Below are 225111 nucleotides of genomic sequence, written 5' to 3'. Positions count from 1 at the left end.
CAATAGCATGTAATATTATGTCTGTGTCGTGTATGAAATGTAATTCAATGCAACATTTTGTTCCATATCCCATGCAGATATTCCCTGTTATCTCCACAGAATCATCCGTGATGTTCTCTGTCAATAAGTTCAGTGTCTCTGATCCTCTCGGTCTTCGTGAATGTTGAATCTCTCTAGTCCGCTCATTCACATCATTGGCGATTGTTCCTTGATGTAACTTGTAAACAATGACGGAAATAAAGCAAAGCAGCAGGAAAGTAGTTCCCATCACATAGAAGCTTGTCTTGAGCTTGGGAAAATGTTTTTTTTCCAGAAGGCTTGATGTCATCTTTCCTTCAAAGTCTTTCGGTTCCTTATTCCAGTTCGTATAGGAATCCATTTCTTCCTGGAAAGAAATGCAGTATCATTATTTTGTCACAAATATTTTGCACTGGTCAACGTGAACCCACACTTTTTGTGTTTTCCGGGTCTTTTTTACCACATTTGACACTCGTTGCACAAGAATCATGACTTGTCCCATAGTCTCAAGGACTTCAAAAGGACCTTCCCAATTACACTCCCATGGACCACTCTTGCGAAAGGTTTTGATCATCACTAGAGCACCTTTCTTGAATTTGGACTCATAGGGTGGCTCCATTTTCTGCATTCTCGATGCCGCATATGGCAGAATCGCTTTCAGGTTCTCCTGCAGCGATCTCAACCATTGGGACCTTGAGATAGCATCTTTTTGTGGAGTGGATAAAAATGGCTCATGTGGAAACCACAATGGCATTTTTCTTCCCGTCATCAACTCAAACGGAGTGAATTGAGTTGTAAAAGAGATTGAACCTCTTATACTCATCAGTATGAAAGGTACTTTATCAACCCAAGTGTTACCTTTGTCCAAAAGCATCTTTGCAATTCTAGATTTGATTGTTCTATTCATTCTTTCCACAATTCCCGCAGATTGTGGATGATAGGGGACATGAAATTGCTGTCGTGCCCCTAGAATAGCACAAGCAGTTTGCATGATTTTACCTGTGAAATGGCTTCCTCGATCGGAGGTAATCATCCTTGGGATCCCCCAAGTACAAAAGACATGTTGTACCAATTCCCTTGCTGTGGACAAAGCATCATCTTTCCTAACAGGTAATATTTCTACCCATTTTGAGAACACATCTACCACAATCAATGCATACCTGAGACCATGTTTACCTGAGGGTAAAGGACCAATATAGTCTATCTGCAGTGTAGACCATGGACCATCTGCAGGTGCGATTCCTAGAAGTGGTGGCTTCTGTCCTTTAGGTCTTGGATTTATTTGGGCACAAATGAGACATGATAGTACAACACTTTGAACTGTTTCGTCCATTTTTTCCCAATAAAATTTCTCCTTGAGAATGACTAACAATTTCTGTTGTCCCAAGTGACCTAAACTCTCATGGTTGTATCGAGTGAATTCTACCTGTAGATGTTTTGGTACAACAGGATGCAATTCTCCATTTGAATTGTGACACAAAACCCCATTTTCACAGATAAAAGGAGGCTTTGGATCATCCTGAGAAGTAACAAAAGAAGGATCTTTTCTCTGTTCTTCTGCAAATGAAGGTATATACGTGTCTGCTCTTTGAACCGCTGAAATCTCAGAAGGTTCAGAGTCAAACACTTCCTCTCCTGTCAGGGCAGCTTCTTTGGCTAGAGCATCTGCGGTTGCATTTCCTACAGATAACTCATCATCAGATCTTTGATGTGCAGCGACTTTCACTATAGCAAATCTATTTGGGGCCCTAGATGCCATCTCAAAAATTGATTCTAGCGTATCGCGATGCACCAAGGCTTTGTTGGATGAATCCACGTAGCCTCTCCTTTCCCAAACAGGCAGGTAATCGGTTAGGGATCTGACAACATAGGAGCTATCACTGTAGATTACCATTGGAGTTTGATCATCAGCTTCATTCAGCTGTAGGACCATTCTTACCGCTTCTATCTCTGCCCTTTGAGCTGAGAAATGACTCGGTAACTTGTGTTTTACCACTTGTCCTCGCTTGGAATAGAAAATTCCATATCCTGTGTGATAGTGTCCTTCCAGAAAAAATCTAGAACCGTCTACAAACACAGGTTCATCTGTGTCTTCCGACTGTCGTCTGAAGAGAGATGGACTTGGTTCATGGAACGTTTGTATGCAATCATGGGTTTGTCCTTCATACTGCATCAATTGAGGAAGAACATATTTGGCCTTATAATCTACCTCAATTTGATTTGGAGACAATGAGAGCAACCAATGGGCAAATCTCTGATTTGACACACCTGGGTATTTTTCTCAAAGAGAAGTTTCAGTGTGGAATGTGGCGTTTGGAGAATAACGTTTTGGAACCCGATGATGTGTTGAGTGATTTTTATCGCAAAATACACTCCCACCAGGTGTCTTGCGCACACCTCAAACCCCCTCTCAACTGGTGAGAGAAGCTTAAAGAAATAACCCAAGATTCTCCATTCCCCCCCCTTGCAGCTGCAGCAAAACCACAGAGATACTTGTCTCTGAAGTGTGTGCTTGAAGCGCAAAAGGTGCGTTCTTTTCCACCATACTTAACGCAGGTGCGTGTTGTAGATCATGTTTCAATTGTGTGAAGGCTTTTTCCTGTTCGACACTCCAGAGACCAAAATAATCATCATTATCACCTTTTAAAAGATCATACAAAGGTCTGGCTTTGTCAGCAAAATTTTCAATGAAATCCCTTGAGTAATTTACAAGTCCTAAAAAATGTCTTAGTGCCTTGTGTGATGTTGGAATTGGAAGAGATGCAATTGCCTCTATTCTGTCCTGTAGGGGTCGCCGTGTACCTGGACTTAGCAGAACTCCTAAAAACCTGACCTCAGTCTGCATCAGCTTGACCTTTTTGGTATTCAGTTTTAAACCTGCATCATGCAGCAGCTCAAACAATTCTGCAAGTAACGTCACGTGCAACTCCTCATTCTCTGTACTCAACAAGATATCGTCCACATATTGCAATAAACATTCCGGACGAGAAAATTTCGACAAAACGTTCGCTAGCGCCTGATGAAAAATGCTTGGCGACATACTTGCGCCCTGAGGAAGCCGACAGCATACGTATTGTTGATCCAGGTGGTTGAATGCAAATCTCTATTGACAACTTTTCTCAATCGGTATACTGAAAAAACCATTACTGATATCCAATACTGAGAAATACTTTGCCTTAGCATCCAATCTCGACATCATGTCATGTGTATCAGCTACAATCGGTGCAACATTGGGAGTAAACTTATTGAACATCCTCAAGTCCAACAACATCCGATAGCTACCATCGCTTTTCAGAACACACCACAATGGATTGTTACAAACAGAATTTGCCTTCCGTATGACACCTTGAGCCAACAATTCCTGAATAATCTTAGACATCGGAGCAACTGACTCCGGAGGCAACTTATACTGACGCTGTGGAGGCGGGTCTCGGCCTTCAATTTTAACAATCACGTCCTTCATAGTTCCAACCTTATTCCTGTACTGAGCCCATAAAGAAGGAAACCGCTGTACTAACTCAGTCAATACTTCATCACCACCAGTTTCAGGCCACAAATGATCTGCTGACACTACATCGGTCAAACAAATGGTCCCAACATGACTATATTCATTTGGATCAATAACTACCGCCTTACAACCGTTAGAGTCTTTCCAAAAAGTTTTGTTACCCAAATCAATAATCCAGCCATGCTTTTCCATAAAATCAGTGCCAATTATATTCTCAGTATCCTGACAACACCAAATATCCATTTTCGTTTTCAAAAAACCAGGTATTTCCAAAGAGACATCCTGCGCTAAAGTCACCTTTGTTCCATTTTTACCACTGAAACCAACAATTGTACATACAGGGGAATCTGGCTTTAAATGTAAATCAACATTTGTGACACTCAATTGCGCACCTGTATCAAGGAGAAATGTTACTTCCTGACCTTCAAGATTTACCTTTAAAAATGGTCGACCACAGCTATCCATTGAAACTCGAGTGACAAATTCCAGTGGATGCAGCCTGGGGACCGGCTTTGCTAGTCAGGAGGATGGAGAAGGGAGAAGAGCAGCAGGTGTCTTGCTCCTTCCATCCAATCCCTGTATGGTCATTTCCCTTATTTGTCTGGTAAGAGGTGCATATGGTGATTGGTTATTTCTGTTGTCAGTATGAGTGGGTGCATATGAAGGTGGAGGTGCTGAAGATGGGGGAGGTGCACTGGATGTGTTTGGCATCAGTCCATTTTCTTTACCCAGCCTTTCCTCAGCTCCCGCCCTCAGGAATTTCTTGCATTCCCACTTCAGATGTCCGGGTTGGCCGCAGTAGTAGCAATGTATATTGCTCTTACTGTTACCCCCCCCTGAATTCTTGTTTTTAGAATTGAACACCGGTTTTTTGTTTTTGGTCTGTTTTTCCTGGGATACTAATGTGTCAGTGTTCCCCTCTATCATGGCTATTTTTGACTTTACCTGATTTTGCTTCATTCGTCTACGTATTCTATCAATAAATGACGTGGCCTCTTGTAGACTTTCCATCCTAGAAGCTATTTCGAATGAAGCAGGGTCCAAATATTTAAACTTTTCAACAAAGGCCTTGACCATGGAAGTCGGTTCTTTATCAGATCCGATTTCCAGTACCATTCTATAAGCCTGTTCAAATTTCACTAAAAAGACAAATGGATCCTCCTGTATGTGTGTTTTAAGGTTTTCTAACAATTCGACTGTTGGGGTAGACTCTCCTGTGGTAAAAAGAATTAACTGTCTCAGCCTATCTTCCTTTGTGTCATGGATCAGGTCATCGTGTTCGTTTGGCCTAGGTGTTGCTTGTAACCTTTTTGCCATGTGGGAGGGAAGCCATACCTTAAATATCTTGTTTCTCTGTTCATTCGTTAGATTATATTTATCTGAATGTGACTCAAAAATGTCCGCATTATGGAAGGCGTCCATTTTATCATCATATTTGGGTATGTCTTTAATGATTTTCATTAATTGGTCATGGATTTTAATGTTAAGACGGGCGGCCTTATCATGTAACTTCTTTTTCCGAAGTTCCTCCTCATTCAGACTCTCGTCCTCGGCTGTATTCAGCCTGTCCGGTATGTCTGAACCTGAGGCAGGTGACGCGGAAGCATCTGTCTTGTTCTGTCTCGTATTAACAGATACATATTTAATATCTTTCCGTAATTTTGATATTAAATCTGCTCTTGTTTCCAACTGATCCTCCAGATGTTCGATATGTTCTGCTAATATCGAACAATTTGGACAATCTGTTGTTTCTGCATCTGTGATGTGTGTATCTGTTGTATTGGGTGTATCTGTTGTATTGGGTGTATCTGTCACTATGCAGATGGTGTGTGCATATGGCTGTGCCCCACCCACCATGGAGTTCTAAGTGTATACCATACCCAATACATTCTGTATCTTTTTCTGTAACCGTTTCACAGTAAAAAACTTCTTATCTAACTTAGTATTCTCAAGTTCACATTGCCGGTACAAATTTGACCATAACTGTGCGTCAGTATGTGTATGGTGAAATGAATACACTACATTACTGTTACTAGAATAATGATGAATGAAATCCATATCTCACCAATATGTGATGCGTTGTCCTGGAATGGCTCCAATCGTCTATGGATCGATGGTCCTGGAATGGCTCCAATCGTCTATGGATCGATCGTCCCGGAATTGGAAGTCCTCAGATGTCCGTCAAGGCTTTGACACATACGACCTCCGTGCAGCTTGTCACATTAAACCTCTGTAAGGTTCCGTGATGTGGACACAGTGTATCGTTTTTGCCTGCAGCTTGGACAGAGATTTTTACTGCACTGACCCCCCTTCTCGGACAAAGGGCAGGGAATGACGTGAGAAAAAAGTCTTCCAGCAAAAGGCAGCGTGAAAGAAAAAAAAAAATCACCACGCACAGAAAACAGCTGTGCCTCTCAATCATTCAGGCTGATGCTCGCCAAATATGTTAAAAATATGGTTTGACGTGACATATGCTAAGCCAGTATATTAATGATTGGAGCAAAATAGGTGCAAAAACATATATATGGATTTATTCAGATAAAAGTTGTAGTTACAGTCATTACAGAAAAGTTACTGTCTTGGCTTGAGTTAATAGATGGATAGACAGATAAGTAGAGAAAAAAACAGAGTGTTTATCTTACATCGCTGTGATGTTGTAATAAGCCGTCTCTCTGTCGATCGTCTGGTCGAGTCTGGTGAGTCCGTCCTTCTCCTTCCTATCTTCTCCTCATCTTCTTCTGACCCTTTGGAGTGTGGTCCTCTTTTATAATTCAAACCCCACCTCCTGATTCTACTTATCTCTTTACATGGTATTACAAGAAGTAACTATCCATATTAGTTCTAGCTTATGTCATGGCACGTATTCTTATTTTTCTGCTAAATAAGTGTCTTGCGCAGTGGAGACTTGTAAAACTAAACCACTTCGACATATATATAACTCTTTTGAAGCTCGCTGAACTTTGACCCTAGTGTAACAGAAAGAAGATTCTCAAAGCTAATTTCAGTTCTTAGCACAAATTCCAAACAGAATATAGCAGTATGCTGAAAGCTTTGACGAACAATAGCAGATGGCTTTGGTTCTACCATGTCAGACCCTTGGTTAGCATTTCCAACTCACAAAGTCACTCTTAAAGGGGATGGGGCAAAATATATACATTTTATGAACGAGCGAGGTGCTGAATTCAAGTGAAGTGCTGAATTTAAGATAAGTGCATAGTTTCAACACAATTACATAGTGGTGATAACTGTAATTGTTGAATTTCATTAGGGAATTGTGTGTCTGTTTGTGATTCTGTGAAAAGGGAAAAAAAAAAAAAAAAAAAAAGGTTAGTCTTGTGATTTAATTAGTAGGATTAGTCACACCTGTTTCTAGAAGCTTCCAGCAGCTTCTGATACTCATTGTACATCTATATAAACCAGCCAGTACTAGCGAGGGGGCTGAGCGAGCGAGGTGCTGAATTCAAGTGAACTGCTGAATTTAAGATAAGTGCATAGTTTCAACACAATTACATAGTGGTGATAACTGTAATTGTTGAATTTCATTAGGGAATTGTGTGTCTGTTTGTGATTCTGTGAAAAGGGAAAAAAAAAAAAAAAAAAAAGGTTAGTCTTGTGATTTAATTAGTAGGATTAGTCACACCTGTTTCTAGAAGCTTCCAGCAGCTTCTGATACTCATTGTACATCTATATAAACCAGCCAGTACTAGCGAGGGGGCTGAGCGAGCGAGGTGCTGAATTCAAGTGAAGTGCTGAATTTAAGATAAGTGCATAGTTTCAACACAATTACATAGTGGTGATAACTGTAATTGTTGAATTTCATTAGGGAATTGTGTGTCTGTTTGTGATTCTGTGAAAAGGGAAAAAAAAAAAAAAAAAAAAAGGTTAGTCTTGTGATTTAATTAGTAGGATTAGTCACACCTGTTTCTAGAAGCTTCCAGCAGCTTCTGATACTCATTGTACATCTATATAAACCAGCCAGTACTAGCGAGGGGGCTGAGCGAGCGAGGTGCTGAATTCAAGTGAAGTGCTGAATTTAAGATAAGTGCATAGTTTCAACACAATTACATAGTGGTGATAACTGTAATTGTTGAATTTCATTAGGGAATTGTGTGTCTCTTTGTGATTCTGTGAAAAGGGAAAAAAAAAAAAAAAAAAAAAAAAAAAAGGTTAGTCTTGTGATTTAATTAGTAGGATTAGTCACACCTGTTTCTAGAAGCTTCCAGCAGCTTCTGATACTCATTGTACATCTATATAAACCAGCCAGTACTAGCGAGGGGGCTGAGCGAGCGAGGTGCTGAATTCAAGTGAAGTGCTGAATTTAAGATAAGTGCATAGTTTCAACACAATTACATAGTGGTGATAACTGTAATTGTTGAATTTCATTAGGGAATTGTGTGTCTGTTTGTGATTCTGTGAAAAGGGAAAAAAAAAAAAAAAAAAAAAAAAAAAAAAAGGTTAGTCTTGTGATTTAATTAGTAGGATTAGTCACACCTGTTTCTAGAAGCTTCCAGCAGCTTCTGATACTCATTGTACATCTATATAAACCAGCCAGTACTAGCGAGGGGGCTGAGCGAGCGAGGTGCTGAATTCAAGTGAAGTGCTGAATTTAAGATAAGTGCATAGTTTCAACACAATTACATAGTTTGACACAAGAACATAGTTTGAATTTATCCTTATACGTTTCCCATTGGGTTTCTTTCGTTTTTTTCTCTTTGTTTTTCTACTTTACTGTTGATCCCCATTTGATAGGTGCTCCATGGACAATGCTACCAGGTGTGTATCTTGTCAGATGTATGCATGCCTTGAGCAGCCGTTCGAGGGTGAATATATCTGCACTCGATGCAAGCATGTTGCGTATTTGGAAGCCAAGGTAACTGATCTAAATAAGCAGCTTGCAACACTAAGGGGCATTGCAAACCTGGAGAGGAGTTTAGAGCTCACTGAGCTTTCTCTGGCTGGGGCCAGTGATATGGAGGAGGGTGGAAGTGGGGAAGATCAGGACCCAGAGGTAGGTAGCTGGGTAACAGTTAGAAGAAGAGGTAGGGGGAAAAGTGTCAGGGAGCCTAGTCCTGACCTGGCACAACCTAGTAAATATGCCTGTTTGGCTGATATTAGGAATGAAGGGCCTGGACTAGGGTCACTACAGCAGGACGTTGCTCCTAGCAACCAGGAAAACAACTGCTGTAGGAAGGAGGGAAATAGGAGTGCAGCAAAGCCCAGACAGATGTTGGTGGTAGGGGACTCTATAATTAGGCGGACAGACAGGGTCATCTGTCGCCGAGACCGTGAATGCCGAACAGTGTTTTGTCTGCCGGGTGCTCGGGTTCGGCATATTGTGGATCGGATAGACAGATTGCTGGGTGGGGCTGGGGAAAACCCAGCGGTCATGGTGCACATTGGTACTAATGACAAAGTTAGAGGCAGGTGGAAGGTCCTTAAAAATGATTACAGGGAACTAGGAGAGAAGCTGAAGTCCAGGACCTCCAAGGTGGTGTTTTCAGAAATACTACCGGTGCCACGAGCGTCACTAGAAAGACAGCGGGAGCTTAGGGAGATAAATATGTGGCTTAGAAATTGGTGCAGGAAGGAAGGGTTCGGGTTCATGGAGAACTGGGCCGACTTCTCAGTCGGCTACAGGCTCTACGGTAGGGACGGGCTGCACCTCAATGGGGAAGGTGCAGCTGTGCTGGGGGAGAAAATGGTCAGACGGATGGAGGAGCTTTTAAACTAGGATCGGGGGGGAGGGAGGGTAGTGGAGCAAATAAGGGGATAGATAGAGCAGATAGAGACAGGGAGACGGTAGGGGTCAATGACGGATTAGGGGGGGATGGGACATACAAGGAACGTAGGGAGGCTAGGAGTAATAAAGGTGTTAATAGGATTAAATGTCTACTGGCAAATGCAAGAAGTCTTGCAAACAAAATGAATGAATTGGAGACTCTTATGTCAACCATGGATTATGATGTGGTGGGCATTACGGAAACCTGGCTGGATGAAAGCCATGACTGGGTGACAAACATAAAGGGTTATAGTACATTTAGGAAGGACAGGAAAGGCCAAAAAGGTGGTGGGGTGTGTATATTTATCAAATCTAACCTAAAACCTGTGTTGTATGATGACATTGAGGGGAACAGCAACAATGTAGAGTCAGTATGGGTAAATGTACATGGGGAGGGGAATAATGGAAAAATGCTAATTGGAGTTTGCTATAAGCCTCCTAACATACCTGAACAAATAGAGGGTGAAATGCTGGAACAAATTGAAAAGGCAGCTAATAATAATAATCGGGTTCTTATTATGGGGGATTTCAACTATCCAGACATACAGTGGGACATAGAATCTTCTGGTTCTGCTAAAAGCTGTAAGTTCTTATCTACCATTCAGGACCATTTCCTCTCTCAGATGGTAGATGAACCGACCAGGGGAGATAATTTGCTAGATCTGGTCCTGTCAAATAGACCGGATACAATTTCAAATCTACAGGTCCGGGAGCACTTGGGCACCAGCGATCATAATATGGTAAGCTTCGACATAATATTCAATAGAACATTTCAAAGGGGGAATGCTAAAACCTGGAATTTTAGGAAAGCTGATTTCAACAAATTAAGGGAAGAGCTTAAATGTGTAGATTGGGACAGAGTCATGGTAACTGGGGATACCGAACATAAATGGGGTAAGTTTAAGGATATACTGCTAGAGTCCTGTAAAAAACTTATACCCTCTGGTAATAAAATGTCCAGGAATAAAAAGAAACCACTATGGATAAATAAGACTGTACAAAGTATAATAAAACAAAAACAAAGGGCGTTTAACATCTTAAAGGCTGAGAATACAGAAATAGCATTGCAGGAGTATAAAGATATCAATAGGCAATGCAAAAAAGAAATCAAACAAGCAAAACTAGCTACTGAAACAAAAATCGCCAATGACATTAAAATAAATCCCAAAATCTTTTATAAATACATTAATGCCAAAAGGAAAACAAAGGATAGTATCGGACCCTTAAAATATAATAACAAGTTAGTTATAGAGGACAAACAAAAAACTGAGATATTAAATAGGCATTTCTCATCTGTATTCACCAAGGAACTGACTGTACCAGGGATCATTCAACAAGTGAAAAATCAAAGTCCACCACCCGATATAATTAATTTAACACAAGATGAAGTACGCCTACGTCTGAGTAAAATAAACATTGACAAATCCCCAGGGCCAGATGGCATTCATCCACGAATATTGAGGGAATTGAGCTCCGTAATCGACAGACCGCTGTATCTCATCTTTTTAGACTCACTTGTAACAGGGTTGGTGCCTCAGGATTGGAGGATTGCTGATGTGGTACCGATATTTAAGAAAGGTAAGAGGGTAGATCCAGGCAACTACCGTCCAGTAAGCCTGACATCAGTAGTATGCAAAGTTTTTGAGGGCATTTTAAGGGATGACATGCAAAAATATATTGCAGAAAATAATATGATAACTGACAAACAGCATGGATTCATGAAAGATAAGTCGTGTCTAACCAACCTGTTGGGGTTCTATGAGGGGGTAAGTGCAAACCTGGATATTGGTAATGCAGCTGATGTGATTTATTTGGACTTTGCAAAGGCATTTGATACTGTACCACATAATAGCCTTATACTAAAGCTCCAGAAGCAAGGACTAGGGGACACAATATGCAACTGGGTAAGGAATTGGCTAAAAGATAGGAAACAAAGAGTAGTCATAAATGCTACATTCTCTAAATGGGCTATAGTCAGCAGTGGGGTGCCGCAGGGATCTGTGCTAGGACCAATTCTTTTTACTCTCTATATTAATGACCTTGTGTCAGTCTTTGCCGATGACACCAAACTATGTAGAATATTAAAAACTGACCTGGATAGTACAATATTACAAAAAGATCTGGATAAGATGTCAGAATGGGCAGATACTTGGCAAATGAGATTTAATGTTGATAAATGTAAAGTAATGCACCTAGGACGGAGTAATCCTATAGCTGCGTATACATTAAATGGAAGTAAACTCGGGACTACAGAACAGGAGAATGACTTGGGTATTCTCATTACAAATAAGCTGAGCAGCAGCACTCAATGTCAGGCAGCAGCTGCTAAAGCAAACAAGATTCTAGGGTGTATAAAAAGAGAGATTAGATCCCGTGATCCCAACGTATTGTTACCCATCTATAAATCACTTGTAAGGCCACATCTGGAATACGGGATCCAGTTTTGGGCTCCACATTTTAAAAAGGACATTCAGAAGTTAGAGTCAGTTCAAAGGCGGGCAACTAGACTATTACAAGGAATGGAAGGCCTCCCATATGATGGCAGATTGAAAAAGTTAGATATGTTTAGCTTAGAAAAAAGACGTCTCAGAGGAGATCTCATTTATATGTATAAATACATGTGTGGTCAATATAAAGGACTGGCACATAACTTATTTCTTCCGAAAACAATACTAAGGACCAGGGGGCACTCACTGCGAGTGGAAGAAAAGCGATTCCGACACCTAAATAGGAAAGGGTTCTTTACAGTTAGAGCGGTCAGACTGTGGAATGCCCTACCACAAGAGGTAGTAATGGCAGATACTATAACAGCTTTTAAAAAAGGGCTGGATGATTTCCTCAGTACACAAAACATTGTTGGTTATAAATGACTTAGTGACTAAATGTACAACTGGTGGAGGAAGGTTGAACTAGATGGACCTAGGTCTTTTTTCAACCTAAGTAACTATGTAACTATGTAACTATGTAACTATATATTCAAGTTTATGAATCAAATCTCCATAAACTCACTATTTTACAGTATCTAGTTTAGGGAATGAATCAGTCTTCAATCAAGATTACAGAAGATAAAAAGACTTTTAGTAATTTTTTAAAGTCAATAGGGATTCCACAAAAGGTTTAAAAGGCTGAAACTCAACGGTCCAAAAGGTAACGTCTCAAATAAGACTGTGTTACATACAATACACTTACCACTGCGGGACCTCAGAAACACAGTGATCTTATGGTGCCAGGTTGGACAACTCTGACACATGATCTGTGCTTAAGACCTCACTACAGTTACTAAGGAGAGCAATAACGTGTTAAAGTTAACCCCTGTCGTGCTGACCAAGAACGTCTTAACATCTGTTCCAGGATTTGACAACAGGCAGCGCGGAGGATAAAGGTGACTAATGTAAATTACACTGCACAGACATCAAAGACTTATTCTATTATTCTACACTCATGAACTGTGGTTTATCAACATTGGCTATGTACTTTGCAATAAAGAATAAAGTTTATGGACTTGATCTAACGATGATAAACGCAATATGAGACTGTATTAAATTGGTAACCATTCATCTTTTATCAAAGGATTTATTTCTAAGAGACTGTGTTTATGCCAGATTACATCGGAGATAAGAAGACATCAACCCAGAGGACATCATATGGTGACCGGATTTGTTTTGCATCTTTTTAGGTTTAGGAAAGTATACTGATATATTTTATATGATTATCAGTCACGGCCTACCATAACATGAATCCACATTATTATATTATTGAACATACAACATGAATAATGCAGATTGATTATTATTCATCATTATTATTGATATTAATCCATTATCGCCAAATAAGGAAAGAAGGTCTGTTATTTTAATGATGAATTAATTCATTTTCGGGGTTTCATTAATAATAATAATAATAATAATAATAATAATTCACCCGCTTCAAGGGGGAATTGTAAAAAACATTAAAATTAATACATCTAGTTATCAAACATTTTATAGTAGGACATATTATATGTTTTCACAGTTTTGTCTATATTGGAAGGGCATAGCTTATTGATAAAGTTTTTATAAGGAATAAATAATAAGGTATCTGTATTAAGTATGGATAGATGCTGACATAACATGGTACATATATATATATATATATATATATATATATATCTCCTTCCATCTGGAAGCTTCTAGTGATTATGTCATGTGTAACTGTGTTCAGCTGAAATACTCTATATGGATTGGACAGTTGTCATATAACACGGTGGGAGGGGGTGGCTGCTCACTCCTGCTCCGAGAGTCAATCCACACATGTCGAAGCTGATCCATCCCATCCATCCAGCCTCTAAGAAGCATGTCTGTCTGTTCCTTTGATCCTGCATTCACCCAAGACGAAGCAAGATATGGTTGTTCTCTCAGGAACTCAAGAAAGACTAATTGAACTCTTTTACGTAAGCTAATGAAGTATATTTTTTTTCCTTTTCTGTAACTGAACTGCAACTTTATAATTTAGCAATCATTTTTATCAGATATAAACTACATTTATTTTTTATACATTTTGTAGTCCATTTTTCATGCGTCTTATCGCGTATTTGAAGAAAAATATATTTAAGAGTATATTTTTAACAGTGCACGGCCCGCAGCAATAACTGACCTGCGGTGCGGCTTTCCGAGGCCGCAGTATGTCAGTTATTTGCTGTGGAGTCGCATAGGGAGAACACAAGCAGGAGACTGCAGCGCACCGAACCCTGATCGTGGGCACGGGCAGCTGTGTTCTCCTGCGGAGGAGACTTGTGGCCCTAGAGGTCACGATGCCCATCCGTTACAGATTGGAAGATAAATAGAAATCTGTTAGCGGATCTGTCCTCCATAGACTCCCATGTTAAAGAAAACTGATCCTGCAGAAATCATTTTTCCCAACGGATGATTACAGGAAGTGTGGACTCAGCCTAATTCTGCCTTATGTGGCATGTCTTGTTCACAACCCTCCTCCGCTCTCATAAAGAACAACCATCAGTATAAATCTCAGCTTAAAACGCCATGCATGGCCTGGCCCTGATCTCCTGACCTGCATCCCCATATATGCTCTGAGACTGCTGAGGTCAGGTCAGGAGACCCATGGCCAGGCCATGCACTGCGGCCCAAGTGCAGACTGGTTTTCACTGACTGCTGAATGAGCCTTAAAGTGAATCTGTCAGCAGGTTTTTTCTTCCCCATCTGAGAGCAGCATAATGTAGAGACACATACCTTGATTCCAGTGATGTGTCACTTACTGGGCTGTTTGCTGTCATTGTGATAAAATCCATGTTTTCTCTGCTGCAGATCTAGCAGTTATACAGAGCTCATGAATATGCTGGACTACTTGCAGCATGCCAAGTAGTCCTGTAATGATAATCTCCTGCTGATTAACCAGTGATGTTATCAAAACTACACTAAGCAGCCCAATAAGTGACAATCGCTGGAATCAGGATCTATTCCCCTATGTTATGCTGTGCTCAGATTAGGTGTTAAAAACCTGATGACAGATTCCATTTGAAGGGCTTGTCAGGTCTAAATCCACAAGTCTGCATTATCAGAATTTGGTTTCAATTAGTTTAAAAACTGTATGTGACACATTCCCTTAAAGAAAAAAAAAATAGATAAACCAAAAATAAATATATAACAAAAAAGTTAGATATAAAAAAAAAGTTAGAGCAGAGTAGGGCCCTGCCAAAAGAGTCCACCTTGTCGTGGAGGCAGGCTTACAAAAATCTGATGGCCAAAACAAAATCTGATCGCTGCGTGTGTGACACGGTGTTCAGTGTGATGGGTTAATGTGTGATTGGTGAGGCTGTAGTGCAGAAGTGAAGTTTTCCAAGGGTGGCGGTGGGACTGTGGAAGATTCATGGGGTGGAGGCGGAGCTGGGGTGGAGGCAGAGCTGGGGTGGAGGCGGAGCTAGGGTGGAGCCTCAAGGGGCCCCGAAATTTTGCCAGTATGGGGCCCCGAAATTCCTAGTGGCAGCCCTGCTTGCATGGGTGTTTTGAGGATTAATAAAGTGGTATAAGAGGGTATACATACACGTTGTGCACACACAACACCGCTACATACATGTCATGCACACATGGCTCTGTTACATACACAGCTCCATTCCGTAGATATCGTACACACATGGCACAGTTCTGTACACATCGTACACATGCGGCTCTGCTCCATATACGTCAGACACACATTTTCAGCGAATTGTGATCAAGACCGATCAGATACAAACGTTTTTCTTCTAAAGTCGCTCAATAAATCTTCTCCTCACCTGAACTTATCAATAAAGAATTAAATTTAGCAAAGACTGAAATGAGTGTGAAGGGGTCACATACATATGCAACAGGGGTCACATACATACGCAACAGGGGTTTACTATAACCATTCACTGACACCGCGCCTTATCCAGTGTGTGCACGCCAATATAGGACTACACTGAGGAGCTGATCATGTGACCCCTGACTCCTCCCCTCCATGTGACATCATCACAGGTCCTGTAAGCACAGAGCAGCCATATATCTAGTGTGCGGCTCTGCAGGTGGAGGTAGGTGCAGGATATTATATATCTAGTGTGCGGCTCTGCAGGTGGAGGTGTGTGGAGATTCCCCATTACTGGGGCAGGCGGCATTAACCCCTTCAGCTCTGAGACTTTCTTGGTGTTTTTCTATCGCTGATTTCTATGAATCGTGAGGTTTTTTTCCTTTTCCTCTGATAGATACAAACGCCCCAACTATGAGAGGCCGGAAATGAGGAAACCCGTCTGCCCTCGGTCCCTTTCTTCCCTCGGTCCTCGGCCCCTTTCTGCTCTCGGTCCTCGGCCCCTTTCTGCCCTCACACAGTATAATGTTCCCCCAGAATGTTCTCATTATATGTTTCCCCTTATTATCTCCAGTAATTGTATTATTACAGCGGATTCTTTATGATGTTACATCGTCATCTTCTCCCCATTCAGGTCCCTACAATATCGGATCCTCTCAGTGGAGATCTTCTATAGAAGAGAATTCTCCTGATTGCCCCGTGAAGGATGGATATGGACAGGGACAAGATGGCGGAGAGGATATTACACCTCACCCTAGAGATCCTCTTCCGGCTTACTGGAGAGGTGAGAGATTCTGATGACGTCACATTACATCATTCTTATCTATGGGAATAACAGATGGACAGAACTGGAGAGGTGAGGACTCTGGAAATGTCTGGAGTGAGATTTCTTACTGTGTCTCTCCATAACCAGGATTACACAGTAGTGAAGAAGACCTCTAGTGAGCGCTGTCAGGCCCCTGTGTCTGAGGGATGGAGAAGACCCCTGAGCCCAATCACGGGGCCTCCACCTCACCCCCCGATACATGAGGACATCAATGACCAGAAGATCCTAGAACTCACCTACAAGATGATTGAGCTGCTGACTGGAGAGGTGACACTGCTGGGAATGCTGGGACATTATACAGTAATGCTATGAAGGGATCGGGGGTGACGGTATCATTGTATGTGTCAGGTTCCTATAAGGTGTCAGGACGTCACCGTCTATTTCTCCATGGAGGAGTGGGAGTATTTAGGAGGACACAAAGATCTGTACAAGGACGTCATGATGGAGGATCCCCAGCCCCTCACAGCACCAGGTAATAGACAGGACTAAATACACACGGCCTATAATTATCTGTATGTAAGGAATGAATTCAGTCCCTGTATGTGTCTCCTCCAGGTCTATCCAGTAAGAGGACAACACCAGAGAGATGTCCCCGTCCTCTTCTCCCACAGGACTGTAAAGAAGAAGATCCCGATGTTCCTCAGGATCATCAGGTAGATGGAGAGAAGGTGCCATGAAATCTCCCTATGATGTGTAGACGGCTGTGAAGGTCTTGTGCTCAGTCTTGTTTTATCCTCCAGTATTATATGTGTTATACTTGTGTAATGAGAGCGGTGGAGATGGCAGGATTAGGAGAGATAAGAGCTTTGATGATTCCTTTTAGTCCTCGTTCACACTACTGTACTTTCAGTGCTGTCCATAAAATAACACAACGTCTCGTCCTCAGACCATTGTTATTGGATGTGGCAGTGCAGATGGGGGATTTTCTTTCTCACTGACATAATCTGCGTGTGAGAATAATCCCAGTATCCTCTAGTGCCTTCCGTGAATCGGAGGAGACTCGTCCATTCAGGTCTGTGTCTGCACAAACTATCAGATTCCCACCAGCTCCGCCATACAGCAGACATTGTGTTACGGGTACATTGCAGTTCTGTAATGGAGGAAGCTGTAAATGGTCTTGTAAATTATTAATAGCGGCTGTAAATACCGGATTGCATATGGATGACAAATAAGAAAAGACTTGTCCTAGTTTTCTGGATGAAGCTGTGATGATTCTTTATCCGGCCGTATGATCCCGGCATTAGAGGCCGTTACATCCCGGGAAGAGAGGATTTATCTAGAAAGTATAAAATCTTTCCCTTCTGTAAATATTTCTGCCTCCGGTCACATCCCGTCTGCCGGTATAACGGGCTCCGCACCACAAATCTTACATCCAACTCATCAATTCTGTTGGGTTTTTCTAAGTCACTTTTTTTATCTTCTCGTATTAATTAATGTTTTTGTTCCAGATTCTTCATATTGGTCCAAGTGGATTATGAATTTTGTGCACAATAGAAACGCTTTGTATTTTTCCCTTTGACGTGTGTTTTTGACTTTTTAGTGCAAAAAGTCTCATGTTTTCCTAAATTTTTACAAATTTGCACCAAAATATTTGGGCTACATAAAATATCTCGGGTGTGGACTTGAGAACATTTCTGACAAAATTTCCTAGTTTTTAGGTTGAAGGTAGACATACCGTTACTTGAAAAACTATTCACACCCGATGAACTTTTCCACATTTTTTCAGATTACAGCCACAAACAAATAGATTTTATTGGGGTTTTATGTGATACCAACACAAAGTAGCAAACATTTGTAAATATTTTAAGAAATATAACTCTGAAAATTGTGATATGCATTAGTATTCAGCCCCTGAGTGAATACTTTGCAGGAGCTCCTTTCACTACAATTACTGCTGCCAATCTCTTGGGGGATGTGTCTACCAGCTTTGCACATATAGAGGTGACATTTTTGCCCTTTCTACTCTATAAAACCGCTCTATCTCAGGTAAATTGGATGAAGACGTCTGTGAAGCAATTTTCAATTCTTATGTTTTGCTTTTAAAATTGTCCACTCTTCCATAAAGGACAAATTTGTGCAGTTTATGACTTATAGTTGTCCTGTGGACAGATTCTCCCCTGAGCTCTGGATCTCTCCTGCTTTTCCACTGACCACAGGCCTCTTGGCTGCTTCTCTATAATTAGTGCTCTCCTTGCTTGGGATGTTGGTTTAAGTGGACGGCCATGTTTTTGTCGTTTTGCAGTTGTGCTATACGTGACAACTCAGCATCTGGAGATTTGTGTGAGGGGTGAACTGTTCTTAATTAGGCCAGACATATTGTGCTTTTGATTGGCAAAGTAAGAGAAGTTAGCCATTGTTTCATGTCAGACTGACCGGAGCCCTATTGCCTGTTAAATATGGATTGCCTCAGTCTCTTTGACTACGTCAATTAGAGGAATATTATGCAGTCAGATTGAACTGAACCAAAGAACAGCCATCTCCCACCAATCCTGTAAGACACAATAACCTGAAATGAAAACTGAGGGTATAAAAAGAGCTTTGCTCCTGTCACCACATTCATTCTGCAGGACATCAGCCTAGGATCCACATTTTCAGCTGGAGGATCACAGATCTGCTTCACTGCTCATTGGTGAGCCCACAAATTTGCTTGGAAAACCCAGGTTTGGATCATTCAGTTGCCTGGCTACATACAGTTAGGTCCAGAAATATTTGGACAGTGACACAATTTTCGCGAGTTGGGCTCTGCATGCCACCACATTGGATTTGAAATGAAACCTCTACAACAGAATTCAAGTGCAGATTGTAACGTTTAATTTGAAGGTTTGAACAAAAATATCTGATAGAAATTGTAGGAATTGTACACATTTCTTTACAAACACTCCACATTTTAGGAGGTCAAAAGTAATTGGACAAATAAACGAAACCCAAAAAAAAAATTTTTATTTTCAATATTTTGTTGCGAATCCTTTGGAGGCAATCACTGCCTTAAGTCTGGAACCCATGGACATCACCAAACGCTGGGTTTCCTCCTTCTTAATGCTTTGCCAGGCCTTTACAGCCGCAGCCTTCAGGTCTTGCTTGTTTGTGGGTCTTTCCGTCTTAAGTCTGGATTTGAGCAAGTGAAATGCATGCTCAATTGGGTTAAGATCTGGTGATTGACTTGGCCATTGCAGAATGTTCCACTTTTTTGCACTCATGAACTCCTGGGTAGCTTTGGCTGTATGCTTGGGGTCATTGTCCATCTGTACTATGAAGCGCCGTCCGATCAACTCTGCGGCATTTGGCTGAATCTGGGCTGAAAGTATATCCCGGTACACTTCAGAATTCATCCGGCTACTCTTGTCTGCTGTTATGTCATCAATAAACACAAGTGACCCAGTGCCATTGAAAGACATGCATGCCCATGCCATCACGTTGCCTCCACCATGTTTTACAGAGGATGTGGTGTGCCTTGGATCATGTTCCATTCCCTTTCTTCTCCAAACTTTTTTCTTCCCATCATTCTGGTACAGGTTGATCTTTGTCTCATCTGTCCATAGAATACTTTTCCAGAACTGAGCTGGCTTCATGAGGTGTTTTTCAGCAAACTTAACTCTGGCCTGTCTATTTTTGGAATTGATGAATGGTTTGCATCTAGATGTGAACCCTTTGTATTTACTTTCATGGAGTCTTCTCTTTACTGTTGACTTAGAGACAGATACACCTACTTCAGTGAGAGTGTTCTGGACTTCAGTTGATGTTGTGAACGGGTTCTTCTTCACCAAAGAAAGTATGCGGCGATCATCCACCACTGTTGTCATCCGTGGACGCCCAGGCCTTTTTGAGTTCCCAAGCTCACCAGTCAATTCCTTTTTTCTCAGAATGTACCCGACTGTTGATTTTGCTACTCCAAGCATGTCTGCTATCTCTCTGATGGATTTTTTCTTTTTTTTCAGCCTCAGGATGTTCTGCTTCACCTCAATTGAGAGTTCCTTAGACCGCATGTTGTCTGGTCACAGCAACAGCTTCCAAATGCAAAACCACACACCTGTAATCAACCCCAGACCTTTTAACTACTTCATTGATTACAGGTTAACGAGGGAGACGCCTTCAGAGTTAATTGCAGCCCTTAGAGTCCCTTGTCCAATTACTTTTGGTCCCTTGAAAAAGAGGAGGCTATGCATTACAGAGCTATGATTCCTAAACCCTTTCTCCGATTTGGATGTGAAAACTCTCATATTGCAGCTGGGAGTGTGCACTTTCAGCCCATATTATATATATAATTGTATTTCTGAACATGTTTTTGTAAACAGCTAAAATAACAAAACTTGTGTCACTGTCCAAATATTTCTGGACCTAACTGTATCTTGCTGTGCTTGTTCAGCTTTCTAAGCTTGCCACTATCTCCTCTTAGTGGGTGCTTGTTAAAACCAGGGTGCTGCTGGCTGGGATAGTTGGCGCAGGAAGGCCCGAAGTCGCAAAGATTCTAATCCCTTGCGAGCCAACGGATGGGAGAGACTCTGTCGCTTGTACCATCTTGTGATCTTGCTGGAAATGTACAATACGTGTTTGCCTGTTGGTGAACCAGTAACATCTTACCAAGGTGTGGTTCCCTCATTCTGTGTTGTTAAAGAAGTGTTCTGCCCACAAGGAAGGAGTGCGGGCGTTCAGTGGGATAAGCCCTGGTCCGAGCAGTCTTTCTGAAGACAGCCAGGCCAGCGGACGACTCTACCCACTGACCCTCATGTCTCCACATTATACTCCTGCCATTTTTGGATGATTGATTGAAAAGTGCTTAGTGAGATGTTCAGAGCTTTTGCTATTTTTTTTTTTTATAACCAAACCCTGCTTTACTCTTCTCTACAACTTTATACCTGACCTGTCTGGTGGGTTCCTTGGTATTCAAGATGCTGTTTGATCCCTAATGTTCTAAAACAAAACTTGTGAAACCTTCACAAAACAGCTGTAGTTATACTGACAATAAATGATACAGATGACTCAATTTACTAATTATGTGACTTCTGCAGACAATTGGTCACTCAGGGGCATCATACTACAAGGGACTGAATACAAATACACGTCACAATATTCAGATTTATATTTTTAAATATTTAGAAAACCATCTATCATTTCCTTTACACTTCACAAATACTTGTTACTTAATACTGGTATATCACATAAAATCCTAATAAAATACATTTACATTTGTGGGTGTAATGTAAAAATAAGTGCAACGTTCCGGGGGTGTGAATACCTTTTCAAGGGGCAAAATTCCTCCATGACTCTAAATATATCAGACTAGTTCCCTGGATCAATGTCCCATCACAAAATCTACTACTGACAACCTGCAATAATATACTTTTTACAGAAGGCATCCAAGCCCACCTTGAATTTTTGTAGTCTATCAACAATTATTTCATCATATGTCAGAGAGTTCCATATTCTCACTGCTCTTACAGTAAAGAATCCCCATCTGTGATTATGATTGAACCTCCTTGTCATTATTGCAGGCCTCAGTTGTAAAAAGCTCATCACAAATATCTCAATAATGCCCCTGATAAACTTGTACATTGTAATAAAATCGCCCCGTAGCCTTTGTGTTTCCAAAATGAATAACCCCAGGCTTGCTAATCTGTCCTCCTATTGCAGACCTTCCATTCCTTTAATGGTCGCTCTTCTCTGCACCCGCTCTAGTTCAGTTATGTCTTCCTCATTCACTGGAGCCCGAAATTGTGCAGAATATTGTAAGTGTGGCCGCACTAGTGACTTGTATAGAGGCAAAACTGTTCTTGTCCGGAGCATCTGTGCCTCGTTCACTGCATTTTATTATATTATCTGCCTTGGCAGCAGCTTCCTGGCACTGGTTGGTTTTCCCGTCCACCCACACAGCCACATCTTTTTCAGTGTCATTATTATGGAGTAATTTTGCAAATATTTAAAAAACAATTGCAGTTTAAAAATCAGCCCAAAAAATCTGTAAAACTAAAAACCTGCAAACAATGGCAAACATACAAAAAGCACCCAAAAACAAGCAAACAGATGAATATTATAAAATAGTCACGTGCCATACATATCAAGTAAAAGCCGCTTCTTAATATTATTGGATCAAGAATCTTCATTTCGGTTCCTGCAGCCCAAAACCATGAATTGTCTTCTCCTTCATGCCATACATGTTAGTGTTATTTCTGCAGCCAGTGATCGGATATAAAGTCTCCAGTAATTATATTACTATACAGGATTCTTTATGATGTTACATCGTCATCTTCTCCCCATTCAGGTCCCTACAATATCGGATCCTCTCAGTGGAGATCTTCTATATAAGAGAATTCTCCTAATTGCCCCATCAAGGATGGATATGGACAGGGACAAGATGGCGGAGAGGATATTACACCTCACCCTAGAGATCCTCTTCCGGCTTACTGGAGAGGTGAGAGATTCTGATGACGTCACATTACATCATTCTTATCTATGGGGATAACAGATGGACAGAACTGGAGAGGTGAGGACTCTGGAAATGTCTGGAGTGAGATTTATTACTGTGTCTCTCCATAACCAGGATTACACAGTAGTGAAGAAGACCTCTAGTGAGCGCTGTCAGGCCCCTGTGTCTGAGGGATGGGGAAGACCCCTGAGCCCAATCACAGGGCCTCCACCTCACCCCCCGATACATGAGGACATCAATGACCAGAAGATCCTAGAACTCACCTACAAGATGATTGAGCTGCTGACTGGAGAGGTGACACTGCTGGGAATGCTGGGACATTATACAGTAACGCTATGAAGGGATCGGGGGTGACGGTATCATTGTATGTGTCAGGTTCCTATAAGGTGTCAGGACGTCACCGTCTATTTCTCCATGGAGGAGTGGGAGTATTTAGAAGGACACAAAGATCTGTACAAGGACGTCATGATGGAGGATTCCCAGCCCCTCACATCACCAGGTAATAGAAAGGACTAAATACACACGGCCTATAATTATCTGTATGTAAGGAATGAATTCAGTCCCTGTATGTGTCTCCTCCAGTTCTATCCAGTAAGAGGACAACACCAGAGAGATGTCCCTGTCCTCTTCTCCCACAGGACTGTAAACAAGAAGATCCCGATGTTCCTCAGGATGTGTTTCCTCCAGCTCTATCCAGTAAGAGATATCTACTCATGTACTTTCTGCACTAATTTTGTGTTTACATTTTAGGTTTTCTGCTCTGGGTTTTTCAGCTGTATTTTCTTTGCTTCTGCTTCTTCTGCTGTTTGTTTCTAGTCCCTTCTCTATGTTGTTATGAAGGCAACTCAAAGAAATGCAGAGGGTTCATGAATACCCTGTTTCCCTGAAAATAAGCCAGAGCATGTGTGGCGCCCCTGACCTGGTCAGGCACCACAGAGTATTGCACCCATGCGGGAGCAATGCTTCCAGGTAATCTCCAAAGGCCAGGATGAGGCGCACACACAAACATATAGTGATCAGGCCTCCCACATCACCAGAGGGGACCCTTGGGTAGCCAGAAGGGGTTAACTTTCAATTCCCAGCTAGGGGTGTGTTCAGGGGCTAGTTGCTAGGAAGCAGGGCAGAGAGAGAGAAAAGGAGGGGAGTGGAGAGGAAGAAGTTGAAGTGTGTGGAAGGGAGCAGAGGAGCTCTCGTGTCAGACAGGTCCTGAGGAGTGCAGTAGCTGAAAGCGGGGGAGAAAGGAGTACCGTGGGTCGGCCTGAAAACCATCCAGAGAGAAGGGTGGCTGAGTACGGAGATCCCGGTATCCGAGCACACAAGGGGAACTAGATCCCCAGTACAGGCAGCAGATCATCCAGAGCTGCTTAACCTACAGGTGGAGGGGGGTACTTCATGCCCTCACCACGACTACACAGAGCTTGAGCCAAGCAGCAATCACCAGGCCCATAAGGGGACAGGGCCAGACGCCATCCCACCAAGGCCACGCTGCCGGCAGACGAGCCAGAGAGAGAGGGGAGCAGGGTGGTAACAGCTTCCCTGGAGGGGTCCTACCACGCTTCAAGCAAAGGATCCTCCTAAAACAGAAAGAGTGCAAGGAAGGCGAGTGGACAGCTACCCTCAGAACGGCCTCCTGGAATTCCTGGTTCAACCTGGTTATCACAGTGTCGCCCGGGCATCTCACCGTGACCTCCAAACAGTGAGTAAACACGTTGAAAGACTTCTTGGACTGTGTTTGAGTCATTCTGCGACCTGTGGTCCCACACACATACACCGGGGCCTGGGGCTTGCCTCACTCTCAGGGGGCTAATATACTGACTGCACCCACCATCAGCCCCAGGCATCCCTTAATCTGCAGTGGCGGTCCCCGCTGACCGCAATACTGAGAGTGGCGTCACGACAAATAGAAGATTTCCTACCGGTGACAGGATCCAGCTGCGTGGAGTCCCTGAAGGTAATGCACCGACACAGCGTTTGCGGGGCTTCACATCTGGCGTCACGAACAGGATAAGGACTAGACCTGTTCAGACAGGTGACCGTGTGCCTCAGAGGTCCGACCGCAAAAATTGAACCGCCGCCATATTGCCATCTTCAAAAGCGCGCGCTGCAGCCCGCGCGAGGGAGAAGAGCACCGCCCACGAAGAGGTGTGGCCGCCCCAGAATCCCCACAATTCAGAGAGCGTTCTGACCCAGGAAGTGGAAAGGGGGCGCGCAGATTTTTGAAGAAAAATGGACGCTGCAGGAGGTAATGCCCCTGGTCAGGGCGACGCAGCCCAAGCGATGCCAGCCCCCGTCGCGCTGGACGCAGCAGCGCCTGGTGCCGGTGCCGCGGTCGCAGCCGCGCCGGCTGAAATCTCCCCCATAATGCCAGTTTCCTTGCTGTATGTCCCAGGAGCGCAATGGCTGCCCCAATACGCCGGTAAAATAGACACGCTGACCGGGTTTAAGAAGAAGATCAACACCCTGCTAGACATGCACGCGATGACTGGTAAGCAGAGGGCCGCTGTGGTGCTGGGACAATTGACTGAAGCAGCAGAATTGGAAGCTGAGTCCTGGACCAATGATGACCGGAGCTCTGTTGAGACCATCTTTGCCAAACTAGCAGCTGCTTTTGAACACCGCACCGAGGGAGAGCTGAGGACGGACTTCTATAACTGCCGGCAGAAGCCCCAAGATAGCATAAGAGCCTATGCCCTCAGGCTGCAGGCTGCACTACGGGCTCTCAAGCTGGTGGACCCTGTCAGTGATCAGGAAGGAAACCGGATGATGAAGGAACAATTCTTGCGGGGCCTGCGCTCTCCTGAGGATGGGAAGCAGATGAAGCTGTGGTCCCTGGAACACCCTGACGTGGACTTTGCCATTCTGAAAGACAGGGCAGTGAAAGCACTCCAACCTCCTGTGGACACAGACCCCGTCGCACCAGCATGGCCTGCCAGTTCCACGGCTGCAGGAGCGGAATCCTCCTCGCAGACCCTAATAACTGCAAAAGGACTCAACGCGCCAGCAGAGACCATAAGTACGCTATCCTCCCAGGTGCAACAGCTCACTAAGGACGTCGCACAAATCCTGAAAGCAATGCAGTTGCCCTCAGAGACCAAAGTCCCTCATCGGATCCTGCTAGCTGACAACCCAGAGGACGTCCCTTGGATGCGGAGGAGAAGAGGTCCCCCAACCCGAGGCAGGAGCAGTGATCGCTATGACTCATCTGGACAACCCATCTGTCGTCGTTGCCAGGAGGCGGGACACTATGCAAGGGCCTGTCCTTTAAACGAGCCAAACCTGGGGCCGGGGGCCAGTCCTCAGGATTAAGAAGATCAGGCCCAGGTCGCTGCTGTGATCAGTACGTGGGTGGACGTCCTGTCCTGTCCATCGTCCTGGACGGGATCCCTACCCCGGCATTATTGGACACCGGCTCTCAGGTCACCACGATCCCGTATGTCCTTTATCGGAGGTTTTGGTCGGACGACGATCTCCGACCACCGGACCCCTCCCTCACCATCTATGCTGCCAACGGACAGCCTATAGACCAGATCGGGGTCAAAGAGGTAACCATAAAGGTGGGAAGGCAGGAAATGAAGGGACAAGGACTGATTGTTGTGGACACTGATATTAGAGAAAGGAACCCGCAAATGATTTTAGGCACTAATGTCATAGAAAATTGCTTAGGGGAAGTGTTGTTGTTGCTTCACCAGATTGTTGAGGGTGCTGAGGGCAGGTCGCAAAGAGCCTTGCAAAAGGAGATCCGAATCATTCTGAGGAAGCAACAGGTAAAACAGACTGGCGGTGAGATTGGTAGTGTACGGGTGATGGATGCTAACCCCATTGTGATACCCCCACGGAGTGAAATGATGATGTGGTGTAGAGCAGCGGTAGGTCTCAGAGGACAGGATTACCAGGCTGTACTAGAGCCCACTCATTCAGACCACTGGCCCACGATTCTAACAGCCAGGGGGGTAGTTGATGTACACAAGGGACGAGTGCCTGTACGAGTGTTGAACTGTGGGGAGGAGGAAGCCAGACTACCAAGGTACGCTACCATAGCCAAACTGTTTACATGCTCAGATGACGCCATAACACCTGTAGGTCCCCTGACACAAGCTGACTCAAAAGAGGGTGAGACCTCCCAAAAGCAGTTAGAGGATTGGTGCCAGAAACTACACGTGGGGACTGACTCTACACCCGACTACCAGAAACATGGGGTTTACAGGGTCGTGCAGGAATACGAACAGGTCTTTAGTAAGAACCCACTAGACTTTGGTAGGATCAAAGGGGTGCAACATCACATACCCACAGGCAGTCATCCTCCCATTAAGGAAAGACATAGGCCTATTCCACCAGCCCATTACCAGCGCACAAAGGACATGCTGAAGGACATGAAGGAGGCAGGCGTCATAAGGGACAGTTGTAGCCCCTGGGCGGCTCCCCTGGTCCTGGTAAGAAAGAAGGATGGCACGATGAGGATGTGTGTGGATTACAGACGGATAAATCAGATAACACACAAGGATGCCTACCCTTTGCCAAGGATAGAGGAATCCCTCGCTGCCTTGAAAGCCTCTAACTACTTTTCTACCCTAGATCTTACTAGTGGCTACTGGCAAGTATCTGTAGCAGAAGAAGATCGGGAGAAGACGGCCTTCACCACCCCAATGGGCCTCTGTGAGTTCAACAGCATGCCATTTGGACTCTGCAATGCCCCCGGGACCTTCCAGAGGCTTATGGAATGCTGCCTAGGGCACCTCAACTTTGAAACCGTCCTGCTCTACCTGGATGATGTCATCGTGTACTCCAAGACCTACGAAGACCACCTGAAACACCTGGCTGAAGTCTTTGAAGCACTATCCCGATATGGAATGAAGCTGAAACCATCCAAGTGCCATCTACTGAAGCCAAAGGTCCAGTACCTAGGTCACGTGGTCAGTGCAGAAGGAGTAGCACCGGACCCAGAGAAGGTCACAGTCATCCAGGAATGGCCCACACCTACTACCGTCCGGGAGGTATGTCAGTTCCTTGGCTTGGTAGGCTACTACAGAAGGTTCATCAAGGGCTACACGAAAATGGCAGCGCCTTTGCAAGAGCTCCTGGTAGGCCACCCAAAGAAGAAAGGAAAGATCTCCGGCCCGCCATTTCACTGGGGAGAAGCAGAAGAACACTCCTTCAGACAAATGAAAGGGGCCTTGACGGGTGAAGAGATCCTAGCCTACCCTGACTACGGTCTGCCATTCGTACTGTACACCGATGCCAGTAATGTGGGACTGGGAGCAGTACTTTCACAGGTGCAGGGAGGCAAAGAGCGTGTGATTGCTTACGCCAGCAGGAAGCTCAGGCCTACTGAAAGAAACCCAGAGAATTATAGCTCATTCAAGCTAGAGTTCCTGGCCATGGTATGGGCTATCACAGAGCGGTTCAAGCACTACCTGGCAGCCACCAAATTCACTGTCTTCACGTACAACAACCCCCTGACCCACTTGGATACTGCTAAATTGGGTGCCATGGAGCAGCGTTGGGTAGCCCGACTGGCGAATTATGACTTTACTGTCAAGTATCGAGCTGGCCGCAAGAACGGCAACGCAGATGCTCTGTCCAGGATGCCTCACCTAGCAGACGAGGGTGAAGATGAAGATGATCTGGAAGAGATTGAGCTGCCAGCGTTCCATCGCCATGGAGCAAAACAGTGTCGGCAGTCGCGTGCCAACCGCCAAGAGGTGACCCTGAACCCACTACCTCATTACAACTGGAAGGAGACCCAGGAAAATGATCCAGCGGTAGGCTTGGTAAAGAAACTGATCAGCCAGCCTGGCGCCAGCCTTGACAAAGGAGCCCCACCTGAGGCACAGTACCTATGGAAGGAGAGGGGTCGATTATTCATCTATCAAGACAAACTTTACAGGAGCATCATTGACCCGAGGACGCATGAGAAGGTGTGGCAAGTGATTGTACCACAGAAGGATACGAGGATGGTGCTAGAAGCCTATCACAATGGTGCAGGCCACTTTGGTTGGAAGAAACTGGAGGCCCTACTTAAAGTAAGATTCTACTGGGTGGGTATGAGATCCGCCCTAGAGAAGTGGTGTCGAAACTGCGGGCCCTGCAATCTTAGAAGAAAAGACCAGCACAGCCAGAGAGCACCACTCCAGCCAATCCAAACTAAACGGCCTCTGGAGATCGTGGCCCTGGACCATGTAAAGTTGGCACCCAGCAGACAAGGCTACAACTACGCTCTCACTATGGTTGACCACTACTCCAGATTCCTGGTGGTAGTACCAGTCATGGACTTGACAGGTCAAACTGCAGCCAAAGCTTTCCAAACACACTTCTGTCGACCACATGGCTATCCAGATCAAGTGCTCACTGACCAAGGACCAGCCTTTGAAGCTGAAGTGTTTAAGGAGTTTTGTAACCTATACGGCTGCCAGAAGATCCGTACTACGCCTTACCATCCCCAGACCAATGGCATGTGTGAGAAGATGAACCACATCATTCTCGACCTTCTGAAGACGCTCCCACTAGAAGAACAAAGTCAGTGGCCGGAAAAGCTGCCCGATCTAGTGGACATGTATAACAACATCCCTGTGAGTTCCACGAACTGCACACCGGCATACCTGATGAGGGCCAGACCAGGGAGATTGCCAGTAGATCTGGAAATGGGAGTTGAGACCCCTGAAGACCATCTACAAGGTGCTGATTGGGATTCCAACCGCCAAGCCCAATACAAGAAAGTACAAGAGTGTGTGGAGCGAAGCCTGACTCAGCAGCGTGAGAAACAAGAAAAGGCCTACAATCGAAAAGCACCTGCTGTTCCTTTGATGCCAGGAGATATAGTTCTCAAGAGAAAGAGAAGACATCATAAACTTGACAATCACTGGGAAGAAGAACCCTATACTGTGTTACCATCGACGCTTAGCAATGAAAAGACATGCCGTATCAGCAAGGATGGAGGAAAAACAACAGCTGTCGTTTCTAGAGATCGCCTAAAGAAATGTCCTGAACAACTAAGAATCCCTGAAGAAAGTCCCAACCCTTTGCCAGTTCAAGAACCAAAAGAAAAAATGATCCATACTGTACTTGGAGATTTTCCAGCAAGTTGGCCTCAATACAATGGAGCAGTAGTTATTCCGGTTATTACATTCCCTCAATCGGGAGAAGTAAGAGACCCAGAAGAACCTGTTCAGAACCTGGAAGAGCCAAATGTAGCTGAAGCAGAAGACCATGCACTGGCATCAATACCTAGCACACCAATTATTCACATTGAGACACATACATCGGGTGGGAGGACACAACCTCAGACAGATGACAGTATGGTACTGCGTAGATCAACCCGCAGCAACTTTGGTCAGCTCCCATTACGCTATAGAGAAAGTACAGTTTAGTTCAAAGTAACGGTATGAAATGTAATGTTTAACCTGTTATAGTTAAGTAACGTTTAAGCGAAATGTGCCCACAAGGACTATTGTGAGACCTCCTTAAAATGTTAGACCACTGGTTATGAACTGGCTTTAACCACAAGCTTTGCATTGTAAAAAGTTGCCTCCTTGGTATCAACCACAGAGTCTGCCTGTTGAGGGGCATGGCTCTGCACCAACAAGGGGGCACGCCTGTTTATGGGGCCTGCCCCCCAACACTCGGAAGCGGGTACGCCTGTTTATGGGGCCTACCTTACACCACTCTCCTCAGGAGAGGAAGATTGGAGGAAAGGTCTGGGGAATGTGATGGCCCAGCCCTGGTCACCAAAAGGACCGGCGACCTACCTCCTGGAGGTTTTTGGGTGGGGTTCGGACATGTGGGTGGTTGGTGGTGGAATGGTACCTGGCATGTTTAAATGTAAATAATTGCCCCTGTGTGGGAAAAGTTTGTATTTACCTTTTCTTTTCTCTTGTCTTTGCAGCCCGAGGACGTGCTGATGATAACTAAGGGGGAATGTGGCGCCCCTGACCTGGTCAGGCACCACAGAGTATTGCACCCATGCGGGAGCAATGCTTCCAGGTAATCTCCAAAGGCCAGGATGAGGCGCACACACAAACATATAGTGATCAGGCCTCCCACATCACCAGAGGGGACCCTTGGGTAGCCAGAAGGGGTTAACTTTCAATTCCCAGCTAGGGGTGTGTTCAGGGGCTAGTTGCTAGGAAGCAGGGCAGAGAGAGAGAAAAGGAGGGGAGTGGAGAGGAAGAAGTTGAAGTGTGTGGAAGGGAGCAGAGGAGCTCTCGTGTCAGACAGGTCCTGAGGAGTGCAGTAGCTGAAAGCGGGGGAGAAAGGAGTACCGTGGGTCGGCCTGAAAACCATCCAGAGAGAAGGGTGGCTGAGTACGGAGATCCCGGTATCCGAGCACACAAGGGGAACTAGATCCCCAGTACAGGCAGCAGATCATCCAGAGCTGCTTAACCTACAGGTGGAGGGGGGTACTTCATGCCCTCACCACGACTACACAGAGCTTGAGCCAAGCAGCAATCACCAGGCCCATAAGGGGACAGGGCCAGACGCCATCCCACCAAGGCCACGCTGCCGGCAGACGAGCCAGAGAGAGAGGGGAGCAGGGTGGTAACAGCTTCCCTGGAGGGGTCCTACCACGCTTCAAGCAAAGGATCCTCCTAAAACAGAAAGAGTGCAAGGAAGGCGAGTGGACAGCTACCCTCAGAACGGCCTCCTGGAATTCCTGGTTCAACCTGGTTATCACAGTGTCGCCCGGGCATCTCACCGTGACCTCCAAACAGTGAGTAAACACGTTGAAAGACTTCTTGGACTGTGTTTGAGTCATTCTGCGACCTGTGGTCCCACACACATACACCGGGGCCTGGGGCTTGCCTCACTCTCAGGGGGCTAATATACTGACTGCACCCACCATCAGCCCCAGGCATCCCTTAATCTGCAGTGGCGGTCCCCGCTGACCGCAATACTGAGAGTGGCGTCACGACAATAAAAGAAGAAGGTTCCCTACCTGTGACCAGATCCAGCTGCGTGGAGTCCCTGAAGGTAATGCACCGACACAGCGTTTGCGGGGCTCCACACATGATTTTATGGGATTAAAAATAAGCCTTAGTTACAGTCAGGGCCATCATTGGGAGGTGTCAAACTGCACAATTTATCAAGAACCCCAGTCTCTTAGGGTCCCCGTTAGTTGTATTCTGAGGTTGATTGTTTAAGGACCTTTGATGACTTCAAAGTCATGTGACATGATGTAACCAAAGGTCTCTTATTTGGAGGAGTCTAAACTGAACAGGACACAGGCTGGCATGAAGGACTGGCATCAGGGGAACGGGAGAGCAAACTAGGCAGTTTCATAGGGCCCCCATTCTTTTAGGGGCCTCAGTGTTTATATGCCGATTATAGGACTGCTTAAGGACCTTTTTGACATCATGGCATGTGACCAAAGGTCTCTTGTTTGCAGGAGTCTAAAGCTGAAAAGAAGACGGGTTGGTGTGTGTGTGTGTGTGTGTGTGTGTGTTAACCAGCTTTGACAAAATAGGCAGAGCTTGGCCAGAACAAGGGGATGATGCCACCGCGTCTTTACATCTTAATACACTGCGGTGTTCCCTATGCCAGAAATCTCACTACAGTCCCTGACGTCATTTTTCAGTGTACAGTAACAATCTTGATGAATTGGGGCCCTAATGTTTATCTTCATAGACCGCAAGACCCTGCTACAGTTATAAAGCCTAAGGATAGGTCATCAATGTTACACACCTGGACAACCCATTTAAATATCCAGCATCGGTCTCTAACAGAGGCGGCTCTTAGCCCTTTAAACTTGCATGTCCATTTTTGACAGCATCGTCAAAATGGAACTCACACATACCAACTCCTGTCTGCGCCCTGTGATGCGATTGCGGGACGCTGAAGAGTTACTAAGTTCCCCATCACTGCTGTATTGTTACTCTTCTCAAGCTGAAAATAGAAAATTAATTACAACTAGAGATAAGCGAGTACTGTAATATTCGTAATCGCTATAATCGTAACGAGTACTTTGTAATATTTGTGTATTCGTTCTGAATAGGGAGTACAGTGCAAGTCAATGGGAAATGCGAATAATTTTCTGCTGGGCCTGAGGCCTGCGACACACATCCGTGCCGCCGGCACGTGTTTGTCATTTTTTACACGTACCGGCGGCACGGAGACACGTACACCAATGCTACCCTATTGTAGCAGGCACACACACATAAAACCACACGGAACGTGTGTCCGTGTGCGTTTGTACGTGTGTGCGTTTTTCAAAGCGCTGACATGTCAGTGTTTTCTCCCACAGCACGGGTGTCACACGGCCCGCATCCGTACCACACGGGTGTAGTGTGGATGCGGTCCCGTGTGACACGCGCCGGAGAAAACACACGTGTCAGTGAAAAAAAATAAACATTTACTCACCTTCTCCAGCCCTCCTGTCTCTGCTGCTGCTGCCTCTTGCTGCTGACCACCGCTCATTAATCTCATAGAATATTCACTTCACTGCCTGGCAGCAGCAGCAGCGGGGAGACGGCAGGGCTGGAGACCGAGGATCAGCACCACGGACAGCAGCGCGGACTGCAGGAAGAACCAGGTGAGTATGTTAATTACCGGTTCTACGTGTGCTATCGCGGATAGCACACGTAGAACACACGTGTCCCGCACGTACCAGAGACACGTACTTACTTGCACGCAACACGCAGGGGAAATACGTGTCTCTCGGCACATGCGTGATTTTCACGTGAATGTGGCAGAGGCCTAACAGAGAGGTCTGGGGGCCTGAGGAAAAGTATGAAATGGTGGGAAAGTGATGTAACTGAATGGGGAGAGCCTGGAGGATATGCCTGAATGCATTTCTGACTCACATATGGTTTCTGGGAACAAGGATGTCACATTATTACGCCACTTTTACAGATGCACAAGAACACTTACCACACCTAACCTAAATTGCCTTTTACAGGCCAGAAAGGTTGATAAACAGTTTTACCTGCATAATCAATTGTATATAAGGCTAAATAAACCAGAGAAAACAAAAGTCCCCTTTAACTTTTGTTCACATGTAGTGTTTTTGACTTTTTTTTCTTTTATAATTGGGAGGGGCCTGACTTATGCATTTTGTAGGTCCCTGTGCCATACATAATTTCTAGTTCGCTATTCCCCAGTACTTTACAAGGCCACCTAGAACGCGTTTATTGGTATCTTGATCATTCACTTGAGAGGTCTCAAGTGGTCCTGTAACATACAGTGCAGACCAAAAGTTTGGACACACCTTCTCATTCAAAGAGTTTTCTTTATTTCATGACTGAAAATTGTAGATTCACATTGAAGGCATCAAAACTATGAATTAACACATGTGGAATGAAATACTTAATAAAAAAACTGTGAAACAACTGAAAATATGTCTTATATTCTAGGTTCTTCAAAGTAGCCACCTTTTGCTTTGATTACTGCTTTGCACACTCTTGGCATTCTCTTGATGAGCTTCAAGAGGTAGTCACCGGAAATGGTTTTCCAACAGTCTTGAAGGAGTTCCCAGAGATGCTTAGCACTTGTTGGCCCTTTTGCCTTCATCTCGATTGGGTTCAGGTCTGGTGACTGTGGAGGCCAGGTCATCTGGTGTAGCACCCCATCACTCTCCTTCTTAGTCAAATAGCCTTTAAGCAGCCTGGAGGTGTGTTTGGGGTCATTGTCCTATCCAATCTACAATTTTCAGAGTCATGAAAATAAAGAAAACTCTTTGAATGAGAAAGTGTGTCCGAACTTTTGGTCTGTACTGTACGTCTTGGAGGGACTCCTGTACATTTGGGCGGTCCCTCCCTCATTGAGACTCAGATGATGGAATACATATTCCATAGCAGTTTACAATGTGCCCATTGTAGCGTTGGACTTCATTTCATTCTGCGGCCCTCAATTCAAGTTTTCAGAGGGCCTGCAAGTGTCAGGAAAGCTGAGTTTGGTGAGGGCCCTGAGGTGGCCCAGTAACATACGTTTGGGAGGGACTGTGCTCACTTATACATTTAGGCAGTCCCTCCCCCATTGAGACTCATATGATGGAATACATATTCCATAGAAGTTTACAATGTGCCTATTGTGGCACTGGGCTTTACCATCCTCCTCAAATTTACCGGTCTGGAATGTGAACGTGTGTAAGCCAGAATAGCGAGAGCAGATATTGTCTTGGATGGCAGACAACAAGGTTTCTTTGCATTTTTCAAGCAGCAACAAATCTTCCATGACCACACAGTCTACTGTGGATACACAGAAGGGTGGCCCATCCAATCTTCAACCTGGTTCTCCTTCCTCCCCCCATCATCAGTCACATGAGACATATTACCCCTAGCTTGGCCACTCTGAGGATCTGTTTTGTACATATCCTTTGGTTGGCTCTGGCTTCTCACTGTGCAGCATTGAAGAGTGACGGGAGAAGGTGGCGTGCGTTGATGCGCAAGTATTTGAGGACCTACAGCCAGAAGAAAGCCACTTTGAGGAACTTGATTTACTGTCTCCAGAGGTGGAGGCTGCTGATGATGAGACACAGTTTCCATCAGGTCCGCCTACAATCTCAACTGTGAAGGAAAATGAGATGGAAGATGAGGTGGTCGATGATGAGTCCACTGATCCAACCAGGACCGTTGACATGCATAGCCAGCACAGCAACACAAAGAAAGATGGATATGTCCACCAACACAGGCACCAAGCGGTAGTGGTTTGCCCAGAGTGAGAACTTGGTCAACTGTTCCGAACTGCACCCCCACTGTGGACCAAGTCAGGGCAAGGAGGCCTTCAGCCGCTGTCTGTTAGTTTTTTTTCTGAAAGTCCTTCAGAGAAAAACATTGTAATCTGTAGCATCTGCCATCCAAGTTGAGCAGAGGCCAGGGCAAAGGCAACCTGAGCACAACCAGTGTACAGACCCACATGGCAGCCAAGCACCCCAGTAATAATAATAATAATATTTTTTCTATAGCGCCAACATATTCTGCAGCGCAATTCAGAGGCACATATCTAAGCAGGTAACAGTTATGAAAAATACAATAATTATAGCAAAAAAAACAAAAAAAGACAACCCTGCTGATGAGAGCTTACATCTACAATGAAGTGGTGGAAGAGACAAGGTACAGGTGCTCATTTCCAATGACAAGCCAGCCATCTCAAAGAAATGGATGATAGATAAAGGTTGCCTGAACCAGTCAGCCAATCTTTGAGATACTTTTGGGTGGAGTTTGATAGAGAGTTATGTTGTGAGAAGTCGTGGATGGACTATTAGGAGTGTGATAGGCCACCCTAAAAAAATGTGTTTTTAGAAAACGTCTGAAGCTGAGTAAGTTGTGGTTCGTCCTGGTTTCTTGGGTCGGAGCATTCCAGAGGATTAGTGCAATTCGGGAGAAGTCTTGGATCTGGGAGTGTGAGGTTTGGATTAGTGTGGATGTTAGTCAAAAATTGTTTGCGGAGCATAGAGAACGGGTAGGGTGATAGACAGAGATGAGAGTGGAGATGTAGGGGGGGTGCCGCACTGTGGAGAGCTTTATGGGTGAGAACAAGCAGTTTGAATTGGATCCTGTGATATATGGACAGCCAGTGCAATGACTGGCACAGAACAGAAGCATCTGAGTAACGGTTAGCCAGGTAGGTGACCCTGGCTGCGGCATGAAGGATGGACTGTAGAGGAGAGAGTCTAGTTGGGGGAAGACCGATTAATAGAGAATTGCAGTAGTCAAGGCAGGAGTGGATCAGGGCCACAGTATGGGTTTTTGTAGTTTCCATGGTAAGAAAGGAGCGGATTTTAGAGATGTTCTTGAGTTGCAAGCGACAGGAGCGGCCAAGAGATTGTCTGTAGGAGGTGAAGGAGAGATCGGTGTTGAGCATAAACCCCCAGACAGTGAGTCTGCTGCCTAGGAGTTATCATGGTACCACACACAGAGAGGGGAGGTTAGAAGATGGAGGGAATAGAAGTAGTTCAGTTTTGGAAAGTGAAGTTTCAAATAATAAGCAGAAATGACATTGGAAACTGCAGACAGACAGTAGGTGGGCAGAACACCAGGGTACTAAATTTGTGTTTGCGGGTCAAACCACTGCCATGTCACCTGTGCTACGTCCTTCACAATCTGCTGTCCAGGAAGCAGGCACTCATACATCCTGTCCACAATCTGTGATTGCACAGACACAGTAAACATTAACCACATCCACTTCCTTGTCCCAGCAAAGTGTCCAGTTGTCCGTGCCTGAGAGCTTTGAAAAGAAGCGTAAATACCCAGCCACGCACCCACAGGTACAAAACCTAAACTCACACATTGCCAAATATCTAGCCATGGAGTTGTTGCCTTTTAGGTTTGTGGGAACGCAGTGTTTCCATGATCTCTAGACTGTGGCTGCCCCAAGATACAGTGTTCCCAGCCCCCACTATTTTGCCCGGTGTGCCGTCTTTTCGTTACACAAGTACGTGTTTTAAATAATCTCAACCGTGCTCTGACCAACGCCGTAACCGGGAAGGTCCACCTAACAACAAACACGTAGACAAGTTGTTCTGGACACGGATGATAAATATCTGTCATGGCACACTGAGTGAACCTGGTGGAGGCTGGGATAGAGTCACAAACTGTAACATCACACATTCTACACATGCCAAGAATAGCGAGCCCAACTTCTACCAGTGTTTCCGCCTCATCATATGCCACTTCCTATCTCCCCTCCTCCTGCTCCTCATGTACTGTACTATTCTGCGAATAGTAACGAATACACTCGCTCATCACTAATTACAACAATCAGTAAACGCTGTAAAGAGAAAAATTGATGAAAATGCCAGATGTGCTTTTTATGCGCACTACTCCTCCCTGATCAGTCGCGCAGCAGCAGGAACTGGGGAATGGATCGGATACAGGTGAATTGTCACATAGGAACTAATAATTATTTATTACATGTGGCTTTAACTATTTTATTTTTGTCTTTGAAAAAACAACCTCTTTGAAATTGTCTATGTTGTGGATCAATGTAACAAGGAGATTTTGCAGGTTTGGCGAACTGTTATGGCGGCGTCAGGATCTGTTGAAACTACACTTTGCCTGCTAACTTCTCTGATGTCTGTGTTGCAGCGCAGGGAGACTCAGGCGTCTAACTACAGCCTTAAGTAGGCTAGCAAGAGTTATTCTCTGCTGGGCTGCTTGTTAATGTCTTTGATCACATGCTGTAGAGGAGAAAGTATCATTCACTCCCCTCCTGTATATGCTGGCTGGACTATTTCATTAATGCCATTTATAGTTTACCTATACTGGTCTGGTGAGGTGTTGTGATCCAGACTTACGAATAGTTGTTGTGCATTATTACTATGAGCTGTTGTGTTGTTAACCCTTGTTGTCTTTTTGTTGTTGCCTTCTTGCTCCTGCTTTTCTCCTTAGTCTCTCACTGTTTTTTTCTGTGAGTTTGCAGTGTGTCTGAATTTTGTTTTTTCCATCTGTCTTAATCTGTTTCCATTATACTCCTGCCCCTTCCTTCACTAGGGAATAACAGATTAGATCTGGTCAGGAGAATAATAAGGCACAAGACTAGAGTTGAGCGTGGTTCGTGGTTCTCCAGTTCGCGGTTCGAATGATTTTGGGGGGTGTTCTAGATCGAACTAGAACTCGAGCTTTTTGCTAAAAGCTCGATAGCTCGAGTTTCGTTCGAGAAAGGTTCTAGCAGCAAAAAGCCAAGCTAATTCCTAGCTGGCTTTTCGCTGTAATAGTGTAAGTCACTCTGTGACTCACACTATTATGAAATTTCAGCGTATAGAGTGCGGGGACAGCGCGTTCAGATCACTGCTGCTGGGATAATGGCAATCGCCATTTTTTTTTCTTTTTTTTCTGTTCTTCCTTCCCTAAGCGCGCGTGTAGAGGGGTGGGCCAGCATGTCAGCCAATCCCAGACACACACACAGCTAAGTGGACTTTTTGCCAGAGAAGCAACGGCATGTGTCATAGGATGTCCATGTCACATGTCCTTGCATTATAAATACGGGCATCTGCCCGTCAGGACGCCGTTATCTGCCTTCTGCTTCTGGGTGACAGTCACCGCAGACGCATCGCCTGTCGCCGATCCTGCTGTGTACGCTCTACACACAGCGCTATACAGAATAGGGATAGAAGTTTCCTTCAGCCCTTTTAAGGGCTAATTACAGCTGGCTCAGAGCCATAGGTTACATATTTACATAGTTACATAGTTACTAAGGTTGAAAAAAGACCTAGGTCCATCTAGTTCAACCTTCCTCCACCAGTTCTACATTTGGTCACTAAGTCATTTATAACCAACAATGTTGTGTGTACTGAGGAAATCATCCAGCCCTTTTTTGAAAGCTGTTATAGTATCTGCCATTACTACCTCTTGTGGTAGGGCATTCCACAGTCTGACTGCTCTAACTGTAAAGAACCCTTTCCTATTTAGCTGTCGGAATCGCTTTTCTTCCACTCGCAGTGAGTGCCCCCTGGTCCTTAGTATTGTCTTCGGAAGAAATAAGTCATGTGCCAGTCCTTTATATTGACCACACATATATTTATACATATAAATGAGATCTCCTCTGAGACGTCTTTTTTCTAAGCTAAACATATCTAACGTTTTCAACCTGTCATCATATGGGAGGCCTTCCATTCCTTGTAGTAGTCTAGTTGCCTGCCTTTGAACTGACTCTAACTTCTGAATGTCCTTTTTAAAATATGGAGTCCAGAACTGGATCCCATATTCCAGATGTGGCCTTACAAGTGATTTATAGAGGGGTAATAATACGTTGGGATCGCGGGATCTAATCTCTCTTTTTATACACCCTAGAATCTTGTTTGCTTTTGCAGCTGCTGCTTGACATTGAGTGCTGCTGCTCAGCTTATTTGTAATGAGAATACCCAAGTCCTTCTCCTGTTTTGTAGTCCCGAGTTTACTTCCATTTTATGTATATGCAGTTATAGGATTACTCCGTCCTAGGTGCATTACTTTACATTTATCAACATTAAATCTCATTTGCCAAGTATCTGCCCATTCTGACATCTTATTCAGATCTTTTTGTAATATTGTACTATCAAGGTCAGTTTTTAATATCCTACATAGTTTGGTGTCATCAGCAAAGACTGATACTTTACTATCAGTCCCATCCACAAGGTCATTAATAAAGAGATTAAAAAGAATTGGTCCTAGCACAGATCCCTGCGGCACCCCACTGCTGACTATGGCCCATTTAGAGAATGTTCCATTTATGGCTACTCTTTGTTTCCTATCTTTTAGCCAATTCCTTACCCAGTTGCATATAGTTTTCCCCAGTCCTTGCTTCTGGAGCTTTAGTATAAGCCTATTATGTGGTACAGTATCAAATGCCTTTGCAGTGACAGTCAGGTCCGTGGAATCAGTTTTTAACAGCTACAGATAAGAGCGTCTGTGTAGCTAAGCTCATAGACTTCCTTGCTGCATTGCATTTCACCATTAGGAGGGATAGAAAGTGAGGCTTCCTTTCCTCTACACTGACCCACAACCCGGCCACTGTACCCTCCTGCCCTTTTTAGCAAAGCCATTTTAATTGCAGAGTGCTGCCAGTTAGTGCCATCCAAAGAGTGGCTGCTGTCCTCCAATATTGTGGCACCTGTGCCACGCTAGTCCCAGCATCTCTGCTTTCTTCCCTCCTGCACATTTTTGCAAAGCCATTTTAATTGAAAAGAGTGCTGCCAGTTAGTGGCATCCAAAAAGTTGGTGTTGGACTTCATTAGTGTCCCACTGGTGCCAAGCTATTTCCATCACTTCTGCATTGCACCCTCAAACTCATTGTTACTAAGCCATTATAATAGCAAACACTGAGGAAACTTAGTGGCATCCTAAAAGTGGCTGTTGGACTTCATTAGTGTCCCACTGGTGCCAAGCAATTTCCAGCACCTCTGCATTGCACCCTCAAACTCATTTTTACTAAGCTATTAGAATAGCAAACTGTGCTGCCAGTTTAAGGGCCATAGTTGCATTGTCGGGGATAGTTATTGTTGTTTATTCTGCTGTCAATAAAGGTAGACCACCGCTGCAATCTACACCACCTCTCAATTTTTACTACCACATTTTCAGTGCACAATCTTGTCTCAATCAAAATGAGTGGCAAAATGACAGATGCTGGTGGAAAGGTGAACAGGCGTGTTGGAAAAGGAAAAAATGTTTGTGTCCGTGGGGAAGGTGGCAAAGCTCCATTAACATCTGCTGAATATAGGCCATCTACCAGCAAAAGTAAGATGTCTACTACTTTCCGTGGACAATCCGATGTGCTCCCTTTTTTACGGACACGAAGAACTGGAACAAAGGTAGATGTTGCCCAAAAAAAGAAAATGCTTGAATGGATCTCAAGTGGTCCAACAAGTGCCCTCTCCTCCACCTCAACTACCGCATCCAAAAATCACCAGTCCTCTGAGTTGTCATCCCAATCACACTTGCTTTCTCCCAGCTCTCAAGTCTCCATCCGCCCTGCACAGTATTGTGGAACAGAGATGGCTGAGTCTGCAGAGCTGTTCAGTCACACTATAGCCTGGGAATCAGAGGTCTGCTCCCAAGCTACAGTGAGTACAGACCAGGAAATGGTCTGCAGTGATGCCCAGAACCTTTGTGACTCATATTCAGGCCTTGAGGAACAACTTTCTGAGCATAATGTTGATCCTTATTCACAAACTGTAACACCTGTTGTTATAGACAATGAGGAACATACTGATGACGATGAGACGCAGATACCAGATTGGGATGACAACTTAAATATTCGGTCAGGGCAGGAAGAGGCTCGTTCTGAGGGTGAGGGGAGTGCAGACACAACAATTGATTAGGAAGTTCTAGATCCCACCTACTGTCAACCCACAGTCAGGCACTCGAGGAGGTCAACAGAGGCGGTGGAGGAGGATGCAACTGACGACGAAGTTACCTTGCGCCTTCCTGAACAGAGGAGGAGTACTGGTAGCACGTCTACAACTGCATCCTCAGCCACCACTCTGCCTCTGAGCACTAGTCGGGGGGGCTCAGCAGGTCACATGCCCTCTAAGCCTTGCCTAGCCTGGTCCTTTGATGACCTTGCAAAGGATCGCCCAAATCATGTGATCTGTAAAATTTGTCGGGAATCTGTTAGTAGAGGCCAAAACATCAGCAGTTTGACAACTTCTTCCATGAATCGTCACATGAATAAATATCATATGTCCCAGTGGGAAGCTCACTGTGCTGCAATGCGGCCTAGCGGAGCGGCCCATCCACCGCCTGCCCCTTCCAGTGCATCCGGGCGCTCTTCATCTTCTAGGACTGTGGGGACAGCTGTCACACCTGGTTTTCCACGCACAACTTCCACCACTGTAACCGCAACAGGTAGTTTGCTTGGTAGGTTGTCAGTTGGTTTGGAAGGGGAAACAAGTGCGTGTGTACAGCTCTCTCAGACATCGATAGCACCAACGTTGGATGAAGGCAACATCATGTCTACGCCTGCACTTTCCTCACAAACCTGCATTTTTCCAGGGACACCCTACTCAACACCGTCTACACACAGCAGCCAGATCTCTGTCCCTCAGATGTGGACAAATAAAAGGCCATTTCCTCCGACCCATGACAAAGCTAAAAGGTTGACTTTATCCCTCTGTAAGCTCTTGGCTACCGAAATGCTGCCTTTCCGCCTGGTGGACACACAGGATTTTAGAGACCTTATGTCTGTCGCTGTGCTCCAGTACCAGATACCCAGTCGCCACTACTTCTCTAAGAAAGGTGTGCCTGCGCTACACCAGCATATCGCATACAACATCACCGCTTCCTTGAGAAACTGTGTGTGTGAACGGGTGCATTTCACCACCAATACTTGGACCAGTAAGCATGGACAGGGACGTTACATGTCGCTGACTGGGCACTGGGTAACTATGGTGATAGATGGTGAAGGGTCTGCTGCACAAGTCTTGCCGTCCCCACGACTTGTGTGTCAATCCTCTGTCTGTCCAAGTTCCTCCACTGCTTCTGCCTCCTCAACCTTGTCTGGGTCCTCCACCTCCGCCCCAAACCTGCCTGGTCAGGCCACCAGCGTTGTAACTGCGCAGAAGGAATCACGCACCCCTCATTACTATGCTGGCAGCAGAGCGTAACGGCATCAGGCGGTCTTTATCTTGAAATGTCTTGGAAATAAGAGTCACACAGCGGCTGAGTTGTGGGCAGCTCTGGAGACTGAGTTTGGTAAATGGTTGTCTCCACTCAACCTGTAGCCTGGTAAGGCCTTGTGCGACAATGCTGCAAACCTGGGTGCGGCCCTTCGCCTGGGCAAGGTGACACACGTGCCTTGTATGGCTCACGTGTTGAACCTTGTTGTCCAGCAATTTTTAACACACTATCTCGGCCTAGATGGCCTTCTGAACAGGGCACGAAAACTGTCTACTCACTTCCGCCATTCAACCGCCGCAGCTGAGCAACTTGCATCGCTCCAGAAGTCTTTTGGCTTGCCGGTTCATCGCCTGAAATGCGATGTGCCGATACACTGGAATTCGACTCTCCACATGTTACAGCGACTGTGGCAGCACTGCCGAGCCCTGGTGCAATACGTTATGACGTATAGCCTGGGCCAACGAGATGCAGAGGTGGGGCAGATCACCCTGATGGAGTGGTCTCAGATCTAGGACCTATGCACCCTTCTGCACAGTTTTGACATGGCGACGAATATGTTTAGCGCTGACAATGCCATTATCAGCATGACAATTCCAGTCATTTACATGCTGGAGCACACGCTAAACACTATTCGGACTCAGGGGGTGGGACAACAGGAAGGGGAGGAATTACAGGAGGATTCATATGCGCAAGAGACAACAACATCACCAAGGCCCAGATGTTCATCATCACCAAGGCGGCAGGCATGGGACCATGGGGGACAGGGATCAACAAGGGCGCATGGTAGCAGGCGAAATGTTGAGGAAGGTGCAGGAGAACATGAAGAAATGGAGGACGAACTGTCCATGGACATGGAAGACTCAGCGGATGAGGGAGACCTTGGTCAAATTTCAGTTGAAAGAGGTTGGGGGGAGATGTCAGAGGAAAAAAGAATGGTTAGCACCTCTATGCCACAAACACAGCGTGGACTTCGTCCGCATGGCTGCGCCAGACATATGAGCGCCTTCTTGCTGCACTACCTCCAACGTGACCCTCGTATTGTCAAAATTAGAAGTGATGATGACTACTGGCTTGCCACACTATTAGATCCCCGGTACAAGTCCAAATTTTGTGACATTCCAGCCATAGAAAGGGACGCACGTATGCAGGAGTATCAGCAAAAGCTGTTACTCGATCTTAACTTGGCTTTTCCACCAAACACCCGTGGTGCACGGAGTGAATCTCCCAGTTGTAACTCGACAAACATGGGACAGTCTCGTCATCTTCAACAGTCTACCCGTACCAGCAGCACCGTATCTGGTGCTAGTAACAGTAATTTTATTGAATCTTTTCATAATTTTTTTAGACCATCCTTTGCAAGGCCACCAGAGACAACAAGTCTGACACATAGTCAACAGCTGGAGAGGATGATACAGGAGTATCACTAAATGAACATCGATGCCATGACTTTGCATTGAAGCCTTGCTCATTTAGGGCTTCAAATCTTGAAAAATGGCCAGAGCTCTCCATTTACGCCTTGGAGATCTTGTCATGTCCAGCTGCCAGCGTTGTCTCTGAACGTGTCTTCAGTGCTGCTGGGTGTGTGCTGACAGATAAGCGCACGCATCTGTCCAGTTACAATGTGGACAGACTAACGTTCATCAAAATGAACAAGTCATGGATCCACAAGGAATTTACTACCCCTGTGTCATCCTGGGGAGAGTAAATGCTTGTGTATTTTGAATGTGCTTGATGCAAATGTACCTGTGAAGTGTACAACTGGGGCACAAGTACTGCCACTGAAGGGGTGTCTGTGTGGCCCAATTTTTGGAAAAAAGGGAGACTCCGCTTGGAGTAACCCTTGCTTGCTGTGTTTCTAAAAATGATCCAAGATGAACAGATCTGGGATCAGTAAAGACTTTGCTACCTATTCCGGTATCATCCTGGGGACAGTTAAGGATGGCGTATTTTTTAATGTGCTTGATGCAAATCTACCTGTGAAGTGTACAACTGGGGCACAAGTACTGCCACTGAAGGGGTGGGTGCCTGTGTGGCCCAATTTTTGGAAAAAATGGAAACTCCGCTTGGATTAACCCTTGCTTGCTGTGTTTTTAAAAAGGAGCCAAGATGAACAAGTCATGGTTCAGCAAAGACTTTGCTACTTAGCCCGGTGTTATCCTGGGGACGGTTAAGGATGGCGTATTTTTGAATGTGCTTGATGCAAATCTACCTGTGAAGTGTACAACAGGGGCACAAGTGCTGCCACTGAAGGGGTGGGTGTCTGTGTGGCCCAATTTTTGGAAAAAAGGGAGACTCCGCTTGGAGTAACCCTTGCTGTGTTTTTAAAAAGGAGCCAAGATGAACAAGTCATGGTTCAGCAAAGACTTTGCTACTTAGCCCGGTGTTATCCTGGGGACGGTTAAGGATGGCGTATTTTTGAATGTGCTTGATGCAAATCTACCTGTGAAGTGTACAACAGGGGCACAAGTGCTGCCACTGAAGGGGTGGATGTCTGTGTGGCCCAATTTTTGGAAAAAAGGGAGACTCCACTTGGAGTAACCCTTGCTTGCTGTGTTTTTAAAAAGGAGCCAAGATGAACAAGTCATGGTTCAGCAAAGACTTTGCTACCTACCCCGGTGTCATCCAGGGGAGAGTAAATGCTTGTGTATTTTTGAATGTGCTTGATGCAAATCTACCTGTGAAGTGTACATCTGGGGCACAAGTGCTGCCACTGAAGGGGTGGGTGTCTGTGTGGCCCAAGTTTTGGAAAAAAGGGAGACTCCGCTTGGAGTCCCCTTGCGGTCGGTGTTTTGCATGATTTTAGAAGGGCATGCCATGCCTATATCTGTGTCTCGTCCTCCTTTTCCTCGTCAAGCTGTTTTGTTTTCGCATGAGAATTTGTTCTTGTCACTTTCCAATGTGTTTGTGTTGTGTTGTGAGTTGTTTGTCACCTTTTGGACACCTTTGAGGGTGTTTTCTAGGTGTTTTTATGTGTTTGTGATTACCTCCCATTGTTTCCTATGGAGTTCGAGTGGTTCGCCGAACCGAACGGGAACCAGACCTCGGTTCGGCGAACCGAACTTGAGCAGAACCACGACCGGTTCGCTCATCTCTACACAAGACTCTGGCATCTCCACTTTCAGGGGTAATTCAGAGGTTAGAGATAGCCTAAGGTCTCCTAGCATGAGCGACAGTATAGGAGCCCCCTGTCTCTTGTTATCCCGCAGTAACATTGTGATAGTCACTCAGATTATTTACTGTTTGACATTTAAGAGAACTGTTGCTACTGGAGGGATATCTTGGAGACAGGAATGGGAGGTCCGAATTAACGAAGATGTAACTCTTAGATCTCGAAATTGGAAAACAGATTCAGAATACATTTATTTCTAATTTAATTTCTGATGTTATGGCTTAAAAAAATTTCAAAATAATATTAAATAATAATAACATTGTGTTTATTTTTAGCAGATGACTGTATCGGGAGTTCAGATGGACCTGTAATATCTTCAGAAGTTAAAACAGATGATCAAAGTATCACACATGCTACATATGAAGAGCATGCTGTTGTGCCAGATATACCTTCAGTCCTTCCTAGGAAAGATCTATCACCTGTTCTTTTCAAACAAATCCAAAATTCCAATCATCAAAAAATTCACACTGGGGGGAAGCCATTTTCATGTTCAGAATGTGGGAAATGTTTTATTCAGAAATCAGATCTTGTTGAGCATCAGAAAAAACACACAGGGGAGAAGCCATTTTCATGTTCAGTGTGTGGGAAATGTTTTAGTCAGAAATTAGTCCTTGTTAGACATCAGAAAATTCACACAGGGGAGAAGCCATTTTCATGTTCAGTATGTGGGAAATGTTTTATTCAGAAATCAGAACTTGTTTGGCATCAAAGATCTCACACAGGGGAGAAGCCATTTTCATGTTCAGAGTGTGGGAAATGTTTTATTCAGAAATCAGTCCTTGTTAAACATCAGAAAATTCACACAGGTGAGAAGCCATTTTCATGTTCAGTATGTGGGAAATGTTTTATTCAGAAATCAGAACTTGTTTGGCATCAAAGATCTCACACAGGGGAGAAGCCATTTTCATGTTCAGAGTGTGGGAAATGTTTTATTCAGAAATCAGTCCTTGTTAAACATCAGAAAATTCACACAGGTGAGAAGCCATTTTCATGTTCAGAATGTGGGAAATGTTTTATTCAGAAATCACATCTTGCTATACATCAGAAATATCACACAGGGGAGAAGCCATTTTCGTGTTCAGTGTGTGGGAAATGTTTTATTCGGAAATCAGAACTTGTTTGGCATCAAAGATCTCACACAGGGGAGAAGCCATTTTTATGTTCAGTGTGTGGGAAATGTTTTATTCGGAAATCAGAACTTGTTTGGCATCAAAGATCTCACACAGGGGAGAAGCTATTTTCATGTTCAGAGTGTGGGAAGTGTTATATTCAGAGATCACATCTTGTTTCGCATCAGAAAAATCACACAGGGGAGAAGCAGTTTTCATGTTCAGTGTGTGGGAAATGTTTTATTCAGAAATCAGTCCTTGTTAGACATCAGAAAATTCACACTGGGGAGAAGCCATTTTCATGTTCAGAATGTGGGAAATGTTTTATTCAGAAATCAAGTTTTGTTGAGCATCAAAGAATTCACACAGGGGAGAAGCCATTTTCATGTTCAGAGTGTGGGAAATGTTTTATTCGGAAATCAGATCTTGTTGTGCATCAGAAAAATCACACAGGGGAGAAGCAGTTTTCATGTTCAGTGTGTGGGAAATGTTTTATTCAGAAATCAGTCCTTGTTAGACATCAGAAAATTCACACCGGGGAGAAGCCATTTTCATGTTCAGAGTGTGGGAAATGTTTTATTCGGAAATCAGATCTTGTTGAGCATCAAAGAATTCACACAGGGGAATAGCCATTTTCATGTTCAGAATGTGGGAAATGTTTTATTCGGAAATCAGATCTTGTTGTGCATCAGAAAAATCACACAGGGGAGAAGCAGTTTTCATGTTCAGTGTGTGGGAAATGTTTTATTCAGAAATCAGTCCTTGTTAGACATCAGAAAATTCACACCGGGGAGAAGCCATTTTCATGTTCAGAGTGTGGGAAATGTTTTATTCGGAAATCAGATCTTGTTGAGCATCAAAGAATTCACACAGGGGAATAGCCATTTTCATGTTCAGAATGTGGGAAATGTTTTATTCAGAAATCACATCTTGTTACACATCAGAAAAATCACACAGGGGAGAAGCTATTTTCGTGTTCTTAATGTCAGAAGTGTTTTATTCGGAAATTAGAACTTGTTGTGCATCAAAGATCTCACACAGGGGTATAATATATACAGCAGATAATCAAGGGGTCCTCAAAAAAAAAAACACTAAGACAAAATACTCCATAAAATATATTTATTGCAAAAATTAGCAATCCCACAAACAGGAAGAAATCAAAAAACAATAGTACACAAGTGTGTCCCAAAGGGAATAAAGGGAAAGGCACAAAGGTAAACGCCCTAAACAGATTGTTCCATAACATAACCCCTAGGGAGGATTCTCAGATAAACATTATTATTTCCCGACTATATCCCTGTTAAAAATAGGATTGACGTGAATAATCAGCCCAGTGCTTAAAGATTATTCAGAGAAGAAAAATGAGGTAAAATACATGGGTTTATTTAAAATTCAAAAATCATTAAAAATGATACAGTAAAATAATGCCTTGTTAGTGAAAGATTGAGTATTTAAAAAGAGTCCATTGTATCTTACATATAGCTGTGATGTCACGGCAGTGATGCTTCTTAGCAGCCTTCCATCAGCTTCCTTGTGAGAATGGTAGAGCCTTCTATCTCCCATGAGCCGTGGCCAGCTTATATACGGTTTTGCCTTGGCTATCACTCACCTACTCGTGACTAAACATGGTTCTACAGTGAGCTTCAGAACCCAATATACAACTCATTTCCAATCTTGGTTTTGCATGATGCAATTATCAATAGTTGAATATGAGCTTTAAGTTGTAATGGATATTTGCACATAGCTTGAAACACTCTCATGGCTTTACTATGGATATTTTAGTTCACCATATGTCCTGGCAGCCTGTAATGTATATGTCTCCTTGTCAAGGTTGCAACTAATTACAGTTCTAGCTAGGAGAAAACAGCCTTGAACTGTCATACTGAATAATTACCAACAGGTGGTCGGCCAGCTTTTTCAAAATCAATTCGTACTCTAAAATTTAACCCTGTACATTCAAACCATAATGGCTTAAATGTAAGATTCATTACAAATATTCATGAATCTTTATTATTTTACAATCCCCCCTGAAATGAATTTTTGAGGAATCCCTGGAAATCATAATTAATTTTCTCACCATTCGTATCACATTCATTCTTTTGAAGATCCTGGGCCAACACCTTGATTGGCAACCAACCAACATGAAGCTTTTTGTCAAAGAGTCGTGTTTGCATCTTAGCATTTCTCTTAGGATATAATCTTCTTTCTTCATCTCTATTTTCATATTCTTATATATCTTTTGCACATTGCAATAACTTGACAGATAATGCAAACCAAAACTAATAAAAATATGATTATAATAGGAATAAATAAAATATTCCCTACTGCTGTCTTCACAGAAGGCTGTGACCAAGTTTGTACTGATTTTCAAAAACGTTTCCACCAAGTTTTACCTGACATTGCATTCCATTCGTGTTCAATATCATCCAGTTTACCTTGTCCACGCCGGAATATAATTTCTGCTTCCTTTAATTGTTTTGTTAATGAATCTAGCAATCCTTTATCCTTCTTTATTTCACTTGTCCACATATCCCAAGGGAAATCTTTAACCTGTGATAAATTGAATTGTACTGGGGATACCGTTAAGTTTCTCTTTCCTATAGAAGTGATATTGAAATTTCCTTCCTTCTTTGAAATAGATCTCACATTTCATTCTATACAATACAATCCCATAGGTAAATTTGACTTATGTACACAAGTAGGATAGAAAGCAGAAACAGCTTCTGTCTCAGACATGTTATCACAAATCTTATTTGGGCTTACTGGGGTCACCAGATCACGTAGTGTCTGTACAGTCTCTATTCTGGCATGACAAGAGGAATGATTATGGAAACATGAATGATAGATCACCTTATCCTGTCCAGGTAAACACATCGCCTTAGAAGCAAAATGTAAACATGAAGAGATGTCTAATTGTTCAGTGTTCACTCCATCAAATGCAAAATCTGTGTACTGCAATTGATAAAACACTAATTGTGTATTACTGACAAGAACCCCCAAAACTGTTGCAGGAACAATCGTTCCTTCCCTTCCGATCACTGGGATTAGTGATGTTCCTACACAAATGTTTTGTTCACATCCTAACCACTTATTTACACACAAATATGTGTGATTTAATGCATAATTATACTCTGCAGGTAAATTCCTCAGTATTTTGTAGGATTGTCCAGCAAACAGGTCCAAAATTTAAAAGTAAAAAATCTTTTCTTTATTTCATTGTAGTTAAAATTCCATTATGTCAAGTACACAAAGCTTAGAGCAGGAGGACGCGTTTCGGATATCACATCCTTATTCTGTCTCTATACAGAACATAATGAAACAAGCCTTTTAACCTCATAATGATGGCCATACGACTTAAAGCGGCGGAAAAACAGGGTGCTTATTCTATTCCGACGCTTTAAGATGTCAGGCCGAAAAAAGCCTGTAGCACCCCCCAGCGACCAAAAATGTTGGGAATTTCAGCTACTGGGGGTAGCTGAGACCCACCCAGATTATGAGTCGGGGTGGTTTTTTTTGGACCCCGATAATGTGATCGCCGGTATACACCGTATACTGACGATCACGTAAAAAAAAAAGAAATGGCTGGTAAAACTGATTTCTTTTTCATCTGACGTGATCAAACATGCCAGATGAGAAAGAAATTTAAACTCCTAGTGCCCCCAATACCCCAGTACTGGAGAATACCACCACCCACACCACCCCCTCCGGAACATTCAAAATGGCACCGAAGCGCACCGAAAACTGCCGCCGGCTCTGCATTAATTTCCTTCCGATCTAAAGTGATCAAAGATTTCAGGTCAGAGGGAAATGTCCTCCCCCTGAACCCTCCTCCGGTACACCGGAGCCCTCTGGTCCGCCGGACCCCTCCGGTTTTCCAGAGATTTTCCCCCATCCGGAGCATGCAAGATGGCGACGCGCACAGCAGCACGCCGGCCGCTCTGCTCCTCTCATTTCTGTCGCATGTGACACGTCACATGCGACCGAAAAGTCGTCCCCAGGTCCTGCCAGGTCATACCCAATCACCCCCCCGTCACCCCCCTTCCCCCTGTCTTCCCCGGTACCTGGATGTTGCTCCGGTCCCCGTGATGATCCCTCCTCCTCTTTCTGGAAAGCTGGTGGCGCATGTGCAGACAGCGGCTGTCAGCTGGCTCCTTGCAATCAGGGACGCTGACTTCACTGCTGCTCATGCTGCTGTACTGTGGACCGGGGGAGCATGAGTGCAGTAATCTGCAGCCACACTCCTCACATGGAGGGCCTGCTGTTCTAGAAAATGGGGGGCATGTTCTCTGAGCGTGCCTCTCATATTCTGGTATGAGGTTACTGCAGGTCACTCTGCCCTAGGTTGGACCGGGGCAGTGTGAGTGCTGTATTCTCAGATTACTGCACCTACACTGCTCACATGAAGAGCTTGCTCTTCCAAAAAATGGGAGATACGTTCCCTGAGCGTGCCCCCCCCATATTCTAGAAGGTCCAGAGTCGTCGTGGGACCTCCAAAATGGATTACAGTGGGACAGAATTTTTTATTTTCAATAAATTGGTGAGAGAGGGAATGTCTTGGGGAGCATTTTTTCAAATAACATTTTTTTGTTGTCTTTATTTTTTTCTATTACTGACTGGGTTCGTGATGTCGGGTATCTGTTTAGATGCCATGACACCACAATCCTCAGGGCTTGATGCCAGGTGACATTACAGCTGGTATCAACCCTGTATATTACCCCGTTTGCCACCACTCCAGGGCATCTAATGGATGCGCCACTTCTGGGGCAGCTGCAGCCTGCAATTTTTAGGCTGGGAAAGGCCAAATAACCATGGCCCTTCCTACCCTGATAATACCAGACCACAGCTGTCTGCTTTACCTTGACTGGTTATCCAATTTGAGGGGGGCCCCAGATATATTTTTTTTAATTATTTCAAAATAATTATAAAAAACAGCCTGGGGTGACCTCCAAATTGGATCACCAGCCAAGGTGAAGCTGCCAGCTGTGGTTTACATGCTGCAACCGTCTGCTTTACCCTAGCTGGCTATCAAAAATGACCCCACGTCATTTTCTTTAATTATTTATTTATATTTGAGCTAAATACAAGGCACAACACAATGAAAGTCACTAATGGGCACCATCTTAGAATATGCAGGGGGTAGGACATTATATATGTGTTAGACATCTATCCATCCATCCATCCTAGCTCTTTAGGCTGTGCACCCACAATCAAGATTTGCAGCGTTTTGGATGCCGAGTGTTGTCACTGCGTCCATAACGCTACGTTGTGCAGTACAAGCACTGCGTCCTAGACACAGTGTCGCTGGATTGTGGGCAAGTAGCCTAAAAGTGAGAAATTTGGCGCTACAGCAACATTTTTGTGAAGTACCTGTAGATTCAAAATTCTCACTGTACCCCTGAATAGAGTGCTTGAAGGGTCTAGTTTCCAAAATGGTGTCACTTGTGGGTGTTTCTGCTGTATAGGTGCCCTAGGGGCTCTGCAAATGCGACATGTTGCCTACAATTTATTTCAACTTTTACAAAATTCAAATCATGCTCCTTTTGTTCCGAGCCCTACTTTTTGTCCAAACAAAGGTTTTTTAGCCACATGTGGGGGTATCAGTGCGATAATAACAAATTGGATAAACTGTGTGGTCCATTTTTTGGTCTTTCCTCTTGAAAAAAGGAGGAATTTGGTGCTAAAGCAACATTTTTCTGAAAAAAATTTAATTTTCAATATGACTACCTAAAGTTATCAAATTCTATGAAGTACCTGTGGTTTCAAAATGCACACTATACCCCTAGATAAAATCCTTGAGGGGTCTAGTTTCCAGAATGGGGTTACTTGTGGGGGAGCTCCACTGTTTAGGCACCTCAGGGGTCTCCAAACGCAACAGAGCGTTCGCTAATGATTCCTGCCAATTTTGTAGTCAAATGGCGCTCCTTTCCTTCCAAGCCCTGCCATGCACCCAAACAGTTGATTTCCATTACATATGAGCAGGGCCGGACTGGGACTGAAATTCAGCCCTGGAACTCAAACCAAAGCAGCCCACATGCAAAAATCGGGCCGCTCACCGGACCCCGCCGCTATAGTGGCGGCCGGCGGGTGGCGGCAGCCACAAAATAATTTTAAACAGCAGGCAGTGCGGGCAGGGCCGGCTCCAGGTTTTTGTGGGCCCCGGGAGGAAGAGTCCCAGTGGGCCCCATCCACATGCAGACACACACATACGTACACATACATATACATATTTAAAGACAAACTCACAAAAATACATATAGAACTGACACATCTATTCAGTCATATACACTGACATACATAGATACACATCATACATGCATACAGACACACACAGCTCTGCTGCATACATACACACATAGCTCTGCTACATACATACACACATAGCTCTGCTACATACATACACACATAGCTCTGCTACATACATACACACATAGCTCTGCTCCATACATACACACATAGCTCTGCTACATACATACACACATAGCTCTGCTGCATACATACACACATAGCTCTGCTACATACATACACACATAGCTCTGCTGCATACATACACACATAGCTATGCTACATACATACACACATAGCTATGCTACATACACACATAGCTCTGCTACATACATAGCTCTGCTACATACATAGCTCTGCTACATACATACACACATAGCTCTGCTACATACATAAATCTGCTACATACATACACATAGCTCTGCTACATACATACACACATAGCTCTGCTACATACATGCATAGCTCTGCTACATACATACACACATAGCTCTGCTATATACATAGCTCTGCTACATACATACATAAATCTGCTACATACATACACATAGCTCTGCTACATACATACACACATAGCTCTGCTACATACACGCATAGCTCTGTAGATACATGCACACATAGCTCTGTTACATACATAGCTCTGCTAAATACATGCACACATAGCTCTGTTACATACATAGCTCTGCTACATACATAGCTCTGCTACATACATGCACACATAGCTCTGCTACATAAACGCATAGCTCTGCTACATACATGCACACATAGCTCTGTTACATACATAGCGCTGCTACATACATGCACACATAGCTCTGTTAATACATAGCTCTGCTACATACATACACACATAGCTCTGCTACATACACGCATAGCTCTGCTACATACATGCACACATAGCTCTGTTACATACATAGCTCTGCTACATACATACACACATAGCTCTGCTGCATACATACACACATAGCTCTGCTACATACATACACACATAGCTCTGCTGCATACATACACACATAGCTCTGCTGCATACATACACACATAGCTCTGCTACATACATACACACATAGCTCTGCTGCATACATACACACATAGCTCTGCTACATACATACACACATAGCTCTGCTACACACATAGCTCTGCTACATACATACACACATAGCTCTGCTACATACATACACACATAGCTCTGCTACATACATACACACATAGCTCTGCTGAATACATACACACATAGCTCTGCTACATACATAGCTCTGCTACATACATACACACATAGCTCTGCTACATAAATCTGCTACATACATACACATAGCTCTGCTACATACATACACACATAGCTCTGCTACATACATAGCTCTGCTACATACATACATAAATCTGCTACATACATACACATAGCTCTGCTACATACATACACACATAGCTCTGCTACATACACGCATAGCTCTGCTACATACATGCACACACAGCTCTGTTACATACATAGCTCTGCTACATACATGCACACATAGCTCTGATACATACATAGCTCTGCTACATACATGCACACATAGCTCTGTTACATACATAGCTCTGCTACATACATACACACATAACTCTGCTACATACACGCTTAGCTCTGCTACATACATGCACACATAGCTCTGTTACATACATAGCTCTGCTACATACATGCACACATAGCTCTGTTACATACATAGCTCTGCTACATACATACACATAGCTCTGCTGCATACATACACACATAGCTCTGCTACATACATACACACATAGCTCTGCTGCATACATACACACATAGCTCTGCTGCATACATACACACATAGCTCTGCTACATACATACACACATAGCTCTGCTACATACATAGCTCTGCTACATACATACACACATAGCTCTGCTACATACATAAATCTGCTACATACATACACATAGCTCTGCTACATACATACACACATAGCTCTGCTACATACATGCATAGCTCTGCTACATACATACACACATAGCTCTGCTACATACATAGCTCTGCTACATACATACATAAATCTGCTACATACACACATAGCTCTGCTACATACATACACACATAGCTCTGCTACATACACGCATAGCTCTGCTACATACATGCACACATAGCTCTGTTACATACATAGCTCTGCTACATACATGCACACATAGCTCTGTTACATACAGAGCTCTGCTACATACATGCACACATAGCTCTGTTACATACATAGCTCTGCTACATACACACATAGCTCTGCTACATACACGCATAGCTCTGCTACATACATACACACATAGCTCTGCTACATACATACATGAATCTGCTACATACATACACATAGCTCTGCTACATACATACGCACACGTGGCTCTGAGGGGCCCACACACGCGGCTCTGGGGGGCCCACACACACGGAACGGGGAACATGGAGGGCACATACCGCTCAGGTCACGGTGGAGAGGGGGCCCACACAGCGCCGGAGAGAAGAGCTGTGCTGGGGGTCGCTGGCTGGCACTGCAACTCCTTCATCTGTGGGACTGAGCAGACCGGTCGGTAGCTCCGCCCACAGATGAAGTTCAAACGAGGAAGTCTGCGCGCCTTAAAGGGACGGCGCTGCAGATTCCTGGCAAGGACTGCGGACCCCCGGAACTCGGCCCGGGGGCAGCAGAACTAAGGCGAGGGGGCCCCGGCCAAGGGGCACCAGAACTGACGAGGCCGAGTGGGCCCCCCGGCTCTCCAGGGCCCCGGCATTTGCCCAGGTATGCCGCGTGCACTGCTGACGCCGGCCCTGAGTGCGGGAGAGGCGGAGGGCGGCCCCCCCACCCCTCCACCGGCCAGCCCACCGGGAGAAGTCCCACCCCTCCCGCCTGTCAGTCCGGGCCTGCATATGAGATATCGGTGTACTCAGGAGAAATTGCACAATAAATTTTATGGTGCATTTTTTTCCTGTTACCTTTGTGAAAAAAATCTACTTGGTTGAAGTAACAATTTTGTGGCAAAATTTTTTTTTTATTATTTTCATGGCTCAATGTTATAAAATTCTGTGAAGCACCTGGGGGTTCAGGGTACTCACCAAACATCTAGATAAATTCCTTGAGGGGGTCTATTTTCCAAAATGTGGCCACATGTTGGGGAGCTTCACTGTATAGGCACCTCAGGGGCTCTCCGAACGCAACATGGCGTTCGCTATTGATTCCAGCCAATTTTGCAGTCAAATGGCACTCTTTTCCTTCCGAGCCCTGCCGTGTGACCAAATAGTTGATTTCCACCACATATAAGGTATCACCAAACTCAAGAGAAATTGCACAATACATTTTATGGTGATTTTTTTTCATTTACCCTTGTGAGAAAAAAAAGCTACCTGGTTGAAGTAACAATTTTGTGTTAAAATTTTATTTTTTTATTTTCATGGCTCAACGTTATAAAATTCTGTGAAGCACCTGGGGGTTCAGGGTACTCACCAAACATCTAGATAAATTCCTTGAGGGGCCTAGTTTCCAAAATGGGGTAACTTATGGGGGATTTCTGCTATTTACGTACCTTAGGGGCCCTACAAATGCGACATGGTGCCCGTAATCTTTTTCAGCCAAACTTCATTTCCAAAATTCAAATATTGCTCCTTACGTTCCAAGCCCTCCCAATTGTCCAAACAAAGGTTTCTTACCACATGTGAGGTATCACCACGCTTATAAGAAAATGGGTAACAAACGTTGGGGTCCAATTTTTTTATTACCTCTTGAAAAAGAGAAAATTGATGCTAAAACAACATTTTTGAGAAAAAAAATGAAAATTTTCAATATGACAACATAATGTTATCAAAATCTGTGAAGTACCTGTGGGTCCAAAATGCTCACTATACCCCTAGCGAGAAGCCTTGAGAGGTCTAGTTTCCAAAATGGCATCACTTGTGAGGGGTTTCTGCTGTTTAGGTACCTTAGCGGACCTGTAAATGCAACATGGTGCCCACAATCTATTTCAGCCAAATTTGCTTTCCAAAATTCAAATATTGCTCCTTCTGTTCTGGGTCCACCCATTTGTCCAAACGGAAGTTTCTTACCACATGTGGGGTATCGGCGCGCTCATAAGAAAGTGGGTAACAAGTTTTGGGGTCCATTTTGTTCTGTTCTTTCTTCTAAAAGTGAATTAATTTGGGGTAGAGCAACATTTTTAGGTAAAATTCTTTGTTTTGCTTTTTTTTATTCCACATTGCTTTAGTTCCTGTGAAGCACCTGAAGGGTTAATAAACTTCTCGGATGTGGTTTTGATTACTTTGGGGGGTGCAGTTTTTAGAATGGTGTCACTTTTGGGTATTTTCTGTCACCTAGGCCTCTCAAAGTGACTTCAAATGTGATGTGGCCCCTAAATAAATTGTAAATTTTGATGTAAAAATGATAAATTGCTAATAAACTTTGAACTCTACTAACTTCCTAACAAAAAATTGTTTACAAAATTGCGCTGATGTAAAGTAGACGTGTGGGAAATGTTATTTATTAACTATTTTGTGTCACAGAACTCTCTGGTTTAACGCTATAAAAATTCAAAAGTTGAAAATTGCTAATTTTTCAAACTTTTTGCCAAAATTCAATTTTTTTTTATTGTCCAAAATTTGGTACTAACATGAAGTCCAATATGTGACGAAAAAAACATTCTCAGAATCACCGGGATCCGTTGAAGCGTTCCAGAGTTATAATCTCATGAAGTAACACTGTTCAGAATTGCAAAATTTGGTCTGGTCATTAAGGTGAAAATTAGCTCCGTCACTAAGGGGTTAAAAGCACAAGTAAACAGGACATGAGGTCACAATAGCAGTGGCAAATTGAATTAATTAATCAAACATCATGTATGTGCAAAGGGGAACAGGAAAAAAGAGAAAAAAAAAAGGAAAAACAAATCAATAAAGAAGCATTAAATCAATTTTAAGCTTGAGACCTGCAGGTGATCTCGTTTTTATGTCCAAAATCCAATGTGCTTCTTTACGTAGTAAAATGTTTTTTTATAATACCCCCTCTACGTGGTAACAGAATTTTTTCCAAAGCATTCCCCTGTAAACCATCAAGGTTACCACCATGAACACTCAAAAAATGTTGTGAAGCTACCGATAGATTTCTGGTAGCCGCATTAGAAATCTCATAAACATGTTCTGAGATGCGTTTTCTGAGTGTTCTGGTGGTATACCCTATATACTGCATACGGCAAATAGTACAGGAAATCATATAAACTAAGTTGGATGTCCCACAATTAATAAATGTTTTTATATCAAATTTGCGACCATTTGAGTAAGATTCAAAAGAGGTGATATTTGGCATGAATCTACACAAACCACATGCCTTTTTCCCACATTTAAACAAACCCCTAATGGGAAGCCAGTTTTTCTCATCAGACCCGTTTTTATTGAACCTCTTCAAATGGTCGCTTGGTGATAAAATTGCCCTTAGCGTAATGTTCCTTTTTGGTACGAATTTTATGCCATTACACAGTATTTTTGTTAATGTCTCATCTGTATTTAGAACTGGAAGAAATTTTTTTTATATAATGAATGATTTCAAAATAATTTTTACTATATTTTGTGGAAAAAATAGTTGAGAAGAACTCACTTGAGTGTTTTTAGGTTGACTTTTATTTTTCAAATAAAGGTCTCTATCTTTAAGTTGTGTTTTTATTTTAGCTTTTTCTAAATTATTTTTTGAATACCCCCTAGCTATAAATCTACCATTGATTTTATATATTTTTTTCCCTCTCACCTTATAACTCCCCTGCTACATGTTTACCAAAAACGCACAAGGTAAAATTATCCCCCAGTTTTCGTCCAATTGTATCGGGAATAGGTTCTATTACTGAGTACTTCTCTACTTGGCTTGATTACCATCTGCAGTCCTTGGCTAGGGCATCCTCAGGTTTTGTGCAAAACAGCAAACATGTATTAAATCTACTCAAAAATAATAAATGGGATTCTGATAATTGCTGGATCACAGTGGACGTTTGCATACTGTACACATCCATTCCTCACTACCTAGCCCTGTTGTCGTTAAAAATGCACCTGTCAAAATATTCAAATTATTCTTTGGATTTACAGCAGTACATTCTTGATGTTACCTCTTTTCTTTTAAAAAACAATTATTTTTTGTATATGGGAGATTTTTTTTTTATAAATTATAATTTTTATTGATTTTAAAAAGCAAACAAATCTTATTATTAAATCAATTATTTTTCCATCAATCTTGCCATATAAGGGCTTGTTTTTTGCAGGACGAGTTGTACTTTTAAATGAAACCATAAGTTTTACCATATAGTGTACTGGAAAATGGCAAAAAAATTCCAAGTGCGGAAAAATTGCAAAAAAGTGTGATCGTACAATAGATTTTGGGATATTTTATTCACTGTGTTCACTATATGGTAAAACTGATGTATCCATGGGATGCCTGAGGTCGGTGCGAGTTTGTAGACACCACGTGTATAGGTTTACTTGTATCTAAGGAGTTAAAAAAATTCACAAGCTTGTCCAAAAAAAGTGGCGCACGTTTTGCACCATATTCCAAAACCCATAGCCTTCTCATTTTTCGAAATCTGAGACTCAGTGATGGCTTATTTTTTGCGTCTCGACCTGACGTTTTTAACGGTACAATTTTGATCACATGCTATTGCATTTTGCGCAAAATTTGTGGCGACCAAAAAAAACGTAATTTTGGCGTTTGGAATTTTTTTGCCGCTACGCCATTTACTGATCAGATTAATTGATTTTATATTTTGATAGATCGGGCATTTCTGAACGTGGCGATACCAAATGTGTATATTTTTTATTTTTTTAACCCTTTAATTTTCAATGGGGTGAAAGGGGGGTGATTTGAACTTTTAGTTTTTTGGGTTTTTTTTAAAAAACTTTTTTTTTTACTTTTTTTTTTTTTTAATTTTACTAGTCTCCCTAGGGGGCTATAGTGATCAGCAATCCGATCACTCTTATCTATTTGCTGATCACAGCTATACAGCTGTAAACAGCAGATACAGTCACTTCCTGTTTCACCCTGCTCCGAGCCAGGTGAAAACGAAAGTGAAACTTCGTAGCTGCAGGCGTCATCACAAGACCCTGTGCTACAATGGCAACCACAGAAAGTCACGTGATCATGTCACATGACTTCCGGTGGGGGCGGGGTAACTGTCATGGCGGCGCCCATATACATATCGCTGCCAGATTTTGGCAAAGAAATGTAAGGGGTTAATGGCCGCGGGTGGAAGCGATTCCACCCGCGGCTAGCAGGCACACATGTCAGCTGTTGAAAACAGCTATGTGTGCGGATCGCCGCCGCCTGCCCACGGCAGGGGGCGGGGATTAACAGCACATGATCCATGACGTACCCAGTACGTCATGGGTTGTTAAGGGGTTAATACCTCACGGAAACCCTTATAACTAACTATATGAATGAATTTGCAACCATCCTGTTAAACTCTCCTTATCCCCCCCCCTCTGAACCCTCCTCTACTCAAACCCACTCCTATCCAGTCACCTTCAACCCCCACCTCCAATCCTCCAAGTGTACCTCCTAATTTCTCAGAGTGATACCACGCCGACTCCTTAAATGGTGACATTAAGCATTCTATTTCCTCCGAATTGAAGTAGGTTATAATAAACTCCCTCCACTTTTTGAAGTGCCTGCCCAATCGTCCCGACTTCCTTCTAGCATCAAGGCTTTCTAACTCCATCAGCCGCTTTATGTGGATTATTACTTCTTCGAACGAGGGTACTTTTGACTCCAACCAATATTTCAGTATCATCCTCTTTGTTGCAAGTATGATTATATGTATAAGTAAAGGGGGATGTCTTCTCCTCCTGCCCTCAACGCTCACCCCTTCCCACGCATGGAACAGAACCAGAGTAGAGAAAGAGTTTGATGTCCCAGAGTTTAGCAACACACTTTGATACTTGGGCCCACAGTGGCTCAAGGTGGGGACACAGCCACAATCCATGGTAGAGATCCGTTGCTTCTAAATTACATTTCGGACAATGAGTAATCCTCTCAGGATTCTCAAGCTTTCTGGGCAAATTGAATGCATTGATCGCCCGATGCATCACTTTAAACTGAGTCTCCCACCACTGTTCACTCAGTATTGCCTTTCGTAGGGCCCTCCCTGATCTTTGTTCCAATGTCTGGGTCCCCTAGTTGCTTTTCCCATGGCTTAAAGAAACTCTCTGGCTGATAGCCAGTCAACTCGTCTCGCATTGCCCCATATAGAGATGAAATTGACGAGGACGTTTGTGCCAACTTGACCAGGCCATTAAATGTATTAAGTGACACCTCCGACGATATGTCTTGCAATTGAGCCATAAACTTATGCTTCACCTGATCATACTGGATTATTTGGTTAGGATTCAACCCATAATTGCCTACCAATTCTTCACTCCCCAACCATCTTGGCTCAGAAGGATGAAAAAGATGGGAGACACTCTGTATACCTTTCGGCCTTCATTCTTCAAATAGTTTATTGCTAATTCCCTGGCTGAACTCTGGATTATCCCATAGGGGTAGATATTTAGAAATTTTATATGCAAACTTGTAATGCTTCCTCACTGCCCTCCAGGCTGCTATCGTATCCTTAAACAGAGAAGACTGCTTAATTTTTTGGGGTAGATTAGCTTGACTGGTGTGATGAAGGGCCTTTAAATCCCATTGAAACGCATAATCTCTCTCAACTCAAAGGGACACGTGTTTCTGTGAGCCATGAATCCAATCTATCCAATACCTGGACAAACAGGCCAGATTCTAACCCCTAACATTTGGTAGGTTTAATCCCCCATTATCCTTTGATGCAGTCAGCTTCCTTATACCAATGCAAGCTCATTTCCCCCTCCACACAAACCTCAGGAAACTTCTATTAAGAAGTTCAACATCCTTATGTCTCAAGAGCAAAGGTAGAGTTTGGATATGATACATCAACTTAGACATGGACATCATCTTAATTAATTGTGCTCTGCCCATGATGTTCATTGGGAGGTCCTGCTATCTCTGGAGGTCCTGAACTATTTGATTTATAAGAGGCGGGAAGTTTAGGTTATATAAAGAAGTCTGCCCCTTACCAATTCTAATGCCCAGATATGTAATGTATGATCTTGCTATAGAAATATGCTCACACTGGCCACCCTCCTGCAAATGAGCCTTCCCATTGCTAAGGTACAGCAATTCACATATAGTTGGGTTAATTTTAAAGCCTGAGTAGCTTCCGTATTCTCGCAATATTTCCAATATAAGTGGTACCTGGGTTTTAGGATCAGAGAGAAACAACAGTACGTCGTCGGCAAAGAGTGACGCCTGTATTCGCATCTTATTTATGAGGATCCCTTGAAAAGTGCGATGGTCAGTTAACAGCCTTGCCAGGAGCCCCAAAGCCAGGTTGAAGAGAAGTGGTGAAAGGGGACAGCCCTGCCTATTCCCCCTATGCAAATGAAAGGGAATCGAGAGGAAACCTGGAATATAAACCTGTGCTCTAGGATTTGTATAAATCTCACGTACCACATTGTAGAAAGACACCGAGAATAGCATTGTGTCTGAAACTCTATAGAGCCAAGGCCACTCCACATTATCGAAGGCCTTCTCGGCATCTATTGTTAATAATGCTGGAGTCTCATTGACCAGATCCTTAGAGCTCACCCTATCAAGGCCCAATAAAACTTTACGAATATTTTGCATCGCTGATCTATTTTTAATGAAACCTGCTTGAGCTGGGTATATTAAATGTGGCAGGATTATGGCTAAGCGGTTAGCCATTATTTTTGAGAGTAACTTTATGTCCAAATTAATGAGTGAAATTGGCCGGTAAGAGCCTGGGGATAGCGGATCCTTACCCTGTTTCAGAATTAATTTTATATAGGCTAGGTTGCGAAAAGACGCTTCACCCTCCAGGACATTGTTGTATATTTCTAACAAGATAGGAGAGGTCTCATCTACCATCGTCTTGTAGAATTCAGCCGTGAACTTGTCTGGCCCTGGCGCTTTGTTGTTCTGCATACTTTAGAGAGTGCCAACTACCTCTTCCCCTGAAATTCTAGTGTTCAAAAAAGTACGTTGTTCCTCTGTGATCCTAGGAAGGGTCATATTAGTCAAAATATTGTTATCTCGAATTGTGACTTATATGTCCCCCGTATATAGTTCCTTGAAATATGCCCCCACTATTTCGATTATCTTCCCAGAATCATTGTGTACCTCACCCGCACGATCCCTCATTTGCATAGGTTCTTGCAGTGTCCCTCTAATTTTTACCAGGTTGGCCATCAGTTTACCCGCCTTATTCCCAAATCGATGAAGGGTCGCCTCCTGGGCTGTTTTTATTATTTGTTCCCTCCTTACTGCCCACCTGTTAAAAGCCCCCTGCTCCAGCAACCAAACATCCCTATGGGCTTTGTCTGGGTTTTCCTGAAAGGACGTATAAGCCTGCCTCAACTTTAAGGAAGTTTCAATAAATTTGGTCTGAATTTTCTTCCTCATTGGGGAAACATAACCTATTATTTTGCCCCTTAGGGCCGCTTTTGCCGTGTCCCACAATAGCATCGGAGTATCTCGATGCTGTCTATTGTGATCCACAAACTCGGACCACCACTCTTTCAGTCTCAGTGAGAACTCCTCGTTTTCATAAAGGAAGGTTGGATATCTCCAAAGATAGTCTGAGTCTCTGGGGAAAGCATCTGTCAAATCAATCACCACCGGTGCATGGTCCGATATTACTAAGTCTCCCACCTCCACTACCTCCAGATTGCTCAACAGCCCTCCAGAGATGAGAAAGTAGTCAATGCGGGACCATGTATTGTTTGCGTGCGAGTAATAAGTATACTCTCTATCCTGGGGATGCAAGCATCTCCAGGCGTCTTTTAGAGCTGTAGACATCAACAGAGGGCCCATGACCCTATCTTGACTACGATGATATTTAGGATTTCCACCCGGGAATTTTCTATCCTCCTGTACAGAGGCCACTGAATTAAAATCTCCTCCTACTAGTGGGTGTTCCAGAATTTTAATTTCAAGGTGGTGAAAAAAGGGTTTGTTATTATCATTCGGAGCGTAAACATTAAAGATGTTATACAACTTCCCTCCCGCTTCCAGAGCCAGAAATAAAACCCTGCCCTCCTTATCCATATATTGATCAGTAACCTGGTGTTGTAGTTTTTTATTTATTAGTGTTATCACCCCCGCTTTCTTTTTTACTGAAGGGACCCCGTAAGCTTTCCCTACCCATAACTTGCACATTCTCTGTATATCCTTTCCCTTCGAAATGTGTTTCTTCCAAGAGTGCTATGTCAGGTTTGAAGTGACTGAGATGTCGCAATATTTTAAGCCTATTTTGTTTGGAACGTAGCCCCTTAACATTCCAAGTAATTATCCGCATATTTGCCCCGATGACAAAGAGTATTACTGCTGTAGCCTTTCATTTTGCCAATATCGCCTACCAATGAACCAATACTAAACCTAATCTTAACAGAACAGTCTAAACCACTGTTTATAACCAACATAATTTCCCCACAGCCTCCAATACACTTCACTTTTTTCCAACCATGACCCTGAGATCAGTCAAACCTCCAAACTTTTCCATGTAACAACCTTCGTAAGAGGATATTCACACCACCGTGGCGGAGAGGGAGAGAGGAAGAGAGAGAGGGAGAGAGCGAAAAAGAGAGGTAGAGAAAATAAAAATATAATAGGGAGAAAGCAAAAGAACGAGAGGTAAGATGGGAAGAGAGGGAGAGGTAGAAAAAGAGAAATAGGGGAAGGAAGAGAGAAAGGGAGTAAAAGAAAGGGAGAAAGAAGTAGAGGTCTAGCGAGATAGGGAGAGAAAAATAAAAGAGAAAGAGGGAGAGAGAAATAAAAGAGAAAGAGGAAGGGACAAAGAGAGGGAGGGAGGGTGGGAGAGAAAAATGGGGAGCGAGAGAAGGGGGGAGAGTAAGAGAGGAAGAGGGGGAGAAAGAGAAGGAGAAAAAGGGAGAGAGAGGGAGATAGAGAGGGAGATGGTGAGAAAAGCAAAAAAAAAAAAAAAAAAAAGAGATCACTCCCTTCCTGCCCCGCGTTACCACCTCAATGTACAAAGACTTTCATAACCTCCCCATAACCAATGGACAGTGTTCCTGTACAATTGTCCACACATATAAAGGAGTACTCCTACCCCCAAATTCAATCGAAAACTCTGCTGGGTCAGAGTCTCTCTCAGCTGGTTTTGTGCTGCCTACCGGGATGATTCTTCCCCTTCGATGCTGCCGGCGTAGACCTCTCCGAAGCTCCTCCCGCCGAACCCTTCTCAGATGAATTGTTATGGCCAGACCCTGGGGATTTTCTGGAACCAGGTGGACTGATCATATTCCCCACATAGGTTTCCGCCTCTTTCAGGCTCGTGAAAGAGTGGGAGGAACCATCTTGATGCCGTATAACCAAAGTAGCCGGGTACCTCAGCTGAAAACGGACCTTTTTCTTGAATAGAGACAAGCAGATGGAAGAAAAAGCTCTCCTTTGCCTTGTCACTCCTGCTGAGAACTCTTCAAATATCAAGATACGTGATCCCTGCACCTCCAAAGGCTGTTGTCTTCTCTTGTATGCCTGGAGTATGTCTTGTTTGTCCGAGTAATCCAAGTATTTTGTAATTACTTGTTTTGGACGTTTGGCTTTGTCTTCTTCCGAATTATTCCTAGGCGGCCCAATGCAATGCACTCTCTCTATTCTTCTGCCCACTGCAATGCCCAAGGTCTTGGGTATGATTGATTTGCAAAGAGTGCGCAGTTCTCCGTAGGGGTAGGCCTCAGGGAGACCCACTATACGCAGATTACTGCGCCTAGAGCGGTTTTCCAGATCGTCAATCTGGTCTCGCAATATTAGATTCTCCCTTGACAAGCGCATCACTGTAGTGTGATCCGAACCCAGGTCATCTTCTAAGGTTGATAGTCTGTTCTCAATAGCCGTGACTTGCTCTGCTGTCTCATCCAGCTGATTTTGCAAAGCCGTGAGTGCAGCCCTTACTGAATCTTTAACTGTGACAGAAATATCAGGTAATATACTATTTGCCACCTCATTCGCCAGTCGTTTATAATCAATACATTATATTTGTCTGAAGATTTCCGGAGTGCCCGGTGTCACATTAGACGCTACCACCTCCTCATCTTCTGGGGCCAGAGTGGAAGGTGCAGACCCATGTGTAGACGCCATGCTATCCCCCTGAGTGATGAGCTGTATATTATTCTCTATGGCTTTTGTACCACTTCTCAGCAGATATCTTTCCATTAAAATGGGGGATTAGCTTTATTTGATAGAAAGGAACCAAAGCACACTCAGAGTTTCACCCAGCAGGGCATCCCCTTATCTCTGCAGCCAGAAATGCTTTATGACAAGACCTTCCATTTACAGGCTCACTGATTACAAATAGCACAGCCGGTCTCCTGCAAGTAGAGCCTTAAGGTCATGTCACACACAACGACAGCGACGACGACATCGCTGCCAAGTCACCATTTTCTCTGACGTAGCAGCGACGTCCCGTTGCTGTCACTGTGTGCAGAGCCGGCGTCAACACCCGGCATACCCGGGCAAATGCCGGGGCCCTGGAGAGTCGGGGAGCCCACTCGGCCTCATCAGTTCTGCTGCCCCCGGGCCGGGCCCACTCGCCTTCAGTTCTGCTGCCCCCGGGCCGAGTTCCGGGGACCGCAGTTCTCGTCAGGAAACTGTGGCTGTCGTCCCTTTAAGGCGCGCAGACCACAGCGTTCGCTGCGTCCTCCTGGTTGAACTTCATCTCTGGGCGGAGCTACCGCCCGGCGTCCTGCTCAGTCCCACAGATGAAGGAGGTGCAGTGCCATCCAGCGACCCCCAGCACAGTGCTTCTCTCCGTCGCTGTGTGGGCCCCATCTACATGACCGAGCAGTATGTGCTACACCCCTCCCCCCCGAGATGTATGCCCTGACACCCCCCCAGAACTGTGTGTGTCTGTATGCATGCAGCAGAGCTGTGTGTGTCTGTATGCATGCATGCAGCAGACCTGTGTGTCTGTATGCATGCATGCAGCAGAGCTGTGTGTCTGTATGCATGCAGCAGAGCTGTGTGTCTGTCTGTATGCATGCAGCAGAGCAGTGTGTGTATGTATGCAGCAGAGCTGTGTGTCTGTATGCATGCATGCATGCAGCAGAGCTGTTTGTGTCTGTCGATAGGTATCCAGCAGAGCTGTGTGTGTCTGTATGCAGCAGAGCAGTGTGTGTCTGTATGTATGCAGCAGAGCTGTGTGTCTGTCTTTATGCATGTATGATGTGTATCTATTTATGTCAGTGTATATGACTGTATAGATTTGTCTGTTTATATGAATTTTTGTGAGTTTGTCTTTAAATATGTATATGTATGTGTATGTCTATGTGTGGATGGGGCCCACTGGGACTCTTCCGCCCGGGGCCTACAAAAACCTGGAGTTGGCCTTGGCTGTGTGTGACATCCAGCAACGAGCTGGCCCCTGCTGTGAGGTCGCCGCTCGTTGCTGAATGTCCTGGTTCATTTTTTGCTTGTTGCTCTCCCGCTGTGAAGCACACATCGCTGTGTGTGACAGTGAGAGAGTGACGAACTAAACGTGCAGGGAGCAGGGAGCCAGCTTCTGGCAGCCTGTGGTAAGCTGTAACCAAGGTAAATATCGGGTAACCAAGGGAAGCCTTTTCCTTGGTTACTCGATATTTACCTTAGTTACTAGCGTCCGCCGCTCTCACGCTGCCAGTGCCGGCTCCCTGCTCCCTGCACACGCAACCGGAGTACACATCGGGTAAATAAGCAAAGGTTTGCTTATTAACCCGATGTGTACTCTGGCTAGGAGTGCAGGGAGCCAGCGCTAAGTGGTGTGCCCTGGTAACCAAGGTAAATATCGGGTAACCAGCGAAACATTTTGCTTGGTTACCCGATATTTACCTTAGTTACCAAGCGCAGCATCGCTTCCATGCGTCGCTGCTGGCTGGGGGTTGGTCACTGGTCGCTGGTGAGATCTGCCTGTTTGACAGCTCACCAGTGACCATGTAATGACGCAGCAGCGATCCTGATAAGGTCAGGTGGTCTGTCTTGATCGCTGCTGCTACGTGTGACCCTAGCTTTAAGAGTTAATAGGCTGAGCCTGTTATCACTCCAGGAGATCATTCACTCTCCAGTCACTGTTTTTGTTTAGTTTTGTTTGTTTGTTTACTTATTTGTCTTTCCAAGACTGTCACACTGCAGACGCTGCAGAGTTCTGAAGCAGGGGGGGCGGGGCGCAGATCCACACTCACGGCTCTATGCTGTCTCGTGGCCGGAGAGCAAACTCATAGGGTATGTGTGCACTAGGAGTTTTTTTCACGCTGCGTTTTTATGTGCGTTTTTGTCTTAAAAAACGCACCCGCGGCAAAGAAAACGCATCCGTTTTTACCGCGTTTTGGTGCGTTTTTTGCTGCGTTTTTACTCACTGTGTTTTTAATCAGTGAACAAATGCCATTAAAGATTGTTGATGAAAAAAAAACAAAAAACATTTCCTTCTTCAATATGTTCTTCATTGTATGCAGGAGAGCAGACAGCTGCAGAACTAGTGTATGCAGGAGAGCAGACAGCAGCTGCAGAACTACAAGGCTCAGCATCCTCCATCCAGGACTGTATGCAGGAGTTTTTTGCCAAAAAAAAAAAAAAATTACATGGGCTTAGCTATATTTTTGTATGCTAGCCAGGTACAGCAGGCAGGTACGGGCTGACCCCAACCCCAAGGTGCCTATTTGTACCCGGCTGGAAACCAAAAATATAGGGAAGCCCTTTTTTTTTTTTTAATTTCATGAATTTCATAAAATAATTAAAAAAAAAAATGACGTGGGCTTCGCCCAATTTTTGAGTCCAGCCAGGTACAACTAGGCAGCTGGGGATTGGAATCCACAGTGCAGGGTGCCCATGCTTTCTGGGCACCCCCGCTGCGAATTGAAGTCCGCAGCCGCCCCAGAAAATGGCGCTTTCATAGAAGCGCCATCTTCTGGCGCTGTATCCAAGTCTTCCAGCTGCCCTGATGCCTGGGTGGCTCGCTGGGTAATAATGGGGTTAGGGCTAGCTGTATATTGTCAGCTGGCCCTAAGCCCGAAATTCATGGTGTCACGCCAATATTAGACATGGCCACCATGAATTTCTAGTAAAGATAAAAAAAACACACAACACACAGAAAAATATTTTTATTAGAAATAAAACACAGCACAATTAGTGACTCCATCTTTATTGAAATAAAGAACCCCCCTCCGCAGTAATCCTGGGTCAAGGGTCCCGCGCCGTCCAATCCGGATCCAATATCATCTGATCGGTTTGCTGGAAGGCAAAGCGATCAGATGATGTGTCAACATCAAGGACGTGAATCACATCACACAGCAGCTGATTGTATAGACGGCTTTTATACAATCAGCTGATGCATCAGTAGAAAAAAAAAATAAAATACTGAGTCACGTCCGTGCTGATTACCGGCAGCTCCTGGAGCGATCGGATGAAAGTCTGATCCTGCCCATCACTGCAGGAGCTGCCGGTAATCAGCTGATGAAGTCTCCTGACGGCAGGATCAGCTGATAAGTTAAGCCGGCCGGGTGCTAAAAAGCCGGCGACACCGCGAGAATTACGATCAGCTGATGCGTCAGGTGACTGCATCAGGTGATCCATGGCCAGGTCCTGCAGGCTTCGTACGTGCCTGAGAGCACACAGCTGGAGCGGCGGTACCGGGAGAGGAGCTGGTAGCGGACATGGCACCGGGACCCTGCAGACAGGTGAGTATGACATTTTTTTTTCGCCGCTGCCTCCACCTCCCGCCCAGACATGGCGCCGCACGGGAGCTGACATGCACAGGACTGGAGGTGGAAGCGGCGGTGACGGTACCGGAGGATTCACGCTTCTGTGTTTACCAACAGAAGGAATCCTCTTCCTGTACACGTCACTTTAGTACCCACCCCTTGCGTTTATAGCTGCATTTTTAGTCATAGAAACGCAGCTATATGCGTTTCTCATTGTGTTTTTGAACATCTCATTGAACTCAATGGGTGAAAAACGCAGTGAAAAACGCAGAAATAATTGACATGCTGCACCACAAAAACGCAGCTACAAAAAAACGCTGTGTGAGGACAGCAAAAATGAAAACTCATAGACATTGCTGGGGAAGCAATGTCACTGTGTTTTCAGCGCAAAAACGCGATAAAAAACACCGCTAAAGACGCAGCAAAAACGCCTAGTGCGCACAAGGCCCGGCCCCTAGATGTACTCGGATCCTTTTTAGTATGCAATTTATGTAGCATCAATTTCTGCAGGAACAGGTTGAGGTCCTTAAAGGGGTTATCCGGCTTATTTTGCTTTTTTTATTATTTACACTATTGGGCTACATTGGGGCAGGTAAGTAGATAGTGACCACTTACCTTTCCTGCTGTCAGCCCCTCTCCCCCGGCTCAGAGTGGTCATGTGACTGCTCCTGCTGTGATTTTGCTACTTCCGGTCATTTCATGTCAACATGGGCAGGGCCATGTTGACATGCAAATCTGCCACTGCATGTTGCCGCCCTGCTGGGCTGTACAGTGTGAGGAGTCCCGCCCCCTCCCGTGCGCTGCTATCTGTGCCCTGTATGTGCTGGATAAACACAGGGTTGCCCTCTCTGTCTAGGACACTGTGAGTGGTGTTTTCCCAACAGTGTCCTCAGCTCATTATGTTGTATGGTGCTTGGGCAACTGTGACCCCCCTCCCCCGTGCGCTGTCTCTGTGATGAATGCAGCCTCCCGTGCTCCTCGCTTCTGAATACAGTCAGAAGCAGGGATGTCACTTGACACCAGCGAACAACAGCACTGAGCTCTGTATAGCTCAGCTGTAAGGACACTGCAATCATCACAGCACGGAGAAGAGACAGCATGCTGCACGAGTGAGAAGGCAGAGCGAGCAGAGGGGGAGGGGGCAGAGAAGAGTGCACTGCTGACAGAGTGGGGGGCTAGAGAAGAGATCATGGGTTACACAGCAGGGGGGCAGTGACGAGACTTCATGGGGGTGAGAGACAGGGGAGTGCTGGGGGCAGAGGAGACAGTGCAGTGGGAGAGAGTGCATGAGGTGGGATAATGTATATTATATAACTCTGTGTGTGTGTGTGTGTGTGTGTGTGTGTGTGTGTGTGTGTGTGTGTGTGTGCGTGTGTGTGTGTGTGTGTGTGTGTATCCTATAGACTCACGTTAGGGGCTATATATAATGTTCATTACATAGTATTAATTTATCTACAGGTGCTGGGACAGTATACTGACAGGAGGGAATGTGTGTGTGCAGAGGGTGTGGCTGGACACTGAGGCCGGGGGCGGTGCCAGCTGTGACTGTGGGTTTGGCAGTCAAACATGTCATGTTAGGTTGTGCTGAATGTAAACAAGGAGCTGCAGAGAATAAAGTGAAAAATCAAGAGAAACAAAAGTTAGAAAACAAAAAAATAATGTAGGGGGTGTTTTATATGACAAGACAGCACAGATTAACTTAATTTTTTTTTTGGAGTTTATGTCGGACAACTCCTTTAATTATTGAAAATAAATCAAAATTAGATTGGGGAACAAAAGTCAAACCCAGTTGAAGAACTTCAATCTGGGAGCTGGTTAATTGATGTTTAGATAAATTAATTACCTTACGACCTGAGTTCCCATCTTTTTTACTAGATGGAGGAGGAGCACCACGGACACCACCAGGGGTTTTAAATCTATTTTTTGCATGGGCAGCTCTCGTGTTAGGTCATAGAGATCCAATATTGTCTGCTACACCCTCCTCATCCAATGAGGAAGCAGATGATGCAGATATTGACATTGATGATGCATGATGTTTCTTTTTATTACTGAGTGAAGCACCTCGCCACCAGTATACTTGACCTTGTTTGTAATCCGACACATCGCGTTGATACTTTCTGGTCTTAGTACTCAGAATTTCTTTTTCCCACTTCGTAAATTCATTCTCCAATTATTGATTAAATTTAGTTAACTCATCAGGTGACAATTCTAAAGATAACTGTGTTTGGGTCTCAGTAATGTTGCTCTCCACCTCCTTAATTGAGGTCTCGTTGATTTCAATAAGGAGCTGCATAAATGTTTTTGAGCAAGTTGATGCTGCCTCTTCCCATCGTTTTTTGAAAGAATCATCGGAGACTGTAACGGAGGGAAAAACCCTCACACGTAGTCCCCTTGTAATCAAGCTACGCTCCAAGTACCTCCTCATAAATGCCACATTCCACCAGAGGCGGTTTTTTTAATTTAATAATGACTTCATGCTATTCATATGGTCCAGAGCGGATCTGGAACCCAAAACATGTACATCACCCCCCTCTGTTTCAAGTACCCGATCCAATTGTGTGGCCCACGTTTTTTCACGGGCCTTATGATCCATAGGACCCTGTGAAGAGGCTGTGAAAAAACACAGTAATAAATTATAGAGAACAAGAAAACAGGGACCTGACATGAATCTCATATCACGTGTCAAGCAACAACTTCAAGGAACATCAGAACACAGAACAAAAGAGAGACGTCTTTAAATTTGCTAGCTAGTGAAAAACCTTCTCATGAAGCCAAAATTCATGCAATATAAATATTTATTATAACAATGCTTCAAGATAATATAAATCAGACAAACAAACAAAGATCAACGGGTATACAAAGTGCAGAGGGGAAATAGAAAAGACCCCACGTGCCCCTGGATAGATGTTTTAATAATAGGATGGGTAAGTCATGCTGTATACAAGGCAGAGTAAAAAGGCAGGTGCAGAAAATTGCCCTAGTTAAATAGCCATGTCAAAACAGTCAAATTACAATGTAAAAACTCACCCATATTTAGTAATTATAGGACCAGGGGTGCACGTGGGGACCAGCGTCCCGACACGTGTTTCACGTCTCAACGCTTCTTCGGGGGACAGATAAAAAAGTGTGGAGATGTGCAGCCTTATAAGCCTCCCGTGTAAGCCCCATCACACCACATCACGCCCAGCTGTTACTGCGCACGGCCGGTGTTCTGAGTGCAGAGGCATTCAGCCACCCGGCGTCCGCAGTGGAGATAGGAGGGAAGAAAACTTCCTGTGACGTCAGAGAGTAAGTCCAGGTCTCCGCTGCTAAGGATGCTGTTGTAACCATGCTTGCAAACAGACACACACGGCCGCGCGTCAGGAACGGATGGCTCCCCTATCCTGGATAAACAAGGTATTAACCCTTTACTGCATACATCAAAAAAGGCAGGCTAATAACGTCCAAATCAGTACTATAGATGCAAATACTAGCGATCAGGAAAAACAAATTCATCATCTCAAAAATATGTCAGTATGCATAATATGTCAGTTTCTCTGAGAATGTGAGCAAGAGCAGGACATTGCAAGATAAGAAAGGTTTAGTTGGAGGACGTCCAGCGTCTGCTTGCACAGAGATGAGACAGTGTCTTGCTGTAAAAGTCAGCAGCGTTCAGGGCTTTCAAAGTCACAAATTTGGCCACTGTCAGACATGAGGCTGGGACAGTCAGTGTCAGTAGCCAGGATGTGAGAGCGTTCTTTACAAAGTCACACAACATGCCGGTGTTCACACCAAACCGACAGTGCTCATCACAAATGGCAGGTCATCCACATACACACATACAAGAAATCACAACCTGTCAGCAAAACTGCCAGTCAGTCAAAAAGTCAGTTACAGACATTGCAATCAGTCTTCAAGTACACTTGCTGCAATGTTTTTACAATCACACAAAGGTTACCAAACACACAGAAACCACAAAGTCCCTGGCTTGTTCCCAGCACCTACGTCCCTTCTGAACGGAAGCCTCAAATGGTGTACGACCGTTCCCTGCCTATAGTGATGCGTATCTAGATCTTATACTCACCTCAGTCTCCTCTGAGTAAAGGCTACTTTACACACTGCGATATCGGTCTCGATATCGCTAGTGTGGGTACCCGCCCCCATCTGTTGCGCGACACGGGCAGATCGCTGCCCGTGCCGCACAACATCGCCCAGAGCCGTCACACATAATTACCTGTCCGGCGATGTCGCTGTGACCGGCGAACCGCCTCCTTTCTAAGGGGGCGGTCCGTGCAGCGTCACAGCGACGTCACTGAAGCGTCACTGAACCGCCGCCCAATAGCAGCGGAGGGGCGGAGATGAGCGGGACATAACATCCCGCCCACCTCCTTCCTTCTGCATAGCAGCCGGGAGGCAGGTAAGGGGAGCTTCCTCGTTCCTGCGGCGTCACACGCAGCGATGTGTGCTGCCGCAGGAACGAGGAACAAGTTCGTTACTGCTGCAGTAACGATTTTTAAGAATGGACCCCCATGTCGCCGATTAGCGATTTTGCACGTTTTTGCAACGATGCAAAATCGCTTATCGGTGTCACACACAACAGCATCGCTAATGCGGCCGGATGTGCGTCACGAATTCCGTGACCCCAACGACTCCGCATTAGCGATGTCGCAGTGTGTAAAGCCCCCTTTAGTCTATCAAGCTCAAAGAGCGACAGACCTGGTCTATCAAATCCTTAAAACACGTGCCAGGGTCTGGGTAGGTCTTTACACATGAATGTTAGAGTTTCAGACCCTCAGTTTCAACTGCTATACACATCAATCTCAGCAGATGTCCCTAGATATAGACAAAACAAACAGGTCCCTGGCCGGAGGCGCCTCACATGGGTCAGCTCGTGGAATCGCAGGGGACCTAAGTTTCTCACGGTTAGACCACTGTATACAGGGCCCCTTCTCCTTTTTCACGGTTGGACCCCTGTATACAGGGCCCCTTCTCTCAGCCTCCCCCGTAAGAGGCTTATACACATACTCAGACTCATACGCCTACAGACAATAGCACATATAAAGCAACACTCATTGGGGACTAGGCAGCAGGATGCCTGCACGACACACCCCAAACCACAAGGACAGCACAGGAGGCAGTCAGTAACACAAGGGGTTACTTACCGCCTTTTGTCCTGCATCCAGTCCTGTTCCTGTGGGGGGAGATGTTGTGAGGCTGCAATTTTGCACCAAAAACTGTTATGGCAATCAGCAAAGCCACGAGCCACGTGCCCAATGAATGCTTCGCTGGCTGGAGGAAGTCAGCAATGACAGATGACAGTCGTGTGGTTCCCCATCTGAGCAAGTGCCCAGGAGGTCATTTATTCCAAAGCTCTAACATGTAAGTCAATGTACCCCAACATTCATTGGTCAATCCCAACACTATTACATAATGATTGGTTACACCCTTGTTTATCATTTATACTGATTGGTTCAGGTGAAATCTAATATATAAAGCTGAGTGTATGTGTGTACAGTGCTGGCCAAAAGTATTGGCACCCCTGTAATTCTGTCAGATAATACTCAGTTTCTCCTTGAAAATGATTGCAATCACAAATTCTTTGGTATTATTATCTTCATTTAATTTGTCTTCAATGAAAAAAAAAATTGTCAAAAAGCCAAATTGGATATAATTCCACACCAAACATAAAAAGGGGTGGACAAAAGTATTGGCACTGTTTGAAAAATCATGTGATGCTTCTCTAATTTGTGTAATTAACAGCACCTGTAACTTACCTGTGGCACCTAACAGGTGTTGGCAATAACTAAATCACACTTGCAGCCAGTTGACATGGATTAAAGTTGACTCAACCTCTGTCCTGTGTCCTTGTGTGTACCACATTGAGCATGGAGAAAAGAAAGAAGACCAAAGAACTGTCTGAGGAGAATCCAAATTGTGAGGAAGCATGAGCAATCTCAAGGCTACAAGTCCATCTCCAAAGACCTGAAAGTTCCTATGTCTACGGTGCGCAGTGTCATCAAGAAGTTTAAAGCCCATGGCACTGTGGCTAACCTCCCTAGATGTGGAAGGAAAAGAAAAATTGACGAGAGATTTCAACGCAAGATTATGCGGATGGTGGATAAAGAACCTCGACTAACATCCAAACAAGTTCAAGCTGCCCTACAGTCCAAGGGTACAACTGTGTCAACCCGTACTATCCGTTGGCGTCTGAATGAAAAGGGACTGTATGGTAGGATACCCAAGAAGACCCCACTTCTTACCCCGAGACATAAAAAAAGCCAGGCTGGAGTTTGCCAAAACTTACCTGAGAAAGCCTAAAACGTTTTGGAAGAATGTTCTCTGGTCAGATGAGACAAAAGTAGAGCTTTTTGGGAAAAGCCATCAACATGGGGGTTACAGAAAAAAAAAAGAGGCATTCAAAGAAAAGAACACGGTCCCTACAGTAAAACATGGCGGAGGTTCCCTGATGTTTTGGGGTTGCTTTGCTGCCTCTGGCACTGGACTGCTTGACTGTGTGCATGGCATTATGAAGTCTGAAGACTACCCACAAATTTTTCAGCATAATGTAGGGCCCAGTGTGAGAAAGCTGGGTTTCCCTCAGAGGTCATGGGTCTTCCAGCAGGACAATGACCCAAAACACACTTCAAAAAGCACTAGAAAATGGTTTGATAGAAAGCACTGGAGACTACTAAAGTGGCCAGCAATGAGTCCAGACCTGAATCCCATAGAACACCTGTGGATAGATCTCAAAATGGCAGTTTGGAGAAGGCCCCTTCACATCTCAGGGACCTGGAGCAGTTTGCCAAAGAAGAATGGTCTAAAATTCCTGCAGAGCATTTTAAGAAACTCATTGATGGTTACCGGAAGCGGTTGTTCACAGTTATTTTGGCTAAAGGTTGTGCAACCAAGTATTAGGCTAAGGGTGCCAATACTTTTGTCTGGCCCATTTTTGGAGTTTTGTGTGAAATGATCAATGATTTGATTTTTGTTTCATGCTCTTTTGTGTTTTTTCATTGCAAAATAAATGATAATACTACCAAAGAATTTGTGATTGCAATTATTTTCAAAAAGAAACTGAGTATTATCTGACAGAATTGCAGGGGTGCCAATACTTTTGGCCAGCACTGTATGTATGTCCGCTAAAGGAATCCGCACCGTCGCATTTACAATCACGAAATTTTGCACAGTCACTCCATGTGACTCAGGGAACGTCATAGACTATGTTTGGGCGGGAAAATTTAACTCCGCGCTTTACAGTTACTCTTCAAAAATCCTACCTCCATTAAACTGAATAGTGGTTGCTATAGGAACAAAATAAACTGTTAGTATAAGAAGCTTATGTGTGAAGTAAAAAGATGTCGGTGGGAAGACGGATAGAGAGAGACAGAAAGAGAGAGAGAGAAAGACAGACAGAAGTGGAAAGAGACAGACAGAGACAGACGGGGAAAGAGACAGAGAGCTAGAGACAGACAGAGACAGCCCTGGAAAGAGACAGCCCGGGAAAGAGACAGACCGGGAAAGAGACAGACCGGGAAAGAGACAGACCGGGAAAGAGACAGACCGGGAAAGAGACAGACCGGGAAAGAGACAGAATGAGAAAGAGACAGAATGAGAAAGAGACAGAAGGACAAAGAGACAGACGGGCAAAGAGACAGACGGGCAACGAGACAGATGAGCAAAGCGACAGATGAGCAAAGCGACAGATCGGGAAAGAGACAGATGGGAAAGAGACAGCTGGGCAAAGAGACAGCCGGGCAAAGAGACAGCCGGGCAAAGAGACAGCCGGGCAAAGAGACAGCCGGGCAAAGAGACAGCCGGGCAAAGAGACAGCCGGGCAAAGAGACAACTGGGCAAAGAGACAACCGGGCAAAGAGACAGACGGGCAAAGAGACAGCCGGGCAAAGAGACAGCCGGGCAAAGAGACAACTGGGCAAAGAGACAACCGGGCAAAGAGACAGCCGGGGAAAAAGAGAGACAGAAAGACAGACACAGAGATGGAGACAGATAGATTGATACAAATACAGACAGATAGAAACAGACAGACAGAGACATACACACAAATAGACAAGGAAAGAGACAGAGAGACAGACAAACAGCGACAAACAGACAGAGACTGGGAGAGAGACAGAGAGACAGTTACTATCCCGGGCAATGCCCGGGTACTACAGCTAGTATTACATAAATCAGAGACCACCTGATTCAAATGGATGGCAATATGATATTCTTGGCATGCTGCATGCTCCAAGATGGTCTTTATCTTGTTCTTACATAATCTAGGGACCTTTTTAATATCAATTTATGTAATGTTGAACATGCAGAGCCATGTGCATCAGGGGACTCTCTTAGAGATTGTTCTTACAGTTTTTGACCAAAGTTCTGCAACAAAAAGGCTGCAGTTTGAACTGCATAGTGCGGACAAGAAACCCAAATTCCCATAGACTTTGCTTGAAAAGCAGAACACAACCATTTTGGCATTAAACACTGCAGTTGAAAAAGCAGCAAAAAAGCAGGTAAAAAGCAGGTAAAAAGCAACGTGCGGACATAGCCTAAGAGTCTCCAATTCATTCATTTTGTTTGAAAGACTTCTTGCATTTGCCAGTAGACATTTTATACTATTAACGCATTCTTTACTCCTTGCCTCCCTACTTTCCTTGTATGTCCCAGCCCCCCTAATCCTTCATTGACCCCTACAGTCTCACTATCTTTTTCTGCTCTATTTATCCCCTTATTTGCTCCACTACCCTCCCTCCCCCCAGATCCTAGTTTAAAAGCTCCTCCATCCATCTGACCATTTTCTCCCCCAGCACAGCTGCACCCTCCCCACTGAGGTGCAGCTCATCCCTACCTTAGAGCCTGTAGCCGACTGAGAAGTTGGCCCAGTTCTCTATGAACCTGAACTCTTCCTTCCTGCACCAATTTGTAAGCTACATATTTATCTCCCTAAGCTCCCGTTGTCTTTGTAGTGACGCTCGTGGCACCGATAGTATTTCTGAAAACAGCACCTTGGAGGTCCTGGACTTCAGCTTCTCTCCTAGTTTCCTGTAATCATCCACCTGCCTCTAATCTTGTCATTAGTACCAATGTGCACCATGACCGCTGGGTTTTCCCCAGCCCCACCCAGCAAACTGTCTATCCGACCCGCAATATGCCGAACTCGAGCACTCGGCAGACAACACACTGTTCAGCATTCACAGTCTCGGCGACAGATGACCCTGTCTGTCCGCCTAATTATAGAGTCCTCTACCACCAACATCTGTCTGGGCTTTGCTGCACTCCTATTTCCCTCCTTCCTACAGCAGCCATTTTCCTGGTTGCTAGGAGTAACGTCCTGCTGTAGAGATCCTAGTCCTGGCCCTTCATTCCTAATATCCGCCACACAGGCATATTTACTAGGCTGTGCCAGATCAGGACTAGGCTCCCTGACATTTCTCCCCCCTACCTCTTCGTCTGTTACCCAGCTACCTACCTCTGGGTCCTGACCTTCCCCTCCTCCACCCTCCTCCATAGCACTGGCCCCAGCCAGAGCCGCTCAGTGAGCTCTAAACTCCTCTCTAGGTTTGCAATGCCCCTGAGTGTTGTGAGCTGCATATTTAGATCAGTTACCTGGGCTTCCAAATATGTAACACGCTGGCATTGAGAGCAGACATATTCACCCTCCAATGGCTGCTCAAGGCAGGCATACATCTGACAAGACATACACCTGGTAGCATTGTCCATGGAGCCGCTATTAATGGGGATGAACAGTACAGATAAAAGCAAAAAACAATGGGAAACTTGTAAGGAAAACTCCAAACTATGATATTGTTTTTAAACTATGCACTTCCCGGCCCCCTCAGACTTTACTGCCCCTCACAAGCTCAGTGACCCTCGCTTACTGTGGCCGGGGTAAATAGTTCTGGAACAATCTAGAAACAGCTGTGGCTACTGCCCCCTCAGACTTCACTGCTCATCCCTGGATTTCCAGGATATCTGCTCCATGTCCGTCCACGGCTTCCAGGATGTGTCCTGTCTACATACAGCCTCCATTACCTCACTGTGACCCCCTGACATAACCTCCCCTCATCCAGCACCATGACACCCAGCACAGCAGAGCCCTGCATACACTGAGGAGCTGACCATGTGACCCCTGACTCCTCCCCTCCATGTGACATCATCACAGGTCCTGTAAGCACAGAGCAGCCATATATCCGGTGCGTGGTTCTACAGGTGGAGGTAGGTGCAGGGTATTATATATCTAGTGTGCGGCTCTGCAGGTGGAGGTAGGTGCAGGGTATTATATATCTAGTGTGCGGCTCTGCAGGTGGAGGTAGGTGCAGGGTATTATATATCTAGTGTGCGGCTCTGCAGGTGGAGGTAGGTGCAGGGTATTATATATCTAGTGTGCGGCTCTGCAGGTGGAGGTAGGTGCAGGGTATTATATATCCGGTGCGCGGCTCTGCAGGAGGAGGTAGGTGCAGGGTCTCTGTTATTTTCTCTCCTTTTTTCATGTTTCTGTCGTCTTTTCTTTGTTGCTATGACGACGCTGAAGTCGGTTTCTTATTCAGGAATTATGTTTTCTGTTTTTTTCCTCTTTTTACAGGTTTTTATCTACAAAAATAAAAACAATATAATATACTGCAGTGCGGAGCCCGGATGTGAATACAACAACAAAAATGATGAAACCGGCAGAAAAAACGGCATCAAAGTAGCACCGAAGGGAGTTATGGAAAGGGTTAAAGGACTCCGCACTGCATTGCACTTTATTGTTATATTTTTGTGTTTGCTGTTTAACCCCTTAACGACTGCCGATACGCCTTTTAACGGCGGTAATTAAGGGTACTTCTTCCAATCCGCCGCTTTTTAATGGCGGTCGGAAAAAAGGGTATAGCACCCCCCAGAGTCAGAAAATCTCCGGGATTTCAGCTACCGGGGGTAGCTGAGACCCTGGAGATCACGATCAGGGTCGGTTTTTCCGGTCCCCATTCACATGATCGCCATTACAAACCGTGTAACAGCGATGACGTGAAAGTTAATGTTGCGCCGGTAAAAAAATGATTCTTCTCCCATCTGGCATGATCAAACATGTCAGATGGGAGATGAAAGTCCTCCCCCGGTCGCCGGTGTGGCAAAAATCTCCTCACCCCTCCAGTCCCCGTCCCCCGTCGCTGAAAGTGTCTGGCAAGTGTGCAAACCCCTCTCATGTCAGGGCTCACCCACTTGTGAGCATGATTCCCACAAACCAAAAACACTCTCTCTGGGAAAATGCAAAAGTGAGTTTGACTTTGTACACAATAAAGCAGATTCAGAAGCCCCTTCATGACTTTATGAGCACACCACGTATTGTTCATTTGTTTTCCGGTCATACCAGAGATACATTTACCCCACTCCCCCCTCAATGTCCTTCTAGTAAATGTTCATGTACAGCCCTCAATACCCTTCTCATATACTGTCTCATTGTCCTTGGTTAAGTCATGTGTATGTATATAGAAACAGTTATTGTCTTTTCCACAATTTCCAACACCATTGTATTGAAGACTGAACCATAATCCATCATAGGGAATGGGGCCTGAATGAGGAATCTTAGTCTTTATTTTGGCAATTATGCCCTTGTCTGAATCGTATTCCATCCACCACGAGTATCCATCAGGCCGTGTGATATTTAGCTGGAACCAGGGTTTAGTGACCCATCCAACTATAGTCAATGTAGCAGATACATCGCGAGGTACATCTTCTCCCAAAAATCTAGATTGAGTCCAGGTTTCATTGTGTATACAGTCTGGTATCAATACCTCCTGTGGTTCCAGAGGTAAGGCTTAATATGGCATAGTCTTTGAAGAAATAGGACTGTGTGTGCAGATCCAACAGTCCTTTGGATTTTCTCCTTCCATGTCCTTAGTAAGAGAAATATGGTGGCGAATAAGTTTATTGTCCCAGTCCATATTTAAAAGGATGTTCAGTGTCTTTGTTGGGTGCAGCAATCCTGGTACTCCCATCAGGATAATTAGCAAAACTGTCATTCTGCCGGTGGAGTGACCTTTTAACAGTGACTGGCGTGGATCCAGGTGGGCTTTCCCTCAAGTTTCACTGAGGTGGATGTGGTCAGTTGGACTTGGAATGGGCCATCAAAGCGTGGATCTAGGCTCCTTCTCACGTGTCTGCGCACGACCACCCAATCACCTGGATTCAGCTTATGCACATCTGCACTTGCATTGGGATCTGGAATGGATGAAAAGACATATTTATGCACCACATTAAAGGGAAAGTGTCAGCAGAAATTTGGGGCATACTGGGCATGCGCGGGGACCGCTGGAGCACTGGGCGGCATCATCAGGTATGGAAAGGAGCGATGGGGGACGGCATAAAGGACCAGGAGGGAGAATAACGGACGCAAGAAAGCCCGCCCCCGTGACTATAAAAAAGATTGCCATACAAAAAGGTAAGACTTTATAAAGTCTTTATTTTGGTCTCACATGGGGCACAATAACAACAGGAACCTTTCCAGAATGCAGCACAGGAGCTGCAGAGGAGGAATCTTTTAGGTTTTGGGCGAAATTTCTGCTGACACGTTCCCTTTAAGTCTTTCCTGTAAGGCCTGAACATAGGCTGTCATAGTGCCATGTTGCATCTGCACTTGCATTGGGATCTGGAATGGATGAAAAGACATGTTTATGCACCACATTAAGTCTTTCGTGTAAGGCCTGGACGTAGGCTGTCATAGTGCCGTGTTGCATCTGTAACACTTGTGGAAAGTACAGACCTGTTTTTGGGGCACTACCAAAAAGGACTTCAAAAGGAGACAAGCCTGTCTTTCTATTTGGAGTGTGTCTGACTGAAAAGAGTGCCATGGATAAGCACTCTACCCAATTGTTTCCTGTCTCTGTCATGGCCTTTTGAATTTTTAGTTTAAGTGTCCCATTTAATCTCTCTACTTTTCCACTGCTCTGTGGATGATAAGGGGTATGGACGCCTGCTCTATTCCCAGGGCCTGCATAATTTCCCTCATTATTTCTCCAGTGAAGTGTGTACCCCTGTCACTTTCTATGGTTTTTGGGATGCATACCTACAGACTAGTTCCTTCATTAGTTTATCTGCAGTTGTTTTAGCATTTGCACATTTTACTGGATAGGCCTCAACCCATCCTGAGAAGAGATCTACACATACCAGGACGTATTCATACACTCCTACCTTGAGTAGTTGTATGTAGTCTATCTGCCATCTCGGGTAGAGCGGTCTGGGTGTTGCTTTCTTAGGGACTTTTACTGTTTTACCTGGGTTGTGTTGTGTGCAGATAATGCAGGATTGTAAGTGTTTGGAGGCTATGTAACAGAAGCCAGGAGAGATCCGGAAGGTATTCACCTGGTTACACATGTGACTTTTTGAGGCGTGAGTGGGGCCATGTGTTGCTTGTGCCATCATAGGGAGCAGGGACCTTGGTAAACACAACTTATCCCTACTTTCCCATACTCCATTCGAGTTCAGCCCAGCTCCCATTTTCTCCCAGTGTTCCTTCTCTGTTTGGGCAGCCTGATGCTGGAGGGATTTCAGGACATCCAGACTCACTGTGGCTGGAACTTGCTGGCTCCCTGCCACTATCCTCTGATCCCTAGGCCTCTTTGCCGCTGCTTTCGCAGCCATATCCGCCCTTCTATTGCCCGGTACCTCCAGTGAGTCACCTTTTGTGTGTGCTTTCACCTTAATGATGCCAACCTGGACTGGTAACATTAGTGCCTCCATTAACCATTTTACCAATTCTGCATTTTTAATAGGCTTACCAGCTGACGTAAGAAAAGCTCTACTTCTCCAAATAGGGCCAAAATCATAACAGATCCCAAATCCATAATTTGAGTCTGAATAAACATTAATTTTCCTACCTGATCCCGCTCTACACGCCTCAATGAGCGCTGTTAGCTCCGCCTCCTGCGCAGACATGTGCGGCGGGAGTGGTTCAGCTCGGATTACCTCATGTGAGGATCCTACTGCATATCCAGTGTAGAATCTCCCATTCAGGTGGTATCTGGAGCCATCTGCAAAAAACTCAAAATCTGCATTAGGAATAGGTGTATCGTAGACATGTGAAAAACCTGCTGTCTCCTGACTCATCAGCTCTATGCAGTTATGTTCGTGCGTCATGTCAAAGTATTCATCCTCGCTTGCTACCATTGTCACCAATTCCCCCTGTTCTGAATCTACTGGCAAAAGGGTGGCCGGATTCAGAACATTACACCTCTTGAGGGTGACATACTCTGGAATCAGAAGGGCACATTCAAGTCTGAGCTGTCTGGCCATAGACAGGTGTTTCAGTTGGACTTGCACAAGTATAGCATGGATGTCATGCGGGGAGTAAATTGTTAAGGGAAATGTCAATGTGATCTCACAAGCGTTCCCTAGCAGTACTGCAGCAGCCGCTACAGCACGGACACACGTGGGAGACCCTCTGACAACTGGGTCCAATCGCGCTGAGTAGTAAGCTATTGGTCTTTGTGTGTCACCATGTTGCTGTGTGAGGATGGCTGTCGCAAGCCCTCACTGTTCTGTGCAAAACAAGAAAAATGGTTGATCGTAATTTGGAATACCCAGGGCCGGGGCAGATACAATGAGTAGTTTAAGGGAATGAAAGGAATCAATAGCTTCCTGAGTGAGGTCAAAGGGGTCAGATGACAGACAATCATAGAGGGGTTGCATCATTTGCGAGGCAGACCTTATCCAAGGCCTGCAGTATGACACTAAGCCCAAAAAGGTGCGCAGTTGCCGGTGGGACCTGAGTAAGGGGAGATTTTGGACTGCTTGTTTTCTCTCCTCAGTCAGGTGTCTTGTACCTTCAGAGATACAGTGACCCAAAAATGTCACCTTTTGCTTACAGTACTGTAATTTTTCACGTGAAACTTTGCAACCATTCTCTGCCAGAAAACACAGCAAAGAAATTGTGGCTTCCTTGCAGGACGTCTGGTCTGGACAGCAGAGCAAAAGGTCATCCACGTACTGCAATAGCGTAACCTGTGGATGAGGCGGTTGCCAGTGCTCCAGAATTCCTGCCATAGCTGTGGAATAAATGGTAGGTGAATTCATTCCTCCTTGCGGGAGGACTGTCCACATGTACTGTTTCCCCTCATGTGTGAAGGCAAAAAGATACTGACAGTCAGGGTGTAGAGGCACAAAGAAAAATGCATTTGCCACATCAATTACTGTAAAACATTTGGAGGTCCCTGGGATTTGTGACAGTAAGGTATGTGGGTTTGGAACAATAGATGTTACACTCTCAGTGACAGCATTGACAGCTCTCAAATCATGCACCATTCAGTATGTATCAGGGGAACCTTTGGGCCCTGTGCGCACTTACCGGATTTTGCCGCGGATTTTCTGCAGATTTGCTGCATGTTTCGCTGCAGAAAATGTTCATAACATCTCTGCAGTGAATCACCAGCAAAACCTATGGGAAAAAAAAATCCTGTGCGCACTAGGCGGATTTTGACAGCTGCATGTTTTGCTGCGGGATTCCCGCCGCAAAAACAATTGCATGTCAATTCTATTCCGCACGTCGCTGTGGGATTTCACTCCATTGACTGCCATGTAATCGTCAAATCCCGCAGGGAATAATGCAGGCAGCAAATTCTGTGCAGTTCACTGCGTTTTCCTGCGTTATTCCCTGCGGTATTTTACGGTTTACCTGCAGTAATGTACATCGCTTGCCTGCGGTTTTGCAGGGAAGTGATGTCATTATGACAGGAAGAGGAAGCGGAGCAGAGAGTAAACACACACAGATGACAGACACACACAGACATCACAGACATAGAACACAGACACAGACACATAGAACACACATAGAAATCAAACGGAAATATAGAAAACAAAGCACGTGGGCTCCGCTGTATATTTACCGTCCAGCCGAGGTAAGCACACAGCGGCGGCCCGGTATTCTCAGGCTGGGGAGGGAGAGGGGCAGGGTTAATGTCCCCCGCCTCCCTCCCACCGCCCGCAGTCGAGAATATCAGCCGCAGCTGCCCCGGGACTGTCGCATCGATTATGCGGCAGTGTCGCGGGCGGAGCAGGGGACGCTGCGCTCTCCCACTGCTCGGGTCCGGCTGCCGCTGCTGCTGCGACCGCTGCTGCTCGGTGGTGGCTCGAGCGGTAGGCCGGATCCCGGGGACTCGAGCGGCGCTCCTCGCCCGTGAGTGAAAAGGGGGATTGATTGGTTCTGGGGGTTTGGATTATGGATATTGTCCGTGACGCCACCCACGGTTGTGGTGATTTTGGTGACACCACCGCTGCTCTGAACGGGGATCCCGGGAGCGGTGACAGGGAGCAGCTGAGTTGTTATTTCTCCCCTCCGTGGGTAGGGGGTTGGTTGTCCCGGGGCCCGGTGATGGGGTAGGTAGGGATGATGGCAGGTGGGTTGCGGGGCCTAGTGAGGTGCAGGGTCGCAGGGGCAGCGCTGTGCCGTACAGCACGGGGGTACTCACTCAGCCTGAGACGATGACACAGTTCTCGGTAAAACACACAGCTGGATGGACGGGTCCCCCAGACGGCTGCGGTTGTTTCTTCCCCGTAGGTTAGTGATGACTGTCTCTCCCTGCACCTATGTTCTATGTTGATTCCGATGGGTTCCCACCGGTAACCCGCTCCCCGACTTGGATGTAGGCCGGAGGAGCCCCTTTTGCCCGCAGGCGCTGGCCCTGGGAAACGGTTGCCCTTGGCGGTGGCGGTGTCTCCCCTTCACGGTTGGACGGTTGCCTTCTGTCGGGACTTGACTGTTTGGAAACCCAGGAGGTCCCCTTCACTAACGGATTCGGCAAATTCACGGCGACTCCTAGCCTTGCCGGGGTCCGAAAAGCCCCTGCCAATGGTGCTGGCTTCTCCTTGTGTACCGGTCCGGTACCGCCGGGCCACCGCCCATCCACGGTCCTTACGGCAAACTCCGATAGGCCACTCCTGCAGACGGTCACCACTGTCTGCCAACCTTGCTGCTCCGTCCGGGCCACACACCCAGACTCACTTCAGTCTGCTCTCTTGCCCCTTCACTACTGCTCACTTTTCCTCCTTCCACTTTCACTGTCCAAGCTAATCTGCTCCTTTTCCCTCCTCCAGGACTGTGAACTCCTTGGTGGGTGGAGACCAACCACCTGGCTCCACCCCCTGGTGTGGACATCAGCCCCTGGGGAAGGCAACAAGGGTTTTGTGTCTGGCTTAGATGTGCCTAACCGGGGTGTAGGGTGTGGTGGTGTAGTTACCTGTGGCCCCTGGCTTGTCCAGGGCGCCACATTCCCCCTTAGCAAAATGCAGACCGTTCGTGGGCTGCCCGTCCATCACCGGTTTTATTTTCACCAACTGAAAAAGACATAAATAACGGTAACAGACATACAATTAAAATAACATATTCCCACATCGGGAGGTACTCTTACTTAAACGTTGCAACGGTAAACGGTTACGGCTTCCGCTCTCTCCCACCCAAGCAACCTGGCCCTGATGCTGCCCCTAAGCAAACAGGCAGCACCCCTTGACCCCCAGTCCTGCACAAGTTGCCCGAGCGGGTTCTGTCCTTTTCAGGGGACCCACGTCCATGGGGAGCCCCTGAAACCCCCAGAGGATTGCCACCGGTTCCGGTGGTGGCTGGGCCCCAGCCTACTCCACTGCGGGCCCTTCCTCCAATCTGCCTCTCCGGAGGCGGTAACGGTGGAAGCCACAACAACCATTTTTATTTACATGCCACTAAGTTTGTGGTTGCCCTGCAAGTTCTCGGGCCTGTTCATAAGTAGTTTCTTATGTAAAACTTTTCAAACGGTCCCCACGGGGACAACAGTGCTTCGTAGCCAACGGGCTACCACAAACAAAACTGTAGGGTCCCAACGGAGACTTGCCGTAGGGTCCCGACGGGGACTGTCAGCTGGGTCCCAGGGGCCATCCAAAACGCTTGGCTCCGGTACAGCTTCCTCCTGCAGCTTTCCCACAGTCCACCATCAAACAGCACGAGCCCCCAACGCCACCCACACACAGGGGTGACATTGTCCCACAGAACTCCATTTTCAGCTGCCGATGATGCGGGTACGACTGCTCCTCCAACCGGACTCCTTAGCCTTGAGGGCCGTCTGGAATGTCAGCAGAGTCCCAATGGGGACCGACAGCAAGGTAACCAGGAACTGCAACCATGCTCTAACTTTTCTTCCTTAATCAGAAATCCCGCGGCGCAGCTACCTTTGCTGCCGCTCCCGGTGCAGAGCACTTTCTGCTTGTTCCGGTTCAGGCGGTGTGGGGGATGGGCCTAGCCAGAGTCCCTCCATGCCGGCTACGACCGGTACCTTTGGTAATGAGGGACCCCGCTGTGACATGGCCTGCTCTGCCTCCTGGCAGCTGCATCCCCGCTGTGCCTCCGGTGCATCTTTGCTGACGGGCTCAGCCCTCGGCTTCTTCCATGGAAGCGGTTCAGGGTGGTCACGGGCTTCTGCTGCAGGTCGGTCCGCCGAGGCGGATTGGCAGGGTACCGCTACCGGTGGTGGTGGTAGCGGGCCTAGTGTCGGGGCAGCAGCAGCCAACACGGGTAGCGGGGGAGGTAGCAGGGCGAGCGGGTATGGACCGGGTCCCTCGGCCGCGATGACCGACCCACTAGGGGTACAGGGGCGTGGGTCACTTACCCTCCCTTCCAAGACTCCCTCCACCTCACGTCTCCGTATGGCCGCCACCACTTCCGCCATGTCGGCCTCCCACTCCTCCAGGAGGAGCTGCATGCGGACCTGCAGATGGCTGCTTAGCTGGACGGTCCGGACTTCCACCCACGCTGCGGGGCCAGGCGTGGGGACCACGGTGTTGTCGGTCGGACTCAGCATCTTTAGCAGCGGCCTCTTCCAGGAACCAGTCAATGGCCGCAGGGTCCTGGCGTCCCTGCTTCTATAGCCGCGCTCACATGCAACCAGCCGCCATTTCGTCCCCCTTAGCCTCTTTCCGGCTCCTCCTCTACAGGGGCGGGGTTTTGGCCTTCGCGCCTCCACTACTCGAGGAGACGCTCGAGCGGGAACTTTTCGCGCCAAAGATGGCGGCTTCTGAAATTTTTCGGCCGAACACCTCCGGCGGTAACAAGGCGCACCTCTACCAGACGGCAGAGCAGTAAGATCCTGTTCGTGACGCCAAGTTGTCGCGGGCGGAGGAGGGGACGCTGCGCTCTCCCACTGCTCGGGTCCGGTTGCCACTGCTGCTGCGGCCGCTGCTGCTGCTCGGTGGTGGCTCGAGCGGTGGGCCGGATCCCGGGGACTCGAGCGGCGCTCCTCGCCTGTGAGTGAAAAGGGGATTGATTGGTTGTGGGGGTTTTGATTATGGATATTGTCCGTGACGCCACCCACAGTTGTGGTGATTTTGGTGACACCACCGCTGCTCTGAACGGGGATCCCGGGAGCGGTGACAGGGAGCAGCTGAGTTGTTATTTCTCCCCTCCGTGGGTAGGGGGTTGGTTGTCCCGGGGCCCGGTGATGGGGTAGGTAGGGATGATGGCAGGTGGGTTGCGGGGCCTGGTGAGGTGCAGGGTCGCAGGGGCAGCGCTGTGCCGTACGGCACGGGGGTACTCACTCAGCCTGAGACGATGACACAGTTCTCGGTAAAACACACGGCTGGATGGACGGGTCCCCCAGACGGCTCCGGTTGTTTCTTTCCCGTAGGTTAGTGATGACTGTCTCTCCCTGCACCTATGTTCTATGTTGATTCCGATGGGTTCCCACCGGTAACCCGCTCCCCGACTTGGATGTAGGCCGGAGGAGCCCCTTTTGCCCGCAGGCGCTGGCCCTGGGAAACGGTTGCCCTTGGCGGTGGCGGTGTCTCCCCTTCACGGTTGGACGGTTGCCTTCTGTCGGGACTTGACTGTTTGGAAACCCAGGAGGTCCCCTTCACTAACGGATTCGGCAAATTCACGGCGACTCCTAGCCTTGCCGGGGTCCGAAAAGCCCCTGCCAATGGTGCTGGCTTCTCCTTGTGTACCGGTCCGATACCGCCGGGCCACCGCCCATCCACGGTCCTTACGGCAAACTCCGATAGGCCACTCCTGCAGACAGTCACCACCGTCTGCCAACCTTGCTGCTCCGTCCGTGCCACACACCCGGACTCACTTCAGTCTGCTCTCTTGCCCCTTCACTACTGCTCACTTTTCCTCCTTCCACTTTCACTGTCCAAGCTAATCTGCTCCTTTTCCCTCCTCCAGGACTGTGAACTCCTTGGTGGGTGGAGACCAACCACCTGGCTCAACCCCCTGGTGTGGACATCAGCCCCTGGGGAAGGCAACAAGGGTTTTGTGTCTGGCTTAGATGTGCCTAACCGGGGTGTAGGGTGTGGTGGTGTAGTTACCTGTGGCCCCTGGCTTGTCCAGGGCGCCACATTCCCCCTTAGCAAAATGCAGACCGTTCGTGGGCTGCCCGTCCATCACCGGTTTTATTTTCACCAACTGAAAAAGACATAAATAACGGTAACAGACATACAATTAAAATAACATATTCCCACATCGGGAGGTACTCTTACTTAAACATTGCAACGGTAAACGGTTACGGCTTCCGCTCTCTCCCACCCAAGCAACCTGGCCCTGATGCTGCCCCTAAGCAAACAGGCAGCACCCCTTGACCCCCAGTCCTGCACAAGTTGCCCGAGCGGGTTCTGTCCTTTTCAGGGGACCCACGTCCATGGGGAGCCCCTGAAACCCCCAGAGGATTGCCACCGGTTCCGGTGGTGGCTGGGCCCCAGCCTACTCCACTGCGGGCCCTTCCTCCAATCTGCCTCTCCGGAGGCGGTAACGGTGGAAGCCACAACAACCATTTTTATTTACATGCCACTAAGTTTGTGGTTGCCCTGCAAGTTCTCGGGCCTGTTCATAAGTAGTTTCTTATGTAAAACTTTTCAAACGGTCCCCACGGGGACAACAGTGCTTCGTAGCCAACGGGCTACCACAAACAAAACTGTAGGGTCCCAAGGGAGACTTGCCGTAGGGTCCCGACGGGGACTGTCAGCTGGGTCCCAGGGGCCATCCAAAACGCTTGGCTCCGGTACAGCTTCCTCCTGCAGCTTTCCCACAGTCCACCATCAAACAGCACGAGCCCCCAACGCCACCCACACACAGGGGTGACATTGTCCCACAGAACTCCATTTTCAGCTGCCGATGATGCGGGTACGACTGCTCCTCCAACCGGACTCCTTAGCCTTGAGGGCCGTCTGGAATGTCAGCAGAGTCCCAATAGGGACCGACAGCAAGGTAACCAGGAACTGCTACCATGCTCTAACTTTTCTTCCTTAATCAGAAATCCCGCGGCGCAGCTACCTTTGCTGCCGCTCCCGGTGCAGAGCACTTTCTGCTTGCTCCGGTTCAGGCAGTGTGGGGGATGGGCCTAGCCAGAGTCCCTCCATGCCGGCTATGACCGGTACCTTTGGTAATGAGGGACCCCGCTGTGACATGGCCTTCTCTGCCTCCTGGCAGCTGCATCCCCGCCGTGCCTCCGGTGCATCTTTGCTGACGGGCTCAGTCCTTGGCTTCTTCCATGGAAGCGGTTCAGGGCGGTCACGGGCTTCTGCTGCAGGTCGGTCCGCCGAGGCAGATTGGCAGGGTACCGCTACCGGCGGTGGTGGTAGCGGGCCTAGTGGCCTGGCAGCAGCAGCCAACACGGGTAGCGGGGGAGGTAGCAGGACGAGCGGGTATGGACCGGGTCCCTCGGCCGCGATGACCGACCCACTAGGGGTACAGGGGCGTGGGTCACTTACCCTCCCTTCCAAGACTCCCTCCACCTCACGTCTCCGTATGGCCGCCACCACTTCCGCCATGTCGGCCTCCCACTCCTCCAGGAGGAGCTGCATGCGGACCTGCAGATGGCTGCTTAGCTGGACGGTCCGGACTTCCACCCACGCTGCGGGGCCAGGCGCGGGGACCACGGTGTTGTCGATCGGACTCAGCATCTTTAGCAGCGGCCTCTTCCAGGAACCAGTCAATGGCCGCAGGGTCCTGGCGTCTCTGCTTCTATAGCCGCGCTCACATGCAACCAGCCGCCATTTCGTCCCCCTTAGCCTCTTTCCGGCTCCTCCTCTACAGGGGCGGGGTTTTGGCCTTCGCGCCTCCACTACTCGAGGAGACGCTCGAGCGGGAACTTTTCGCGCCAAAGATGGCGGCTTCTGAAATTTTTCGGCCGGACACCTCCGGCGGTAACAAGGCGCACCTCTACCAGACGGCAGAGCGGTAAGATCCTGTTCGTGACGCCAAGTTGTCGCGGGCGGAGGAGGGGACGCTGCGCTCTCCCACTGCTCGGGTCCGGCTGCCACTGCTGCTGCGGCCGCTGCTGCTGCTCGGTGGTGGCTCGAGCGGTGGGCCGGATCCCGGGGACTCGAGCGGCGCTCCTCGCCTGTGAGTGAAAAGGGGATTGATTGGTTGTGGGGGTTTTGATTATGGATAATGTCCGTGACGCCACCCACGGTTGTGGTGATTTTGGTGACACCACCGCTGCTCTGAACTGGGATCCCGGGAGCGGTGACAGGGAGCAGCTTTGTTGTTATTTCTCCCCTCCGTGGGTAGGGGGTTGGTTGTCCCGGGGCCCGGTGATGGGGTAGGTAGGGATGATGGCAGGCGGGTTGCGGGGCCTGGTGAGGTGCAGGGTCGCAGGGGCAGCGCTGTGCCGTATGGCACGGGGGTACTCACTCAGCCTGAGACGATGACACAGTTCTCAGTAAAACACACGGCTGGATGGACGGGTCCCCCAGACGGCTGCGGTTGTTTCTTCCCCGTAGGTTAGTGATGACTGTCTCTCCCTGCACCTATGTTCTATGTTGATTCCGATGGGTTCCCACCGGTAACCCGCTCCCCGACTTGGATGTAGGCCGGAGGAGCCCCTTTTGCCCGCAGGCGCTGGCCCTGGGAAACGGTTGCCTTTGGCGGTGGCGGTGTCTCTCCTTCACGGTTGGACGGTTGCCTTCTGTCGGGACTTGACTGTTTGGAAACCCAGGAGGTCCCCTTCACTAACGGATTCGGCAAATTCACGGCGACTCCTAGCCTTGCCGGGGTCCGAAAAGCCCCTGCCAATGGTGCTGGCTTCTCCTTGTGTACCGGTCCGGTACCGCCGGGCCACCGCCCGTCCACGGTCCTTATGGCAAACTCCGATAGGCCACTCCTGCAGACGGTCACCACCGTCTGCCAACCTTGCTGCTCCGTCCGGGCCACACACCCGGACTCACTTCAGTCTGCTCTTTTGCCACTTCACTACTGCTCACTTTTCCTCCTTCCACTTTCACTGTCCAAGCTAATCTGCTCCTTTTCCATCCTCCAGGACTGTGAACTCCTTGGTGGGTGGAGACCAACCGCCTGGCTCCACCCCCTGGTGTGGACATCAGCCCCTTGGGAAGGCAACAAGGGTTTTGTGTCTGGCTTAGATGTGCCTAACCGGGGTGTAGGGTGTGGTGGTGTAGTTACCTGTGGCCCCTGGCTTGTCCAGGGCGCCACAGCAGTACCGGAGTGTCCCCAGCTCTTCCTGCTGCCATGATGCTGTGGCAGTCAGGGTAATACAAGGAGTTAATGGCGGCGGATCGCCGCCACTAAGTCCAGGCTTAATCATGGCAGCGTCTATGTGACAGCTGACATGATCAACCCGTAAGTAAAGTGAAAAAACACACTCACCGAAAAATCCTTTATTTTAAATAAAACGCAAATAAGCCTCGTTCACCCTTTTATTAACCCCTCCCGAAACAAAGCTCCGACGTAATCTACACAGCTCCGGCGTAATACACAGGTCCTGCGCTGCTTACATCCAGCCGCGACGGACACACAGCGCTGAATGCAGCCTCGCAGCGAGACAGCAGAGGTAATTACCGGTCATTTCCCACGGCCGGCAATTTGAACTCACTACCGACCGTGAAAAATGCAGCGATCTGTCCTCTAACTATCTATCCCTCTATCTATCTATCTATCTATCTATCTATCTATCCCTCTATCTATTCTTCTATCTGTCTATTTATCTATCTATCTATTATCTATCTCAGAAGGAAATGATTTTTTTTTTTTCAATGTGCTTTATTGCATTGAATGCAATAAAGCACATGTACCAACCCGCACGCGGCAAAACCGCGGCAATACCGCAGTAAAGCCGCAGCAAACTGCATGCGGTTTGCCACGGTTTTTTACCGCGGGTGCGGTAATCTTTCAGTGCCTGTGGAATTTTCTTGAGAAAATTCCATTTTCCAGTGCGCACAGGGCCTTGGGCCCTTTTTTCTTGATTGGATACAAGAGAGTGTTACAGGGGAGGACCTTTGTACTAGAGCCCCTGCCTGCACATATTCTCATATTTCTGGTCATGGCCATTGATTTGGCTGGGCTTAAGGGATACTGTTTTAAACAAGGAGGAGTGGAGCCTTCTTTTAATTTTATCATGACTGGGGGAATAGGAAGCCGACCAACATCAGTTTTTCCCTTTGCCCATACGATGTCTGGAACTTGTTGCATTGCTATGTCTTCACTAGTTCTGGTATCGGACACTCTCGCAGATTTGGACATGTACACCATTGCTACAATCTTGCACAAGTGTTTGTCAGAGAGGGGACTTGTGACTGTAATACCTTCTGGGGTGTATTGTATGGTAGCCTGGATAGAAGTTAACACATCAGCCCCCAGCAAATTCATAGGAGTGTTTTCACTAACAATAAGGTTTGTGAGAATTTCCTGGCTATTTTGTAATTTCAGCTTCATCTGTTTTGTCAAGGGAGTTTCAGACACCAATCCCTCCACCCCGACACACTCTACAGTCTCGTCAGTAATCATGTCTGGCTTTATCAGGTCCTTATGTACCACAGTTCCGGCTGCCCCAGTGTCAATTAAAAATTCTGCCTCTTTGCCCCCCTGGCATTGTTATGGTCGTAATTAAGGTGGGACTAGGTCCTGAGGGAACAAAAACAGGGTACACGTTTGTCACTGGGTTGCCAGTTTCCTAGGCCAGAGGCAAAGGAGGATGGAAGGAAGGAGGAAAGTCAGTCTGCTCCCTCTCCTTTTTGAGGTTTTTGTACTGTCTGGCGTAATGTCCATTCTGTCCACAATTCCAGCACTGTACGGTCACTAGGTCACCTGGTGCTCCCCTTCTCTGCTTCCACTGTTTTCCTTGTGCTCTAGCATACATAACTGGTCGCTTGCATTTTGTCAGTTCAACCCACTTAGCAGGTCTGTTGGGTCCATCTTTCTCCACTCAGGTCTGGCTGTCTGTACTGCTTCTCGTAAAAACGTATTCATACCGTCAATGAATGCATTCAACAATATTTTGATATCAAGGTCGTTTCTTGCACTGTACTCCACGTTTGTCCACTTCAGCTGTAACCTCCGAAAGTACGTCTCTATGCTCTCACCTTTTTGCTGTGTCACGTCAGTCATCAGTACAGACTGCTCTGATTGTTTCTTTGTAGCCCATCCTTTCAATGCCTCACAGTACGTCATTCCAGACTTCTCAGACTGAACATCCATGATCCATGATTGCTCCTTTATCATATCAGTATGTGATTTAATTATGTGTCCCAGCACGTCACCTGCCTTTGCAGTCACCAAACTCTCGAGGTCTGCCCAAGTGCATTTATAAGTCACCTGTATTGTCTGTATTTGCCTGTAAAATGGGAAAGGTTGGTTTTCAGGGTCAGGTAACTGTTTCAACATAGCTAGCTGGTCAGAGGGGCTCCAGGGGTAATATTCCTGTGTCTGTCTGATTCTTGTGACCTTCCTTGGTCGGGATGTATTTGATTTTTTGGTACTGGTCCCAGGGCGTTCTTTTCTTTCCTCATCGTCAGAGTAACGTCCAGCTTCCTCCCCAAAACTCAATTCCTTCACTACCTCTGTCTCAGAGTCAGCGTCCTCTGTCATCACGTGTGATCTGGTTCGAACAGGATTTAGTGCAATCTGCTTAGGGCGAGTAACATTACACGTAGCACAAGTACCTCTCCAGTCTGGGTTTTTCTGACTACAATGTTTACAAGTCCATTCATCTGGTCTGGGTTTCTGATTATATGAAGGTGGGACGGTAGCAGTCACAATTTCTGCTTTTGGTGCATTAAAATATTCATAATACACCTTATCTCCCGCTGTGGTCTCTTTATATCCACAATGCTGCACTTCTTCAGCCACACGACACTATTTATTTACTTGTTGCTCTACTCTCTTGTCTTTTATCCAACCTCTCTTTTCTTCCCTGAATCTGTGCCATTTCTCAACAACCAAACATCCGTACTCTGGCATGTCTGCCTTTTTGAGTATTGGTCTGACATTTTTCACTGCTTCCTTGCCTTCCCTTTCTTGCACTGTTTGGCTGTTTTGGATCCCGCTGGAGCCCCACACTGCACACTGAACAAGTTGCCCATGGCTTCAACCTATTCCCACACAGCCCACCTCTCTGCAACTGCCTTCTTAGTGTCCTTGGACCTTTTCAACAGTACACACTCCTCCGGCAAGTCAGAATGGGCTCTCAAGGTGTAGCTAGAAGGCTAGTCAGCACTCTCACTGGCTACCCTTGCAGCGTGTATTGCGAAGGCTTTAAAACAGCTCTCTCACCCAATAGACCAGATGACTAAAGCAGGAAGGACCAGGTGTGATAGTCCTCTCACCTACTAGACCACCTCCATGTAAGTGGGAAGGCCACACTGCTCTCTCACCCATGTTTTGCACGTACTGGAGACACGGAGACACGTTGACAAATGTTACCCTATGGGAGAAGGCACACAGACGTAAAATCACACGGAACGTGTGTGCGTTTTCCCACACGGCCGACATGTCCGTTTTTGGCGGTCAGCACACAGGCACGGACCCGCTGCAGTCAATGGGTCCGTGCCTGCATGGACGGCACACATAGCATGTCCGTGTGCAGCACATTTCGTCCGTGTGCGTTTTTAAACGAGCGATGTCGCTTTTTTTTTCTTTTTTTTTAAAGTCAGTATACTTACCTTTTTTTATGATGTTCTCAGTCATTCTCACTTTGGCGCTTGGTCTGTTTCTTCCCCCGGCTCATACTTACCAATCCCTGATCATCAGTGAGGCGAGGAACAGCTGTGCCAAAAATACGCGGCTTCAATTAATTTGAAAATGCCGGCCGCTCATTAATCAATCTCGTATTCCCTGCTTACCCCACCCACAGGCGCCTATGATTGGTTGCAGTTACACACGCCCCCATGTTGAGTGACAGCTGTCTCACTGCAACCAATCACAGCTGCCGGTGGGCGGGTCTATACTGTGCAGTAAAATAAATAATTAAATAATTAAAAAATAAGGCGTGCGGTCCCCCCAATTTTGATACCAGCCAAGATAAAGCCATACGGCTGAAGGCTGGCAATCGAGGTAATAAGGAGTTAATGGCAGCAGCCCATAGCTGCCAATAAGTCCTAGATTAATCATTGCAGGCGTCTATGAGACACCCCAAATGATTAACCTGTAAGTTAAAGTTAATAAACATACACAGTGAAAAATCCTTTATTTGAAATAATAAACAATAACAAATACCCTCGTTCACCACTTTAATAAGCCTCCAAAAACCCATCCATGTCCGACGTAATCCAAGGAGGTCCAGCGTCGCTTCCAGCTCTGCTACATGAAGGTGAAAGGAGCTGCAGAAGAGCACCGCCGCTCCTGACAGCTCCACGCAGCAACTGAGGTGAGTCGCGCGATCAGCTGAGCTGTTACTGAGGTTAATCGCGGCCACCGCTGAATCCTCCAACTGTGACAGCAAGTCACCCGAGTGACAGCGATGAAGTCACAGGTGAGTTGCGGTCTCGGGGGGAGGACTCCAGCTAGCCGCGGATAACCTGAGTGACGGCAGCGCTAATCGCACTGCTTACTTCAGTCACTCAGGGGATTAGTGGTCACCGGTGAGTCCTTCACGGGTGACCGCTAATCAGTACACGACACAGACAGAGCCGCGGTATGACATTGAAGTCGGGTGAAGTTCACCCGAGTTCATTCTCATCTCGCAACTCTGTCTGCTGTCAGCCGACATGTATCAATGACATTGTGCATCACACACACGGAACATTTCACACGGACATTACACATACTCATACACAGCCATTCCACACGCACACACGGCTAGCATACGCCATCACACGGATGTCATACGTACCGGAGAAACACCCATAAAAAACTGAACACGGACCCGAAAAACGGAACGTGTGACACGTACGTTTTTTATGCGGAAGTGTGTTTTAGGCCTTAGACCTGATGTGCAGTTGGGTACCCCATGCCGGTCCTTTACAAAGTATTCCAGCCACGTAAACTAGAGTTAAACCAAAACAATCCTCAGAGCTGACTTCTTACACAGGGCAGAAGACAGAAAATCGCGCAGCGCCTTACTTGCCCCCTCCCAACAAAATAGCAGCACACAGTTTGTTTAGCAAGAGTCTTATCTCAAAAGAATTCTTCGTCCAGACTTAGCTTTCCAAAACATCCAACTTTCCTAATACCCACTGGTATACACAATCCTAGCAGAAAATTGAGACTACTTACATACCTTCACAGCACTAATATTCTACTGAAAGGAAAAATAATTACTTTGCTATAAAACCTTCGTCTCCATTTTGAGGGGAAGAAACATACGATATCTCACTATAAGGACAGATCCCAGGACCACTTGTCCACTCATTCATTGATTCCAGAAACTTATGTAACAATACACCTTCCAAGGATCAGTTAACTTCACATGTAAATAAAATTATCTAAACCGCTCTTGACACTGATGGGAAAAAATATATATGTCAGGTATCCACTCAAATACTCTATATGGCTATGCCCTGTGACATTTCACAACCAGAACATCTTTTCACAGTCCACAGTATGGCCTATAACCATTAATTTATACATACATATTATTACACCAAGTCCCTTATCTCAATTACTCGTCACTTTAATGTTATTCAGAGGCTTCTCATCAATATACAACTTACTGCCTGCCTACTTTATCTAGGCATTAGTATGAAACTACTTATGAACACATATCCCTAGTCCAGTGTATTGCACATCAAAGATGCAAAGATGGCCAAAGCAAAACACAAAACACAGCACATGTAATTATACAGAGACTGTCCCAATTCCGTACTATGCAATCTATGCAATCAGTTAATGGACGGACAACAGATTATCTTATTACTCTATTTTTCAACTCTCATTCAGACATGCATGAAAAAAACAATACTCACTGGTGATGCCAGAGTTCTTGAATAGTGTTGAGCGGACCCGGATCGGCAAAATCTGGATCCGCACGGTTTGAGCGGCAGATCCGAGTCCAACCCGAACGCGGGATTCCGGGTGCACGATCCGGATCCGTTTTTTTTTTTTTTCTCCTCTCCTCTCCTTTCCTCTCCTCTTCTCTCCTTTCCTCTCTCTCCGGATCGGATCCAGACTTCTTTGTAAACCCGCCGCGGATCCACCGGACCCCGATTATTTGCAATCCTCTCAACTCTATTCTTGAACCGTGTGTACAGCCTTACCCAGAAAATTCGGGAAATCAGACAGAGTGAAATAAAGTGTAAGAATTGCATGGCAGGTCAGTGAAGCTGCACTGATTGCACCCTGACTGCTGAGCCCTGTATGTAAGGGGTTAAAATCTCACTCCCATGCCCGAACCCTGCCCCCATTATGGTGTCCAATCCTATTTTCCTCACTCCACTATCCACTATCCAGACACTGTTAGCTAATTTACAGGCGGGTGGGGTTAACTAGTTAACCCTTCTGTAGCTGGTCCACCTCCTTCACAGTCTGACCCCCCGCCTCGTGCTGACATTCATAGAGACGCTTTCTTTTGTGGCATTGCCCCTTTGGGATCCCATTTGGATGCGGAGACTGTCCGAAAAATATGGGCGAATAACTATGTTGATATATGGTCTTTGGTTACGACCGATCAACATACAATTGACAAGGAACGAAGCTCATCTGATCGTCCTTTCGAGAGGAGGCCAAAAGTGGCTAAGTCCATTAACAACTGGCTTCAGGCATTTTTTGTTATGGGATGTGTCATGGGACAGAAGCACCCTGAGCGCTGTTCTGAGATGTTTATATATCTCAACACCATTTATAATTCCTACAAGTCACATGGGGGATCAGCTTGATGGCGTTATGACGAGGATTTTCGGCGTCGTTTGGCCCTTCAACCCCAGTTGAGTTGGGGTGTGAAAGCCACGGACACTTGGCTGCGTTTAATGCTGGCTCAGAAGACTTATGACCCCCTTTACCCTGGCACCTCCGGCTCAGTGGCCGTTCGTAGACCCGGCGCGTGTTGGTTATTTAATGAAGGCCACTGCCGCTTCTTTGGCCTATGTAAATTTAGGCATGAGTGCTCCGCTTGTGGCGGAGCACATGCAGCAACTCAGTGTCTTAGTTCGTCCGCAAAATTGCCAGCGACACCATCAAATACGCTGGATAAGGATGCCAGTGGGCATTCTCGCGATGGGACTGTGGCTCGACTGGTACCCTAATAAAGAGGCTGTTGCTCAGCTGTGCATTGGCTTTATTTTGGTTACCCTTCTTAGGGATTGCAATTGATTCCAAAGCTATGTTTTTTTCGCCTCCCACCTGACAAAGCTTGCTTTTATTTCCCATGAAGTTTTTTTGGATCTGTCCATAGCACATGGTGGCAATTGCTTGTGCGTGTAATTTTGTTTGTCCATTCTCAATCGGTTCTTTCTTTTTTTTTTTTTTTTTTGCGTTTTACTTTGGCTAGGTCTTTTTTGGCGCTTGTCAAATCGGCGAGCAGTTGTTTTGCAAAGCACATTTCTGGTGTTTTTTTGGGCGGTTTACGTGTTTGGGTTTGTAAGTCCAGGAACGGATCCATCCAGTAGGTATTCTTTGGTTAACAACTACATGCGCTGCTCAGCTACGGTGTTTCCTCCTACCTCTAGAGGATAGGATAGTCCCTAGCTGTCAAAAGTTCCAGTTCTTGTTCTTTTTACGTCAGTGTGTTTGGTTTACTCGGCCTAATCCCTTCGGTTTTGGTACGCATTCTTTTAGGATGTATGCTGCTGCCGAGGCTGCACAGGCTGGTTTTCCAACCCTGATTTTCAACACGTCGGTAGTGGTGTTCCTCTTGTTTTGTGCATTATGGTAGCCTTCATTTATTGCTTAACTAATGGACGGTGCGGTATCGCCCGAGCTTTTCGTATTCGGTGATGAGCTCTGTTCCTGTCCCAAGAGGTCCGTCGTGGTAAAAACTCCATCAGAGACAGGCAGCTATTTTATTGGCTTTCAAGATGGCATTCAGCAGGCCCTCTTTTTTATGGGTGCGGGTCGGAGCGCAGTCTATCGAATTTTGCTCCTCCGTGGCGGTCAATGGTTGAAAATGGTGGATGTTAAGCGAAGGCTGATTGCGCCGGGAGTCCGGCCTGGCATTACGCCTCGTTTGAAATGGTATATCCGGTTGGATAATTATAACGGTTAATTTTAAGCTCTGACTGACCCCAACCCAACAAAAGATGAGAGTTCGTATAAATATTTCATTATCTCTCCAATAAAGTTGATTTGGTTTACTACAATTGTGTGTTTTGTTCGGGCATGAGAGATTGGTTCAGTGGTGGGCTCTCAGCAGTCAAAGCTTCTCACCTTGCTGCAGCTGAAATTTCACTGTCTCAAGAGTAGAGTTGAGCGATGTTCGAGGTTCGCCAATTTCATGTTCGAGTGATTTTGGGGGTGCTCGAGATCGAACGCGAGCTTTATGCTTAAAGCTCGATAGCTCGAGTTACGTTCGAGAACGGTTCAATCAGCAAAAAGCCTAGCTATTTACTAGCTGGCTTTTCGCTGTAATAGTATGAGTCACTCTGTGATTCACACTATTATCTAATTTCAGCGTATAGTGTGCGGGGGCGGCACGTTTAGATCAGTGCTGCTGGGATAATGGCGATCGCCTTTTTTTTTTTTTTTCCTAAGCACGCGTGCATTGGAGCAGGCCAGCATGTCAGCCAATCCCAGACACACACACAGCTAAGTGGTCTTTTTTGCCAGACAAGCAAGGGCATGTGTCATAGGCTGTCCATGTCACATGTTCTTGCATTATAAATACGGCCATTTTCCCTCACGGCGCCATTATCTGCTTTCTGTGTGTAGGTGACAGTCACCGCTCACGCAGCTCCTGGCGCCACTCCGGCTGTGTATGCTACACACACAGCGCTCTACAGATTAGGGACAGAAGTTTATTTCAGTCCTTTTCAGAGCTCATTTTCTCGGGCTCAGAGCCATAGGTGACAGTCAGGTCCGTGGAAACACTGTATACAGCTTCAGATAACAGCGTCTGTGTACCTAAGCTCAGGGAATTCCTTGCTGCATTTCACCATTAGGAGGGATAGAAAGTGAGGCTTCCTTTCCTGTCCACTGACCCAGAGAACCCGGCCACTGTACCCACCTGCCCACTTTTGCCACGCTATTTTTATAGCAAACAGTGTTGGACATAAGTGGCATCCAAAAAGATGGCTGCTCTACTAATTTTGTGTCCCACTGGTGCCAAGCATTTTCCAGCACCTCTGCATTAAACCCTCATGCACATTTTGCTACGCTATTTTTTTAGCAAACAGTGCTGAACATAAGTGGCATCCAAAAAGTGTTTGCTATACTAATTTTGTATCCTACTTGTGCCAAGCAAGTCCCACCACCTCTGCTTTCTACCATCATGCACATTTTGCTACGCTATTTTTATAGCAAACAGTGTTGAATATAAGTGGCATCCAAACAGTGGCTGCTATAGTAATTTTGTGTCCCACTGGTGCCAAGCATTTTCCAGCACCTCTGCATTAAACCCTCATGCACATTTTCCTACGCTATTTTTATAGCAAACAGTGCTGAATATAAGTGGCATCCAAACAGTGGCTGCTATACAAATTTTGTGTCCCACCGGTGCCTAGCATTTTCCAGCACCTCTGCATTAAACCCTGATGCACATTTTGCTACACTATTTTTTATAGCAAACAGTGCTTAATATAAGTGGCATCCAAACACTGGCTGCTATACTAATTTTGTGTCCCACTTGTGCCAAGCAAGTCTCACCACCTCTGCTTTCTACCCTCATGCACATTTTGCTACGCTATTTTTATAGCAAACAGTGCTGCCAGTTTTAGGGCTGCATTGTCAGGGATAGTCAGTGTTGGTTCTTCAGCTGTCAATAAAGTTACACCACCTCTGAAAGCTACACCACCTCTCAGTTTTTGCTACCACATTGTAAATGACTAATCTTGTCGCTAACAAAATGAGTGGCAAAAGGACAGATGCTGTTGGAAAGGGGAACAGGCGTGTTTAAAAAGGAAATAAAGTTTGTGTCCGTGGGGAAGGTGGCAAAGCTACATTAACATCTGCTGAAGATAAGCCATCTTCCAGCAAAAGTAAGATGTCTACTACTTTCCGTGGACAATCCGATGTGCTCCCTTTTTTATCGACCCAAACAACTGTAAGAAAGGTAGATGATGCACAAAAAAAGAACTTGCTTGAATGGAGCTCAAGTGCTCCAACAAGTGCCCTCTCCTCCACCTCAACTACCACATAAAAAAAAACCAGTCCTCTGAGTTGTCATCCTAATCACAATTGCTTTCTCCCAGCTATCAAGTCTCCACCCGCCCTGCACAGTATGGTGTACCAGAGATGGCTGAGTCTGCAGAGCTGTTCAGTCACACTATAGCCTGGGAATCAGAGGTCTGCTCCCAAGCTACAGTGAGTACAGACCAGGAAATGGTCTGCAGTGATGCCCAGAACCTTTGTGACTCAGATTCAGGCCCTGATGACCAACTTTCTGAGCATAATGTAGCCCTCATTCCCAAACTGTAACACCTGTTGGTGGAGACAATGAGGAACATACTGATGACGATGAGACGCAGATACCAGATTGGGATGACAACTTAAATGTTCGGGCAGGGCAGGAAAAGGTTAGGTCTGAGGGCGAGGGGAGTGCAAACACAACGCTTGATGGTGAAGTTCTAGATCCCACTTACTGTCAACCCACAGTCAGGCACTTGAGGAGGTCAACAGAGGCGGTGGAGGAGGATGCAACTGACGACGAAGTTACCTTGCGCCTTCCTGGACAGAGTCGGAGTACTGGTAGCATGTCTACAACTGCATCCTCAGCCACCACTCTGCCTCTGAGCACAAGTCGGGGTGGTTCTGCAGGTCGCATGTCCTCTAAGCCTTGCCTAGCCTGGTCCTTTTTTGACCTTGCAAAGGATCTCCCAAATCATGTGATCTGTAAAATTTGTCGTGAATCTATAAGTAGAGGCAAAAAGCTCACCAGTTTGACAACTTCTTCCATGAATCGTCACATGAATACCAAGCATAATTCCCAGTGGGAAGCTCACTGTGCTGCAATGCTGCCTAGCGTAGCAGGCCAACCACCGCCTGCCCCTTCCAGTATATCCGCGCGCTCTTCATCTTCTATTACTGGGGGGGCAGCTGTCACACCTGGTTTTCCACGCACACCTTCCACTACTGTAACCACAACAGGCAGTTTGCTTGGTAGGTCGTCAGTTGGTTTGGAAGGGGAAACAAGTGCGTGTGTACAGCACTCTCAGACATCGATAGCACCAATGTTGGATGAAGGGAACATCATGTCTACGCCTGCACTTTCCTTACAAACCTGCATTTTTCCAGGGACACCCTACTCACCACCGTCTACACACAGCAGCCAGATCTCTGTCCCTCAGATGTGGACAAATAAAAGGCCATTTCCTCCGACCCATGACAAAGCTAAGAGGTTGACTTTATCCCTCTCTAAGATCTTGGCTACGGAAATGCTGCCTTTCCGCCTGGTGGTCACAGAGGATTTTCGAGACTTTATGTCCATCGCAGTGCCCCAGTACCAGATGCCCAGTCGCCACTACTTCTCCAAGAAAGGTGAGCCTGCGCTACACCAGCATGTCGCACACAACATCACCACTTCCTTGAGAAACTCTGTGTGTGAACGGGTGCATTTCACCACCGATACTTGGACCAGTGAGTATGGACAGGGGCGTTACATGTCGCTGACTGGACACTGGGTAACTATGGTGATAGATGGAGAAGGGTCTGCTGAACAAGTCTTGCCGTCCCCATGACTTGTGCGTCTATGCTCTGTATGTAGAAGTTCCTTCAACTCTTCTGCCTCCTCAACCACCTCTGGGTCCTCCAGCTCCGCCCCAAGCCTGCCTGGTCAGGCCACCAGCGTTGTAACTGCGCACAAGGAATCACACACACCTACTTACATAGTTACTTAGGTTGAAAAAAGACCTAGGTCCATCTAGTTCAACCTTCCTCCACCAGTTCTACATTTAGTCACTAAGTCATTTATAACCAACAATGTTTTGTGTACTGAGGAAATCATCCAGCCCTTTTTTAAAAGCTGTTATCGTATCTGCCATTACAACCTCTTGTGGTAGTGTATTCCACAGTCTGACCACTCTAACTGTAAAGAACCCTTTCCTATTTAGGTGTCGGAATCGCTTTTCTTCCACTCGCAGTGAGTGCCCCCTGGTCCTTAGTATTGTTTTTGGAAGAAATAAGTCATGTGCCAGTCCTTTATATTGACCACACATGTATTTATACATATAAATGAGATCTCCTCTGAGACGTCTTTTTTCTAAGCTAAACATATCTAACTTTTTCAACCTGCCATCATATGGGAGGCCTTCCATTTCTTGTAATAGTCTAGTTGCCCGCCTTTGAACTGACTCTAACTTCTGAATGTCCTTTTTAAAATGTGGAGCCCAAAACTGGATCCCGTATTCCAGATGTGGCCTTACAAGTGATTTATAGAGGGGTAACAATACGTTGGGATCACGGGATCTAATCTCTCTTTTTATACACCCTAAAATCTTGTTTGCTTTAGCAGCTGCTGCTTGACATTGAGTGCTGCTGCTCAACTTATTTGTAATTACTATGCTGGCAGCAGAGCGCAACGGCATCAGGCGGTCTTTAGCTTGAAATGTCTTGGAAATAAGAGTCACACAGCGGCTGAGTTGTGGGCAGCTCTGCTGTCCGAGTTTCATAAATGGTTGTCTCCACTCAACCTGCAGCAAGGTAAGGCCGTGTGCGACAATGCTGCAAACCTGGGTGCGGCCCTTTGCCTGGGCAAGGTGACACACGTGCCTTGTATGGCTCATGTGTTGAACCTTGTTGTCCAGCAATTTTTAACACACTATCCCGGCCTAGATGGCCATCTGAACAGGGCAAGAAAACTGTCTGCTCACTTCCGCCGTTCAACCGCCGCAGCTGAGCAACTTGCTTCGCTCCAGAAGTCTTTCGGACTGCCGGTTCATCGCCTGAAATGTGATGTGCCGACACGCTGGAATTCAACTCTCCACATGTTACAGCGACTGTGGCAGCACCGCCGAGCACTGGTGCAATACGTCATGAGGTATAGCCTGGGCCAACGAGATGCAGAGGTGGGGCAGATCACCCTGATGGAGTGGTCTCAGATCAAGGACCTATGCACCCTCCTGCACAGTTTCGACATGGCGACGAATATGTTTAGCGCTGACAATGCCATTATCAGCAGGACAATTCCAGTCATTTTCATGCTGGAGCACACGGTAAACACTATTCGGAGTCAGGGGTGGTTCAACAGGAAGGGGAGGAAGTACATGAGGATTTATATGCGCAAGGGATAACAACATCACCAAGGTCCAGGCGTTCATCATCACCAAGCCGGCAGGCATGAGATGGTGGGGGAGAGGTATTAACAAGGGCGCATGGTAGCAGGCAAAATGTTGAGGAAGGTGCAGAAGAACATGAAGAAAAGGAGGACGAACTGTCCATGGACATGGAAGAATCAGCAGATGAGGGAGACCTTGGTCACATTTCAGTTGAAAGAGGTTGGGGGGAGATGTCAGAGGAAGAAAGAACGGTTAGCAGTGCACCTCTATGCCACAAACACAGCAAGGACTTGGTCCGCATGGATGCGCAAGACACATGAGCGCCTTCTTGCTGCACTACCTAGAACATGACCCTCGGATTGTCAAAATTAGAAGTGATGATGATTATTGGGTTGCCACACTATTAGATCCCCGCTACAAGTCTAAATTTTGTGAAATAATTCCAGCCATAGAAAGGGACGCACGTATGCAGGAGTATCAGCAGAAGCTGTTACTCAATCTTAGCTCGGCTTTTCCACCAAACCCCAGTGGTGCACGGAGTGAATCTCCCAGTTGTAACTTGACAAACATGGGACGGTCTCGTCATCAACAGTCTATCCGTACCAGCAGCACCATATCTGGTGCTGGTGACAGCAATTTTATTGAATCTTTTCATAGACCATCCTTTGCAAGGCCAACAGAGACAAGAAGTCTGACACATAGTCAACTGCTGCAGAGGATGATGCAGGAGTATCTCCAAATGAACATCGATGCCATGACTTTGCAACTGGAGCCTTGCTCATTTTGGGCATTAAATCTTGAAAAATGGACTGAGCTCGCCACTTACGCGTTGGAGATCTTGTTGTGTCTAGCTGCCAGCGTTGTCTCTGAACGTGTCTTCAGTGCTGCTGGGTGTGTGCTAACAGATAAGTGCACGCGTCTGTCCAGTGACAATGTGGACAGACTAACGTTCATCAAAATGAACAAGTCATGGATCCGCAAGGACTTTACTACCCCTGTATCCTCCTGGGGAGAGTAAATGCTTGTGTATTTCGAATGTGCTTGATGCAAATGTACCTGTCAAGTTTACAACTGGGGCACAAGTGCTGCCACTGAAGGGGTGTCTGTGGGGCCCAATTTTTGGAAAAAAGGGAGACTCCGCTTGGAGTAACCCTTGCTTGCAGTGTTTCTAAAAATGATCCAAGATGAACAGATCTGGGATCAGCAAAGAGTTTGCTACCTACCCCGGTGCCATCCTGGGGACAGTTAAGGCTTGTGTATTTTTGAATATGTTTGATGCAAATCAAGCTGTCTAGTTTGCAACTGGGGCACAATTGCTGCCACTGAAGTGGTGTCTGTGGGGCCCAAGTTTTGGAAAAAAGGGACAGTCTGCTTGGAGTCCCCTTGCTGTGTTTTACATGATTTTAGAAGGGCATGCCATGCCTATATCTGTGTCTCCTCCTCTTTTTCCTCGTCCAGCTGTTTAGTTTTCGCATGAGTATTTGTCCTTGTCACTTTCCCATATGTTTGTGTTGTCTGGGGAGTTGTTTGGCACCTTTTGGACAACTTTGAGGATGTTTTCCAGGTGTATTTATGTGTTTGTGATTGCCTCCCATTGTTTCCTATGGGGTTCGAGAGTTCGACGAACGGTTCGACGAACGGCTCGTCGAACGGGGCACCGTTCGACGAACCGAACTCGAACTCTAGGGGGGTGGCTCATCTCTACTCAAGAGTCCCCAAAACTTCTTCCGAATAGGCTGGTTGGCCACGGCTCCATGTTGGGCACCAGAAACTGTTATAGCTGTTCTGTTTTGTTTCAAAAGTCAGCTTATGGGATCACCAGTGAGGTCTTCTGAATTAGGCCTCTCCAGGCCTAATCAATATCCAGCGCTCGGAGAAAAGACCTGCATTAATGTGAGCATGATCAGTTTTCTGTTTATTCAGCCAATGCACAGATAATTTATACCATTTACAGATCAATGTGATATTGCAAAAAAGGCTTCGAGTGGAAATTTACAAGTTGATCATATGACCTTTGACAATGACAAAAATGTAGTCATGCATATGAGATAGGAAGAACATTTAGCAGACAATAATAATCCTTGAGCTTGTTTCTTGTCTTGAAGGCTGAAAAATGGCGATGAACTTACACCAGATGTACTAATGGAATAATAAAGTATTTCAAATCAAGAAATATAACTATTAACCCTTCTACAGTTAGGTCCAGAAATATTTGGACAGTGACACAATTTTCGCGAGTTGGGCTCTGCATGCCACCACATTGGATTTGAAATGAAACCTCTACAACAGAATTCAAGTGCAGATTGTAACGTTTAATTTGAAGGTTTGAACAAAAATATCTGATAGAAATTGTAGGAATTGTACACATTTCTTTACAAACACTCCACATTTTAGGAGGTCAAAAGTAATTGGACAAATAAACCAAACCCAAACAAAATATTTTTATTTTCAATATTTTGTTGCGAATCCTTTGGAGGCAATCACTGCCTTAAGTCTGGAACCCATGGACATCACCAAACGCTGGGTTTCCTCCTTCTTAATGCTTTGCCAGGCCTTTACAGCCGCAGCCTTCAGGTCTTGCTTGTTTGTGGGTCTTTCCGTCTTAAGTCTGGATTTGAGCTAGTGAAATGCATGCTCAATTGGGTTAAGATCTGGTGATTGACTTGGCCATTGCAGAATGTTCCACTTTTTTGCACTCATGAACTCCTGGGTAGCTTTGGCTGTGTGCTTGGGGTCATTGTCCATCTGTACTATGAAGCGCCGTCCGATCAACTTTGCGGCATTTGGCTGAATCTGGGCTGAAAGTATATCCCGGTACACTTCAGAATTCATCCGGCTACTCTTGTCTGCTGTTATGTCATCAATAAACACAAGTGACCCAGTGCCATTGAAAGCCATGCATGCCCATGCCATCACGTTGCCTCCACCATGTTTTACAGAGGATGTGGTGTGCCTTGGATCATGTGCCGTTCCCTTTCTTCTCCAAACTTTTTTCTTCCCATCATTCTGGTACAGGTTGATCTTTGTCTCATCTGTCCATAGAATACTTTTCCAGAACTGAGCTGGCTTCATGAGGTGTTTTTCAGCAAATTTAACTCTGGCCTGTCTATTTTTGGAATTGATGAATGGTTTGCATCTAGATGTGAACCCTTTGTATTTACTTTCATGGAGTCTTCTCTTTACTGTTGACTTAGAGACAGATACACCTACTTCACTGAGAGTGTTCTGGACTTCAGTTGATGTTGTGAACGGGTTCTTCTTCACCAAAGAAAGTATGCGGCGATCATCCACCACTGTTGTCATCCGTGGACGCCCAGGCCTTTTTGAGTTCCCAAGCTCACCAGTCAATTCCTTTTTTCTCAGAATGTACCCGACTGTTGATTTTGCTACTTCAAGCATGTCTGCTATCTCTCTGATGGATTTTTTCTTTTTTTTAAGCCTCAGGATGTTCTGCTTCATCTCAATTGAGAGTTCCTTAGACCGCATGTTGTCTGGTCACAGCAACAGCTTCCAAATGCAAAACCACACACCTGTAATCAACCCCAGACCTTTTAACTACTTCATTGATTACAGGTTAACGAGGGAGACGCCTTCAGAGTTAATTGCAACCCGTAGAGTCCCTTGTCCAATTACTTTTGATCCCTTTAAAAAGAGGAGGCTATGCATTACAGAGCTATGATTCCTAAACCCTTTCTCCGATTTGGATGTGTAAACTCTCATATTGCAGCTGTAGTGCACATTGTAGCTGGAGTGTGCACTTTCAGCCCATATTATATATATAATTGTATTTCTGAACATGTTTTTGTAAACAGCTAAAATAACAAAACTTGTGTCACTGTCCAAATATTTCTGGACCTAACTGTATATCAGGGTGGACCCCATGTTTTTTTTTCTTATTTATTTATAAATAATTATAAAAAAAAGAGCTTGGGCACTCTCCAAATTGCATCAGCAACCAAAGTGAAGCTGCCAGCTGTGGTTTGCAGGCTGCAGCCATCTGCTTTACCCGAGCTGGCTATCAAAAATGAGGGGACCTCACGTATTTATTTTTTTTTTAATTATTTATTTTTTGGCTAAATACAAGTCGTCACCCTTTAGTGCCACATGAAAGTCACTAAAGGGTGCCAGCTTAGAATATGTAGGGGGTTGGGACATTATATATGTGTTTGATATCTGTCTGTCCATCCATCCATCCTAGCTTTTTAGGCTGCGTGCCCGCAATTAGGGTTTCAATCGTTTTGGACGCTGTGTTTTCACTACGTCCATAATGCTACGTTGTACAGTAGAAGTGCAGTGGGAGGAGTTTTAGAAATCTCCTACCCACGGTGCTTATTTTCTCCACAGCATAAACTGACATTTGGTACTCCAACATGTCAATTTATGCTGCGGAGATGAGAGTTCTCTGCGAAGAGAATAGAGCTAAAGTCAGCAGCAGCCTGAGCCTGGACCGTGGTCATGGACATCACTCACATCTCCACAGACTCAGTATCGCCGGATCGTGGGCACATAGCCAAAAAGTGAGAAATTTGCTGCTAGAGCAACATATGTGTTCCCCATGGGGGTTCAAAATGCTCACTATATCCCTGAGTAAAACCCTTGAGGGGTCTAGTTTCCAAATTGGGGTCACTTGTGGAGGGTTTCTGCTGTATAGGTACCCTAGGGGCCCTGAAAATGCAACATGGTGTCCGCAATCTATTTCAGCTTTACCAAAATTTAAATGGTGCTCCGTCCATTCCAAGCTCTCCTGTTTGTCCAAACAGAGTTTTTTTTTCCAGATTTGTGGGGTATCCCTGCACTCATAAGAAATTGGATAACTGTGGGGTCCACTTGAAAAAGTGATACATTTGATGCTAAAGCAAGATTTTTGTGAAAAAAATGAAAATTTTCGATATGACAACCTAAAGTTATCAAAATCTGTGAAGTACCTGTGGGTTTAAAATGATCACTATACCACTGGATAAAATCCTTGAGGGGTCTAGTTTCCAGAATGGGGTCACTTGCGGGGGAGCTCCACTGTTTCAGGCCCTCAGGAGCTCTCCAAACGCGACATGGCGCCCACTAATGATTCCAGCCAATTTTGCAGTCTAATGGCTCTCCTTCCCATCCGAGCCCTGCCGTGCACCCAAACATTTGATTTCCAGCACATATGAGGTACTAGCATACTCAGGAGAAATTGCACAATACATTTTTGCTGCATTTTTCCTGATAACCTTGCAAAAAAAAAAGCTACTTGGTTGAAGTAACAATTTTGTGGTAAAAATGTGTTTTATTTATTTTCACAGCTCAACGTTATAAAATTCTGTGAAGCCCCTGGGGATTCAAAGTTCTCACCAAATATCTAAATTCCTTGATGGGTCTAGTTTCCAAAATGGGTTCACTTGTGGGAGGTTTTTACTGTTTAGGTATCTCAGGGGCCCTACAAATTCAACATGGTGCCCACAATCTTTTTCAGCCAAATTTGCTTTTCAAAATTCAAATATTGCTCCTTCTATTTTGAGCCCTCCCATTTGTCCAATCAGAGGTTTCTGACCACATGTGGGGTATCAGCGCGCTCACAAGAAATTGGGTAACAAATTTTGAGTTCCATTTTGTTGTGTTACGTCTGCAAAAAGTGTATAAATTGGCGCAAGAGCAACATTTTTAGGTAAAATATATACCGTATTTTTCGGACCATAAGACGCACTTTTTCCCCCTAAATGTTGGGGGAAAGTGGGGAGTGCATCTTATGGTCTGAATGTGGCTGCGGGGAATGTGTGTGCTGCGGTGGAGCGGGTCATCGGGGGCACGAGCAGGCTGTAGCAGCCTGCCGTGACCACGTGAACCCGCTCATTTAATATGCACGCCCATTCCCCGCCCATCATCCCTCAGCGCTGAAGCAGGCACTGACAGGTGGGCTGGATAATGGGCGGGGGTTTAACAGCCGGCCCGCATGATCACTCCTGGCAACTACGACCTGGAGTGATCATGTGCGGCTGTATTCACTGCTCCCCGCGCATCATCATCAGCGCGGGGAGCAGTGAATCAGTGTACAGTACTCACCGTTCCCCTGCAGCATCGCTTGTCCTCCCGTCTGTGTCAGCGGCAGCGCCGCTGAGTGGAGCCGTCCCTGTTACCCTGCTGCATTGCGATCATCTCCTGTGTCTGTGCCGGCGGCTGGGTGGAGACTAGCGGGGCGCACAGCGATGACGTCATCGCTGTGCGCACGTGTCCACACGCAGCCGCCAGCACAGACACAGGAGATGATTGCGATGCAGCAGGGTAATGGGGATGGCTCCACTCAGCGGCGTTGCCGCTGACACAGACTGGAGGACGAGCGATGCTGCAGGGAGCGAGGTAAGGTGAGGTGAGTATGAACGTTTATTTTTTTTATGTGCCACAGGATGCAGCCATACACCAGGATGATGGGAGTATATTATGAGCAGGATGGGGTCATATGAGCAGGATGGGGTCATATGAGCAGGATGGGGTCATATGAGCAGGATGAGGTCATATGAGCAGGATGGGGTCATATGAGCAGGATGGGGTCATATGAGCAGGATGGGGGGCATATCAGCAGGATGGGGTCATATGAGCAGGATGGGGTCATATGAGCAGGATGGGGGTATATTATGAGCAGGATGGGGGTATATTATGAGCAGGATGGGGGTATATTATGAGCAGGATGGGGTCATATGAGCAGGATGGGGGTATATTATGAGCAGGATGGGGGTATATTATGAGCAGGATGGGGGTACATGAGCAGGATGGGGTCATACGAGCAGGATGGGGTCATATGAGCAGGATGGGGGTATATTATAAGCAGGATGGGGGTATATGAGCAGGATGGGGGTATATTATGAGCAGGATGGGGCCATATGCCATGATGGGTTATATAGCAGGATGCAGCCATATGCCAGTATATAGCAGGATGCGGCCATATGGCAGGATGACGGTATATAGCAGGATGAGGGACATATACTGTATATACAAGGCAGGAGGATCATTACCAGGATGCGGCACCTTAGTAGAGAATTTGGGGACATTACCCCCATAACAGTGTCAGCAGCATATGCTCGCCCCATAACAGTGTGTCATGACTACATTTTTTGCTTAAAATTTTATTTTCCTATTTTCCTCCTCTAAAACCAGGGTGCGTCTTATAGTCCGGTGCGTCTTATAGTCCGAAAAATACGGTATATATATTTTTTTTTCATTCCACATTGCTTTTGTTCTGGTGAGGCAAATGAAGCGTTAATACACTTCATGAATGTGGTTTTGAGTTCTTTGAGGGATGCAGTTTTTAGAATGGTGGCACTTTTGGGTATTTTCTGTCACTTCGGCCTCGCAAAGTCATTTCAAATGTGATGTGGTCCCTAAAAAAATGGTTTTGTGAATTTTGTTGAAAAAATAGGAAATTGCTGATGAACTTTGAACCCTTCTAACTTCCTAACTTCCAAAAATTTTGTTTCAGAAATTGCGCTAATGTAAAGTAGACATGTGGGAAATGTTATTTATTAACTATTTTGTGTGACATAACTCTCTGGTTTAAGGGCATAAAAATTAAAAGTTTGAAAACTGCAAAATGTTCATCAAATTTCTGATTTTTGCACAATTAAAAGCAAAAAATATCGTTCTAAATTTATAACTATCGTGAAGTACAATATGTCACGAAAAAACAATTTCAGACTCACTGGGATCCGTTGAAGCGTTCCAGAGTTATAACCTCATAAAGGGACACTGGTCAGAATTGCAAAAAATAGCCTGGGCATTAAGTACAAAACTGGCTTCGTCCTTAAGGGGTTAACATGTAAAAAAAACAGAAAAAAAAATCCAAATAAAAAACCAACTTCAACATCGAGTTTATATTGATGATGTCGAGCGATACTGTGTGTATATAGCACACCGTGCTATATACAGGCTGTATACTACATGAAGGTGCTTAATGCTATCTGGGTCTGTACTGTGCTATATGGGGCTGTATACTACATGAAGTTGCCTAATGCTATCTGGGTCTGTACTGCGCTATATGGGGCTGTATGTTACATGAAAGTGCCTAATGCTATATGGCTCTACACTGTGCTATATACGGGCTGTATACTACATGAGGGTGCCTAATGCTATCTGGGTCTGTACTGTGCTATATGGGGCTGTATACTACATGAGGATGCCTAATGCTATCTGGGTCTGCATTGTGCTATACACAGGCTGTATACTACATAGGATGCCTAATGCTATCTGGCTCTGCACTGTGCTATAAGAGGCTGTATACTACATGAAGGTGCCTAATGCTATCTGGCTCTGCACTGTGCTATATTGGGCTGTATACTACATGAAGGTGCCTAATGCTATCTGGCTCTGCACTGTGCTATATAGGGGCTGTATACTACATGAGGGTGCCTAATGCTATATGGTTCTGCATTGTGCTATATGGGCACTGCTTAATGTGATATGGGGGTTGCATAGTGCCATATGGGGGCTGCATAATACCATATGGGGGCTGCATAATGCCATATGGGGGCTGCATAGTGCAATATGGGGGCTGCATAATGCTACATGGGTCTACATAATACTATATTGAGGACTATGGGGGCTTCATAACACTATATGGAGGAGTATGGGGGCTGCATACTACTATAACCCAGGAGTTGTATGTCCCCTCCACCCCAGCGCTGTATACCCCCCAGAGCGGTATGTAACCCCCACCTCATAGCTGTTTTTCCCCCCACCCCAGAGCCACTGCCCCCTCTAGAGCTGTGTGCCACCCATTGCTTTATACCTCTTTCCTCAGTAATATGTATGCCCCCCAGTAATGTGTATGTCCCCAGCCTCTCTTGTGATATATATGCAGCAGTGTTAGTGTGCTCTATGTACGACCATGTCTGTTAGTGACGGCCACCAATCAGCGTGGCACAGACACATGCCCAGAAGGAGCTGGATGGAGACCTGCGGGGAGGTGAATGAGTCAGTTGCCGGCTTCCCAATATTAGAAATATCTCTAATGTGTCTGTGTGTGCATGTATGATGTGTATCTATGTATGTTAGTGTATATGACTGTGTCTAGATTTATGTCTGTTTATGTGTTTTTGTGAATTTCTCTTTAAATATATATGTGTACGTATGTCTCTATGTGTATGTATCTGAGCATGTCTACGTGTGGATGGGGCCCACTGAGACTCTCTCACCCAGGGCCCACAAAAACCTGGAGCCGGCTCTGCTAGCAGGCCTGTGATGCCCCAGGTATGTGTACCGCCCCCGTGCCAGCGGCCGAGCCGCTCAGATCCGGAGCCGGGATGGCTCGATGGGTCTTCGGACCCAAGGGTTTGCATGGACACTCGAATTAAAGAAGAGAGGGGGAGATATGTACAGGGAGGATGTGTACGTTCGTGACGCCACCCACGGTGCGTGTTACTGGGGGAGACCACCGCTGCTGTTGGGGAGCCCGGTGGCGATGGTGGAGCAGCAGGATGTTTAACCCCTCCATGGTTAGGGGGTTTGTGCCCCTGAGCCTGCTGGATTGTTGGTGATTGGGGTCCGTTGGGTAGAGGAAAAGGGGCTTTCAGTGTACTCACTCAATCCAGGAATAATAACACCGACAGCTTGTAAACCAGAATTCTGAGCACCACTGCAGGTTGGAGGGACCACGCTTGGGTCCGTGCCCTTGGTGTTGCTGTTAGCCAGTGGCCCTTTCCTTGGCACCTGTTTTCCTCTAGTTGGACCCTTAAGCATAAAACGTTTCGGGTCCCGCTCACCCGTGTGGCTAACAGAGTGAGCTTGCTCTCAGGGTTCACGCGTAGGATTTCTTTGGACTGTATTGGGAAAGTCCTATTCCATCAGTGCGCTAGTACCCCAATTTTAGAGCGGGTTGTAAATGAATCTTTAAGTCTTCACCCCCGTCGGGTAAATTACTGGGAAGCGTGAAGCTACTTCCCGGCCTAGGGTCCACGTACCCCGTCGTGTCCTGGCCCCTGCGCGGTGATGGCTCAAGGCTGCCGGCTGCCCCCTTGACACGATCCCCTGCGACCGGGGTTCCAGCTCCTACCAGACCAACGTCTGCCACTTAATAACTACAGGAGCCCTGCTCCAGGCCGGTGACCTCTCTCTCTCTCAGAGAGTCATCTCCACCTCCTTCTCCTTCCACTCCCGTTTCACACTTTCTTCCAAGTGCCACTTTCTCACTTTCCCCTCACCAACACCCCATCTGGGCGGCCCTATTCCCTTCAGGCCCCCAATGGTGTGTCTGGTGGTTACGGTGTAAAGTGTTTCTAGGATTTTGATTGGCTAAGCTGTTAGCAACACGAAAGGACAAGAATCCGTAACCAAGGAGGAGTGGATACTGTACAGAAGGGAAGATTGTACAATACCCTGTGACGACCTGATATGCCAGGGCGTCACATTCCTCCTTGGTTAAACGTAGCTCGGCCCCGAGCTACAGGACACCAGAGGTTTATTTTTGTTGTTAAACTGCATAAGGGGAAAAAGAACATTTTAAACAACACACTTTTATTAACGGGTTCCATCCCACATAGGGGAGGCACTTTACTTAAACGTTACTAAAAATTGTTAAGAGTTCGTCGCCCAACGGTGGGACGCTACCGGTTTCTATGGTAACGGAGGCTCAACCTACTCCATTGCAGCCCCTTCCTGCGACATTCCAGTCCCAATGTCCCGGATCACAATAACCCTCCTATGGTGGGTCCATGACCAGGTTAAGGTCCCGGGTGTTGTCTTTCAGATAACTCTGGTTGGCACAGGAGGTGCAACTATTATACAAGACACAAGTTTGTGTTGGTTACGCCAGTCCTGTGACCATGGTACATTTTTACCTATATAAAACTTTTAACGAAGTCCATGTACCGGTTGTACACTTTTTCAACAATTTTTCTTGCAAATCAGGTAACTTTCACTCTTTTCATTAAAACTGGTTGATTAGGCACTCATTTACTAACATTTTCTATATGGAAAATAACAAACTATGGAAAATAACAAACGAAAGCACCGATAAATAACAATTCTATGGCATCGTAACTATTGGTACTGTAACATTTTTTTTAACACTCTTCTCTGTACCTCCGTGGAGGTTGCCCAAAGTTTGCACAGGTTGACCTCCTTAACTCTGGGCTCTCGCTCCTCTCTAATGAAGTTTCCACACCCTCTACACGTCCCTCTCCCTCCATGCTAGGTGTAACTGGCAGGATCCTACGTGTACGTGTCAAGGGGACTGGTGATACTCTAGATGCTGGAGTGGATGCAGTGTCAGTAAGCCTTTCCTGCTCTGGTTCTTCCACAGGTTGTGGGAATGTTAACACAGGGACTATTACTGCTCCATTCTGCATCGGCCAATTTTCTGGAAAATCACCTAGGATCGTGTGGATTACCTTCTTCCTTCTTTCCACCACTGGAGACTGGGACTGAGGCTCTTCTGCTCTTTTCAAAGGTTCTGGGCACTTTTTCAGGTGGTCTCTGGACACCGTAGCTGTAGTTCATCCATCGTCTTTGCTAATCAAACAAGTCTTCTGATTATCGAAATTGGACGGCTGTATCACATACGGCTCTTTCTCCCACTGGTCTTCCAACTTGTGTTGTTTCCTCTTTATTTTTAATACAATTTCACCAGGGGCGAAGGGGGCTGCCTTAGCTTGCTTATTAAAATTCCTCTCTTGCCGCTCCCAGGTCTGATCCAAACTTTCTTCAACGTACATCTGGATCTGTTTGTACAGAGCTTGGCGACGTGAGTCCCAATCTTCTCCGGATGCGTAAGTTTCAGGCAACTCTACCTCCATCTCTAGATCTACCGGGAGTCTTCCAGGCGGGCTCTCATCAGGTAGGCTGGGGTACACTTGGTCAATCCTACTGGAATGTTATTATAAATGTCAACCAAATCTGGCAGCTTTTCGGGCCACCGATTCCGTTCTTCAAGAGGGAGGGTTTTCAGCAAATTAATTACCAGATGATTCATCTTCTCGCACATCCCATTTGTCTGTGCGTGGTAAGGTGTGGTGCGGATCTTCTTGCACCCATATAGGCTGCAGAACTCTTGAAAAATCTCGGCTTCAAACGCAGGACCCTGGTCCGTCAAAACTCGGTCGGGATACCCATGCGGCCTACAGAAATGGGCCTGGAACACCTTTGCTGCTGTGTTGGCAGTCAAATCCTTCACGGGCACCACCACCAGGAAGCAGGAGTAGTGATCAACTATCGTGAGCGCATACGTGTACACACATCTGCTGGAGGTCAATTTAACATGGTCCAGAGCCACAATCTCTAGAGGTTGTTTAGTGTCAATCGGTTGGAGGGGTGCACACTAGCTAGTGTCATCTCGTCTTCTCAAGGCGCAGGGACTGCAATTTCTACACCAGGCTTCTATGGAGTCTCTCATTCCTATCCAGTAGAAACGGCTTCTCAGCAACATCTCCAGCTTCTTCCACCCGAAGTGCCCGGCTCCGTCATGATATGCCTCCAGCACCACTGGGACATTTGACTTAAGCCTGCTTTACATGGGACAACTGATCGTGCAATTTCACGATCGATCGTACCCGCCCCCGTCATTTGTGTGTCACGGGCAAATCGCTGCCCGTGTCACACAAAGTTGTGAGACCCGCGTCACACGTACTTACCTGCTGAGCGACCTCACTGTGGGCGGCGAACGTCCACTTCCTGAATGGGGAGGGACATTCGGCGTCACAGCGACGTCACACAGCCACCGGCCAATAGAAGCGGAGGGGCAGAGATGAGCGGGATGTAAACATCCCGCCCACCTCCTTCCTTCCACATAGCCGGCGGGAGCCGCGGGAAGCAGGTAAGCGATGCACGGAGCAACGTGTGATACCACGGAAACGATGAACAACCGGCGCCATGTTTCATAAACGATTTTATGAAACCTAGTGACGAGTACACGACTCACGATTTTTGAGCGATACTGCGTCGCTAGGAGGTGTCACACAGGCCGACGTCGCAAGCGACACCGGATGTGCGTCACAAAACTGTGACCCCGACGATCTATCGCACGATAGATCGTCTCGTGTAAAGCAGCCTTTAGGGACCATGATCTGGCAGATTCTCTCATGAGTCTTGGGGTTGGTCCGACTTCTGCACAATTTACCTTGATGCAGGTAAAGCCGACTCCGATCTTGCCACAACTTCTTGGCATCTTCTGGAGCGACTGGTCCAAGACGGGCATCAGGTCTGGTCAGCAGTACTTTGACTAACTTAATCGCTGGGTCTCGATCCTGAGCCTCCAGCCAGCCATTGTGGGACAACGGATTACAGGTCATCTCTTGTTGTCGGGCACTGGATCTGGATTGTTCCTCCCATGGAGGCGGGTGGAATGCAGGTAGCTCGACCTCTTCCAGGTCCTCTTCATTTCCACCATCATTGGACAAGTGAGGCATCCGGGATAGGGCGTCTGCATTAGTGTTCTTATGGCTAGTTCTGTACTTAATAACGAAATCGTAGTTGGCCAGTCGTGCGACCCATCGTTGCTCCAAAGCCCCCAACTTTGCTGTATCCAAATGAGTCAATGGATTATCAGTGTACAACGTGAACTTAGCAGCAGCAAGGTAATGTTTGGACTGTACAGTTACCGCCAAGACTAGTGCCAGAAATTCCAATTAGAAGCAGCTATAATTCTTTGGATTTCTTTCCGTAGGTCTTAGCTTCCGGCTGGCATAAGCAATCACCTTTTCTTTGCCCTTCTGTACTTGGGACAAAACGGCTCCCAGCCCTACATTGCTGGCATCAGTGTACAACACGAAGGGGAGGCCATAATCGGGATGAGCCAAGATTTCTTCCCCGGTAAGGGCGGACTTCATCCTCTTGAAAGAATCTTCTTGTTCCGCGCCCATTTGAACGGAGGCCCCAAGGATTTACCGTGTGCAGCCTGGCCCACCAGGAGATTCTGCAAGGGGGCCGCCATTTGGGTATACCCCTTCACGAACCTCCGGTAGTACACCATCAGGCAGGTAACTGTTGCACTTCTCTGACTGTAGTGGGCCGTGGCCAATTCTGGATGGCTGTGATCTTTTCGGGGTCCGGGGCCACACCTTCAGCACTCACCACATGCCCCAAGTACTGCACCTTCGGTTTCAACAAGTGACACTTGGACGGCTTGAGCTTCATTCCGTACAAGGAACAGAGCCTCAAACACCTCGGCCAGATGCTCCAAGTGTGCTTCGTAGGTCTTGGAGTAAACAATAACGTCGTCCAGATACAGCAAGACGGTTTCAAAGTTACAATGGCCCAAACAGCACTCCATTAACCTCTGGAATGTCCCGGATGTATTGCACAGCTCGAATGGCATACTATTAAACTCACATAGATCCATCGGGGTAGCAAAGACGATCTTCTCCCGGTCTTCCTCAGCAACTGCAACCTGCCAGTATCCGCTGGTAAGGTCAAGGGTGGAAAAGTACGTTGGGACTTTAGAGCGGCTAATGACTCCTCAATGCGGGGCAGAGGGTAGGCATCTTTATGGGTAATCTTGTTAATCTGGTGGTAATCTACGCACATCCTCATGGTCCCATCCTTCTTCTTTACCAGCACCAGTGGGGCGGCCCACGGACTGAAGCTATCACGGATCACTCCTGCTTCTTTCATACTTCTGAGCATGTCCTTGGCACATTGATAATGGGCAGGTGGTATAGGCCTGTACCTTTCTTTGATAGGTGGGTGCGTGCCAGTGGGTATGTGGTGTTGTACCCCCTTAATTCACCCAAAATCCAATGGGTGCTTGCTAAAGACCTGCTCATATTCCTTGACCACCCTGTAGACCCCTTGTTTGTGATGTGCGGGTGTAGAGTCGGTGCCCACATGTAGCTCCTGACACCCCTTCTCTACTGGACCCTGGGGATCAGCGCCAGGATGTTGACTTTGCTCGCCTGAAGACCCTGTTGCAGGAATGTCATCTGCATTTACTGTAAACAGCTTGGCTGTGATGGCATAGAGGGGCAATGTGGCCTCCTCTTCCCCATAGTTTAGCACGCTCACGGGCACCCTCCCCTTCTGGACATCCACTACCCATCTGGCCGTGAACACAGTGGGCCAATGTTCTGAGTGTAGGGGTTCTACCACTGCTTGGTAACCCTGTCCCCGGGAGTCTATAGCTGCTCTGCACCATATCAACATTTCACTTTGTGGGGGCACTACTAGGGGGGTTGCATCCATTACCCGTACACCACCTATCTCACCTCCAGAGAGATTTACCTGTTGTCGCTGCAGGAGAGCTCGGATCTCACGTTGCAGGACCCTCTGTTGCCCTGCTCCTTCAGTCTCAGACAGCTGTTGAAGCAAAAACAACACTTCACCCATGCAATTCTCAATGACATTTGTTCCTAAAATGATCTTCGGGTTCTGATCACTAGGGTCATTTTGTAATACTATCAGGCCTTGTCTGACTAATTCTACTCGGCCCACTTTTACAGTCACCTCCTTGAACCCAATTTGAGTCACAGGTAACCCGTTGACAGCATAGATGGTCAAACCGTCGTCTGGGGGCATCAAGTCATCATCAAGTCAGAACTTCTTATAGAGTACATAAGGGATAGTTGTTACCTGTGAGCCGGTGTCAAGAAGTGCAGAGGTAGGGATCCCATCCAATGTAATAGAGACGATGGGCCGTCCCCTGACATACCGCTCTCTCCAGTCTGCTGGGCCTTGGCAATTTATTCCTGGGGATTGGCCCTTGGCCCCAGGGGCTGCCCGTTTAAAGGACAGCTTCGTGCGTAGTGGCCGGTCTTGTTACATTTATAACAAACAGGTGGATCATACCGGTCACTGCCTCGTTCTCTGTACGCTGAGGTCCGCTTTCTCATCGAGGGGACGTCCTCTGGGCAATCCGCCAGTTGGATCTCTCTCGACGGGATGGTCTTTGACTTCAGTTGCATGGCTTCCAGAATCCAGGCGACGTCCTTAGTTGTTGCACTTGGGTAGATAAATCGGGTACTACTCTCCCAGTTGCTGTTAAGGGAGTCGTTGCAGGCAGGGCCAGGGCAGAGGGCTTTACTTGTGCTGGGGAGGCATCGGCCTGCCAAGCCAGGAGTGGGGAGTCAGGAGCCTCTGGGGGCTGTAGGGCCTGGATTGCCCGTTCTTTCAGGATAGCAAAGTGCAAAGCAGGGTGCTCCAAAGCCCATAGCTGGAGCTGCTTGCGGTCCTCCACCGACCCGAGGCCTTTTAGGAACTGCTCCACTAGCATCTTGTTCCCTTCCGGCTCTCCGATATCGTTGGTCAGTCTCAGGGTCCGCAGCGCTGCTTGCAATCTCAAGGCGTAATCTCGGATGTTATTGTACTGCCCCGCGCTCGGCTGCAGCCGAGCCGCTCGGATCCGGACTCGTTTGTCGGTGGCTCGAGCGCCTCCGGACCGGGAGTTACTTCGCTCTGAAAGGGGCTGGCGCTTTGAAGGGGGTTTAGGGTTAAGGCTGGGGCCATGGTGTTTGTTGTTAGAGTTCGTGACGCCACCGACGGGTTGTGCTGAATGTGGACACCACCGCTGCTGTTCACTAGGACCCCGGGGGAGATGTTGTGCAGCTTTGGTGTTAACCCCTCCGTGGGCAGGGGAGATGGCCCCTGGACCCGTTTGGTGTGAGTTATCGGTGCTTGGCGGTGCAGGGCGATGCGTGGCCTGAGGGCACAGTTGTACTCACTATTACAGATGCACAAGAGTCTCTGGTAAACCAAAAAGATGGTGGTCGGTGCCCGCAGCCGGCTGCGTCTGGTCCCCTAGGAGGGTTGGTGGTCTCCGCCTTTCTCCTGCACCTTCTGTGTAGCTATGGACAACCCGTGCTTCAGCAACGGGAGCCCGCTCCCCGGGATTATGTGTCGGGAGAGCCCGTTTGCCCGCAGACGCTGGCCCTTTGGATCTCTTAGCCTGAGCGGTGGCTTTTTATCCCTTTTCGGTGGGCTGTTGTCTTCAGTGGGGACTTGGGTGGGAAAGGACCTAAAGTCCAGACCTCAATCAGTTAATTAACGGGATCCGGTAGTTTCGGGACCGCGTTTCAGGGTCTGAGTACCCCGCTTTGTGCTCCAGTTTCCAGTCGGTTTCCCGGTTCGGTACCGGCAGGCCACTACCCTGTCCCGGTCCCTTATAGTTCCACCGAGCCATCTTCCCGACTCCTGCAGGCTGAGGCCACCATCTGCCTCCTAGCCAGAGGTGACTGGGCTCCGACCCAGAGACCCGGAGTTAGGCGGGCTTTGCACGTTGCGACATCGCAAGCCGATGCTGCGATGTCGCACGCGATAGTCCCCGCCCCCGTCGCAGGTACGATATCTTGTGATAGCTGGCGTAGCGAAAATTATCGCTATGCCAGCTTCACATGCACTCACCTGCCCTGCAACCGTCGCTCTGGCCGGCGACCCACCTCCTTCCCAAGGGGGCGGGTCGTGCGGCGTCATAGCGACGTCACACGGCAGGCGGCCAATAGCGGCGGAGGGACGGAGATGAGCAGGATTTAAACATCCCGCCCACCTCCTTCCTTCCGCATAGCCGGCGGCGGCAGGTAAGGTGATGTTCTTCGCTCCTGCGGCGTAACACACAGCGATGTGTGCTGCCGCAGGAACGACGAACAACATCGTACCTGTCGCGGCAGCGTAATTATAGAAAAGTCGGAGCCTGCACCGATGATACGATAACGACACCTTTGAGCTCGTTAATCGTATCATCTAGAATTTACACACAACGATGTCGAAAGTGACGCCGGATGTGCGTCACTTTCAATTTGACCCCACCGACATCGCACGCGCGATGTTGCAACGTGCAAAGCCGCCCTTAGACTGGGGCAAACTTGGGCACAGGTCTGCCTCTGCACTTGTACTTCACTCCTCCACTCCTCAAACTAATCTAACTGTTTTTCCTGCCTCAGGAGCTGTGAACTCCTCGGTGGGTGTGGCCAACCGCCTGGCTCCACCCCCCTGGTGTGAACATCAAATCCTGAGGGAGGTGATTAGGGTTTTAAGAGTGGCTGATGACACCTTTTTAGGGCACGGGTGTTTGTGCAAGGGCTTACCTGTGACTATCTGGCTAGTCCAGGGCGTCACATTCCCCCTTGGTTTAATACAGACCGTCCGCGGGCTGTCCGACCACCACCGGTTTATTTTTGTTGTAACTGCAAAAGATAAACGGGAAAAACAGATACAAGTATAATAACATTATTTACATTATAAGCAAGTGTGGAAATCATCCCTTACGGGGGGCATGTTACTTTAACGTTGCAAACATAAAACATTTTTATTAAATGGGAACGGGTCCTTTCATTTGCCCACCCAAGCAAACCTACCCCTTGATGCTGCCTCTAAGAACAGGTCAGCACCCCTCTTCCCCAGTCCAGGAATCGGGTCCGGGTATTGCCCACAACGGGCCGGGTACAAAGTTCCATACCCGGCAGTCTCTCAGAGGTCCCACGTCCAGGGGACCCCTGGACCCGGAGGGTTGTCACCGGTTGCCATGGTGACGGGACCTCGGCCGACTCTACAGCAGGCCCTTCGTCCAACCAGCCTCTCCGGAAACCGTAGACATGAAAGGTGTTCCAGGGGCTTTTTACAAAGCCCAAAAGTTATTGGGTGGTCTGCAAGTTCTCGGCCTTGTCTATGTTTAAAACGGGACCGCGTTTCAGGGTCTGAGTACCCCCTTTGTGCTCCAGTTTCCAGACGGTTCCCCGGTTCGGTACCGGCGAGCCACTATCCTGTCCCCGGTCCCTTACGGTTCCACCGAGCTGTCTTCCCGGCTCCTGCAGGCTGAGGCCACCGTCTGCCTCCTAGCCAGAGGTTAAGGAATAACGTTTGGAACTCCATTCTATGTCTGAACTGGGTGCAAAAAACCTAAAAAACATCACTATGGGGAGATAAGGTATGCACACCAGTGACTATGGAAGGGGAATACATGGAATAGCAGAAACTGCTGTGTGAATACTGACATGAAAAATTCAATAGCTATTTGTAAGAATGAAATGTGAAAAATGGAACCTGCATTACTGCCATGAATATATGAATAAAGAGAAATTTAGCTACTGAATTGATCAATGCAGAAGAGCCCCAACACTACGCCAAAGTATTTCTCTACGTTGGGGTCCCTAGCTTGTGTGTGTCCTCTCATGCAGTTAAAAAACTTACCGTGTATGGGACGCTGAGACCCAGGCTATATATGCGTATAATGTGGATTGGCAATAGGTGTGTATGGGGAGGGTTCACAAACGAAAAAACTACTAACATTAAGGAATAACGTTTGGAACTCCATTCTATGTCTGAACTGGGTGCAAAAAACCTAAAAAACATCACTATGGGGAGATAAGGTATGCACACCAGTGACTATGGAAGGGGAATACATGGAATAGCAGAAACTGCTGTGTGAATACTGACATGAAAAATTCAATAGCTATTTGTAAGAATGAAATGTGAAAAATGGAACCTGCATTACTGCCATGAATATATGAATAAAGAGAAATTTAGCTACTGAATTGATCAATGCAGAAGAGCCCCAACACTACGCCAAAGTATTTCTCTACGTTGGGGTCCCTAGCTTGTGTGTGTCCTCTCATGCAGTTAAAAAACTTACCGTGTATGGGACGCTGAGACCCAGGCTATATATGCGTATAATGTGGATTGGCAATAGGTGTGTATGGGGAGGGTTCACAAACGAAAAAACTACTAACATTAAGGAATAACGTTTGGAACTCCATTCTATGTCTGAACTGGGTGCAAAAAACCTAAAAAACATCACTATGGGGAGATAAGGTATGCACACCAGTGACTATGGAAGGGGAATACATGGAATAGCAGAAACTGCTGTGTGAATACTGACATGAAAAATTCAATAGCTATTTGTAAGAATGAAATGTGAAAAATGGAACCTGCATTACTGCCATGAATATATGAATAAAGAGAAATTTAGCTACTGAATTGATCAATGCAGAAGAGCCCCAACACTACGCCAAAGTATTTCTCTACGTTGGGGTCCCTAGCTTGTGTGTGTCCTCTCATGCAGTTAAAAAACTTATTCATATATTCTCTTTATTCTCATATATACTCTTTATTCATATATTCATGGCAGTAATGCAGGTTCCATTTTTCACATTTCATTCTTACAAATAGCTATTGAATTTTTCATGTCAGTATTCACACAGCAGTTTCTGCTATTCCATGTATTCCCCTTCCATAGTCACTGGTGTGCATACCTTATCTCCCCATAGTGATGTTTTTTAGGTTTTTTGCACCCAGTTCAGACATAGAATGGAGTTCCAAACGTTATTCCTTAATGTTAGTAGTTTTTTCGTTTGTGAACCCTCCCCATACACACCTATTGCCAATCCACATTATACGCATATATAGCCTGGGTCTCAGCGTCCCATACACGGTAAGTTTTTTAACTGCATGAGAGGACACACACAAGCTAGGGACCCCAACGTAGAGAAATACTTTGGCGTAGTGTTGGGGCTCTTCTGCATTGATCAATTCAGTAGCTAAATTTCTCTTTATTCATATATTCATGGCAGTAATGCAGGTTCCATTTTTCACATTTCATTCTTACAAATAGCTATTGAATTTTTCATGTCAGTATTCACACAGCAGTTTCTGCTATTCCATGTATTCCCCTTCCATAGTCACTGGTGTGCATACCTTATCTCCCCATAGTGATGTTTTTTAGGTTTTTTGCACCCAGTTCAGACATAGAATGGAGTTCCAAACGTTATTCCTTAATGTTAGTAGTTTTTTCGTTTGTGAACCCTCCCCATACACACCTATTGCCAATCCACATTATACGCATATATAGCCTGGGTCTCAGCGTCCCATACACGGTAAGTTTTTTAACTGCATGAGAGGACACACACAAGCTAGGGACCCCAACGTAGAGAAATACTTTGGCGTAGTGTTGGGGCTCTTCTGCATTGATCAATTCAGTAGCTAAATTTCTCTTTATTCATATATTCATGGCAGTAATGCAGGTTCCATTTTTCACATTTCATTCTTACAAATAGCTATTGAATTTTTCATGTCAGTATTCACACAGCAGTTTCTGCTATTCCATGTATTCCCCTTCCATAGTCACTGGTGTGCATACCTTATCTCCCCATAGTGATGTTTTTTAGGTTTTTTGCACCCAGTTCAGACATAGAATGGAGTTCCAAACGTTATTCCTTAATGTTAGTAGTTTTTTCGTTTGTGAACCCTCCCCATACACACCTATTGCCAATCCACATTATACGCATATATAGCCTGGGTCTCAGCGTCCCATACACGGTAAGTTTTTTAACTGCATGAGAGGACACACACAAGCTAGGGACCCCAACGTAGAGAAATACTTTGGCGTAGTGTTGGGGCTCTTCTGCATTGATCAATTCAGTAGCTAAATTTCTCTTTATTCATATATTCATGGCAGTAATGCAGGTTCCATTTTTCACATTTCATTCTTACAAATAGCTATTGAATTTTTCATGTCAGTATTCACACAGCAGTTTCTGCTATTCCATGTATTCCCCTTCCATAGTCACTGGTGTGCATACCTTATCTCCTCCTAGCCAGAGGTGACTGGGCTCCGAGCCAGACACCCGGAGTTAGACTGGGGCAGACTTGGGCACAGTCTGCCTCTGCACTTGTACTTCACTCCTCCACTCCTCAAACTAATCTGTTTTTCCTGCCTCAGGAGCTGTGAACTCCTCAGTGTTCATGGCCAACCACCTGGCTCTGCCCCCCTGGTGTGAACATCAAATCCTGAGGGAGGTGACTAGGGTTTTAAGGGTGGCTGATGACACCTTTTTAGGGCACGGGTGTTTGTGCAAGGGCCTACCTGTGACTACCTGGCTAGTCCAGGGCGTCACACTATCCTGGGGCCGTTGCTTGCAGCTGTAGAACCTCATTCTCAGCTCCGCTTCTGTGCGGGTTTCAAATGCAGCTCCCAGTCTCCTGAAAATGGTGGTCACTGATGTCCGGTCTGCTTCAGTCCACATCTCCACTTCTAGCTCGGCAGCATCGGTCAGCTGTCCCAGTACCACCGAGGCCCGCTGCCGCCCGTTTAAGGCATACATATCCAGAACGTTACAGATTTTCCTCTTAAATCCTTGCAGCGCATCTGATCGGCCGTCATACTGTGGGAGCCAGGCATACATACGGCAATGTTATCGGCATTATGGGGACAACTGCTTCAGGTCCCGGTGCCGCTGCCTCTTGCGACTGGAGCGGCGTACGATGCGCCATCATTACCCTGGTCGGGCGGAGGCAGCACCGCCACACTCCAATCGTCTGGAACCGACATCTCCGCGCGCCACCTTGGTCTTTTCGCAGCACTCCCTTGCTGACCGTGGCCCTCTGGGAACTTCCGGTTACGGCCTCACTGGGAAGACGAAGGGCGGGGCTTAGGCTTTGCATGCTTTCTTGGGGAAGATGGCGTTTTGGCGCGAAAAAATGCCAGAAAATGGCAGAATTGGCGGGAAACAGAATCTTGACTCGCAGTTTTCGGCTTTTAAGGCGCACGTCACCCAGGTAAGTGGGTCCTGCTCGTATCCTGTTCGTGACGCCAGGTTTTTCGAAAGTGTACCGCCCCCATTCCAGCGGCCGAGCCGCTCGGATCCAGAGCCGCGGTGGCTCAAGGGGTCTCCGGACCCAGGGGTTCGCGCGGACACTTGAATTAAAGAAGAGAGGGGGAGATATGTACAGGGGAGATGTGTAAGCTCGTGATGCCACCCACGGTGCGTGGTAATGGGGGAGACCACTGCTACTGTTGGGGAGCCCGGTGGCGATGGTGGAGCAGCAGGATGTTTAACCCCTCCGTGGGTAGGGGGTTTGTGCCCCGGGGCCCGTTGGATTGTTGGTGATTGGGGTGCCATTGAGTAGAGGAAAAGGGGGCTTTCAGTGTACTCACTCAGTCCAGGAATAATAACACAGACAGCTTGTAAACCAGAATTCTGAGCACCACTGCAGCTTGGAGGGAGCACGCTTGGGTCCGTGCCCTTGGTGTTGCTGTAATCCTGTGGCCTTTCCTTGGCACTTGATTTCCTCTAGTTGGACAGTTAAGCCTGCTTTACATGTTACGATTTCGCATACGATATCGTATGCGATCTTAACCGCCCCCATCGTATGTGCGGTACATTCAATTTGTTGAATGTGCCGCACAAACGATTAACCCCCATCACACTTCGAACGTCCACTTCCTGGAGTGGGAGGGACGTTCGGCGTCACATCGACGTCACGTGGCATCCGGCCAATAGAAGCGGAGGGGCTGAGATGAATGGTACGTAAATATCCCGCCCACCTCCTTCCTTCCGCATTGCTGGCCGGGAGCAGCTGGACGCAGGTAAGATCTGTTCATCATTCATCGTGTGCTACCCCGGGTACGATGAACAATCTGACGTTCAATTTTTAGGAATTGAACGACATGCATGTGATGAACGTTTTAAGGTTCAATCGCAATCGCACGTACCTGTCACACACTACAATGTACCTTACGATGCCGGATGTGCGTCACTTACGACGTGACCCCGCCGACACATCATAAGATATATTGTAGCGTGTAAAGCGGGCTTAAAGCATAAAACTTTTCGGATCCCGCTCACCCGTATGGCTAACGGAGTGAGCTTGCTCTCAGGGTTCACGCGTAGGATTTCTTTGGACTGTATTGGGAAAGTCCTATCCCATCGATGTGCTAGTACCCCGGTTTTGGAGTGGGTTGGGGATGAATCTTGAAGTCTTCACCACTGTCTGGCAAATTACCTGAACGCGTGAAGCTACTTCCCGGCCTAGGGTCCACATACCTCGTCATGCCCTGGCCCCTGCCCAGTGATGGCTCAAGGCTGCCGGCTGCCCTCCTCGGCAGTCCGTGCCCCTTGACATGTTCCCCTGCGACCTGGGTTCCAGCTCCTACCAGGCCCAGACCAACGTCTGCCACCTAGTAACTTCAGGAGCCCTGCTCCAGGCCGGTGACCTCTCCCTCTCAGAGAGTCACCTCCACCTCCTTCTCCTTCCACTTCCGTTTGACACTTTCTTCTAAGTGTCACTTTCTCACTTTCTCCTCACCAACACCCTATCTGGGCAGCCCTATTCCCTTCAGGCCCCCCAATGGTGTGTCTGGTGGGTACGGTATAAAGTGTTTCTAGGATTTTGATTGGCTAAGCTGTTAGCAACTCCAAAGGACCAGGATCCATAACGAAGGAGGTGTGGATACTGTAGAGAGGGGCAGATTGCACAACACCCTGTGACGACCTGATAGATCAGAGCCTCACATATGCTTTTTAGGGTTAATTGGGCAGTTCACGTCTCCACCCACATGCAGCCATAAACAGATCACTTCTGGGGGAGGGTGGGTTTTTTCCATTTTTTTTTTTGCTTGTGCACACTACATCCGATCATTCTGTTGTTACCCCCAGTGCAAGCCGATCAAACCCTGCAGGTGACTCACACTGGGTTGAGCACCGAGCGTACCCGAGTACCGCGATACTCCGAGAGTGGTTTACATTCATAAAGCCCCCGAACTCTGAACTCGAACTTAGTGTTCTTGGAAAAGTCGGAGTTTGTACTGATAGCCAAAATTCAGTTTCACTCATCTCTAGTGGTATTTTTGCATCAATGGAGTTGAGTGAGGAATTGTTTTTTTCTTGATGAGCCAACATTTTCATTGATCCCATTCTAGGTACAATATGAATAATTGATCACTTTTCATTGTATTTATATGGCTATAAAATGATATCTCACCTCCCGTATCTGAATTAATTTTCCATATCATCTGCTCATCTCCTTCCCATTCAGGTCCTTATAATATCAAATCCTCTCAGTGGAGATCTTCTATATAACAGAATTCTCCTGATTGCCCCGTGAAGGATGGATATGGACAGGGACAAGATGGCGGAGAGGATATTACACCTCACCCTAGAGATCCTCTTCCGGCTTACTGGAGAGGTGAGAGATTCTGATGACGTCACATTACATCAATTTCACAGAACCCCCATTCTACTAGGTCCCCCAGTGTTTATATACCGATTATAGGACTGCTTAAGGACCTTTTTAACATCACATCATGTGATATAAGGTCTCTTAATTACAGAAGTCTAAAAATAAAGAGGCGATAGGCTGGTGTGTGTGTGTGTGTGTGTGTGTGTGTGTGTGTGTGTGTGTGTTCATGCAAATTTTAACTAGCTTTGCCAAAATAGGCAGAGTTACAGCCGCACACTGAAATGCAAAGGTTTACAACTACCAAAAAAGATGTAATTAAATTATTGCTTTAGAGAGTGTGAATTACTGGCAAACTACCCTGGAAGGAATGGAGACACCTACAGAAGGAGATTTTACACCCTGATTCATCAAAGCAATTATGGCATAAACCACTTTGAAATTTCTCAAAAAAATGTGTGCAGCACAGAGTTTTAAAAAAAATTGTGCAACTTTTGGAGGTTTCACGCCAATTTTAACCAGCTTTGTCAAAATGGGCAGAGCTTGGCCAGAAGAAGGGTGTGATGCCACCGCTTCTCTAATTCATAACAAAATGCAGTGTTCCCTATGCCAGAAATCTCACTCCAATCCATGATGTAATTTTTCAGTGTCCATTGCCAGTCTTGATGAGTTGGAGCTCTAATGTTTATCTGCATAGACCGCAAGAACCTGCTACCGGATTGGTTACAAAGCCTAAGGATGGGCCATCAACGTTACAGTCCCGGAAAACCCCATTATACAGTGTGTCCACCCATATCCTGTCCACCGCCATTAACTTGAGAACGGCGGCAGCTTTAGGCATAAAAGTGTTTTCTGGGTATAGTAAACTAGCCATGCACTACGCAATGAAACCACCTATAGCGCCACCTGGTTGAAAACAACGGAGTTAGCATTTTTATTATGAAATTGGAACGAGATAGAGAAAAAACGTGAATTACAAAGTTGTAGGGCATACCTAGACACCACTTCTATGCCTATAGCTGCCGCCGTTCTCAAGTTAATTGCGGTGAGCAGGATATGGGTGGACACACTGTATATCTGGCATCTGTAACTATTTTATTTTCGTCTTCGAAAAAACCCTCTTTGAAATTGTCTATGTTGTGGATCAATGTAACAAGGAGATGTTTGCAGGGTATGACAACTGTCATGGCGGCATCAGGATCTGTGGAAACTACACTCTGCCTGCTAACTTCTCTGATGTCTGTGAGCAGTGCAGGGAGATGCAGGTGTCAAACCACAGGCTTGGGCAGGCTAGTAAGAGTTATTCTCTGCTGAGCTGCTTGTTAATGTCTTTGATCACATGCTGTAAAGGGGAAAGTATCATTCGCTTCCCTTCTGTATATGCTGGCTGGACTATCTCATTAATGCCAACTATAGGTTACCTATACTTGTCTGGTGAGGTGTTGTGATCGAGATGTACGGGTTATTGTTGTGTACTATTGCTGTAAGCTGTTGTGGTGTTAAGCCTTGTTGTCTTTTTGTTGCTGCCTTCCAGCTCTTGCTTTTCTCCTTAGTCTCTCACTGTTTATTTCTGTGACTTTGCAATGTGTCCTGTCTGTCTTAATCTGTGTTTCCCGTCTTTCTTAATCTGTGTTTCCATCATACTCCTGCCCATTCCTTTCCCGGGGGGATAACAGATTAGATCTCTTCAGGAGACTAGTAAGGCACGGGACTCTGGCATCTCCATCTTCAGGGGTAATTCAGTGGTTAGGAATAGGTTAGTGTCCCCTAGCATGAGGGACAGTATAGGAGCCCCCTTTCCCTCATTATCCTGCAGTCACATTGTGACAATCAATCAGATTATTTACTATAGCACATTCCAGAGAACTGGTGCTAGAAATGGAAGATCCGCATTAACGAAGATGTAACTCTTAAGGCCGCTTTACACACAACGATATCGCTAGCGATCTCGTTAGCGATGTGACACGCCCAGATCATTGCTACGATTTGCCGATATCGCTCATAGGTCGATTTTTAGCAGTCACACGTACCCATCTCACAAACGACGCTACATCGTTCAGCGATATATTGTTTGACTATTGCGGTCGTGTGGACACCGTCACACAGCAATCCTCCCAACAATTTCGGCAATGACAGAGGCGTTTAATTGTGTCCGCCTTATCAACCATGCCTGCCAAATCAGAACGCAGTTGGTACCACCAATCAGAGCGGAGGAGGCATGGAGCATTGCTCGTAACGACACGCCCGCGTCGCTGATGACGGACACACTAACGATGTTGTTTGAAATGACGAACAATAGTTTAAAACTGAACGACGCGTCAACGATCAACTATTTTTGCTATTTTTAAGATCGTTCGGAGTCGCTCATAGGTGTCACACACCAACGACATCGCTAACGACGACGGAAGTACGTCACGAAAACCGTGACCCTGACGACATATCGTCAGATAAATCGTAGCGCGTAACGGGACCTGAAGATGTCAAAATTGGACAACAGATTCAGAATACATTTTTTCCTCATTTAATTTCTGATGTTATGGTTTAAAAAAATAAATTTGCTTTCAAGATATTAAAAACTAATAACATTGTATTTATTTTTAGGAGATTACTGTATTTTGAGTTCGTATGGAAATCTATTATCTTCAGAATTTGAAACAGACAATCAAAGTGTCACACATGATACATATGAAGAGCATGCTGTTGTCCCAGATATACCTCCAGTCCTTCCTCGGAAAGCTCTATCATCTAATCTTTTCAAACAAGTCCAAAATTCTGATTCATTACAGAATTGTCAGCAAAATAAAAGTTACAGTAGGGATGTGGAATATGAAACTGCTCCTACAAGGGAGAAACCATTTTCATGTCCAGAGTGTGGGAAATGTTTTATTCAGAAATCACAACTTGTTCAGCACCAAAGATCTCACACAGGGGAGAAGCCATTTTCATGTTCAGAATGTGGGAAAAGTTTTATTCGGAAATCAGCTCTGGTTAGACATCAAAGATCTCACACAGGGGAGAAGCCATTTTCATGTTCAGAGTGTGGGAAATGTTTTATTTGGAATTCAGAACTTGTTGACCATCAAAGATATCACACAGGGGAGAAGCCATTTTCATGTTCAGAGTGTGGGAAATGTTTTAGTCAGAAATCACACCGTTTTCAGCATCAAAGATCTCACACAGGGAAGAAGCCATTTTCATGTTCAGAATGTGGGAAATGGTTTAGTCAGAAAGCACAACTTTTTCAGCATCAAAGATCTCACACAGGGGAGAAGCCATTTTCATGTTCAGAATGTGGGAAATGTTTTATTCGGAAATCAGCTCTGGTTAGACATCAAAGATGTCACACAGGGGATAAGCCATTTTCATGTTCAGAGTGTGGGAAATGTTTTATTTGGAATTCAGAACTTGTTGCCCATCAAAGATCTCACACAGGGGAGAAGTCATTTTCATGTTCAGAGTGTGGGAAATGTTTTATTCAGAAATCATACCTTGTTAGACATCAGAAAAATCACACAGAGATTAAGCCGTTTTCATGTTCAGAATGTGGGAAATGTTTTATTCAGAAATCAGACCTTGTTAGACATCAGAACAATCACACAGGGGTGAAGCCATTTTCATGTTCAAAGTGTGGGAAATGTTTTAACTGGAAATCAGAACTTGTTGTACATCAAAGATGTCACACAGGGGAGAAGCCATTTTCATGTTCAGAATGTGGGAAATGTTTTATTCAGAAATCATACCTTGTTAGACATCAGAAAAATCACACAGAGATTAAGCCGTTTTCATGTTCAGAATGTGGGAAATGTTTTATTCAGAAATCAGATCTTGTTAGACATCAGAACAATCACACAGGGGTGAAGCCATTTTCATGTTCAAAGTGTGGGAAATGTTTTAACTGGAAATCAGAACTTGTTGTACATCAAAGATCTCATACAGGGGAGAAGCCATTTTCATGCCTGGAATGTGGTAAATGTTTTACTAGGAAATCAACTCTTATTGACCATGGAAAACTTCACACGGGATAAACCATTTTTATGTTCTGAATGTGGAAAATGTTATTCTCAGAAATCAGATCTCGTTAAACATCTGAAGAGGCAACACAGAGAAGGAACCTTTTTCATGTTGTGAATATTTGAAATGTTTAATTGGTAAATCAATTCTTGTCGACCATGAGAAAACCCACACAGTAGAGGAGCCATTCTTGCATTTGGAATTTGGCAAATGTTTTTATCATTACTCAGGTCCTGTTGTCAGATGAGTCACATGGGAGAAGGCATCATGATGTACTGTGAGTAAAAGGGTTTTATTGAAAACTCAATTGCTCAAGTAAGACTTCGTCAGGGAATGCACCATTTTCTTTCTTTTCAAACTTACTGTATTATTATGATTATAAGATGCACTTAGGTTTTAGAGGAGGAAAATAGGAAAAAAATTGTAGCAAAAAACGTAGTCATGATGCACTGTTATGGGGGGTGGGGAATCTGCTGCTGACACTGTTATGGGGGTAATATCTCCCAATTCTGTACTATTATCCCCCATCCCGAGGCCCTTCCAGTTATGTGTCTCTGATTTTGGTGCATATTTCGTTCTTCCTGGTATATATGTTCCTCATCTTTCTCCCATCCTGGTATATATGGCCTTCATCCTGGGCTCATCATGGTATATATGATCCCCATGCTGGTATATAAGGCCCTCACCCTGGTATACATGATCCTCATCCTGGTTTGTATACCTCTCATCTTGGTATATATTGCAATCATCCTAATATATATGATCCCCATCCTAAGCCCATTTCAGAATATATGTCCCTTATCCTGGTATATATGATCCCAATCTTAGTATTTACAAGTGAAAATGGGCCCCCTTACCTCTTGGGCTGCAGGTTGCACCTGCCCCTGGCGTCATCCTGGTATAAATATCCCTCATCACACTACAGAAATAAAAAAAAATGCTTATACTCACCATCCCTCTGCTCCCCCAGTGTGTGGTGTTGTCTTTGATGTTGGCAAGTGAATTCAGTGTATAAGCGGCGCATCGCATGACATCACTGCCATGCACCTGCAGTTACACGTAGATATCAGCTGCCGGAATATTCACTGCTCCCCACACCTGGGATTATTGGCTTGGGGACAAGTGAATTATTAAAAAGAAGTAAGGCTATGTGCGCACGTTGCGTAAAAACATGCAGTTACGCTGCGCTTTGTAGCGCAGCGTAACTGCATGCGTCCTGCGTCCCCTGCACAGTCTATGGAGATTGTGCAGGGGCCGTGCGCACGTGGCGTCTAAGAGCGCAGCGCTTCGGCTACTGCCGAAGCGCTGCGCAAAAAGAAGTGACATGTCACTTCTTTCCTGCGCTTTGCCGGCAGCTCCTGCTCTGTCTATGGCAGGAGCTGCAGGCAGAGCGCATGGAATCGGCGCTCACTACGGACATTTCTGCAGCGATCTAAAGCGCACATGTGCTCTTCAGATCGCTGCAGAAATATCTGCAGGGCTAGTACGCAACGTGCGCACATAGCCTAATAGTCACTGCTCCCCACGCCCATAATGCCACACACCCCTCGATTTTCGCTTCAGTGTCTAGAGGTAGACGGGATTATGGGAGTGAGGAGCAGTGAATATTCACTTTTGTTATTAGCAGGCACACTGTTAGCCCCAGCGCTGGTTCCTGCCTCCTGTGATTCACTCCTGCACTACCACTCCTCCAGCCACAGCCAGGATCATTCGGACTATGAGACAACCCCCCTTCCTACACATTTTTTTGGGGGGGAGGGGCGATGTGTCTTAAAGTACAAAAATTACAGGAATTGGTTAACAATTAGTAAAAGTAAAAAAAAGTACAATAGGCAAAATCACATATTCTAAAAGGGCAACAATTATTGTGAATCTGTCTGACCGCTTCCGGCACCACCGTCTTTCACTAAACTTCTCTTACATTTCAGAATAAAAAATGTCAAAAGTCACAAAATGTTTGAACAACTAAGGTGTGTGTTGCACAAAATGAGTGACTTTTACACAATAGTTTGTAGCACAATGTGTTTGATGACTTTCCCTTTAAATAGTGCTTATCATCACAAAATATATATCATGGGATCCTTTATCAAGAATGCCTCAAAAAAACAAACCACAGAACTACCGCTCAGAGAGAGCTGGAAATTACCTTGTTAGAGTTAGAGGCAGCAAAGCAATCATATCCCACTATCCATCTTACCAAACGTATAACAGATATTACATTTCAACTACAAACTTTGTTGACAACAAAAACGGAGAGAGCACTAAGATGGACGCAAGCGACATACTACAAACTTTCCAATAAAATAGATAAACTATTAGCAAGAAAACTTTGTGATTAGGAAAGGATTAACTCAGTATACAAATTAAACAACAATCAGGGAGGCCAAACCTCCAAACCTGATAGAGTATACCAGTTATTTAATAACTTTTATCAATCTTTATATACCCAGCCAGCACCTGCTACCCCGAATGCGATAGATAGTGTCGCGGGCGGAGGGGCGCGCTCGGGTCCGGGGCTTCTGCTGCTGCTGCTCGGTAGCTCGAGCGGTGGGCCGGACCCGGGGACTCGAGCAGCGCTCCTCACCCGTGAGTGAAAAGGGATGGTTTGTTTGGGGAGATAGTTCGTGACGCAACCCACGGGATGTGGTGATGATGGCTCCACCGCTGCTGGTGACGGGGATCCCGGGAGCGATGGTAGGGAGCAGCTAGGGTGTTGTCCCCTCCGTGGGTAGGGGTTGGTGTTCCCGGGGCCCGGGTGATGATACGGGACGGCTGGATAGCTGGGATGCAGGGTTGCAGAGGCAGCGCGGCGCGGTGCCGGATGGCACTGTTGTACTCACTCAGACAGAAAGTCACAAAGTCTCTGGTAAACCAAACGGCCGGATGGACGGGTCCCGCAGCCGGCTGCAGTGTCTTTGCTCTCCCCGGACAGGTGATGGTGGCTGTCTTTCCCTGCACCTGTGTAGAATGTGTTGACTCTTATGGTTTCCCAATGGTAGTCCTCTCCCCGGCGTATTGGTACCGTAAGAGCCCTTTTGCCCGCAGGCTCTGGCCCTTGGATCTCTAGCCTGTGGCGGTGGCTGTATATCCTCACGGTGTGGACTATTGCCTTCTAGCGGGACTTGGGTGTTAGGAAACCCCTGGGGTTCCGGTCACTTTCGGATAAACTTTGCAAGCCTAGTCGGGGTCCGATGGCCCTGCCTGTGTGCTTAACTTCACTCCGCTCCCCGGTTCGGTACCGGTGGGCCACCGCCCAACCCCGGTCCTACGGTTCCGCAGAGATCCGCCAACTCCTGCAGACGGCCACCACCATCTGCCGACCTTGCTGTCAGTGCCTGGGCTGCTACCCAGGCACACGCAGACGTTTTACTCCTCTCACTTTCACCTCCAAAACGAATTTGACTCCTTTTCCCGCCTCCAGGCCTGTGAACTCCTTGGTGGGTGGGGCCAACCGCCTGGCTCCACCCCACCTGGTGTGGACATCAGCCCCTGGAGGGAGGCAACAAGGTGACTGGTGTAACTGTCTAGGGAAGGTGGTGTGTGTGGTGTTATGTCTGTGACTACCTGGCTAGTCCAGGGCGTCACAATAGCTTTTTAAACTCCATAAATTTTCCTACCCTTACCTCGAATTTCTCAGCAACACTTTAAGCTAGAGTCACTAATGAAGAGTTCGAGGAAATGGTTAAAAAGTTAAAACTTCACAAAGCCCCCGGCCCGGATGGACTCTCAGCAGTTTATTATAAGAAATTCATTCACATTTTGAAACCCCATATTATAAACATATGTAATTACATGCTTGAAGGTAAAGCGATGCCCCTGGAATTTCTCTTAGCACATATAACTGTTTTACCAAATCCCAAAAAAAAGACCCCCTGCAAGTGAAAAACTACAGGCTTATATCACTTTTGAATGTTGACCTGAAGCTCTTTACCTCTCTTTTGGCTAGTAGAATTAATCGAGGACTACAAGCACTTATACCTCCAGACCAAGTCGGACTCATCCCGTTTTGCCAGGCACCAGACAACATCCGTAAGAATCTCAATATAATTCAACATGCCAGTAAGTCCAAATCGTCAATACTCCTTCTCGCCGTAGATATAGAAAAAACCTTTACCTCGGTAATGTGGCCTTACCTATATAGGGTGTTGGCTAGATTAGAGTTCACTGAGAACTTCATCCGAACTATACATTTTCTCTATAACAACCCCGCGGCGTACCTAAAACGTCCCACCACTAGCCCACAACCAATACGCATTGGACGGGGTACCAGACAGGGGTGTCCATTATCACCGGCCCTGTTTGCAATAGCGATGGGTGACTCAATAACTTGAAAACTATAGTAGCATACATTTTTTTTTACAAGAAATAGTTGATACCTGATTTTCTGATCCCATTTGGGGAAGATATTTTGAAAATAGCATAATGTCATTGCATCAAGAAATGTAACCATATAATGCTTTGATTTATTTGTCAGTGATTTGAATGACTCAATAAAAATCTGTTGAAACAAAAATAAATATTTACATTAAAAATTTGCAATAAGAAATTGATTTTGTAAGTCTTATTTTCATTTATTTTGAGGTATTGCCTTATTTAACATAGTTACCTAAATGGTCATAAAAAGTGATGTCAAACCGAAAGTTATTTTCGGATTCAGTGCACCCAAAAACATAAGGATTACGTGGAAAAAACAAAACATCTCTTGAAAAAACATTTTTTGCAGACCTGTGTTATAGATCCTTTTTCTACATTTAAAACAAAATATGCTCTCCTCATAATAAAAGCTTTTGAGAAAGGAATCTTAGGGGTACTTTGCACACTACGACATCGCAGGTGCGATGTCGGTGGGGTCAAATCAAAAGTGACGCACATCCGGCGTCACTGGCGATGTCGTAGTGTGTAAAACCTTTTTGATTTGATTAACGAGCGCAAAAGCGTCGTTATCATATCATCGGTGTATGGTCCGACATTTCCATAAATGCCGGTGCAGCGACGGTACGATGTTGTTCCTCGTTCCTGCGGCAGCACACATCGCTGTGTGCGAAGCCACAGGAGCGAGGAACATCTCCTACCTGCGTCCCGGCTGCAATGAGAGGAAGGAGGTGGGTGGGATGTTTACATCCTGCTCATCTCCGCCCCTCCGCTGCTATTGGCCGCCTGCCGTGTGATGTCGCTATGACGCCGTACGACCCGCCCCCTTAGTAAGGAGGCGGGTAGCCGGCCAGAGCGACGTCGCACGGCAGGTGAGTGCATGTGAAGCTGGCATAGCGATAACATTCGCTACGCCAGCAATCACAAGAGATCGCCGCTGCGACGGGGGCGGGGACTATCGCGCTCGGCATCGCAAGCATCGGCTTGCAATGTCGCAGCATGCAAAGTAGCCCTTAAAGAGAAGCAACCATCATCCAACATATTGTATAACGATTTAGAGCAGACATCAGCTGGATGGATTGCAATCTACAGTAAGTAATATTATTTTCCAAAATGTCATATTCTCATTTTTTATGTAAAGAGGCCTCCAATAGCCCTATACATCCCGCCTTCTCTGACTTACGTATAACCAAATAGTTGTTATTTTCTTGTTCATTTTCAGCATTAAATTGATTTTTTGTTAAATTATATACTTTATTTTTATTGGAGGAGACATAACGGTGCAGAACCAACTGATCCTTTTCTATCATATTCTAGAACATGTGTAATGATGGTACGCGAGATGTTACTGGATAATAATGAGGGTTTGAGGCCTTTGGTTTTACATCATGATCCCCCAACAATTCTTCCTAATTACGATCCTCCTCCATGTAGTTTAGCATTACAATGGCCTTCTGTTCAGAGAAGGAGAATCCTTCAAATACATTAAAGGTTGTAAATTTATTACTAGAGTAATTCTGACCTGAAAGATTTCTATCCTCAGCAAAAAAAAAATGCCACTGACAAAATTTAAGCCCCTGTCCAGGACTTCAATCTGCTCAACCGATAAGACTGTGGGTGTCAAAACCAAAACACTATGTCACACCAGAGCGTACAGACACTAACACGAGGGTAACAACGGGAATGGTAAAAAAAGAAGGCCCTGATGATGGTGAGAGGGGACACCTCCTGCAACTCACCTGAGTCTATACCCTATGCTCCCTAACGTCTCTATACGGGTGCTTCCCCCCGTTATCATCATGTGCCTAGGCCTTTGCTAAGCCTGGCTAGTGAGAAGGTCGGCGAGAGCAGTAGTCTCACCATTGCAATACTACAACACATAGGTAAATAAGACAGAGGGAAAATAGACACAAAAAGGAAAAAGACTTCAAACTCTTCCAATGCAGCTAAACACCACAGCTGCAATAGTCACAACTCCTCAGCTTCTTCCAGAGACAGACTCCTTTCAAAGACGTCAGCATGGAATGAGAATCTATAACTGGCATCAGATGGTAAAATAAATTACTTTTTATATTGAAGGGGAGTGGTCACAAAAGAGATGCACCTGAGTTTAACCCTACAAAGCATAGCCAGATTGGAAAGAGTTCTTAACCCCTACAGCATTAAAAGAAAGTAGATTGACTCAAATAATGTTGTAGACCTATGAACAATAAGGCGCTATGACCTTCTGATCCCAGACTCACCAGAGGTCTCCCTAGAGCAGGACACACTCATGACACATTATCCATAAATTCATTCATAGTCAAGTTCATTTTTTCTTGTTCCATATTGGAGATCTTTTCATATCCTTCTTATTGGTTCTCCTTTTTCTCTTTCTTTTTCTGAATCCTGAAATTCTCTGAATGACGTATTAAAATGAACATTTTCTCTTTAAATTATCAGGATTACAGTCTGAAGATTCCAGATCTGTAGATTTTTGCAGCGTCCGTGCAATAGTTATTGTGTGAAGTTTTCTTTAAGATTTAGGCTATGTGCGCACGTTGCGTTTTTTCTTGCATTTCCGCAGCATTTTGAGCTGCAGCGTTTTAATGCAAAAATGCAGGCGTTTTGATTTCCAAGCAAAGTCTATGGGAAATAGGCATATTCTGTGCGCACTACACATCCAAAAACGCAGCATTTTTTGCGACAAACATTTGTCAAAATCTCTGCATTTGAAGAAGCAACATGTCAATTGTTTTGTGCGATTTGGCAGCGTTTTGGTAACATTGAAGTCAATGAGAGTTGTGAAAACGCATCCAAAATCAAAAGTCAAGCGTTTTACAAGCATTTTTGATGCAGAATGCATGCTTTTTTGTCAAAATGTAAGCATGCGTTTTTAGCATTATAGTGAGGTCAAGAGGTTTCCTTTTGCCCTCACATGCAGCTCGACTTTAAAAAATGAGTCAAACAATAAGATAAATTTATTTTTAACATAAATATTGAATCTCAAGCTTTTTATGAAAATTATCATTATAGTGTATGATTTAAAGCATGATTTTTTTTTCATTTTTTTCCAAGTGTTTGAATGTTCAAACTTTATTTAGTAGTGTCTTTGTCTTGAAAACGCACCCCATTTTAAGCACTGAAAAAGCATGTAAAACGCAGTCAATACGCAACAAAAACGCAAGAAAAACACATGAATTTTTCATGCGTTTATGTGGTCAGAAAGAAATTTGACATTGACAAATTCTGCCAGAGGATGCGTTTTTTACTGCAAGGTACAGGACTCAATATGCGCACATGGCCTTACATTTGTGAAAGAAGGTGTTTGCCCGACATTGCGCTATGAGCCAAATATCTATCATGGTGCAGTGAAAGGTGTCAATCGATCTCCCCCTAGAAGTGGGACTCCTGGGACAAACCGGGGACAAATTTGGAGTGGGAAAATGTGTGATCAGAGTTGGACAGAAATAAACTCCATTTTAGTATAGGTTATTACTTACCGTATTTTTCGCTTTATAAGACGCACTTTTCCTACCCAAATTTTGGGAGGAAAATGGAGGGGTGCGTCTTATAAAGCAGTACCGGGGGGGGGTCCTGTCTGAGGCAATCGGGCGGCCGGGTGCCTGTGGCTGCATGCAAGCGGCCGGGTACCTGTACTTGCGTGCAGCGGCAGCCGGGTACCCGTGGCTGTGTGGGGTCGGCAGCCGGGTGCTGTGTGCGAGCGGCAGTCGGGTGCCCGTGTGGGCGGCAGCCGGCTGCCGCCCTCACACAGGTACCCGGCTGCCGCCCTCACACAGTCACCAAGCTGCCGCCCGCACACAGCCATGGGTACCCGGCTGCCACCGCACGCAAGCATAGGTACCCGGCGGCTTGTACGCAGGGTGGGCGGGCAGCCTGCTGGCTGCCACTCTGTGCATGCGGGGCGGGCGGCTGTGCAGCTTACCAGTTGTCCGCGGTCCCACTTTCAAATGATGGCGCCGGTGGAGCTCTTGGATGAGAGCTCCATCTGCGCACGCGCTGCTCCGGGAGTCAGCGCGTGCGCAGATGGAGCCCTTGGATGAGAGCTCCATCTGCGCATGCGTCGCTCCGGGCGCCATTACTTGAATGGGGACCGCGGACACACTCCACCACTGAGCCGTCGCCGCCGCTCCCACCACTGAGCCGTCGCCGCCGCTCCCACCACTGAGCCGTCGCCGCCGCTCCCACCACTGAGCCGTAGCCGCCGCTGCCACCACTGAACCAGGACCGCGGACACACTCCACCACTGAGCAGTCCCTGCCGCTGCCACCACTGAGCAGTTGCCGCCACTCCCACCACTGAGCCGTCGCCGCCACTTCCACCACTGAGCCGTCGCCGCCGCTACCACCACTGAACCGGGACCGCGGACACACTCCACCACTGAGCAGTCCCTGCCACCATTGAGCAGTCGCCGCCGCCGTCGCCGCTGCCACCACTGAACCGGGACCGCGGACACTCACTGCACCGGCCTGCTGCACGGCTCACCCGCCACGGCTGCTGCCGCCACCACGGACCCCACGAATCCTGCCACCGCGCCTGCAACCACGGACGCCATGGCACCTGCAACCACGGACCCCGCTGCCACTGACCTGCTGCGCCTGCCAGCACAACCTGTGCCTCCTGTGACCCTGCTTCACCACCACTGCTGCCCCCCTCCGGTAAGAGAACACCGGAGTATAAGACGGACCCCATTTTTCTTTTTTTTACCTTTTTTTATGTCTAAGTTTGGGGTGCGTCTTATATTCCGGTGCGTCTTATAAAGCAAAAATACGGCATATTGTGCTCTGATCTGGAAGAACAGGAATTGTGAGCACTTTGGGAATGTCACAGAATGGATTGATAAAGGTGTAACTAGATTGTCCCCATTATTAGAGGAATGTGATATGTACATTGTGTAATGTTCAGCAGAGATTTGGGTAACAGAAGAATGACTTTCACTATCTGCAATTATTATTTTACTTGATAAAGGATAAAAATAAATGGTAATCACTGATAAAGGGGAGAATAGATCAATAGAAAACTAATCAATAGATGTAAGGGGAAGAAAAATTCAGAGTTGTCATAATTTTATGGCTCATTGTTGGAGATTTGGCTGACAATATACATTTGTTACACGCCTGTCCCGTGTCTGGGATCTGCGCCCTTCCCCCGCTCTCATAAACTTTCCCGTGCTCCACGTTGGGCTTTGTAAGTAGCCGGACACGCTCCATGTGTTGAGCTTAGGCTAGATTCACATCAGCGTTTTTCTGCCGGTCGGCAGAAAAACGCAAACTGCATGTTGCCGGATCCGTTGTCTGCTCAATGCAATGTCAATGGACTAGCGGTAACATGCGTTTGCATCCGTTTGCATGCGGCAGTGCCTGGATCCGGTGAGTTGCAGTTTTTTACCATGTTTCAAAAATGCAACATGTAGCGTTTTTTGCCTCCGACCAAAAACTGCATCTCACCGAATCCTGTACATTGTAGCAGTAGCTGCAATGTATTTCATTGGGCCCGGATTCTGGTTTCACACTTTCGGTTATATGCGGCAGGAATGATCCTTTTTCCTGTGGAAAAAATGGTCTGAAGCACATAGTTATCTTTTAAATTCTTCAAATTCTTTATTTAAACAAAAAATCTATAATATACCGTATTTTTCGCTTTATAAGACGCACCCCCAAATTTGGTGAAGGAAAAGAGAATTTATTTTTTAAAATTTGTCAATTTTATTTTTTTGACAATTTTTTTTATTTTTTGTCACATTTGTTAAATGGGGTCCGTCTTATAATGCCAGTGTCCATCTAACAAATCATATAGGGTATATGTCTATTATAGCCCCCCATCCTATAATTAGCCCCCTTAATCTGGATATGGCCCCCTTATATTGAATATAGCCCCCTTGTGCTGGCACACGGCCCCCCTGTGGCTGACACACACGGCCCCCCCTGTGGCTGCTACACACGGCCCCCCCTGTGGCTGCCACACACGACCCCCCCTGTGGCTGCCACACACGGCCCCAACTGTGGCTGCCACAAACGCCCCCCTTTGGCTGCCACACACGGCCCCCCCTGTAGCTGACACACACGGCCCCCCCTGTGGCTGCCACACACAGCCCCCCCTGTGGCTGACACACACGCCCCCCCTGTGGCTGACACACACGGCCCCCCCTGTGGCTGCCACACACAGCCCCCCCTGTGGCTGACACACACGCCCCCCCCCTGTGGCTGACACACACGCCCCCCCCTGTGGCTGACACACACGGGCCCCCTGTGGCTGCCACGCACAGCCCCCCCTGTGGCTGACATGCACGGGCCCCCTGTGGCTGACACACACGGGCGCCCTGTGGCTGACACACACGGGCCCCCTGTGTTAGATATCGCCCCTAGGCTGCTGCTTTTAGTAAAATAAACTCTTTCCTGACCTTCTCCAGCACTGTGCTGCCTCGTGTTCCCCTCCTCAGGGTTGAGCTCTGGCCTCCTGCCTGCATTTCCTGGTTCACGGTCAGGTCATGTGATGGCACAGCAGACTGAAATCTCTGCGTGCCTGATCACAGCACCAGGAGGGAGACACGCTGGAGGGGGTAAGTAAAGAGTTTTTTATTTTACTATGGGCAGCAGCATGGGGGCCATATCTACCACAGGGGGGATCATGTGCGATCAAAGGAGGGCGCAGGCAGATATAATATGCCCCGTTACCTCAGCCCCTCAGCGTGATGCAGTTTCAGCATCACACTGCTGGACTGCGGCTGTGCATATTATATGAGCGGGAGCAGGAGATCAAACGCTGCCGCTCGCAGCTGTCACCTGCCCCCAGCACCGCTCAAGAACGGACACTGCAGTATATATATATAGTATCATAGTATCATAGTTTTAAGGTTGAAGGGAGACTCTAAGTCCATCTAGTTCAACCCGTAGCCTAACATGTTAATCCAGAGGAAGGCAAAAAAAACCCCAATGTGGCAAACAAGTTCCAATGGGGAAAAAATTTCCTTCCTTCGTCCACATCCGGCAATCAGACTAGTTCCCTGGATCAATACCCTGTCATAAAATCTAATATACATAACTGGTAATATTACATTTTTCAAGAAAGGCGTCCAGGCTCTGCTTATATATATATATATACACACACATACCCCCGTATACGCGGCTCCGCTCCGTACGCCTCGTACACACGCGGCTCTGCTCCATACGCATCGTGCACACGCGGCTCCGCTCCGTACGCCTCGTACACACGCGGCTCCGCTCCGTACGCCTCGTACACACGCGCCCCCGCTCCGTACGCCTCGTACACACGCGCCCCCGCTCCGTACGTCTCGTACACACACGGCTCCGCTCTGTACGCCTCGTACACACGCGCCCCCGCTCCGTACGCCTCGTACACACGCGCCCCCGCTCCGTACGCCTCGTACACACGCGCCCCGCTCCGTACGCCTCGTACACACACGACTCCGCTCCGTACACCTCGTACACACACGGCTCTGCTCCGTACACCTCGTACACACGTCTCTGCTCCGTACACCTCGTACACACACGGCTCCGCTCCGTACACCTCGTACACACACGGCTCCGCTCCGTACACCTCGTACACACACGGCTCCGCTCCGTACACCTCGTACACACACGACTCCGCTCCGTACACCTCCTACACACACGCCTCCGCTCCGTACACCTCGTACACACACGGCTCTGCTACATCCACACTGTAAACCCCTCCTGACCCCACACAAACTTCCCCTCATCCAGCACCATGACAACCAGCACAGCAGAGCCCTGCATACACTGAGGAGCTGATCATGTGACCCCTGACTCCTCCCCTCCATGTGACATCATCACAGGTCCTGTAAGCACAGAGCAGCCATATATCCGGTGCGCGGCTCTGCAGGTGGAGGTAGGTGCAGGGTATTATATATCTAGTGTGCGGCTCTGCAGGTGGAGGTAGGTGCAGGGTATTATATATCTAGTGTGCGGCTCTGCAGGTGGAGGTAGGTGCAGGGTATTATATATCTAGTGTGCGGCTCTGCAGGAGGAGGTAGGTGCAGGGTATTATATATCTAGTGTGCGGCTCTGCAGGTGGAGGTAGGTGCAGGGTATTATATATCTCGTGTGCGGCTCTGCAGGTGGAGGTAGGTGCAGGGTATTATATATCTAGTGTGCGGCTCTGCAGGTGGAGGTAGGTGCAGGGTATTATATATCTCGTGTGCGGCTCTGCAGGTGGAGGTAGGTGCAGGCTATTATATATCTAGTGTGCGGCTCTGCAGGTGGAGGTAGGTGCAGGGTATTATATATCTAGTGTGCGGCTCTGCAGGTGGAGGTAGGTGCAGGGTATTATATATCTAGTGTGCGGCTCTGCAGGAGGAGGTAGGTGCAGGGTATTATATATCTAGTGTGCGGCTCTGCAGGTGGAGGTAGGTGCAGGTTATTATATATCTAGTGTGCGGCTCTGCAGGTGGAGGTAGGTGCAGGTTATTATATATCTAGTGTGCGGCTCTGCAGGAGGAGGTAGGTGCAGGTTATTATATATCTAGTGTGCGGCTCTGCAGGTGGAGGTAGGTGCAGGGTATTATATATCTAGTGTGCGGCTCTGCAGGTGGAGGTAGGTGCAGGGTATTATATATCTAGTGTGCGGCTCTGCAGGTGGAGGTAGGTGCAGGGTATTATATATCTAGTGTGCGGCTCTGCAGGTGGAGGTAGGTGCAGGGTATTATATATCTAGTGTGCGGCTCTGCAGGTGGAGGTAGGTGCAGGGTATTATATATCTAGTGTGCGGCTCTGCAGGTGGAGGTAGGTGCAGGGTATTATATATCTAGTGTGCGGCTCTGCAGGTGGAGGTAGGTGCAGGTTATTATATATCTAGTGTGCGGCTCTGCAGGAGGAGGTAGGTGCAGGGTATTATATATCTAGTGTGCGGCTCTGCAGGTGGAGGTAGGTGCAGGGTATTATATATCTAGTGTGCGGCTCTGCAGGTGGAGGTAGGTGCAGGGTATTATATATCTAGTGTGCGGCTCTGCAGGTGGAGGTAGGTGCAGGGTATTATATATCTAGTGTGCGGCTCTGCAGGTGGAGGTAGGTGCAGGTTATTATATATCTAGTGTGCGGCTCTGCAGGAGGAGGTAGGTGCAGGGTATTATATATCTAGTGTGCGGCTCTGCAGGTGGAGGTAGGTGCAGGGTATTATATATCTAGTGTGCGGCTCTGCAGGAGGAGGTAGGTGCAGGGTATTATATATCTAGTGTGCGGCTCTGCAGGTGGAGGTAGGTGCAGGGTATTATATATCTAGTGTGCGGCTCTGCAGGTGGAGGTAGGTGCAGGGTATTATATATCTAGTGTGCGGCTCTGCAGGTGGAGGTAGGTGCAGGGTATTATATATCTAGTGTGCGGCTCTGCAGGTGGAGGTAGGTGCAGGGTATTATATATCTAGTGTGCGGCTCTGCAGGTGGAGGTAGGTGCAGGGTATTATATATCTAGTGTGCGGCTCTGCAGGTGGAGGTAGGTGCAGGGTATTATATATCTAGTGTGCGGCTCTGCAGGTGGAGGTAGGTGCAGGGTATTATATATCTAGTGTGCGGCTCTGCAGGTGGAGGTAGGTGCAGGGTATTATATATCTAGTGTGCGGCTCTGCAGGTGGAGGTAGGTGCAGGGTATTATATATCTAGTGTGCGGCTCTGCAGGTGGAGGTAGGTGCAGGGTATTATATATCTAGTGTGCGGCTCTGCAGGTGGAGGTAGGTGCAGGGTATTATATATCTAGTGTGCGGCTCTGCAGGTGGAGGTAGGTGCAGGGTATTATATATCTAGTGTGCGGCTCTGCAGGTGGAGGTAGGTGCAGGGTATTATATATCTAGTGTGCGGCTCTGCAGGTGGAGGTAGGTGCAGGGTATTATATATCTAGTGTGCGGCTCTGCAGGTGGAGGTAGGTGCAGGGTATTATATATCTAGTGTGCGGCTCTGCAGGAGGAGGTAGGTGCAGGGTATTATATATCTAGTGTGCGGCTCTGCAGGTGGAGGTAGGTGCAGGGTATTATATATCTAGTGTGAGGCTCTGCAGGTGGAGGTAGGTGCAGGGTATTATATATCTAGTGTGCGGCTCTGCAGGAGGAGGTAGGTGCAGGGTCTCTATTATTTTGGGGTCATCATCATTATCATTAACCCCTTCATGTCCAGTTCCAGAGCAGTTTACTCCGGTTCTTGATCAGGCACATTTTCATATTAGAAAGGGGAGGAGCCAGCACTGCTTGATCAGACATGTCAGATGGGCCCCTCCCCTGGTCCCCCGTGTGGCCAAAGTGCCCCCCATTCCCCCTCCTCATACTGATCATCTAAGATGGTGGCCGAACGCTGCATTCATCCTCCTCCTTTTCTGATTTCTGTCACATGTGACATGTCAGATGTGACAGAAAAGTCCTCCCCAGGTCCAGCTAAGTCACCCTCTGTCACTCCCCGGTCCTCCCCCGGTCTCCTGATACCAGCTGCTGCTCCGTCCTCGTGATCCCTGCTCATCCTCTGAAAAATATCGGCCTCATGCGCAGAGCGATTCTAACCCCAGGGCTTGATGCCAGGTGACATTACATAGCTGGTATCAACCCCATTTATTACCCCATTTGCCACCGCACCAGAGCAATGGGATGAGCCAGAGTGAAGTGCCAGGATTGGTACATCTAATGGATACGCCACTGCTGGGACGACTGCAGCCTGCTATTTTTAGGCTGGGAAGGGCCAAATAACCATGGCCCTTCACACCCTGAGAATATTAGACACTAACTGTCAGCTTCACTTTGGCTGGTGATCCAATTTGGGGGGGGGAACCCATGTTTTGTTTTTTTTAATTATTTATCAATAATTTAAAAAAAAAAACAGTGTGGGGTGTCCTGTGTTTTGGATTACCAGCCAAGGTGAAGCTGCCAACTGTTATCTGCAGGCTTCAGCCATCTGCTTTACCCTAGCTGCCTATCAAAAATGGGGGGAACCCACATAGGTTTTTTTTAATTATTTATTTTTTGGCTAAATATAAGGCCCGTTTCACACGTCAGTGAAAAACACTGACGTTTTTCACTGGCGTGTAAAACACGCACATGTCCCTCCGTGTGCCGTGAATCACGGCACACGTGGGTTGTCTAAGTGCAATCCGGGCTCCGTTCTCCCTGGCCCGTGATTGCACTTAGAGATTAACTCACCTGCGCCCGCTCCCGCTGTCCATGGTGCTGATCGCTCCCGCGGTGCAGCATCCGGCCGGCGCTGACCCCCGCAGCAGCTGCTTCCGGGTCGGCTGTGTCGTGCATCATGAATATGCGCGACAGTAATGAGCCGGCTCAGAAGCAGCAGGGAGGACGGGCTGCAGAGAGTGCCGCTGAAGCCGGGTGAGTAAAAATGATTTTTATTTTAAAAGCACGTTTTTTTCTGGCACGTGTCTCACGGATCACACCACTGCGTGGTCCGTGGAACATCAGTGATGCCAGAAAAAAATGGACATGTCTCCGTGCGGCAATCACGGACACGAGTGAACGCTGCACGGAGACATGGTCAGTGAAACATCACTGACGTGTGACCAGACCCATTCATTATAATGGGTCTGCGTATGTCAGTGATTCTGGTACGTTTAAAAAAAAGCACAAACATCCCAGAATCACTGACGTGTGAAACAGGCCTAAGGCCCCTTTCACACGTCAGTGATTCTGGTACGTCTGGTACGTTTGTACGCCTACCAGTGCTGCACCGCGGGAGCGATCAGCACCAAGGACAGCGGGAGCGGGCACAAGTGAGTTGATTTCTAAATGCAATCACGGGCCACGGAGAACGGAGCCCGGATTGCACTTAGACAACTCACGTGTGTCGTGAATCACGGCACACGGAGGGACATGGGCATGTTTTACACGTCAGTGAAGAACGTCAGTGGTTTTCACTGACGTGTAAAACGGGCCTAAGGTAAACACCCTTCGCTGCCACATGAAAGTCACTAAAGGGTGCCAGCTTAGATTATGCTGGGGGCTGGGACATTAGATATGTGTTTGTCCATCCATCCTAGCTTTTTAGGCTGTGTCCACGATCAGTGTTTGCAGCGTTTTGGACACAGAGTCTTTTCGCTGCGTCCAAAATGCTACGCTGTGCAGTACTAGCGCAATGGAAGGATTTTTAGAAATCTCCTGCCCACTGGCTTGTTTTTTTTCCTTAGCATACACTGACCTGCAGCGCGGCTTCCTGAGCCTCAGGATGTCAATTTATGCTGTGGAGACGAGAGTTTCGTCCAAAGAGAAAATAGAGCTAAAGTCCTCATCAGCCTGAACCTGGATCGAGGGCCCGGGCAGCTGCGTTCTCCAGTGGACAATACTCACATCTCTGCACGAAATCTGACATTGCGTCCCAGATACAGTGTCGCTGGGTCATGGGCACATACCTAAAAGTGAGAAATTTGTCACTACAGCAACATTTTTGTGAAGTACCTGTGGTTTCAAAATGCTCACTGTACCCCCGAATGAAATCCTTGAGGGTCTAGTTTTCAAAATGGGGTCACTTGTGGGGGTTTCTGCTGTATAGGTACCTTAGGGGTCCTGAAAATATGACATGGTGCCCGCAATTTTTTTCAATTTTTACAAAATTCACATGGTGCTCCTTCTGTTATGAGCCCTCTGGTTTGTCCAAACAGAGGTTATTAACCACATGTGGGGTATCACTAAGCTCATAAGAAATTGGATAACAAACTGTGGCGTCCACTCTTTGATGTTGCTTCTTGAAAAAGTGAGAAATTTGGTGCTAAAGCAACATTTTTTTGAAAAAAAAAATGAACATTTTCAATATGATAACCTTAAGTTAATCAAATTCTCTGAATTACCTGAGGATTCAAAATGCTCACTATACCCCTGGATAAAATCCTTGAGGGGTCTAGTTTCCAAAATGGGGTCACTTGTGATGGAGCTCCAGTGTTTAGGCATCTGAGGGGATCCAAACGTGACATGGAGTTCGCTAATGATTCCAGCCAATTTTGCAGTCAAATGGCGCTCCTTCCCTTCCGAGCCCTGCCGTGCGCGCAAACAGTTGATTTCCACCGCATATGAGGTATCTGCATATTCAGGAGACATTGCACAAGAAATTGTATGGTGCATTTTTTTTCCTGTTACCCTTGTGAAAAAAAGCTTTGATGTCACTTTGCGACTTTGATGCCCATTTTGTGGCAGTTTTATACTTTTTTTTTTTTTTTTTTGCTGCTTTTAAGTGTATTCACGTCAGGGCTCCGCACTGTATTGTATTTTATTATTGTGATTTTTTTTTTATATTTGTTGTTAAACCTGTAAAAAAAAAACCCAACAAACAAAAAACAGAAAAAAATCCAAAAATAAATCAACTTCGGCATTGAATAAAAAACTTGATGAATAAGAAACCAACTTCAGCATTGTGTCTGATGTCGAGCGATACCGGTTCGAAAATAAAGGACATGTCTGTTTTTACCACATATATACCCGCTCAGCATTGGAACCTGCTGTCAGTCAGCGCTGAGAGTGCGGTATACTGAGCAGTGACTAAAACCGCATCGGTGCCACCCCTATGACTGAAAGCTGGACGCCGTCTCAATATATGTCTAGGATCACATTTACATATTTCATAGCTATTTAGTAACACTTCTTATTTTGTATATATCGCTGTTTTTTACCTGGTCGGGGCTAATAACAGAGATTTGCATTGACAGTGGCATTTTCCTATATGTCACACATTTGGAAGGGGCGGGGGGTCAGTTCAGTTTATTTTTATTTTCATCTTCCTTCCCTTGTGACTGGGGCTGATATAATAACTCAGCGGTGACCATATCCTCTGTATATGGGGGAGAAGCACCATCAGCTCTTTCTACCCTGTTTCCTCGAAAATAAGACGTACCCTGAAAATAAGCCCTAGTAGGATTTTTGAGGGCTTTTTTTGAGTATACTTAACCCCTTAACGACCCATGACGTACTAGATACGTCATGGATCGTGTTCCGGTAAGCCCCGCCCCCTGCCGCCGGCGGGCGGCGGCGATCGGCGCACATATCAGCTGTTATCAACAGCTGATATGTGTGCCTGCTAGCCGCGGGTGGAATCGCTTCCACCCGCGGCCATTAACCCCTTACATTTCGCTGCCAAAGTCTTGGCAGCGAAATGTATATGGGCGCCGCCATGACAGTGACTTACCCCGCCCCCGCCGGAAGTCACGTGACATGATCACGTGACTTTCGGCGGTTGCCATGGTAGCACAGGGTCATGTGATGACGCCTGTGGCTAACATGAGTCACTTCCTCTCAATGCCGGAATACAGCCGGCATTGAAAGTGAAGCAGCAAATCTGCAGTTCTCAGCTCTGTAGCTGAGATCTGCAGATTGTGCAAAGCGATCGGATTGCTGATCGCAATAGCCCCCTAGGGGGACTAGTAAAATAAAAAAAAAAAGTTTTAAAAAATTAAAAAAAAATAAAAAAACCTAAAAGTTCAAATCACCCCCCTTTCACCCCATTGAAAATTAAAGGGTTAAAAAAATAAAAAATACACACATATTTGGTATCGCCGCGTTCAGAAATGCCCGATCTATCAAAATATAAAATCAATGAATCTGATCAGTAAACGGCGTAGCGGCAAAAAAATTCCAAACGCCAAAATTACGTTTTTTGGTCGCCGCAAATTTTGCGCAAAATGCAATAACAGGCGATCAAAACGTAGCATCTGCGCAAAAATGGTACCGTTAAGAACGTCAGGTCAAGACGCAAAAAATAAGCCATCACTGAGCCTCAGATCCTAAAAAATGAGAACGCTACGGGTTTTGGAAAATGGCGTTTTTCGGACAAGCTTGTGAATTTTTTTTAACCCCTTAGATACAAGTAAACCTATACATGTTTGGTGTCTATAAACTCGCACCGACCTGAGGCATCATACCCAGACATCAGTTTTACCATATAGTGAACACGGTGAATAAAATATCCCAAAAACTATTGTACAATCCCACTTTTTTTGCAATTTTTCCGCACTTGGAATTTTTTTGCCGTTTTCCAGTACACTATATGGTAAAACTTATGGTTTCATTTAAAAGTACAACTCGTCCCGCAAAAAACAAGCCCTCATATGGCAAGATTGATGGAAAAATAAAAAAGTTACGCCTCTCGGAAGAAGGGGAGCAAAAAACAAAAACGCAAAAACGGAAAGTGCCCGGGGGCTGAAGGGGTTAAAATATAAGCCGTACTCCAAAAATACACCTTGGTTGTGGTTCCATAATGAATTGTCCAAACATCTAAAAAAGTTAAAGAATACAGCAGAAGTTTTATCAAAGAAAGCAGACACCCACAAAAGAAAGCAAATATCCCCCCCAAAAAAATAATTGCACTCACCAGACCCCAAACAATTACAGTTGGCAAGTACCGATGGTGGATGGGCTCTCACACAGAGATCTGTGTCACTGTCAGGTCCCTCACCATTCATTACACCAATGTATACAGTGACAGAGAAGGTAGAGGCAGTAATAAACCGTCTGTGCCTTATGTAGAGATGGATGGATTTCATCTCCGTTGATACATGATTGTGTGTAGCTGTGCGGCTCTTTTATTTTTCCACCCACATTACGGTATAAAGGATAGTTGTTTTTTTTAAATGACTCATAGGTTTTAATTTTACCATTAAAATCTACTGGAAATTAAGTAAAAATTCCAAGTGCGGTGAAATGGTGAAAAAAAGGAAATTCCATCATTGTTTTTACTCCGTTCATGATGTGCTGGCAGTGAGCGGTCAGCGTGATTCTCCAGGTCAGTGTGATTACGGCAATATCAGACATTTATTATCTCAGTGGTGACTAGAGATGAGCGGACCCGTGGACGTTCGGCTTCTGCTGGTCCAGCTGAACATTTGTAAAGATCGGTTCTGAACTTAGAGTTGACCTGGACTTTATTTGAAGTCACTGATTGGCAGTTCGGGTCTCCGCCCACATGCAGCCATAAACCGATCACTAACGGGTCTTTTCAGTTTTATTTCTTGGTGCACAATACATCTGATAACATGAGAGTGGTTTCCATACGTGAATCTCTTGAACCCAAACCTGAACTTTGCTATCTTGGAGAAGTCTGAGTTTGTACCGAAAGAAAACCGAACTCCAGGTTCACTCATCTCTAGTAGTAAATAAAAATCAGAGTTTTCTAAAAAAAAAAAAAAAAAAAAAAAAAAATTGGCTTGTGTCTCCATTTTCCGACATCGGAGTTGAGTGACGACTTGTTTTTTGCTTGATGAGCCGACGTTTTCATTGATACCATTTTAGGTGCAACTTCATTTCATGTTGAAATTTTTTCTACTGCCCAAATGATGATGATAATAATAATAATAATAATAATAATAATTGTATTCATTTATATAGCGCTATTAAGCGCTTTACATACATTGGAAATAATATCGTCCCTTCATTATTATCTTGATTAATGTTACATATCGGCTCATCTCCTTCCCATTCAGGTCCTTATAATATCAGATCCTCTCAGTGGTTTTATTCTATAGAAGAGAATTCTCCTGATTGCCCCGTGAAGGATGGATATGGACAGGGACAAGATGGCGGAGAGGATATTACACCTCACCCTAGAGATCCTCTTCCGGCTTACTGGAGAGGTGAGAGATTCTGATGACGTCACATTACATCATTCTTATCTATGGGAATAACAGATGGACAGAACTGGAGAGGTGAGGACTCTGGAAATGTCTGGAGTGAGATTTATTACTGTGTCTCTCCATAACCAGGATTACACAGTAGTGAAGAAGACCTCTAGTGAGCGCTGTCAGGCCCCTGTGTCTGAGGGATGGGGAAGACCCCTGAGCCCAATCACGGGGCCTCCACCTCACCCCCCGATACATGAGGACATCAATGACCAGAAGATCCTAGAACTCACCTACAAGATGATTGAGCTGCTGACTGGAGAGGTGACACTGCTGGGAATGCTGGGACATTATACAGTAACGGTATGAAGGGATCGGGGGTGACGGTATCATTGTATGTGTCAGGTTCCTATAAGGTGTCAGGACGTCACCGTCTATTTCTCCATGGAGGAGTGGGAGTATTTAGAAGGACACAAAGATCTGTACAAGGACGTCATGATGGAGGATCCCCAGCCCCTCACATCACCAGGTAAAAGACAGGACTAAATACACACGGCTTATAATTATCTGTATGTAAGGAATGAATTCAGTCCCTGTATGTGTCTCCTCCAGTTCTATCCAGTAAGAGGACAACACCAGAGAGATGTCCCCGTCCTCTTCTCCCACAGGACTGTAAACAAGAAGATCCCGATGTTCCTCAGGATCATCAGGTAGATGGAGAGAAGGAGCCATGAAATCTCCCTATGATGTGTAGACGGCTGTGAAGGTCTTGTGCTCAGTCTTGTTTTATCCTCCAGTATTATATGTGTTATGCTTGTGTAATGAGAGCGGTGGAGATGGCAGGATTAGGAGATATAAGAGCTTTGATTCCTTTTAGTTCTCGTTCAGTTTAAGGGGTACTTCTCACATAGCGAGATCGCTGCTGAGTCACGTTTTTTGTGACGCACCAGTGACCCCATTAGCGATCTCGCTGTGTGTGACACTGAGCAGCGATCTGGCCCCTGCTGTGAGATCGCTGCTCGTTACACACAGTGCTGGTTCATTTTTTAGACGTTGCTCTCCCGCTGTGAAGCACACATCGCTGTGCGCAAGAGAGCAACGATCTGAATGTGTAGGGAGCAGGGAGCCGGCGTCTGGCAGCCTGCGGTAAGCTGTAACCAAGGTAAATATCGGGTAACCAAGGGAAGCCCTTTCTTGGTTACCTGATATTTACCTTCGTTACTAGCGTCCGCCGCTCTCAGGCTGCCAGTGCCGGCTCCCTGCTCTCTGCACACGTAGCTGGAGTACAGATCGGGTAAATAAGCACAGCGGTTTGCTTATTAACCCGATGTGTACTCTGGCTAGGAATGCAGGGAGCCAGCGCTAAGCAGTGTGCGCTGGTAACAGAGGTAAATATCGGGTAATCAAGCGCTTGGTTACCCGATATTTACCTTAGTTACCAAGCGCAGCATCGCTTCCACGCGTCGCTGCTGGCTGGGGGCTGGTCACTGGTCGCTGGTGAGATCTGCCTGATTGACAGCTCACCAGCGACCATGTAGCGACGCACCAGCGATCCTGACCAGGTCATATCGCTGGTTGGATCGCTGGAGCGTCACTAAAGTGTGACAGTACCCTAAAACAAAACACTAGCGCTCACGGAAAAAGATGAAAGGGGGCTGTATCAACTCTATCAACTCTGAAACAAATGAGGTTTATTGAGAAGATAGCTAGTCTCACAATTTTGAAAGCTGCAAGCAGTGGACAGGGTCCGTGTGAACCTGTCAGGGTAAAAATACAAAACGGGATTATGTATATGACTGCTGCGCTAATAAAGAAAACACAGTGAGAAGGGAATTGGATAAAATATGTATAAATATATCAATACTAAAAATATTTTGGATACCTGCAGTTTTGGAGGTTAATTGAGTGATCTTTAAGGAGGTAATGTAGAGCCAAAGTAGTATGCAGAGTTTCACTAGTATGGCAAAAACAAAAAGGTTTAAAATGAGTATGAAACAAAAAAGTGGGGGGGGGAAGAGGGGGAGGGGGTAAGGGATTACAGTGGGGTCATAGATATAAACTTGGCTTTTTGGGTTCCCAGATGGAGATAGGGTTTGTAGTTCCCTAGATAGTGGACTCTGAAAGGGCAACAAGGGTGTATGGCTGAATCTTGCCTAAAGGTACCATCACACATAACGAGATCGCTAGCGAGATCGCAGCTGAGTCACGGTTTCTGTGACGCATCCCGTTAGCGATCTCGTTATGTGTGACATCTACCAGCGATCAGGCCCCTGCTGTGAGATCTCTAGTCGTTGCAGAATGGTCCAGGCCATTTTCTTCAAAGGCGATATCCTGCTGGGCAGCACACATCGCTGTGTTTTACACTGTGTGACAGGGTCACAGTGACTGCTGAGATCGTTATACAGGTCACTACTGCGACCTGTATTGTTCCTGCATCGCTGGTAAGGTCTGACTGTGTGACATCTCACCAGCAACCTCCCAGCGACTTACCAGCGATCCCTATCAGGTCGCATCGTTTTCGGGATCGCTGGTAAGTCGTTGTGTGTGACTGGGCCTTAAGGGAATAAAATCAGTGAATGGGGGAGGTTAAGATTAGGTAATACTGTTACAAGATAGGATAGTACAGTGATCCTAATGCCTGGCATATAGGGGCTGTCTGATTTCGGTGTCCAAATATGTAATGCCCAGATTGGATTAGATGTGGTGTCCAAAGGAGGATTAACAGGCTGTAAATATACAAATATACAAAGGTAGTCTGGCTAGTTCCAGATTTAACAAAATGACTAAAGATCTGCCTGGTGCAGGAGAAGCCGGTATAGTCACTTGCCTTGCAGTGGTGGTCAGCGGTGTAAGCGCTGGATACACAGGAACAGATTTTCCTTAGAAGTGTGCTTAGAGACACCGTGGATCTGATGGGAGCAGTGGGCGCTCTAATATGGGTGGTGAAACACGGTACACGCGGAGGAGAGTTCCGGACGGAAAACTACTTCCTCCAGTGACCGCGTACAAGGGAGAGCTGGGTGACGTCACTCGCTGAGGGCTACAGAAGCCAGTAAGGGGCAAAACAGGAGCACTTTTTTGTTTCTTACTCATTTTAAATCTTTTTGTTTTTGCCATACTAGTGAAACTCTGCATACTACTTTGGATCTACATTACCTCCTTAAAGTTCTCGTTCACACTAATGTACTTTCAGTGGATGTGGCGGTGCAGATGGGGATTTTTCTTTCTCAATGACTGAATCTGCGTGTGAGAATAATCCCAGCATCCTCTAGTGCCTTCTGTAAATCGGAGGAGACTCGTCCATTCAGGTCTGTGTCTGCACAAACCATCAGATTCCCACCAGCTCCACCATACAGCAGACATTGTGTTACGGATACATTGCAGTTCTGTAATGTAGGAAGCTGTAAATGGTCTTGTAAATTGTTTTTTTTAAATTAAATGGTTTTATTAAAGTTTTACAAGTTACAACCAAATAAACATTGGAGGCTACCCAGCCGCTACCCCCCTCCCAACCCTCCCCTCCCCAACAAACATTAAACAGTCTTGTAGAAAGGAGAGATAATGTTAAATCTGCAGCTCCACACATTCCTAGACAAAAGTTCTTAAGTACCATTATTACATTTATCAATTAATCCAATTAGACTTTTGTTTTTCTTTGAGTTTTTGCTTTGTTTGGCATTGTACACATTTGAATGTCATTTTTGATGAAGAATCTAACCTGTTCCCATGCTATCTCTTCTCCCCAAACCTCCGTCATCATTATAGATAAGTTCTGCAGAAATTTCTCGACCTTTGCCCCTTGTTATCAATTTAGAGTAAGCCCAATCTAAACCTAATCAGTTCCCTCGAAGCCAACCCTGACCCGTCTATCCATCGTGCCCATATTTTTTCAAATTTGATGACGCCATTTCTTTTCCGGTATATACTTTTCTCCACATTTATCACCCAATTAACTTTTTTGACATATTCAGATATTGTAGGACTGTGGTCCGAGATCCAGTGTTGAGCGATTAGTTTCCTGGCAATATATAATAGTCTAGATACGGCCACTTTGCCCTCCTCCTTCAAAGGTAAATCCTCCACGTATCCCAGAGTACATACAAAGGGAGTTGAGCTCGTCTCTATCGTATATACTCTATCGATTATCTCTGTCACCTCTCTCCAGTAATGTTCAATATCAGGACACGACCACATCATATGTAATAGATCTCCGGAACATATTTTGCATCGCGGGCAGAAGGGGTCAGTTCTGACTCCGATATCAAACAGGAATCTAGGAGTGCGATATACTTGGTGAATAACGTACAGGTGTGACAGTCTGTATGCCTCCCCCAATGATAGACTAGGAATTCTTTCTAAAATTTCTACCCATTGGTTGTCCTGAATAGGTCCTATAGCTCGTTCCCATTTTTCTTTTGCGTTTACTGGAAAGTTCCGGTGGACCAAATATAATAGCTCCCAATATAAACGAGAGATCACTGCCGCTGAGCCTCTAGAGGTTGCTATGCGTTGCATGACTTTGTTCTGCTCCAATGCTCTACCCGTAATAGAGATTTCTGCCTGATAGGCATGTCTCAGTTGCAAGTACTTATAAAACTCCTAATTCTGGATCCCAAACTCCGCTTGCAACTGAGGGAAGCCTCTGAGTTGCCCCCCCCTCCACAATATGGGTGAATCTATTTATCCCTCTCAAAGCCCAGCTCCCAAACCCCTCTAAATGATGCAAGTTAGGTAACCATGGAGTTTTCCATATAGAGGTGTATTGTGAAATTCCCTGAATGTCTTGTAGTTTTTTAGTTTTATCCCAAAGTTTTTGGATTAGTAGTAGGGTTGGGCAACTATTAGCAGCAGCTCCGAAGCCTCCTGCCTCAAGAACCTCGTATAGACTAGTGGAGTGAAAATATTTTTGTAGAATCATATACTGTGCCCCCCCCCCCACCTCCAGGGTCCTCCCATCCCCTAATGTGCTGAAGCTGAGCCGCCAAATAGTAAACCCATGGATTGGGTACCGCCAGACCTCCACTACTTTTATCCCTCTGCAGGGTCTCGAGCCTAATGCGCGGCATCTTTCCGCTCCAGATCAATTCCCGGAATAATGCATTTACCTTATGGAAAAATCTTTGTGGGATCCATTGTGGAGAGTTGTGTAGCTTGTATAATAGTTGGGGCATCCAGATCATTTTGATCAAGTTAGTGCGGCCAACTGCTGAGAAGGGCAGGCAAGACCAGACTTCCTTCTCATCCTTAAATTTCGACAGAATAGGGGTTAGGTTGAGATTCTCATAATCCTCAACACGAGTGGTGACTATTATCCCCAAATATTTAAACTGGGCAACAACCTGGCGGCCCGAGTGTACGTAGTTAAGTGAGTTTGTGGTTCCATCCACCGGAAGTAATACAGACTTTTCCCAGTTCATTGATAGACCTGAGTACTTCCCAAATTCTTGTATAACCCCCATTGCTCTTGGCAGTGATGATGTTGCATTGGCCAGAAAAAGGAGTGTATCATCTGCGTACAACGCTATTTTTTTCCTCCTGACCACCCTTCCTGAACCCTGTTATGTCTGGATTGGATCTAACCATTGCCGCCATAGGCTCAACGGCCAGAGCAAATAGTAAGGGCGATAGCGGGCATCCCTGGCGGGTGCCGCTACCTAGGTGGAAAGGAGAAGTAAGGCATCCATTAACTTTGATCCTAGCAGTAGGGTTATTATATAGAAGTCTTACCCAGAAAATAAAGTCCCTCCCCAGTCCAAATCTGTCAAGTACTGCCCAGAGAAGCTCCCACTCAATAGAGTCGAAAGCCTTAGTGGCGTCTAGGGAGCAAATTACTCTATCCCCTGAGTTATCAACTGGCAATTGTAAGTTGAGGTGTAACCGTCGTATATTCACTGCCATTGATCTGGAAAGCATGAACCCCCGACTGGTCCGAATGGATTAGTTAAAGTATAACCTTATTAAGTCTGGAAGCTAGTACTTTAGCTATTATTTTGATATCTGTAGTTAACAGAGAGATACCGTGTTTCCCCGAAAGTAAGACAATGTCTTACATTCTTTTTACCCCCAAAAGTCCCACTATGTCTTACTTTCGTGGTATGTCTTATATTGGAAAAAAAATCCCACAGCAATCGCAGCAAGTCTCCATGCAATGTACCGTATGGGGACTTGCTGCGATTGCTGCACATGAGGGCACTGAGGCTGCGTGTTTTTGTATGTTGTCCGTGGTCCTGATGGACCACGGACAACATTACTGCAACATATCTCGGTGGCCGAGCGTTCGGCTGAGCGCCCGACCGCCGGCATGTGATAGCTCTCAGCTGAGCGCTCGGCCGCCGGCATGTCAGGGCGCTCGGCTGAGCGCTCGGCCGCCGGCATGTCAGGGCGCTCGGCTGGGTGCCCGACCGCCGGCATGTGACGGCTCTCAGCTGGGCGCTCGGCCGCCGGCATGTCAGGGCGCTCAGCTAAGCGCTCGGCCGCCGGCATGTCAGGGCGCTCAGCTGAGCGCTCGGCCGCCGGCATGTCAGGGCGCTCAGCTGAGCGCTCGGCCGCCGACATGTCAGGGCGCTCAGCTGGGCGCCCGACCGCCGGCATGTGACAGCTCTCAGCTGAGCCCTCGGCCGCCGGCATGTCAGGGCGCTCGGCTGAGCGCTCGGCCGCCAGCATGTCAGGGCGCTCAGCTGGGCGCTCGGCCGCCGGCATGTCAGAGCGCTCGGCTGGGTGCCCGACCACCGGCATGTGACGGCTCTCAGCTGGGCGCTCGGCCGCCGGCATGTCAGGGCGCTCGGCTGAGCGCTTGGCCGCCGGCATGTCAGGGCGCTCGGCTGAGCGCTCGGCCGCCGGCATGTCAGGGCGCTCGGCCGCCGGCATGTCAGGGCGCTCGGCTGAGCGCTCGGCCGCTGGCATGTCAGGGCGCTCGGCTGAGCGCTCGGCCGCTGGCATGTCAGGGCGCTCGGCTGAGCGCTCGGCCGCCGGCATGTCAGGGCGCTCGGCTGAGCGCTCGGCCGCCGGCATGTCAGGGCGCTCGGCTGAGCGCTCGGCCGCCGGCATGTCAGGGCGCTCGGCTGAGCGCCCGGCCGCCGGCATGTCAGGGCGCTCGGCTGGGCGCCCGACCCCCGGCATGTCAGGGCGCTCGGCTGCCGGCATGTCAGGGCGCTCAGCTGAGCGCTCGGCCGCCGGCATGTCAGGGCGCTCAGCTGAGCGCTCGGCCGCCGGCATGTCAGGGCGCTCGGCTGGGCGCTCGGCCGCCGGCATGTCAGGGCGCTCGGCTGGGCGCCCGACCGCCGGCATGTGACGGCTCTCAGCTGGGTGCTTGGCCGCCGGCATGTCAGGGCACTCGGCTGAGCGCTCGGCCGCCGTGCATGTCAGGGCGCTCAGCTGGGCGCTCGGCCGCCGGCATGTGAGAGCGCTCGGCCGCCGGCTATTGGGAGCGATCAGCCTGTAAAGGAGAAAAAAAAAAAAAAAAAAAATAACGCTTTTCGTTTACTATGTCTTACTTTCGGGGGAACGTCTTACATTAGCCGACCCCCCCCCCCCCAAAACCCCCACGACGTCTTACTATCGGGGGTGTCTTACTATCGGGGAAACACGGTAGGTCTATAAGAGTCAGGGATGAGGGGATCCTTGCCAGGTTTAGGTATGACAACTATCACTGCTTCTCGCATCGACTGGGGCAAGGAGCCATTTTTGGCTGCTTGCTGGAAGGTCGACAGCAGCTGGGGGAGCAGGATGTCTCCAAACTTTTTGTAAATCTCTGTGGGGATCCCATCTGAACCCGGTGACTTATTATTGGGCATGGAGGATACTGATAAATGCAACTCTTCCAGTGTGAGTGGACTGTTTAGGTATACCCTGTCCTCATCTGAAAGTGAGGGCAAGGGGATGTCTTTCAGGTAAGAAGCTATCTGTTCCCTATTTTGAGCTATAGCTGCAAGCACGTCTTTCAGAGTGGGCTCAGCACCCTGCAAAGTTGTGTCAGGCTCATGTGGACATTTATTATGCATGGATGCAGGGAGCTCCAGCTTGTCCTGCAAGCCTTGCTGTAATAATGAGTCTGCACTATTTCCTCCTTCCTCCTCCACTGCATTGTGAGGGCTGTGCTGCCTGGAGCTCCCCAGTTTAACTCTTTCATCCCTGTGTACCGTGGGAGCCCTGCATTCTGTGCCCCTGGCATACTCAGTTTTTCAGCTGCATGAGTTGCTGCAGCTCTAGCTGCTTTGGAGGCTGGTGTCTGTGTCCCACTACCATTTTGTGCAGTACCTTCCATTCCTGTTGCCGCCTCCTTCTGCCTCCTGCTCGTCCCCCCAGCCATGTAACCTCCGTCCAAGCTGTGCAGTAAGTTCAGGGTGGTCTCTGGTTGCTGCACGGATGATTTTTGTCCTCGCCACGGCCCAGTGGAAGTCAGGATAATCGGCAGTTCCAGGAGCTCTCTTCTTAGCTGCTTTTCACATCTCTGGCCAGGCCTCACCCCCTTGCATCCCCCCTTTTTACCACTTGTTATTTGGGAATGTAGTTTCTTTTTCCTTTGTCTGTTGTTTTCCTTTTGTGTCATTATCATAAAGGAGGACTAGTGTTCCTCCTGCCCTGCTCACTAGACACGGTTGTTGGTTAGGTAAGACACGTGATTGTTGCACGACGTGAAAGAACCTGTCTTGGGACATCGGGGAGCTCAGGGTTGCTCAGAGTAAGTGACAGGGTTTATCCTTCCTGTTCTTCTCTAGAGGCAGTGGTTCCCACCCCATCTTTCTCATGATACACAGCCTGTTGGTGGAACACATTGGTAACTGGTGCCTACTGTCAGCAAAGTCCAATTACAGAGGCTCTGGTGATGACTGAGTAGGCACTTAATCATGCCCCTCCGGGTAAGCCTGGTTCAGGGCGCAGTGAGGCTACGTCCCTTCTCCTCAACCTATTAGCATGACAGGTCTACATGTAATTTTTCAAATGACATGATTCAGAAGAAACCCTCAAAGGCTCCATTCACTGTAATGAGTCAGCAGAGTTAGTCTAGACTCCTCATGGCAGTGCGTCAATCATCCCTATCTAGTGAATGGTTATCTCCAGGAATTGTATTATTACAGCGGATTCTTTATGATGTTACATCGTCATCTTCTCCCCATTCAGGTCCCTACAATATTGGATCCTCTCAGTGGAGATCTTATATATAAGAGAATTCTCCTGATTGACCCATCAAGGATGGATATGGACAGGGACAAGATGGCGGAGAGGATATTACACCTCACCCTAGAGATCCTCTTCCGGCTTACTGGAGAGGTGAGAGATTCTGATGACGTCACATTACACCATTCTTCTCTATGGGAATAACAGATGGACAGAACTGGAGAGGTGAGGACTCTGGAAATGTCTGGAGTGAGATTTATTACTGTGTCTCTCCATAACCAGGATTACACAGTAGTGAAGAAGACCTCTAGTGAGCGCTGTCAGGCCCCTGTGTCTGGGCTCAGGGGTCTTCTCCATCCCTCAATCACGGGGCCTCCACCTCACCCCCCGATACGTGAGGACATCAATGACCAGAAGATCCTAGAACTCACCTACAAGATGATTGAGCTGCTGACTGGAGAGGTGACACTGCTGGGAATGCTGGGACATTATACAGTAACGCTATGAAGGGATCGGGGGTGACGGTATCATTGTATGTGTCAGGTTCCTATAAGGTGTCAGGACGTCACCGTCTATTTCTCCATGGAGGAGTGGGAGTATTTAGAAGGACACAAAGATCTGTACAAGGATGTCATGATGGAGGATCCCCAGCCCCTCACATCACCAGGTAATAGACAGGACTAAATACACACGGCCTATAATTATCTGTATGTAAGGAATAAATTCAGTCCCTGTATGTGTCTCCTCCAGTTCTATCCAGAAAGAGGACAACACCAGAGAGATGTCCCCGTCCTCTTCTCCCACAGGACTGTAAACAAGAAGATCCCGATGTTCCTCAGGATGTATTTCCTCCAGCTCTATCCAGTAAGAGATAACTACTCATGCACTTTCTGCACTAATTTTGTGTTTACATTTTTAGACTTTCTGCTGTTTTTTCAGCTGTATTTTCTTTGCTTCTGCTTCTTCTGCTCTTTGTTTCTAGTCCCTTCTCTATGTTGTTATGAGGGCAACTCAAAGACCTGCAGAGGGTTCATGAATACCCTGTTTCCCCGAAAATACGACCTGCACCGAAAATAAGACCTAGCATGATTTTATGGGATTTTAAGAGAATACTTGAAATATAAGCCCTACTCCAAAAAATAAGACCTAGTTACAGTCAGGGCCAGCGTTGGGAGAGTCAAGCTGTGCAATTTCTTAGGAAATCCACTCTCTTAGGCTATGTGCGCATGTTGCGTACAGTCACTGCAGAAATTTCTGCAGCGATCTGAACAGCACACGTGCGCTTTAAATCGCTGCAGAAATGTCCGTAGTGAAAAAAAAGCCGATTCCATGCGCTCTGCCTGCAGCTCCTGCCATAGACAGAGCAGGAGCTGCCGGCAAAGCGCACGGAAGAAGTGACATGTCACTTCTTAGAACGCAGCGCTTCGGCAGCAGCCGAAGCGCTGCGCTCTAAAACGCCACGTGCGCACGGCCCCTGCACAATCTCCATGGACTGTGCAGGGGACGCAGGACGCATGCAGTTACGCTGCGCTACAAAGTGCAGCGTAACTGCATGTATTTACGCAACGTGCGCACATAGCCTTAGGGTCCCCATCAGTTGTGATCTGAGGTTTATTGTTTAAGGACCTTTGTTGGCTTCAAAGTCATGTGACATGATGTAACCAAAGGTATCTTAATTGCAGGAGTCTAAATGAACTGACCAGAAGACAGGCTGGCATGCAGGACTGGCATTAGGGGAAAGGGAGAGCAAACTGGACAATTTCACAGAACCCCCATTCTCCTAGCGGCCCCAGTGTTTATATGCCAATTATAGGACTGCTTAAGGACCTTTTTGACATAACGTCATGTGACCAAAGGCTGGTGGGTGGGTAGGTGGGTCGGTGTGTGTGTGTGTGCGTGTGTGTGTGTGTGTGTGTGTGTGCGCGCGTCCGCGTGTTCACGCCAATTTTAACCAGCTTTGCCAAAATGGGCAGAGCTTGGCCAGAAGAAGGGTGTGATGCCACCGCTTCTCTAATTCATAACAAACTGCAGCGTTCCCTATGCCAGAAATCTCACTCCAGTCCCTGGTGTCATTTGTCAGTGTCCATTGCCGGTATTGATGAATTGGAGTACTAATGTTTATCTGCAAGACCCTGCTACTTGCTTTGGTTACAAAGCCTAAGGTTAGGCCATCAACGTTATAGTCTCGGACAATCCCGTTAAATATCCGGTATTTGTCTCTAACTATTTTATGTTAGTCTTTTGAAAAAGAATTTCTTTGAAATTGTCTATGTTGTGGATCAATGTTACAAGGAGATTTTTGCAGGTTTTGCCAACTGTCATGGCGGCGTCAGGATCTGTGGAAATGATAGATTCTGGTACTCTGCATGTTAACTGCTGTGATGTCTGTGAGTAGCGCAGGGAGACGCAGTCTTTAAACTACAGGCTTGGGCAGGCTAGCAAGAGTTATTCTCTGCTGGGCTGCTTGTTAATGTCTTTGATCACATGCTGTAGAGGAGAAAGTATCTATCACTCCCTTTCTGTATATGCTGGCTGGACTATTTCATTAATGCCAGCTATTGGTTACCTATACTGGTCTGGTGAGGTGTTGAGATCCAGACTTATGGGTGGTTGTTTTGTATTATTGCTGTGAGCTGTTGTGGTTTTAACCCTTGTAGTGTTTTTGTTGCTGCCTTTCTGCTCTTGCTTTTCTCCTTAGTCTCTCACTGTTTATTTCTGTGAGTTTGCAATGTGTCCTGTCTGTCTGTGTTAATATTTGTTTTCATTCTATTCCTGCCCCTTCCTTCCCTGGGGGATAACAGATTAGATCTAGTCAGAAGAATAGTAAGGCATGGGACTCAGGCATCTCCATATTCAGGGGTAATCAAGAGGTTAGAAACAGTTTAGGGTCCCCTAGCGTGAGGGACAGTATAGTAGCCCCCTGTCCCTCATTATCCTGCAGTCACATTGTGACAATCAATCAGATTATTTACTGTAGCACATTCCAGAGAACTGGTGCTAGTAATGGGAGATTCAAATTAACGAAGATGTCACTCTTAGATAGGGATGGGAGATCCCGATTTGTAAAGATCGGAGATCGTACTGATCACATAGTGATCGTGTGCACGATCCCAATCACGAACTTTCCTGGAAAGCTTGTGTTACAGATCGGTCCAGATCGGGTCCAGGGGCTGTAAAAAGAAAGCACATTATTAAAATAAAAAACTTTATGATCATACTTACTGGTCACATGACTATGACGTTTTCAAAGGTCCTCTTAACTTCCGAGGGTATTCACTGCACTGCTCGTCACTTGGCTGTTTTCGGCCGTGTTCGCGGTGATGTCAGGGTTCACCCGAGTCCATGGCTCATAGACTCGATTGAACTTTGACTGTGACTGTGTGAGTGTCGCATCGCATCACGGCGCTCAATCTCAAGACAGCAGCGGGTCTGCTGCTTGTGTTTCCATGCAGCTGAAGCGCTCCTGTCGTGAGATCAGTCCGTGCGGGGTTATGCCCATGCGAGACGCAAGTGCAATCTTCCCTTCACTGTCAGCCTGCTTCTTGCTCTCTACAGAGCGATTTAGCAGAGCTGGCAATGCTCTCTGCTTCTCACTGTGTATAGACTGTGTCTGTAAAGAGTGATGAAGCTGACAATGCTCTACCTGTGGATTACGTCGGACTAAGGATTTTTTTATTATAAAGATGGAGTCTCTAAATTTTTTTTTTTTTTTATATTTCTAATAAAAAAAAATTTCTGTTGTATTTTTTTTCTGTTTATTAGAAATTCATGGTGGCCATGTCTAATTTGGCGTGAAACCATGAATTTCGGACTTAGTACCATCTGAGAATACAAAGCTGGTATTAACCCCTTTATTACCCAGCGTGCCACCACCACTAGGGCCACTGGATGATCCGGGTAAAGCGCCTGGAAAAGGCGCTAAGGAACAATGAGCCATTTCCAGGGGCGGGTGCGGACTGCCGAGAATCCCAGCCCCCAGCTGACTGGCTGTACTTGACTGGCGATCAAAATACAGCGGGAGCCCACGCATTTTTTTTTATTATTATTATTTTTTTAAATAATTAAAAAAATAATAATAATGGGCTTCCCTGTATTTTGATTGCCAGTCAGGCAAAGCCAGGCAGATGGGGTGAAGGTGGCAGCCCGTAGCTGTCCGCTTTCATCTGCGCCGAGTATCAAAAATATAGTTGAGCGCTACATCATTTTTTAAAATCATTTATTTTCATAAAATTATATATTGTGCTCACTTTTTTGTTTTTATGTATTTTTTTTGTATTCAGTACAAACAGGGAGTGGCCCCTTTCTCAGTGAGCTGGGCATTTCATTCTGTGCATCCCCTGACTGTGTGACCTGTTGGGACCCGGTCACTCTCAACCCTTAAGACCATGTCACACTAAGCAACATCGCTAGCAACATCGCTGGTAAGGAACAACTTTTGTGACGTTGCTAGCGATGTTGCTTAGTGTGACATCCAGCAACAACCTGGGCCCTGCTGTGAGGTCGTTGGTTGTTGCTGAATGTCCTGGGCCATTTTTTAGTTGTTGCTCTCCTGCTGTGAAGCGCACATCGCTGTGTGTGACAGCGACAGAGCAACAACTAAATGTGCAGGAGCAGGAGCCGGCTTCTGCGGATGCTGGTAACCACAGTAAACATCGGGTAACCAAGAAGCCCTTTCCTTGGTTACCCGATATTTACCTTCGTTACCAGCCTCCGCCGCTCTCAGCTGTCAGTGCCGGCTCCTGCTCTCTGCACATGTGGCTGCAGTACACATCGGGTAATTAACCCCATGTCTACTGTAGCTAGGAGAGCAGGGAGCCAGCGCTAAGCAGTGTGCGCGGCTCCCTGCTTTGTGCACATGTAGCTGCAGTACACACCGGTAATTAACCCGATGTGTACTGTAACTAGGAGTGAAGGGAGCCTCCACCAAGCGGTGTGCGCTGGTAACCAAGGTAAATATCGGGTTGGTTACCCCATATTTACCTTAGTTACCAAGTGCAGCATGCTTCCACGACGCTCCAGCGATCCCTGCCAGGTCAGGTTGCGGGTGGGATCGCTGGAGCGTCGCTTAGTGTGACATCTCACCAGCGACCTCCTAGCAACTTACCAGCGATCCCTATCAGGTTGTATCGTTGTTGAGATCGCTGGTAAGTTGTTTAGTGTGACTGGGCCTTTAGCCACATTGAGGCCTATTTTAGACCTATGGTAAGGTTTTAATATTAGAGAGTGTAGGTACTATCCCAACTGGGTACACCTTGACGTTTGGTGGGATAGCTTTATGCTTTTTTTGACCAAAAACAGTGTTTACTAAGTACCCTATGTTTATATGCACTATGCTTTTATTTAGTTACAGCAGGGTATGTTTTCACAATTTTTTCCTTGGTGTCTCTTTATTAGAAATAAATACACAGACACACTTAGGGAGTCCATCTTTATTACTCCCTCTCACCCCTCCACGATCCTGGTCTTCTGTCACTCATCTAGCTCTGCTATATCAGAATGCACGAGGGGGAGGAAGAGCGCTGCTGCTCCCGCACTGTCTAATCACTCAATGAGTGATCAGAGGCTTTGGGTTGGTAAGCGGGGATTTCACTGCTGCCACCGTTGCCTTAGTAGCCTAACGAACGGGTTACTATACTATAGTAACGGTGATCTCCGATCACCTGATTCTGGCGACGCTATTCATCACCGGCTGTGGCAGCCAATCCCTGCATGTTGGCTGATTGTGTAAAGAGCGCCAACATGCAGGGAGGGGGAGCCGAGCATGTGCCTGAGCATCTCGCTGGTACACAGCAGTCGCTGAGTTTACAGAGTACTGAGCTGCTTGGGAAAGCACCGTGTACCGGCGAGCATGCTGACACTACAGTACCTTTGCACGATGTCATAATCATGTGACCCAGTCTGTAGCCAATGGGATAATACAACATTCCCATGTGACTGATCATATGGCTATGACGTCACGGAAGGTCCTTTGGTTACCGGGAGGACACCGCGATGATCGTACTCGGAAGCAGAAGCAGCGGGAGACAGAGTGCAGGATACGTCGCGGGATCTGTAAGTATAATGACAATGTTTATTATTAACTGTATTCTTTATTTTACAGCCCCCCGCCCCATCCCATAACTGTAAAGTCCAAGATCGGTGATTGGATGCACGATCATGTTATCTCGATCCCGATCTCGAACTTCACAAAATGATTCAATGAGTCTCCCCGATCCCGACCATCGGGGGGGATCACTCATCACTACTCTTAAGCCTGCTTTACATGTATCAATTTCTCGTGCGATCGCATTTGCGATCGCACCCGCCCCCTTCGTTTGTGCGATATGGGCAATTTGTTGCCCGTGTCACACAAAGTCGTAAACCTCCGTCACACGTACTTACCTTCCAAACGACCTCGCTGTGTGTGGCAAACATCCTCTTCCTGAAGGGGGAGGGACGTTCGACGTCACACAGCGGCCGGCCAATAGCAGCGGAGGGGCGGAGATGAGCGGGAAGTAAACATCCTGCCCACCTCCTTCCTTGCGCATTGGCGGCGGGACGCAGGTAAGCTGCAGCTCAGCGTTCCCGGGGTGTCACACGGAGCAATGTGTGCTGCCCCGAGAACGATGAACAACCGGCACGCAGTAGAACGTGCAATTTTTTTTTTTTTTTTTTTTAGAAAATGAGCGACGTGTCAACGAGCAACGATAAAGTGAGTAATTTTGCTCGTTAACAGACGCTCGTAGCTGTCACACGCTACGATATGTCAAACGGCGCCGGATGTGCGTCACTTACGACGTGACCCTGAAGATATATCGTTTGATATATCGTAGCGTGTAAAGCCCGCTTTAGATCGAAATTGGACAATAGATTCAGGATACATTTATTTCTAATTTAATTTCTGATGTTATGGTTTAAAAAAAATGTACTTTCAAGATAATATTATAAAAAATAATAACATTGTGTTTATTTTTAGCAGATGACTGTATTGGGAGTTCAGATGGAAATCTATCATCTTCAGAATTTAAAACAGAAGATCAAAGTATCACACATGATACATATGAAGAGCATGCTGTTGCCCCAAATATACCTCCAGTCCTTCCTCGGAAAGCTTCATCATCAGATCTTTTCAAGCAAGTCCAAAATTCCGATTTATCACAGAATTGTAAGCAAAATAAAAGTTACAGAAGGGATGTGGAACATGAAACTGCTCCTACAAGGGTGAAACCATTTTCATGTTCAAAATGTGGGAAATGTTTTACCAGGAAATCACATCTTAATATCCATCAAAAAACTCACACAGGGAAGAAGCCATTTTCATGCTCAGAATGTGGAAAATGTTTTACTCAGAAATCAAATCTTGTTATGCATAAGAAAAATCACACAGGGGCGAAGATATTTTTATGCTTGGAATGTGGTAAATGTTTTACTAGTAAATCAAGTCTTGTTGACCATGGAAAACTTCACACAGGGGAGAAGCCATTTTCATGTTTAGAATGTGGGAAATGTTTTATTCAAAAATCAAAACTTGTTCAGCATCAAAGATCTCACACCGTGGAGAAGCCATTTTCATGTTCAGAATGTGGGAAATGTTTTATTCAAAAATCAGATCTTGTTAGGCATCAAAGATGTCACACCAGGGAGAAGCCATTTTCATGTTTAGAATGTGAGAAATGTTTTAATTGGAAATCAAAACTTGTTCAGCATCAAAGATCTCACACCGGGGAGAAGCCATTTTCATGTTCAGAATGTGGGAAATGTTTTATTCAAAAATCAGATCTTGTTAGGCATCAAAGATGTCACACCAGGGAGAAGCCATTTTTCATGTTTAGAATGTGAGAAATGTTTTAGCCGGAAATCAAAACTTGTTCAGCATCAAAGATCTCACACCGGGGAGAAGCCATTTTCATGTTCAGAATGTGGGAAATGTTTTAATTGGAAATCAGAACTTGTTGTGCATCAAAGAATTCACACAGGGGAGAAGCCATTTTCATGTTCAGAATGTGGGAAATGTTTTAATTGGAAATCAGAACTTGTTGTGCATCAAAGAATTCACACCGGGGAGAAGCCATTTTCATGTTCAGAATGTGGGAAATGTTTTATTCAAAAATCAGATCTTGTTGTACATCAAAGATGTCACAGTGGGGAGAAGCCATTTTCATGTTCAGAGTGTGAGAAATGTTTTATTCGGAAATCAGATCTTGTTAGGCATCAAACATGTCACACTGGGGAGAAGCCATTTTCATGTTTAGAATGTGGGAAATGTTTTACTAGGAAATCAGGTCTTGTTTACCATAAAAAAAATCACACAAAATAAATAATTTTTATGTTCTGAATGTGGGAAATGTAATTTTCATAAATCACATCTTGTTAAACATGTGAAGAAGCCACACAGGGAAGGAACCTCTTTCATGTTGTGAATAATTGAAATGTATAACTGGTAAATCAAGTCTTGCCCACATCAGAAAACCAACAGAGCGGAGCAGCCATTATTGGTTTCAGAATTTGCCAAATGTTTTCATCATTAATCAGGTCCTGTTGTCAGATGAGTCACACGGGAGAAGCCATCATGATGTATCATAATTCAAAGGGTTTTATCCTAAAATCGGCTGCAATTCCTTAAGTAAGAATTTGTGAGGAAAAGAACCATTTTCTTTCTTTTTAGAAATTATTGTATTTTTCCTTTCGTCACGACAGCACCCACGAGAGAGGGATCCGCCCCCTTCAGGACAGGAAACCTACAGATAAAAAAGGGGCGGTCCCCCTCCCTCATCAGTTGGTTTCCTGTCCTGCATGGAGAGGAACCTACAGTACCTGGGTCCGGTTGAGTCCGTGCGGTCTCCGAGGGAACGGCGGAGCTCAGGGTCCAGAAGCACGGTCGGTGGAGCTCCCCTCGTGGACTCCGTCCTCCGGTGCACCTCGTCCTCATTCCTTTGGTCCGGCTTTGCCTCCAGGGAAATGACGCCTGCACATGCGCGTGCCTACTTCTTCCGGGTTGCTCTGCTCGTGCGCGGCAGGGGGGGCCCTGCCGCGTCAGCGCGCGCTCTCTGCTGCCGTGTCCCGGAAGTGCACAGGAGCGCTTCCGGGGGAGTGGACCGGGAAGGTTCCTGGTGAAGCCCGTGGACCCCTCCTTCCTGAGCCGGACGCGGCATGGTCGGTAAGTTGCTGTCTGTCGCCGGCAGTGCACGGAGGCCGGCGCCTCTCCCTGTGTCGCGGGCTGCGCCTTCCGGCTGCAAGGCGCGTGCGATGTGTCCGGGGCCGCGTCCGCGCTCTGTCTCCTCGGCGGTGGCCCGGCAGTGCACGGAGGATCATCAGAGAGTCTCTGCCTGCCCTTCCCCCTGCCGCCCGTCCGGGGTCGGTGCGTTGCTTAAGGCCCGGTGAGCGGGCCTTTGGAGCTGGATTCTGCCGCATGGACGGCGGCTGGGCCTCCTGGCCCCTGTGGCCCCTGTGGTCTCCTAGCCTCGGTGGCCTCGGGGCCTTTCTGGCCTCTGTGGCCCGGCCTCTATGGCCCGGCCTCTGTGGCCTCCGGGTCTCTGTGGCCTCCAGGCCCCTGTGGCCTCTGTGGACTCCGGGCCCCTGTGGCCTCTGTGGACTCCAGGCCCCTGTGACCTCTGTGGACTCCTGGCCTCTGTGGACTCCTGGCCCCTGTGGCCTCTGTGGACTCCTGGCCCCTGTGGCCCTTGTGGACTCCTGGCCCCTGTGGCCTTTGTGTACTCCTGGCCCCTGTGGCCTTTGTGGACTCCTGGCCCCTGTGGCCTCTGTGGTCTCCTGGCCCCTGTGGCCTCTGTGGCCTCCAGGCCCCTGTGGCCTCTGTGGCCTCCGGGCCCCTGTGGCCTCTGTGGCCTCCGGGCCCCTGTGGCCTCTGTGGCCTCCGGGCCCCTGTGGCCTCTGGGCCCCTGTGGCCTCTGGGCCCCTGTGGCCTCTGTGTATCCTGGCCCATGTGGCCTGTGTGTCCTCCTGGCCTCTGTGGCCGGTGTGTGTCCTTCTGGCCTCTGTGTCCTCTGGGCCTCTTGGCTTCTGCGTCCTCTGGGCCTCTTGGCTTCTGTGGACTCTGGGCCTCTTGGCTTCTGTGGCCTCTGGACCTCCTGGCCTCTGTAGCCTCTGGGCCTCTGTGGCCTCGGGGCCTCCTGGCCTCTGTGACCTCTGGCCCTCCTGGCCTCTGGCCCTCCTGGCCTCTGGGCTTCCTGGCCTTTGCGCCTCCTGGTTTTGGGTCTCTGGGCCTCCTGACCTCCTGATCCCTGTGCCTCCTGGCCCCCGGGCCTCCTGGCCTCGGGCCTCTGTGTCTCTTAGCCTCGTGCTTCCTCGCCTTGTGCTTCCGGGCCTCGTGCTCCTGGCCTTTGTCCTCTGTGCCTCCTGGCCTTGGTCCTCTGTGCCTCCTGGCCAAGAAGCCCTGTCCTTGCTTACCCGATATTTACCTTTGTTACCAGCCTCCACCGCTCTCACTGTCAGTGCCGGCTCCTGCTCTGTGCACATGTAGCTGCAGGACACATCGGGTTAATTAACCCGATGTGTCCTGCAGCTAGGAGAGCAGAGAGCCAGCGCTAAGCATTGTGCGCTGCTCCCTGCTCTGTGCACATTTAGCTGCAGCACACATCGGGTAATTAACCCGATGTGTGCTGTAACTAGGAGAGCAGGGAGCCAGCGCTAAGCGGTGTGCGCTGCTCCCTGCTCTCTGCATGTGTAGCTGCGTGCACTGGTAACCAAGGTAAATATCGGGTTGGTTACCCGATATTTACCTTAGTTACCAAGCGCAGCATCTTCCACGCGGCGCTGGGGGCTGGTCACTGGTTGCTGGTGAGCTCACCAGCAACTCGTGTAGCCACGCTCCAGCGATCCCTGCCAGGTCAGGTTGCTGGTGGGATCGCTGGAGCGTCGCAGTGTGACATCTCACCAGCAACCTCCTAGCAACTTACCAGCGATCCCTATCGTTGTTGGGATCGCTGGTAAGTTGCTTAGTGTGACTGGACCTTTAGAATGGTGTTCCAAACGTTATTCCTTATTTGTATTCCAATACTGACATATCTTGTACCGGTGGCTTCAGAACAGTGTTGCTTTTCAGTCATGGTTAAATTATCCATTTGACTTGCTCCCGCAACTTCAGAACGTGGAAGTGGTCTCTTCCTTCTGCGACCCCTTTTATATTTTCAAATTTCCATTTATTACACATTCTCCGTCTGGTACGCAATTAAATATTGATGGTGTTGCGTTTGGTCGCAATATTCTTCGTCCTACATTCTGAATATAGCAATCAGAAGCAAAGTGGCAAGAACATAAACGATAGTTTTTGTTTTTACCCGCATCAATACTAATTTTCTGAACTAATTCTTCAATATTGGAATATTCTTGAGCCATTGCCGGAAGCCAATCCTTAATTCTGTTGACATCTTTGGGAAAGGGGTGGAATATGACATCAGAGCTATGACCCAATTGGCCACTGCTGCTCAAGCAGTCCTTTACTAAGCAGGTTGGCATAATATTTGAAAACTGTTTCCTGAATTTTTTTTGGAAAGAAAGAAAAAATAGGTTTCTATATAATTATTTCTTTAGCACTGACTAATTTTCTTTAAAGGAAATCTTGTAGCAAATTGGTCAACTATAAACTGTGCTCGATATATACAGCATTTTATAATAATGTATATAAGATCCCATGACAATCTGATTGAAATAACAAAAAAGATTGAGTATAGTCAGTCGATGTGTCAGCCCGGTAGGCTGTGCATCACTAATGCCGTGTCGTAGAACTACACTGTACAGCATTTTTCATCAGCCTTTTCAGCCACGTATGGATGAAGCGACCTACGTAATCCACCCAGGCAGACATTATGGTCCTGCGGAGGTGCACGCTGGAGTGCCCTTCTGATGGCAGATCACATTACTGCAGTGCGCATGTGTTTAAAAATAGGATAAACAGCGCCATCGCAAAGTGAAAGCCTGTGTGGATGATGTAGGATTCGTCATCCGCAGTGTCCTTTGCAGAAGGACGCCAAATGCAGCACTGAGTAGGCGTTGGACTGAGAGCAGAGTACAAGAAAACTTTTGTTTTGATGTGACGATTTTTTGGGGCTATTATATACAGTATTCAAGGATGCCATAAATAAGGTTTCAATGATGATGGTGGCGGTAGCGCCGTCCCCCATGATCACCGCACACACCGACACTACTGGGCCCCATCACCACACAAACACACACACTGAGTGACTTCAGCGCTGATAGCGCAACTCACTTCAGTTGTTGCGTGAAGATGACAATCACCGGTCATGGTCTGTTAACGCTCTCTGTCAGCTGCATGTAGCAGAGCTGGATGCGTTGTGGGACGTAATGTGTATTATGCCATAACTGGTCTGGTGTTTGTGTAGTAATACATTTATTTAAATAGGGGTTTTTTTGTTTTTTATTTCAAATAAAGGATTTTTCCGGGTGTATGTGTTAATTTACTTTCACTTACAGGTTAATCATTGGTGGTGTCTCATAGGCACCTGCCATGATTAATCTATATACCATGATTAATCTATATAGATACAAGGGAAGATGGAGCATTACAATGATGGCAGACTACAAGAAGATACCAGGGAAGATGGAGCATTACAATGACGGCAAACTACAAGAAGATACCAGGGAAGATGGAGCATTACAGTGATGGACTACAAGAAGATACCAGGGAAGATGGAGCATTACAATGATGGACTACAAGAAGATACCAGGGAAGATGGAGCATTACAATGACGGCAGATGGATAGACGATACCAGGGAAGATGGAACATTACAATGATGGCAGACTACAAGAAGATACCAGGGAAGATGGAGCATTACAATGATGGCAGACTACAAGAAGATACCAGGGAAGATGAAGCATTACAATGATGGCAGACTACAAGAAGATACCAGGGAAGATGGAGCATTACAATGATGGACTACAAGAAGATACCAGGGAAGATGGAACATTACAATGATGGACTACAAGAAGATACCAGGGAAGATGGAGCATTACAATGACGGCAGACTACAAGAAGATACCAGAGAAGATGGAACATTACAATGATGGCAGACTACAGGAAGATACCAGGGAAGATGGAACATTACAATGATGGCAGACTACAAGAAGATACCAGAGAAGATGGAACATTACAATGATGGCAGACTACAAGAAGATACCAGGGAAGATGGAGCATTACAATGACGGCAGACTACAAGAAGATACCAGGGAAGATGGAGCATTACTACAAGAAGATACCAGAGAAGGTGGAACATTACAATGATGGCAGACTACAAGAAGATACCAGGGAAGATGGAACATTACAATGATGGAAGACTACAAGAAGATACCAGAGAAGATGGAACATTACAATGATGGCAGACTACAAGAAGATACCAGGGAAGATGGAGCATTATAATGATGGCAGACTACAAGAAGATACCAGGGAAGATGGAGCATTACAATGATGGCAGACTACAAGAAGATACCAGGGAAGATGGAACATTACAATGATGGCAGACTACAAGAAGATACCAGGGAAGATGGAGCATTATAATGATGGCAGACTACAAGAAGATACCGGGGAAGATGGAGCATTACAATGATGGCAGACTACAAGAAGATACCAGGGAAGATGGAGCATTATAATGATGGAAGACTACAAGAAGATACCAGGGAAGATGGAGCATTACAATGATGGCAGATGGAAAGAAGATACCAGGGAAAATGGAGCATTACAATGACGGCAGATGGAAAGAAGATACCAGGGAAGATGGAGCATTACAATGATGGCAGACTACAAGAAGATACCAGGGAAGATGGAGCATTACAATGATGGCAGACTACAAGACGATACCAGGGAAGATGGAGCATTACAATGATGGCAGACTACAAGAAGATACCAGGGAAGATGGAACATTACAATGATGGCAGACTACAAGAAGATACCAGGGAAGATAGAGCATTACAATGATGGCAGACTACAAGAAGATACCAGGGAAGATGGAGCATTACAATGACGGCAGACAACAAGAAGATACCAGGGAAGATGGAGCATTACAATGATGGCAGACTACAAGAAGATACCGGGGAAGATGGAGCATTACAATGATGGCAGACTACAAGAAGATACCAGGGAAGATGGAGCATTACAATGATGGCAGACTACAAGAAGATACCAGGGAAGATGGAGCATTACAATGATGGCAGACTACAAGAAGATACCAGAGAAGATGGAGCATTACAATGATGGCAGACTACAAGAAGATACCAGGGAAGATGGAACATTACAATGATGGCAGACTACAAGAAGATACCAGGGAAGATGGAGCATTACGAGGATGGCAGATTACAAGAAGATACCAGGGAAGATGGAACGTTACAATGACAGCAGACTACAAGAAGATACCAGGGAAGATGGAGCATTACAATGACGGCAGACTACAAGAAGATACCAGGGAAGATGGAACATTACAATGATGGAAGACTACAAGAAGATACCAGGGAAGATGGAGCATTACAATGATGGACTACAAGAAGATACCAGGGAAGATGGAGCATTACAATGATGGCAGACTACAAGAAGATACCAGGGAAGATGGAGCATTACAATGACGGCAGACTACAAGAAGATACCAGGGAAGATGGAGCATTACAATGATGGCAGACTACAAGAAGATACCAGAGAAGATGGAGCATTACAATGATGGCAGACTACAAGAAGATACCAGGGAAGATGGAACATTACAATGATGGCAGACTACAAGAAGATACCAGGGAAGATGGAGCATTACGAGGATGGCAGATTACAAGAAGATACCAGGGAAGATGGAACATTACAATGACAGCAGACTACAAGAAGATACCAGGGAAGATGGAGCATTACAATGACGGCAGACTACAAGAAGATACCAGGGAAGATGGAGCATTACAATGATGGCAGACTACAAGAAGATACCAGGGAAGATGGAGCATTACAATGATGGACTACAAGAAGATACCAGGGAAGATGGAGCATTACAATGATGGCAGACTACAAGAAGATACCAGGGAAGATGGAGCATTACAATGACGGCAGACTACAAGAAGATACCAGGGAAGATGGAGCATTACAATGATGGCAGACTACAAGAAGATACCAGAGAAGATGAAGCATTACAATGATGGCAGACTACAAGAAGATACCAGGGAAGATGGAGCATTACAATGACGGCAGACTACAAGAAGATACCAGGGAAGATGGAACATTACAATGATGGCAGACTACAAGAAGATACCAGGGAAGATGGAACATTACAATGACGGCAGACTACAAGAAGATACCGGGGAAGATGGACCATTACAATGATGGCAGACTACAAGAAGATACCAGGGAAGATGGAACATTACAATGATGGCAGACTACAAGAAGATACCAGGGAAGATGGAGCATTACAATGATAGACTACAAGAAGATACCAGGGAAGATGGAGCATTACAATGACGGCAGACTACAAGAAGATACCAGGGAAGATGGAACATTACAATGACGGCAGACTACAAGAAGATACCAGGGAAGATGGAGCATTACAATGACGGCAGACTACAAGAAGATACCAGGGAAGATGGAGCATTACAATGACGGCAGACTACAAGAAGATACCAGGGAAGATGGAGCATTACAATGACGGCAGACTACAAGAAGATACCAGGGAAGATGGAGCATTACAATGACGGCAGACTACAAGAAGATACCAGGGAAGATGGAGCATTACAATGACGGCAGACTACAAGAAGATACCAGGGAAGATGGAGCATTACAATGACGGCAGACTACAAGAAGATACCAGGGAAGATGGAGCATTACAATGACGGCAGACTACAAGAAGATAGCAGGGAAGATGGAGCATTACAATGACGGCAGACTACTGTTGGACACTTCAGAGAGACATTCCAGATGCTCCTCACAAGCGTAAATGTACCAAGTGGAGCCTCGCAGGGAAGAAGAATCGATTTTACTGTGTGTTAGTGGCTCATTCCAATTAAAAATAAAATTATTTTCATAAAAAATTAGTAATAATAAATTAATTTTATGAGTCTATTTTCATTTATTTTGAGGTATTGCCTTATTTAACATAATTACCTAAATTGTCAGAAAATGTCATTTTTGGATTCAGTGCACCCAAAACATAAGGATTACGTAGAATAAACAAAACAGCTCATGAAAAAATTTTTTTTTACAGACCTGTGTTATGAATCCTTTTTCAACATTTAAAACAAAATATGATCTCCTCATAATAAAAGCATTTGAGGAAGGAATCTTAAAGAGAAGCAACCACCATCCATCATATTGTATAAAGATTTAGCACAGACATCAGCTGGATTGATTGCAATCTACGGTAAGTAGTAGTATTTTTTTCCAAAATGTCATATTCTCATTTTTTATATAAAGAGGCACCAATAGCACTATACATCCCGCCTTGTCTGACTTACGTATAACCAAATAGTTATTTTTTTTGTTCACAATCAGCATTAAATTGATTTTTTATTGTTAAATTATATACTTTTTTATTTTTATTGGAGGAGAAATAACGGTGCAGAGCCAACTGGTCCCTTTCTATCATATTCTGGAATCACATATAGACAGAAAGAATCATAGATAGATAGAATCATAGATAGATAGATAGATGGAATCATAGAATCATAGATAGATAGATAGATGGAATCATAGATAGATAGATGGAATCATAGATAGATAGAGGGATAGAATGAAAGATAGATAGATAGAATCATAGATAGATAGAATCATAGATAGATAGATAGATGGAATCATAGATAGATAGATGGAATCATAGATAGCTAGATAGATAGAATGAAAGATAGATAGAATCATAGATAGATAGAATCATAGATAGATAGAGGGATAGACAGACAGATAGTTAGAGTGATAGATATAGATAAATACTGCATCTCAATGTAGGTGAAGGAGTCAGATTAATTTGTTCCCATAAAACTACTATAAAGAAATGAGGAAAAAAATACAAATACATTTTTATTTTTTTTCATCTTCACCACCTTGGATTCAAATCAGCAACGTTCAAAACTTGTGTCCAGCAGCCTCCTCCCCTGGTTTTCCTACCTGACCTAAGCTGTTGAGCCACTAGGATTGATGATGTCAGAGGGAGGATTTTACATGACATCATTTTACATTTTACATAAATGAACCTACAATGCAGCCTCTTACACAGCAGATTACACAGGACACAGCTCCATTGTACACAGCAGCATCTCTATCTCCTGGATTCTAGAGGGAGAGGAAAAGAGGATTTTTTTTTTCTTCTAATAAAATTACTAAAAATAATAAAAAAAATAGAATAATGTAATTTTATTACATTTTTTTTTATAAAATAATAAACATCACAAATCAGCAAATAACATGGACATATTTGGTGTCCCTGTAATCGTAATGACCCGAACAATACAGTGATCAGGTTATTTATGGGGATCGGTAAATGGTGGGAAAAAAATGTCGCAATTTATTATTTTTCTTTATTAAAACCCATAAAAAATGTAATAAAAATATATCACTGAGGCCGTGTTCACACATAGCGTAAATGCTGCGTTTTTTCTGCAGGTGTCCGCGCCACGAGTGCAATAACAATCTCCTCTGATTATTGCGTGTCTGCGGTATTTTTTATGCATTGTCGCCTTATTTGATACATGTTTGTTGCTGATGTGAATCCTGAAGATTATAAAGAAAGAAACACCAAATCCGCACCGTTCAGCGGCGTCTTTAGAGGCACCAAGGGTGGAGATTTCAGGACGTCTGATCCACTTTGCTTGGACATTTAGTCCGTGGTCACATGTAGTGTTAATGCTGCATTTATTTCTGCTGTTTTTTTGCACATTTATTCTGCTGTGTTTAATTGTCCAAGTAAAGTGGATGTGATTCCAGGAGAAGACGCCGCTGAACTCTGCGGTTTTCAGGGTTTTTTTCTCTGGAGGTTTCTATGTGGAGCTTAAAAAAATGCAGGAAAAAGCTTCTCAGTACAATAAAAACACTTAAAAACGCAGATTCACATCTGAACCAAAAACGCATTAAATAATGGAGAAAAGGCAGAAAAAATGCAGCAAAAATGGAAAAAACAGAGAAGATTGTTATTGTGTAGTTTGGTGCAGACAGAAACAAAAAGCAACAGAATTTATGCAGCGTGTGAACATGGCTTTATAGGCACAAATATGCAACATGTCATATAGTGATGCATAGAAATATAAAAACAATTCTGACTGCTATGAATATGAATGAACAGTCCGGGACATCGGCTGAATGACCCTTACTGCCAAATGGTTGTGCCTAGGGGCGTGGCCAAAATTTGCCGCGCCGCATACTTTGTCCCTCTTTCCTCTCTTGAAAAGTTGGGAGGTATGCCTCTGCTACTCGTCCCAGGTTTTCCACGATATCTGCTACATGTCCGTCCACGGCTTTCAGTCTCCTGTCTGCCTACAGCCTCCATTACCTCACTTTGTGAGCCCCTGACAGAATCCAAGACCATGGCTCCCAATGGCGCAGGTACAAACTCTTTTGGGAGAGTCCCTTTGGGCGGTCCTGTCACACCCTTGTCCTGGGTCTGGGCTCTTCTCCCTACACCCCGGGCTGCTAAACTTTCTTGTGCTCCACATTGGGCTTTGCCAGTATCCAGCGTGCTCCATGTGTGGAGCTTCCTAGGCCTATATAAAGCCTAATAGCGCTATTAATTCCATAGCGCTTTACATACATTGGCAACACTGTCCCCATTGGGGCTCACAATCTAAATTCCCTATCAGTACATTTTTGGAGTGTGGGAGGAAACCCACGCAAACACGGGGACAACATACAAACTCCTTGCAGATGTTGTCCCTAGTGGGCCACTGACCACTGAGCCACCGTGCCGCCCAACATTAGCAGAGGTCTTGGAAGATCAGGGACGAGTAGCAGAAGTTCAGAAGCCGCAGCAGGAGACGTCCTGGAGACCACAGACAGTCGCTGTGCACATACAATCTAAAATTTTTACTACCAAGGCACATGTTTATGTATTATGTATGTTTATTTATTTATATAAATGAATAAATATTAATTATTATTATTATTATGTCTGATTGTGGCTTCCAGTGCCGCACTTTATGAGTGTGACGCCCTGGACTAGCCAGGGGTCACAGATAGGCTGAGTCACCCCTATCTGTCCCAGATGTCCACACCCGGGGGCGGGGTCAGGCAGTTGGCCACGCCCACCGAAGAGGATTGATTGGCAGGGGCGGGGAAAAACAGACGGAGATTGTGTTAGGGAGAAGAAAGGAGAGGAGGTAGCTGTGAGAGCTGTGGAGTAAATCTGTCAGGGCCTAGGTGGGAGCCTAGGAACCCTGTGGCCAGGAGACAGACGGTGGTGGCTATCCGCAGGAGGCCGGGAGTAGAACCGGCGGAACCGTCAAGGTACCGGGACAGGGTAGTGGCCCACCGGTACCGAATCGGCGAGTCAAACCGAAACCTGAGCACCAAAGGGTACTCAGACCCCGTACGAGGCCCAGAAGCAACTGGACCGAGTCAAATCAACTGATTGCGTCTTGGTCTTGAGGTCCACTCCCACCCAAAGTCCCGATAGACGGCAACAGCCCACCGAGGGGGATAGGAAGCCACCGCCCAGACACCGCAATCCCACGAGCCAGCGCCTGCGGGCAAGAGGGGTCCTCCGGCACCTACAAGTCGGGGAGTGGACTACCGTTGTTGAGACATAGGCAGTCATACAGTAAAGGTCTGTGTACTTCTACAAGTGCTTCATAAGTGCTCAGAAATATACCAGAAAGCAGAGATGTAATTCTGTGGAGTGACTTCTCCATGGTCATCATTCATCTATGATATTGACAATCCATCTGTCTCATTCACAGGTATGAACACTGTTCATTTGAATTGACCCTCTGAATTTCCTGCACAGATCCTAATCTATTCTCATGCTCTGTCTTCACACTTAAAGCTGTTTCTGATATTGGTATGAACACTGTTCATTTGAATTGACCCTCTGAATTTCCTGCACAGATCCTAATCTATTCTCATGCTCTGTCTTCACACTTAAAGCTGTTTCTGATATTGGTATGAACACTGTTCATTTGAATTGACCCTCTGAATTTCCTGCACAGATCCTAATCTATTCTCATGCTCTGTCTTCACACTTAAAGCTGTTTCTGATATTGGTATGAACACTGTTCATTTGAATTGACCCTCTGAATTTCCTGCACAGATCCTAATCTATTCTCATGCTCTGTCTTCACACTTAAAGCTGTTTCTGATATTCGTATGAACACTGTTCATTTGAATTGACCCTCTGAATTTCCTGCACAGATCCTAATCTATTCTCATGCTCTGTCTTCACACTTAAAGCTGTTTCTGATATTGGTATGTTAAACTGACCTATCTCTGCTGTGTAATTAGTTATGTGTTGTCTTCTCTCCTGTGAGTTGTTTCCATACATGGTGTAACTCTTTGATCTGCTTCCTTCTCTCTTGCTCACTTGCTGTTCATCTTGTGTAATGAGACTGGTATAAATTTAGGGCATTAGGTCTGTGTACCTTGGTCTGTGTACTTCTACAAGTGCTTCATAAGTGCTCAGAAATATACCAGAAAGGTCCCAGAAGTGACCAGAAGGTGAACTCTACTTCTTTAACTGTGTCTTTCACTTGCATTTTGCTCCTTCCCCCTTATTCCCACTTGAAAACCCAATTCACACCATGTTCACTTACGCCCTCACAGTCTTTGCTCCACTCCTCCTCACTCTCCTTCGCTATCCCCAAACCCCAGCACTCTCCAAACAAATATTCATCTCCCCTTCCCTCTTACCTCCCCACCTGTCCTCATCTGCTGACCTGCTCCTAAACCGCAGATCGCTTCTAGTATCGCGCAGACCAGGCCGTCCACTCTCCTTCTCCCACCTGCTCTCCCTTTCTCTACTTCTCCTCACTGCTGGTGACATATCTCCCAATCCTGGACCCCCACAGATGGGACACTCCTCTTTATCACCCCCCTACCGCTCCCCATCTAGTAGTAACTACCGCAACCTCTCCAACATAAAATCCATTCCCCTCTCTGCCACTCCGCAGCCCCCTCTCTCTGGAGCGCTCTGGAATGCCCGTTCCATCTGTAATAAACTGCACTTCATTCACGACCTCTTTATCTCTAGCAATCTATCCTTTCTGGCCCTCACCGAAACATGGCTGACACCATCCAACACTGCCTCCCCTGCTGCGCTGTGCTACGGCGGCCTCCACTTCACCCACACCCCTCGCCCTGGCAATAGACAGGGTGGAGGAGTGGGCCTCCTCCTTTCTAACAACTGCAGCTTCACCCCAATGCCACCTCTACCCTCCCTTGTCCTGCCTTCCTTTGAAGTGCACTCTGTCCGCATCTACTCTCCCTCCAACCTCCAAGTGGCCGTCATATACAGACCCCCGGGCCCAACCACTGCCTTTATCGACCAGTTCTCCGCCTGGCTTCTACACTTTCTCTCTGCTGACATCCCCACTATCATCATGGGTGACTTCAACATCCCCACTGACACCCGCCAGTCAGCGGCCTCCAAACTCCTCTCCCTCGCCTCATCTTTTGGTCTAACTCAGTTGTCCGCCTCTGCCACCCACAAAGATGGCCACACACTAGACCTTATCTTCACCCGTCTCTGCTCTCTATCTAACCTCACTACCTCCCCTCTCCCCTTATCTGACCACCATCTGCTGACCTTTTCAGCCCTGTCCTCCTCACCTGCCCCCCCTGTCCAGCACATATCACACCCCCGCAGAAACCTTGCACACATCAACATACACACCCTTTCTGACTCTATCCTACCGCTGTCCTCCATATCTTCACTCCACGACACAAACAGTGCCACCATTTTCTACAACGCCACTCTCACATCAGCTATTGATTCAGTCGCTCCTCTTGTGAACGGCAGAGCAAGACGAATCAATAGACAACCCTGGCACAACAGCCTCACTAAAAAACTACGGCAAGTGTCTAGAGCCGCAGAGCGGCGCTGGAAGAAAACGCACTCCCAGGAAGACTTCACCACATTCAAAAATGCAATTCACACATTTCGCTTGGCCCTTACCTCGGCTAAACAGAATTACTTCAAAAACCTCATATCCTCTTTAACACACAACCCCAAACAGCTATTTAACACTTTTACCTCCCTCCTTCGCCCACCGCTGCCCCCTCCAACCTCCCTCATCTCCGCAGAAGAATTTGCCACATATTTCAAAGAAAAGATCGACCAAACCAGACAAGTCTTTTCTGCTGAACCACCACAACCCCTTTATATAACAGACCACTGCCCCTCCCCCATAAACTTCCTCCCCACTATCACCGAAGGAGAGCTTGCACATCTTCTCTCAAAAGCGCACCTCACTACATGCGCACTTGACCCCATCCCATCCCACCTCCTCCCCAACCTCACCACTATCCTTATTCCCGCCTTATCCCATCTCTTCAACCTATCTCTAACAACTGGTACCTTCCCTTCTGCCTTTAAGCATGCAACAGTCACACCTATCCTAAAGAAACCTTCCCTCGACCCAACCTCTACTACCAGCTATCGACCCATATCGCTACTCCCACTTGCCTCAAAACTCCTGGAACAGCATGTCCATGCTGAACTTTCCTCCCACCTCTCCTCTAACTCTCTCTTTGACAACCTACAGTCCGGCTTCCGTCCACATCATTCCACTGAAACTGCCCTGACTAAAATCACAAATGACTTACTTACCGCCAAAGCTAACAACCACTTCTCTGTACTCCTACTTCTAGACCTATCCTCAGCCTTTGACACTGTTGACCACTCCCTGCTACTACAGATCCTCTCTTCCCTTGGTGTCAGAGACCTCGCTCTCTCTTGGATCTCTTCATACCTCTCCAACCGCACTTTTAGTGTCTCCCATTCCCACACAACCTCTTCATCCCGTTCTCTCTCTGTTGGTGTCCCTCAAGGCTCTGTCCTGGGACCCTTACTTTTTTCTATCTATACATTTGGCCTGGGACAACTCATAAAGTCCCATGGCTTCCAGTACCACCTATATGCTGATGACACTCAGATCTACCTCTCTGGTCCAGATGTCACATCTCTGCTGTCCAGAATCCCAGAGTGCCTATCTGCTATATCTTCCTTCTTTTCCTCTCGCTTCCTAAAGCTCAATATGGCCAAAACTGAACTGATCATCTTTCCTCCATCTCCCCTGCACTCTCCACCTGATCTATCCATTACAATTAATAACATCACGCTCTCCCCAGCACCCAAAGTTCGGTGCCTCGGAGTGACCTTTGACTCTGCCCTGTCCTTCATACCGCACATCCAATCCCTCACCACCTCCTGCCGTTTTCAACTCAAAAATATCTCCAGAATCCGCCCTTTTCTCAATCCCCAATCTACAAAAATTCTAGTGCACGCCCTCATAATCTCCCGCATCGACTACTGCAACATCCTCCTCTGTGGTCTCCCTGCTAACACACTCGCCCCTCTCCAGTCCATCCTTAACTCTGCTGCCCGACTGATCCACCTCTCTCCTCAATACCACCCCGCTTCTCCTCTCTGCAAGTCCCTCCACTGGCTCCCAATCTTCCACCGTATCCAATTCAAATTACTAACACTGACCTACAAAGCTATCCATAATCTGTCTCCTCCATATATCTCTGAACTAATCTCTCGCTACACTCCAAAACGTAACCTCCGGTCCTCCCAAGATCTCCTTCTATCCTCCTCTCTCATTCGCTCCTCATGCAACCGACTCCAAGACTTCTCCCGAGCATCCCCAGTCTCCTGGAACTCACTGCCTCAACACGTCAGACTATCTACTACACTCGCAAGCTTCAAACGGAACCTAAAGACTCATCTGTTCAGAAATGCCTATAACCTTCAATGACCTCACTGCTTCACCCCCGTGCGGAGCTGCCGCCCCACCCCCGTGCGGAGCTGCCGCCCCACCCCCGTGCGGAGCTGCCGCCCCACCACCGTGCGGAGCTGCCGCCCCACCACCGTGCGGAGCTGCCGCCCCACCACCGTGCGGAGCTGCCGCCCCACCACCGTGCGGAGCTGCCGCCCCACCACCGTGCGGAGCTGCCGCCCCACCTACACCCCACCTACTGTCTCCTCCCCAAAATCCTTTAGGATGTAAGCCCGCAAGGGCAGGGCCCTCTTCCCCCTGTGCTAGTCTGTCTATTGTAACGTGTACATGTATTCTGTATGTAACCCCCTCATGTACAGCACCATGGAATCAATGGTGCTCTATAAATAAACAATAATAAATAAATAAATAAATAAATAAATAAAGAGGGTGCAGGGAAAGACGACACCACCAACCCGAGTAGGGGGAATCACGCAGCCGGCTGCGGGCACCAACCACAATCCCGTTTTTGGTTTACCAGTGACTCCGGTGTGTTTCTTCTGAGTGAGTACACCAGTGGCCTCAGGCACAGTGCCGCGCTACGCCGCCCTGCCCTGCACCCCTCCGGCAGCTCCATCATCACCCCAGCGGGCCCCGGGACTCACACCCCCTACCCACGGAGGGGTCAACACCTAGCTGCGCCACAACACCGCACCCGAGAGCCCCCACCATTACCAGCAGTGGTAGTGCCTTCAATCACCACGACCCGTGGGTGGCGTCACGAACAACCTCCATAGCGGCCCCGGCCGCGCACCCACCCGATCACCAAAACAAACCCCCCTTTTCAGAGTGACGTGACCCCCGGGTCCGGGGACGCTCGAGACACCGACACACACCCGAGCCCGGACCCGAGCGGCTCGGCGGCAGCAGCCGAGCCCCAGGGCGGTACATGAGCCCCTGACAACACTTAGAAATGCAATTAAAACTGGGAACACATCAGACATCATATACACAGATCCGCTCCGTACACCTCGTACACACACGGCTCCGCTCCGTACACCACGTACACACACGGCTCCGCTCCGTACACCTCGTACACACACGGCTCCTCTCCGTACACCTCGTACACACACGGCTCCGCTCCGTACACCTCGTACACACACGGCTCTGCTCCGTACACCTCGTACACACACGGCTCCGCTCCGTACACCTCGTACACACACGGCTCTGCTCCGTACACCTCGTACACACACGGCTCCTCTCCGTACACCTTGTACACACACGGCTCCGCTCCGTACACCTTGTACACACACGGCTCCGCTCCGTACACCTTGTACACACACGGCTCCGCTCCGTACACCTCGTACACACACGGCTCCGCTCCGTACACCTCGTACACACACGGCTCCGCTCCGTACACCTCGTACACACACGGCTGCGCTCCGTACACCTCGTACACACACGGCTCTGCTCCGTACACCTCGTACACACACGGCTCCACACCGTACACCTCGTACACACACGGCTCCGCACGCCTCGTACACACACGGCTCCGCTCCGTACACCTCGTACACACACGGCTGCGCTCAGTACACCTCGTACACACACGGCTGCGCTCAGTACACCTCGTACACACACGGCTGCGCTCAGTACACCTCGTACACACACGGCTGCGCTCAGTACACCTCGTACACACACGGCTGCGCTCAGTACACCTCGTACACACACGGCTGCGCTCAGTACACCTCGTACACACACGGCTGCGCTCAGTACACCTCGTACACACACGGCTGCGCTCAGTACACCTCGTACACACACGGCTGCGCTCAGTACACCTCGTACACACACGGCTGCGCTCAGTACACCTCGTACACACACGGCTGCGCTCCGTACACCTCGTACACACACGGCTCTGCTCCGTACACCTCGTACACACACGGCTCCGCACCGTACACCTCGTACACACACGGCTCCGCACGCCTCGTACACACACGGCTCCGCTCCGTACGCCTCGTACACGCACGGCTCCGCTCCGTACGCCTCGTACACGCACGGCTCCTCTCCGAACGCCTCGTACACGCACGGCTCCGCTCCGTACGCCTCGTACACGCACGGATCCGCTCCGTACACCACGTACACGCACGGATCCGCTCCGTACACCTCGTACACACACGGCTCCGCTCCGTACACCTCGTACACACACGGCTCCGCTCCGTACACCTCGTACACACACGGCTCCGCTTCGTACACCTCGTACACACACGGCTCCGCTCCGTACACCTCGTACACACACGGCTGCGCTCAGTACACCTCGTACACACACGGCTGCGCTCCGTACACCTCGTACACACACGGCTCCGCTCCGTACACCTCGTACACACACGGCTCCGCTCCGTACACCTCGTACACACACGGCTCCGCTCCGTACACCTCGTACACGCGGCTCCGCTCCGTACACCTCGTACACACACGGCTCCTCTCCGTACACCTCGTACACACACGGCTCCGCTCCGTACACCTCGTACACACACGGCTCCGCTCCGTACACCTCGTACACACACGGCTCTGCTCCGTACACCTCGTACACACACGGCTCTGCTCCGTACACCTCGTACACACACGGCTCCGCTCCGTACGCCTCGTACACACACGGCTCCGCTCCGTACGCCTCGTACACACACGGCTCCGCTCCGTACACCTCGTACACACACGGCTCCGCTCCGTACACCTCGTACACACACGGCTCCGCTCCGTACACCTCGTACACACGGCTCTGCTACATCCACACTGTAAACCCCTCCTGACCCCACACATAAACTTCCCCTCATCCAGCACCATGACACCCAGCACAGCAGAGTCCTGCATACACTGAGGAGCTGACCATGTGACCCTGACTCCTCCCCTCCATGTGACATCATCACAGGCCCTGTAAGCACAGAGCAGCCATATATCTAGTGTGCGGCTCTGCAGGTGGAGGTAGGTGCAGGGTCTCTATTATTTTGGGGTCATCATCATTATCATTAACCCCTTCATGTACAGTTCCAGACCAGTTTATTCCGGTTCTTCACCAGGCACATTTTCATATTAGAAAGGGGAGGAGCCAGCACTGCTTGATCAGACATGTCAGATGGGAGGTAAATACCCCTCCCCCGGTCCCCCGTGTGGCCAAAGTGCCCCCCATTCCCCTCCCCATACTGATCATCTAAGATGGTGGCCGCACGCTGCATTCATCCTCCTCCTCTGATTTCTGTCACATGTGACATGTCAGATGTGACAGAAAAGTCCTCCCCAGGTCCAGCTAAGTCACCCCCTGTCACTCCCCGGTCTCCTGATACCAGCTGCTGCTCCGTCCTCACGATCCCTATTCCTCCTCTGAAAACTATCGGCCACATGCGCAGAGCGATTCTAACCCCACGGCTTGATGCCAGGTGACATTACACAGCTGGTATCAACCCCATTTATTACCCTGTTTGCCACCGCACCAGGGCAAGGGGATGGGCCAGAGTGAAGTGCCAGGATTGGTACATCTAATGAATGCGCCACTGCTGGGTGGGCTGCAGCCTGCTATTTTTAGGCTGGGAAGGGCCAGATAACCATGGCCCTTCCCACCCTGAGAATACCAGATGCCAGCTGTCAGCTTCACCTTGGCTGGTGATCCAATTTGGGGGGAACCCATTTTTTTTTTAATTATTTATCAATAATTAAAAAAAAACAAAACAGCGTGGGGTGCCCTCTGTTTTGGATCACCAGCCAAGGTGATCTGCAGGCTTCAGCCATCTGCTTTACCCTAGCTGGCTATCAAAAATGGGGGGAACCACATAGGTTTTTTTTAATTATTTATTTTTTGGCTAAATATAAGGTAAACACCCTTCACTGCCACATGAAAGTCACTAAAGGGTGCCAGGTTAGATTATGCTGAGGGGTGGGACATTATATATGGGTTTGTCTATCCATCCATCCTAGCTTTTTAGGCTATGTGTCCACGATCAGTGTTTGCAGCGTTTTGGACACAGAGTCTTTTCGCTGAGTCCAAAATGCTGCGCTGTGCAGTACAAGCGCAATGGAAGGATTTTTGGAAATCTCCTGCCCACTGTGCTTGTTTTTTTCCTTCGCATAAACTGACCTGCAGCGCGGCTTCCTGAGCCTCAGCATGTCAATTTATGCTGTGGAGACGAGAGTTTCGTCCAAAGGGAAAATAGAGCTAAAGCCCTCAGCAGCCAGAACCTGGATCGTGGGCCCGGGCAGCTGTGTTCTCCAGTGGACAATACTCGCATCTCTGCACGAAAGCTGACATTGCGTCCTAGACACAGTGTCGCCGGGTCGTGGGCACATAGCCTAAAAGTGAGACATTTGGCATTACAGCAACATTTTTGTGAAGTACCTGTGGTTTCAAAATGCTCACTATACCCCCAAATGAAATCCTTGAGGGTCTAATTTTCAAAATTGGGTCACTTGTGGGGGTTTCTGCTGTATAGGCACCTTAGGAGTCCTGAAAATGCATGGTTCCTGTAATTTTTTTCAATTTTTCCAAAATTCACATGGTGCTCCTTCTGTTATGAGCCCTCCCGTTTGTCCTAACAGGTTTTTAGCCACATGTGGGGTATCCCTGCGCTCCTAAGAAATTGGATAACAAACTGTGGGTCCATATTTTGGTGTTGCCGCTTGAAAAAGTGAGAAATTTGGTGCTAAAGCAACATTTTTGTGGGAAAAAAAAAAGAAACTTTTCAATATGATGACCTAAGTTTATTAAATTCTATAAAGTATCTGTGGGTTCAAAATGCTCACTATACCCCTGGAGAAAATCCTTGAGGGGTCTAGTTTCCAAAATGTGATCACTTTTGATGGAGCTCCACTGTTTAGGCACCTCAGGAGCTCCAAACGCAACATGGCATTCGCTAATGAATCCAGCCAATTTTACAGTCAAATGGCGCTCCTTCCCTTCCAAGCCCTGCCGTGCGCCCAAACATTTGATTTCCAGCACATATGAGGTATCTGTGTACTCAGGAAAAACTGCACAATAAATTGTATGGTGCATTTTTTCCGGTTACCCTTGTGAATAAAGAGCTCTGATGTCACTTTGATGCCCATTTTGTGCCAGTTTTATACTTTTTTTTTATTTTGCTGCTTTTAAGTGTATTCACATCATGGCTCCGCACTGTATTGTATTTTATTAGGATTTTTTTATGTTTGTTGTTAAACCTGTAAAAAAAAAAAGACAAAAAAATAAAAACTGAAAAAAAAAGATAAACCAACTTCAGCCTCGAATAAGAAACTGGATGAATAAGAAACCAACTTCAGCATTGTGTCTGATGTCGAGTGATTCCAGTTTGAATATAAGGGAAATGCCTGTTATTACCACATATATACCCTGCCCCCCACACTGACTGACAGCAGCTGAGCATTGGAACCTGCTGTCAGTCAGTGTCGAGAGCGCGGTATACTGAGCAGTGACTAAAACCGCATCGGTGCCACCCCCATGACTGAAAGCTGGACGCCGTCTCAATATATGTCTATGATCACATTTACATATTTCATAGCTATTTAGTAACACTTCTTATTTTGTATATATGGCTGTTTTTTACCTGGTCGGGGCTAATAACAGAGATATGGATTGACAGTGGTATTTTCCTATATGTCACACATTTGGAACAGGCGGGGGGGTCAGTTCAGAATGTATTTTCATATTACTTACCTTGTAATTGGGGCTGATATAACATCTCAGCGGTGACCATATCCTCTGTATATGGGGGAGGAGGCACCATCAGCTCTTTCTACCGTTTCCTCGAAAATAAGATGTACCCGGAAAATAAGCCCTAGTAGGATTTTTGGGAGTTTTTTTGAGTATACTTAAAATATAAGCCGTACTCCAAAAATACACCTTGGTTGTGGTTCCATAATGAATTGTCCAGACATCTAAAAAGGTAAAGAATACAGCAGGACTTTTATCAAAGAAAGCAGACCCCACCAAAAGAAAGCAAATATCCCCACCCAAAAAATAATTGCACTCACTAGGCCCTAAACAATTACAGATGGCAAGTACCGATGGTGGATGGGCTCTCACGCAGAGATCTGTGTCACTGTCGGGTCCCTCACCGTTCCCGCTGCATTGCACCGCAGAGCTGTGTATACAGTGACAGAGAAGACAGAGGCAGTAATAAACCGTCTGTGCCTTATCTAGAGATGGACGGATTTCCTCTCCGTTGATACATGATTGTGTGTAGCTGCGCGGCTCTTTTATTTTTCCACCCACATTGCCGTATAAAGGATAGTTGTTTTTTTTTTTTTTTTTTAAATGACTCATGGGTTTTAATTTTACCATAAAACTTACTGGAAATTAAGTAAAAATTCCAAGTGCGGTGAAATGTTGAGGAAAAAAGTAATTCCATCATTGTTTTTACTCCGTTCACGATGTGCTGAAAGTGAGCGGTCAGCGTGATTCTCCAGGTCAGTGTGATTACGGCAATATCAGACATGTATTATCTAAGTGGTGACTAGAGATGAGCGGACTTGTGGACGTTCGGCTTCTGCTGGTCCAGCTGAACATTTGTAAAGATCGGTTCTGGACTTGGACTTGACCTGAACTTTATTTGAAGTCACTGATTGGCAGTTCGGGTCTCCGCCCACATGCAGCCATAAACAGATCACTTCCAGGGGAGGGCGGGTTTTTTCAGTTTTATTTCTTGGTGCACAATACATCTGATCACACGAGAGCGGTTTCCATACGTAAAGCTCCCGAACCCAAAACTGAACTTTGCTATCTTGCAAAAGTCTGAGTTTGTACCGAAAACCGAACTCCAGGTTCACTCATCTCTAGTAGTGAATAAAAATCAGACTTTTGTAAAAAAATAAAAAACATTAAAAAATTGGCTTGTGTCTCCATTTTCCGACATCGGAGTTGAGTCACGACTTGTTTTTTGCTTCATAAACTCACGTTTTCATTGATACCATTTTAGGTGCAACTTCATTTCATGTTGAAATTTTTTTTTACTGCCCAAATGATATCTTCCCTTCATTATTATCTCGATTAATGTTACATATCGGCTCATCTCCTTCCCATTCAGGTCCTTTACAATATCGGATCCTCTCAGTGGTTTTATTCTATATAAGAGAATTCTCCTGATTGCCCCGTGAAGGATGGATATGGACAGGGACAAGATGGCGGAGAGGATATTACACCTCACCCTAGAGATCCTCTTCCGGCTTACTGGAGAGGTGAGAGATTCTGATGACGTCACATTACATCATTCTTATCTATGGGAATAACAGATGGACAGAACTGGAGAGGTGAGGACTCTGGAAATGTCTGGAGTGAGATTTATTACTGTGTCTCTCCATAACCAGGATTACACAGTAGTGAAGAAGACCTCTAGTGAGCGCTGTCAGGCCCCTGTGTCTGAGGGATGGGGAAGACCCCTGAGCCCAATCACGGGGCCTCCACCACACCCCCCGATATATGAGGACATCAATGACCAGAAGATCCTAGAACTCACCTACAAGATGATTGAGCTGCTGACTGGAGAGGTGACACTGCTGGGAATGCTGGGACATTATACAGTAACGCTATGAAGGGATCGGGGGTGACGGTATCATTGTATGTGTCAGGTTCCTATAAGGTGTCAGGAGGTCACCGTCTATTTCTCCATGGAGGAGTGGGAGTATTTAGAAGGACACAAAGATCTGTACAAGGACGTCATGATGGAGGTTCCCCAGCCCCTCACATCACCAGGTAATAGACAGGACTAAATACACACGGCCTATAATTATCTGTATGTAAGGAATGAATTCAGTCCCTGTATGTGTCTCCTCCAGGTCTATCCAGTAAGAGGACAACACCAGAGAGATGTCCCCGTCCTCTTCTCCCACAGGACTGTAAACAAGAAGATCCCGATGTTCCTCAGGATCATCAGGTAGATGGAGAGAAGGGGCCATGAAATCCCCCTATGATGTGTAGATGGCTGTGAAGGTCTTGTGCTCAGTCTTGTTTTATCCTCCAGTATTATATGTTTTATACTTGTGTAATGAGAGCGGTGGAGATGACAGGATTAGAGCTGATCATAGATGGGACTTCTCCATCTGTCTGTGACTTTTACAATATTTGTTTCAGGGGGAAGATCTGCCCCATATTAATACTACAGAGACATATGTGAGGGGTGATGAGTGGAGTAAAGAGGAGATTCCTACAGATAACCGCCCAGGTGAGTAGTGACCACTAAATGCAGAGAAGTCACAGATTCTTCTCAGTCATCGGCTGCTATGATGTGGAACTAAAAAGAATTGAAAATAACTAATCCTAAAAATAAGGTGTAAGAGGTTCCCGTACATCCTAGACACGGAGAATGTGCAGTTTATAGTGGAATGTTCACATGTTCCATATTATTTATACTGGTGAATCGTTGATTTCTTGTATATTAGTGGATTACAGCACTTATGTGCAGGTATATTCTAAAATAATATATAAGCAGGAGAACGAGAGTCAGAAGGTGCCAAAAAGTAAATATAATTTTATTGTTACAATCATAAATGTGCAACCAGCAAAAAAGGAGATAAAAGCACAGAGGGGTGTGAAAAAACTTAAGCAGGACCGCCAAAATGAATGGTATTAAGGGATGACCAGTTACATGAATAGAACATGCAGGGGAAATATCAGAGCGAATAATGAAGGGACAATACATATAAAGTGCATGTGCATAAATACATATGAATAGCCCGCTCAGACACCCCCAATGCATAAATAGTCTGGTCCAATCATTTAAATGAGGCAGCATATACAAAGTAAAGTGGCCAGTGCATCTTAAAGTGGCCAGTGCATGATCCTGAATATGCAAGAAAGAGGCTCCCCCATACCCACCAACGTACGTTTCTTCTATTTGAGCCCCGTGCTCAAGTTCGGCTTCCTCAGGGAGGGAGAAGGCGGCGCTGCCTTCTCCCTCCCTGAGGAAGCCGAACTTGAGCACAGGGCTCAAATAGGCGAAACGTACGTTGGTGGGGTATGGGGGAGCCTCTTTTTGCATATTCAGGATCATACACTGGCCACTTTAATTTGGATATGCTGCCTCATTTAAATGATTGGACCAGACTCTATGCATTGGGGGTGTCTGAGCGGGCTATTCATATGTATTTATGCACATGCACTTTATATGTATTGTCCCTTCATTATTCGCTCTGATATTTCCCCTGTATGTTCTATTCATGTAACTGGTCATCCCTTAATACCATTCATTTTGGCGGTCCTGCTTATGTTTTTTCACACCCCTCTGTGCTTTTATCTCCTTTTTTGCTGGTTGCACAGTTATGATTGTAACAATAAAATTATATTCACTTTTTGGCACCTTCTGACTCTCGTTATCCGGCTTATATATATGTCAGTTTGAGTCTGTGCAATGGTCTTATTGACCAACCTGGGCTAGATTTTGCCCAGTATGATTTTTCATACTGCTGTATTGGGGTCCCTATATTTAATATATTCTAAAATAAGAGACATGTACAAAACCTCTAGAAGCAGAGTGGTGCCGGACACCCCCTTTAAATAAGGGTTTATTAGAATCGGTGTGGAAAAATGTTGCTGTATACAGGCCAGATACAGAGGTGGCTATCCACACCCCCCCCGCGACAGTTTTCCTGCACGTGTTTTACTATTTGGTTACTTAAAATGGTTGCCTAGATCTCTTGTACGGAGTATAACAGCATTTTTCTGCACCTGATTGTCAGGCCAAGATCGAAGAAGAGCACTAGAGTAGTTGCCCTGAAATGGCAATGGATTTAACAGGAGAGTAATGCTTATATTATAATAATAATCTTTATTTCTATAACGCTAACATATTCATATTTACAATTCAAAGGTTCATGTACAAACAATCATAAGTAGTTAAGCCCCTCCCTCTAAAGGGTAAGCCCAGGTCCCCCTGTGATCCCGTGTGTTCACTACTCCCATTTGCTGCCTCTATATTGGCCACAAGCGTTACAGCAATGACTGGCACAGAGCAAAAGAGTCTGAGCAGTGATTAGCTAGTAGTAACGATTACCCTGGCTGCAGCATTAAGGATTCATTGGAGAAGGGAAAGTCTAGTGAGGGGGGAGGCCAATTAATAGAGAATTACAGTAATCAAGGCGGGAGTGGGTCAGGGCCACAGTGAGGGTTTTTTAGTTGTTTCTATAGTGAGAAAGCGGGGATCCTAGAGATGTTTTTCAGATGCAAGTTGTCACGGGTTGATAGGGGAACACAGGGAAGCCTATACTGGCCCTAGGGTGAGCGTAGGGGCTCAGCCTTAACATCTGGAGGTACCCTTGTTGGTAGGGAGGTCCAGGCCTCTAACCTAGGTCATATCTCCTGTCCTTGTCCCTGATGTTAAGACCCCCTCCACAATCCATCACCCGGGGGAAGGGACAAGAACCAAAATAAACACCCCACTAACAAATATGATAAACAGGGGTAACAACTACTCGTTCACATGGGAACCACACACAAAGGAGCCACTAACAGTGCATGAGGGGAAATAAACAGAAAAGGGGGGGAAGGAAACACACTACTGGGGAACATCCATAGCATTTAACCAGCACACCTAGAACTGCTGCAGCAAGCACCAATGCTGCAGCCCACAACACAAGTCTCAGAGAGAGGAAAATAACAGCTCCTTCCACCTCCTGGCCAAGCTTCCAAATGATGAAAATAACCTGCACCCTCTGGTGGAAGTTGAGGGTATTTATAGGGCCTGGGCTTGGTCCCAACTGGAAACACCTGGCCAGGAGTCAGGAGCTGACATTAACCCTTTCCTCCCCAAAGGAAAGGGAGTCCATTTAATAAACTGAGTCCCACAAGAAAAAGTGAGACTCGGACTCAGAACTTGTCACCAAAATCTGCAACAGTGGAAAGTTCATGACACAAGCGACAAGACTGACCGAGAGATTGTGTATAGGAGGTGAAGGGAACATCGGTGTCAAACATAACACACAGATAGCGAACCTGCTGCCTAGGCGTTATCATGGTGCTGCACACAGAGAGGGAGATGTCAGGATTAGGGAGGTTAGTAGACAAAGGGAGTAGAAGAAGTTCAGTTTTGGAGAGGTTAAGTTTCAGAAAGAGAGCAGATATGATGTTGGAGACTAGAGACAGACAGTAACTGGTGTTCTGTAGTACAGCAGGGGTGAGATAAGGGAATGAGTTGTATAGCTGTGTATATTCATTTATCACATTCTTCCACATTTTTAACCACATGATAAAACCACTTTACAAATTTACTTTCCAGTTTTACACTTTCTTCAAAGTCAGAGCTTCTTCGTACATAATTGCAGTGCTCCTCCATTCTTCAGTAAAATGCATGTGGCTGTCAGGGATTGTGTCGGACAGACCCCTCTAATAGGACTGACTGACAGGCTCATTTACGATTCTCCACTAAGAATCTTACTACAAAATAGTTGTGACCGACGCTCTGAGACATGAACCTAGGGAGATGCTGAATTCAACACTGAATTGGGAAACTGCTAGAGCCGATCCTGGTGGCCTGATATCATTCTCTGGTGGTCCTTGCTCCGTAGTCTTCAGTTAGAATGTGAACTGTTTTGTCACCATTACCTTAGTGAATAATGAAATTTTGCAGCATGACTTGCAATTTTAATGGACTTTGGATATAGTTAAAAAATAAACTATACATTATTGAAAAGGTATTAACAGTGTTATTCTTGACAGGTGACTGTATTAGGAGATCAGAGGGGCTTCTGACTTCTTCAGACATTCTATCATATCATCTTGGTGTGGCACAAGACACATATGAAGAACATTGCGTTATTCCAGCTGTATCCTCAACGCTTCAGAGCAAAGATCTACCATCTGATCCTATTAAACAGGTCCTATCTTCTGATTCATCACAGGCTATTAAGGAAAATAAAAGTCACAGAAGAGGAACGAAGACATATTCATGTTCAGAGTGTGGGAAGTGTTTTAATTGTCAATCAAACCTTGTTGTACAGAAGAGAACTCACACAGGGGAGAAGCCATATCCATGTCCAGAATGTGGGAAATGTTTTGGAAAAAAATCAAATCTTGTTACACATCAGTTAACTCACATAGGACATAAGCAATGTTCATGTCCGGAATGTGGGAAATGTTTTACAACTAAATCAAATCTTGTTACACATCAGAGAACTCACACAGGGGAAAAGCCATATCCATGTTCAGAATGTGGGAAATGTTTTGGAGAAAAATCATATCTTATTACACATCAGAGAACTCACACAGGAGATAAGCCATTTTCATGTCCAGAATGTGGGAAATGTTTTACAACTAAATCACATCTTGTAAGACATCAGAGAACTCACACAGGGGAGAAGCCATTTTTATGTTTAAAATGTGGGAAATGTTTTACACATAAATTAACTTTTGTTACACATCAGAGAACTCACACAGGGGAAAAGCCATATTCATGTTCAGAGTGTGGGAAAGATTTTACTCGGAAATCAGGTCTTCGTTTCCACCAGAGAATTCACACAGATGTGAAGCCATATTCATGTTCACAATGTGGGAAATGTTTTACACATAGATCAAATCTTATTACACATCAGAGAATTCACACAGGGGAGAAGCCTTTTTCATGTCCAGAATGTTGGAAATGTTTTAGAATTAAATCACATCTTGATACACATCAGAGAATTCACACAGGGGAAAAGCAATTTTCATGTTTAGAATGTGGGAAATGTTTTGGAAATAAATCAACTCTTGTTACACATCAGATAACTCACACAGGACATAAGCTATTTTCATGTCCAGAATGTGGGAAATGTTTTGCAACTAAATCACATCTTATTACACATCAGATAACTCACACAGGACATAAGCCATTTTCATGTCCAGAATGTGGGAAATGTTTTACAACTAAATCACATCTTGTTACACATCAGAGAACTCACACAGGGGAGAAGCCATTTTCATGTTTAAAATGTGGGAAATGTTTTACACGTAAAGTAACTCTTGTTACACATCAGAGAAATCACACAGGGGAAAAGCCATATTCATGTTCAGAATGTGGGAAAGATTTTACTCGGAAATCAGGTCTTCGTTTCCACCAGAGAATGCACACAGATGTGAAGCCATATTCATGTTCACAATGTGGGAAATGTTTTACAGATAGATCAAATCTTATTACACATCAGAGAATTCACACAGGGGAGAAGCCTTTTTCATGTCCAGAATGTGGGAAATGTTTTAGAATTAAATCAAATCTTGATACACATCAGAGAATTCACACAGGGGAAAAGCCATTTTCATGTTTAGAATGTGGGAAATGTTTTGGAAATAAATCAACTCTTGTTACACATCAGAGAACTCACACAGGAGATAAGCCATTTTCATGTCCAGAATGTGGGAAATGTTTTACAACTAAATCACATCTTATTACACATCAGAGAACTCACACATGAGATAAGCCAATTTCATGTTCAGAGTGTGGGAAAGATTTTAATGTAATATCAAATTTGGTTGAACATCAGAGAATTCACACAAAGGAGAAGCCATGTTCATGTTCAAAATACGGTAAAAGTTTTGTGTGTACATCACATTTGATTAAACATCAAAAAATCACACAGGGAAGAAGCCATATATTTGTGGAGAATGTGAGAAATTATTTTCTTTCAAAACATCTCATGTTAAATATTAAAGCGCTCACATAGGTGAGAAGTCATTTTCATACCCAGAAAGTGTGAAATGTTTTATTTATTAAATGTTTATTCTTTTTATCAAAAATTAAGAATTTAAGTAACTTTTTTGTTTCCCCCACAAAAATATGTAAGAACCAAAAAACTTACAAAATAGCAATTTTTTGTGTTGTACAGTAATTTTTATTACAATTTTCAAAAGTTTAACAGGGAAGAATAAAGTAAAAATCAAAACAATAGATTACATAGCTTGGGGGAGGTAGGGAGTAGAGATGAGCCACCCCCCTAGAGTTCGCGTTTGGTTCGTCGAACGGTGCCCCGTTCAACGAGCCGTTCGACGAACCTCTCGAACCCCATTGAAAGCAATGGGAGGCAATCATAAACACCTAAATACACCTTGAAAACACCCTCAAAGTTGGCCAAAAGGTGACAAACCACTCCCAAGACAACACAAACACATGGGAAAGTGACAAGGACAAATACCCATGCGAAAACTAAACAGCTGGATGAAGAAAAAGAGGAGGAGACACAGATATGAGTATATGCAAGGGAACATCGATGCCATTACTGTGCAACTTGAGCCTTGCTCATTTTAGGCTTCCAATCTGGATAAATTGCCTGAGCTCGCCACGTACGCCTTGGGGATCATGTCGTGTCCCGCAGCCAGCGTTCTCTCACAACGTGTCTTCAGTGCTGCTGGGGGTGTGCTAACAGATAAGCACACGCGTCTGTCCACTGACAATGTGGACATACTAACATTCACCAAGATGAACAAGTCATGGCTCACAGAGGACTTTTCTTCCCCTGGGTCATCCAGGGGAGGCGAAAGGCACGTGTATTTTTGAGAGTGCTTCATGCAAAGCATCTTTTTCATCTTGAAAATGGAGGGCAACTGATGCCAGTCAAGGGGGGTGAGTGTGGACCAATTTTTGGAAACAAGGGAGACTGTGGTTGGAGTCCCCTTGCTGTGTTTTACATGCTTTTAGAAGGGCATGACATGGCTTAGAGGTTGACTTTCAGCATCTGCAAACTGTTGGCTACCGAAATGCTGCCTTTCCAACCTTTTTAACTGAGGATTTTCGAGACCTTACGCCCATCGCAGTGCCCCAAGAGCCGATGCCCAGGCGCCACTCCTTCTCCAACAAAGGCGTGCCCGCACTACACCAGCATGTCGCACAAAACATCACTGCTTCTTTGAGAAACTGTGTGTGACAGGGTGCATTTCACCACAGATACTTGGCCCAGTAAGCATGGACAGGGGCGTTACATGTCGCTGACTGGGCAATGGGTTACTATGGGGTGAGATGGAGAAGGGTCTGCTGTACAAGTCTTGCCGTCCCCACGAGTTATGTGTCAATCCTTCCTCTGTATGTAGAAGTTAATACACTGCTTCTGCCTCCTCAACCTCATCTGTATCCTCCACCTCGGCCCAAACCCTGTGTGGTCAGGCCACCCGCATTGTAACTGCGCACAAGGAATCCCACACACCTCCTTACTATGCTGGCAGCAGAGCTCAACATCATGAGGCGGTCGACTCTTTTCTTTGAAATGTCTGTGAATTGTGAGTCGCACCGCTAAAGAGTTGTGGACGGTAAACTCTGGAGAGTGAGACCGAGTTTCATCAATGGTTGTCTCCACTCAACCAGCAGCCAGGGAAGGCCGGGTGCGACAATGATGCAAACCTGGGTGCGGCCCTTCGCTGTGACAATGTGACACACGTGCCTTGTGTGGCTCACGTGTTGAACCTGGTTGTCCAGCAATTTTTAAAGCATTATCCTGGCCTACATAGCCTTCTGCAGAGAGCACGGTGTAATGCCTTCCTTGATCCACACACTCAGACGGGCTGTAAAGGATAGGCTAGAGGGAAGCCACTCACCAAGCAGGACACCCGAACCCTGAAACCCTTTAACCCCTATACAGGGATTTGGAATTACACAGGGCCCAAGGTGATCAATACCTGTGGAAGGCTGCAGTTCCAGAGAATAGTAGTCAGGCAGGGTCAAAACATTAATTGAGGAAGAGGAACAGAATGGGACGGCCAGGACTTAATCAGAAAACAAGCAGAGGTGAAATGCGGATTGGCCAACGAGGTACATAAACAGCAGGCAGGAAAAGTCAGGAAACAAGCACACAAAATCACAAAACAGAACTGGGGGTAACAGTAACCAGAGGTTCAGAGCTATGTCTGGCAGTGGTCAGCAGACAGGATGGGCCTAAAAAAGGGTGTGGTGTCTTCCCATTGGTTGTAGCTGAATGATGGTACTTCATCTGTGAGACACCCACCACCTACTTTCAGCCAGTGGTTCTGCATCTGTCAAGGTAATGCAGCCCAGTGGGTGAGCATAACCTGCGTCCACCTGCGCCGCTGGCATCGACTCCTCTCCCATCATCAGCACTATGCCCCAAAGGAACACGTTGTCACCTGGCGACCGGAGTACAAATTGATGTAGCGGACTCCGGTGGTGACTTTACAGCCGTGTGCGTCAATGATGCAAACCTGGCTGCGGGCCTTCGTCAGGGCAACGTGACACACGTGCCTTGTATGGCTCACGTGTTGAATCTGATTCTACAGCAATTTTTAAAACACCATCCCAGCCTACATGGCCTTGTGCAGCGGGCATGATCGCTATGTGCTCACTTCCATCGTTCGCACCCAGCAGCTCAACAACTTTCATCGCTCCAGAAGTCTTTAGGTCTGGTGGTTAAACGCCTGAAATGCGATGTGCTGACACACAGGAATTTTAATCTGCACATGTTGCAGCGTCTGTGGCAGCACCGCCGAACCCTGCTGAAATACGTTATGACGTATACCCTGGGCTAACTTGATCCAGAGGTGGTGCAGATCACGCTGCTGGAGTGGTGTCAGATCATGGACCTATGCACCCTTCTACACAGTTTACAAATGTCAACGAAGATGTTTAGCACTGGCGATGCCATTCTCAGCGTGACAATTCTGGTCATCTACATGATGGAGCACACTGTAAGCATTATTCGGAGTCAGGTGTTGGGACAAGAGGAAGGGGAGGACGTACAGGAGGAGTCATATGCGGAAGGGATAACAAGATCTCCAATCGAGGGCGCATAGTATCAGCAAAACTGTTGAGGAAGGTGCAGGAGCCCAGGAAGAAATGGAGGACGAACTGGCGATGGGCATGGAAGACTCAGCAGATGAGGGAGAGCTAGCTCACATTTCGGTTGTGCGAGGTTGGGGGGAGAGGGCAGAGGAAGGAGGCATGATTCTCACCTCTCCGCCACCAACACACCAAGGACTTGGTCCTCCTGGATGCACAAGACACATGAGTGCCTTCTTGCTCCACTACCTACAACATGACCCTCGTATTGTACGAATTCGAAGTAATGCTGACTACTGGGTTGCCACACTGTTAGATCCCTGGTACAAGACAAAATTTGGCGAAATAATTCCTGCCATAGAAAGGGACGCACATATGCAGGAGTATCAGCAGAAGGTGGTACGCAATCTTAGATCTGCTTTTCCACTAAACACCTGTGCTGCACAGAGTGAATCTCAACGCTTTGTCATGGATAGGAGGAAATGGTCGTTTACTTGTCCACATCTGAGGGACCGAGGGCTGGCTGCTGTGCTGAGACGGCGTTGAGAACGGTGTCCCTGCAGAGTTGCACTTTTGGTCATATACAAAATGAGTTGAAAAAGGACAGATGCTGGTGGAAAGGGGAACAGGTGTGTTGGAAAGGGGAAAAAAGTTTGTGTCCGTGGGTTTGGTGATTAAGCAACAGTAACATTTGCTGAAGAAACAACATCTGTTATGGTGGGACTGGCAGATTTGGGTAAGGTGGTATATACTATGTTACCACTATATAAAAAAAATAAGAAGAAAAGAAAGAGAAAGGTATATATCCCCATCGCCAGTCGGTGTCCACCGTGCTCCCAAATGGAAAAGGAGAGGTTTACAACTGAAGGTTAGGTGGAGGATACAGATACTGGGTGACTCTGAAACTCATAGCAGCCTGAACCGAGTTACACGACACTCGGATCTGGAGACTGGGAGCCCTGTTAGCGTCACAGGGTCCACACGCCCACCCAGCCCAGGAACTCCCTGTTAACAACACAGGGGCCATTGGGTACGCTGTCCGTGTGCGTAGGGGCTACACCTGTGGACAGCAGGCGCATCAGCAGCATTAGGCCTGTTAATGCCACTGGGCTGCACTAGCAGGACTGGTAGGACAGGAGCTGGTCTTAACCGTTCTGTGTTACCAACTGTGGTAGCGGCCTGCATCAACGCCCTATCCATGCCTACCTCTGGCTTAAAGCCGCAATGGGTTCAACACATGGAGGTGTGCTCTTTCGGAGCATAATAGAAGACTGCGCACCTCCTTGTTGGCTCCAGCCCCTTTTATAACCTGGGTCCCCCCCAAACCAGGGTGGACCACAATGCACCTCCTGGAGACAAAAGCAGAGTGGCACGTCATGAGTGGCATAACTAGCGTCCTATTCGGAACCGCCACTTCAATGATGACTTCATGGCAGCCACGACCCAAACACCTCTCCAGTTATCGTCTGACCAACAATAATGAGGTGACAAGTCATAGGGGCGGGCCTCTGCAAGCCAGTTGGGAGTTGCCTGGCCACATCATCAGGACACCTGATGCCCTGTGGTCTATATGGGCCCCCCACATCAGAGGCAGAGCCAAAGAGTTCATTGCCGGACCTAGCCTCTGATGCAGTAAGTGCCTGAGCATGCTCAGTAGCATGAAATACAGTCTCCGAAAAAAGACTATCAGCTTCAGCATGCTGTCTAGGCACAACACAGGACTTAGACCCGGCCAGAAGTCCAAGTACCTGTGCAAAGAGGCTTTTCGCACTAAGTGTGGGAGCATGCGCTGTAGCCCGAAATGAATACTAAGCATCAGGAATGGCACAGTCAGGCTGAGCATACTCACTAGGCGAAACACTGGAGTTAGGCTGCGGCTGGGGTAAATCGGCACACGCATGCACACTAGCCGCCTCTCCACACTTAGACGTGGAGGAGAAAGCAGCCAGCTGGACAACCCGAGGCACAGCCCTAAATGGCAGCTGACGCCTGGGCGCAACTGGAACCGCAGCAGGTTGCTTGCGTTTACGGCGGCACCAATTCATAACAACAAATAACAGCCAAAATAACAGGTGTACTTCTTCCCGTGGATAATCTGATATGATCCTTTTTTCAGGAACACGACCATCGCTAACAAATGTAGATGAGGCACCAAAACAGCAGCTGCTTCAATGGATCTCAAGTGCGCCATAAAGTGGCCTTTCCTCCACCTCAAGTTCAATAGCACAAATACTCCATTCCACTGTGGTGTCAACCCAATCTCACTTGCTTCATAACAGCTCTCAAGTTTCCACCAGCCTTGCTGAGTATGGGGTAACAGAGATGGTTGAGTCTGCAGAGCTGTTCAGTCACACTATAGCCTGGGAATCAGAGGTCTGCTCCAAAGCTGCAGTGAGTACAGACAAAGAAATTATTATTATTATTATTTATTTATAGAGCACCATTGATTCCATGGTGCTGTACATGAGAAGGGGGTTACATACACAATAGATATGCAAGTAACAATAGACAGACTGGTACAGAGGGAAGAGGGCCCATTGTTATGATCCGGAACCATGGAAGACCACCACAAATCATTGGCAAAAGGTGACTGTAACGCCTGGTCCCACCAGACCCCGGGGGGGAGCTCTCCCTCACATCTGCCCAGTCCCAGCATGGCTCCCACATGCACTCCTGCCCCCACTCCCAGGCAGAGAAGGCCTTCCACTTACCGGCCCCAGGGCTCTGCAGACGTTGCTCCCACTCCAAGGCCTGCTGCAGTTTCCTCCTCACACAGAATTGCTGTAGGTGATTCTAGGCTGCGTGCGAGGCCACGCCCCCTTTCTTAAAGTGGTATGCCCCAAATCCTGGAAGTGATCTCAGAGGTCACCTGCTGCCTAATAGGTATTTAAGTTCACTTCCCCCGGCAGCAGGCGCCCGAGCAACGCCTCTATTAGTGCATTGCCAGTGTCCTAATCTGTCTATGCTTTTGTTTATGATCCGTACTTTTGTTACCTGATTCTAATCCTGTGTCTCACCGTAGTGCCATCTATACCATACCGGCTGTGGACGTCACCACCTATTCCTACCGTGGACGTCACCGTGCCATACCTGCCGTGGACACTATCTGTACCGTACCGGCTGTGGACGTCACCACCCATTCGTACCGTGGACGTCACCGTGCCATACCTGCCGTGGACACTACCTGTACCGTACCGGCTGTGGACGTCACCTGCTGTGAAACATCTCCGGTGCCACTTCCGTGTTCCGCCTGCCGCGGACATCGTACCCGAGCCACGCCTGGCCGTACAGAGACTCCTACCTCCGGTCCCTGGCTGCCGTGCATTTAGGCCTTCTGGGGAGGCGCCGCACAGTCCCTGTATAGGGGTTCGCTGCTGGCCGTCTTCTCAGGGGAGTCCGGTGCACGGTCCAGTGGGTCCACCTCCGGACGTTCGCCGCTCCTCGGTGAGCGTAACAGTGACAAGAGCATTGGCAACTAATCTGGCCGCCATCCCCTTACTAACCATCACAACTAGAAGTAGCCGAGGGGTGAACTAACATCCTGTGCACCGCGAACCCAGCCGGAGAACTAACTATCCTAAAGGTAGGAAAGATGAATAACTCTCTGCCTCAGAAAATAGACAAGAATAGCAAGCCCCCCACATTAAAAGACTGCGGTGATATAGGAAAAACACAATACACAGATAGATGACAGGATTAGCAAAAGGTGAGGCCCCCGCTGACTAAAATAGGAAAGTCAGGAAAGGGACTGATGGTGGCCAGAGAAAAACCCTGCAAAATACCAACTTCCTGATAGTACAAAAAGGCCCTCAGATCGCACAATCTGAACTCCGCCCTATACCAGGTGCCCTTGTCATACCAATGAACAGAAAACAAGAATCATAACAAATTCAACAAGCCACAAACACATGGACTCAAAGGAGCTATACTCCACACAGAACTGCAGGGAGTTCCCCAACAAACCACTGAGAGGGAAAATCCCTGCATTCAAATAAACTGAAAACAACCACAGCAAATGACAAACCCAGATAAGCAAAAGAACCAGACAATAAATAAAGAGCAAGCACTTATCTGGGATAGATGTGGTGTAGAGCAGGATGAAGCAGGCTGGAGATACAAAGAACAACTGACATCCGGCAACAGCCTGCAATCAGACCAGGATTTAAATAAGCAGAGAGTTAGCAAAGGAAACACCCATTGCACAACACACCTGGTCCAAGTCCAAACCATTCCTGGCCACCAGAGGGAGCCTCCCAGCAGCCACAACATAACTAACATTCCCAACAGCCCAGCCCTTGTGGGATTACATTCTAAAGTATTTTAGGGAGGAGACAGTACGTGTGGTGTAGGTTTGGCGGAAGCTACGCACGGTGGTGGTGTCATTGAAGGTTATAGTCATTTCTGAACAGATGATTTTTCCGGTTCCGTTTGAAGCTTGCGGGTGTAGCAGATAATCGGATGTGTTGAGGCAGCGAGTTCCAGGAGACAGGGGAAATGATCTGCACAGATGGCCAGAAGCTTTGTGAGTCGGATCCAGGCCCCGATGAAGAAGGTGCTGAGCATAATGTACACCCTCACTTCCAAAACGTACATCATCCTGGTGGAGATAATGGGGAACATGACGAGGAGACTCAGATACCTGATTGTAATTACAACTTTGCTATTCGGTCAGGGCAGGAAGAGGTTGTCACGGAGGACTCAGGACGAGGGGAATGAAAAACACAGGGTGATGATGAGGTTGGAGACCCCACTTACTGTCAAACCAAAGTCAGCCAGTCGATGACGTCAGCAGAGAAGGTGGAGGAGGATGCTACTGACGACGAGTTTACGTTGTGTCTTCCTGGACAGAGACAAAGTACTGGAAGCACGTCAACAACAGAATCCTCGGCCACAACTCTGCCTCTGAGCATAAGTCATGTTGGCTATGCAGGTCGCATGGGCTGTAAGCCTTGCCTAGCCTGGGACTTTTTGGACATCGCAAAGGATCACCCAAGTCATGTAATCTGTAAGATTTGTCAACAATCTCTAAGTAGAAGGCAAAAACTCACAATTTTGAGTACTTCCTCCATGAAGTGTCACATGGATATGAATTGATAGCATGAGGGTGTATTGCTCAGCTTTAGCCACTGTCAATGCAACATGCTTATTTGCCGTTCATTGCATGCATTGTTGCAGACTACACACAAGGGGCTGCTGTTTTTTGGATCTGCCTTTGTCTGTTTGGTTACTATAGCAATAGCAAATTGGTCTTCGGGTGTGGACTTGGAGATGATGTCTATGAACAGAAGGAAAAGCTAAAGGTGTGTGTTACAGCAAGGAGCCACCGCGGAAACATTTCGTTCAATTGTGAGGGGAGTCATGTTGGAGTTTGGTGAGGAGCACCGTAACACCAGTGAGCAGCATCCTGTGCCACAGACCAACATTCTTCCGATGCTGTCTATACTGTTTACCGTGAGAGGAGCGTAAAGTCTGCATTTCTGGCAACTGGACATCACAGTACCCGGGTACGGTACACTGTGACCAGACAGTAATGCGTGCACGCAACACTTTGTTTTATTAGCAAAACACATATCTGTTCTGGGTAGGCCGACCATATAGACAATAAGACTTGCTGCCTCTGCACTGTCAAATTGTCACTTACAGTTTAAATCATAGAGGGACAGCGATACATATTTGCATTGACTGTTGCTTTTCAAAATTTCCATGACTGTGTTGCAGAGCTGTGTGGTTTGCATTCACACTGTTATCATCTGCCTTATCTGTGAGGTTTCAGCTAACAAGGGGGGGGGGGGGGTAATGTGTTTTGTCTATGTTTAGGTAGATAACTTTGAAGCTTTTGTGATGCGCCACTGGTAAGTTGTGTTCGCACACACACACACACGCACAAACACACAATTACTGCTGCTAAGCAGAGGGATTAGCAGGTAGTAGGCAGCTGAATAGGTTGTTCTATTATTTAAATTTTATGCATGGTTCTTATTGTTTGTTTTGGGAAAGTTATTTATATAGCTACTGGTACTGTACCACACTGATAAATTAGACAAAAGCAGCAAGGACGGGGTACAAAGTATTAAAATTTAACCTTTAATAAGTCCTATTAAAATGGAAGCAGGTAAAGCCTTAAGGCCCCGTCACACTAAGCAACATCGCTAGCAACATCGCTGGTAACGAACAACTTTTGTGACGTTGCTAGCGATGTTGCTGTGTGTGACATCCAGCAACAACCTGGCCCCTGCTGTGAGGTCGTTGGTTGTTGCTGAATGTCCTGGGCCATTTTTTAGTTGTTGCTGTCCTGCTGTGAAGCACAGATCGCTGTGTGTGACAGCGAGACAGCAACAACTAATGTGCAGTGAGCAGGGAGCCAGCTTCTGCTGAGGCTGGTATCCAATGTAAACATCGGGTAACCAAGAAGCCCTGTCCTTGGTTACCCGATATTTACCTTTGATACCAGCCTCCGCCGCTCTCACTGTCAGTGCGCGGCTCCCTGCTCTGTGCACATGTAGCTGCAGCACACATCAGGTAATTAACCCGATGTGTGCTGTAACTAGGAGAGCAAGGAGCCAGCACTAAGCAGTGTGCGCTGCTCCCTGCTCTGTGCACATTTAGCTGCAGCACACATCAGGTAATTAACCCGATGTGTGCTGTAACTAGGAGAGCAAGGAGCCAGCGCTAAGCATTGTGCGCTGCTCCCTGCTCTGTGCACATTTAGCTGCAGCACACATCGGGTTAATTAACCTGATGTGTGCTGTAACTAGGAGACTGGGGGCTGGTCACTGGTTGCTGGTGAGCTCACCAGCAACTTGTGTAGCCACGCTCCAGCGATCCCTGCCAGGTCAGGTTGCTGGTGGGATCGCTGGAGCGTGGCAGTGTGACAGCTCACCAGCAACCTCCTAGCAACTTACCAGCGATCCCTATCGTTGTTGGGATCGCTGGTAAGTTGCTTAGTGTGACTGGACCTTTACTCCACAGTAGTTATCTTAAAACCAACACAATACAATCCCCCCTAGCATGTATAGGGGTACCATCAAGGCCAGGGCAATGCCTGTACAGATAACAGAAACAGGTAAGCTGACCCGTGCTAGGTATATACCAGGACAGCTCACCGGTAGGCCTTGGACCACCACAGTATCAAAATACGATCCAAGAACCCTGTCTTAATAGATAGAGGAGGATGGAACGATCTCACCACTGCGCTCTAGCGGGGCTGTGCAACCACCCTCTTCCTCATCAAGTGCATCTGCGTGCTCTTCATCCTCTGTAACTGTGGGGACAGCAGTCACACATGCTTTTTCACGATGAACTGCCACCCCCTTTACCCATAAGCGGGAGTGTGATTGTCAGGTCGTCACATATTTTGGAAGTGGAAACAGATGGTATTGTTGACCTGTCAGACATCGAGAGAACCACCATTGGATGAAGGCAACATTATATCCACGCCTGCACCTTTGTCACAGATTGGCTGGACTACCTGCAGTTAATAATTGCGTTCCAGAAACGGAAAGGAGTGTAGAATGCACAGGTGTTGTACCTTGCTTGGCAGCAAAGGAACACTAACTTAGTATTCCAGACAATTTTAGGATGGCAGAAAAAGAGTCAGCTCTTTTGGCAAATAAAATAGCATGGCAAAAGTGGGCAGGTGGGTACAGTGGCCGTGTTCTGTGGGTACCAGGACAGTAAAGGAAGCCTCACTTTCTATCCCTCCTAATGATGAAATGCAGCAAGGAATTCCCAGAGTTTGCTATAAAAATAGCGTAGCAAAATGTGAATGAGGGTTGAATGCAGAGGTGCTGGAAAATGCTTGGCACCAGTGGGACAGCAATGGAGTATAGCAGCCACTTTTTGGATGCCACTTATGTTCAGCACTGTTTGCTATAAAAATAGCGTAGCAAAATGTGCATGAGGGTTTAATGCAGAGGTGCTGGAAAATGCTTGGCACCAGTGGGACAGCAATGGAGTATAGCAGCCACTTTTTGGATGCCACTTATGTTCAACACTGTTTGCTATAAAAATAGCGTAGCAAAAGTGGGCAGGTGGGTACAGTGGCGGGGTTCTCTGGGTCAGTGGACAGGAAAGGAAGCCTCACTTTCTATCCCTCCTAATGGTGAAATGCACCAAGGAATTCCCTGAGCTTAGGTACACAGACGCTGTTATCTGAAGCTGTATACAGCGTTTCCACGGACCTGAGTGTCACCTATGGCTCTGAGCCCGAAGAAATGAGCCCTGAAAAGGGCTGAAATAAACTTCTGTCCCTAATCTGTAGAGCACTGTGTGTATAGCGTACACAGCCGGAGCAGCGCCAGGAGCTGCGTGAGCGGTGACTGTCACCTCCACGCAGAAAGCAGATAATGGCGCCGTGAGAGAAAATGCCCGTATTTATAATGCAAGGACATGTGACATGGACAGCCTATGACACATGCCCTTGCTTGTCTGGCAAAAAAGACCACTTAGCTGTGTGTGTGTCTGGGATTGGCTGACATGCTGGCCCGCCCCACTGCACGCGCGCTTAGGGAAAAAAAAAAAAAAAGGCGATCGCCATTATCCCAGCAGCACTGATCTAAACGCGCCGCCCCCACACACTTTACGCTGAAATTAGATAATAGTGTGAATCACAGAGTGACTCACACTATTACAGTGAAAAGCCAGCTAGTAACTAGCTACTCTTTTTGCTGATCGAACCGTTCTCGAACGCAACTCGAGCTATCAAGCTTTTAGCATAAAGCTTGCGTTCGAGTTCGATCTCAAGCACCCCCAAAATCACTCGAACATGAACTTGGCGAACCTCGAACATCGCTCAACTCTAGTAGGGAGTGAAAGAGGGATGCTAAAAAGTAATAGCAAGTTTTAATAGAAATAGAAAAGAGGGAGGGAAGGGAAGGTTCAGGAAAAATTAACCCTTCAAACCCTTCACCCCAGGCGATTTTCCGTTTTTCATTTTTGTTTTTTCCTCCCCTTCTTCCGAGAGCCTTAACTTTATTTTTACAGCAATTTTGCCATTTGAGGGCTTATTTTTTTGTGGGACGAGTTGTGTATTTGAATGAAGTCATTAGTTTTACCATATAGTGTACTGGAAAACAGGAAAAAAAATCCAAGTGAGTTGAAATTGCAAAAACAGTGCAATTGCACAATGTTTTGGGGAAATTTTATTCAGTGTTCATTTTATGGTAAATCTGATACCTCATGTCGTTACGAGTTCGTGGATACTAAACATGTATATGTTTTATTTTTGTCTAAGGAGTTAACAAAAATTCTGAAGTTTGTCCTAATAAAAAAATTTCGCTTTTGGCAACATTTTCTGAGGCCCATAGCGTTCTCATTTTTCGGGATCTGGGGCTCAGTGATGGGTTATTTTTTGCATCTTGAGCTGACGTTTTTAATTTTACTATTTTTCTGCAGTTGCTAAGTTATGATCGCCTGTTATTACATTTTTAAACAATATTGCAGTTTCTGAAGGCGGCAATACCAAATGTGTATTTTTTTTATTGTTTTTAACAGTTTTATTTTCAATGTGGCTAATGGGAGATAATTTGAACTTTTTAGATTTTTTTTATTTTTTGTTTCATATTTTTCAAATTTTTTTTTTCCTTTTAATAGTTTTCCTAAGGGACTTATCTGCACTCTGCGAGCACTTGTTCATTTCTGCTGATCAGAGCAACATCGCTGTGATCGGCAGAAATGTAGCGTTCCTGTGAGTGCTGCTACTCTCTGGGCTCTCACAGGATAGGAGTTAAGGTAGCGTCAGGGGTTATCAGCTGACCATGCACTACCATGTCAATACCAAGGCACCTTGTGATCACGTCACGAGGCGCCGATGGCAGCGGGGAACAGCACGATCCCCATCGTGGCCATTTAAATTGTTCTGTCATCGCAATCTAAAGGGTTAACAGGTGCGGGTGGATCAGATCAGTTGAGATGTGTGAGGATTACCACGGGCTTGACGCCGGAGCCTGCGGTAACCAGGGGGAGGCGACCAAGGGCGTACCAGTCCGTCCTTGGTCGTAAAGGGGTTAAGAAAAAAGGGAGGATATGACAAGCGCTACATATACTTGTATTGTCGCTTATTTATTTTTTAGTCCTCGATAAATCCAATGCTTAGTCCAAGGTTAATGTTGTTTTTAATCTATATGCTCCTAAATGAAAATAAAATTCCTTACAATGTTGCTTAGTCCTTAAAAACCTTCTGGATTTTTCTTCTTTCATCTTTTAAGGCAGGCACAAGAGGCATCTTTGTGAGTCGGGTGCCGCGCTCCTGCTTCAATGCTATGACATCATCTTGTCTCTGTCAAAGGGGGTGTTTGTTATTGGATAGGGCTTCCCCTGATGGTTCTTGGAATTATCTTTTCTTTCATGGTACAGGTGCATCTCAATAATTATTTCAGCAATTCTATACAAAAAGGTAAATGCATATATTATAGAGTCATTACACACAGAGGGATCTATTTCAAGTGTTTATTTCTGTTAATGTTGATGATTATGGCTTACAGCCAATGAAAACCCAACAATGATCTCAGAAAATTAGAATAATTGCCACAAAATACATTCAAATGCTTCCACACACAGATATATCCAGGACATGGGCTACTACTGTCGCATTCCTTGTGTCAAGCCACTCATGACCAATCGACAATGCCAGAAGCGTCTTACCTGGGCCAAGGAGAAAAGAACTGGACTTTTGCTCAGTGGTCCAAGGTGTTGTTTGTAGATGACAGTAAATTTTGCATTTTATTGGGCAATCAAGGTGCCAGAGTCTGGAGGAAGAGTGGAAGTGTGAAGTTTCAACAATCAGTGATGGTTTGGGGAGCCATGTCATCTGCTGGTGTAGGTCCACTGTGTTTTTTCAAGACCAAAGTCAGTGCAGCCGTCTGCCAGGAAATTTTAGAGCACTTCATGCTTCCCTCTGCCGACAAGCTTTTTGGAGATGGAAATTTCATTTTCCATCAAGAAAATGACACCTGTCCACACTGCCAAAAGTACCAATTCCTGCTTTAAAGAGGTAGTTCGCCTATTTTTTAATGTTTCACTATCAATTTAAATCCCTATAACAACTCTCTTTAATGGGGGAGGGGAGAATGAGCAGAGCACAGTGTCTGTGTGTAAGAGCAGAGAGCAGTGTGGGTGAGAAGAGAGCGCAGTGTGTGTATGAGCACAGCGCAGTGTGTGAGAGCAGAGAGCAGTGTGTGTGAGAGCAGAGCACTGTATGTGAGAGCAAAGTGCAGTGTGTGTTAGAGCCCAGTGTGTGTGTATGTGTGAAAGCAGAGCGCAGTGTGTGTGAGAGCAGAGCACTGTATGTGAGAGCAAAGTGCAGTGTGTGTGAGAGCAGAGCCCAGTGTGTGTGTGCGAGCAGAGCGCAGTGTGTGTATGTGTAAGAGCAGATCGCAGTGTGTGTAAGAGCAGAGCACTGTATGTGTGTTTGAGGCCTCTGCCACACTTCCGCAAAAAACACATACGTGTCTCACGTTCCATTTTTCGGGTCCATGTTCTGTTTTTTATGGGCGTTTCTCCGGTACGTGTGACATCCGTGTGATGGCGTATGCTCGCCGTGTGTGCGTGTGGAATGTCTGTGTATGCGTGAGATACGTACGTGTAATGTCCGTGTGGTGTCCGTTTGAAATGATCCGTTTGTGTGGCAAAATGTCGTTGCTACATACCCACTGACAGCAGACACAGACAGAGACGCGCGATGAGAATGAACTCTGATGAACGTCACCCGACTTCATTGTCATAACACGGCTCTGTCTGTGTGTGGCGTCCTGATTAGCGGTTTCCCGTGAAGGACTCACCAGTGACCGATAATCCCCTGAGTGGCTGAAGTTAGCGGCGTGATTATCGCTGCCGTCACTCAGGCTACCCGCAGCTAGCTGGAGTCCTCCATCTGAGACCGCAACTCACCTGTGACTTTTTTGCAGATCGCTCAGCTCACTTCAGTCACTTGGGCGACTTGCTGTCACGGAGGATCCAGCGGTGGCCGCGAGTAACATGAGTGACGTCATCGCTGATCGCGCGGCTCACCTCAGTTGCTGCGTGGAGCTGACAGAGAGCGGTTATGGTATGTGGCCGCTCCTGTCACCTTCATGTAGCAGAGCTGAGAGCGTCGTGGGATCTCTGTGGATTACGCCGGACCTGGATGGGTATTTGTGGTTTAATAAAGTGGTGAAAGAGGGTGTTTGTTTTTGTGTATTATTCCAAATAAAGGATTATTTGGATGTGTGTGTTTATTTTCTTTAACTTACAGGTTAATCATGTAAGGTATCTCGGGGAGACGCCTGTCATTATTAACCCCTTATTACCTCGATTGCCACCGCACCAGGGCAATTCGGGATGAACTGGGTAGAGTCCCGGAAATGTGGCATCTAATGGATCCAGCAATTCTGGGCGGCTGCTGGCTGATATTGTTAGGCTGGGTGGCTCCCCATAACAAGGAGCCCCCATCCTGAGAATACCAGCCTTTAGCCGTGTGGCTTTACCCTGGCTGGTATCAAATTTGGGGGGGACCGCATGTCATTTTTGCTTATTTATTTATTTTACTGCATGATATAGACCCGCCAGCCGGCGGCTGTGATTGGTTGCAGTGAGACAGCTGTCACTCAGCGTGGGGGCGTGTCTGACTACAACTAATCATAGGCGCCGGTGGGCGGAGGAAGCTGTGAATACGAGATTGAATAATGAGCGGCCCGGCATTTTCAAAAAAGTAAAAGCCGCCGGAGGTTTTTGACAGCCGTGCAGCGCCGCGACAGTGATCGGGGATCGGTGAGTATGCGAGAGGGGGAGAGACCGACCGATGGACAGAGAGAGGGACAGACAGGGAGAGAGACAGACAGACAGAGTGACCATCTGACAGCAAAAGATACCGACCGACTGACAGAGGGAGATTGACAGACATCGCATCCAGAATTCACCCAAAAAAATGCACACGGATGGTACAGGTAGAACACGGACATGCTACGTGTCACATACGTGCAGGCACGGACCCATTGACTTTAGTGGGTCCGTGCCTGCGTGATGCCGGAGAAAAACGGACATGTTGAGCATGTGGAAAAACGCACAGACGTACAAACGATATGGACACACATTCCATGTAGTTTTACGTGTGTGTGCCTGTTACTGTACCGCCCCGCTCTCAGCAGCCGAGCTGCTCGGATCCGGTCCTTCTGTGGGTGGCTCGAGGATCTCCGGACCCGGGGGTCTCGCAATCACTTCAACCAAAAAGGGGTTTGATGGGATGGTGGATGTAGGACGTATATGTACGGGTTGAGCTGTACGGAGTTCGTGATGCCACCCACGGGATGTGATGATATTGGACACCACCGCTGCTGTTACGGGGCACCCGGGGGAGATGTTGCGCAGCAAGTTGTTAACCCCTCCATGGGCAGGGATGGTGGCCCCGGGATCCGTTGGGGATGTGGTGGTGCAGGGAGATGAGCGACTGCAGGATGCTGGTGTACTCACTATGGAAGAAACACATGAGTCTCTGGTAAACCAAGATGATGGTGGTCGGTGCCCGCAGCCGGCTGCGTTCGGGTTCCCCCACCCGGCTGGTGGCCTCTGTCTTTCTCCTGCACCTGCTGTTTAAGATGGTGGACTGCCTGTGCTTGCAACTTCAGGAGTCCGCTCCCAGCTTGTGGTTGCCTAAGGAGCCCTTTGCCAGCAGACGCTGGCCCGTGGGATCCCTGAGCCGTGGCGGTGGCCTATTATCCCCCTCGATGGGCTGTTGCCTTCAGTCGGGACTTTGGGTGGGACAGGACCTCTAGTCCTGGCCGCAATCAGTTAATTAGCTAGCCCCCAGTCGCTTCTGGACCTAGCTTCAGGGTCTGAGTACCCCCCTTTGTGCTCCGGTTTCCGAGTCGGTTCCCTGGGTCGGTACCAGCGGGCCACTACCCTGTCCCAGTCCACCTCGGTTCCACCGAGCCGTCTTCCCGGCTCCTGTAGACGGAGACCACCATCTGCCTCCTATCCAAAGGCACCAGGGCTCCTACCCTGGTACCTCACAGTTTTCCTCAGGCCCAGACACAGGCCTGACCTCCACTATCCTTGAACTCTAGAACTGCACTGTCTGAACTTGACTGTCTGTGTACTTTCTCGCCCCTGGGCTGTCTGAACTTCTAGGTGGGCGTCTTCCAACCGCCTTGTTCTGCCCCCTGGTGTGTCCATCAAGCCCTGAGGGGGTGACTAGGGTTTAAATGGTTGATTGTGTGTTACCTGTGAGGGAAAGGTGTAATGCGGGGCCCTATCCGTGACTACCTGGCCCGGCCAGGGCATCACATTACCATAGGGTACGTGTCTCTGTGCCGCCAGTACGTGCAAAAACGTACCAAACATGTGTCGCGGGCGGTGGGGCGCGCTCGCCACACTCGGGTCCGGGGCTGCTACTGCTGCTGCTCGGTGGCTCGAGCGGTGGGCCGGACCCGGGGACTCGAGCAGCACTCCTCGCCCGTGATTGAAAGGGGGTGATTGGTTTGGGGAGATTGTCCGTGACGCCACCCACGGGTCGTGGTGATGATGGCACCACCGCTGCTGGTAACGGGGATCCCGGGAGAGATGGTAGGTTGCAGCTGGGATGTTATCCCCTCCGTGGGTAGGGGGTTTGGTGTTCCCGGGGCCCGGTGGTGTGACGGCGAGGCTGGATGGCTGGGGTGCAGGGACTGCGCGGCGCGGTGCTGGACGGCACTGGTGTACTCACTCAGACAATCACTGACAAAGTCTCTGGTAAACCAAAACGGCCGGATGAACGGGTCCCGCAGCCGGCTGCAGTGTTGATGTTGTGTTCTCCCCGGACGGCTGATGGTGGCGGTCTTTTCCTGCACCTTTTAGAATGTTCTGACACGTAGCCACAGTACACATTGGGTGTACTGTGGCTAGGAGTGCAGGGAACAGGGAGCCGGCACTGGCAGTGTGAGAGCGGTGGACGCTGGTAACGAAGGTAAATATCGGGTAACCAAGGTAAGGGCTTCTTGGTTACCCGAAGTTTACCGTGGTTACCAGCGTCCGCAGAAGCCGGCTCCTGCTGCCTGCACACGTAGCAGAGTACACATCGGGTAATTAACCCGATGTGTACTGTGGCTAGGTGTGCAGGGAGCCAGCACTAAGCGGTGTGCGCTGGTAACCAAGGTAAATATCGGGTTGGTTACCCGATATTTACCTTAGTTACCAAGCGCAGCATCGCTTCCACACGGCGCTGCTGGCTGGGGGCTGGTCACTGGGTGCTGGTGAGAGCTGCCTGTGTGTCAGCTCACCAGCAACCCGTGTAGCGACACTCCAGCGATCCCTGCCAGGTCAGGTTGCTGGTGGGATCGCTGGAGCGTCGCTTAGTGTGACATCTCACCAGCGACCTCCTAGCAACTTACCAGCGATCCCTATAAGGTTGTATCATTGTTGGGATCGCTGGTAAGTTGTTTAGTGTGACTGGGCCTTAAGGAACCACCTTTTGCATGTCTTCTACAGCATCAAGAGTAAAATCCAGGGGGAATTTGAAACACAAAGGAAGACACTTCCAGAAAGCACAGAGCAAAAAGTACAACAATACTACTACAGACTACGAACCCTTTTGATTCACAACAAGGAAAAGAAGCTACACAGACTGCGCCTCAATTCAAGACTTAATACAAACAGGTTGAAAACAAAGCCAAAACCTAACAACTTGGACAACCACTCCATTCAAAGCAAGAAGGTCTGCGGAGACACCATCACATGTTTCTCAACGCTGGCAGGAAACTAGCCAGGTCTTTCACCGGGAAGGAACAACCAAGGGAAGGGCAGTCTCCAGTCAAGGAGACCACCTATGCCAAACATGGTATCCATCCACAGACAGCCGTTTCGGGGTATTTGCCCCTCATCAGTGTGGAGTAGGAATCTGGCTAGTGGGACATTGCCTAGTAAAAGACTATGTGAGCAAGGATGGTTGACCTTAGGGAGATCAACATCCACCACTGCGGAGACACCATCACGTGTTTCTCAACGCAGTGATTCTAGAGCAATGCCCCCTGGGAAATATTCAAAGCAAGAAGGCCTGCGGAGACACCATCACATGTTTCTCAACGCTGGCAGGAAACTAGCCAGGTCTTTCACCGGGAAGGAACAACCACGGGAAGGGCAGTCTCCAGTCAAGGAGACCACCTATGCCAAACATGGTATCCATCCACAGACAGCCGTTTCGGGGTATTTGCCCCTCATCAGTGTGGAGTAGGAATCTGGCTATGTCTGTCTGTGGATGGATGTTGATGGATGTGGATGTTGATCTCCCTAAGGTCAACCATCCTTGCTCACATAGTCTTTTACTAGGCAATGTCCCACTAGCCAGATTCCTACTCCACACTGATGAGGGGCAAATACCCCGAAACGGCTGTCTGTGGATGGATACCATGTTTGGCATAGGTGGTCTCCTTGACTGGAGACTGCCCTTCCTGTGGTTGTTCCTTCCCGGTGAAAGACCTGGCTAGTTTCCTGCCAGCGTTGAGAAACATGTGATGGTGTCTCCGCAGGCCTTCTTGCTTTGAATATTTCCCAGGGGGCATTGCTCTAGAATCACTGCGTTGAGAAACACGTGATGATGTCTCCGCAGTGGTGGATGTTGATCTCCCTAAGGTCAACCATCCTTGCTCACATAGTCTTTTACTAGGCAATGTCCCACTAGCCAGATTCCTACTCCACACTGATGAGGGGCAAATACCCCGAAACGGCTGTCTGTGGATGGATACCATGTTTGGCATAGGTGGTCTCCTTGACTGGAGACTGCCCTTCCCGTGGTTGTTCCTTCCCGGTGAAAGACCTGGCTAGTTTCCTGCCAGCGTTGAGAAACATGTGATGGTGTCTCCGCAGGCCTTCTTGCTTTGAATATTTCCCAGGGGGCATTGCTCTAGAATCACTGCGTTGAGAAACACGTGATGATGTCTCCGCAGTGGTGGATGTTGATCTCCCTAAGGTCAACCATCCTTGCTCACAACCACTCCATTCAAGACACAAAACTGTGTTATCAATCTTTCGGATTACAAACCCAACAAAGTGGAACTTGCTGTGCTTTCTAGGGGACTCTCATTTTGTCCTACTAAAGCTATAGACAAAAGTGAACTCTGCAGCGACATGGAAGATTACTTCAGGAGACTACGCCTCAGGGAATATTTTAACGATGCAGATGATTCGGAATCCACCCAGACTGAAGGAAGACGAATCTTGACAAACAAGAAAAGATCAGATTGGACACCTGCACCTGGACTCAACCCTCATTTGGATACCTATATAGACACTTTCAGACATTTGGTAAAATCCAGTATCCTAGACACACACAGGAGGCAACCATCCAACATCAGTGCCCAGGAGAGAAGGGCCATAAAATCTTTGAAAACCAACAAAGAAATCATCATTAAACCTGCAGACAAGGGGGGTGCAATAGTCATGATGAACAAATCAGACTACATGAAGGAAGCACACAGACAACTAATGGACACATGCTACTATAAAAAAAATTGGAGTCTGACCCTTCACAGGACAATTACAAGGAACTTAAGAAGTTGGCCTCTTGTCTGCCTGACATATCCATAAGAACTGATGAACTGATACCGGTGAGTCCAAGAATAAGCACATTCTACATGCTTCCCAAAATTCACAAATCTGGAAACCCAAGTTGCACCTTTGATATCGCCATAGGAACGCACAGTCAGAGCCAGGCTGGGGGGTGGAGTCTAGTTATTGGGATCAGACTGTAGAAAGTGAGACAGAGGGAAGGAGCAGTGGAGGAGTGAAGACCTGTGGCCTGGAGCTGGTGCAGCTCGGCTCAGGCACAAGAGAGAAGGGGTCCTAGAGCCTACGGGAAGTTTGCCATACACCTGTGGTCTTGCTCCACATACGATATATTGGAGTGGAGGGACTTGGCTGTAAACGGGGATCCGGTCCCTAGACTAGAGGAGAAGAACCAACATGCTCATCTAGTAAAACCGGAGGCAGAGGATACAGCTAGTACCGAAGCCAACTCCACAAACTAATCCGCTGGAAGGTGACCATATAGGGCCAAGGGATAGAGCTTCAAGCCACCTGACAGGGTCCGCAGACACAGGCTCATGGCACTGGGTGCAAAGGCGCGGGACAGGCGGGCGAGAAGTCAGTGCAGGAAGGCGACCAGGGAAGGAACATAAGAAGGGTCCACCGGTCTTTACCTCTGAACTACCCAGGATTGACTAGAGCCCTTCACAGTGGAACCCAGCACTCCAAAGATGGTCACTGACTAGTCGTGTTACCTTGGAACCTGCTACAGTGAGTAAAAACCATGAGGCTGCATCCCTGTGTCACTCCATCATTCACCTGCGCCTCCAGCCCTGCACCCCCGCCATCACCGATTACTACCCCCATCGGCCCTGGGGCCAAGCTCTCCTGTGGAGAGCTATAACAACTCAGCTGCATCACCATCTGCCCCAGAGGTCTCATCCCGCAGCGTCGGCTATCCCTGGCCGAGTACCAGAGGTGGCGTAACGAATAACTATTATCCCTTGTAAAAACCGGGCCTTGCCACCTCAACATCCTACCCCAAGACTCGAACCGGCCCGGTAATAAGGGCCCCACGGCCCCGGTGCAGGCACGTCAACTTGGCATCACGAACAGGATTTCGTGCCTGTTACAACGGGTACTGTGCACCTTAAAGACTGTAAAAAGGACTGCACTGGCGTCTATTAAAAAGAACAGGTGCCATGTGTAATCAGATGGCTTGGGCATATTCGCCCTTCATGGGCTGGGTAGTGGTATGGCGCGAAAAGCCCTGCCCGCCCCCTGCAGCAATCACAGACAAATGAAACTAAAGACCGCTTTACACGCTGCGACATCGCTCAAGCGATCTCGTTGGGGTCACAGAATTTGTGACGCACATGCGGTCGCTTTAGCAATGCCGTTGCGTGTGACACCTTTGAGCGATTTTGCAGCATTGTAAAAACGTGCAAAATCTCTCATCAGTGACATGGGGGTCCATTCTCTAATATCGTTGCTGCAGCAGTAACGAAGTTGTTCCTCGT

The 225111-nt window shown here is 46.8% G+C and overlaps 1 protein-coding gene and 1 pseudogene across 1 annotated transcript; both read left to right on the top strand.

The window, feature by feature from the left end:
• Window positions 1–16803: 16803 nt before the first annotated feature.
• LOC142313124 (uncharacterized) lies at window positions 16804–174042 on the top strand (annotated as a pseudogene).
• Window positions 174043–174715: 673 nt separating this feature from the next.
• Window positions 174716–203089, top strand: LOC142313123 (uncharacterized). Its single transcript, XM_075352109.1, has 4 exons — window positions 174716–174722; window positions 197220–197317; window positions 197515–197605; window positions 201094–203089. The coding sequence occupies exons 1-4, from the start codon at window positions 174716–174718 to the stop codon at window positions 202818–202820; spliced, it is 1923 nt and encodes a 640-aa protein (XP_075208224.1). The 3' UTR covers window positions 202821–203089.
• The last annotated feature ends 22022 nt before the right edge of the window (window positions 203090–225111 follow it).

This window comes from Anomaloglossus baeobatrachus, chromosome 5, assembly GCF_048569485.1.
Source record: "Anomaloglossus baeobatrachus isolate aAnoBae1 chromosome 5, aAnoBae1.hap1, whole genome shotgun sequence".
NCBI lineage: Eukaryota > Metazoa > Chordata > Amphibia > Anura > Aromobatidae > Anomaloglossus > Anomaloglossus baeobatrachus.
This window is presented reverse-complemented; position numbering and strand designations above follow the sequence as displayed.

What these genes read in the sequence shown, in the direction of transcription:
- LOC142313123 (XM_075352109.1), top strand. An exon ending in ATGTTCCTCAGGATCATCAG is followed by an intron (nt 197,318 to 197,514) that starts GTAGATGGAGAG and finishes TATTTGTTTCAG; the next exon opens with GGGGAAGATCTGCCCCATAT. An exon ending in TCCTACAGATAACCGCCCAG is followed by an intron (nt 197,606 to 201,093) that starts GTGAGTAGTGAC and finishes TATTCTTGACAG; the next exon opens with GTGACTGTATTAGGAGATCA.